A 285,949-nucleotide genomic window follows, 5' to 3' on the forward strand; every position below is an offset into this window, starting at 1 on the left:
GCAGACAGGAAACCTGGATCACTCTAAGGTGCTGAATGTTATGTATGCACCACTGGCCTACTCCGATTTAGAAAATAAAACCCTATGACTAGTAAAACACATTGTGAAACAGAAAATAGTGGAAATCTAAAGGTTTTAAAAGTAAAACAATCAGCATTTGAGCAAAATGAGCTTTTATTGCAGAATGGAATAACTATATTTACTCATTAGCAACAATGCCATCCTTGTGTTTGCCTGTGTGTGTTTGTGTGTTTTTTTTCTGTCTCAGCAGCACATCTGAATCTTTCTTGGTCTGTTCAGACACTTTTCCAGGAGGTCAGTAAAAGTCCTGACCACTCAAAGCACTTCTTTGTCTGCTTCCTCCAGCATCTTCTGAGGACCTCCTTCTCCATGAGAGATGACGAAGCAAGCAAGCTGCGGCAAGCGGTGCGCACACAAACGCACATCGCAGACACACACCAAGCAGTGTGAGTAACTGGTCCGGCTTGAGTGACTCTCTACCTCGCTGCCTTTAGGGCTTCCTGCAAGTCTTTTGGAAATGTGCCCTGTCCATGTGAAGATCATCACCTTTTCAGTGGCGGCAGAATCACGAGTTCATTAATGTGATGAACAAATTAATCACTATTAGCTGGTGTGACAACAGGAAAAGGGACAGACACTTTCGCATGGGTCACAAATTCTATGCATGTCTGTGAAGCTCATTCTTGCAACCCTAACAAAGTGGCTATTTTTTCACTCCAGTGGGTAAACAAGATGCAGACTTGTGTCCTCTACTTTTCCCATCAGCCTTATTAAAATAACGGGCACAGTCTGGGCAAATTAACCCCAAAGGAAGTCAGTTTCTCCTTTCTACGTGGAGTGATTCACATTGGCCTGGCTGTGGATGGCGTGTGTGAGGACACAGGTTAAAGAAGACCACAGGTCCTCTTGATCAGGCCCAGTTTGTCTCTTACTCTCTCACACAAAGACACCAACTCACTGCCGAAATGGAAACAGACATTTGCTGCTCTGTTAACGGTGTGCTTATTTACAACTGATGTCATAGTGTAAAAAACACAGACAAGGTTTCCACGCTCGAGAGAGAGAGGTATCAGGAAAGACTGCTGCCCTGCAAATGGTGGTATAGATAGGATTAAGTTGGAATTGTTGAATAAACGGTGTCTGGCCTGAGGAAACACAGCTGTCTGGAGAAGGGGAGGTGATAGTTAATATTTTAGTGAGAGTAGCAGAACGCTGCTCTTAGATTGAAACAGACCCTAAAAAAGTTCTGAGAGGTGTGAGAGGTGATGCTTTCTCATATTGCAACAGTGAACAAAAGTTCACTTTGAGGTTGACATTGACATTCATCACCAAATACAAACTGCTTACATTTAAATGGCATCTGTTACACAGGTTCCCGTATTTTAAAATTCATTCATCCATCAAATTTTTCCTGACTGTCAAAGCCCAAATTGGGTTGACAGATTGGGTCTACTTCTTAGACCTTCTTTGTCAAAGCTGTGAAGAGCTTCCCTCGCTTTTAGCGCCTTTGAGCACAATAGTCTGATTCTTTTTTGCACCCTTTAAGCAGAGTGTTATTAGCATTATAGGTTGTTATTGGTTAATATTTGTCATTTATGCTAGCGTGCTTGCTAACTTAGTGACAAAAATGAATGAATGATAAATGATAAATGCACCTTGCTAAGTTAGCAAATACTTTAGCATTAATGTTAGCATACTTGCTAACTAACTACCAACAAAGCTAAGTGGCCAAGTTCCTTGTTTTCCACTAGCTTAGGTGAAGCACAGTAAACAGCTATCAGTTATAGTTACCCATACATGTTTTTTAAATGAATTTTTTTTGGTGTAAAGCTGAAAATCTTCACATAAGAGTCTATGGGGGTGACTCACTTTAGGAGTGAGTCTCCAGTAACCACTTGAGAAACTAGATTGTGGCATGTCTTGATGCAAGCCCTAACAGCCAGGTAAAGAAATCCCCCAAAAATAAACTTTTTCGGACAGATTCTGGCATGTTGGCGTTTTTCAGCCTTGAAGTTGAAAAAGTAAAAATGAGAAAGCATTGGAAACAAAAGCCATTGTAGCATCCAGAAGGCTGACAAAATTGCATTTAAGTTGTCATTTGCTTATAAACTCAGTTGCTTTTTGTGATGTGTCCAACATTTTGCCTGGTCTCTTTGCTCCTCTGGACTCCTGACCATGAACTCATTTCATGGGCGTGTGACTTTCTTGTGTGACTCAACATATAATTCAGTTGATGAAGCGAAGTTATTAGTACCCCTCACATGTCAAATCCAACCCTCACTGTCACTCTTTAAATGACCCAACCCAATCTGGTTTCCACAGTAACTTTGCTTTGTAGCAGTGTGTTGTGGAATCTTTGGTAAGTGCTTCGTCACAGTTTGCATTCACAACCGCCATCCCTCCTCACCGACCTCTAACATTTGTTCCCAGCAGTGCAGCAGCTCTTCGCATCCTGTGCAGAAAATTCTGACTGATTCAGACGTGGGCAATGACGAGGATCATTGAGAATGCTGACAACCTTAAATTATGTTGCTCAACTGTCTTCATCCACTGACTGTCTGCAGCATGAACTTCTGCAAAACTTTGTTTTCTATGTTTCTTATATTCCTCTAGAAGAGCGGCGCCTTCTTCATGTTCAGATTTTCATTGCATTTCTGTTCCAGGCAGAGAGCTGAAGGCAAACAGTGGAAGAACAGCCATAAGTGGGTGTGACAGTCAGTCAGTCATGGTTACTGCTCATCTCCTCCTCCACTCTTCCAGCCTATAAGCCAGACATATTACCCTCCAGCTTTCTCTTTCCAAACACTTTCCATTTTCATTTCCATCTTTCTCTAGCATTTCACACACACCCCTATGTATCTCATCTCTCCAGTTTTGCCATCCAGCTGTGGCCGTTTGGCTCTCTTTCTCCAAACTGGCTGTACACAGTTTGGTGAAGCCAGGATGGAGAACCACGCATTACAAACAAGTACTAGAAGGCTGTACATATGTTACCGATTGGCACACCTTAAAACAAATTTGCCTTCAAGATTTGGAGGAGGAAACTCCACACAAAACACTTAATTTCGCATTTTATAGCTTTTAGTTTGAGTAGTTCCCCAGAAAATAATTAGATGAGGAAATTAATAATGAAATTAACACCAGCTTTGTCTACTTAACCTAAGGCTACAGAGCAACTAACTGATAAGCTTAGCAACACAAGCTGTTGTTTCTACCCTTTGAATTTTGTACATATTTGTCAGAAACCTTCAGGGCAGATTTGACCAACTCTGCACTGTGGACCTTTAACAATCACTGCCCCCTTCAATTAATGCAGTAACTCAATGCATTTAGACATGCGGACATGGTCACGACAACCTGTTGAAGTTTAAACTGAGCATTAGAATAGGGGAAAAAGGTGGTTCATGTGACTTTGAAATAGATTTTTGCGCCAGATGGGCTGCTGGTGATTTGTTGGGACTGTTGTGCAACTATCTCTAGAGTTTAGAGAGAATGGTCTGAAAAATAGAAAATATCCACCAAGTTTCTCTGGGTGAGAATGGCTTGTTGATGCCAGAGATCAGGGGAGAATGGCCAGACTGCTTAAAGCTAAAAGGAAGGCAACAGTAACTCAAAAATAGCGACTCCTTTAAACTAATGCAGAGAGCATCTTAGAATACGTAGTGCATTGAACCTTGAAGCAAATGGGCTTTAGCAGCAGAAGACCACACCAGGTGATACTTATGTCAGCTAAGATCAGGCAAGCGAGTCCACAATGGCATAAACGACATGAAATACAGATTTATCCTGCTCTGTATCAACAGTTCAGGCTGGTGGTTTAATGGTGTGGGAGATATCTTCTTGGTGCACTTTTGGCCCCTTTATACCAGTGGTTTAAACACCACAGCCTACCTGAGTATTGTTGCTGACCATGTCTTTCCCTTTTCAACTACAATGTAACCATCTTCTAAGACCAACGAACACTAACGGATGGTGTTGAACATATTTTAACAAATGCTGACTTAACTTGAGTAAAGCTAAAAAGTATTCCAGTAATTCCAATATTGATCATCTTTCGGTAAATGTGGCTATAAGAAAACAGTCGCAGCCGTTCCAGCTTTCAGAGATTATGAGGTATCCAACTGAGCTTTCAAATACAAATCATTCTGGGAACAAAGAAATCGTGAAAACAACCAGCGTGAGGGATAAATCTTTGCTGCAAAATAGATCTTATGTATGGAAAACAGAGACAGTGAGCAAAGAAGAGATGATATAAGCCAGGCAGCCTTCCAGGGGCTTTGACAGAGACAGCTCATAAATCTGACAGAGACATAACAACCCAAGAAATTAAGTCATACCCAAAATGCACCACTCTATGGAGTAAACGTTTCTCTCTTTCAAATATTTATGCGTTCTTTTACACCAGGATCACCCTCCCGAAAATGCATGAGTGCACATTCAGGAAACCTGTTGCACAGCAGTGAATATGGAAGTTGATGTTAAGTAACACTTTAAGGCTTGCCGCTTGAAACTCTCTGGTGTTTCGAGTCTCCACGCTTTGGCGCTGTTGCACAAGTGGAAAGAATTCAGAGGCTTTTTTCAAACAGGGGAGATTGGTGACTCAGTTGCACTCACTGTGCTTTTGGCTTTTGCTGTTTTTCTTCCTGTTTCCCAAAAAACATATCCTTGCGGTTTAATTCTTCAGTCCTCTGGCATAACTTGTTCCTTGAACCTGAGACAGGAATTATTACAGTCCGCAGTCACGCACACAGTAGCTGCTCTCCTGACCAGACCCATGAGTAACAGCTCATGCAGCGGGACATGTCCTAAACAGCACAATGTGCTCTGGTTTACTGTTTCCGCCCACCTTGGAAATGTTATTTCACTTCATTTTTGAGATATTTAATATGAATATATATATTTTATTTCATGTCATGGAAATTAACTATATATATGTGTGTGTGTGTGTGTGTGTGTGTGTGTGTGTGTGTGTGTGTGTTGTATATGTGTTTGTGTGTGTGTGTGTGTGTGTGTGTGTGTGTGTATAAAATGTAAAAGTAGAGATAAGTGTGTTTTGATTCCCCAGGATCACACCAGATTTGAGGTAATTTGGTAACATTTGGGTTAACATAATTTCATTAGGTAAAAGAAGGTGGTTATAAAACACCACATGTGCATCCAATGATGAATGTACTTCTTAACATTTAGAAGAACATAATTTTTTTTAAAAAGAAAAGAAAAATAGCAGTAGGCCTATCCATTTAATCCTTAAAGTATTCTGGTATTTTAAAGTTACTTACTTTTAAGTATTTTCGAAAAGAAGCATCGGTTTTAGGAATAAAGATAAGATTAAAACAAAATTACGTAACATTAAAGAAAAAATGATGATTATACCAGATTTTATAGCACGGACAAAAAAAATATACGTCTGTGACCTCCGTGAGCAGACATGGTGGAGGCATAAAGTTCCACTTTTTGTTACTTATCGACTCTGTGCCGAGCTGGGTAAAATTCACATACTGCAGTTTTATTATTTTTTTTTAAATTATAATTTAATGTAGAATATGTTCAATCAGTAGTTTAGATCCATAGGTCCCAATAGCTGCACAAATCCAGGTAGGAGAGTGGTGTGGGAATTATAGAAACTATAGCATGAGGCCATTACTGTATAATTCTGGGATTACAGTATAACAAATGTTATGGGCATTTCTTTCTTCTTTTTTTTTGCGGTTATGTAAGACTCGCACTGAATTGTTGCGCCTCAGCGTGACTTCCCAACCCTACACAGGGCAGCATGTGTGCAGAGGAACAGATTACAGAAGCTTATTTATCTTCATTGCTTGATGTTTTTTCTTCAAAATGAGGAGTATAAGTATTGCTCACACTTTGTCGGGCGGGTCTTCCAGTCTCCCGTTAAACCCCTCCTCTGCTGCTGTGGCGGTCCCAGTATAAAACCAGCGCGCATCCCTCCGCTAGGTCTGGCTCACCAGCTGCGATTCGGCCAAGTGAACTGCCGAGAAGGAGCAGCCGAGGTAGCTGAGAATAAGGGGCAGGAACCAGCTCTCTCCAAGCCCTTTAATACTTCACTTGCTTTTTTTTAAATTTTTTGCTATTGTTTTTTTTTCCCCCATCATCTAAGTTTTTTCTGCTTTTCATTGAAATCTCCGTTCCATAAAATGAAGGGTAGCCCGCTCACAGGGTTACTGCTTGCGCTGTGCGTAAGCAGCGCAGTTCACGGCTTGCCAAAGAAGAACAAAAGACAAACTGGCCAGTATCAGGTGTATCCCGAGCTTCATGATACATCGGCTATTAATCCAGGTTGGTACAAGAACTTATTCTTGAATTCAGGGGGCCTGACTGTGTAACTTCATGCATTAGAAAGAGATTTCTAGTGCGTTTTGTGTTAAATGAAAACAACAACAACAAAGAAACACGTGATTTCGATATATTTCTTTCCATGTGAGCCAAAGCAAACAAAAGTTTAATGTTCATTCTACTGTTAAAATGTTTAATAATATATTATTTGTAGTCGGCTGTGAGGAAAACGGTCGCTCATACAGAGTGAACGAACAGTGGGAGAAACCTTACCTTGGTAGCACATTGGTGTGCACCTGCAGTGGAGCAGCAGGCATCAAGTGTAAAACTAAGCCTGAAGGTTAGTGCGTCTTTGTAGTGCACTATCACTTGTTTCACGACTCTTGTGTTGATCCCGACAAGTGAAAATAATAAAAAAGAAAGAAAAACAAAACACACACACAAAAAGCAACGAATACACGGAGAAAGGCACAGATGTTGTGCGTTTTTACGCAGCAAGAGAAGACTCCAGAACAGCTTCTCGGTAAGAACCTCTTTAACTTTATGCTGTTTGTTTTTTCCTCTCAGTGGAGGAATCCTGTTATGATAAGTACAATGACCGGACATACCAGGTGGGTGAAACCTATGAGAGATTACATGAGAGGATGACTTGGGACTGCACCTGCATTGGTTCCGGCAAGATCAGCTGCACAATAGCGCGTGAGTTCCTAGAATACCAAATACTAACCTCGTTGAAATAGCATAATGTGCTGGAGTGGTATGCCTTAGCATGGTAGTTTTTTCTTCGTCAAAGTACATGACACACATGGCAATACCTCTGCATGGTTCAGTTTATTCCTGAAATTAAGTTTTAATTATTGAACCAGAATTTGTAAATGTGTGCCATCTCGCATATACAAGAGGTCTTTGAAATCAGCAAGTTCACATTTTGTCATTCACAGATCGATGCCACGATGGTGGGAGGTCTTATAAAATCGGGGACACTTGGCAGAGGCCTCATGACACCGGTGCCTACATGTTGGAGTGTGTGTGTCTTGGAAATGGCAAAGGAGAGTGGACATGCAAACCTCTCGGTGAGCGTAATTACACCTGCAGGGCAGTAAAGAAAGTTTCACATATGAACTATGAAAAGCAGACAAATGTAAAATATTGCAAAAGATCAAAGTTTATATGTTCATCGTACACACAAACATGGATGCACACACACACACACATTTCCCAGAAGCGTGACTCTTTGATACCACTGCAAATATTTGACATGAGTCCAGTCAAACAAGATAAGCGAGTGAGACAGCATGTCCTCTTTCACTTAGGCTATTGATTTTTGTTTGGTTTATGTCTAATACAAATTGCCCAGTGTGATTTAGATTCTGCAGATTCAGTAAATCAAGATTTGTTTATTTTTCTGCAGGGGAAAGGTGCTATGACAATAGCTTAGCTGCGACGTATGCTGTAGGAGACACCTGGGAGAAGCCATACCAAGGCTGGATGATGCTGGATTGCACCTGTATGGGCGAAGGGAATGGACGCATCACATGCACCTCAAGAAGTAAGCAGAATCCAAACATACACAAGCACAAATGCAAGCTTTTCTTCAGGGGCAGCTACTAACCACTGTTGTACACCAACCAGACCGCTGCAATGACCAGGACACAAGGAGGTCCTACCGTATTGGAGACACATGGACGAGGACTGACACAAGCGGACATCGCCTGCAGTGTGTGTGCCTAGGAAACGGCAGAGGAGAATCAAAGTGTGAAAGACACAGCTCAGGAAGAGGTGAGACTTGAAAATCAGAAACCAGTGCTCAACAAGAGCTCTGAGCTTGTCGCTGTTAACAGACCTGACGTTGGTTGTTTTTTAAAATGTGTTTACAGCCAGAGTCGTGTTGACCCCAGTCCGGCAGCTTGAGCTTCCCGCTGAGAGAACCTGTCGCACCGACTCTGGAGCCTACTACTATGATGGACAGCGCTGGATCAAAAACCAGGGCAGCAAACAGATGCTCTGTACCTGTTTGGGCAATGGAGTCAGCTGTCAAGAATGGGGTGTGTACCAGAAGCAAATAAAATTGGGTATTTTAATACAGAAGTCTTGAGGCTGGCTCAAGTGGCTCTTGGAGTCAATCCCAAGAAATTGCAGCTCTGCATGTTGCTCTTTGCTTGGTATACTGAAGTCATTTTCCCCACCCACCCACCCCTTTTCACACAGAGGCCAGGAACCAGGTGTACGGTGGGAACTCTGATGGCCAACCCTGTGTATTCCCCTTTGTCTTCATGGGGAAGACCTACTACTCTTGCACCTCAGATGGACGTTCAGATGGGCAGCTGTGGTGCTCTACAACCTCAGACTATCAGAGAGACGAGCAGTACTCTTTCTGCACTGAAAAGAATGGTGAGACTCAGGAACATAGATGTAAACTGCAACTTTGCCAAAAAAACTGATGTGCAGTTACTGTTGTCCAGCATCTTTAGTTTTGCCACTCACATAATAAAGATTGTGTGAATAATTGTGTGGTTAGGGTTTGGTTAGCATGCATTAACGTGTACTTTCTTGAATCCAGCAATTGTGACAACACGGGGTGGGAATTCCAACGGTGCCCTGTGCCACTTCCCCTTCCTCTACAGCGGTCGCAACTACACCGATTGCACCACTGATGGGCGCCGTGACAACATGAGATGGTGTGGCACCACCTACGACTATGATTCAGAACAGCGTTTTGGATTCTGTCCCATGGCTGGTGAGTGTGTTTGCTGTTTTTCTCATTTGAAGGTACTGAACTGGTATATTGTTATATAACACAGTTGGGCATTTAAATACTTTTGCCATTTTTGTTCCGATTGCACAAAATGCTTTTTGTCTTCTTCTCATCAAGTCGTTTCTCACAGACTATAATGACGATTTGGTTGCAAGGTTCACTTGAAGACAATTGAGGAGTAAATAATTGGCACTTAAAGAGGTCATGGGAGAGTGATGATGCTATTAAGGCTGTCACGTAACAGTAACATACAAATTTTGGGTTGAAGTGGACCAAGAAAAACTCTGGACATACGCAGCACCATGTGAATGTATACATGTACCAACACACTGATAGCTTTTTTTATGTTTCCTTCTTTAATTAGCTCATGAAGAGGTATGCACCACCAGTGATGGAGTGATGCGCCGTGTGGGCGACAAGTGGGACAAACGCCATGACGTCTTGGGTCACATGATGCAGTGCACATGCCTGGGAAACGGCCGTGGGGAGTGGAACTGTGTTGCTTACTCACAGCTTTTAGGTCAGAGGGCTAAATCTAACAAAACCTTTTATATTTTGTCTTCAAATACTTTGCGAATAATGTGAAACTTCAAATAAAAGGTGAATTCATCTTCCTGTCTTTTCTCTGTGCATCCAGATCAGTGTATAGTTGATGGTTTGACCTATGAAGTAAACCAGGAATTCACCAAGCGCCACGACCAAGGCTACATGATGAACTGCACCTGCTTTGGACAAGGACGTGGATACTGGAAGTGTGACGCTATTGGTACGTTCACGGCTCATTACTGATTGGCTTTTTGGGGATTAAATACTGAGAACTGCTGCAGCTTCAGAAAAACAACCCCGCAGTCGTCTGTCCCATCTGCTCAACTCTTTTGTCTCCTTGTGTTTTCTGCAATAGATCAGTGTCAAGAACCACAAACCAGGACGTTCTATCAGATCGGCGAGACATGGGACAAAGCCATCCATGGCATCTACTACCGCTGTTATTGTTATGGAAATGGGATTGGTGAAATGAGATGCGAGCCCCAGCAGACCTACCAAGGTAAAAATGCACACCTCTGTTTTAAAAGCCCACATGTTCTGAGTCATAGAGAGTACATGAAAGATGGGCGTAGCTACTCTCGCCCTCTGATTTTTTGGACTGCCATTCTGAATGCTTAGTTTTGGCATTTTAGCTGTTCCACCGTGGCCAGATCGACTTATTCAAAATAGTTTCTTCAGCATCTAAGGGACTTCTGTGGTCGAAAATGTGCCAGAATGTAAACAAACAGGTTGAAAATTTAGCCTGAAAAACAGCCTAAACCTAAAGCTTTTCTCATTTGTAACCATCGGTCTGAAGCTCAGTGAATCTTAACAATCTGCATCACTTCAAGGTACCATTGTACAAAGTATTTATGGTGAGAGGTGTATTCCAATTTTTTTCACAATTTCTCTCAAATAGTCCTTTCTTTTAGCTTTTCCACCGACCTATATGGATTTTGGTGCTCAGTTCATGTTTGCTGTACTAAACCAACTCCCATTCATTATTGACTTCCTCCCACTTACTCCTAACCTTGCCAGACAGGTGGAGGGAAGCGGGGGTTTGTGGGTTTCTTTTTTTTTTGCGTAACTTTAAAGTCTGCCAAATGTTGAAATTTTGGCAAGCTGGAGTTACCCTGTCTGTCTGATGCTGAATGATGTTTTGTTGACTTGCTAAGCTGGAACAAGGTGAATTGCTGAAAAAGGGAGAGGGGCTTAGAAGGCAGTCACTTCCTGCCTTTGTTTAGTTGTTTACTGGGGGAATTTGTACTGCATTGTGAGCCTTGAATCAAACAACACTGACCTTGCTAAATGAATCTCACGCAATCAGAAAGTCCTATCTATCTATCTATCTATCTGTCTGTCTGTCTGTCTGTCTGTCTGTCTGTGTTCTCTAGGGAACAGAGATGAGATAAACCATAATGAATATAGTATGCAGACATTATCTGACTTAAAAATGTCTGTGGGTGTTTGAGCTGGTTTAGCATCGTCTGGTGGTTTGATTCTGTCCCCGAGCAATGACTCCCTCTGACAGAACTCACCAAAAAGTAGCCAACTTTCACCCACACTCCCTACACACAATGCTGTTAAGTTATGTGAAAAAAAATCTTCTCACTTCTACCCTTTCCTTTACTCCCGATGTCTTCTCCTAAATCTTTTTTTTTCTCCTTAGATGGCCGCAGACCAATCCAGGTGATCATCACAGAGGCTGGGAAACAGTCCGACTCTCGCCCTATTCAGTGGAACGCCCCTTCATCTGTTCAGATCACCCAGTACATCCTGAAATGGAGAGTTGTGAGTCTCACTTTTGCTTCCCTCGGTTACAAATTGCCTCCAGAAATGAAAGCGAGTCGTATTTCTTTGCTCAAAATTGGGCTTTAATTTTGCTGAATAGTAGCATTTAGTAAAGGCGGATACATTTGTGATTGAGGGTGAGTGCCTCTGGTGAAGTCTGAAGGTTGAACAAACAAAGTGATTAGAGGATAAACTTGCTTGCCTTTGCAGTCTGTACACACAGGTTTTTAGCAGATTCCCAGATAAACATCCAGTGTTGTTGTTTTTTCTCTTTGAAGACCTCAAAGACGTCTTGAGGCAGGTTGAGAGGTTAATGAACTTCAACTGAAGTCAAACTTGCTTCCGCTTTATGGGTTTGGACTGTATTTCTTGGACACTAAAGCCACTCAAAGTCTGAAACCTGCTAGAAAAGTTTATATTTTTCTAACAGTTCAAAGCCAGTTGACATACTCCTAATGGAAGAGCTGACACTGAATGGCTGCCCAGTCTCCAGTATATACAGACCACAGGTTTATTTCCCAGAGCTAATTAATGACTCCACTGCACACCCTTTTGATTTATTTAGTCATAACTCTGTCTTTGCCCACAGGTGGATTTTACCTCATTATAAAGTAAATATAGATGTTTAAATCTCTATTTTTTTCCCTAAGTGCTTTTGAAAAGTTCTTGTTGAGTACCTCTTCTTTATCTTCACAGATTAAAATTTTTAAACTTGTCAACCTCTCGTTATCGCTAATCTGCAGAAAAACACCCGTTCTCCCTGGAGAGAGGTCACCATCCCGGGCAACATCAACTCCTACACCATTAGTGGGCTGCGTCCAGGCATCACCTATGAGGGTCAGCTCATCAGCATTCAGAACTATGGACGCCGTGAGGTCACGCGCTTTGATTTCACTACTAACCTTGGCTCCTGTGAGTATGCTTTACAGCTACATGGCTACACCAAAGCATCTAAAGAAATATTTAAAATAACGCCATGCTCCTTAATTTCAAAAGTGGAGACATATGAGGGAGAGACGACTGCACCTCCACCTGTGTTGGACACCTCCGAGTCTGTGACAGAAATCACCTCAAACAGCTTTGTTGTATCCTGGACATCAGCTGATACAACCCTCTCTGGCTTCAGGGTGGAGTATGAGCTCAGCGAGGAGGGGTCCAAGCCTAAAGTTCTGGGTGAGAGCCTTTGACCATCCCTGAAACCTCCGTAATGCCTCCATATTTCCTGCAGATCAATTCAGTTTTTATTATATTCTGACTTTTGACTGTGTTCCAGATGTTCCTCGCACATCCACCTCTGTCACCATCAGTAATCTCCTGCCTGGACGCAGATACAACGTCAGCGTCTTCGAGGTCCCAAGTCGGGGGCAGCCCAACCTCATCCTCACTACCTCACAGACCACAGGTAGGAGAAGCTCTCTTCTCCAGTGTTGTGATGTTACACTCATAGTCACCCAGTGCGTTTGAAAGAATGATCCTCTCATCCTTCGGGCAGCTCCTGACGCACCTACTAGGCATGTTGTCAATGAAGTGGGCGAAACCTCCATCCGAATCAGCTGGTCCAGACCTCAGGCTCCTATTACTGGTAACAAACCATTTATTTTGTATTTGTTTGAGATATAAATCCTTTTTCTTATCCTGGCTGTGTGTATAACTGTATACTTTTGCCTGCAGGCTACCGTGTGGTCTACACACCATCAGTGGAAGGCAGCAGCACAGAGCTGACCCTCCCAGAGTCAGAGACGTCCGTGACCCTGGTTGACCTTCGCCCCGGTCTGCTTTACAACATCAGCATCTACGCCGTGGAAGAGGACCAGGAGAGTGAGCCTGTTTTTGTACAGGTCAACACTGCTGGATCTCCTCCGCAAGGTAGACATAATATGCCTTTTAAACAGAATCAATTCACGAGTTAGCACTGTAAAACTTAATTTTTCTTTTTGTGAAAGATTTGAACAATATGCTGTTCTTTAGATCGCTCAGGATTCTTTTTAGGTGATTCTTAGCCTTTCGGCTGTCTGTGAAGGCTGAACAGATTCAGTTTATACTTGCAGCTGGAGATTCCTTATAGGGACTTAGAAAGGGCTTTTCACTGCTCAGTTAAGAGGGCTTGTCAAAACATGGCTTTGTCAAAATGTGCTTTTATGGTTATAGCCATACCATTGTAATATTTCTCTTCCTGTCTCCTTAAATATTATGGACCTCAGATGACTTCTTTTAAATCAGACTTGGCCGCAAAACAGTGACCTCTTTAAACTTAGTTTAAAACACTTAAAAGGGCAAGGATGGATTCATAAATCATTCATAAATCATTCATAAATCATTCATAAATCATTCTAATATCTTTGAGAATATTTTTAAATGGATTTCCATTTTAGACTCTAAGCTAACAGCATCTATTTTATCTAAGCCAAGCACAATTAAATTAAAGATTTTTAAAAAGCAGCGGTAATATCTGCACCTAATATTGCATATTTAGCTCTGTATACTTATTATATATAACTTAGGTATGAGGTTTTTTTTTTAAAGGTTATGTTTTTACCTATGGGGCCTAATAAATGTAAAATAAATATTAAGTTCACATCTCTGTCTCCAAACGTAGACAATGACATAGTAAAAATACTCCTAAGGAGACTCTAAGGTTTGACTGTGACCCTTGTTAGTCAACTAGCACTCTCCTCTCCACAGAGGTGGTCCAAGCCCCCACAGACCTGCAGTTCTACGAGGTTTCGGATACGAGGGTCACCATCACCTGGACCGGTCCACCCAATGAGGTGTCAGGTTACAGAGTCACTTTCTCCCCCGTTGGGTCTGATGGCACTGACGTAAGGCCCCTGGGGCTGCCTGTCTCCACCAGTGCATACTCTGAGATCACCCACTTGCAGCCAGGCACGCTTTACCGCTTCTACGTCTATGCCATCAGCGGCGGAGTGGAGAGTGAGCCTCTTGTAGGAGAAAAGGCTACTAGTAAGTGCCACTTTGGAAAAAAGCCCAAATACATAAACGCAGGGATTTTATCCAAAACACAACAGATCTTTTTTGCCTTACATGTGTTATGCTTTCTGCCTCCTCCAGAACCTGATGCACCCACCGATGTACGCTTCACTGAGATCGGCCCTGACAACGCACTGATTGTCTGGGAGGCTCCTCGTGCCATTGTCAGTGGTTTCCGCCTTTACCTGAGCATCGAAGGCTCAAGTCCCATTGAAAAGAGGATCCCAGGCAGGGTCACCCAGTACCTACTGAGGAATCTACGTCCAGATACGGAGTACACTGCCACCCTTTACTCTGATCTCGAAAATGAGCTCAGTGAGGGCGTCACCACATACTTTACCACCGGTCGGTATTTGGAGAAACCGAACACAAGTAAAGATGGGAATAAATCCAATCATTTTAAAATATTGTCGTTGTCACCCCCCCCCCCCCCCCCCCTTCCCTTTCTTACAGCTCCCCAGATGGGAAATGCGCCCACTTTCAGTACTGAGGTTACCGACACCTCAATCATTGTCACCTGGATACCCGTCCGCAGGTTCAGCTACAAGGTTAGCTCATTACATTAAAGGAATCACTGGAGCTGTTCACTAACTACTTATCTCCAAGCAGTGTCCAAGCACATTTAGAAACTAGCTGGTGAACATAGCGGAACCGTAAAGAGCCAAAGAGCCTAATATTTATCCTCTGGAGTGGGCAGAGTTTAGGCCATTGCTAATGGTTTCTAATTGTTAATTTTTTTCTTTTAAGCGTATTCTCCAGTTTTTCTCATGTCCGTTTTATTTCCCCAGCTGTCTGTGCTGCCCAGCGAGGAAGGCGAGTCTCCCAGAGAAGAAACCTCTTCCTCTGGACGTGTTTATATAGATGGTCTGATTCCAGGAACTCAGTACACCTACAGCGTTCAGCCCATCTACAATGGACAGAACCGCGGAAATCCCATCACCCGCAATGTTGTCACTTGTGCGTATCTGTTTTAATTTCACAAATAAAAAGCCAGGCACTGTGGTGACTGCTAAACAAAACCAACTGTAAAACCAGTTGTGTGACGGATTGTCCGGTTGATTTGATGCTGCTCTGAGCTGACAGAGTGCCGTTAAAACCATTTGGCGTGATTTTGTGCCAGACATTTTTTGCTGCGTTGAAGTTTTTTTTCAATGCGTCATGGTCTGCTGTTTCTTGTTGCAGCTCTATCTCCTCCCACTGACCTCAGACTTGAGTCCAACCCGAACACAGGAGTTCTCACAGCCTACTGGGTAGCCTCCAAAACACCAGGTAAATATTGACTTTGCTCCCCACGCACTGACAGCCCATTGGATCACAGAAGGTCTCTAGACCTTGGCCTTCAAATAGTTTTTTTTCTTTTCACCAGAACAAAAAGCTGTTCCTGGTATTTCCTTTTGATTTCTAATATTAATTCATGAATTTGTTATATTTCCCGTCTCTCTGTAGGTATTACAAGCTACCGAGTGACAAGCAGACCAACCAATGGCCAGAGAGGATACTCGCTTGAAGAGATTATTGCAGTTGATCAAACCTCAGTTGTTCTAGAGCACTTGACTCTGGGTATGGAGTACAACATCAGCGTGTTCGCTACCAAGGACAATGTGGAAAGCAGTCCAGTGTCCACTATTGTCACAACAGGTAAGAGCCAGACGAAGCCATTTACACGTGGTAGAAAGCCACAAAGACTAGTGTGTCTGGTTCATCGTGAGGAACAAATGACATAATTTCCCCAATTAATGAAAATGGACCCTGCTACTCCCATCCCCACAGAGCTTGGCCTAGTTTCAGCAGAAACTAAAGCTGCATTAGTTAATTTTTACCCACTAGATAGAAGAATAATGTCAGTATGTACAAAAACACTTACATTTTGAAGTTAGCGAAAAGATTACCCATTTGCACATTTGGTAGCCATGGGACTGTGTGCTGGATCTCACTATTTGGCAACCAATTTAAATCTAAATGTCAGTGTTCTTTAAGCTCAGTTTTGGTTCAAATGTCTAATGCAGCTTTTTTTATAATCTACTACTAGCATAATTATTGGCTAACTGACCATTTGCATGGAAATCGTGTTTATAATTGGTAGGGTGAATATTTTTGGGATTTTTTTGCATGTCCATTAGTAGTATTATTACTGCCTTAATTATACCTTTAATTATAATTTTAATTCTGAATGTTTTCCAATCCAGTTATGTGTAATTGTCTTGCATGGTTACTGTTATACCCAGGTTCTCTGAATGCTTTATCGGGAATCAAATGAATGTTCTTGATATAACCAATGAAATAATTGGGGCTTTTCTGTCTGTCTAATTTTGCTTGCGCTTTGCAACATGCCTAACCCTTTCAGACATCCCCGCTCCAAGTCAAATTGACTTTGTCGACATTACTGACACCACCATTGGCCTACGCTGGATCCCTCTGAACAGTACTACCATTATTGGTTACCGGATAGTGGTAGTAGCTTCAGGCCAGAGCTTGCCAATTTTTCAAGATATGGTGGAAGCATCTGCTGGTTATTACACGATTCGTGGTTTGGAGCCCGGTGTGGACTATGACATCAGTATCTTCACTGTTACAGAAGAGGGGGACAGCGAGCCGGCCACACACACAAAGCAAACGCATGCTGGTGATTTATTCTTTCAGTCCATCACTGGGGAGGGGTTGGGTCTTGATCTGAGGCACCTTTATTCTTTTTTAAGTGTGCCACACTGCAGCAAATATCTGAATTTAATCATTTCTGTGATATTTTCTTTGTGCCACTGGAAGTCCTCCGTTATTTTCTTAAACTCATTGCGTTACCAGTGATAGCTATAGCTTATAACCCCTCATTTTTACAGCCATTCCAGCTCCCACCAACCTGCAGTTTGGAGGAGTGGGCCCTGACCACATTAGGGTGACTTGGTCAGTCCCCAGAATTGCCACACCAAACGACATCTCTCGGTTCGTTATCCGTTATCACCCCGTATCCACTGATAATGACATCAAAGAGGTCAATGTTGGAGGAGCTACCAACACCTACTTGCTGCAAAGTAAGAAGACCTCAGAGGCTTGAAAAGGCAAAATGACTTGTGCTTTATACTGCTCCATCTCAAACAATACTAAATGTACCAACCATCTTCACAGACCTGCAGCCCAACACTGACTATCGTATCAGTGTGGTGTGTGTGTATGGTGAACGAGAAAGTAGACCAGCCACAGGGACTCAAAAAACAAGTGAGTATCTACACAGGTGGCCTCACAGAAGAACCAAGGGTGTTGCAAATAAAAGATGGATGTAGCCCCCGAGTCTGAAATGTCCATCATTTTTCTAATGATGGGCGGGGGGAAACTTAAAAGAAGCATAAGAGTCTATAAAGATCCCAATTCTCACTTCACTGGTATTAGTTTATTATCTCAGTCACTAGTTTCTTGATGTGATGTTCATTAGGGTAAAAAGAGTGTTAAACAAGAGTGTGAATACAGTGTGATTGACAAGATGTATGAGTGCGTATTATCCTGCAGAATAAACTACAACAGAATAACTACAATGCTACTATAAATAATATCAACAATAAATATTTGGTCTCTTATTCCAGAGTTACCTAATCTATTTAAAGCTTGCCTGCATTTGGTGACTTTTTGTTTGATTTTTATTAATATCAGTTGATCCATTTCAGATATTTTACATTAACGTTTGCTTATTTCTACTAGAAAGACTGTATTTGGCATTATCTTTGTATATAACTGAAAATGTATCTCAGTTTTTCACTACATTTTTCTTCCAGCGCTGGATTCCCCGACTGGCTTGGACTTCTCCGACATTCGGACCGACTCCTTTACAGTTCACTGGCAAGCTCCACAGGCTAGAATCACGGGCTACCGAATCCGCTATCAGAAGACCAGTGGTGGACATGCCAAGGATGAGAGGCTCCCCCCGACCAGAACCCACTACACTTTGACTGGACTGTCACCTGAAACCGAGTACATGATATATGTGTATGCTGTGAGCAGCAGCCAGGAGAGTCAGCCTCTGACTGGCACACAGGCAACAAGTGAGTCCCACCTATTCTTTTAGTTAGTGGGCGTGATCATGCCTCATCTGTTTTAATGTTTTTTTTCCCTCCATAATTATCCTCTGTGATTTTCTCTATTCTGTTATTTAATGTTTTTCAGTCTCTGATTCGCCCACTGACCTAGTGGTAACAAGATCCACCCCAACCACCGTCACCATACGCTGGGATGCTCCCTCTATCTCAGTGAGAAACTACAGGATCACCTATGCAGGAAGAAGTCTGTACATTTTATTTTTGAATTCTTGGTTTCCTCTAACGTCAGCCACACAAGTTTAACACTTGGGCCTTCTTTACTGTCCTCTCAGGTGGCGAGACTCCTCGGGAGATTAATGTCCCAGGCACTCAGACCACTGCCACCATCACCGAACTGAATCCCGGCACTGAATACACCATCACAGTCTATGCAGTTAGCGGACGAGGCGATAACCCCGCCACCAGTGTCCCCGTCTACATAACACACAGGACTGGTACAGAAATACAGGAAAATTTTTGAAAAAGCAACTTAATGTTGAGTGTTTATGGTAAATCTAAAGCTTTATCCATTGTTCCTTTAGATATCGAGGCCCCTCCTGACATGCGGGTGGCTGATATAAGTGACAATGCCATCACAGTGCGTTGGTCTCCTGCTCGGGGACCAATCAGAGGCTACAGAGTCACAAGTATTCCCAAAAATGGCGTGGGACCCTCCTACTCTGAGGATTTGGCTCCTGGTAAGGCCTGCAAGGAATGCCAGATGCTCACAATCAGATTGCCATGATGATTTAATTTTTCACACACAACACTCATCATCTTATTGGCTCCTTTTCTTCTCTCCTGTTACAGATCAGACCGAGGTGACTTTCACGGGTCTGATGCCCACTGCTGAGTATCTTGTGAGTGTCTATGCCCTGGGCAATAATGGACAGCCGTCTTCCCCGCTAATAGAAAATGCAGTCACTGGTTAGTCTCACTTAGTTCACTTCTCTTTCAGCTCTAACTTTATTTGTCCTGATTCCCTTGCACTATGTTAAAGCTATTCACGGCAGTTTTGCTACAGGAAATTCAGGTAAATTTCCTCCAAAGCCAACAGGAAAAATCTATTTAGCACTGAGGAATCTTTCTGTTCCTCTTTTTCTGCAGCTATGGACCGTCCGAAGGAGCTCACCTTCTCTGACATCGACTCCACCTCCATGCGCATCTCCTGGGACAGCCCAGACGGTGCGGTAACATCATACCGTGTCTTATACACCAGTGCAGAGGAAGGTGAGAGAGAGCTGCACCCAGCACCCAGAGGGGACCAGGACAGTGTGGTGCTGAGAAACCTTCGCCCTGGAACAGAGTACACTGTTAAGGTCATCGCCCTCCATGACCGAACACCCAGCTCACCGTTGGTGGGAACTCAGGCCACAGGTAGCGCTAAGCAGAAATGCATCAAAGCATGTATTTCTCTGTTTGATATCCACATCTTAAAACTTTGGCCTTGACACTGTGTCTTTGTGCTTCAGTAATCCCTGCTCCCACCTACCTGGTGATCTCAGAGGTCAGTCCTTCCTCCTTCACTGTGTCATGGCGAGCTCCAGATGCGCGCCTGACCGGCTACCGTGTAGTCGTGAGCCCCAAGAACATCAACAGCCCTCACAGAGAAATGAACGTTGCTCCGGACACCACTCGTGTTGTGGTGCCAGGGCTCATGGTGAGCAGAGTTCATGTGTGAATCTTTACATGGATCCACAATGGGTCAGTGAGTAAATATGAACTGCTTGTCTGTGTAGGTGGCAACCACATACCAGGTGCAGGTTTACGCTCTGAAGAACACAGTCACAAGCAGACCAGCGGAGGCAGAAGCCACCACGCTGCAAGGTAACGCGCTGCGCCATAAATGGACACATCTGCAGACCTCACTCGTGGTGTAACTGATCTTTTTAAGTTTGCTTCTGTTTCCCCTCAACGCAGCTTTGAGTGCTCCTCGCCGCGTGCGTGTCATGAAAGTAATGGATAGTTCTTTCACACTGACCTGGCGTTCCAAGCTGGAACCTTTCACTGGTTTCCTTATTGAAGCCATTCCCCAGAGTGGATCGTATCCCACCATCACCAAGACCATCCCAAGTGAAGCTTACACCTACACCCTCACTGGTATGCCACACTTTAATGCATTTAAGGTCTTAAAGAGTGATTTTGGAGCTTCAGTCTTGCTTTAAAGTGTGTTTTTGTGTTGTAGGTTTGCGGCCCAACACTATTTACAATGTTAACATGTACACTCTGAGTGGGAACACAAGGAGCGACCCATTCACTCTCAGAATTCAAACAGGTAATGCAAAAATCCAGGTTTAAAAACGGCTTCTTTTTTACAAATATTAATTTCAGTGTAATATTCTGGTTTTTGATTTCTGTCATTACATAATGTTACAGTACACTGATCTGCATAGTACACATCGCAGTTCCTTAAGTTATGTAATTCAAGAGACAACTGCAACTAGAAGAGGCAGAAGCATGCGAGGTTTCCTGACCTGTTTGGGGCTAGCAGCTTGACCTAAATCTCTGACAGTTTTGCATTTTTAATCTGATTGTGTACATCAGTTTTTCAAAGATTAAAAAAATCACACTCGTGATGTAGAGGTCACAAAAATGCATGTATCAGATATGATACTTCTGGCATTACAGCGTTAAAGTGAGAAATAATTTGTCATTTTACAGCCAAAATTACAAAATAAATCCAGGCTGCTTGTATGAACTTATGTTGATAAAGGGTTAAGTCACAAGAAATGCAGCTTCAGCCTCACACAGGTCACATCCTAGTTTGCACACACAGAGCAAAAAAATAGCATTCGGGCAGTTTAACAGCCGTATTTGTCCTTACAGCTGCCCCGCTGGTCCAGGCGCCCACCAACCTGCAGTTTACATCCGTCACCCCCTACTCCATCTCCTTCACCTGGCAGCCACCTCCCACGCAAATCACAGGATACTATGTCACCTATGAAGAGTCGGGAGGAAGACCACAGGAGCTTTTCCCAAGACCCCACGCTGGCCAAAACTACGCCACCATCAGTGGTACGTACTTTTATTTGACTTTTAAAGCATCACGCAGGATTATCCTGACACACCAATTACATGCGGATAAACAACACTTTTCCTTTTCTTTGCTCAGATCTAAGACCAGACACGGAGTACATCATCAAGATCATCGCCATCCAAAACACGCAGAGAAGCACACCTCTGGTGGGCAGGAGCAGGACTCGTGAGTACTTATACTGATACTTTTTTCTCTGTATGGTGATAAATGTGAAGTAAAAAGGATCCATTCAGAGTTCGAGTCAGTTACTGGTAAGATTAAGGGGGGGAACGGCAGCTTTCATCTGCTCAGCTGGAGCTGTATGAAGCTTTAGATCAAGTGTGTTTCCAAAATCTAAAACGATAATACTCACTCTGTTATTTTGAATGTCCTCGCAAGTGTCATTCAAAATATTTCAGTGTGTTTGTAATAGTGCATTATGACACACTTTGCAGTGAGTTGCATTGCTGCGTATCCGTCATCCCTTTTGGCTGAGATGTGTTAGAGCTGCTCTGCTTTAACTCCCCCTCGTCTAACCTGCTCGCTTCCGTAACCTCGTCTCTCCTGCCAGCTCAAGACCCCTTGCTTCCTTTGCCTCTGCCCCAGCCTAACCGCCCTGGAAATGGCAGGCTGGATGTGCCTGAATCTCTGGACAACAACGTCCAGTTAGTGGGCCCCAATAACCAGAATGGGTTTGGTGATCAGAGCCAGCATGTGGAGTACACAGAGTACAACAACAATGGAGACAACGGATATAATCGGAATCCACTTTCTCCCTATGGCCAAGTTCGTGAGCCCCTGGTGTTTGTGCCCCTTCCTGATGCAGAAGGCCGCAGAAAGCCCATTGTGAAGCTAAACATGCCCGTTGGATCCATACTCTTTAACGAGACAAGTGTGCCGCTGGAGGCCCAAACTCAGACCACCGTCTCCTGGAAGCCTTACAGGCAGAGCAACGCCTACCTGGTGTCCTGTCGTCCCATCACACAGCTAAATGAGAAGATGTTCCAGGTAAGAGGCCAGTCCATCATTCAATTATTCTCATTATTCCATTTATGAGAATAAGCTATGATTTCTTCCTCTCTACCCAGGTCCGCCTGCCAGGCACAGCCACTACTGCTACCCTGCTAGGACTCACTCCCGGAGCAGACTATAACGTTATTGTGGAGGCACTCCTGGGGGCCCTCAAACACAAGATTCTGGAGCAGACAGTGACTGCTGGAAACACAAGTAAGCTTCCAGCTGTGATGTATCTGAATATATTATTAAAGGAAACTGAATGAAGCCCATCGTGGCTAATTTTCCCCCCACTTTCTTCTTCCTTCAGTTACAGAGGGAGATTCCTCAAATAAAGACACGTGCTATGATGCCTTTACTGCCACCCATCACAACGTCGGTGCTGAATGGGAGCGGATGTCTGAGACAGGCTTCAAGCTGTTGTGCAGGTGTCTGGGCCTGGGCAGCGGCCACTTCAGATGTGATTCATCTAGTAGGTTTTCAGGGTATCTTTCCCCAATACGTGTACATGGATGGAAATTGAATACATTTCACTCGGTTTCTGTATGTTCTTCTCAGAGTGGTGCCACGACAATGGCAACAACTACAGAATTGGAGAGAAATGGGACCGTCGCTCAGAGAACGGGAACTTAATGAGCTGCACTTGTTTAGGAAACGGCAAAGGAGAGTTTAAGTGTGAACCGCGTAAGGCCTCTTTAACATTTTAATTGAAATGTTCTGTGGCTGTTACAAAGTGAATGAGCTGTGTGTCATTTTTAACCCAAATATCTATTCACGCAGATGAGTCCACGTGTTATGATGATGGCAAAACTTACCGGGTGGGCAACCAGTGGCAGAAGGAGTACCTGGGTTCTATTTGCACCTGCACGTGCTTTGGAGGACAACAGGTAAGACACGTGAGCCTTCCTCGTGTTCTCGTTACATCATACGGGATCATCCAGAGATACGGAGGGCGTGGTTAAATGCTTTTTTTTGCCTTTATTAGGGCTGGCGATGCGAGAACTGCAGGAGACCAGGTGGTGATGTCGATGTCGGTCTGCTGCAGCCAATCAGATATGGAGACAACACACTGCGCAAAGTGAGTGAAATGTATTGAAAATCAGGAGACATAATACAAACTGTAAATATCAGTTTTCAAATTGCAGTAATCTGTTGTGTAACAGTCTGCACGTGTCAAAGTTTATAACTGTGCCACCGTTCATCCTCCAGAACATTCACTGCCCCATCGAGTGCCTCCGGCCTGAACTGCTGGCAGATGCACACGTTCCTCACAATCCTCGGGAATGATGAGCTGGTCATCTGACATCTGCTTTGCTCCCTTACCGTCAAGTTGCTGCACTGTCTCACCTTGTAGAAGCCACGCTGTCTGTGATGATACAAACTAACTGCCTTATCACATTGCTGACACATTGCCCTGCTGCCCTCATCATTAATCTTCACTTGAGTCTATTCACTGTCGACTTCCAGGCTTCTGAAATTGTGATGTATTAGAAACAGAAACCCCCAACTTTCTAAAGTTATTTAGAACTTGTCCAGTCAGATTTACGCATCTGTCAAATTGGCATTTGTTTCCCATTTACATTTTTTTCCAATTGTATCCTGACCAAAACCCATAAAGTACGCACTGTGCTAAAAAATGTAGTTGTTACCAGTGTTGCTGAAACGGTCTTTGAAAATGTGCTTCTCTTTTCTGTAGCCCCTCTTCCATTACAGAGGGGTCGCACTGTGTGTGATTGACACATTCTGAAGTTCTGGTAATTTATCCCTTTGATCTCATCGCGTGAATGTGTTGAACAAGGATGTGAACCGTTCTATTTTTGTACTTTGTGCCAAAGTGTTTCTACCGATGACAAATAGAAGTCCCTTATTTTAATAAAGCTGGAGAGATTCTTAAACATTACCACGGTGTTTTGCTTTCTTATTAGGGTTGGGGGGTGGGTTAAGGTGCCAACAATAAGCTTACAATGGCAGGAAAAAAAATATTTGCCCTCTTCCTGATTTCTTAGTTTTCTGCATATTTGTCACACTTACATTTTCAGGTTTTTCATTATTCATATTTTGCATTTATTCATTTATCCAAATCTGATTGGCCCCATGTGAAAAATGTATTGCTTCCTTTGCTGAATCGTGATTTAACTGTAGCCACATTTTTTTTTCCCCTTTCCACGCTAGTTCAATTTTGCTGAACAACTCAGTGCAATCCCAATGAAGCACTGTGACCTTGAGTCTGGATTAATGCAATGGACTAACAGTGCCATGCAGTTAGCACAATGAAAGAGGCAAAATAGTCAAACTCCAAGTTTATTTCATAGTGTTGCAAGACTGACCTATAAGGATCAGCTGCACTTACAGTATTACACTCTTGAACATTTTGATCACAAGTCAGGAATGTATTTAGTGTGTTACAAAATTGTGCGTCTGTTTCTACAGTTCAGCTAAATGTAGGAATGTCTGAAGATCAGCAATGTTGCACACGTTTATTTCATCTTTGTAAAGACACGAAACTGAGAGCAAACTCAACACTTGGTGAACTCAGTGGTGGAAGAGTCGCAGGCTGGTGTGCACCAGAGTAATGCCTTGCTCATTACAGGCATTGATCACAACCTCATCAGCAGCAGAGCCCGCTGGAGCTGCAATGTATTGAACGCCGCTCTGGAGACAGACACACACACACACACACACACACACACACACACACACACACACGAAATGTGAGTTATGACAGGAAGACCAGGGTTTAAGTTGCAGTGAGATTGACAAGGTGTGTGCAGCATGTACACGTTCTTCGTGCAAGGCACTTACCCTTTTGGCCCGATCTATGTTATCTCTGAAAGGGAAGAAGGCGTCAGAGCTGACAGCCACAGCCTGCAGTGAGCTGATCCAGTTCTTCTTTTCAGTCTCTGACAGTAGCTCAGGGACCTCTTCATACATCGACTTCCAAACTTCCAAGTCTGGGCCCTGCCAGCACAGGACAGAATATGCACAGGACACAGCCTTTCATTTACTCACACAGTCTCAAACTTGGCATGCTGTGTGATTAGACATGACATTGAACATCAGAAGTGGGCACATCTTAAATCTTTTGTATACAAAAAGTCAGAATCTATTAACCCAGTGGTTCCCAAACTTTTTTTGCTGGGCCCCCCTTGTTTTACAAGAAAAATGTTCGCGCACACGCACGCACGAACACATCCTCCAACCACACACACCCATATTTTGCTCCATTGCGGTTTATTTCACACCTCATTTAGTAAACAATTAAGCAAATAATTACAAGTAATCTGCAATAAATTACAGGTAGTAAGAAAATAAACTACTAACTCTTTTACGCTACGTCCACACCTACACGGGTATTTTTGAAAACGCAGCTGTTTCGTCCACACGTAAACGGCGTTTCGAATCACCGAGAATGGAGATTTTTTAAAACTCCTTTTTTGCGTTTACTGGACAGGAATACAGAGTTCGTCATGCAATGTCAAAGGTATGTGCCTTTTTTCACGTCACGCTGTGTGCACGTTATTGTTTACATGAGATGAATTGCAGAATGGCAGGTAGAGACGAAATACTGTTAATCTGACTATCTGCAGGTTTTACACGCTTACATATACACGCAGTTACTGTCCCTCCATTTACAAAGGCAGAGGCGTCACGGTGTAATTATTTTACATGTAGTTGTTTTTTTCTGTGTAATAATATTCAACATTGCTATCAATACATTTTTCAAAAAAATCCCTATGCAAAATGGGTTCAAAAACATAAACAACTGTTGGATGCTGTTTGTCCGTGATTTGAACCGGGGAACAAATTGTGGCAGGATCAGCCTGATGTTATTTGTATCCCACTGTAACTTTACTGTATAAAGAGCTAACATCTCCAAAATGTCAAGAGTAGTTAGTCATTACAACAAGTGTTTGTGAACTACAAATCAAGAATGTGGGATACTGTTCGTCCATGATTTAAACAGCCCAGCGCTGCTCCCAACAAAGGGAAAACCAATCCTGCAAGGAGACCTACCTCAGCACTTGTGCAGGTGAAACCAAAGGGAAGATATGCTTCACCATATTTTCTAGTCTTTGGCTTAGAATGAAGTTGGTTTGGAAACATATTCAGCTATGCTTCATCTCCTGCTTTGCCTTTGTGTGGGCGCCCGTGCTAGCAGTGTCCAAGCGTTGTTTTTTTTTTTTTTTTCCCTTTTCATGCCGCGCCCCCCCTGCAATGGCTCTGCGCCCCCCCTAGGGGGCGGGCCCCACACTTTGGGAACGTCTGTATTAACCTAATAAATAATCTGCTGCTTTGTGCCTCAGTGCTGAATATGCACAGGAACATTGGATGTGTTTACATCTCGCAAAATACAGTAATTCTTCATCTATTGTACAAAACACTTAAAACTACATATTTATTTGTGTCCATGTCAGAAGCTGAGTTCCTCTTTGCATTTAAGACACAAAGGGTTGCATGTACGCATTTTAAATATTCATATAAACACAAATGCAGTCTTGAAATGTTTACATCCAAACAAAATAAAAACCACAGTTGTACTTTTTCCTCACTGGTAACACAGTGCACGTCTCCAAATGTTACTCCCTCACCTCTCCAATGGTGTCGCTCACATACTGGTCGATTGCGTTGGCCATCTCTGCTCTCTTCACACCACTGCGAAACTTCATGCTCAGGACTCGAGGGTGGTGCCTGAGCCACCAGTTGTCAGCTTTGTCACCCGCCAGCCGAGTGCAGTGGATACGAGACTGCTGCCCTGCACCAATACCGATAACCTGGAAAACACAGGTGAAGAAAGATTAGGGAACTACTGAGGCTCCTCTGGATTCCTTCCTCATTTATCCGCCACCTCTTACCTGCCCATCTTTAGCATAGCACACAGAGTTAGACTGCGTGTACTTGACGGCGATTGTTGCCACGGTGAGGTCACGCACAGCTTCCTCAGAGAGCTTTAGGACACAACAGAAGGCATTAAAATCTGTCAGATTGGATCGAGTCAGTAAAACGTTAACACACTTCAGTGTCTTACCGAGCCTTTGGAAACAACGTTGCTGAAGAATTCCTTATTGATACGTCCTCCATTCCTCTTTTGTTTGAGATAGAGACCGAACAACACTCTCACCTCGGTGTCATCAGGCTCGTAGTCAGGATCCATCTGAGACACAAGCACGGACATAACCCATAACCCAGTTTACATAGTATGTATGTACTGTACACATCTTCAGTATGACTTGCAACTACTCCAGTTACATTATCTGCCTAGAAAAGAAAAGAGCTGGTTATTCAATCTGCATGTGTCTGAGAATTATGAGGCTTTTAAGCTAATCAGTACGTCCAAAGACATGCTTCCAAAAACAGAGACAAATACAGATGTGTGGAAACAGCGCCCTCACCTGAAGCACACAGTAGTTGCCATTCTTCTTTTTGGAAAGGATTTTGAGTGCCTCCTCATCATAACCAGGAGCAATGATACCGTCTGAGACCTAAGAATGTTACATTACACACACAAAAAAAAAAATTATAAAGATAATAATAATAATAATTTAAAAAATTAAAAAGCTTGCTCTCTTATTTACCTCTCTTGATATGATCTTAGCAGTGGGAACGTCACACACATCTGACAGAGCAATGAAATCTCCAAATGAAGACATCCTGTCTGAACCTGGAGGCACAGAGTAAATGTAAAACATATTAAAAAAAGAGAGCCCAGCACACAATCATTTTCAGGCCATCAGCTATACAGGTGACTTTTTAACCTCTTGCCCTTGCGTAGGCGGTGGCGAGTGGGCTGAGGTCCTTCAGCATGTCGTGCACCATGCACACTTTGGCCTCTTCCTCGGTCAGAGGAACTCCTACTGCGGCTCCTTCAGAAACAAGGTGACAGCTTTCATTGTCAGATCTATGCGACACTGTTAAATGAGTGGGTCTGAATGGGGTCTTTCTTTCTTACCAGCAGGGCTGACGTGTTTGAAGGAAGTCGCTGCAGCCATGCCGAGGGCTCTCTTCAGCTCCCTAACGAGCTGCCACGCATTCAGAGCGTCGCACAGGTTGATAAAGCCAGGAGCACCGTTGACCACTAGGAGAGGGAACGTTAAAAGAGGATTGGTGACATTAAAGGACAGATTGCGGCGTGGCATGGCGTGGTGTGAGGGTACCTGTGAGCGGCAGAGGCGCGCGCAGAGTGTAGATTTGAGCGGGTGCTTGGTGGGGGTTCATGCCGTATCGCAGAGGCAGCTGGGACACGCCGCGGCTGTACTGCCCGCGGAAGTAGTCGGATATAGCCTCATCATACTGTGCTGTATGTGTGAAGGCCTGCACAGGAAGCAGAACGGGTAGAGAAAGGTTAGAAAGAAGAAAGAAAACTGCTTACATCACTTTCTGATGTTTTAGGGAAGGAACCATCTCTCCACAAGAAAAAAGGGCTGCAGGCAAAGTGGGACAGTTATCAGTATTTAACTCAATGCTCAGTGCAGTCAGACTGTGAGGTTAGAGTTCACTGCTCCTCAAATGTTAAACACATTTCATCACTCTGTGATAAACAGCCTGGACTTCGACTCGCTGAACCTCATCTCTGAGCAAATAGCAAAACCAGAACAAATAGTCACAGGGGGAGTAGCAACTCCTTAATAATCACCCTCAAGCTTTTGTTTTTTATTTTTAATCATAAGCCACCTTAAAATAGCACTAGGTAATACAATGTTGTGATTATAAAGGATTGATCAAAAGAAAGCAAACTCCCTGAAGTCCCCCACACATCAAGACTCCAACAGCAGCAGCAGCTATTTTGGCAACGATACCTTATAAAACAGAGCCGTAGGCTTGATTTCCCCTCTTACTCCAAACAAAGTCTCTTTTCAGCATTGAGCTTAAAGTGGAACAAGTCTGAACAGAATGGATGGATGTTCGAGGCTCATGTGATCAACTCTGAAACGGCACTTTTAAAATTCTCCACGCAGGATTATGACTAATCCCATCAGGAAACGGTCTTTGACTCAACTGGTTATTAAAGTTAGATTTAAGCAACATTGTTTTGAAGGCAACTAGCTGTAACATATGGCTCCTTCAATAAATGATCGGGCATTAAAGACATCCCCCCCAATAGGGCTGAGTCATATCATACCGTTCACTGTAAGTTTAATGTTAGGCAATGATAAGAAAATGAAATATGGCGATAGAATATGGGTAAAACGCACATGCGCAGTGTCTTTGTTTTCATACGCACATGGCAGAAAAAGCATGCCGGTGACGGAGAATGAGGAGGGCGAAAGCGCATCGTTGAATGAAACAGATGAACCAGAATTGGTTTGTAAAAATGCTGCAACTTCAGTGATATGGAACTGGTTTGGCTTTTGCAAGTCAGATACACACCAAAGGACAATTTTTGGTAGAGCATGCTAGCGGGCCGTCGTTATTACCGTGTTTTTCGGAAAATAAGACGCACTTAAAATCAACCTTTGTGTGCTCCTTATAATCCCGTGTGCCTTATGTATGAATTCAGGTTGTGTTTACTGACCTCGAAACAATTTTATGCGGCGCTCGAAAATCTGTCAAAAAAAATGTTTCAGTACGACTTCCAAAAGTTACGAAACCGCACCGCTTGATGGATTGTCGGAGCATTACGGCAACCGCAGTCAGGAGCCTGGCGGAGTGATACGTACTGTGCTTCAACATAATATTACCGTATTGTGTGTGTGTGTATAACCTCTTTTTAAGTTTTGTGGATATTACACATGGTTATGCTGAGGATATGTCGGCCAATTTCCACTGGAAATGCCTTTTGGTTAAACTGTCAGCAAGGAATTTGCATTTGCACTGTTAAATTTGTTAAACTTTAATGCACATAAACAACAGCTGCTTGTTTAAGTGAAAATACATTGATGGGGCTTTTTTGCACTAATAAAGTTGTGGACTTGTAAGGTATTTTGTCTCGCGCCAATTATATCTTTATCGCAAATTTTCAAATATATTGTGATAAATATTTTTGGCCATGTTTCCCTGCCCTACCCCCCAACCAAAATAAGCAGCTAGCAATTTATAAAATATAAAAAGTAGTGATATGTGAATTTCTGAAACTGCAGTATACCAACCAACAGGCAAACATGTGACTTCATGTGATCACCTGGTCACGGCTGATAGCCGCCCCTCCCTGAGCCTGGCTCTACTGGAGGTTTCTTCCTGTTAAAAGGGAGTTTTTCCTTCCCACTGTCACCAAGTGTGCGCTCACAGTGGGTCGTTCAATTATTGGGATTTTCTCTGTATTACTGTAGGGTTTTTATTTTGTCTAGTCTTATCTGGTGCTATATAAATAAAATTGAATTGAATGACAAACTTTAAATGGTGTCCCTCTGACAGGTATGATAAAGCAGAAACGCAATGAGAAATTATGCGTTTGGAGAGGTGACAGCTCATGCCCTTTTACCCCATTTTCAAAACATAATTGAAAACAAACCCTCACCTTAACCCCGCTCCCCCCCAGAACTGCATTATAACATTAAAACCTTTAAATCTAAATGCCCACCTCAAAAAGTCTAGTTTGTATTTTCCTAAAATTCCTTTCTCAGAAAACCAGGTCACACGCTTGCAACAAAACAGACTCACTTTCAGGGCCAGAGTCCGGCGAGTTTCAAGAGTCGTGTCTTTGTCCGCCAAATTCTCCATCTCCTTGACAACCAGCAAATAGTCAGCAGGATCGCACACAATGGTGACCCGAGCGTGGTTCTTGGCTGCTGCTCTGAGCAGAGTAACACCACCTGAGGAGAAATAACAGTTTTTATCAATACACGCAGAGTACACAAATAAGTGTTTCATCATTAGTAAGACAGGCAAGCAAAGAGTGTACTTCTATGCATTACCGATATCAATCTGCTCTACGGCATCCTCCACCGTGACATCCGGGTTAGAGACAGTCTTTATGAATGGGTACAGGTTGCACACCACCACTCTTGAAAAGGGCAAACAAAGGAAAATCTTTTCATACTTAAAAACTTTCAAACACTGGAGTACAATAATGAACTGAGGGCTCTCACATTTTAAATGTGGGTGCACAGCTGCTTCTTACTGATCCAGCTGTGGAGGCACACTACACAGCAGTTCTGCCAGCTTCAGATAAGTTAAAGATGGAGATCAGTTCAGTGGGAGATACTACATAGACCTAAGGTGTTTATGGGAATCCACATGCTCAAAACAAGCTGTCCACAGTTAATTATCTTATACATGCATAATGTTTTCAGTCTATGCATATAGGCATAATAAACTCTATGAACGTATTGCAACTTGTCTGAGAGAAATCCGTGTATTTCCTCGGATTCTGTTGAGCAGAAGTGTCTGACATACTTATGAGAATGAAATTACCACAACTGGTTAAACAGATTGTTTTATCAACGTGCTGGTGTTTCCTTTGGTTCTGGATAAAACATCTTTGGTGGGCACTGAGCATTTTTCACGGTAGGTAAGCAGGGACACCTGCTGTTTGAAAAGCTCTAATGTTCAACCTGTAATGATCAAAATCGTGTTTTGCAGCACGGTGTTACAAACTGAAGGGGGTTAATCGTGTGTGCATGCAATACATTTTTCCGCTTCTTTATTTGAGACCACTAGCAAAGAAAGTACAAAGCAAGACAAGCTTTGCTTGAGCGTGTCTTATGTCTACTTGTGTAAACTGTCAGTAAATGAAATCATTAAATCCATTAACTTTACTGCAGTTTCAGCATTTTTTCAGATGTTGCCAAACCTTTTTAATAATCCGACAAAAAAAAAAAAAAAAAAAAAAAAAGAAGCAACAAGTATTGCACACTGACAACAGGATCCACTGATTTTCTTGTCTTTAAAAAAAAAAAAAAAAAAGTTGTTAAGAAACAGTCATCTGCTAAACTTCAGTCACGTGTTGTTTAATTTTCCACTGAGGACACAGTAAAATCTAATCAGATTCTTCCAATCGAGCAGGAGTCACAGGATGAGCATGCACGGGCAGCAGGTTTCCAATTATCCGGCAGCCAAATCAACTCGACATGCTTCTTGATTAAAAAGCACGTGCCTGCACTCCACATGGGTCACATATGCACAAGGGTTTCATTTCCACTCAGCTTTTTCTCTTTCTACTGCAAGTACACACAAATATCCATCATACTGTACACATCAGAGTATTTTACATGCTTGAGAAAGCTTTTGCCCATTTCTGTTTGCTGTGTTTGTCTCACCTTACCAGGCTGTAGCCCAGCTTCTCCATGTCAGCGGTGTCACTGGGTGTTTTTCTGGCCAGGATACCTCCATGCACTGCAGGATGCAGGGTCTTCACTCTGCCGCCCAGCATCTCTGGATGTCCAGTCAGTTCAGACACATCCCTGACACAAAGCAGAGACTCTGAGAACTTAGAGAAGGCCTCACATGCTGCAGGTATCTACAGTACTAATACATGTGGACGCCTATGGCTTTGACTTTAAGGGCTAGTGGAGCACCCACCTGACGGCCAGTCCAGCATCCCGCAGGGCTTTGGCTGTGCCCCCTGAGGCCACCAAAGACAGCCCCACACCCACCAGCCTCTTAGCGAAGTCCAACAGTCCAGTTTTGTCAGAAACACTCAGAAGTGCTGCAAAGACAGATGAGCAGAGATTTAACTCAGTACTTGTTGTCATTTTACAAACGCAAACGAAGAATAAATGCCCGTTTTTAGTAAAGTGGAGCTAACCACGTTGGCTAATGTTAGCCAGTCAGCTAGCAGCCTGCATGTCGCAACACCAACACTCAGAAAGTTTGCTTCATGCTCAGAGAAACTCACCAAGCTCCGAGGAAGCCATGTTCACGGTCACAGTGTTCACAGTGGGCAGTCTGTCTGTCTGAGCGTCGGCTGGCTGTCTGCTCACGCTTCTCCCAGTTTCACAATTAGCAAACGATGCAGAGCAAAGCAGAGGAGGCTGACGCAAAGCTGCAGGCTGTTCACGGCTTCATCATGCGCTTCAAAACTACGAACACCCGCCCTTTTGAAGCCGGCCCGCCCCTCGCACACAAGCGCACCCAAAAGAGCAAAACGGCGCAGAAAATGTGCATTTACATTAGAAAAACGCAATTAACACAAAATATTACTACTACAACAATAAGTACTACTGCAAATAATAATAATAATAATAAGAATGACCACACACACTCACTGATAGACAGCAGTGTTTCTAATTACCTTTAGATTTATGTCTTGAAATGTGAGACTGTGTAAATTATGAATTTCACATTCATATCACCAGTACAGCAGTAACTAGCTATGTTGTCTTGATGTCATTTCAAAATTACTCTTGCTTATTTTATATGACATCAAAGTGTAATACTGGATTTGTAAACGTGTGATCATCATTTGTGTTTTGAGTTAATTTGAGGATTTACCAGCAAAATTACAATCATAAGCCGGGGAGGGGTTGCTGCTAGTAAGGCCACTCAGACGAGGTGTCATTCTTGGTTTTGCCACAAGAGGGCAGACATGGTCCTTCTTCGTACACGTGTCAGCGTGTTTCTGTTTTTTGCATTTCATATATTTTATTAACAAATAATCCGAAGCTTGACGAAGTTCACTGACATCATACACCTGGTGACACGAAGAGCGCTTTCTCCTAATAATAAGTTTATCCTTGATTAATAGATTTAATAAAAAAATATAATATACATAAATTAATATACTAATAATAATATGTTGTGTTTTAATAACATTAAAACACAATATTATTATATTATTATTATATTTCTGACCAGCATGAATTTTAGTTTAAGCTACAGACTATATAAATTAAAGAGTGGTTGGGAGAAGTGACTGAATGAAACAGTACCTAATCAGGCTTTATTTCTTACCTGATGACAGAAAATTAAAAATTCTTCTTCTTAATTTATTTTACCAAGATCATCTGTAAAAACATGAAGTAAAAATTCCTTGTTGTGACAGGTGGGTGTCAACCAGGAAGTTGTTCGCGAAGGCATCATGATTAAGTTTAAGTTAAGTTGTTGTAGTTAATATATTCCACAAAACACTGATAGAAACATGAGTGTGATGTTCTACTGCAACAAAACCAGCAAATATGTGTTAATGTGATGTTTCTAGTATTGGGAAAAAACTAAATTGCTTTATCAGTGAACAAAAATATAAAAGACGCATATATTCTGCATATGCTCTTCATGCAGATACAATCCTTAGAGGTCACGGCAGCAGATCATCATCCCCTCCATCTAACCTTGTCCCAGCATCCTCCTCTGTCACACCACCCCTCCGAGTGTCCTCCTTGGATTCCAGCGAGAGTAGATCTGGAGTCTTCCCATGCTTCTGTTAGCGATCCTCCATCTGAATGGATGATAACAACATTCGGAACAAAGTAGCAGGTGGAGATGGCCCCCTATTGGCCCATAAATATGGGGCTGATTTCTGCTAATAACGCCCATTTTATGGACTGATAACATCTGAAGCGGGTGTCATTACACCCATGAACTGCATGGCAAACTGTGGTCTTCGTCTTTTCCTCCTGCCTGGCAGCGCTATCTCCAACATCCTTTGTCCTATTTTTTCACTAATCCTTGAACATGTCTGAACTATCGCAGCCTTGCCTCTCTATTTCTACGACTGCCCCTGTGATAGACTCATTTCTAATCCTGTCCATGATGGTCACACCAGTGACAATATTAACAGTGTCAGCTCTGCAAGCTCACTCCACCTACATTTTGTTTCTTGTCTACACCAGAGTGGAACAGGCCTTACTTCACTTGTATGCAGAAAAAAGAAATCATGAACCAGCTGATTTTTTCAAGCAAGACATTGCTGACCTTAACCACAGCCATGTTATCTTAACCCATGCTTCTACAGTTCAGACTGGACCTCTGCACGGCCCTTTTCTGGATTGGCATGACTGGAAGCTTTGACATCAGAGCATCCAGCTGTCACTGTAAGGGAAGTGTTGTGAGAGTGCGGCTTTACAATTTAATAAAGTTAATCAGAAAAATTATGATGAGCAGGAAAGCAAATTAATATGCCCGAAAAATTAGATTTTATTATCATTAAAAAAAACAAACACTTTTCTTTACTAATGATAAAGGTTGTCACAATCATCCAGAAGATCCAAACACTTAAAGAGAAAACAGGCCTGGTGTCAGTTTATGTCTCCTTGAAAAGTGAGATAACCTTCATTCCTCCTCACACAGATGGACGGCCTCTCCATTGTTGCAGAAATCCATCATGATTTTTATTTATTTTTTTATTCAGTAAATTTATGACACGAACATTTACACGGGACGGAAATTCAAAAAAACTGTCCCAATCAGCCTTAATTCACCCTACTTTTCCTGCAATAATAAATGACGCCCATGAATACATTCACCCCTAAAACGCCTCTTCAATAAACTTTACTGGCAAAGAAAAAAAAAGAAAAAAAGTGCCCTTTTTCGTGCTTTAGAACAGCGTTTTAAGTCGGACAGATGTGGATTTATGGGACCCCGTCGCTCACTGCAGCCTTACTTGTCCATTAGTTAAGTGACAGGACAGGGCCCAGGGAAACCTGCGGCGGTACGTGTGATTACGTTAAAAGATCGCACAATCTGTTCATATTTACGTAATGAGTCCGGCATTTTGCTGATTGATTAAACTACAGGGTGTAAATATTTTAAGGGCACGCTGATTTATAATCCGACAAAGCAAAAAAAGAAAAAAAAGAAGAAGGCCAATTTATTTGTCTAACCATGAAAATGGGGGTTTCTGGTAAACCGTTCTTGACGTCTCAGGGGCTGACTTGAGTGATTCAATAGACAGTGAAAGATTTTTATGGAAAGACGCGGGCTCTCTGCGCATTATTGGGGAAAAACAGAGAGAGGCAGGGGCCCGTCAGCACTTTTTGTTGCCGGAAAGTGACAGCGTTATCAGCGGTGAGTGTAATTTACGCGAGAGGGGAAATTTTTTAATCAACACGCACAGTGTATTCAGATTAAATTAGAGGAGAAACAGAATCAATGACCTCCATATATTCCTCCGCTGCCTTATCAATTAGCTGTGATTTTGTGTGTGTGTGTGCGTGCGCGCGCGTCCTGTGTCAGAGGGCCCTCTGTCATAAAATGGGCCAAATGGCATTCGTCATAGAGCTGACAAGTCACACAACTAAATGAGCTCCTATTGATTCGTGAGATTTTTCATCAGCCAAATTAAAAGCTGCGGTTTGATAGAGGCTCACTCTGCAGGCGTGTTACGTTCACTCCTATTAAATCAAGTCAAAGTTAAACGAAAACTTCTTTGGAGTTAAACACTGGCGAACTAAATAAATAAAGAAAAAAAAGCGGATTTGATGCTGCTTCAGGTTAATCATCACTTCGATCTTAACCAGATTTGTTAAAGCCCTGACCACGTGTTAAAACTCATAGTGTATCCTTGTGTGCTTCCACATTTCTTTATTTTACCCCCTTCGTTATAAAACCTTTGATCTTCTGTGAGGTCTCTCTGAGCAGGGATTTCCGCTGTATTGCCACTAAGAAGGTCCTCATAGTTTACTACAGCCTCACCTCAGAAGCTCTGGAGGTCTTTTTTTTTTTTTTATGAAGTTGATCCTTTACTGTCACAGAAAATAAAACTTGCACAAATGGCATGAATGCTTATGTATTTGTGCTCTTGTGTTTGACTATGAAGTATAATTCCAAGACAGACAAATCAAACTAATACAGTTTAGATTAGACGTTGAGTTGCTTTGTGCTGGAAGTAAGGATGTGACAGATAAATAAAATATGCAAAGAGTTGCATTTAAGAAAAAGTCAGCGTTTAATCAAAAGGTGGCAATTACATATTTTGACAAAGTGAAGTTTAAAAGATATGCAAATATTCCCAGATGCACTGGGAATATTTCAGCAGAGGTCTCATAACATAGTTTTATGAATATGTTATCAGATTTGTTCCGATAAAGTTTGATGTCAAGGTGATTCTTTGTACTTGATGTCAGCTGTTATTATTCAGGCAATTATTTATCCACAAACATATACATGATTTCCATATTAAAAAAATTTAACAAGTGATGCTCTTAAGGGTCTCTTAAGTTTCTTATATATATAAGACAGAACAGCCAAGAGCCTCATAAGGGTGCTAAAAGCACCGCTAAATCACTGCCACCAGTTAAGAATGCATTTAATCACTATATAAATATGTGACCGTGGTCTGAGAGGGGGTTAAGTTTCACCACACTGCATGTCCTCCAGTCTGCTCCTTAATCACAGCCCTTACATGGGGGTCCAATAAAAAGCCTCTTGCGGTTGCACAAACTCATCATGCCGTTGCTCTTGGAAATTAAAATGGGCCTATGTGACCGCTCCCCATCAGGCTTTTGATTGCTTTACTTCCTATTCATTAGCTTAATTATTTGGCCATCAGTAAACCTCACCAAGTAATTAATATCTGAGAGCCTCTGCAGTAAATTAAAACTGTGAAATGAGGCGTACTTGTGCTTTGGTTTACTACCAGAGGCAGCAGGGATGTGAGCTAATGGGTGGGAGCTGAAAAAGACGCAAAAATGAACAGTGGATTGCTTTTGTAGCCAAGGAGCATTTTCACGGGAGTGAGATAAAGCTGTTTGTGTTTTTTTCCCCTTTCTTTTGCACAACAACTCTCAGAGTGGTTATCTAGCACTTTGGTCCAGACTGAAAAACACATCATAATTACATTCTTCTTGCTTTCTGGATTAATTTTAGCTGTGCAAATGATTCCCTGATTTTTCAGAAAAAATTCCATAGGTTTTCTCTGGGTACTCCAGCTTCTTCCCACAGTCTAGAGACTTGCTGGTTAGACTGATTATCAATAGGTCTTAGGTGTGAATGTGAGCATAACAGGTTGTCTCTCTCTCTGTGTATTAGCCCTGTGACAAAAATTGAAATTGAATTTAATAATAGAATAAATAGAAGTATATCTTATCCATCCACAGCAGCTGTTAGCAGACGTTGCTTTGCAGACTTCAGCTGGTGATTTAATCATGAGGCAGCAGGTAAGCAGCTCCTTCATCGCTCAGCATCATCCCTGTGTGAGTTCTTTTATGTATTTTAAAAAACAACTGAAATCAAATGTATTTGTCTATATATATATATATATATATACATTTATATCACATCAAATGGAAATAATTCACCTCTTTTGTTGCCATTTTCTTTATTTCACATTTACACCACACAAGTTTGAGATAAATACACGTACGATTCATCCTTCAATCATTCAAATAAATTAAGTTCATCTATTTACATGTAAGTGATGACAACCAAGTCATAAATATTATTGAAAAAAAAAATCTGAATATTCACATTAAATGCACAAATGGAAATGCGCTACATGGGATGTTGTGCAAAGTCTGGGAGCAAAAACATCTGGAACTGCAGCTGTTTCTGAGCCTTTGTCCGTTCTATCAATGGTCACACGGCTCGTGCGCCTCCTGAACCTCATCAAACTGTTTGAACGTGTTACAGTTCACTCCTCTTAACATTTAATTCCTAAAAAATGTGTTCACTGAGTGGAGCTCAGGCTGTGAGTGGATGGAGGAAACACAAGTTTGCCACAGAGGGTGCCTGGCGCATTAAAAAAAGAGCAAAATTAGGGAAAGAAATAAGCACTTTTTTCCAGCATGCTGCAGCAATGTAAATTACTTAGTGATAATTCTATTCACAAATAGTTTAAGCACTATACACGTGTCATAATCCTGCATTTGTTTATATGTGATTGTGTGAATGAGTCCAACAAATGTCTTGATTGGAAAAACCTTCTCAGAGCATACGAGGTGAAGATCTTTAGGTTTGTCCTCTCTCACAAACACAGACTTTCCTGTTCTGATGTCGCTGAAACACTCAGGTAATTCTCATGTTTTTTTTTAAACCTTTTTCTGGGTGTGTATTCACAGTCCTGCCCCAATTTTCCTGTCACCGCCACCCACTTCCACCCCATCCAGCTCATCATCAGAGAAAGGGCTGTGGGAGCTGTAGCCAGCTTCATCGTTACGCTGCAAGAAGTCCGTGGTTTGCTGGATCCCAACTAGGTTACCCGCAGAAAGAGGAAAGCCACGCTGGGGCGCCTCCGCTACTTCTTCCTCCTCATCCTCTCCATCTTCTTCCTCTTCTCCATCCTCCAATTCGAGAGCTATCCTTCGGTCGTCCGGGTTCAAAGCTCGTCTGCTCTCACTGGATTTGTCGGAGCCTGTCTTTCCCGAGCTGCGTAGTCTCTCCGCCTCAGACTGGGTGGAGGCAGTGGCCTGCTCCTTTGCCTTCCGACTGCGCTTCCACTTCATCCTCCGATTTTGGAACCAGATCTTCACCTGCGAAGTGATCATAGTAGAAGAAGAACACATGTATAAAAGAAGAAATGCAACCTGGGGTTTGTCTGAACAGAAACAAAGACAAATTTAGTCACAGCTCCAGAAGCTCTCTCTTTCCTATTTCTTTTTTCTTTGTTAGATAAAAGCTGCTTTATAAATTGTTTATTTTATTTTACCTTCATTTTAAGGTGATATGTTTCATATTGCATGTCAGTGTTGGGGAGGATAAAAACTGTTATTTTGGGGTTCATGCTGTGGTGCTGACATCACTCTTTATTATCACAAATTTTTTTATCCCTCCTACCAGAGATATTAAAATTCATAACACTGAAACAATCAGCGACAAATAAATATTAACAGAAACATAAGACGTGTGAGTCTTACACACATGAATATATGAAGACAGGTAAACAATGAACACTGAAAACTGCCACAGATGATTGACAACACAACATCTGTGGACATGAGAAGCAGTTTGCTGATCAGCTAACTGCAACAAGAATGAAGATACTTTAGTGAAATGTAACATTTAAAGCTGATCTAATAGAGTGCTGCTGGCTGTTTTCATGGTATAAAAACGGTTTGGTCTTATTTAAGGCTACAATAAAAAAAGAAAAAGAAAAAAAAAGACGAAATCTGTTGATTGGTTGTTTTCTTTTTTTCCTATTTTGATATTGTGGCTCATTTTGTGTTATTAGGTGATGGGTTTCACACTCCTTTAACTCTACCAAGTTATTCTTATTAAGAAAATAAAAAATAGATATAAATGTTATAACTGTAACTACACACATGCAGTGTGCTGGCATCTGTTGAGGGCCGTGTCTGGTCTGTAGCTGTAGTTAGTTTTGACTTTTCAAAGTTGAGAATAATGTACGTCAGGTCAATAAATTTGTTCTGGAGATGTAAAGAGGAGCTCTGCAGTCTCTGGTCTGGCTCACCTGTGTTTCGGTCAGCATGAGTGAAGTGGCCACCTCGAAGCGCTTGGGCCTGGACAGGTATTTGTTAAGCTTGAACTGGTTCTCCAGCTCCAGGAGCTGCTGGCTGGTGAAGGCGGTGCGGGGCCTCCTGCATTTCCCCAACAGGCCTGACTGAGCACCCGCTGGAAGAGGAACAGCAAAGTTATCAGTTTGTGTGTGGTCCCATGCAAGATGACTATAAGTGTATATTTTAAAAACCTAAATCACCTAAAAACAGGATGGGTGAATATGTGAATATTAATATTATAAAGTTATTTCCTAATTATTTGGATTCATTTAAGGCTCTATCCAGGAATATTTGCTCACTGGCTGCCACCACTCTTATTTATATACTATAACATCAAGGACATCAGAAGTTCATGGTAATGTTGTGGGTGGGAACAGACGCACATATGCCGGCACTCTCCGGCCATCATTAACTATAATAGCTTTACTCCAGTTTATTGTTGACGGGGGGGACACGGCAGAAGCGGGCGCAGAGGCCATAAAAACACAGGCATGCCATTAACTTAATGAAAATTCAATGAAGGCTTTTGGTATTTTATTGATGAACTACAGAACGTTTTAGGTGTTTGTTTATAGTTTCTTCGTCACACAAAGACAGTTTTCATCGGGCTGGCGTTTATAGAGAAATAAATGGGGCAAAATTAAAATATGACAGAGAAGCAGTAAAACAGGTGCCACTGTACTGTGAGGGACGATGTATGACTGCCATTACAGGACTTAGTTAGATAAAAAACAACAACAACAACAACAAAAACAACAGAAGGCGCACAAAGCAAAGCTAATCGCAGGCTTTAAATTACGCTGCCAGTGAAATGTATTTATGAATAATAAATAAACAAATCAAAATGCTGCCCGTTTCTTTCTCAGATTATTATTAAATATTAAGGTTTTTTAAATGTAATAAAACTTTGGAGAATAGAAAAAAAAATCAATGTCAGATTCGTTAGTCCGGTTTGTGATTTAAACAATAAATCGGTGCTGTGTGCTTGATATCATGAAAAAATAAGCACACACAAAACCCCCGAAATGACAACTATTTAGTTATTAATTAAGCATAATAATAATAATAATAATAATAATAATAATAATAATAATAATAATAATAATAATAATAACTTGACCAGTTCCGCCTAAACTCTTTCTCTTTCAGTGTAACACACAGCTGTCTGAAAATAAAATAAATAACAAATAAATTCTCCTGTGAAATATTTTTATTTTTATTAATATATTTATTTATTTTAAAGTTAGATTATTCTGGACCTCTGCTTATCTAATGTCATCACACTTACAGCTGTAATCCGGCAGTCGTGGCACCATGAGCCCAGCGCGGATCCAGTGCTCCAGGGGCAGAGATCCAGCCATGGCAGCCACCTTCAGGTGCTCTGGATAGGTCTGCGATAGGTGCGTGAAGCCAGTGTAGGCGAACGCAGGGTGTTGTCCACCCAACGCCGACAGTGGGTACATGGGTGCAGGATACATGCCGGGAATCGCTCCCTGAGGCAGCGATGCAAGCCCCGGATGGGGCAGATTGAGGACACTCTGCTTGGGGATTATTCCGGTCTGAAGGTGCGCTCCTCGCGGGGACGGAGTGTCCGCACGGCGGCATGAGACCGGGCTGCCGGCCGGGCTGTCGCTGCTCAGACCGGGTGAGAGGTCTCGACCACACCGATTGGTCTCATCAGCGAGAAGAGCGTCGATTCTAAAGTTTTTCGATTTCTCCATGATGGCTTCAGCAGCAGAGAGAGAGCGAGAGAGAGCAGGACTGAGGAGTCTTTAGAAAAAAACAAGTCGAGCTCTCTCCAGGTGCGCACCTGTGCCGTGCTCTTCAGTCACAAAATCATAAGCTCTCCTTTCCCCCCTTTAGAAAGAAAAATAGCCCGAAAACTGTATATTCGTTTAAAAAACACATTGGCAGGTTTTTTCCTCGTTGTACTTGTTTCGGCTAAATGCCACTCTAACTGACACCCGCGTGTGCGCGCGTGCACCGGTTTCTTTAAATTGCGCCTTTATGTCAGTCCGCACCATCGAGTCTCTTGGAAAACTAACCCACAGAGGTATGTTTCCCTCTACATCAGCCGTCCTTCTCCACCCCTGGAGGCCTCTGCCAGCTAGGGATTGGCTGGAGCTCGAGCTGCTCTGACGGGCCTCTAATCAGCTAATTACTCGCTCGTTTCTCCCCCCCAGAAAGCATTCAGAGTGAGGTAATGTCCAACCCTTGTCCCGCCTGCAAACACCTTCAACTGCATCAAAGCACCGAAGTACATTAGAAGATTGGTCAATTGTATTTTCAGTATCTATCTTACTGCCAGCTCGTCGTACTCTCCACAAATTGCGGCTACCTGGCTGCCATAAACAAAGAATTATACGCTGCTTTCATTGTCCAGACTAATTATTAGTGCTGCTAATATCCTCCACACCTTAGAGCCAAATACTGGCCTGTTTTCAACACTAATGTTATTGGTTACCTCTGATTGGTGTGACGTTAGAGACGTTGTGTACGGTATTTAAATCATTAGTATTAATGGTTTGTTTCATTCCTATACCAAGGCCATACCGATGCTATTAAAGTTTACGATCAGGAATTGCACACAAACCGTATAAAAGTGTAATGACTTGGCAGAAGAGGCTATAAGTTAATTGGCCCTCTGCTTAATGTGAACTAATGCAGTTTTAAGACTGGAGAAAGCCGGCGTACATCCGTCTCTCTTCGTCTCTCAGACATGGTACCACAACATCGATAGAGATACAGTTTATCAAAAATTATAAGTCACAGAATAATAAGTGGAATTAGGCTTATCTGAGACTCTGCATGTTGCTGCACCAGAAGGAAAACTCCATCTTTTGATAATGCGACATTACAGATCTCTATCCAACCCAACAATAACTATAAATAATGTGATTTTTTCCTGTGCAGTTGTGGCTTGTGTAATACTAACAATCTAATATGTATATTTATTTGTTTTATGTGTTCCCAAGAATATGTTTTAGGCTCTAACACCTTCACTAACAAATAGTCATCTTTTCCTCATGTCACAATATTACATTTTCCACATAAAAGCACACGTGGGCCTTTGTGTGCTACGTTCTGCTGATGTGAACAAAAACGCCACCTGTTTGAGGACACCCCCTTCTTAAATCTGTGAAATTGTGTGCACACGTGTGTATGTGCGGTGCAGTTGACCTCCAGGAAATTGCTGGTCCGCCCATTTCTCACTCTCTCTTTCTTCTTTACCCATGTTACTGCGGTGTCTCTCATCCTCAGCTCTCTCTCTCTCTCTCTCTCTCTCTCTCTCTCTCTATCAGGCAGATTGGTGTCTGTCTCCGGGGCTGATATAGAGGTAATTTGCTCCTGGGTAATCAGTGCTACCTTCTGCCTGTTTCTCGCAACCTCTCCCCTCTTTTCTTTTGCCTTTATTATTTGAAAGTAGTTAAATAGCCAGGCCACCGCTAAACCTGTCACTTGAGTCTGCCAACAGAGGTCCACGAATTAAATTAAATCAGCGCCTGCTTCCAGTGTCTGGTGCATTCTTCTGACGATGGATGGTCTTTTCCTCCTAAAAGATGACATTTTGCTGCTATATGTGCATAAGTCCTGCTAATCCTAAATAAGTTAATAATTGAATATAACAGCTGGATCAGAAGCTTTAAGAACTTATAATACAAATTTTATTAATGAAGAGAAGACTGATTAATATAAATGTCTACAGACATAACAGGTGGAGTTGGTGTAATTGGGATGGGGTCTAAAGAGCTTTAATAGTTTAGAAGAAGAAGCTGATGAGGTTAGCTCAGCAATTTCTTAAGTGCCTGTTTGATGATATAAATTTGAATGTTGTTGGAGAGAATGCTATGATTTTTATTTTTTATTTTTGCAAGATGCTCATGAATTTAATAGTAGAAAAAATCAAAAGAAACTCTAGTGATTCATTGAGGTTTCCAGGTATTTGTTCATACGCAGCCTTCTTAAGGTCCCGCCACAGGGTTTCAATCAGGTCGAGGTCTTTGGCCCGGACTTTGACCAGGCCATTATATAACTTTGATTCTTTTCTTTTTTGGGCAATCTGTTGAAGATTTGCTGCTGTGGCTCATGGCTTCAAAATAAGCCCCAATCGTCATCCCTCCACCACCGTGTTAGACGGTTGTATGAGGTAATTTGTGTTCACCAAATATACTACTTTGAATAATAGCCTAACATCTTCATTTTGTTCTTGTCTGTCCAAAGGACATTGTTCCAGAAGTCATGTGGTTTGTTCATGTGCAACTTTGCTAACTGAGGTTTGTAGAGTTTGAAATGTAGCTCTTGGGTTTCTTGCAATTTTGAGCACTGATTTCAAGCACAAATTCTTGGCTGCAGATTTTACCATCTAGCTTACAGTGCTGAAGTATATAGTCACATGGCTTCTTGCAAAGCTGATGACTTCTTCTTATTTGTTTACTTTGAAAATATAAACAGCAAATACAGTAATGCGATCTGTCTTGTGATTAGTTATGGGCAAACCTCTCAGAGGTCAAAACTAGGTAAAATGCAGGACAATGGGAATAGCATGATAGCTTAATTACACTGTTGTTAAAAATGAGTCAGTAAGAGCAAACATTACTCCAGGCTGCAGTTTATCAGGTGAAATATCTGACAGCAGGTGTAGCTGAAAGTGTCTTATTTTAATGTGGTGGAAGGCTTAATAATAAATGTTTTCAGATCTAAACTATCATTACTTCCTTTCCCTTCTTCCCTTGTGACACATGTCCTCACATGCACATGCCCCCTTGAACTTTTAGTGGAACTCTCCAAAAGCAGTGCACACCCTTCTCTCTGTGAGAGGACAATTGGTTCAAAGGAGCCGCGAGCCCTCGACTACAAAGCCAGAGTTTATCGACGAGTTATGCGTCAGTAAACCTAGCGGCTAACAGGAGTTTACTGAAACATTAAAGAGCTTATCAGCAATTACAGGCATATTTTTCAATCATTACCACAGCTCTGAGACAGCTCACCCTGTCCTTAAACTAAGTCAGGTGTGCTCTTGTTCTATCTGCATGCTGGTCCAGTCATTATGTTTTTCACCTCCACTGGGTCAGTGATTCTTGGCGGTTTGAGGTAATGATAAGATCTTTCCAGCTGCTGATAGAGCAGAACGGAGAAAGTTCAGGCGTTTCTATAGTTCGTCAGAACAACACGGAACATGGAAAAACATCAACAAAGCAATGTAACGGACATTGAAAGATATATTTTCTTTGATTCGCTGTCATTGATACAATACCTAGGCACTGTGATTGATCCTAATCCAGCTTACTTTGATTGTGTGTGCACATTCCTGGATCTGCCCTCTCTTCAGGCATGTTGTGACACACAAAGGTTTCAGGGACGCTGTTGACCAACACCACCTTTCCCACCAGGCCTGGAGTACAACGACCAGACTGCTGCTGTGATAAATGGTTGTGGTGCACAATGGGCTTACTGTGAAGTGAAAATCAGCTCTCCATAGCTGTGGTAATTAGACTAATTCCCACAGCGTTAAAGACAGATGATAAATCAACTCACTTTTCTGCCAGACCTTGAGACCAAAATTAATGTTGTCTCATTAAGGAGATAAAAGTAATTTATTACTTTTACTTCTCCTCCTTGTCTCTGTATCCTGTCCCCCTTCATTTATTAACCAATATTGAGCTTTGCCATATGACATCTAGCCCGCTGGATGTGAATCTTCCGTTGTCTGTCTTTGCTACTTTGGCCCCTTCGCTCTCCTCTCTCTCTCGCTTTCATTGTGCATTAGCGTGTTTATGAGCGTCTAGCAGAGAGATAACACAGGTGTTTGCCAAAGCTGGAATGCACTGCAATGATTAAAAAAAACTCTGAACTTTTGGATGTTTCTGTGTGAAAGCTTTGTTTTTATGCAAACTAGTGTGCACTTTATATACCATTAAGACAAGAGTAAAAGAAGCCAAATGAAAAGACGATCACATCCTCGGCTGGCACAGAAGGTGCAAACTGACCGTAATTGACCCTGTGCACGAGAAAATGCTAACTTCCTCGTTTTAGACTGGATGTGGGGTTGTACATTTCCGGTAGCTTTACTTTGCGGTCAATCGCTACTGCGAAGATATACTCCAAAATCATGTCCAAAACTCGAAAACGGAAAGATCGCGTTAAGTTACAAAGAGCAGAAGGTGGGAACGCTCACCACTTTTGTGTCATAAAAAATCTAATGATCAATTTTGATGTTTAAAGAGTTTAGATCGATCAGTTGTTTACATCACTCAACACAAGCAGAACTGCATTACTGCAGCAGAAGACACATCGTCCACATTCAGAAGCACATCTCTGTATAGTGACTGGTCTTATGATTTAAACAGGCAAATGTTCAGCATTCAAACTACAGGTGAACAATAGTCAAACCAGATGTTTCCCCTGTTATGTTGATATCAGCTAGTCAAGTACACACCTACACAGCATGTTAACAAACCGTGAAAAAAAGCCACACAAAAAATGAAAATGAATGACTGCTGGTAAGGGTTTCTATACATTAGTATTTACAAAGGGTATTGTAGCGTCCCTCGACAGAAGACACAGACGATGAGCATTCCGGTTACCGGTGTTTATTCATAACACGGGCTACTGTGGGCCGTAGCCAACGCCAAAACAACAGGGAAAAAAAGCGTGCTCTCCAGCAACAGCACAACCCCCGACACTCTTCTCTCTCCCGCCCCACACACACACACACACTCTCTAACCCCCGCCCCCCGAACACTCTCAGCCAACCACACACCTGCTCTCCTCCAGACTCTCTGTCATTGGTAGCTGATCTGATTGACAGGCCAACACAACAGTCAACTAACTTGTAACCCAGTCCGAAACATTACCCCGACCCCTCAAAGTCCCTTGCCCACGAGGGCGGATAAAGTTTCTCAGATGGCCTGGTGGTCTATGGTGCCTCCTTGGGCGAAGGCGCCCGGAGGGAGGTGGGGGAGGGGCCACGTCCAAAGTGGCTGTGGGCCCAGGGCTCACAGTAGGGGCTGTCACAATGGTGGTGGCAGAGTCTGTATGGGTGGAGTCCAGGTCTGTCTGCGGCCCACCCTGTTGTGCCAGTGAAGTGGCCGCACCCCGATAGGGAGCCAGTCTGTCCCGGTGCAGGGCGACTCTCCGTCCCCTTGGGGGCAGTTGTACCCTATACACCACTTTCCCCAGACGTTCCAGAACCCTACAGGGTCCAACCCAGTCACTGTTCAGCTTAGGGCATCTGCCCTTTTTCCTCTGGGGGTAGTACACCCAGACCAGTTCCCCCACCTTAAAATGTCGGCCTCTGGAATGGACGTCGTAGTTCCTCTTCTGCCGCGCCCCCGCACTTATCAGTTTCCTCCTAGCAAAGTCATGAGCAGACTCCATGCGATCCTGGAGCTTCCTCGCATAGTCAGGTCCCCATCAGCATCGGGGGGTCGTCCCATCATCATCTCCGCTGGAGTCCTGATCTCCCTGGCCAACATCAAGAGGGCAGGGGAGCATGAAGTGGAGTATTAGACCGCCGAATGATATGCCATAAGGACCAGGGGAACATGACTGTCCCAGTCACGTTGGTGTTTAGCCATCACTAGCGCCAGTTGCTCTGCCAGTGTACGGTTAAATCTCTCAACGAGTCCATCACTCTGGGTGGAGGGGTGTTGTACGGGTCTTATGGGAGCCTAGTTTCTCGCACATGGCCGCGAACACACGGGACTCAAAGTTCCTGCCCTGGTCCGTGTGGATTACGTCAGGCACCCCAAATCTGCTGAACATCCCCTCCACCAGAGCATCCACAATTGTCTCGGCCTCTTGGTCAGGTAAACTGTATGCCTCTGGCCACTTTGTGAAATAGTCCATAACTGTGAGGATATAGCGGTTTCCCCTTTCTGTGCGGGGAAAAGGACCCAGGATGTCCATCTCCACCCTTTCCATAGGGTACCCTGAAGGAAACTGTTGCAGTTGGGCATGGGATTTGGCTGTGGGTCCCTTCCGTGCTGTACGGCTGTCACAGCGGCGGCAAAAGTCCTCTACATCCCGTCTATGTCAGGCCCAATAGAACCCCTGCCGGAGGCGGCGGAGTGTTTTGGTGACACCAAAGTGGTCAGACCCTGGGGCCCCATGCACTGTGCGAAGCACCATCTCCTGCAGGGCCTGCGGGACAACCAACTGCCACCTCGTCTCGCCCATAGCCGGTTCCTTCCAGCCCCTTTGTAGCACTCCATCGTGCCACCGCAAGGCATTAAACATGGACCAGAGTCCCTTTGTGGCCCGTGACAACATGGCGATTTCCTCCCATTGGGGTTGTTGCTGTTCCTCAATCCACCCAAGCACTGGCTTGATGTCAGCATCCTTCTCCTGTTGACGTCTCCACTCCGTTGCATCCACAGCAACCAGCCTCTGACTGGATGGCCGTTCCTCCACCCCCGTCACAGCACACTTTACATCGGGCACCAATTGGTCCTCCTCCTGAGCTTCCTTCCTCTCACAGTAGTGGCATCCGTCCTGGGCACAGGGTCTGCGGGAAAGCGCATCTGCGTTTCTGTGCTGGGCCCCAGGTCTGTGCACAACCTCAAAATCATAAGCCTGCAGCTCCTCAATCCAGCGTGCTAGCTGCCCCTCTGGCTCCTTAAAAGACATGAGCCACTGCAAGGCAGCATGGTCAGTTCTGACCGTAAAGTGGAGGCCCCCGAGGTAGTACTTAAAGTGGCGTATGGCACATACCACTGCGAGCAGCTTCCGCCTTGTGACACAATAGCGGCGCACAGCTTTGTTGAAGGCCCGACTATGGTATGCCACCACTTTCTCCCCGCCGGGTGTCACCTGGGCTAGCACTGCACCAGATCCAACACTGCTGGCATCTGTGTCAAGGACAAAGGGCAGAGTGGGGTCAGGCGGAGAGAGCACTGGGGCCCCCACTAGGGCTTCCTGCAGTGAGGTGAAAGCTACCTGGCAGCCTGCTGTCCAATGGAAGGCCACACCCTTTTGGAGCAGGTGGAACAGTGGCGCGGCTATGCAGGAGAAACCCCTTACAAACCGTCTGTAGTACGACGCCAAGGCCAGGAAGCTCTTTAACTCCTGCACAGATTTTGGGGTGGGCCAGTCCTTAACAGCTTGGGTCCTATCATCCATGGTGCCGACCCCCCCGGCCCCCAGTCGGTGGCCCAGGAACACAACCTCATGTCGCATTAAGCAGCATTTCTTTGGGTTGAGTTTTAGCCCTGCTGCCAATACCCTCTCCAGGACCCATCTGAGGGCCCCGAGGGCAGCATGGAAAGAAGCACCATGGACCAAGATGTCGTCCAGGTAAACCACGCATTCTCCACGGGGAATTCCAGTGAGCACCTTATTCATGAGTCTCTCAAACGTGGCAGGGGCATTGCAGAGGCCGAAAGGAAGAACTTTAAATTGCCATAAGCCTCCGCTGGTAATAAATGCAGTCTTTGGTCTGGCATCTGGTGCGAGGGGTACCTGCCAGTACCCGCTGCGTAGGTCTAGGGAGGAGAACCATGAGGATCCCGCCACAGTGTCAAGGGTCTCATCTATACGCGGTAGAGGATATGGGTCCTTCTTTGTCACCTTATTCAAAGGCCGGAAATCCACGCAGAACCGCCAGTCATCCTTTGCTTTCTTTGGAACCATAACAACCGTGGAGGCCCAGGGGCTGGTGGATGGTTCAATGAGTCCAGCACGCTGCATCTCTTGTAGAGCCCTCTCCGCTGCAGCCTGTCTGGCCAGGGGAGGCGTCTAGGCCTCATCCGAATGGGCTGTGCATCTCCAGTATCGATGTCATGTTGAATGAGGTCAGTGTGGCCCATATCATCCTCTGAGAAGGAGAAGCAGTCCTTGAAGTCCAGCAGCAGCTGCCAGAGCAGGCTCTGCTCGCTGGCAGTCAGTCCATCGCAGTTCTCCTCCCACACCCCCCTCACAGCTGAAACTCTCCCGCCCTTGTCCGGCGGTTCCTTAGGGAGAAGGGGAGGGCATGAAGCGGCATCGGGTGCAGTTGAGGTCAGTGTAAGTGGGTCCTTGGGGGTGGTCGGACTACCAGTCAGGTCTGGGGAGGAGTCGGCTGCAAGCTCAGAAAGGGCGTGGGCCGCAGGGTGATCAGGTTGGGGTGGCCGCCTCAACATCTGAACAACACCACCGTCAGGGAACGAGAGTGTCCCCCCCTTGTGTCAATAACGCAGTCCAGTGCCCTGAGTACATCCAGCCCCAGTATACAGTCTTCCAGGTCTGCAACCCATACAGAGCAGCGGACTGACTTCCCCCCCACACTCAGGGTGAGCAGTGCTTCCCCTAGCATGGGGGCCCACTCTCCCGTCACAGTCTGAAGCTTCACCATGGTAGGGAGGATGCGATCCCCCCTTCCCACCACATCAGGTCTTAAAACTGTCGCTGAAGACCCGGTATCCACCAGGGCTGAGCAGCATAGTCCATTCACAACTAATGGAGCATACCAGCAGCTGCCAACCCAAGTCCTGCCCAACAAAACAAGCCGCTCCACCTGTCCATCCACAGCTCCGCAGGGGCGCTGTGCAGCCCCGTGGGCCCTGAGCTGGGTTGTTCCTCTCGGAACAGGAGGTCGGGACACAGCCCCAGGGTCCTACATCGTCCCGGTTATGCAGACCCCATGTCGTTTCCCTTGATCCTGGTGGGCGTGGGGACAGTCTCGGGCTAGGTGACTCGGCCGTCCACATCCCCAGCAGACCCTCGGCCCTCTTCTTGACCTTTGTTCCCCACGTAGTGTGACAGCTCTCACCAATTGGGTCAATCCCTCCGCCCATGCGGGTTCAGCGGCGCCCGGTGCAGTCCCTCCTGTAGTCCCCGTCTGCAGTGGCCTGGTCAGCTCAGTCAGGGGTTTAGCAGCCCCAGCACACAGTAACTCTCTCTCTGTAGCCAGCTCCAGGGCCTCCTGAAGGGATTTAGGGTGAGCTAACAGCGTCTGGATCCGCAGCTCATCTGGAAGCAGGGCCTGGAGGAAGTGGTCACAAGCTAATTCGCCCTGGATGGTGGGGGGCATGTGGGCATAGGTGCGGTGGACCAGCCCTTCAATGTCATTAGCTAGGTCCCTAATGGATTCTCCTGGTCGGCGGCGGCGGCTGCACAGTTCGGAGCGCAGCAGGCTCGGAGCAGAGCAAGAACCAAACCGCCTCTTTAGAGCCCCAACCAAAGCATCATAATCCCCCCTGCCCTCTGGGCTCAAAAGCAGCAAGCTAGACAGGGCATCGCCAGTAAGGCACATAGCTAGCTGCTGGGATTTCTCTTCAGCAGACCACCCACCAGCCCTGGCCAACAGTTCAAATTGTGCATGAAAAGCTTCCCAGTCAGCCTTGCCATCATACCTGGGGGTCTTCATGGAAGCGTGGAAAGTGCCTCTATGCGTCGGTATGTCTTTCTCCACACCCCCAGCCACTGCAGAAGTGCCCAAAGAGCTCTTTCGGCCACCCAAACGGTGAGAGGATGCAAAGCCGGCTTCTCTCGCCAAATTCGCGATCGTTTGCCTCACCCGCTCTCTGTGCTCTGCGAACCTCCGGTCCCCGGCGGAGTAGTCGTGTCCGTGAGCCTCCGCTGTAGGCTCTCGCTTGATCTTGGAGTAATCCATCGGAAGCATTCTGCAAAGTCCCGCAAAAATCTCCAGCGTCCAAAGCTGATGCCGTAAATCGGGGCGGCGCGAGCGCAGATAACTCTGGAGGCGAAAGCTTCGCTTTTACTTCTGACACCAGTGTAGCGTCCCTCGACAGAAGACACAGACGATCAGCGTTCCGGTTACCGGTGTTTATTCAGAATAGTAACACGGGCTACTGTGGGCTGTAGCCAACGCCAAAACAACAGGGAAAAAAAGCGCGCTCTCCAGCAACAGCACAACCCCCGACACTCTTCTCTCTCCCGCCCCACACACACACACACACTCTCTAACCCCCGCCCCCCGAACACTCTCAGCCAACCACACACCTGCTCTCCTCCAGACTCTCTGTCATTGGTAGCTGATCTGATTGACAGGCCAACCGGCCTCTAGACTACTGCACATTCAAGGACACTCAGTAAATCACCATGGTGCGGGTGTGGTCCAACTATGCCCTAAGTAACTGGCAATTCTGAACACAAAACACTGATAACACAACAGTCAACTAACTTGTAACCCAGTCCGTTACAGTATGTTGTGACTTACCTTCAAAATTACAGTGGTCCCTCGCTATAACGCGGTTCACCTTTCACCTCGCTGTTTCACAGATTTTTTAGTGCAAGTTTGCATGCTTATTTTTACATCACATTGTGTCCTGCGTCCTGATTGCTGCAGACGATCTCCTTCGTGACGTCTCTCCTGTACAGTACAGAATCACTGCATTGATGCTAGCAGTGTGACTCTGAAGTGCAGTACTGTATGTCCACGATGTCCACGAAACGTTTTGCACCGTCAAAAAAAATTAAATTGGCTACTTGATTTCACCTATCGCTGGTTATTTTTTAGAACATAACACCTGCAAAAACGAGGGACAGCTGAGAAATATAACATTTGAATCCCTTTTCTCTTTTGCTCTGAGGCGCGGGGAAAAAATATTGACAAGTCGATGAACATCATTTACAGATATATTGGGTAAATGCCCAAGACATCTATAGAAATGTAAATCGCCGCTTCATTCATTCATTTGCTTAACTTGTTTTGGACCGTAAACAGGGTGTGAATAGGACACCGGAAACAAAGCTCCCCACAGGAGTTTCCGCATAGGAAGTAGCATATGCTAACGTGCACATAGGCTGTGTCCCAATTTAGGGTCTGCACACTTGAAGTACGCGCACTATGCGTACTACGTGCGTACTATAAGTACCAAAAGTGAGGAAGTGAGAGGCTTGTGAAATGGGACGGTCTAGCCTTCGTCGCGCTGTTCAGGTTGCCTAGCAACCATGATACTAACCTCGAGAAACACGAGCGTGCAGACCCTGAATTGGGACACAGCCTATGGTTGTGTCCCAATTCAGGGTCTGCACGCTTGAAGTACGCATTTTAAGTGCGATTACGTCACCGCCACGCGATGACGGCTGTCCCAATTCGAAGTGTACTTCAAATGCGTACTCCAAATGCGCCGTCGATTTCCCCAAATATCAAGCGTGGTCCGGTGCACGCTTCGTGGTCCCATATATCCCACAATTCATAGCACGGCGGTGGGTGTGGATAATTTTGCCGCAAAATACGGCAGAAGGGAGCGGCCGAAGAGTGAACTGTCAAAAGTAAGTACTGAATATGATGTCACTTAATTATGTGCGAATGTTTAATAACGAAGAACATTAAAACATTGCTGTTGACCACATGTTGGCAAAGTTATGTGACATTAGTGATGTTTGTACTTTCAGCCTCTACATATATATATGTATATATATATATATATGTGTGTATATATATATCATAATAATCTGACAATACTATAATATTGGCCATATTATATTTACATTACCACAGTGAGATGACTTTAGTCTCATGAACAACAAGAGCTAATTGTTATTTACTAACTAATCTTGTAATGACTGTTCAGTACAGAAATGAAGCCCAACAATCATGTTTTACAGTCCTGTGGTCTCAGCCTCAGATACTCAACTAATCAAAGTGATGTCATGACAAAAATGAATGACCAACAAAACATTTTTTCTCCCTCATTTATGTCACACAAAGCTGTATGTAACGTTTCTCGCTGTTAGTATCATGGTATCATGACAAAGGCTAGACCGTCCCATTTCACACGCCTCTCACTTCCGCACTTCTCGTACTTATAGTACGCACCCGTGCAGACCCTGAATTGGGACACAGCCACAGTCAATTGGAAAGTTAGCAGGGCGGGTGTGTGTGAGGTACTTCCTGCTCGGGAAACCAGGAAATTCCCCCAATTCTGCAAATGTTTGATGTTTGACAACCAAAAGGCTTACAATAACCTAAACCTCTTGAAATGGTAACCAATTCAAGTATTTTCTTTATTAATTTATACAACATAAAGTCTTTATTATCAAGCTAGGTTTACTGTTAGTCAAATTTACATTACTCATGTTGGTTTGCTAGCCAAATTCCTGACTAAAGCTAACTTGGTCAGTTTCATTCGTCACACAAACAGACCCAAAATATTTAATGTGACAGCATGTACAGGTTTGCTTTGAGCCCTATTATCTCTCTGATAAGTGCAATAAAATGCTCTCAATGGTACCAATACCACAGTTCAGAGGTTATATAAGATGAGATTAAGAACTCTGGACAACTAATGGCTTAAAATGCTGACCTTACATCCTAATATAATTTGACCCAGGGAGTTGTAAGGTTGTATATTCTTCTACTGTATAGTTGTGCATTTTTAACACAGTTATTCGGTGTTGGCCTGATTTTGGAGATCCTCAAGTAGCCATTAGCAGAACTGCATCTTTTAGCACTTTCACTTTTTTTTAAATGTTCAGCGTCAGAGGATGCTGTTAAGCTCCCACTGAGAAGAAAGATCTGCATTAACTATGACAGGCGCAAAGGATGAAAGGGATCAACAAAGCCTGCATAAGTAGGAGGCTGCGCTGGAAGCCAAGCTTTGTTTCATGTTACCAGATGACAGTATGCCATCACCATAACTGTTCCCTAGAAAAATACTTATTTTAAACCCCCGCTTTTCCTAAACTGATCCATTACTTTAAGGTCTGAGGTCTGGGTTATGATCAAAACTAGTTTATACCAAAATTTTTCCACAGGTCAATGTTTTCCAGACGGCAACATTTAGACTGATTTGGGATGAATCACAGTGCAATCATTGGCTCTGCTCTCACCACTTCACAGCTGACCAATCCCAGCACTATCAGGTTAAGAAAAGTGTGAATGCAATCACATTCAATCCACTGTTAGAAACTACCACCCATCTGGACCTGGATAATGAAAACTCTCCATATTTAGATATAATCAGTCTACAAGAGGCCTTAAATACATGGACCACAGATTAATATGATTTGACATGTGATAGCTCTAACACCATTATCTGGCTTTTAGGTTAGGTAACACCTTTTGAGCACCACATATGCAAAATGTGCAACATAAAGATCTCTAAAAATAGATAATAATAATTATAGCCTGATCTGAATAGCCCCTTTGCACCATTCCAGTTTGATCTTAGGCGATTAATGGCTTAAAATGTGGAGATATCTGATAAAAGAACAAGAGACATCGGCTTCAGAGGCTTAATTCATGAAATTCGAGTCTGATTCGGGGAATTCCAACCTTATGACTCTTCAGTCTGTTTCCCTGCTCACCTGTTTCATTATTCCACAATGGAAAACAAAGCTTCCTTTCACATTATCCAGTCCAGTGCGACTTTTATGGCCATTTAATGGGTTGTTCCATCTAACAGCCCCATGTTTTACTATCACCCATACAAGGGCCCCATTGTGCATAGATATGGGAGATAGGAGATAAAGTCACCTTATCAGCCACAACAAGACATCATTACTTTCACCCTGCTATCTCACCAGCCCTCTCCGCCGTGCATTATCAGGCCACTTATGAGGATATTCAGCTTTGAAGATCTCCGCCAGCTGGCGGTTTGTGCTTTTGGTTTTCCGCCTCTACAGATCAATTCAGTTTCAACTATGTTATAAATTTTTGTGTCTTTACCACCACTGTAAGCGATTCTCTGTTGTCGAAAGTGACATATAAATCTACATCTAATTGCACTTTTAGAGATGCAGCTCATTGCTCTTGATAGCAATTCTTCTGCCCTTCTTTCCGCTGTGAGGAAGCCGCCTGCTGCCATTAACAATCAGGTAATAGCTTCTTATTACCCAATTTGCATGTTAACTGTAACCAAAGGTTATTGAAGGCGAACCGCAGAAGAGCAGCGGGAGATATGAGAGCAACATACCGGATACTGAAGGTTTTTTCATTTGCAGAAAATGTATTTGAAATATGCTAAAAATATTAAGTTGACTCTTTTTTTTCATCATGCTCTTTTTTTCAGTTTAGATAATCTGCAGAATATTAAGTAGTAATTCTGCTGTTCCCCTTTCAGCTGTTAAACCATTTGTAAATTCCAGCGTCCCATAAACCACCAACAGCCATAAGCGACCCTACACCATGTTTGACAGAGGAGGCGCTATTTTCTCAGTCAGTTGGCCATAGGATTGGAAATCCCCAAACTCTTTTCATCAGATAAATGGTTTGAATTTATTCTTGTTTTATCTTTCTGTGAAACTTTGTTCCATTAATCTGCTTGTTTATCCTTATATATTTTTGTGAAGAGCAATGGAGACTTTCTTTTTAAAGCTTTCTTAGCTGAATCAGTTATAATGTGTTAACTCTTTGCACAAATGTAACCAGTAATGGTTCACGTGCACCATTACTTTTAAACTCCCAAAGTTTGGACACTATGTTTATATCTCAGTCAAGTTAAAGGTTAGATTTGGTGTTGTAATATAGTGCCAATACGTTAATTTGCACCTGCACAAACTCAACATGCAGACTAACACAGAGCGAGAGAAGAAGAGAGATTAAAAGTTCAGATGGTGAGCAGTTGTTGTTGTCAAATAGCCTTTTCAGCTGTGAGGACAGTTCAGGGCGTTTGTACTGAAAGTTCTCCAGCAGACACAACAGGGCTTTGGAAAGAGGTTGTATGTGTGAGAAGTCTGTTTCAAAAGAAACTTCACAAGACCCAAACCGATTTTTTTCTGGTTTGCATATAGAAGAACAGAATTCAAATGAAAATGAAAATGAACAAACATAATTTACTGTCACCTTTTAAGTGCCATAAAGCTTAAGGCAACCCTCTTTTTAGATCAATTTATGAGCTTGAATAATCAACTTTGACATTTATTTATTTATTTTTCCTTTAAAAGGATGTGGCCTGCAGGCAGCACGATGGTGTGGTGGCTCGCAGTGTTGCCTCACAGCATGAAACTCCAGAGATAGACTCCACCGTCATGCCTTTCTCTGTGGAGTTTACATGTTCTGCCTGTGTATATGTGAGTTCTTTCCCAGTACCTTCCTCCCACGGTCCAAGGACATGCAATTAGTGGGGTTAGGTTAATTGGTGATTTTTAAATTGTCTGTGGGTGAGAGTGTGAATGGTTGTTTGTCATTATGTGTTATTGTCAGATTTGTGACCTGTGCAGGGTGTACCTGCATCTCGCTCTATGGTAGCTGGGAAAGGCTCCAGTGCCGCTGTGACCCTGATAAGGACAAGAAAAAGAGAATGGATGAAAGGATACAGACTGCCTTTTGTCAAACAAATATACTGTCCATCCATCCTCTTCTCCCATTCAGGGTTACAGGAGGGCTGGAGGTTATCTCAACAGTCATAGTATAAAAGACAAAGTACATCCTGGAAAGATCACCAACTCACAGAGACACACATTTGCATTCACAGTCAGTTTAGAATCACCTAACCACAAGCAGCCTGGGAGGAAGTTGGAGTAATCCCCACAGATATGGAGAGAAAATGATCCACACAGAAAAACTAAAGGCCCGGGACCCGGGACCTTCTTGCTGTTGATGAGGCCACACCATCCTCCTCCTTGTTGTTTTTTTTTTGTACCACATTTGACACGATACAGACCTCAGGGCTTTGGGTATGGACTACGAACTCTTACAGTTTTGAGTGGTGGGTCATGCCAGATTCAGGCCATTACTATTAAACAATGCTCAACATGAAGACCTATGTTAAAATCCCATATGCAACTGGCAGAATGGTGTGCCCCACAGAGTGATCTAAATAAAGCATTGTGGTGCAGAGGTCCGGAGACGGCCTTAAAGGAAATAGAGGCCAGGTGTAATTTTTGCTATTTCATAAGCATGCATACTAAGTTACTCTGTGTCACCTGGACAACAAATTAGATCTTGCATGAGGGTAAAGTTTTAAGTAAATGCATTTCTGTCGACTAATACTAGGAGAGTCACCTCCCAACACATGATATCTGTGAGGACAAAGTTAATATTTCAAAAAGTGAAATGAATTGATCGGTCACTTTTGACTGGTCAATAGACCTGTTTAGTCTATTGACTTTGTCAATTGGCTAACAGGTCACTATTAAGATTGACCAATCTTTGAAATTGGAGTAGAGGTAAATCACAGCAGCAGGGTATATTTTAACGGCTCTGAATTGATCAAAAATGTTATCAGAGGTGTGACAAAGAATGGTCAGTAGCACAGGCCTGATGAATTGGCAGTCAAAATACTCCCATAAATTCCCACTTGACAGATCTCTATAAATTCAGCTTGAAATACAAGATTAAATAAAAAATTGAAATCAGAAATACCTACCTTAGCTTTGCCCCTTTTTGACTTTAAGTAAATTTTCATTCAAACCAAACACTCTCCTGGTTAATCTTGAGTTTTATTCTTGACAAACACGATACCCGATTTGAGGGAGCAAGTAAAGTGGTTTAAATACAAACATCTGTGTGTGTGTGTGTGTTTGTGTGTGTGTGTGTGTGTGTGCACGCACCTCATTGACTCATCTCTCCTTCACTCTTTGTACTTCAAATTTGTCGTATTTACTGCCCAAAGGTTAGAGAGGTGAATAGGTGGCCCGTCCTCTCAGTAAATTACACATGCTCAATATTTAAGGTGGGCTAAATCACTTTTACACAGCCTGTCACAAATAACTGGAGACTCTGTGCTTTTGAGTCAATATGTAAGATAGTTAAAATTTAGCATGACATTTTTCCACTGCCATGGCAAGGTCAACATACTATAGAGGCCAAATTTTAGGAAAGTTTGTGGAGAGGCCCGAAGAAGAACCAGGCTATATTTCGGGGTGGGTCTGGATTAGCTTAGTTAAAGCTGTGAGACAGGACATGGCATTGGCAGAAAATGCACCTGAGTTTCATCTGTAATTTCTGAGGATTTTACAGATACAGACTAGCAGCTATCAGAACTAAACCCAGTAATGTCAGTGAACTGTCCATTTACTTTTGAGCCTCAGAAAAAGGAGACCTGCACAAAAATTGCTGTAACTCCTAAACAGTTAATGAAATTTTCATAATCCCCTTGAATTAAAGCTGAAAGTCTGCACTTTAATCACATCTTGATTGTTTGACTGAAAAAACTTCACTGTGGTTGTTTGGAGGCAAAATTCCAACATTTACTTTTTTCCCAACAAATGATGGATCTAACTGTCCCACTGGTTGCTGGTTAAATTTTAGAACAGATTATATGGTTAACTTACTTGTGTACTTTCAGATTGTATCCTGTGTTTCACTCTTTATGATTCTATCTCATGTAAGTTGTATTTTAGTGACATGTGGTGTAAATTTTAAATTCAGCTGTTTGTGCGCTGTTTATATTCTAAAAATGATTCTGGGAAATGAAAATGTACCATATTTACACTTCAATATCTCATGTTTGTTGGCATTTGGTTTTGTACAAATAGGCTTATGAGATTAGTGCCGTTTGTTATATTCTGTTTGCTCTTGGTGTACTGACGTGTTGCGACAGTGTGTGAACTAACCGAAATAGTAACTGCCCGGTCTGTTAGAGGTTCTGACCTGATGAGAGAATTAAATTTGTCTTCTGCTTCATCTCACACTGTGTCTCGAAGCAAAGGTTAGTCTACAATTAAAGGATTTGTTGTGTCTGACTCTGAGGCTCACACCACACTCTACACATACCTTTAAAGTGTCATTAAAGCTTTGCTGGGTCATTGTGTTAGTGGGCTGCAATGCACACAACAGCAACTTGACAGTGACAACTAAATAAAGTTCTAAGATCATTAATTTATTTATTTGGGTGTATATTATTAGCCTTTATGGCAAGCTTTATGCTAAGTTATGGTAGCCCAGCTTTCATTTTAGCACTTGCAGAGCACCGAAATGAACATGATATACCTGTATTCTAATTTATTTTTTAAATCACTATACAAATTGCAATATTTATTGAACTATGACTTAGTAAAGATGTTTGAGCACATCAATAAAATTCTTCATTTGGGAAGTTTTGGTCAGTTGTGTATGTCAAACATTTTGAGAGAACCAGGCTAACTTTTACCTGACTTCATATTTCATGCTGAACTAAGCTAAATGGCTTCTGGGGATAGCCAATGAAGGGTTTATCTCCGTAACCCCTCGTGTATCATATTTATATGATATACATACAGTTTTTGAGACTCCTACATCATCAGCCTGATTTTTTTCTCTCTAAAAAACCTAAATACATTGCACAATATGTGTTTGGGAATAAATTGCTGGCTAAAAAAATGCCAGCAAATATGATACATTAAACTTCATATATGCATATTTAAGATTTAATTTAATGTTTGTTTGTTTTTAATTTTTCAGAATTTGTCATAAGGTTCAGTAAAAACTCCACTTTCACTATTTCAGGTTTCAGGTTTTAAAGATTAATGACATGATAATTTCATTAATCTTCTTCCAACTAAATGCTCGTATCATTTTTATTTTTTATTTTTTTGTTCCTTCTGACATACAAAAGCATTTCCACTTTGAAATAGAAACAGTCTTGTGGCCAAACATTCAACTTTTGCATTGACTTAAGACTGAGTATGAATCCACTGCATAAACGTACGGATACACTTACTAATCTTTTCTGAACTGTTAATGTCCTTAACTATCTTCCTATATTCTTGCAATAACTCCCTTTCCTGCACTAACCCCTATCTCCTCTGCCTCCCACAGGCTTGACCCTACAACACAGCTGTATCGAAATAAATTCTTCCATTAGGTTCTTTCTGTTCTGCTATCAGGGGAACCACGCTAAGCTATTATTGGACACAATATTTGCTTTGAATAAAAAAAAAAAAAAAACACAATGCAGCCTTTCACACAATCCTATTTATTCACTGAGGTGTGTTGAGTTTATGAATGTCACCAAACATTTGACAGGTAGTGTCAAGGACACTTTTCAAATTGTGAAATTGTAAATGTTTTTTACTCAGTGAAACACCTGATGAAATCTCAATGACTGTCAGAAGTCTCACATTCAATTATTTCAATTCAATTTCAGTTTAGTTTTAATTATGCAGCACCAAATCACAACAATATGCTTTATAGTGTAAGGTAAAGATCCTACAATAACACAGAGAAGACCCTGGAGGAGAAGATGCAAACATCTTAGAGCCACATGAAACGGTTAAGAGACAAAGACCTAGAGGTAGAAACTTGCCTCTGACCTTTTGAGTATTACCAGCCAGATTTAGCCTAAACTGGGTTCTGCCGTTGGGCAGAACCCAAGGGATCTTGCGACTGACCCTGTTGCATATGTGTTTTTGGGAAATCCTTTCTCAAAGTGCAAAATATAGAGAAGAGAATTTTTAAATCATGCGTGCAAACTAATTTCCTAACATTTGTGACACACAACTTAGTGCTAACTGCACCGACATTTAAGGAGGGAAAAAATTTTTTTTAGCGCTCGATATTGAAATGAACAGGTTTGGGGATTGACAAAAGGAAAATATAGGATAGGATCCCCATAAAACGATCCAAGCCTATGAGCATTTGGGAATTGTACACGCGCGCTGTTTTGCCCCGCTCAGTAAGTCTGGCCCTTAATTCTTAATTCTTCAAGATAATGTTGAGAAATTTGTCATCATTGACCTATCCACTCTTAGGTTATGGGCAAATTTTTTGTGAAGTTGCTAACAAGATTAGAATTCGTTTTCGAGTCTGAGTCCAAATAACTCATTAGATAAACAGAAGGAAGCCATCTGCGATCCGGAGGGTTCGAGGACACTCTATAGGTTCTGGAAATGCATCAGAAGAACATTAAGTAGCTTTAAACAGCATCCGGGCTTGTAAAAAATTTGCTGGCTGATTAACATTTAGTAAATCCACTTAAGTGTCTTCAAATCCAGCAGGCATACAAACTGGGGTTATACTGACCAAGCCTTCAGTAACGCACTAGGATAAAAGGCTTAACATATTAACCTAAAGCATAAAGATAGATTGAAATTTAAAATCTGGTTTCAATAGGATCCAAACACAAAACAGGTCATTGCTTAGGTGAACGCAGTGTTTGGACTACATGCTATATCAATATTTATATCATCACTCATTCTGTTTGTATCATACAGGCCTTAGTCCTCTCCTCTCCACAGCACAGGTGTTTGTATTTGTATGTGTGTGTACAAGTGTGACTGATCCCATTTATCAGGCCAGTTAACCCCTGGCAGCAAATAGTAATTCGGAGCAGGACACCAGAGGGGGATGCAGGCACTTGCTCTAATTAAATTCCCCCTTTCTTACCCACTCGAACCTATGCTGACTGCCTCCCTTCCTCCAGCAGCAGAGACACTGACCTTCCAACCCTTCCTTCCCTTCCCTCCTACCTCAGTGCTGAAAACTGCAAAGTGACACAAAAATGGTTTTATGTTCTAAAGAAGTGTTTGTATCTCTAACTTCATGTCTCTTACTCATGCAAAAAACAAAAAAAAGGAAAAAAAACATTATAAACAACTAATCTGAATTAAAAATTTAGTGGAGAGGAAAAAAAGAACCACTTTTAGCAAGAACAAACCCGGTGGTCGAACCAGGGTCACGGAGGACAACCATTTGCCTCGAATGGTTGAAGTGAGGAGGGGAAGGAGAGAAAAAAGCAAACCTCTGAAATACAAAAGTCAACAAACACTGAGCAGGTTGGTCAGGCCACTACCTGCAGCTCATAAACATGCAACTCCCATCCACAGACATCTGCAGAAACGTGCAGTGACAGAGAGGACAAAAACATTGTTGATGACATGCAGTTGTGTCTTATAAAGGCATGTGGAGTGTAAGGCAGATGGACGAGCTGGCAACTCTTAGAATAAAAGGATATTATTATCCTTATTATGATCTGTAAGCAAGTGAGTTTTTTTGTTGATGTAATAAACATACTTTCCCAGGTGTTTGGCTAATCGACATATGATGATGATGGTTTTCTCCTTTCAGCTATGGATATTTTCACTGAACTGTTGACCTTTTCTAATTCAGCCCGCTTTCAGTGTGAGTGACATATTATCTAAATAATGACTCAGAACAAATGCGTCCTTCCTCCACTTGTGAAGTAACGACAGCGAATAAAATGGCATTAATGTGAATAAGTGTTTGCACTGGCATGATGGTGTACTGCTGGCTTTTGTGTGGCATGCTTAGTTCAAAAGATGGTTAAAAGCAGGGTAATCTGTCTGGCTGACAGCATCAAAGAGGCTGAGATCACTAACAGTGACAGTCCCGGGCTGAGGCGTAGCCGCAACGGCTCCACTCGACTGTTTGTGAAGGCTGAACCTGCGTGTCCGCATGTAGGCACAGGTACTGGTATTTGAATATGCACAGAAATAAGCACAGGTTAGCAGAACAACTGCAGCCTCAGCTGTTTTAACTACACATTGGAAGACTGATGGAGACGACCCTTATTAAATTATTGCAAAAGCTGCTTTCAAACTGATGCGCACCGTTTGATCAGCTTGTGCCCGTGTACGAGCTAACTAGTAACTAGCTTTTGTGTCTGTACACAACCACAGTGCATTTTTAAATCAAACATTCCAGCTGTGTTTGAAGTCCCAAGAGATGTTGATGAAAGTGAGGGAGCCCATTATTAACCTTAAAAACAAAACAAACAGAAAATACCTAATACAGCTAAGACTATAAAAAAACAAAAACAAAAACCTAAGGGGTGGCCAAATGAACGACCTGGTATATTGTAAAAAGGAGGAATGCACGGGTCACCTCTGCCACAAAGACCTGGAAGATATTTCAAGTTGCTGATTATAAAAATCTTTCTTTGTTTAAGAAAAACCAAATCAAAGAAATCTCTAGAGGAGGCAACGTGTAAACTTCTGGTTACCCTCAAGAACGGTATGTCGATATTAGACTTTCCATCAAAACAGACTGATGAAACCAAGATCAACTTGGACCAGATGATGGGATGTGAAAAAAGAAAGTATGGAGAAGGAGAGAAACTGCTCATGATTGTCTAAAAACTGGATTTATAAGACCTTTCTTCACTGCACTTGTTGGATACTGAATGTTGGGGAACTTTGTGACTTTGATGCTGTTTGTATGCAACACAGAGATTTTAGGTCTGACCAACTGTCTCAGTCGTGGGTAAAAGATGACAGTCAATAAAAGTCTAAGAGATCATTTATTAATACAATGATCCAAAAATGAAGGATAAAACAGTCCAGTGTCCCACTTGAGTACAGAATAAAACACACAGTTCAAGGCCAGAGCAAGCTATGTCACAAGACAGTTGCACTTCACATGTTGACCGCTTTAACAGGGATCAGCAATTGTCTTCCAAGACCCACCACCCTGTAAGAAGAATGCCAGTAATCACTCCGTGCCTCAGCAACTCAAGTCTGCCTTTAGGCTGTGGCATGTAGTAGGTCCTGGCCTGCACAGAGAGACAAAATATCACCCAGTTTTATCATACAAGTTACAGAGTAACAAACTTTCCATCATAAACACATCAGGTCATATCACATACCTGCACAGAGAGACAATATTACAGCAGTGTTTGCAGTGTGGGCTATAAGTAGACTAGAGTATCAGTGCAATCAAATACACCTGCCTTCGATTAGTCCAACCCATCACAGCCATAGGCAAACAGCAAATGTGACACACAAAACCACTCCCACTTCACACAATAAACATGGAGATGAATTGATATCGATACAGGCAACATTAGTCCACCATGTTACAAATACCTCCTCTTTCAATGTGCATCCCCTGTGGTGCTCGAGGCTGTAACTCCCACACAGTTAATGCGGATGTTTTGCAAAACCCCTTCAAATTAAAGCTAAAAGTCTGCACATCTTGATTGGTTGATTTAAAATGCACTGTAGTGATGGACAGAAGTATAAGAAAAAGTGCCATTGCCTAAAAACCTTTGGTCCTAACTCTAAATTTATTTGCTGCTTGTAAACCTCTGACGTTTGTATTAGTGTACATTCTTTTGTATTATAAGCTTTTCTCTGAAAATACTTTACAAATAGCCAAAAACTACACAAGACGATAATCTCGGCCACTAACCCAATTTTGGTTTAGGACTTACACTTAAAAAAAACCAAACAAAGCAAAACAACTTTTATAACAAAAGAGATGTTTTCTTTTTTTCTATTCTAGACTTGTTTACTATTGACATAAAACTAAAGCGACACGGGTGAGTGTATCTGCATGCATGCATAGAGAGGGTCACGCCAACATCTCATTTATGTAATGGCTCCACATTTATCGCTGCTGACATGACTGACGGGTGGAAATGACATCACTAACATTTAAATTGTTGTCCTTCTCTCTGCAAAGTAATACACGCTAAGTAATGCATATTCCACCAACAAGCTATTTTCTACTCTCATTCCCTATGTCTTTACTCCATGTTTCATACACACACGCACACACACACTCTCTGCGTTTCATTTGGCTGTCCCCACAACCTCTCTGTGTCTCTGTGATATCCAATTGGCATAATTGAGCCAGGTCAGATGATAAAGGGACCCATAACAATCTATGCAAGTAAAATAAAAAGCAGCTCCCACTTATTACTTTTGTACTCTTCCTGTGCCAATCACCAATCAGCCTTCCCTTGCACAACAGCAGATTTAACAGACTGACATGTCTGCATTCATTAGAAGAAAAAAAGTGTGACATCCCAGAAGAAGTAAAGCGAAACGAGGGGAGGTGAAGGCAGCAAAAGTTCAGCAGAGTGTGAGCTGAGATAGATGAGATGTGACAGGCTGCCACTCTTCTCGGCACCTTCTCATCAGCATGACACAGCTGTCACAGCCCTATTTCAGGAAAATTAAACGGCCTTACGGTAAACTGGCCTGCCTTGGGAGGAGGGGCTGGAGGAGCAAGGAGAGTATGTGTGTGTGTGAGAGAGAAAATGAATAAGCTTATAGTATGCAGATGGGCTTTCAGTGTCTCTCCTCCCCCAACCTGTTCCCCTCCAGCAAGTGCCACCCTCTCCTTTTGACATGATAATGGCTCCAAATTGATGAAGACACTTCACTCACTCGATGACAACTCTACCAGCAAGCGACATGAACGCCTCCTCCACGCCCCCTCGTCCATCACCGCGAAGGCCTTCCTTTCTGCTTGCATGACACAGGCTGGGTGGGAAGTTGTTTAATCAGCTAATTTGCTCTCCTCTGGCCACCTTTAATGACCATGCCACCTCTGGATTATCTTGTCATCCTATCCTCTTAATTCTCGCTGATGAACTGCTCATCAAACTGTTAGCCTCTTTGTACCTTTGCCACACTTAGCAAAGGTTATAGGCCTGCAATTAAAACTAATATGTCAGAGCACATTCTTCTCTTTAATTGACAGAAAAGGAAGCATTTCTACAACAGCCAAGACATCCCCCAGTTTGGAGAACACAGTTGTGAAGATGATGTCATTGTGTGTCTGAGGTTGTGTATGTCTGCCTAAAAATTGAGCAAACACAGCTCCTCATAAACATATTTAAAGACATCAGAAACTAAATTTAAGCCCTTTATCTGTGTGGCTTTTGCATGTTGAGGTGGGAACATGCTTAATTTTGATGGAAATGCAAATTGTACAATGCATATAAATCAAATAATATGGCTTTAGCAGTGATTCTAGATGTCATCCCTTTAGATTGGAACCACGTTGTGAGGGCTAAAACTAAAAGTTCCTACATTTAGGGTCCGCTAAGCTACCATCACACAATTTCAGTACAGTGAGTTTGCTTGAAAAAAAAAGGAAGAAAAAGTAGCATGCGCACTTGTAGGGGGTATCTCTCCAGCACTTTAAAAAGAGTCAACCTAGCTCTGTGTCCTGGTTTGCTTGACTCAGGTAGCCTAACCTGCCCCACATGTCTCTGTTATGAGCTGAAGATCAGTCCTATAGGTGCCCATTTAAGCCCCTCTCTTGCAGATTCAGCACAACCACAACAAGGTGGCCACGCTGCTGGTGAAGGAGTTGTGATGCCTTTAAAAGAATTCATAACATCCGACCTGTGTTGACCTTATACAGCAAATAAAAACTATCGATCCACCTCCCCCAACTCCCACTTTAAAAGACTTATTGTGGAGCTCCATTTCATCTAATCACTTGGCAAAAGAGTCCAGTGTCTAGATAAAAAAAGAATAAATAAAAAAGTCCCCCGGCCAACGTGTTGCTCTCACCTTTGCAGATGAAATTACCCGAAAAGCTGTTACAAATCAATATAATCAATGCAATCAGCTAACTGACACAGGCAATCTCCTGCCAGTAAGTAAAATACCCCCGGCGGAGATCTTTCAATCTCTGGTGCCATAATTGCCCCCAAGGGCGACGTTAGGGTGTACCGTTTTGTACACTTAATTAAATTAGTGAGCTCTGTGGACAGGGTGGGTTGCCGGTCTCAGGGAGAACGAATAGGTCTGGCTCTGTGCCAGTAATTAAGCCAATACCTTTCTTGATTACGCCAATCCCCCTTAATGAACTCATTATGCATTTTAACCCAAACACTCCCATGAATTAATGAGCGCACAGAAAGCTCCTTCTTCAAAAGGACGCCCCGATCACAAGCCCGGGCTGTAACTCATCCACTCTACGAGGGAGACGTAATGTCCATATTTCTCCCTCTTTCAGCCGCAGCCAAGACTAATCTGGACTTGAGTGACAGCAAAAGTTTTCAGTCTGTACACATAAAGCTTTAAAGAAACACGGGCCCTCATCTGGCAAGTGGCAACAGGAACTTACTGGGCGACTTTACAAGGTCTCCCCGGGATCGTGTCTGAATTCAAGGTCCAAAACAAAGACCACGTGACTTCTGTGTGGTCATTTTTGCAGAGACATGATGACGTGCACATACTCACACGGGTCCCAAACATATGTGCAAAATGATTTAAAGAGACCCAGGAGCACTGCGGGGTGGGAGCAGCCCTGCACTGACCCATAATGTTTTGCTAATTAAATAATTCACTAATTGATTCATCGCCAAATCAATAAAGCCTGCAGATGGTTTATGGTGTGAGAGCTAAAGTGTGCTTGTGATTCAAGTCTTGGAGGGGGGAATGCAGATCACTCAGGCACACACAGCATCCGAACCAGCGGTGTGGGTCCACTTAATGAGTGATAACCAAAAGCATGTGAAACTGTGCTAAAACGCAGGCGGACTCTCTGTTGACCTTGCACTTGTGTTGTATGACATCATTCAGCCCCTCACATGGAGATGATTGTGAATATAAAAGGTAGGCCCAGAGTGTGTCTGTATCCCTGTTGAACCCATAAAAACAGCTCTGTCCTGAACCCAGCACCCCCACTCAGGGGAGGCTGGGATTTGTAGGTGGGCCTGAGGAAAAAATTAGATGGAATATTATTAATTCAAGTGTAATGATTCCTTAGGGTGTTTGTGTATAAGAGGGCATACGCACTGTAAATATGCGAGGCGGGTGAACTTTACGGCTGGTCATATTTGTGTGTTTGCGCCCGCGGAGGTAGACATTACCTCTGAAAGTAATTGGGGCAGCCGTGAAGTGTGACACCTCAGTGATCTGAGTGGGTGTTAAGGCTGTAAATTCAGCTACATGTGCGATTGGATATTTGTTTGCGAACATAAGCGCAGGAGGAAAGATGCAGAGAACGGCCACCAGCGCTCGGTGCCATCAAATGAAGGCTGTGATTGTCAGCCACTGGATACAATTTTTATTTCTGAGACAGCTTGATTGAAATATAGAATTCTTTTAATTTAAAAGTGTGCGCAAAAAACCAAAAAACCAAAAACGTATTTGAAAACCACACAACACCGCAGTTTAATCTTTTAAAGGTCGGGCTTTGGAGCCAGGCAGCAGGTATTTCCTTCTGTTCAGCCACTACTTCATTTATACTTCTGCAGTGAATATGGAGGCTTACAGGGTACAGGAGATTTATGCTTCTGCATTAAATCTACATATAGGTATATAGTAACCACGACTACACATCACCATCAAAAACACAGGTATAAATACTTGGTAGTGCTGTTGGCCACTTTAATCATTGATGCATTGTAGTCAATACATGGATTCACCACAGAAGTATGCTGGCCAGATCCCCCAGAAAACTAAATGTGAGGAAGACAAATGTGTTTCTGTGGGACAAATGGGACACAATGTTGTAGTCTAAATATTTTGATTATATTTTGGTGTTATCTCAGCTTCTCAGCTGCTCGTCTGTCCCGTAACAAAATTTCCCTTCACTTTAGGTGTGTCCAAAGATTGTTACCCTTTTTTTTTTCTTACTTTCTTTCTTTTTCTTTTTTTTTTTTAGCTATATCTGACAATTTTAGCGATTTTCATAACCCGGATATTCTGTGCTACGCCACATACACAGTTAATTTGGGCACTGTCATGTGATACCTCAGTGATTTCTGTAGCTTGATAACCAATATAGATAAGATGTAACCTCAAATGTAGAAATTACAAAGGTTTTATTCGTCATTAGCTCATTTGGCTGAAACACTGATGGGCTCATGGTAAGGCATCTGTCCAACTGCCCACAGTTCACAAGACCCCTACAGTACTGGACACAATGATCAGCCCTAATGGATCATTACCAAAATTGTGCTCCAGGTCCTATTTGTTGTTTTGGGGCACTTTTCCATTTTATAGCATAACATCGCTTCATACTACAAGCTCATCACATTCTCACTCCTGATGTATCAAAATGAAATTCAAACCATTTCGCAAAGACGTTAACATACTGCTGATAAAATTACGCATGCAAAAACGATAAAGGAAGTACTTCAAATATTGCTTTGCCACACAGTGCATACCACTGGTGTCGCGTTAGGTGGCGATGATCATGGAGGGAGTGGTTGACTCCCACATTAATTAGGCACGGTTGGGGCTTTCATCAGTAATATGTAATCAATGCTATGACATGCTGATACATCCACGTATTTTCATGCTTTTTGTGTCCATGGTTACTACTGACCACATGATCACATAACACTCCTAAACTCAAACACTTTAAATTGGTGGCGAACGAGATTAACCTTTTACTGGAGGAGACTGTTTGTAAGCAAACTAATTTTAATTTTCATTAATTTGTAGAGCCAACAAATGATACGGAAATTGATAACTTGCTTTCTCATAAATTACTATTATCTGCGAATTGTGATTGATCATTCACCATGAGAACACATTTAAAAATAAAATTTTATAGGCTGCAAATCGATGCTGCATGATGATACTTTGACATCACAAAACATCAGGTTATCAAGCAATTGAAATGCAAATATCTGATGATCCCCTTGGTTGATTTTATGAAGTTTAACCAACTAATTAATGCTTTCAGAATGCTTTTTTTGTTTGTTTTTTTTAAATCGGGCGATGATGTCGTAGAGGTAACTGGACGTAAACACAGATTCACATAATTTATTTGACAGACTACTTTTAAAATGCCACGATGCCATTTTATTTCACAAGTATATTAAAAACTGTGTACATAGTGCTACATATTTACCACATTTATCCTTTTACTTGACAGTGAATAAACACAACTTCAAAAGGATTTTACAAAATCAAATAACACACTCATCTGTGATCTTCACCAGTGTGTCTGTAATACAGGAGAGATTTCTTACTGCAGGCATCAAGCCAGTTTGTGCGCCATTAACAGCCACACAGAAGTTCATAGTCAGTTTACACATACAGGCTTAGTAGGAGGAGGTGATACAGTTAAATGCTGTGTTAATTACTGTTCCAGTACGTACCAACAATTAACTGGACTTCTTAGTTTTATTATAATGTACTTCATCACTGCAGGCCACAAATGAAATTTAAAATGCCTAAAAACTTACTGTGTCTAGTAACCATTTAAAAAGTATCATTAGGGTCTAATGAGAAACACCATCAGACCCTTTGAGATGTTTGCGTACCCTGAGAAAACAAAAGTGACAAACTGTAATCACTCATGAGTGAAAATGCAGGATTCAACACAAACATAGCTGGAATGGAAAATATTTAACCGTTAAAACACAATACAGTGAAAAGTGAAGTTTAATAAAAACAAAACAAAAACAAACCCTATAATGTCACATAAAATTGCAATTTTGATGACAAGCATGATGAGCATGAAGTGATTCCTCAGTGTCATTAAAATTTGAATTTACTGTTGTAACATTAGAACCTGACATCTCCAATCATTCTCTTCTTTCCTTTTTTTGTGTGCAAGTAATTGAATATGTGGAGAAATGCAGACGAGGAGACTCCTGCCTCTTTTCTCCATCTCTGCTAAAACGAGAAAGCTGACGATTACGGTACACATGTGTAGCTAAGTGTTACACATAATAAGGAATAATAAGGAATTAAAGGGGGGAAAATAAAGAAAGAAAGTGGAACTTCTTGCTAGGGAATGTCATCTGGGGCAGCTTTCACTCACGGGAAATTTTGGCAAAGCTTCTATGTTATCACCATTGTCATTAAGAAAAGAAAAAACAACCACACTATAACTGAGAAAAAAAAAAACAAAGTTGAATATCTTAAAGTATTATTATAGAAATATGCTTATTTTGTAAGGCCACAGCCAGTAGCTAGGCAGCTTTTCTTCATAACTGAATTTTAAGTTAATGTACACTGATTTTAACCTTTATATAGAGTAATAACGCTAGCCTGTTGCCCTCATCATAGTCCCAAACTAAAATCCCACCCTGCTTGTTCCAGCCTCAAACTGAATTGACAGAGTGGTGTCCAGAGTGGTGTCCTCTTTATTCTACTCTTGGAAGAACGTTGAGATTACAAAACAGACCCACTTCATTATCAGATGCACATAACCTCAGCCATAATTGGCTTCTGGGTGTAATTACATGTAAGGCTTCTCTGATTCTTCAGAGCTTTAGGAGGACTATACAAATGTTTTGTGATACCCAAACTGAACTGGAACATTCAAACTAAACTCATGCCAAGCTCCCCAAGATGAGTGAAAATTGGTATATTAGAGTCAATAAATAAATCAAAGAATTTTAACCTGGAACTAACATGTTCCTTTCAAAGGTCTACATGACCATACATTTGGTTCACTGTGCAGGATCAGACCATGTTGGTTTGGGTGTTTGGGCTGCGACTCTGCAGGTCCTGTACTTGATCAAGAACCCAGTTGATGTTCGGTCTCTCCTGAGGATTTGACACCATTATGGAGCTCAGCAGCATCTGCAGACCCTCTGAGTATCTGGGTACAAGACAAATACAAACTTTAGGTTTGATACAGTGCTGTCAAAGGTCTTGAGTTACCCCCTCACTTCTTTAGATTTTGGTTCCAAGGAGTCAGAATTTCTTGTAAGCTTTTTCACTCATTTTCAGTCCAGTCCTTGTACTGAGCATTTTCAGAGGAATTTTTTTTGTTTGTTAAGCCACTTCACACTGACATATGAATGATTCAAGCAGAAAAAGGCGCCTAACTCAAGGGATGAACCGGTGTCTATAGATAACAGACAACTCATTCTAAATGGTTATTTTACGCACTTTGTTAAGAGCAGCATGTCACAACTTTAGTTCAATCTTCAAAAAAAAAAAAAAAAAAAGCCAAAATAACACAGTTTGACAGGCATAAAAAATTATATTTTTACAGAAACAAGGTCATTCCTGGAGGGCCATTAGCTGAAGACTTGGTACATCTCAGCAGAAAGAATAATGTGGCAAAGTGGAGGACAACAGAAGAAGAAGTGACAGGGCTACAAACCATGTACAGTAGTTGAACAGTATCTGGAAGTCATGCCCTTCAGCAATACAAACAAATAAATGAATAAATAAAAAATTACAGCAAAGACCTATAACAAACAGACCCTTCAATTGATACAGCCAGTGTTCACTGAAGCCTAATCAGAAACGGTCTTTGGGGAAGGATGGCTGTCAAGAAGCCATTGTTAAAGAAGGGAATAAACAGGGAGGAAAGGTTCAGGTTGACCAAATTACACAAGAACTGGACTGAAAATCAGTAGGAACAGGTCTTATGGGGTGATGAATCCAGATTTGATAACTGTGGTTCAAATCTTAGTCAGTATGTTTGGAGAAGTACAGGTAAGAGGTACAATAGAGAGTGTCCACACCAATCTATGATGCATGGTGGAGGCTCTATCATGATTTGGGGCTGCATTTCAACCAGTGGTGTTGGAGAACAACATTTGTGAAATTATCAACACAGAAAAGTGAGGTTAGATACACCATACAATGCCATGAGGAAAGCATCTGGTTGGCAACTGCTTCATTTTTCAGCATGTAAATGATCCTAAAGACCATCGGTCACAGACTGGCCACCTCAGAGCTCAAACTTCAACATTACTGAAAAACCATTCCTGAAGACTACTTTAAAAAAAAACATGACAGAAAGCTTGCCTAAGAGAGTTCAAGCTGTGTTGAAGAATAAAAGGTGCACAGCAAATTCAAAAGTGTTAAATTTTTTGGTGTTAGTAGTCTTAGAGTTAATTTTACTCTAAGTAGAGTCACATTCTTTTAATGTAACTCTGATAGTAGTTAAAATCGAGTGTTAAAAATGAGTGTTTCTATTTCAAATCTGGAGGTGTTACAATGGAAACATTAACTCTTGACCTCTTAACTCTGAACTCCTACAGGGGCTATGACACCAATAGAGTAAATTCACAGACTCCGCCCCCAGCACCATAGGCTCCAATCGAAGATGAAGTGAAGCCGTTTCAGAACATTTTGCTCTACATATTTGAGTTGTTTGCCATGCTTGGTAAGTCATTTTTTCAAACATTGTTTCAATTATTATTATTAGCTTTTACTTCTGTGGCTCTTTGGAGTTGAGACAAAGCTGTGTGAAAGGCATTAGCCATGTTGCTCGGTGATAGCATAATATTCTGTTTTAGCTAGCTGAAAGGTATTGTTTGCGGGCAAATACCACAGCCTTGAAAAAAAGCTTGCATGTGAATTTTCAGTCAAACCTTTGGTCAAATACACCTAAAACAATGTCTAGAATATGAAATGTTGGTATAATGGTGCTACTTGAAGCCTGAAAACGATCTCCCATTTAAAAAAAGAGCAAACAGCAGTAGCAGACGTCCTGATTGGGTTCTACGTTAGCATTTAGATCCCTCCAGAGTTTTGTGCACACGGTTTAGGTAAAAATGAAAAAGGTTGAGGTTTTACATTTAGTTCAGTATTACCTGTTGCCTGTGTCCTTGTCTTTTGGGAAAATACTTTACACAAGTAATGGCTCAAAAAGGATTCCTTTTTTTTTTTTTTACTGTGCTGCAATTGATTTGTGCCATTAATTAGTGTCAACTAATTTTTATTCAATCTCCACATAGAATATGGGGGAGAGCAGAAGTGCGTTGAAGTTCCACAAAGTGATGAATGAAGGACATGCATATTGTATTGAAGAAATAAGTGATGAGAATGCTGTTATTTGCATTTACCAGCTCACCTATGTCAGACCTTTTGATAAACAAAACTGAAAGTGAGAACATGTACACTGTTACATCTTTCAGAAAATGTTTTGAAATTGTGGTGCACAGTTCAGAATAAATGTTTTTCAAAAGCCATTGCGTCTTTTTAGTAAATGTTTATTTCCAAAAGAAATTTCTAGAAGTTCAGAACAGTAAAATTCCCGCTTTTTAGAATTAATTAGAAGATAACTCTTACTTAGTTAAACGAAAATACTCTTTGAGAGTTAATATATAAACTCTTAACACCAAGTGTTAAATTATCAACTCCAGACAGATTTGGTGTTTAACACTAAATCAGAGTTAATGTACCAACTCTCCAAAAAGAGTTAAATTAACACTCTCTGGTGTGGACCCATATAGACACTTTAATAGTGTTGAAATCAAATCTGACAGTGTTAATTTGGACATGCTGGATTTGCTGTGTGGTGATACCAAATCTTGACTTTCAAACTTTTGAAATAACTTCAAAGAACTGTAATACCTTTTCCTTCCTATGAAAATATGATGAAATGAGGGGTAGCTTAGGACTTCTACACCGCACTGTAAAGCATGTGCGGTGTTAAGCATGCACAATTTTTATTAACAGCAAAAAGGTTTCCAGGGTGTAGCCAGGCTCACAGCCACATAGCTTCTTTTTTTTTTTTTTTTAAATGAAAGACAAACTAAACTTAGTTTTTTTTGTACTACGTTTGAGAGGTCAGTGTTGTGTTAGCTTAACTGAACAGTACCAAAGAAATTTCAAGTATACAAAAATCTTTGTAAGGCACCTATTCCTGTTACTATCGGTCCTAAAATCAGTTGCACGCCATTAGAACTGGAACATGCTTTTATTCTCCAGGGCTTCTCAATTCAAAACAACTGTTTTTTCCTACTACTCTGCAAAGCAGTAACACAAACATTTAAATAAATAGGAAACTTTCAAGCTACAGCCTGAAGACTGACCTGCAAGAGGGAGGGATGGATACTGGATTCTGGACAGCCAGAGCAACACTGTCTCCCTTCTGAAATATCAGATCGTACGGCCCTTCCAACATCATCATACAGTAAAGCACACAGCCAAGTGACTGGAACGGTAGGGACAGCAAAGCACAAGAAAGAGGTTTCATCTGTGAGTGACATTTACTGAAAACAAACATACGCAACACAGAGAAGCCAAGAGGAAAAAGGTCTACACAGCTTTACCCAGATATCAGTGCGCTCATCTATAATGCAGTGGCTCTCAACATTGAAGAGTTCAGGAGCCCTGTACGAAATGGTGCACCGCTGGGCGGCCCAGTCCTGTATGGTCATGGCTTCTCTGGATCCTTTTACCTGCAATGAAGTCATTTTTATTAAATCCATTGTGGGTTAAGTAGTTTAGGGGCTCTAGCGGTAAGACGTTGGATGGATGTGTTAAAGAACCACAAAGTAGTTTCAGAGACATACAAAAAGCAAATCTAACAATAAAAGTTATGGAAATGTTAAAAGTCACATGTGACATTGCTCATTACACAGTCATTACACATGTTTATAAAAAAAAAGAAAAAAGAAAATCTAGAAAGAAAACAGCTGTGTATTGAGAAACTAAAGACAAAATCCAGACATTTATCAGTATAACCTAAATATGAGCTTCACTACTCTGCCATCTAGTGGTGGAGCTCAGCAACTCAGCAACATTTAAATTCAATAAAATTAAATTCAATAAAATTAAATTGAATTCAATTAAATAAAAGCCTGAAAATTACTTTTCAGTATAAACAAACACAATAAAAGTAGTGATGATGGCACTTTGTTCTTACACATTCAGAGCACAAAAATGCCATGGAGACCAGTCTCACCTCAGGCTTCAGTTAAACTAACTAAGACTTTTTTTTTTTTCCTCCACAAAAAAACATAAAGCCACAAATCTTAAAAATCCTTCTTAGACCCTGGATTTTACCTCAATCCTGGCACGGTTCATTGAGCCAAGGTCCATCAGAACTGGCCTGTCATCCTCATCAAGAAGCACATTTGTGGGCTTTATGTCTCTGTCAAATTATAGCACACAGCAGGCATTTAGATGTAGACAACTCTGTCGGGTTAAAAACAAAAAACAGGTTGACTGTTGCATCAGTCACTCAGGCCTGGAGACCTGTTGCTGACCATCTGGCAACAACCAGTCACTCGGGTAAGCTGTGGGACGTTGGACAAGAAGTAAAAATGCTGTGCAGTCCCACATAAAGAGGAACATCTGGTCACTCGAGCTGAAAATGCCATTTTCACAATAACCAAACTACCTTTAGTTTGTTTTTCAAAAGAAGTACAACTATTTAGACAAATAATCTTGAGACAATGTGCTACATTTTGACTGGTTCTTCAATACATGCACTTTTCTAAAGCCTGGCTTTTAGTCAATGTGTATGAAGGGAAGTATTTTTAGCATAGTCACATTAGCCTGACTAATGTTATACCCAAAGTTCCAAATTACCAAAAAGTAAGAAGCTTTGCAAATTTTTGTGAAAGTGATAGAAACTACAACACAGAAAATGAAAAGGTAGTACATAGTGAGAAATTTGTTTTTCTAAAGTTATTTTTAAATTTTGCACAAGAACAATTATTCTGTGACATCGTCTGTGTGCATGTGCTATAACCTGTTAAAAATTACTAAAATTGTCAGATATGAGATATACAGATGCTACTGACAACTATTTAGTAAGTTGGCAAGAAAGTTTAAAAGGTTACGTTCAAATATATTGCATTTGACCACCTCCCAGCATTGTAAACGTGTCCCACTTTGACCCACACAAACACTGTGTTTGTCCCATATTTTGTTTGTTGGAATCTGGTCAAGCTATTTTCAGCTGACCATCAATAAAGACAATATGGCAATGAGCTGCAAGACACACAACTGGTTCGACTTATTTAAGTGGTGAAATAATGTTTTTGTTTCTAAATGCATAAGTATTGTGGAGCTTTCTAAAAGATAAAAATTATGGATTTTCCCCCTTTATGGGAGTAATGAATCTGAATATGGCAAAATAATCTGGTATTTCTTTTGAAATGTGTGAAACATGATATATGCATGTAGTGCACTCGCTTGTCATTTCTGCACCACCACGCACTGCTGCTGAAAAACCGCATACCCCAAGTCAAAAATAAACAGATCTGAAGTAAGATTAAAGTTTTAATCAAATAATGCATAACAGCACAATGTTTATTCTTTTTTTCATATAATTTCTTATTCAACATCTCAGTTAGTTGGGGATTACCTGTGTGCATAGCCTTTGTCGTGAATGGTCTTGAGTCCAGAGCAGATACCACGAAAGATTTGCAAAATCTGTTTTTCAGGCATTGAGCTCCCCTTGTCTCTCAGCTTCTCCAGAACAGACCACAGACTGCCTTTCTGTTTGCATAAGCACGCCAGCATATCAGACCAAGGTCATTTCTCTCAAGATTATGCTAATGATAACTGCTGCAAAAACTTACTCTCATATATGGCAGAAGTAGCCAGGCTTCAGTCTTGCCTCCATGATCAACAAAGGCATGTGCAACCAGGCTCAAGACGTTGGGGTGGTTAAACATCTGGTGCATCTCCACCTCTGTCTGAGCCTCTTGGCGACCCTCACGGTCATGACATAGGATTCTCTTCAGGGCATAGAAGTGCCCATCCTTTACCCCTTCAACCAGATCAACAAAACTGAACCCACTGAAAAGAGAAAAAGGTTTATCAATGCAAAACTGACTTAAAAGGAAAGGAACAGTGACATGCCATACATATTTGCTTTTGTTTGAACAAAGGAGGTGAAGAAAAGTGTGCAGGTAGTGGGTTGGAGTTTGTTGAGACAACTATCAGTGGGATTTATGACAGAAGGATAGCAAATTAATCAAAGTGAATGTTTGCAAGATGGTAGTGAAACCTGCTATGATGTATGGCTTGGAGCCTGTGATACTGCCCCCCCCCCCCAAAAAAAAAAAACAAAAAAACAAAACACCCACAAAAACAAACAAACAAAACAAAAACAAAGAGTGGGCAGACTTGAAGATGCTAAGATTTTCACTGGGAGTGACGGGATTGGACAGGATTGGAAATAAGTAGATCAGAGCGACGGCTTTGGAAACAGTTAGAAAACAAAGATTGTTTGGACATGCACAGAGGTGGGATAGTAGATATGTGTCAGACAGCAGGAAAAGAGGAAGGCCACAGAAAACATTCATGGATGTAGTGAAGGAGGATATACAAAGGGTTTGTGTGACAGAGGAAGACTATGGCTAAGGTGAGACAAAGGGAGATAACCACTGTTATCCTAAAAGGGAACAGGTAAAAGAAGAAACTGGAGCCAAAAAGTTTTAATAATCAACAATGCATTAATCCATCTTTCATTGCCTTATGATTTCCCAGCAAATCTGAGGTTATAAACTTGATTCGTCCCTGTTAATAAAATAAAATAACGAAGAGACTGTATAGGACCTGTTTACAAACTAACAACCAGTGCCCATGTTCCCTGTAAGTTGAGATGCGGTCACCAAGTGCAGCAGTGAGACTCATGAATGAAGGTCACAGTAATGAGCTACATCAGGATAACTCTTAGAGGATTAATTATTCATTTGTTTCTTTTTCTAATTTAGGATTTGGTGACAAATGTAAAATCTTATGATATACTTCTGCGTAGTTAAAGTCATACAGTGTGAAAGTGTTTTCTTACCCTTCGTCGAGCTTCTGGACAAAATAATACTTTTTGTTATCAATAGTGATGGAGGCACGGGAGCATACGCACATTGTCTGTCCCATCTTGGCTGGTACATTGTCTTAGGGCAAGCTTTTAAAGGGCCTGGGAATTTAAAAACAAACAAACAAACAAACAAACAACAAAAGACAGAAAGTTATCCAAGGGTGACAAAAATGCATAAAGTCTATCAATTGTGTTAACTATGCAAAATAACCGTTACTGGAAGTAATCTAAAATATATCAGCCCTGTATATAAAACACACTGGGTCTTACAGCGCTAATGAACTGTAACATAAATGCTAGGTTAGCCAACACAGCATTACATTAACACGTAGCATAGCTGAGGATAGCAAAGCTACAACAGGTAATATTTCACATTAGGGTCAACTTTTAATATTAACTCAAGTCGACCTGTAGCTTCACCTAAATACCTACAAGCTATAAATAACACGCTATGCGATTAAACTCGTTAAGTTTCTTATTCTTACCAGTTTCTGTTTACCAGGTTAGCTCGCTGTCATATTGCTACGTCCATTTTCATCTTCTTCTACCATCAGAGTGGGAGGGTTGTACTGCTAACAGCGCCAGAAGACGACTAGCGGTGAAATTGAGTGGAGAAAAAATGGCGGATAACGAGCGTAAAAGGAGGGGTAACACCGACGACAGAGGTGATATGTGTGCTGTTTTATAGTGTATAATATGGTTGAAAAATATAAAGTAGTCAGTGTTAGCTTGATATGCCCCCTGTTTATTAAAACTAAGAAGAGACGTTAGCAGAAGGTGTCTTAAGACAACTTCATGCTAAGTAGATAAGCTTGCTAATGACAAGTTAGCAGTTAACATTGTGTTGACGTTAACCTATTTAGGTGCGTGTCAGATGTACTATTAATTTACAACTGATAAACCAAAGGCATCGCTCTTTACTACAGTCCACTGTTTCGTTTTCAGCTTCGTAACTCGCCGGAATAGCTGGTGTGCTATTAGCTAACTAATGCTAGTTAGCGCTGGCATCTTAGCTTGGGGTTACCTGGTCTCATACATCATGTAGAGTGCCTCAAACACCAATTTCTGATAAGGTTGCGACTTACTACGCACACAGTCGTCACGTGGATTGATAAAGCACCAAATTAAATGGTAGAGTGGTACTTATGTTTCGTTGGTTCATTAATGGCTAGCCATACAGGTAAAGATGATGGATTTAATAACGCCCAGGAAACAGTTGTTCACCTTGGTGAGTTGTCTTGCCTCAAGCAGGGCCGCAGGAGGAGGGAGGCAGAGTGAAAACTAAGCCTGTCTCTTGTAGCACTGTGGGGGGAGAAGGGACCGCAGTCAAACGCACATCCCAGCATCTCACCCACGAAGATGAAGACGAGTCTTCAGCAGACCCACCAGCACCAACCAAAGTCTCCAAAATAGGCTTCAGCATGAGCAGTCAATTGGGGAAGAAAACAAACCCCATATCTATTAAACTGGGAGCACCGGTGAGTATGTGAGACCGTAGACTAACACTGTGCAACGCGGTGTTATTTAAAAATCTGTACCCTATTAATATAATGGGTGTTGTAACACCCATGAATTTGTTGTACACAGTGTCCGAATAGCATCAAAGTTAGAGCATGGGATTGTAAATGATCATGGCACACTGCTCAGAAAAGTCCTAAAGAGTTTTTAAAAAGTAGTAGTGAAGTTTTTAAAAGTTTTAAAAACACATGTCATTTGAATCTGGCCACCAGTGTGAAAGGTGTTGAAGATTTGCATGTTGCTGTGTTTAACAAATTTCCCACGTGTGGGACTAATAAAGGTTATCTTATCTTATCTTATGCTTCCAAAAGACACTCTGAATGCAATCGCAATTTATTACCTTGAGTAAAGTTCTTCAAAATTGTCATTAACAGTCAATAGGACTTAAGAATCAAATGACTATTTTTGGATGATCAGCCATCACTATGACGGTTGCCTCACAAAACACATTTCATCCCTATTTTCTCCATTTTATAAATGTATTCATATGCATATTGGTGTTGGTAATATCCAAAATATCAGAGGTCAGTTTCACGTTGACCTTCTGTGTTGTTACATAAACTTCTTTATTCACTGCTATAATTCAGAAGCTGAAGGAAGGATTGTGATTTCTGAGCAGGGAGGTGTGGTGCTTGATGCTAAGTTGTGGTGTTTTATTTTGTTTTCCTAATTGTCATGTCCCCCAACCTGTTTTTAGAAGCCCAAAGAGACTGCGCCATCACTTCCTGCAAAAAAGCTGGGCCTAGCGTCTGTTTTTAACGAGGATGATGATGTAAGTGCCTGTGCATGCAGGCATGTCACGATCACACAAATGCTTGAACAGTAGATGTTCAGAGGCTGATATTAACTTTCTTTTGTCATGTAGAGTGAACCTGAGGAGATGCCTCCAGAAGCAAAGATGAGGATGAAGAACATTGGGAGGTACAGACTTTACTTTACAATTTTGCACTTGGCTTCTGTGGTCAGCTTTGAAATCTTTAATTTCTTTACTTCTGTCACCTTTTTAGGGAAACGCCAACATCTGCAGGACCTAATTCCTTCAACAAAGGCAAACAGGGATTTTCTGATCATCAAAAGCTTTGGGAAAGGAAGCTAAAGTCCCAAGCAGAAAACCTGTAAATAACTACAGCAAATTTTGTCACTACTAGCTAATTTTGTATAGGTTAACCATGTTAAATATCAGTGAAGGCTCAGATAATTAGTCATTAGAGTCCTAGTTTTTCCAACTTCTCTGTGGGTTTGTGATGATGAATACTTTAAGCCTGCTTTGATTGTGACTGAATTTGTATTTCCGCTTTGAAATACTGGTTGACCTCTGTGTAAAAGGTGTGAACTGGTGATGAAAAGAAATTCCCCACTATGATGGCTACAATTGTATTTGCTTTTTTAGGTTAATGAAAAAAACAAAACTCTCACCTTACACCCCACATTTTCCTTTGCTCCTATCCAAAGCTGGTGAGCAAGTGTGCTGCTTGCTTAATTTCTGTGTAAAAATGTAAATAGGAGTGCCACAGTGTTTTATTTTTAAAATGCCACAAATCAGAGTGTGAGGCCCATGCTGTCTTGAGTGTGAAGTACACTAGACATGGCATGAGTTTGTCAGTTTCAGATCCTTGGTTTTCACCGGCTGTGCCACCTCAGTGTTTATGTTATGCTTGCTTTCTTTTACCCATTCAGGCTAATTACTGTAGAAATATGTCTGATTTCATTTTTATGTCCAAAACTAATATGTCTGTAGTTGACCTCTGTGTGAAACCCAGACTGAATGCGGCATGATGTGGATACCAGGGTGCGGGTAACAGTGCTGTTGATATGTTAATCAGGCCAATTTTAAGTTGCACCTCACTGATATACATTGTGCTTTACAGTCTGGGGGAAATCCATCTTAATGAGAAATATGAACTTTGAATTTCTGTGGGTTGAGTGTTCTGTTAATTTCCCCTAATAAATTCAATCAACGTTATGCTGAAATCTGTTTCCATTAAATATTTCCTTTTTTTAAATGTGTATTTATAAGTCAGTCTATACTGTCTCTGTAACATGTGAAACCAGGTACATACAAATACTCACGGACACTAATAAAGTTAGTATAGGAGGTGACTATAGTATAGTAGGGCTGAGTTTCGATAATTGATTTTCCAATTAAAATCAATTTCACCTTGAATAAAGCGACATCGATTCATTTCTCACCCGATGGCACGTACACGCCGTTGGGGCTGAAAGCCGACAGCTCACAGATCCTTATGCTGCAGATTTTGTCAATCCAACCAAAATTGACTGAACCAGCAGCAAAAGAAGATCCAAACTATGCTTCACATTTCGCTTCACATAAACATTGTGAATTTCCTCTTACTTTTGCTTTTTTTTGGCTTCTATACCACAATAAAATCACACTTCCTGTACAGCTTTCTCTCTCTGAGTACTTCAAGAACAGTTTCCCATCTCAAATCTCTTTTTTCTGCATTATTTGTTTGCTTATTAGCCGCCAGTCTACCGTCGTTTACAGCGGTAGACTGGTTTAAAAAAAAAAAAAAAAGACTTCCAACCAGAAAGCCTCATTTTTTTATGTTCAATACTGAAGAAATGTAAAATTTTTAAAATTATGTCAAATTGCAAAACGCTTAGCTGTGTCTCTAATAAAACCTCTAACATTGCTCTGCTTCACTTCAGCAGCATTAGGTAATGATCGTATGCTGATTCATGTTTTTTTTTTTTCGGTTTTTGTTCTACTGCAGTATATTTTTAAGGTTATCTGCTTTGAAGCCAGGCCAGGAAAATCTCCTTCATGTTTTTCTGTGTTTTATCCTCAGTTACTTTGACACAAAGGCATCTGCTGTGATGCTCACACCTCTGATAAAGTCTTATAAGTGTCAGTACTGATAATTGATCAGACTTATAATATTTCTGACTTAGTCAAAATTGAATTTAATCAAATCGTGGATCGAATCGAATCGGGAGCTTGTGAAAAAGAATCGAATTGATTCTAGAAATCAGTGACGATACCCAGCCCTATAGTATAGGAGGTGACTCACCCTTTTTTCCCCTCCCAAAATGTTAAAATGATAGCTATGAATCTACATCTGTGTCATGGAAATTTCCTTAACGTGTGTTTTTGTTCTGACCTTTAGAATCAAAATACATTATTAAAGCCAGGAAGAATTAATTTTTTTTATTGCAGACGCTCAGAGAATAAATATGAATGATAAACTGTAAGCTCTATATAAGAAAAATAAGTACAAAGCAAAACCAAGGTGTTAAACAGTATGTCAAAGTTAAAAAAAATACTATGCACAGTATACACATGAAAATATTTCAGGTATCATAAGGATTTCTGTGGGGTTTTTTTAAATGATGATTTCCTTTGACATTCTGTGGTTAATTGTGGTTGAATGGCTTTTGCTGAAAGTGCTTGCAACATTTTAATGAAAAATATATTAAGAGAACTTTCACCTTTACAGTACACAGTAAATAAATATAATGTACAATAAGAAAAGAAGAGTAATCTTATAAATTCTATAGTTTCTTCCAACACCAAAAATAATCATTAATGCTACCTCACTGAAACTAGCTTCACTTTGTTTTTGGGCATGGTCTTCCTTAAAGATCTCCAGAAGTTGCTGTGGGAAGGTTCCCCTGACCTCCAATCCAGGCTGGGTAGCACTCCCAAGGCCCTTTGCACAAGTGTGGGCAGGGGGGGATCAGGCTGGATAAGAGATGGCGAGGCTTTAGTGGTCCATAAAAGCAGGAGTTTTAGGACAGAGTTTTGCAGCAAAGCCTAAAAATGTGTAAAAAAAACCCCAAAACAATAATGATAAATAAACGATAACAATCGTTAAGAAATTATAAATATTTTCTTGTTTAAAAAATTGCACCTTTATCGTAAAAGAAGATTCACACAGCTATTGGTTTCAGTTTAAGTCACTAAAGTGATTAAATGAAACTTACAGGATTGTATTCGGGTTGTGCTTCTTGCAAAATGAAAGTTTTCCACTGGCAACTTCTACATAGTCATTATTTACTAAACATAAGTGCGAAGTTTGGAAGGAAAATTGCATGTTTTCATAATGTGTCCAGGGAAGAAATAAAGCTTTAGAAGGTACACTTAACTGCCAAAAGTATTCAATTACCATCAAAACATTTGTTAAAATGAAGTCCACGGCCACAGGTGTATAAAACCAAGCATCTAGGCATGGAGACCGCTTCATCTTCCTCCAAGAGACCTAGAAACACTTATTCATGCCTTAATCACCTCTAGACTGGGCTACTGCAATTCACTCTATTTGGGTCCTTAACACTCATCTCTCCATCGCTTGCAGTTAGTCCAAAATGATGCTGCACTTCTTTTAACAGGTGTGAGAATGTATGAAGACATCATTCCAGGTTTAGCAAATTTACACTGGCTTCCTGTAAAGTATTGTATTGATTTTAAGATTCTTTTACTTACTTTTAAAGTTTTAAATAATATGGCGCCTAGTTATTTAAACAAACTCCTCAACATGTATGACCCCAAAAGAGTGCTGAGTTCACCTAACCAGATGCTCTTAGCACAACCGAGACCTTGATTGAAGCATAGAGGAGATCGGGCCTTCGTAGCAGCAGCACCCTGACTCTGGAATAATCTGCCAGAGGAGATTCGTACTTCAGAGTCTATTCAGTCTTTTAAGTCACGTCTTAAAACTCACTTTTTTACTTTGGCTTTTAATTCGAGTTCAGTTTGAGTACCTGTTTTATGTTTTTAATGTTAATTCATTGTCTTCTCATTTATCAGTATTTGTTTCTAATTTATCTATATTTGTTTCCCTATTGCTTTCTCTTGTTCTTAACTGATTGTGAAGCACTTTGATTAACTGTTAGTTAACCAAAGGGTTAGTTGTTTTTAAATGTGCTATACAAATAAATTTTGAATTGAATGGAATGGAATCTGGAGCTCAGTGAACTCCAGTGCGGTACCGTGATATGATGTGTATAAGAATGTCTTTTATTTATGTATTATTCACATTATTTTATTGTATAATGCCTTAGGATCAATCTCCACATGCATGCAGCAGTCGGAGGAAAATAATAGGTTAACATCATTAGAAACACCCAGGCCGAGTTTTGGCTGAATTTTCACTAACTTCTCCCCGAAGAAAAGAAATGCAGGTCCAAAGCAACAACATGGCAGACCAAGAGACAACAGCAGTGTCCTGAGCGGTGAAAGAAAAGGTCCAGCAGCAGCAGCTGTGCAAGACAGCATCAGCATGGAGAAAACACCATCATCATGAATGGATGGAGATGTGCATTTCCAATGCTCAGCTCAGCATTCAATACCATCGTTCCCTCGAAGCTGGACAGGAAACTGCAGGATCTAGGACTGAGCTGCTCCCTCTGCAGCTGGATCCTTAACTTCCTGTCTGACAGACGCCAAGTGGTCAGACTGGGCAGCATCACCTCATCCCCCATCACACTGAACACTGGTGCTCCACAGGGGTGTGTACTGAGCCCTCTCCTGTACTCACTCTACACCTGTGACTGCACGGCCACTAGCAACTCCAACATCATTGTGAAGTTTGCGGATGACACTACAGTGGTGGGTCTTATCACCAAAGGTGATGAGACGGCCTACAGGGAGGAAGTCACTGGTGTCAAGACAACCATCTCACCCTCAACGTCGCAAAGACAAAGGAGTTGATAGTGGACTTCCGGAGGTGCAGAGAAGTACACATCCCCATCAAGGACACTAACTTCCATCATCAACAGCGCTGCTGTGGAGAGAGTGAGCAGCTTCCGCTTCCTTGGTGTACATCTGGCTGAGGATCTTACGTGGTCAGTACACATAAACAAAACAGTGAAGAAGGCGCAGCAGTGCCTCTTCTTTCTCAGGAGACTGAAAAGATTCGGCATGAGCCCCCACATCCTCAGGACCTTCTACCGCTGTGCCATTGAGAGCATTCTCACTGGATGCATCACCACCTGGTATGGCAACAGCACCGCTTACAACCGCAAAGCTCTCCAGAGAGTAGTGCGGTGTTCTGAACGGATAATTGGAGGTGAGCTTCCCTCCCTCAAGGACATCTACAGGAAGCGGTGCCTGAAGAAAGAGGGGAGGATCATCAAGGACTCCAGTCACCCCAGCCATATACTGTTCAGACTACTTCCATTGGGAAGGAGGTTCTGCAGTATCCGGTCCCGTACCAGCAGACTGAGAGACTGAGACTGAGACTGAGACTTTTTCCACCAGGCCATCAGACTGCTGAACACTTCATAGACACCTCACCTCCACTACTGGAACGTCAACATTATGCACTCCATACTGTACATTAATGCCACTTGATTGCACTATATCCAACTACCAACCTTGTTGTTTACTCTATTTAATTTGTAAAATATGTGTACACACACACACACGTAGATATACATATTTAGTATACACATTCAGTAATATGCATACACTCTTATATTGTACATATATTTATTCATATAATTCTCAGATTTAGCCATTCTTATATTTTGCTTGTTCTTATGTTATTGTACTTTGCACACCTCTGTTGCTTGTGAAGCTTGCACACAAGAATTTCACTCACATGTACTGTACCAGTGTACCTGCACATGTGATGTGACAATAAAAGTGATTTGATTTGGTTTGATTCTTACGTCACTGTCATGAGACATTCTCGCAAAAAAACCCGCGGTTTTAGTAACGCAGTAACGCAGCGTGCTTACGGGAAAGTAACGGTAATCTAATTACCGTTTTTGCAATAGTAATCCCTTACTTTACTCGTTACTTGAAAAAAGTAATTGGATTATAGTAACGCATAACGCGTTACTGTAACACGTAGTACCACCAGATCTCTGGTGGGGACCTTTGAAAAGACTCCCTCAGTTGGACATTTGCCACTTTTGGAGTAAAATGGCAAGATGAGACAGTGGATTACACAGGACAAAGCTGAAGAGAACTGACTACCAGTGGTCTGACAAGGAGTGGGGAGAGGAGTCCATAGTGGAGCCGGAGGATGCATGGAAGAAGGCTGTTTTAGTGTGGGAAATGAAATTTGGGTTTAGGAAACTATGGGAAAAAAAAAAACTAAAAAAAACTAAACAAGGAGGTTTACACAAAAATTACACAAATTGTGTGACATGAGGGATATGGAAGGAGAGACTGAGGTGCAGAAGACCAGGAGAGAAGGATTCAAGAGGACCACTGAGAAGCAGGGACCATTTCCAGCGCAACTGACAACTCAGAGAGGGCTGCACCACTTGGCCTCCTAGAGAAGGTCATGAGGAGATTTTGCACAACGGCAAAATCCAAAATCCGGAAATGACTGACAGCAATTTCCCATGAATGACCACCTAATGCTGTTTCACTTTGCCATACTTTGACACTGTGGACAGGGTATTTCCTTTGTATCATTGTTGTTGTCATTTGCATGTGAGAGCTTAGATTGTGAGGATGATTAAAGATGGGGTGGTGAGAGAACAGTGAAGTGAGGATACACAGTGTGAAACTCCTTTAAGTGTACAATAATGTTGATATGATATACAGAGTGTCAGGAAAGAATGTGATTTTTAAGGTTTGATTTAAGAATCAAAGGGTAGAATTGTATAAGAATCTTTTATTTATGTATTATTCACATTATTTTATTGTATAATGCCTTAGTGCAGTGGTTCTCAAACTTGTTTTGTTAGGCCCCCCTTTGTTTTACAAGAAACTCTTCGCGCCCCCTCCCCCGCACAAACACATCCTCCAACCACACACACGCACATATTTTGTTTTCAAACTCCATTGCGGTTTATTTCACACCTCAAACATTTAGTAAACAATTAAACAAATAAAAGTAATCTGCAATAAATTACCGGTAGCAATGCAATAAACTACTATCTCTTACCTACACGGGTACTTTTGAAAACGCAGCTGTTTCTACGCGTTTGGGCCTTTCTTCCACACGTACATTTCGAATAACGGAGATTTTTTTAAAACTCGGTTTTTGCATTTACGTGTGGACGAGGAATACAGAGTTCGTCATGCAACGTCGAAGGTATGTGCCTCTTTTCACGTCACACTGTGCGCTACGTTATTGTTTACATGAGATGAATTTCTACAATGGCGGATGGAGATAAAATTTACTGTCAATCTTACCATCTTCAGTTTTTACACGCTTACATATACACACACAGTTACTGTCCCTCCATTTAGAAAGGCAGAGGCGTCATTGTGTAATTATTCTACGTGTAGTTGTTTTTTTCCTGTGTAATAATATTCAACATTGCTATCAATACATTTTTCAAAAATGCCTCTCTGTGCAAAACATAAACAGCTGTGGGATACTGTTTGTCCATGATTTGAACTGGGGGAACAAATTGTGGCAGGATGAGTCTGATATTATTTGTATCCCACTGTAACTTTACTGTATAAAGAGCTAACATCTCCAAAATGTCAGGATTTGTTAGTCATTACAGAAGTGTTTGTGAACTAAAAATCAAGAATGTGGGATTCAGTTTGTCCATGATTTGGAGAGCCCAGCGCGTGCTCCCGATGCAGGGAAAACTAATTCTGTCGCAGAGACCTACCTTGGCACTTGTGCAGATGAAGCCAAAGGGAAAATATGCTTCACCATATTTTCTAGTCTTTGGCTTGGAACGAGGTTGGTTTGGAAACATATTTGGCGATGCTTCAACTCCTGCTTTATGTTTATGTGGGAGCCCCGTCAAAAACCCGTCCACTATGCTAGCAGTGTCCAAGCCTTCTTTTTTTCTTTTGTTTTCTTTTTGTTTTCCTTTGTTCCTTTTCATACGCCCCCCCTCCCCCCCCCTCCCCCAAACTATTTGCCAAAATAGTTTTGGCAATGTAGTGTACTTGGGTATTCAAATATAAAAGATAAAATCCAATAATATCAGCTATTAACAATTTTTGTATGCGATTGCAGAAGAGATTTAAAACTGACCTAGAAGTGTGATTGTGAGAGTCGTTTTTGCCACAGGTTATCCCGGGGGGATCAGTAATCAATGAATTTTAACCTGTCATACATGTAACAGTCCATCTGGTCTGATTACTACAGAAACTATACAAAACAAGAAAAAGGTCTGGTTTGTGAGTATATAATCCTACCTGAACTCCTGATTCCAGTTCAAACACAGCATTACTGTTGGTGAAGTAGTCATCTGACAGGACACAGATAAGCATTTGGCTTTTCTTTATTGCAAGAACCACGTCATTTGTGTATGCTGTAGAGAAAAAAGAAATTAGCAACCTTTTTGGGAAACATAGACTCTCACACAGACACACATATCTGATCTTTTGACCTCCTCCAGGAATCACATCCCTCTCCAGTAGACAGAGGCGATACCCCCACTGGTCCTCTAACACTTGGGGCAGCAGCACCTCTAGTGGCTTTTTGGTAGCTTTAACTTCCTCGTTAAGTAGGTCGGTGATACACAGGTCTCCTGTCAACAAAAGAAACTGTTACTTTATGTTTTTTAAAAATGTAATAGAGTGAAAAAAGAATCCTTGCTTTGGCTTACCTTCCTCATCATTAAGAGGTGATCTGGAGGAAATGATCTCACCTCCCAACACTTCTTCTGATGCAGGGCTCCACACATATGACAGAAACACATCAAAGTCTTTCTCATCTGGTAGAGGTGTCAAGTTGCGAAAGACAGTGTGGGAAAAAAAATACATATGATAACAGTCTTTCTTTGTGGAGACAAAACAATATATTGACTGCCACTACTACAGAAAGTGACTATTTTAAAGCATTGTCGCAGCGTTTCAGTTAGCCTATGGATGTAATGCCCATCCTGAAGTAATGTCAGGATGGGCATGTCCTATAAAGAGGAAAGACAGGTGTGCCAGTCTATGTGCATCGGCATTAACCTCCATTGTGTTTTCCATTTCTAAAGTAGCATCTGTAGATGAGCTGTATCTCCAGCCATTTTACATGCACGATGATTACCAGCCCACCCACCAGCAGGAAGGCTGTAACTGGATACCCAACCAGCGATGGCCATTGCACTGCAAGAAGAAAAAAACAACAAAAGAACAACTTTTAGATTGTATTACGTCTTCAAAGCAGGAGTGACCGACATGGGAAGCTGGATGGGTAGAAGCTGGAACACAAAACTGAAACAGTTTAACTACACATCAAGCAGACACAGAGCAACCCTCACGTGCTTTAAGAATTTCGTTTGTGTCAACCTGATGAATATGAGTTAAATAGCTTTCTCTTTAGCTTTAGATTGGATTTCATCACATTTTTTGCTTGTTTGGTGACTAGTTTTTTTTTTTTTTTTTTGCAAAAACATTGTCTATTGCAGCAGACCACAACAGTGACTAAAGCACAGTGATATAACAGTGTTATTACAAATATAGTCTGACTAAAACATGAACACATGAAGTAACAATAAGAACATTATTACCTTTAATTTTCCTTTTCAGCTTGATTGTGGCGCTGACGTTTCCAAATGTATTACTGGCGATGCAGGTGTACGTGTACGTCAAGTGCTGTGGTGTCACCTCATTTATTGTAGCTACCTGTATGACCTCGTACTCTTCCATGTACTTTTTCAAAGACTCTCTGTTTGTGGAATTCTGTCTGCATTACAGAAATTATGTTGAGAGCTTTGCACGCTACATGCATGGATTTTATAACATCAGTAGTAAGGGACTGATGCGACTTACTTACTGTCTAGTAGAGTCATGTTGCCATCATTATTCATGTACCACTCTATCTTTGGTGAAAAATTTAGTTCAAAAGGAAAAAGTGCCTTACATAAGAGTGTGTAAGGCTGGCCTAAATTGAGTGGAGGAGAAAAAAAGCCATTAAAAGCAGGTCACTAGAAGTGACACAAACAACTAATGGGCTGCTTGATTTTGTGTGTTCACTTCCTGTACATGTTTTTCTTTAAAATAAGTTTTTCAGAATGATGTAACTAATCACCAATTTCCACTTCCTTTGGCTCATTATCAACAGGAATCCTGGGAGGACTGCGTGATGGCAGTGCTGTGAAGGCGATTGGAAATAAAGTCAGAAATGTGTACCTAATTTACTACAGAAACAGTCATACACATATAGATCTGAGCTCTACTTTGAAACAGCCACTACAATAATTCAAATGACTCCTTGCAATCTGTGTATATCAAGACATACCGACACCTTAAAATTCAGCAAGAAACAAGCAGAAATAAGCCAAGATGCAGGCAGCTCTGTCAGCCTGATTTTTGCATCACAACAATTGTCAGCAAGCTACAGAGGGGCTCAGAGCACAGTATGCTAAGTTTTAACTGTAACAGCACTAACTTATAGCTAGCTGCATACCCGGAGCTCTTTTATAAGACAAATCTACGGATAAATGAAATGTACTATCACCATATGTATTTGCATGCATTCTAAGTTGTTCTTACACAGGAAAGCAATGATAGCAACAACCACACAAACAGTTAACCACTTAACCGCCTCCTGTGGGTTAGGCCCTGTGGTATTCAGTTTCTGAGCAGCATATGAACCAAATAACATTCTTTGGTAGAGTGTGTAATGTACAAATTGAGTTTGGGATGTAAATGGTTTTCTTATAGGACAGTGGCATTCAGGTGTCCCTTGTGTAATTTTATATTTCTTGAAATTATGGGATAGGAATATGGATGAAATGCCATTGCATCGGTGTAAATGAATACACTAATGACATACTGGTGAAATAACAAATTTGTCTGACCTGGCCTAGAAAAAAAATATTATTGCAATTTATAGAATCTGACTTTTCAAAAGTGTGTTAAAATGGATGTTTAAATTTGGGACATCTGTTTGACGTGTAAATGTGTAAATGAGTAAATGAGTACGTACAGACATTAGATCTTGCAAGATATGGCCATGCTGTTCTATCCGGTAGTATGCGTTGGCCTACTTTAGTATTACTTTTTATCTTATTAGACTGTAGTATCAGATTTCTAATTGGCCAAACTATCTATTAAAAGCAAGTAAGAGGACGCACATAACTTATGTATATATGTGTCTTATATACACACACACACACACACACACACACACACATATATATATATATATATATATATATATATATATATATATATCTTTTTGCATTTTTTTTGTTTGCTAGCCTTTAGTGGCACAATCTTTTGCAAAACGACTGCAATAAATAACCTAACAAAACAAAGCAAAACAGAAAGATGCAAGTTGTGTAACCAATGTGTTTTCTTCCCCTGAGTTACATTCTGTAAGGATTATAATAAAGCATTATATTAAAAATTCCCCTTTTAATAACCTTTAAGAGTGGTGCTGCAGCTGACATGAAGCATGGTATTGGAGCTTTCAGGAAAAAAAACTGTTGTGAATAAAACAATTGGTGCAACTGGTCATGAGTTTAACTTCATAGTTTAGCAATTGAACTGGGAAGCTGGAAGGGTGGAAACTGTGACATAAAACTGAGCAGGGCGATAGGATAAGCTCTGTGTGTGATGTCTGCTGTTTTGCAAGTGCACCATAAGAGATCAATGTGGACACTCAAGTGTGCAATAGCAAGAGTACAACAAGATAAGACAAGACACTGTTGGGAAACAACACGCATTCGCCGTCAAAATAAAAGACGTGCACCAGATAAGAAGTTGCAACGCGCATTTGCGTACATATAAAAGGCACTGTTTTTGTCTGCTAGAGTGGGATTTTCACGGGATATTCTGCACCACATCTCTGTGCGTTCATCTTTTGTTTGAAGCCAGCTCACCTCCTGCAACCACTTTTCCGAGAATATGCGCTTTTTTTGTGGTTCGGACTCCTTCTGACATTTATTTGGAGGTGCAGGAACACCAAAGTAATTGCTTAAAGGAGCTTGCTTCTTTGACATCTTTAAGAATTCTAAACAAATGTCTGTCCTCCTCCAGAAAATCTTATGGACGCAAACGCGCATTGCAACTTCTTATCTGGTGTGCGTCTTTTATTTTGACAGCGAATGCGCACCTGTGGACCACTTATGTGCACCCTGGATCACATAGCAATAGCAGGAATGGAATAGTGCAGTCGCTGAATGTTAATAGCTAGACTATGTATAGAGCATTAACCAGATAAAACATCTGGCGGCTATTGATGCTGTGCCAATCAGTGTTTCAGTGTAGAAATGTTTTAGTGAATAAATGAAAGCTTAGAGATGCTGGTGTTAAGGCTCATGATTTTAAGCGGAAGAATTATGGGCAAAAATGAATGTTGTGATTGGTAGCTGTACTGAGATGCGCAGAAAGGACGAGAAGTCTGTGCAACTGTGTATGTATGAATTGGACTATGTAATTTTAAATGCCCAGCAGTTAGGTTAAGATTAACAACCCTAGAGTTACAGTTAGGTCAATACGACACAACTTTTTGTAGTTTTGCTTGTTTTTTTGCCTGCTGTTCACTATTACAGTGGATTTTAAAATCAAACAGCCAAAATGCTATTGAAGTGCAGTTTCAGCTTTAATTTAAGGACTTTGACGAATGTGTTACACAAACTGTTTCGGAATTACAGCCATTGTTATACATATTCCCATACTGTTTTTTCCCATATTTGGATGCTGTTCACTGGAACTCTTAGTATGCAGTCCAAAGAGGTGCAAATGAAGGAGGCCATCCTGTTGAGTCTTAATCATGTGCCAAAAAACAGTATGGTAGATTGTAAAAAAAATAAATAAAAATGAATGCACTGGCCAGTTCAGCAACACCAAAACATCTTAAAGACCATTGAAGACAACTAAAGTTCGTGATCGCAGAAGTTTTAACTTGGTTAAGACAAACAAACAAAAAACTAAAAAAAACTTTCGCAACATCCAGCTAAATTGAGAACTTTCTCAAGAAGGTAGGCATATCACTGACATCTACATGCAAGAAATTGCTTCATGAATGTGAGTGCAAAGAAATTACAAAAAGACGCAATCCACCGATTGCATTTAAGAACAGGAAGGCCAAATAAGACAGGCAGAAAACTTCATGAGCCAAAGCATACTGCATTATGTGTCAGAAAAGGTGGTGCAAATGGTTACGGGCATGTATGGCTGTGAGTAGAAAAGGTAATTAGTGTTTACTGATTATGTGACTGCTCGTAGAAGTAGCAGGATGAAGTGTACAGGGCTATACTCGGGTTAAGCCAAATGACACAAAACTGATTAAACTCCACATTACAGTGCAAATGGATAATGATGGAAAGCATAGTGCAAAAACAGAGATCGGATACTATTTCAGTCAGTCAGCTGATCTGTAATCCCAACAGAGCATGCTTTGTAGTAACTGAAGACAGAGACCCCAAACGAGCAGCACCCAAAGGTGGCTGTAGTCATAGCCTGGTAGAGTATCTCAAGAGAGGAAATCCAGTAGCCTATGTGTTATCAATTCAAGTATTCATTTGTGACCAGGTTAAATTTATCATTTAACCAGGTATCATTTATTAAAATGTGTTGAAATGTGTTTAAACATTAAAAGGAGTACAATGTGTTCAATATGTTTAAATAGTATTTGCATTATATAGGTCATATTATATGGTTCATATTTACAAGTATCCTGTTTGTTGCAAAGAGCTCATGATTTTAAGTGGACGGACGTAATCTTGGGCGGAAGTGATTGGACTAAGTGCAGAAAGTGTATGTATGAATTGGACTATCAACATTCTTTGTGGATATGCACATTCTACGAACTGCCTGTGAGAAGCTGGAGACATTTCTCCTAATAAAACAGTGCAGCTGCTCATGTTTGCATTAGCTTTAAGTTAGCATCACAACACACACGGGTGTCAGCTCATTAGCTGAGTGGCTAAATATGTAGAAACTGCGAATATTCATCAGTTAGTTAAGAGATGCCAAGACAACCTAGAGTGTATGTGATACTAAGACGGAGCCCGCACCATCTTTGGATGTCTTCCGATCACTCTTCATTCCTTGAACTGACTGAGAGACTACAAGCTAGAGGTGCAGAGACTTTTACTGCCAGATAGCTTCCAACAGCGAGTTCTTTTCCTCATCATGCTCTTCCAAGAGCATAAAGACTGCAAGTTCAGCATTATAGGGTACAATATTTTATGTATTTTTTCGTATTTGACATACTCTTATTGGATTAAAGTTGTTTGGTTTAAAGAACCCAAGGTGCTTACCTGGCACGGAAAGTACGGGTGGGCTACACAATGATTGCAAAGGATTCTCTTCCATATTTTTTAAAATCATCATTGTATTTAAAATTCTGTTTGTGTGCCCAGTTAGTTTCGATCCTCTTTAAATAGGGGGTTATTTATTTAAAAAATGCTGTAATTTACAGCTAATCTAAAAATATTGATTATTAAGCCCCTCGAATTAAAGCTGAAGGTCTGTATTTCAGTTTCATCCTGATTGATTTTAAAATCCACTGTGGTAGCACAAAGAAAAATGACACAAATTTGTCATCATCCCAAAAAATTATGGTCCTAACTGTATGCTACTGTGTTTGCTCAAAATTGGTGGTACTTATATATATATCATGAACTTTTAACCATAGTGATAATATCTTGATCATATAAGAAAACAAAAATACACATACATATGAGAACATGAAGACAGCACTTACGTATAACTATGACCTCAACCCCTGTCCTCAAAGTCCATGTCACTCCTCCCTCAATTATTTGTGTGTCACAGAAAAATACTCCAGTATCCTTTTCATAGACTGGTTCGAGATATAACACCTCTCTGACTTCCCGGGACTGCCTGTGTTGGTCTGAAACCTTCTTTTTATTCTGTAAGAAAGCACACTTTGACACTGTGATTTCAATGTTTAGATTGTGAAGTGGTTACTACTATCTTGTATGGACCTCACCTTGTACCAAGTGACATTTGTGTTGTTACTACAGCCGAAGCCTGGGCAGGAGATGTGACCACCAGCACTCACAACCAGGATTTTAATGCTTTCATTACGCCAAAGGCACCTCATTTTCTCCACTTGCAGATGGAAGGACAGCTTGTTGCCACTGGATAGCAGAGACACGAACAGGTAATAGAAATTTGTGAAGCAGCAAGTCATTTACACTCATTGAAAACAATTTATTTTGCATTTGAAGATAGTTTTAAAAAAAGGTTTTAAACAAGTTTTAATTAAATTACTGCACTCAATGAACTGGGCCGCATTCGGATTTGTGAAAGGTACTATAAATGTGAAGTTTCATTGACTAATGATAACATTTAAACATCTCAGAGGTGTGACTCACACTTTGACACGTTTAAAGTGAAAACAGGTTTCTCATGTGTATATCTGTTAGTGACTGAGAAGAGGTGTCTTGCTGAAACACCTACAGTGAAAATGATGAGGGTGAAACCCACAGACATCTTTCTATGCTAATAAACTTCAATCTGACATAAGATGACCACTGACAGGAAAAGTGAATAACACTGATTATCACTTCATCGTGGCACCTGTTAGTGGGTGGGATATGTTAGGGAGCAAGTGAACAGTCTGTCCTCATAGTTGACGTTAAAAGCAGGAAAAATGGTCAAGAGTAAGAATTTGAGTGAGTCTGGCAAGAGCCAAAGTGCGATGGCTAGACGACTGGGTCAGAGCATCTCCCAACCTGCAGCTCATGTGGAATATTCCCGGGCAGCAGTTAATATCAAGTATTATCACTGGTAAAACCAGCGACAGGGTCCTGGTCGGAAGAAGTCGAGTCGACAGAGGCAGTGTGATGCATTTGGATATGTTTTGCTGGGAAACATTGGATCCTGTCATCCATATGGATGTTATTTTGACACGTACCACCTAACTAAGCAGTGTTGCAGACCATGTACACCGTTTCATGGTATTATCTGATGGCTGTGGCCTCTTTCAGCAGGATAATGCTCCCTGCTACAAAACCAAAATGGTTCAGGAATGGTTTGAGGACTGATTTTGAGGTATTGAATTTGAGGAATGAATTTGAGGTATTGACTTGGCCTCCAAATTCCCCAGATCTCAGTCCAGTCAAGCATCTGTGGGATGTGCTTGAAAAAAAAAAACAGTCCAATCATTGTAGGCCTTACCTCATAACTTACAGGACTTATATAAAGACTCCTTTGTCTGTGACTAAAAAGAGAATGACAAGACAAGATCCATTAATTAAGTTGTGCAGAAAGGTGGGATGATTTGCAGTGTGATCCACTCAGAGGCAGTCATAGTTTAGATTTCTAAATTATGACTTAAAATAAAGAAAGAGTTAATAAAATAAACCAAATGTCAGACAACACTGCCAGATACCACAACCCACCTTCAGGGGTTTAGAGGAATCCATGCCCTGGTGGGTCAGGGCATGGATTCCTTGATTAAACAGTGATTTTTAGTAACATTTGGCATTTTGTGCTATTTTTATCTGAGTCCTCGTTAGGGTCTCTATGGGCAAGAGAAACAATTACAGCAGCAAAAAACAAAAAACTGTTCCAGGGTGCAGTGTCTTTAAACATGCCTAAAATAGGAACAACATATCACTGTATACAACATATCAGTACTTGAACTTAGCATTATTTACTTTGTGAAACATGAATAATTTCCAGAATGTTTAGCTTCAGCTATAAATAGTTTTCCACAGTCTAGGAATTGCTCTTCATTTCTTCCTCCTTCAGCACTGGAACTTGTACTCTTCATATCCACCATCTTTGAACAGTTACAGTATGGCATCGTAAAGTTTTGTCCCTCCTCAGCTTTGTAGTGCTTCTGAAGATCTGGACACAGAGATGAGTCGTGTTGTTGTCATATTTCAATCTAAAATAGTCACTCTTCACACTTCCTCTAAAAAAATGCAACATTTTAAAACACTTCTGCTGTAATCTATGATATACAATTTGTATTATGATAAATACCTGATTTGTTTGTTTGATGATTTGCTTCACAGTATCCCTTCAAGGAAAGGTGTAGAAAAAACAGGAAATATGCCGTTTCCATGCTGCGTCTTCGAATCTGAGAAAGCCGGTTGTTGGTGTCAGGCGTCGCAGTGATGGAGTTCTTAGTATTTCCTATTTTTCATGTTCTTTCTTCTTCTTTGGTGGAAAATCTTGCGGTTGAAGCAATTCACAGGACATATGTTGCAGCATGTGGTGTCATACAATTTCCTGTTTAGTTACACCCGAACATCATTTCACTGGAACTCACTCTAATATTTGAGTTCCTGCTACTTCTTAGCCACTTCCTGTGTGAACAGCAGAACAACATTTGTCTGTAGGCTTATATTTTACTTGTGTTTTTAAGGGAAACCCTGTTTGACAGAGGTAGGGGACCCTTTCAGGATTTAGTGCAAAAAATAAATAAATCAAACCCCAAACACAATTTTATATATATAATTACCACTGTATGATCTTTTAGAACAGATGTGTTAAGAACTACACATCATCTGTTGAAATGGTGTGATCCAGGCTCATTGTTGTTGCGCTGCTACATGCACATACAGGTTTATGAGGGTATCTGCTGTGTGGTGGCATGCATATTTATTGGGCATCATAGTGGAGATATATGTGTCAGGGATAAGGATAACCTTGAAGCTTTAGGGAAAACCTAGATGACAAGAATCACATCCAAAAGGACTTTTCTGCTATGTGTGCATGGATTCTTGAAAGCGCTGGAAACAGTTCGCTGCAAAAGGCAAGCCGCAGCCGATATCTACTTGCCACAGAGATTTAGGTAAGATCTGTGGTTAAAATGGGAATTCTTTTTTTTTCACATTTCTACCTGAAATATATATTCAAGAAATTTGACTGTTACTGTGAACCTTGTACAAACTTCGAAACTAAAATTATCCTTGCATTATGTGCGACAACAATTGTAGTAATTATTTCCTCCAAACCATCAGTGTGTCTTTTAAACCCCAATCCTACAAAACTGCTCAAAGACGTCTTACCATTAATTAAAGCTTCAATCTTAAATATGATCAGCCATTCTCTATTCTGTACCACAGGTCTTCAGGCTGACAGTAGTTAAACCATTACTTTATTTGAGCACTTAAAGCACTTTATATAACTTGCATCATTCACCCATTCATGCAAACACTTTTTTCTACGTAAGTGCTTTCTATCTAACATTCACACACATTCATACTCCAATGGATGCATCAAAGAGCAACTTGGGGCTAGTATCTTGGCCAAGGATATTTGGCATGCAGGAATCAAACCACCAACCTTTGGATCAGTAGATGACCTGCTGAGCTACAGCCACCCCATAAAGACCTCAATGACCTTTAATTTCTTGCTTTTAAATTCAGACAAAACTGAGGTTATTGTACTCAGCCCTAAAAACCTTAGAAACATGTTATCTAACTAGATGCTTATTGTGGATAATAAATACCCTAATCTCCACATGCCACGTTCTCAGTAAGAAATTTTAAAATGGTCTAATTCATGGACACTGGCTGTATTCAGAGTATTTTATGACCACCTTTGTAGACCTCAACCTGACAACAAGATTATTGTGTTGGAATTACAGTTATTAAAAGAAACAGGGGAGCAGTAGAGGTTTTTGTGTGTTTTTATTCAGTCCTTTAATTGGAATTTTGTGCTGTCAGCGTTAATGACGTTAATGCCATAACTGCATTAATGCGGCAAATATCCGTTAGGGAGTTAGCGCGGATTGCCCCGTGGGTGGGGCTGCAGGGCGTCAACAGGTTAGTGTGGTTAGCTCGTTAACGCATTAGCGCCATGCAGCCCCACGCACGGGGTGAGCCGCACTAACTCGCTAACGGAAAATTGCGGCATCAATGCAGTTATGGCGTTAACCTAATTTTAACAAGATTAACGCTGACAGCACTATTGGAATTATATTGACTATACATACATAAGGTAGGATAAAAATACATTTATTTTAATTTTATTAATATATAAGATGAAATGTGCTTTGAACATATTTGGCCAAAAGGCACAGCACTATGTTTCAGTAAGTGCAAGCAGTATGTACAAGCGAGGAAGATAAAAACTGGACAAAGAGTAGGATGATATGGCATTGGTAATAATAAATGAGAAAAGTTCAAGTATGAAAACTAGGATTTACATTCACTGAAACATTATGAAAACAGTACTTGGACTGGACTCATCAGGAGGAACAGCCTAAAGGCTGATTTAAAGATGCCTAATAACACAACAAGATGAAGCAATTTTACACATAAACTTCATACATTTAAATTCTCTGTAGCTTACTAAAACAGTTGCTGGTATTGTCATACTGTACAGAAGAAATGTTTGCAAAAACAGGAATAAAATTGATTAAATAGAATAAAATAACAATGCCGAATTAAAAAAAAACATAAATATTAATTTGTCTTAAACTCAAAATATAAGCTGTTGGTGATGTGTGTAAACTTACTCATATGTTAAGACCAGATAGAAGTTATTAATTCTGACTTAACTAAACATTTTATCATGAAGTAACATCCTGGATTGTCTGTGGTAAAAGCTTTACTGTTGGTGCCTGCTGTGGTGCAGGAAGGTAATATCGTAGCTGCTTCCAGAAGGAGGAGGAAGTCGGCATGGAGCTTATGCCCTTCCAGGTGACGCAGTTCCCAGCCTTACTAAGAAGCTGTAAAGCCTCTGGAAAGGAATCCGATTTTGAAGCCATTGATGTCTCAGTGGTGATGAAAACCAAGCGAGTCTGCCGCTCCACAAGGGCTTCGTGGATCGCACTCAGCAGGCCAGATTCTGGATCAGGGTCTGGAGAGACGGGAACCAAAACTACCGCCCGGCTCTGCTCTACGCAGTCTAGCACAGCGTCTGCGATTGCTGCAAACAACCAGATTTCAGAATGCAAATCAACTCATGAATTTCTATCTTTATTTATGTAAGTAAATGTTCTGCAGAGGATCCTTCTGAATCCATACCTTTCCCTGGTAAGACGTCACGATCATAAAGACAGAGACTGTAACCAAATTTCTCTTCCAAAACACTCTCCAGCCATCTTTTGTCGCTAGGATTTAATCCTCCAGCCGTGTCGCATTTGTAACACATTACAAAGGCATCATAGCATTTTCCATCTGAGCAAAGAACAATAAATTCTGTCACTGTTGTTGCTTTGTCTGCAGCCCACACAAAAAGCACAAATGCTTAAACATGTGTTGTCAGGTAAAAAGAAACAAAAAGCATTTCTCTCACCTGAAATGCTGCCAGACCACTTAAGAGTGTCTCTTAGGAAAAGAGTGATGTCAATCTTAAACTTCACATAGGTAACTACAGTCACAAATGTCACCACAACAATGATGACAAAGCAGACACCAAGAGACGTGTACGAACGGGAAGCTGCAGGGAAATAATGGGGAGGTTAAAATGATCAAATATCAGCTACTTAACTCTTATTTAATTGTAATAACGTGAAAGATGCCTTTTCAATCTGTCCTAATCATGCTTAACTTATATTTTAAATTGTTCAAAAAAAATACTCAAATGTTCAGCTGGCCATACCTTTTTGTTTTAGAGTGATAGTGACAAAGCTTGTTTGGTAGGCAGATTGCAGTTTACAGGTATAGTTTTTTGACAGATCCTCCTCTGACACTTTTCTGAAGATTAGAGATATTGTCCTGCTGATTTCCTCTGTGCTGATGACCCTGAGAAGAGAAGGAAATGACTGAGGCAGATCTAAACGCAGAATTCATATCTGTGCTGATGTGACTACATATAACATCAGTGTGACCCACAGAGGACTTGTGTGTGAAATATTTACTGTGTATCATTATAGAAAACTGGTAGACTAGTGTCTGTCTCCACAAATGAATTTCCACTTAACCAAACCAAGCCATCAGTGTCTGACATCATAACTGCTTTACAATCAATCATCACTGTTGAACCTAGAAAAAGCAGAGTTAACACAGATTGTTATAAATGATTAACATTAAAGCTTTAGCCAAGAGTGTGAAGGTGTATGAATATAGACAATAACTCACCTAAATCTATCTCAAATACCTGCTTGTTCTCTGGTGAAATTATCACTGCTTTCTTAGTTATTTCTGTGGAAATAAAAAAAAAAAAAAACCTTTTGAAAAGCACATATTAAAATCATTAAAAATAAATATCTGCAAAATGTGTTTTTCTTACTGTTTGGTTGGACATCAAGTTTCACCGTAGAGGTCATGTTATATATTTGACCATCATACAGGTAAGAGCGGGTGCAGGTATAGTTGCCACTGTCCTCTTTTTTCACACTTGGGAAGTAACCGTCTTTTGGTGATGACCCGCCCTCCTACAACATATAAGACATATATTTTTAAGTAGTCAGCTGTCAAATTTGGAAAAACATTAAACCCCTGTAACAATATTTTACAGTTTGGTCTCATTCACATAATCTGCTCTGTTTACCTTGTGCCATGTGATGCCGCTTCTGGTGATATTCAGGGTGTTAAAGCGAACATTTTTTTCAGGCCAATCAAACTGGCAGTCCTCCTCTGTGTAACATACTTTGGAGATCTGGTTCATTTGTTCAGAGTCTCTGGACTGCCCTGTGTATACTTTGAGGATTATCCAGGACTGTCTGCTGGAATTCCTACCAAGGAAAGAAAACAGTAACAAGAAGTTTTAACTTTCATTCTGAGCAACAAGCAAAAACAAACAAACAAACAAACAAAAAAACAATTAATTTGAAAGTAAGAGAAGATTTAAAGGATTATTTCTAAAATGATGTTCATCTACTAAGTGGGGTATTTGTCCATCAGTATTTATTATTAGCTGAGAAAGTTTTGTGCTGCAAACAGTGAAATGAAACTAACATATCTGGCATTCTGTATAAAAATCCCTCTCAGCTTCGCCTTCAGTAATCCATTCCTTTAATGCTGGATTACTGAGAGGCTCTTCTCTGACCCACAGAAACCCGATGACCTGTGATACACTCGTGATTTTGTGTATCTTTGTCTTATTTTATTTTATTTTATTTTACCTTATTTATTTTACTCACAACAAAACTCAGAAAACACAACCAATATTTTGAGTGAGAGCTACCATTTCAGGAAAATTGAATTTGATGACATGTCTCAACAAAATTGAGAGAGCCGATAAAAGATTGAAAATGAATTGTTTCTAGTGTTACATCTGCAATTTTCAGAAGAATGTCCCTCCTAAAATTGCAGAGACTTATCATCGTCTACATAATATCATCAAACATTTCTAAGAATGTGAAGGAATCTCTGTGTGCCAGAGACAAGGACGAAAATCAAGATCGAAAATGAATTAACCATGGAAACGACTACATGGGCTCCACTAAAGCAGGTTAAAGCAACACCATGCAGAGAAGAACATAATCGAGAGACGCCACCATCTTCTTTCACTCAAAGCTCTTTTTCAATGCACTGAGACAAAGTGAAAAACTGTTCTTTGGTCAGATGAAACAAAAGTTGAAAGTCTTTTTTGCAGAATATGATTGCAACATCCTACCACCATTTCAGTTTTAACAAATGAATAAATGTTTTCTATGTTCTACTTTGAATAAAATATAGCTTTGTCCCAGCATTTTTGGAAATCTGGTTGTGCATTTTTCTGAGCTTTCTGAATTGGATCATCACAGCTCTGGGGAAGAAGTTGTCACTCAATCTGGTGGTGCATTTTATTATGCTGGTGTAGCTGCAGGACGATGGTGCTGCTCCTCCAGGGGAGATGTACAGTCTCTTTGCTGCTGGGTGAGTCAAAGCATGCAAAGAAACTGTTCAAGGTGTCGGGGAGAGCTGGATGATGACTGGCCTGTTGGTTACTGTGTTTACAGTCTGTTATGCTCCTGATGCATCTGCACATATATTGTGGGTTGCTATTTTTTAAGAACTCTTCAATGCGCTGTTTGTACCTTAACTTTGCTTGCTGGATTTGTTTTTTTCAGTTCCCATCCCTGTTATAAGCCAGCCTGTTACCTGACCTGTAGGTAGCATCTCGAGCTTTGCAGATCAGAGGTTTTTAGGCTGGGATCAGCTGCACAGAGATTTGGTCTGTGCAGCTGACCAAATCTCTAAGTGTGGAACTGCCACTGCCTTGTATGCACCTGAGATGTTACAGTAAACCAGGAGCAGAATACTATTGTCTCTTGTTGGGAAGTTTATGAATTTGGAAATTTGGAAACACTGCTTTTAGTTCCACGTAGTTGAAATCACGAGCCACAATCACAGCCGCCTTCGGAGTTGCATTCATGTGCCTGTTGATCAGGCAGTACAGATCCTCCAGGGCTAATTTAGCATTAGCCCACCATTGAATATAGGCAGCTACGATCAGGATGGAGCAGAACTCCCTAACCTATTTGAATGGTCTGCATCTTACTGCCAGATGTTCTAGGTCAGGATAGCAGCATGTACCAAACAACCCACCGTCCATTTTCATGCTCTCTGGGTCTGCTCAGTGTGTATTTTGAGGCTAATCTACTTGCTGGAATTCCTGTCAGTGTTATCACAGAGATATTCAGAGCCTAAAGCTAATTCCATCCTTTAAATACAGTCTGCACTTTGTAATTTCACATCCATGAACTTGCTGACACACAGCAGTAGCAGAGGTAACACAGTTTCCTGAAATACTGCTACTTTTTTAAAAACTGTGAATGAGATATCTGCTGCAAACAAATCACTGCCTGAATGACTCATAGATTAAAAATGCACGTGCTTAAGAAAATACACTGAAATATGAAAGTTTAACATATGATAAGTAAGGTCAGTTATGTTATTACTGTATGAGTGCTTGTATCTTACTTGAGAGAGCATGAGTAGTTTCCCTCATTTTTCTCAGAGGCACTGAGAATCACAAAGATTCCCTGTTGAACCATCACCCCCATCTGCCTGTGCTCAGCTGCAGGCGTGTTGTTGTGTAGATGCATCCCCTGCTTGGTGAAACTTCTCCAGAGTGTTTCATTATGATCACACTCCTTGAAGAACTTTGCCACAATTTCCCCTTCTTTGACCCGTATTTCTTCGGGAATCTGGGGACAGACACCTGCAAAGTGAAATAATTTCAGCGTGTCATTGATTAAAATTATAACATGAACTAGTTCGGGGCTGCTTGAACAAAATGTTTGAGTATATCAGACAGAAATCTGGCTGATATAAAACTTTTTTTTTTTTAAGTCCCGGGGAACATGTGCTTCCTGCCTATCGATAAAGCTTGCACGTAAACTCATTGCTCTGTCTCACTATCAGCCAACATATCAACAGACATTATGAACAAAATGAACAACATGATTTAGAGATTTCGTTTTGCTATGCCTGTGCAGTTTATTGGCTATGGTTTAGTGAATCGTTTACGGTCTAGGTCAGGGGTCCCCAACTCCAGGCCTCGAGGGCCGGTGTCCTGCAGGTTTTAGATCTCACCCTGGGTCTACACACCTGAATCAAATGATTAGTTCATTACCAGGCCTCTAGAGAACTGCAAGACATGTTGAGGAGATCATTTAGCCATTTGAATCAGCTGTGTTGGATCACGTGCACATCTAAAACTGAAGGACACCGGCCCTCGAGGCCTGGAGTTGGGGTATCTGGTCTAGGGGTTGATCCTAGTCCTCTGCAGAGCCTGAACGATTGATGACATTTTTTAACTCTGAGCAAAAACTGAGTTAATATTACTTTGAATGAGCCCAGTGTTCACACTCTAACATGTTCTGCTAGAAAACATGTTTCAATGTGTTTTTTGTCATTATATAGCTTAACAGATTTTGTTGTTTAATTATCTGTAATTGCAGTGATACCATAGAGAAGCATCAGTCACTCATATATATTAGTAAATGTCATCACTTTCATTTATAAAATGATATTAGTCACAAAGGCAAACCTTGACTGTTTTATGTATGTACGTGCATGCTCTTTTTTAGTGGTTACAGGGCACTGCAAGATAATCATGCTTGCTATGAGTCTGAGATTTGAAGATGAACATTGATCTATACCAGATAAGCACCCTTCAACCATAACTGGCAGTGTCACGGAGAATGCAATGATACGTGCAATAAAATAGTCAAACATCTTGCAGCTGACGGAACTGAGCATGGAGCAAGAAAATAAAGTAATTAGCAAGCCAGTGATGCAAAACACATTCAAATGCTTATTTCTTAGATAGGGTGTGATACTGGTGTACTATACTCTGCGTTTTCTATCTTCTATCCGTTAAATCGATATTAAGATTGTTATTATTTAGATAAAATATATTTTGCATTTCTCCACTACGTCTATTTTTCTAAGCGCAGTAATTACGTTAGGTTACTTAATGCTTAATTTTCAAAACAACAGCTAAATGAAGAATAATGTGTTGTCACAGGGAACCATTGGAGTTTGTGGCTTAAGAAATACTTACATTTGCTTTTAAATCTTCCAGCTGCAAAGATAAACTGTCACAAATTAAATTATCACAAATCAATGAATCAGTTATTCTAAAACCGATTATTTTGTAACATTTGAAAATATGCTTTTCCATAGGTTCTTTTAAATTTATTTTTTGGGTTTTTTGCACACAAATAACTAAGAAAGCAGTGATAATTTCACCAAAGAACAACCAGTTATTTGAGGTAGATTTAGGTGGGTTATTGTCTATATTCGTACACCTAAAGCTTAAATTTTAATGAGTATTCAAATCTGTGTAAACATTGCTTTTTAAGCTCAACAGTGGTGATTGATTGTGAAGCAGCTATGCTGTCAGACTTTGATCACTTTTTCTAGTTAAGAGGAAATTCATTTGTGGAGACAGATACCAGTCTGCCAGTTTTTTTATAATGATACATAGTAAATATTTCACACACAGGTCCTCTTTGGGACTTTGGTCAAACTGATGTTATATGTGGCCACAATCAGCACAGGTCTGCTTCTAGATCAGTCTCAGTCCTTTCCTTCTCTTGTCAGGGACAATACTGCAGAGGATCAAACCCAGGGACAACAACATCTCTAATCTTCAGAAGGTGTCAGAGGACGATCTATCAAAAAGTTATATTCGTAAACTGTAATCTGACTTACAAACGAGTTTTGTAAATAAAACGAACATTTATGGCTCATTATTTATGACTTTGTAATTAAAACCTTCGCAAGTTTAGCAGGATTAGGTCAGACTGATATGAAAGCCATCTGTTAGTTTATTACAGTTAAGTAAGAGTTAAGGAGCTGATATTTGATCGTTTTAGTTTCTAATTCTCTGCTGTGTTACACGTATTTCCATCTCATTACATAATTAGCATATTATATCCTCCTGTCCCGAGGGAATGACAGTTAGCGACATTGGTCTCTTACCTGATAAAAATGTGATGAAGATCAACGACAAGATCATCGTGGTATCCTTCGGCAGAGCACTCCAAGCCCTCATTATCTGCATCGAAAACAGCGGATGATGCAATTCTGCTGTACTCCAGATGTGAATTAACCAAACCAAAAATGCGCAATGATGAAAAGAAGGGAGGGAGGTAAAAAGAAACTGAAGGAAAAGCCCCAAGTTGCGGGTGCAACAGCCCCGCGAGCTTCACTGCTTTTATGATGTATGATATCTTTTCAACACAAGTGTTGCTGCGTCCCCTAAAGCCGTTTACATCAAACTACAAGAAACTGCAAGAACGCAAGTCTACCATGTGCCTTTTCCCATAGCCTTTATGTCATTGCGAAAGCTAGGACAATGTTTTTTTCACACCATTTCAGGTAGGTGGTAACCGCTGTGACATGAATCTCATGGTGTGAAAACCCCCCAACTGTTTCTTTCAACTAGCAGTTATGTGTTTATATACTGTTTTCACACACACACACACACACACACACACACACACACACACACACACACACAGGAAAAAAATAGCATAACTCTTTTCATCAGCATCGTGGACAACACATATACTGCAGACACATATATCTAAGCTTATGCTCTAACCGCACATCATCGTTTTCAACTAATCTGCCAAAGGCCCCAAAACACATTTAGGGACACAAAGGAAACTGTGATATTTACAAGGAAAGAACAAAAGAGGAAACCCCGTTAACCCCAGCTCCTCACAGACTGACTGTATGGGGTCACATTTACAAGCATACTCATTTATTCAAAGATCATTTCCAGTGTATTAGTTTCTAATGACACACACATAACATTTCCGTATGAGCGCATATTTTCAGCGCATTATTTAGCATTAGTCATGTTTCAATCCTTTACAAAAACACAGAAAACTACTCACCTGCAACAGTTTCATCTTTCAGTCCTTGCGCTCAGCAAAGTCAATGACAGCACCACTCAGATCCAAAGCCCCGGTGGGTTCTTCTTCCCCATGTTAGCGCCACTTTATTGATTTGCTTCGCGATACATAATTTAAAACGATACACATGGCTAACAAAAACCCCCAAAACAAAACAATTGTTGCACAGTTTGCGGGCATGTTGCATAGATGGCAGGGAGCAAGGTCAGGAAGTACAGTGGGGCAAAAAAGTATTTAGTCAGCTACCGATTGTGCAAGTTCCCCCACTTAAAATGATGACAGAGGTCAGTAATTTGCACCAGAGGTACACTTCAACTGTGAGAGACAGAATGTGAAAAAAAAAATCCATGAATTCACATGGTAGGATTTGTAAAGAATTTATTCGTAAATCAGGGTGGAAAATAAGTATTTGGTCACCTCAAACAAGGAAAATCCCTGGCTCTCACAGACCTGTAACGTCTTCTGTAAGAAGCTTTTCTGTCCCCCACTCGTTACCTGTATGAATGGCACCTGTTTGACCTCATCATCTGTATAAAAGACACCTGTCCACAGCCTCAACCAGTCAGACTCCAAACTCCGCCATGGCCAAGACCAAAGAGCTTTCGAAGGACACCAGGAAAAGAATTGTAGACCTGCACCAGACTGGGAAGAGTCAATCTACAATAGGCAAGCAGCTTGGTGTGAAAAAATCAACTGTGGGAGCAATCATCAGAAAATGGAAGACATACAAGACCACTGATAATCTCCCTCGATCTGGGGCTCCACGCAAGATCTCATCCCGTGGGGTCAAAATGATCATGAGAACGGTGAGCAAAGATCCCAGAACCACACGGGGGGACCTGGTGAATGACCTGCAGAGAGCTGGGACCAAAGTAACAAAGGTCACCATCAGTAACACACTACAACGGCAGGGAATCAAATCCCACAGTGCCAGACGTGTTCCGCTGCTGAAGCCAGTGCATGTCCAGGCCCGTCTGAAGTTTGCCAGAGAGCACATGGATGATACAGCAGAGCATTGGGAGAATGTCATGTGGTCAGATGAAACCAAAGTAGAACTTTTTGGTATAAACTCAACTCGTCGTGTTTGGAGGAAGAAGAATACTGAGTTGCATCCCAAGAACACCATACCTACTGTGAAGCATGGGGGTGGAAACATCATGCTATGGGGCTGTTTTTCTTCCAAGGGGACAGGACGACTGATCCGTGTTAAGGACAGAATGAATGGGGCCAAGTATCGTGAGATTTTGAGCCAAAACCTCCTTCCATCAGTGAGAACTTTGAAGATGAAACGAGGCTGGGTCTTCCAACATGACAATGATCCAAAACACACCGCCCGGGCAACAAAGGAGTGGCTCCGTAAGAAGCATTTGAAAGTCCTGGAGTGGCCTAGCCAGTCTCCAGACCTCAACCCCATAGAAAATCTGTGGCGGGAGTTGAAAGTCCGTGTTGCTCGGCGACAGCCCCAAAACATCACTGCTCTTGAGAAGATCTGCATGGAGGAATGGGCCAAAATACCAGCTACTGTGTGTGCAAACCTGGTAAAGACCTATAGTAAACGTTTGACCTCTGTTATTGGCAACAAAGGTTATGTTACAAAGTATTGAGTTGTATTTTTGTTATTGACCAAATACTTATTTTCCACCCTGATTTACGAATAAATTCTTTACAAATCCTACCATGTGAATTCATGGATTTTTTTTTTTTCACATTCTGTCTCTCACAGTTGAAGTGTACCTCTGGTGCAAATTACTGACCTCTGTCATCATTTTAAGTGGGGGAACTTGCACAATCGGTGGCTGACTAAATACTTTTTTGCCCCACTGTATATGCAGTTTATTTACCAGCATACCCCTCTGCAATCAAAGGTTTCACAACAGGTTCCTGTTATAACCAGTGGAGTTAAAATGACAGCTACAAGTTTATAAAAAGGATTAGGATTTTATTCATGACTTAGAACTATGACTTACACATATAATGGAGCTTTTATAATGTGTCCAATTATGAATATAACAATCCAATAGAGGAAGAGCCTCTTTGACAGTTTTTTGAGTGGGCCTCTCCCATTTCTTGCCCACTGGGTATTGCCCCAGATGTTCCATGTGATGTTACACCTTTCCATTTGGGGATATTTTAACAGAGCTGACTAAGTTCACTTAGGCAAAGCACACTTGATGCAACAGTTTTACCAGACTTGCAGGTACACCCCATGAGGAATTTCCTTGATCGGCTCAAATTTCCAGTGGTTACCCAGAGTTTTCTTTTATTTGAAATTCTGATCCTGAATAGTGCTGTAGAAAAAATCCTGTTATTGCAACTACATTACTCAGTGTATTTATACTTACAGGCTGGTGTGATTTGCTCTCAGGCAGAGGGAGAAGCAGAGAGCTGTTGGGAACTAGTCCATCCTGTTTAGCCTAGTGTACGTCATCTGAACATGAGTTTGACTGTATTGTTTAATCACTCAGTTTTTTCACACTTTTAGTTTACTTACTAATTAGTCATTACCTGTAGAATTACCTGATAGTTTCCTCCCCTTATTCAGGGTTTAGTAGTCAACTTCAGTGTTTAATGTGACTTTTGTTTAATGCACTGTGTTGTGTGCCAGTGTTAAGTGGAGATGGAACAATATTCCTGATCTACAGAGACAAAATGAAGGTTTGACTACTGACCGGCTGCCTAGGTAGAGATACTGTCATTCTTTGTGTTGGAGTACCATCTTCTGGCACATTTAATGCTTGTTTAAAATATATATTTGCATTTTTTTTGTACAGCAAAATTTGGATAATTAACCTTCTTAATGGGATTGTAATGTGAGTGTCTGAATCCCGTTACCTTGACCTTTAGTCCTTATTTTTATTGTAATGGGTCCCCCCCCCTTTTTTTTTTAGAAACCACACCATAGCTAACCTTCATGTACTATAACACCGAATATAAAATAAAAATCCTTTCTTGCAACTCGGACCCCTGGATGTCAGTGGTGCAATCCCGGGTTAAAATGGCTTATTGGTGTGTGGAGGGCAGATGGCTAGAATCCTTCAAGCTTATAGGAAGGCAACAACAGCTCAAATTACCTCTTGTTAACCAAGTTATGCAGAAGAGCATCTCTGAATCCACAACATGTTGAACCACACCAACTCCCACTCCTGAAGAATTTGAGTTGAATTTCCTTTTTTACTTTTACAAAGTATGTTTAACGGCACTGTTTTGTACTGTGTCTTTAATCTGTTGCAGGGAAGGTTGGAAATGACAGCATTTTTCTTGATGTTGTACATGAGACTAAATGCGATAATCAGCATATCTGAGAGGGTTTGTGTGGAAGAAATTAATGCCCATGAGCTTGAACAATTATTGCTATAAACAGATAAACAATCATTAGATTAATTTAAACACTGCCAATGTGAAGTCATTATTACATAAGAACAGCATTCTGCAGGTTTATTTGCATTCATCCAGTGACTTACTGCCACCTTGTGGTCCCATTTGACTATTAAAAAATGGGTAGTTAGTGTGGTAAGTTTTGCAGATGATTTGCAAAAGTTGCATTGTTTGCGAAACAGAGTTCATTTCAATATAAATGCCCATTCTGCTAAGAGTCATGCAGTATGAAGCAAGGTTGCAGAATAAGAGAAGATATTCCGCTGCGTGTAACTCACCAACAGAACAAGCGCACTATGCTAGTTGTAATCAGAAAATCACATACATATAGACAGGAATAAATAAATGATTGTTTGTTTATTTATTTTTAAATAAGTAAATAGGCCATACGTCAAAAACATTAAACGTAGGCCTGCAGTTGCAGTCTGGAAGAGAGAATCGTTATAAATGGAAACACACTTCAGCAACGACAGCAAACCATGCAACAATAATTTATCGTGTTCTGTAGCATTCTTACACACTTACATCCCTTACAGCCCCCTTACAGTTATTGTTTTCACTTTGCTTTTGAACTTTGTGTTTTGCTTTATTGGAATTACTGCTATCAGCCAAATAACAGTTTTCAGTTCCATTCAGCCCCGTATGTCTGCATTTTTGTCCTCCACACACATTCTGCAGCCTCATGACTTGCGGAGATTATGTTATGATATGTTATCTGGTTCCATTGCCAGTGGAACCAGGTAACTAGTCTTTACTGATGATGTGACTGCTTTGATTTGATTTGATTTGATTGAATCTTTATTTTGAACATGTTAAAAAAGTACAACAACATAGAATTAAAAGAGACAAATAAACAAAGCAAAACAAAAAAGAAAACGAGCAACCACAACTACAAATATCTGTCATGTTCAAAAAGGAGCAGGAAGAAGCATGAGCTTATTTAATCCCACCCCTTTTCCACTATCTAGTAATTTATAGACTCCAGAAATACCTCCTTGCAATCACATTATATGTCATGTGGATTTTTTTTTTTTATTTATTTATTTTTAAAATTTTAAACTTTTTTTCTTTTTTTTAAATATATATACATATATGTTTCTATCTATCCATACATACGTATTTACACATACGCACATTTACACATTTTCAATAACCCCATTAACACCTCAAAGGATACACAACCTACAAATATATATATATACCCATACCAACATACCCGTGCACCCGTGCACCCGCACACACATGAAAATATTAGACAAGAACACCCTATCAAATCTCTACCTCTTCCCTGTACCCTGTAAAAACCATCTCCTTAAACTGCTTTTTAAACTACTACTGCTGATACAAAGTAGCAGGATAAGCTGTCCAGTGTGCATGTCTATACTCTCTGCACAGGGCCATTTGTTTTTCCTTTGATTCTCATATTAAAAGTGGTCTTTGATGCTTTCTAAATTTTGCATGTATAATAAGAAATGTTTAGATACTGTAAGTTGCTGGCAAGTAGTAAAATGTATTGATTGGCCAATATGTATGGTATCCCCCCCCCCCCAACCCAGATTATTGAATGTGTGTTTCATGCAGTGCAGTTGATACCAAGTAGTTGATGAAAGACAACACTGCAAGTGGGATTCAGTTTAGTAACAGAGCTGTCCCAGTTTACTGGTGGAAGTATTGGTATTTTTGGTATAATGAGCTGGGGAACGGGAGTTCGAAGGACACACTGTTGTGGCAAATCCACTTAGCCCAAAAAATGGATCGGACATCAGTTATAGAAACAGTAGTCTTTATATAGGACTTCAAAAAAAGGGTGTACAACACATAAAGTAACTGACATCAGAGCAACATATAATGGCTTCCTGAAAACTTTTCTTTTCCTAGCTAAACCTGAGTAACTTCCATCTCTATGAAGTATCTAATGAAAATACGTATTAAATGCTCTTTTTGACAGAAAATTAAATCTATAATTAATAGCTCTCACTAAACATGTGGCTAGCAATTAAATCATTTACAAAATAATCAAAATGCTGTTATCAAACAATAAACTGCAAGAAAGTTACAACATACACCCAGTCCCTCTCCGCAAGTCTTAGTTTGTCTCACCTGAGGTGAGCAGAGGAGGAGAGAGTCCAGATATCAACATCAATGAGATATGTTAACTTTGGAGTCTCACAGTTATTAAAAGCAGTACATGTTACATTGGCAGATGGTGAAGGGCATAAAGTTTGGTCACAGAGTTTATCATCTTTAATAACAAAAATGTATAAATACAAAGAAACACTTTTTTTTTTAAGTCTATTTGAGTTGTGTTTCCAGCTTTTTTGTTACACCTCTTCTGTACAGCACAGGAAAAAAAACACCTGTGCGTCCTCTATCATAGCCCTTCCAGCAAGCCTGCTCTGTCCTCGAGATGCATTTTATGAAATTAGACATCCAGTAAGATGCCACACAGAGATTATTTTTGGGGGGTTCCACATACAGAGGAGAAACATTTACTGTGACAATAATAAATGGATAAACAAATTGGCTGGGAATCAACACATCTTTATTCTCTACAAAATCTGATTGTATTGATTAATTTGTTACTCCTACTGCAGTTGTGCTCATCAGTAAAAACACACTAGGTAGGTCAGTGTATAGGTAAATATTTCCACTATTAAAGAGTCACACCAGGACTTGTATAATAAACTCCATAAACCCAAGAATGAATTTCAATGGATATTATTTTGGTATTACTATTTTTTTCCCTTTTCTACAATTGATGTCATCAGAGCCTGAAGACAACCATCACAGTTTCATGTTTTATAAAAAAGAAAATAATAAAAATACACCTACACAAATATAATATGCTAATGAAACATTTATATCATTACTAAGACTCGATGATTGCTTTTTTTGCTTGTTTGTTTTACTTCTCCTTTAAATAACGATGTACCCGTAATAACATTCACTACAAAAAAAAAAAAAAAATCTATTATGATAAAAATCTTGGTTTCAAGCTTAATCCTTACTCTTAGATAAGGAAATTAACCATACCAGTGTCATAACCTAAGGAGTAGAAAGGCTAATAAAGTAAAATATGATATCAACTACTAAAAAATTACAAATGACTGCACATAAAGTAAGCTGAGTCAATATGTTTGATAAGCCGCCATAACATGAACATTATTAATAGTTGCAAAACTGAACAGTTATTTACCTCCAGAAGCGTTCGTGCATAAAAATGCATGAAAATGACTTCAGAGCAATACAAACTTCAACCTTTTTGCTCTTTACGATGCAATAAATTAAAGCAAGTAAGTCATGTTAAATACATTACAGAATTAGAGTTAAGCAACTTCCAGGGTTAATATACCACATTAAACATTTTCTGGAAACACTGTGACATTTTCCTTAGTAAAGGGAAATGCAGCTTTGAGGCTGTCACATGAGTGGATGTCTGCAGATGCATTGCACACATACTTACACATTGCAAATGTGTGAGTATGTGTGCTGTCCATAAACATTATAATCAATCAATCAAAGCTTTATTCGCCACATGCAGGTTGCCCTGCAGTGAAATGGGGACCCCCCCCGACCTTACACACAACACAGACATTACATGGGGATACAAGTCGGAGATCGGTAGCGTTACAGAAAAACACTGAAATATACACTACAGTGGGAAAGTACAAGAGGAAAAAAAGAGACCTCTACTCATGCTGTGCTTCCATGGTAGGACAGCATGAGAACAGGAAACAAAAAAACTCCTCTGCACAAAAAGCACATAAATGTCCACAGCACAACTTTGTGAAAGACATGACAAGCCACAGGATTGGGTGGGGGGTGAGGAGTAATCCGAAGCGAACACAGCAGCTGCCCTGCACAGCGCTACCATTCTAGCGCAGCACACAGCGGGCTGTGTTCCCCCGCAGGAAACAAGCATCGAAGGAACAGACTAAACACAGTCGTTATCAGGGTGTTGTTTTTTGGCTCCAGCCTCGAGACCGCCGCTGGCGCCAAAGGGGTATCCGCATGAAGTGATGGTGCTTTTTACTTTAGTGCGAACAGCTCATTTGAATTTTAAAGCAGTTCTACAGTCCAACACTGGTCTCTTAATCTCCCGTTGGAGAGCTGCGAGCTTCGCCATACTTGCGTTCTGTGATGTTGTCATTTCTTGTGCTCAAGGAGCCGATTTCTGAGAACTCACGGCAATGTGCCTCCCCGAGATGTCATCCAATTTTGCGCCCAGAGATGTTATTCCGAGCGAGCCCTTCTGAGATGTATCCAGTCTGCAGTCAGAGATCTTATTCTGAGTATTCACAGCAGCCGTAGCCTCTCCAAGATCTTATCCGTGCTGACCCAATGAGCCCATTTTGAGAAACTCACGCCTCTCCCATCATTCCAATCCCAGCGGGCAGCTTTGTGGGGGTTTGAACAGCCGGTTCCGCTTTCTTAATTCTTCGATAAGTCAGGGCCAAGCCAGCTCCGATCCGCCAGAACCCTGTTACCATGGTTCAGAATAGGTAGATATTTTCAGCACTCAGGCTCACCCAAGCCCAAACTTCTCTTTGAGAAAGGGGTGTCAATTGCATTTAGGGACCAGTTGATCCAATCCATAATTCCTCTTTTAGGTTTTAGAGAACAGACTGTGAAAGAATGTTCCAGGGAAAAGTAATAAAAAACACGAGACAAGACAAGGACATGAGGAGCTAAGCAGGGAACATAAGGGAGAGGAGAGGAGAAAAAGTGTGACCGCCTTCGCTGAGAGCCAAACGAGAAGGTTTGGCTCTTATATGAGCTGGTACAGGCCCATGACCCATATATCACAAAGAGAGACATATGTTTAATTTTTTTTCGTTGCTAGGCGGATGCCAGGCACCTGGCAGTGTTCAGGTGTCTAAAATAAACTCTGAATGTACCTCTACCTGTATACTCATATTAAATCTCTGGGTGCTCTCTGTGGGACGGGCAGGTAATGGCGTAGCTTCTTTCAGAAGGAGGAGGAGTGCAACATGGAGCCCTTTCAGGTGACACAACCTCGCAGAGCTATGAGGCCCCTGGTGATGAACCTGTACTCAAGGCCTCCTGCTGTTTGTGTTTAGAAGCGAGTCTTCAAACGATGCAGTTTCCCTGTCTTATCATAACAAAGAAAAACAAACAATCACACTGAAGTTCACTTCAATAAAATGCTATCGTTAAAATGACAAAAAATATGAATCTGTAACACATGTTTATAATAGTATCCCACCTGGGGCTCTGTGATAGAAGCCAAGATTTTTTTGCAGCCAAAGAATGATAGCTACTGGTAATACCATCAACACAGCGAGAAAAATGCATAAACCCATGGCGAGATGTGAAACAGCTGTAGGGAGTAATGGAGAGTAATCAGAACATTAACAACACACTAAGACACTTTTATTTGGTCAGAATGACGGTGACACCCTTTATTGAAAAATAAACAAAAAATACAGATTACTCTGAGTTTACTGATTCATACCTTTTTGCTTCAAGGTGATGGTGACAAAGCTTGTTTGGTAGTCAGATTGCAGTTTACAGGTATAATTGTTTGACAGATCCTCCTCTGACACTTGTCTGAAGACTAGAGATGCTGTCATGTTGATTTCCTCTGTGGTGTTGACCCTGAAAAGGAGATGAACAACATGATTGAGGCAGCTCTAAAAGCAGAATTCAAAGCTGTGACAGATACAAAACACATCAGTTATATAGAAACTGTGTGTGAAATATTTACCATGTATAATTGTAGAAAACGGGCAGAGTGCTATTTGTCTCCACAAATGAATCGCCGCTTAACCAGAACAATTCATCAATGTCTGAAGACGTGACTGCTTTACAATCAATCACCACTGTAGAGTCTAGAAAAGCAGAGTTTACACAGATTTTATTACTGATTAACATTAAAGCTTTAGCCAAGAGTGTGAAGGTATGTGGATGTAGACAATAACTCACCTAAATCTACATCAAATTTTTGGTTGTTCTTTGGTGAAATGATCACTGGCGGAATAAACGGTTCTATTAAAGAAGAAACAACAAAAACAAAAATCTAAAACCTTTCAAAAAGAACAAATAAAGTCTAAATAAATTGTTACAAAATTTGTTTTTATTACCACTTGGTTGGACATCAAGTTTCATCTACATATTTATTCATAAAATGACTCAAAGTGTTCAACTGACCATACCGTTTTTTTTTAGGGTGATGGTGACAAAGCTTGTTTCATAGTCAGATTGCAGTTTACAGGTATAATTGTTTGACAGATCCTCCTCTGACACTTGTCTGAAGACTAGAGATGCTGTCATGCTGATTTCCTCTGTGCTGTTGACCCTGAAAAGGAAATGAACAACATGATTGAGGCAGCTCTAAAAGCAGAATTCATAGTTGTGACGGATACATAAAACATACCAGTTACATATAATCTGCGTGTGAAATATTTACCATGTATAATTATAGAAAACGGGCAGACTGCTATTTGTCTCCACAAATGAATCGCCACTTAACCAGAACAAGTCATCAGTGTCCGAAGACGTTACTGCTTTACAATCAATCACCACTGTTGAATCTAGAAAAAGCAGAGTTTATACAGATTTTATTAATGATTAATATTAAAGCTTTAGCCAAGAGTGTGAAGGTGTATGAATATAGACAATAACTCACCTAAATCTACCTCAAATTCTTGGTTGTTCTTTGGTGAAATGATCATTGGTGGTATAAAAGTTTCTATTAAAAAAAGAAACAAAAAAACCCCCAAAATCTAAAACCTTTTGAAAAGCACACGTTAAAGTTTTTGAAAATAAAATGTCACTAAACCTGTTTTATTACCACTTGGCTGGACATCAAGTTTCATCGACATATTTATTTATAAAATTACTCAAAGTTTTCAACTGACCATACCGTTTTGTTTTAGAGTGATGGTGACAAAGCTTGTTTCATAGTCAGATTGCAGTTTACAGGTATAATTGTTTGACAGATCCTCCTCTGACACTTGTCTGAATACTAGAGATGCTGTCATGTTGATTTCCTCTGTGGTGTTGACCCTGAAAAGGAGATGAACAACATGATTGAGGCAGCTCTAAAAACAGAATTGATAGCTGTGACGTTTGTATAAAGCATATCAGTTATATATAATCTGCGTGTGAAATATTTACCATGTATAATTATAGAAAACGGGCAGACTGCTATTTGTCTCCACAAATGAATCGCCGCTTAACCAGAACAAGTCATCAGTGTCTGACAACATAACTGCTTTACAATCAATCACCACTGTTGAATCTAGAAAAAGCAGAGTAAACACAGATTTTATAAATGATTAACATTAAAGCTTTAGCCAAGAGTGTGAAGGTGTATGAATATAGACAATAACTCACCTAAATCTACCTCAAATTCTTGGTTGTTCTTTGGTGAAATTATCACTGCTTTCTTAGTTATTTCTTTGGAAATTAAAAAAAAAGAAAGAAAAAAGGCTGATATTTTGAAAAACACATATTAAAGTCTTTGAAAATAAAAATTTACAGAATGTGTTTTTCTTACCGCTTGGTTGGACATCAAGTTTCACCATAGTGGTCATGTTATATATTTGACCATCATACAGGTAAGACCAGGTGCAGGTATAGATGCCACTATCCTCTTTTTTCACACTCGAGAAGTAACCGTCTTTTGGAGATGGCTCGCCCTCCTACAACATAGCACATATGTTGTATATGGAAAAACAGTAAAACACTGCTTTGATCTTATTCACATAATCTGCTCTGTTTACCTTGTGACATGTAGTGCTGTTTCTGGTGATATTCCAGGTATCAAAGAGAATATTTCCATCATGGCAATATAAAGTGCAGGACTTATCTGTGTAACATGTTTTAGAGTCCTGGGTGATTTTTCCAGACTCTTTGGACTCCACTGTGTATACTCTGAGGTTGATCCAGGAACGCCTGCTGGAATTACTGTCGAGAAAATAAAAAATATATAAAGTGTTTAATTTCCTTCTCTTTTTGAATCCATCACTTCAATGTTGGATTAGTGTGATTCTTTACAATTCAGAGAAGATGAATCTGAATGACTTTAGTGATCCTCGCCATGCTGGTCATGTCCAGTGAAAACATACACATCTTTGACTCTCCACCTGCTCTATTTTTGCCAGCTCCAGTCTCCAAAGCAAACATCATAGCAGGTCTCACTCCTATCTTGTAAAACCTTCCCCTTCACTCTTGCTGTTCTCCTTCTGTCACACATCACCTGACACTAGTCTCCACCCGCTCCACCCTTCCTGTGCTCTCTCCTTTCCCTCTCTTGTGCATTGTCTATTCCTCTAAATTGTTAACTCCAGGTATTTAAACTCATCCAAGTTCATGACCTCAACTCCCTGCATCTTTGCTTTGCAGATGTTAGCATTTACGACAACCTAGCATCCTCAGTTGTGCTTTTGGATTCTTCTAACCTCGGATGATTGTCACATAGATGTTTCACACCATAATGCCAACAACCTGGTTCAGGACAAAGATAAAAATCGCTTTTCTGGTGCCGAAGGATGTTCGATAACAAGCTTTCAAAAATAACCACAAGATAAAAGTTGCTCTGGTATCCTGTAGTGTAGGAAATAGTAGTTTATATCAGTGTGTGGGCACGACATCTATTCATAAATGAGGTGTGTGGCTTTGCTTGATGTCAGTCTTAGATAATTAAACCGTTAATGTGGGAATTGTATTAAATTTTACCGAAAAGAGCAGGAGTAATTCCCCTGATGGTTTACTGAAGCTCTGAGAATGACAAGGATTCTTCCATGAACCAGCACACCCATCTGCCTCTGCTCAGCTGATGTTGACATGTTGAAGAGTTTCATTTCATCCACGGTGTGACTGGTCCAGAACACCTCAGCATCTCCATCACGGTACTCTCTGTAAGAAGGGCACTGCAGTACCGCCATCTCACTTGCCTTGACATGTACTTCCTGGAAACTCAGTGGGCACACACCTGTCAATGACATTCGCAATGACATATGAAAAAAAGCACTGTTGTAGACTAAAAGGATCAAATTTGTCCGATTAATCTAACTCCGGTTTCGCAGTGCAGTCACTACCAGTATTCTACTTTTAGCATGAGCTGATGTCACAGATATCTTTAAATGCCACATAACCACAGAGTGCAGGCAGCACAGCTAACAAACACATCATAAAGCAGTTGCAGACTCATCCTTGTGAATGTACAACTAACTATTATCCTGTGCACTTTTCTGTTTCACTTTTCTTCTTTTCATTTTTTTTTTGTTCATCAACAGAAGGATAAGCCCCTTTTGATGTCATATGAGCATCACTGTGATTTGGTGGAGAAACATAAGGAAGGTTCTTACCAGCAGGTAGACACAGGCTACAGCTTCATTGCAGCTTAGTTTTACATGGTAGAGCTTAGCTAGCCGCATACGAAGCCAAGTCATTTTAATTATGCTAGATATATTTGAACTCAAGTCTCCCTCTAGTGGCAGCAGGAACATATTCATTTTTCCCCAAAACTGCCATTATAGGTTTTGAAGGAATAAAGAAAGTCATTTTAACATCTGACCTGTTTTTCTTTTTATTTAATTCTTTTTTGTGTTCAGTGAGTGTTATGTCTACTGCATTTTAGAGATATCTGTTGAACCAATCAGTTTAATCAGTTTAATCTTCAGTTCAGTATGTTGGTGTACAGTTCTGTACCACTTTCTTCTAAATGAGTCCAGTGCTTATATTCAGGCAAAATTATTAATTGTCCTTTTAAAGCTAGGTGTATAGGTGGTAAAGTACATAGTAAACCTTAGCTGAGCTATTAAGCCATCAAGTATGTGACCTCCTGTGCTGGAATTCTAGCTATATGACTGGCCTATTAAAGGAACAGATACCCTTTAATACCCCTATATACCCTTTGCTTAAGTTCACTTCACCTATAAAATGTGAAGGTCTAAATCTTACCTGGCCAGAATAACAAAAGGACCAGAAGTATGTTTCCCTTCATATCGTCAGTCTGAGGAACACCTATAAAGACACATAGAGAAAGTGAAACTTTTCACTTCCCCAAGAAAGAAATAGTGACAAACATATCCACGTGAGGAAAAAAAAAAACCATAATCACGAGCGAAAATGAGATCCTCGAGGGTAAAACTCAGGGGCGTGCACAAATAAGAGATCGCAGGGGCGAGAGTGCCTACTGTGATCTTGGCACTGTCAGGTGGCCTGGGAGCAGAATCCTTCGCGCGAATCAACTGAGCCGTGTGGAGGGCGGGGCCTAAAGGAAGAGGTCCTAATGTGGTTGGTCACTTTGGTGGCCATTTCAGGTCAGTTCATTTAATCCTGTCACACCCAGGCTGCAACAAAAACCTGTTTTAAACCGTATTTGTGCACCTTTTATGAAAATACAATTCGCAGAATTCATTATCAACAGTTATTATTTGCGGTGTAGCAGTGGATGTACTGACAATTGTCCCTATGGTGAATGATTTGTGTGTGTGTGTGTGTGTGTGTGTGTGTGTGTGTGTGTGTGTGTGTGTGTGTGTGTGTGTGAGAGAGAGAGAGAGAGAGAGAGAGAGCTTTACTTGGGACAAAGTGGCCATAAAGGGCTTTAGAACATGTGCAGCACCTAATATGTGTGAAGTGCAGAATCCTGTAGGTAATTAAATGGTTATGGGAAGTTTGAAGCTACTGATAAGATTGTAATGTATTACTTGGAATGCATACAAAAACTGGACATGGTCAGTCCCATGCAAACAAATCTGCAGTACCAGCCTGGCCAGTGAATAAAGTTGCTTCACACTGACATGAATACTTAAAAAAATGCAGCTCTCAGTCCAGTAACACAGTGGTAATGCAAAACCTTTCTTTTTCTTTTCTTTTTTTTTCTTTTTTTCTTTCTTTTTTTTTTTTTTGCAGTGTTTGTGATTTGATAAGCCTTAGAACTAAGACTTTTTGACCCATCAGCTTTCATATCCTTTTACTTTCAGGATGTGAAAGTGACCTCTGCAGTAACATCCCTGCTTCTGCCAACTGGTTTTTGGTGTTTTTTTCCTTCGAAAACCAAAAGAATATGAAAATACCACCACAAGTAAGAGCAATAAATTCAAATAAGGATGCCTTTCAAATCATCTGTGATTAACAAATCACTAAAGATACAAAAAAAAAATTATGCTTAGATGGGAACACTTAGAAATAAGCTGGGTGGGAGATTGGGACAATAAGCAAACAAGAGCTACATCTCAGGGCTCAGTTACCATGTGAAATATTAAAGTTCATGATAGCACAGTTAGAAAAGGACTGACTTGTTTGGCAGGCTTGCAAAGAGAAAGCCTGTTCTCTCTAAGAAGACCATGGCAACAGATTTAGAAAAACTGCATCTGAACAAACCACAAGATATCTGGAGCAATGTCCCTTGCACAGGCAGGGCCAAAGTAGAGATGCTTGGTGTAAACAAATGCAGCATAGCAGGACAAACCTGGAATAGTTCTTTCATAGCTGAGCACTCAAAGAGCTTTATACAGCATTCCCCATTCACCTATTCTCAAAGAAGCACCTTTTCTGTTTAGGTTACTTTCTAACATTCACCCTCCAACAGTTGCATAGGAGAGCAACTTCAGGATAACATCTTGCCCAAGCAGCCAGGGGCTGAATCACCAACCTTCTGATTAGTAGATCTCATCTGCTACGCCTCCTGAGCTACAGCCATGTGTAAGTTCACCACTGAAATGTTAAACTTGTATGAAAAACTGCAGACCCCTCGTTCCCCTCCACGGGCTATTTTTAGGTCCTAAGGAAGGTCTAAAGTTAAGAACTGGATAAAGACATTGACCTCTTTAAAAAACATGGAGTTTCCTGAAACAACTTTAAAGCAAGTCTGTTTCAGGCAGTGTTTTAGATCAGATAGAAAATGCAAGTTTCACTGAAATACATGAAAGTAGGGAGCACCTGTAACGTGTTGTGGCAGTGACCTGCATGCTGGGGAGGTAAGCTAGATTATTTCGAGACCATGAAGAAATGGTAGAAAGCCACAACAAAGGCAGTTTCCTATGGTGCATGATATTTTTTAAAGCAGTTCTTACAGTGTTTTACACCTCCATCAAACCACACGTACACCACATTTGTCAGTTAGAAGAAGATTATGCTTTCCAGGCTCTCCTGTCTGTAACAGCATGTTTACACAGATACCAACAGATGGATTTGTTTTGGAATTGACTTGTGGAGGACATACGTTGGTCAGCTGTTCTTCCGAGTTAGAGGATCTTAAAAGGAAATTTGTATTTCCTTTCTGGAATGAGTGATCACTGAACTTGAGCAATGATTCTCTGGTAAGAATGAGGAACTGGTTAATTTAGTCATGCAGTCCAACATCAGGCCATTTCTTGTCTAAGCTATATTTGTCATTGCTAGCACATTGGCCCTAAGCCAGAGAAAGATCCTACATATTTTCACATATATATAACACCTTTATCTACTTTACATAAAAATGTGTGTGTGTTTGTGGTTTTATTTTTATTTATTTATTTTTTATAAATCTTCTAGGAGACAACTAGTCTTGAAAAGTTGTTACCCCTTAACTTTAAATTTAGTTGTTTTTTTCATTTTCATTTTCATTTTGTCATGTCACTTTGTCACATCTAATAGCATAACAGATCTAACGAAGTGGATCTTACCTTAGATTTGAAAGAAGAAACGGTTTCTTTTTTTAAACAGACACCACAAAAAAAGTTCCCAGAGTACTCTCAAATCAAATTTCAGAAGTCCCCATATGAAACGCAATAATAGTAGATCTGTTTATTCAAGAACATTATGAAGTCTATTAAGACGATCCCTAGTGATTCATTGATTTATTAAGTTTTAAGAAAAAAGACCAGATTCCCGAATAAAAAAATCGATTTAAAGAGCTGAAACCTTAAGAAAATGACAGTAATAGGTAAACTGTCCATATTCCTCAACATTTTGTTATGGGGTGGAAGTGGTTTTAATGTTTTATTTAGTGTGTTTTATTGGTTTGGTTTGTATTTCCTTTCTGGAATGAGTGATCACTGAACTTGAGCAATGATTCTCTGGTAAGAATGAGGAACTGGTTAATTTAGTCATGCAGTCCAACATCAGGCCATTTCTTGTCTAAGCTATATTTGTCATTGCTAGCACATTGGCCCTAAGCCAGAGAAAGATCCTACATATTTTCACATATATATAACACCTTTATCTACTTTACATAAAAATGTGTGTGTGTTTGTGGTTTTTTATCGTATGGTTTTATGCATGTTTGTATATATCTGTGAAGGTTCTCAGTCATCCAGGTCATCGTAGTCTAAGGAGCTTGGAAAGAAAAGCATCTGGACTTCTTTAATTTGCTTGAAGTCGTTTCACCTCTCATCCGAGAAGCTTCTTCAGTTCTAAGGTCACACGAGCCAAGGTGTGAAAATGTGTGTTCGTCACAATCAGCCAAGGTTTCGAGTGAAACCTAGCCCCACCTATCATGTGATTTCCTGAAGTCAAAAGGCCCAAGATGTGAGTGGGCATTAAGGTGTCTGGGAAGGGATCTCAACACTGTATCATAGATGGCAGACAGTTGGTGTCGTAAACCACCGCCTCTGTTCAAAGATGGTCATTCACAGTGGACATAGATGGCTTTTTTCACTCCTCTTTCAAACCATATTCTTTGTCCAAAATGTGAACATTGGCGTCCTCGAAGGAGTGACCTTTGTCCTTTAGATGCAGATGGACTGCCGTGTCTTGTCCCGTGGAGGTGGCTCTTCTATGTTGTGCCATGCGTTTATGAAGTGGGTGTTTGGTCTCTTCAATGGAGAGGTCTGAGCATTCCTCGCTACACTGTACAGCATACACTATGCTGTTAAGTTTCTGTTTAGGAGTTTAGGAAAACTCATATATCACATGACAGGGTGGGGCTAGGTTTCACAATGAGTTCACCCAAAACCTTGGCTGATTGTGACCTACACTCGTTCTCACATCTTGGCTTGTGTGATTAGGTAGAGGATCATTAGGTGGTCCTTTGTCCCTCTTGGTGGGTTACTCCCACAGAGCTTAAATCTGGGACTCTCCACCATTTCACCTTAGAACTGAAGAAGCTTCTCAGATGAGAGGTGAAACGTCTTTAAGCAACTTAAAGAAGTCCAGACGCTTTTCTTTCCAAGCTCCTTAGACCATGTTTGTATATATTTTTGCATGCTTTTATTTTGAAAGGTTTTTATGTCCTACTCCATCTTAATCAAAGAAATCACACATGCGCTCACTTTTTGTAAAAGATGGGAGGTGACGGAAGTCGGGCAGTCACAGAGCATGTGCAGAAGTGGCACAAGAATGAAGACAGCAGAGCTTCAACAGGAGCAACAGGATGGACAGGTCAGACCAGATGGATGGCAAGGGGACTTGTCCTGGAATTGTCTGTGGAACTGGTGTCAGATATGATGGAGGACTTGGACCCAGTGGCTCGTGCTATGCTCACACTCCTGGCTCCACAAAATTACCAACACAGCTTAAAATGAGAGCACTTGATTTTTCCGAGCTGACTCCAATAATTACTTCTTCCAAACCATCAACATGTCTATTAAACCCCATCCCTACAAGACTGCTCAAAGAAGTCATAATGGTATAACTCCTTTTTAAAATTTGATCAATTTATCTCTGTTAACAGGCTCCTTACTACAGGCATTTGACCCTTTTAAGCCCAACATAGAACCACCAGACCTCATCTTTAGATTTTTACATGCTGTAGTGCCATTTTTTTTTTTAGCATTTCAAGCTTCTATGCATCATTACAACTGTTATATCCTAAATCTTAATAATATGTATGCATTAAGTCCATAGTAACTAAATAAATTGCAAAAGAGTGCAATAAACTACAAAGAAATTGAAAAATGTTTTTGATTTTACACATTCTTCTACTCAAAATTGCAAATGCAAATGCAAAAAATTCACAGTGTCTTTAAATTTCATTTTTGAGATGCACTAATTTTTATTAGCTGCAGCAAAAAATGAAAATGGATATTATTGTGCACAATTTGCAAAAACAGCATGTGCATCAAAATAAACTATTTCCAACAGTGCAATCAAACCTAAGCATCCTGGGAACAATACAGAAAGAGGCACAAAGTCAAACATGACTTTCATTAGCACCAGTGGACCTTTCACAGGCACTGGAGGGGAAAAAAGGACAAACAACAAAAAAAACTACCTTTCCCATGAAAATGATGTCACTTCCTTTTTTCGCAGGTAATGACAGACATGTGATTGTTTGTGCTGACAAAGTGGTGTACACGTGAGGAGTGGAACGAACTAACTATTTTCAAAGGCAGTTTATAAGGAGGTATCATAACAAGAAACTGAGCGCGATTTACTAATATATAGACTTCAATTCAAAGCTATTTGGTGATTGGACTCATATGGCTCAGCACAGTGAGACTGAATCCCAGCAGTGACAGGAATTGGGGCAGGAGACCCTGGAGTCTAGATGCTGGTGGTGGTCAAGATAAAGATGGAGGCTTGGATGGAGCTCTGAGATCCTTGTATGAGATGGAATTTGGGTAAAGGTGGGTTGCACAAAGAATGGAGGCTGACTGGCTAGAAGAAGGCTGTCAGAAAGAAGACCCAGGAAAGCTGACAGATGAGAGCTTCCTTAGTGAACTTACGAATTAGGTTGATTTTCATGTGCAGGTGAAGCCTGTTACCTCTTTATGCCACGGTGAATCAAGCAGATAAAAGATTTGGAGTTCAACTTTCATTTGTTTACTTTACCCTGGAATTCTGAGCATGAAGTCCAAAGATGTGTTAATGCTGGATACACTAGAGTTGTGCATGAGACCACAAGAAATCAGTACAGGAGCATGTGTTTTATGAGATAATAGTGGGATGTTCTCGCTTGTTTTGTTTTTGTCTTGGTTTGTTTTTGTTGTTGTTGTTTTTTAGCAAAATGTGTGAGCATGGCTATGCTTCTGAATTCATCTCTGTCATGGTCCTGGGTCCTTTTGACCCAGCGTTTTGTGTTTTCTATTAGTGTGATTATTGGTTCTGTTCTTCCTCTGTTTAGTGTTTACTCTGTTCTGCCCGTGTGTTCCTGTATCTAGTCCGTGTTTCTTAGTTTGTGTCCTTTCATGTGTAAGTTCCTGTTTTATTGTGAAAGTCTGTATCTTATGTCAGTGTGTTCTGTTTACGTTTCCCCTGCCTCGTCAGCTGTGATGTCTTCCAGGTGTGTTCCCCTCCTGTTTCCCATCCCCTGATTCCTGCCGTGTGTATTTATAGGGTGTGTTACCTCATCCTCGTGCTGGTTCGTCTGTGTTGTTTCCCCTTGGTCTCCCTGCATCTCTCCGTATGTATTTCCCCGGACCTCCCTGCATCTTTGTTTCTGGTTTGTTTTGTTAGTTTTACCCAGTTTAGGTTTTCCTGTTTCACCTTCACCCATGCCATTGCTGTTTGTATTTTCTTTTGTTAAATAAATACTCATCTGCACCAGAGTTGCCGCATTTTGGGTCCTATCTCCAATTCCACACGTCTGCCACACCGGACGTGACAATCTCGCTTCATTTAACTTCCACAGGCATATCAACTCTATGACAGGTCCCAGTGAAGATATTTTGGGGCTCACATTGTTCTGGAGCAAACACAGCAGTAGCATAATAAATAAAATCAATAGTATAATTTCAGCTTTTGATCAGCATCATGGACAACAACTGCAGTCAGAGGTGAGGCGAGTGGACACACATATCTAAGCTTATGCTCTAATCCCACATCATTTTTTAACTAAACTACCAAAATCCCCCAAAGAGATTTAGCTTTGCTGAAGTAACACAAAGACAACTGTGATCTCTACAAGAACAGAAAAAAAGAGAGAACAACAGGTCTTCACAGACTGGATGAGGTCATCATGACAAACAATCACACTCATTTAAAGAATTGCTCATTCAATGAGCTTTTCCAGTGGACCAGCTTCTAGATGTAGCACGCACTCACACATGTATTACAACATATATTTTTAACATAAATTGGTAGCAATGTTTCAGTCCTTCACATAGACACAAAGGCAAACAACTCACCCATCAGAACTTCGTCTTTCAAGCCTTGCTCACAGCAAAGTCAATGACAGCGTTGCTCAGATCCAAAGTCCTGACAGCAAACTCATCCTCTCTCTGCTCTCCTTCCTCTTCTGAGAACCACTTTCATGATTTACTTGCTAACAATAAGACAACAAAACATGCCTAGTTGATGTTAACAGGTTTGCGGGATTTTTCTTAAATTAGAGAGAGACAATGGACACGAAGGACAGATTCCAGACCTACAACATGGTTTCCACATCCAGATTTTTCCAAACAGGTGCTTGTTTGAATTCATTTCATTAGGGAAAAACTGATGGAACCTTGAATTAAACATAGTGGATCTTATGCTTTTTATATTATCAGATATCCACTTTACAAAAGTAATGTGGATATAATTCTCCAATGTTGTATGAAGCAGTGTTCCTTTGACTTCTTTTGTGTGACTTAGCTCCTCTGTCTTCTGATGCAGACGCATTGCCTATGCTCACCCGGTTCCACATTACTAAGACCCATATTTTGTTGGGTGGGGAATTTGTAGATACATTGAGCCCCCACAGCCTCCAGGTGGCCCCCAAGCTCAGCCTCAGTATCTTTGGGGAGAACTAAAATGATTTGTCTTCATTTGTGGCCAGACATTTAATTTAAGAATTAAATGAAGAACATGATCAACGATAAGTTGCAGTGACAGAAAAGCTGTGGCTTGTGTTTGTGGAGTAATCAATTCAAAATCGTCATTAGTTTGTCATTCGAGGAGTGATGTCTACTGACAGGTAAAGTGGGATCACTGACAGCGTGACATCATGTCAGGAGGCAAATAATGGTAGCCCAAGCCACAGCCTGCCTTGATGACATCAAAAAGGGCTCATCCATCTCAATCCTCAAGAAAGATGTGCACATCCTAAAATTATCAGCCACTACAGTACAAGCTCTACGATGTTTTTGACAGCAGGGTAGGTGAACTAACCATGGATAGGGTGTCACAGATAATACTACTGCTGAGGTTCAACACTCTCTAAGCCTATATGTACCAAGAGGAGATGACCCTCTAGATTACTGGACCAACATGCCACCATATTCCCTCATCTATTCCAGCTGGCAAATCTTTCCACTCCAACCACATCAATCTCCCAAGAGAGAATATCATTCAAAGCAGGAGATTTTGTGCAAAAGACAAAATTGTCTCAGTACTGTTGAACACGTTGTTTTTCTTAATAAAAATAATTAAACATGCATAAACACACCCTATAAATATTGATTGATGTCTTTATGTGCAGAAGCACAACCTACAATTACTGACTGGTTCAAACAAAATATCCTTCCATACAAATAATACTATAAACCAAGAGAAAAGGTGACAGACAAAAAGACAAAGACACATGAAAACATTCATATTTATTCAGTGCAATAATTTAAAATCACATTTATTTGGCCACCAGATGTCGCTGTAGTAATGTGTTCCAAATTCTCCAAAAGATCAAATCTTTTTCCAAAACAGCTGTTCCAAATAATTAGATCTCTCCAACGCTTCATTTCTGCCATTGCAAACCCAAGGGTTTAATATGAAATACTGGGTCAAGTTACAAAGTCCAAAAAACCAGAGAATATGTAAATGAAAGCCTGGGAATCCAGTGTCTCCAGAAATCATTAAACATATGGATACAGAACCAGAAAAACGGCGGAAGCGGAGCGGACGAAGAGTAAACTTTCAGAAGTAAGTACTGAGTATTATGTCACTTATTTATGCGCAAATGTTTTTATAATGAAGAACATTAAAACATTACTGTTGGCCACATGTCGGGAAAGTTATGTGACATTAGCGACGTTTGTACTAACTTGGTTTTAAAGCCTTTACTTCAAAATATACGCCGTTCAATAGTTGACTTTAATCTTACAGAGAATGTGATGATTTTATGGATAATTAAAGTCAGTCATATATCCACAAACACAACAAGCAGAAAGTCAGTGATGCTGCTCGGTTTGCAGTCCTGAATATCACGGCACAAGCAGGATCCACTGCACTGTTAATGTTAGCTATGTTATATTGCTGCCTCTGTTCGGTGGTGTCGAGCCAAACGGACTTTAACGTGTGTTTGAACGAGCTGATGGTTCACTCGCTAAGCTGAAAGAAAGATGCTTTAATATATATATATCACCAGCAATAAAAGTGTCTGTATATAATGATACATTTGTGTGATGGTTATGAATAAATATTTCCTCTAATAGTTAAAAAGCTATGCTTTCATCCAGACTAAATGAAGATCTTCTGGATTAGTGAGATGCTGCTTCTACTCCAGCTTACAGTCTAAGGAACTTGGAAAGAAAAGCGTCTGGACTTCTTAAAGTTGCTTGAAGACTTTTCACCTCTCAACCGAAAAGCTAAAACCTAGCCCTAACCCTATCTTGTGATTTCCTGAGGTCAAAAGGCCCAGGATGTGAGTGGGCGTTAAAGCGTCTGGGAAGGGAACTCAAAACTGGGTTATAGATGGCAGACAGTTGGTGTTGTAAGCCACCACCTCTGTTCATAGATTGTCGTTGACAGTGGAAATAGACGGCTTCCTTCACTCCTCTTTCAAACCATCTGTCTTCTCTGTCCTAAATGTGAACATTGGTGTCCTCGAAGGAGTGACTTTGTCCTAGATGCAGATGGACTGCCAAGTCTTGTCCCGTGGAGGTGGCTCTTCTATGTTGTGCCATGCGTTCATGAAGTGGGTGTTTGGTCTCTCCAATGTAGGGGTCTGGGCATTCCTCGCTACACTGTACAGCATACACCACATTGTTAAGTTTGTGTTTTGGAGTTCTGTCTTTGGGATGAACCAGTTTTTGTGTGGCTGGGTCTGAAGTACACTGGGATGTTGTGCTCGGAGAAGACTCTCCTGTGTTTTTCTGATAAAGATGCTACATAGGGGATGACAATATTGTTGTGTTTGTCTTTCTGATCCTCCCTAGTTTCTGTCTGATCGTCTTCTCTGTGCCTCTTTGCTGACTTGATGAAAGACCAAATAGGATAACCACATGTTTTAAGAGCTTCCTTTACATGTGTGTGTTCAGTGGAGGAAATACAGTCTTACATCCTAAATACTGTACAGTCATATTAAAGCTCTGGGTGCTCTCTGCGGGGCAGGTAGGTAATAACGTAGCAGCTTCCAGAAGTCAGAAGAGGGCAGCATCGAGCTTTTTCCCTTCCAGGTGACACAGTCTGCAGCTTTGCAGAGTTTTAAGGCCTCTGAAGATGAACTTGTGCTCAAGACTCCTGTCTCAGTTTTAATCAAAACCACGTGAGTCTGCAACTTCATGAGGGATGCTTGGATACTGTTCAGCAGGTCGACTCCTGAACCAGAATCTTCTGAGCAGGGGACCAGAACCACTGTCTGACTCTGCTTTATGCAGTCTAACACAGCCTCTCCTACAGGAGCAGACAAGCACAGATCAGAGTGCGTTGTTTTCCCCTTGATTGAATTTGTAAGGACAAAATTTAGAATAACAATTTTGTAAAAATATGAAAAATGTAAGCACCTCTCTCTGGTACAACATCAGGACTGTAGCGACAGAGACTATAACCAAATCTGTACTTCATTTCACTCTCCAGCCTTTTTCTGTCATCTTCATTTAGTCCTGGATCTGTGCTACTCTTGTAATACATCAAGCAGGCGTTGTAGCTTTTTCCATCTAAATGGAAAAAAATTAAAGTGTTGTTTTAAAAGTGGATAGAAAAAAGCAGATTTTTGCCGTTCTGACAAAAATGTGAACACAGACAATGTTTGAATTAGCAAAATATATGAATACTGCCTGGGATGGTTCGATGGCAGCCAAGAATTCGACGAAGGAAAAGCATGATGTCGACTTTAAACTTTGCATAAATAATTGCTGTTAGTACCATCACCATCAGCACAAAGCCCACAATCCATAAAGCCACAAAGTAAGAGGAAGGAGCAGCTGTAGGGAGTGATGGGGATTTTCTAAATTAGCTCATCTAATAAATAAACACATTAAAGAGTATTATTAAGTACTCAAAATGTTCAGCTGGCCATACCTTTTTGTTTTAGAGTGATAGTGACAAAGCTTGTTTGGTAGGCAGATTGCAGTTTACAGGTATAGTTTTTTGACAGATCGTCCTCTGACACTTTTCTGAAGATTAGAGATGTTGTCATGCTGATTTCCTCTGTGCTGATGACCCTGAGAAGAGAAGGAAATGACTGAGGCAGATCTAAACGCAGAATTCATATCTGTGCTGATGTGACTACATATAACATCAGTGTGACCCACAGAGGACTTGTGTGTGAAATATTTACCGTGTATCATTATAGAAAACTGGTAGACTAGTGTCTGTATCCACAAATGAATTTCCACTTAACCAAAACAAGTCATCAGTGTCTGACATCATAACTGCTTTACAATCAATCATCACTCTTGAGCCTAGAAAAAGCAGAGTTAACACAGATTGTTATAAATGATTAACATTTAAGCTTTAGCCAAGAGTGTGAAGGTGTATGAATATAGACAATAACTCACCTAAATCTACCTCAAATACCTGCTTGTTCTCTGGTGAAATTATCACTGCTTTCTCAGTTATTTCTTTGGAAATAAAAAAAAAACCCTTTTGAAAAGCACATATTAAAATCATCAAAAATAAATATCTGCAAAATGTGTTTTTCTTACTGCTTGGTTGGACATCAAGTTTCACCGTAGAGGTCATGTTATATATTTGACCATCATACAGGTAAGAGCGGGTGCAGGTATAGTTGCCACTGTCCTCTTTTTTCACACTTGGGAAGTAACCGTCTTTTGGTGATGGCCCGCCCTCCTACAACATATAAGCTCAATTTTTAAGTAGTCAGTTGTCAAATTTGGAAAAACATTAAAACCCTGTAACAATATTTTACAGTTTGATCTCATTCACATAATCTGCTCTGTTTACCTTGTGCCATGTGATGCCGCTTCTGGTGATATTCAGGGTGTTAAAGCGAACATTTTTTTCAGGGCAATACAACTGGCAGTACTCCTCTGTGTAACATACTTTAGAGATCTGGTTCATTTGTTCAGAGTCTCTGGACTGCCCTGTGTATACTTTGAGGCTTATCCAGGACCGTCTGCTGGAATTCCTACCAAGGAAAGAAAACAGTAACAGGAAGTTTTAACTTTCCTTCTGAGCAACAGGCAAAATGAAACAAAAAATGTGAAAGTAAGAGAAGACTTAAAGGATTAGTTTTAAAATGATGTTCATCTACTATTATTAGCTGAGAAAGATTTGTGCTGCAAACAGTGAAATGAAACTAACATATCTGGCATTCTGTATAAAAATCCCTCTCAGCTTCGCCTTCAGTAATCCATTCCTTTAATGCTGGATTACTGAGAGGCTCTTCTTTGACCTAGAGAAGATGAAACCTGATAACCTGTGATACACTCATGCTTCTTGTGTGCCTTTGTCTGATTTTATTTTACCTGATTTATTTATTTTACTCACAACAGAACTCAGAAAACAAATGTTTTGACTGAGATGTACCATTTCAAAAAAACACTCATTTTGAATTTGATGACATGTCTCAACAAAATTCAACAAAACACTTTTCAACCAATAAAAGGTTGAGAAGGAAGTGTTTGTGTTACACATGAAAATCATGATTTTAACTTTAGACCTGCAGGCAGCACTGGTTTAAATTTAATTTATCATGAAAATCACAGCATGGGCTCAGGGACACTTGTGCCATCCACTAATGTAGGCTAATGCACCACCACGTAAAGAACAACATAATCATCTTCTATGATTCACTGAGGCAAAGCGAAAAACTGTCCTGAGGTCAGAAAAAAACAAAACTTGAAAGAGTTTTTGGCAACGTGTTACACAGCTTGTAATAATGGATGCTGAAAGGTATATACATGAGCCACATATACTCTATGACTATGTCTTTTGGAGAAGGCCTTGCATATTTCAGCAAGACAATGCTAAACTGCATACTGCTGTCATTACAACAGCATGGCTTTGAAGTAGAAGAGTCCGGGTGCTGAATTGGCCTGCCTGGTGTTTAGACCTTTCACCAATCAAAACACTGGACAAAAAAAATAGGGCAATGAAGAGTGACTGTTGAGAATGGGACAACATTCCTTTCCCAAATATCCAGCAGCTGCTCTACCCAGTTCCCCGATGTTCACAGACTGTTGTTCAAAGAAGAGGTGATGCTACACAGTGTTAAACATGGCCCTGTCCCACCTTTTGAGACATGTGGCTGCCGTCAAATTCAAAGTAATTAATTGAAAATTATTAAGAATTATTAAAATGATTGTTTTCTTAAAATTTACTTAAAATGGTACATTAATTGTTAAACCATCTAAGTTTATAAAAAAGTGATTTTTTTCTATGTTCTAGTTTGAATAAAATATGGCTTTGTCCCAGTTTTTCTGTACCTTAACAACAACCCGTCGTCCTCAGTTGTGTTTCAGGATTTGCTAACTTCAGATGGCAGGTTGTTATTTGCAAACACAGGATCCTCACATATATGTTACCAGCATTTAGGGAAACTGTCATACCATAATGCCAACAAGCAACCTGGTTCAGTACAAATATAAAAAGTGCTTTTCTGGTGTCGTGATGTTCAATAAAAACCTTAAAATGTTATAATAAAATATAATACAAGTTAAACTTGCTCTGCTATCCTGTCGTATAGGAAATAGTACTTTATGTCAGTGTCTGGGCACGACTTTTGTTTGATGTCAGTCTTAGACAAGGAAACCATTAATTTTACCGAAAAGAGCAGGAGTAATTCCCCTGATGGTTTACTGAAGCTCTGAGAATAACAAGGATTCCTCCATGAACCAGCACACCCATCTGCCTCTGCTCAGCTGATGTTGACATGTTGAAGAGTTTCATTTCATCCACGGTGTGACTGGTCCAGAACACCTCAGCATCTCCATCACGGTACTCTCTGTAAGAAGGGCACTGCAGTACCGCCATCTCACCTGCCTCGACATTTACTTCCTGGAAACTCAGTGGGCACACACCTGTCAATGACATTCATAATGACATGTGAAAAAAAAAGTTGCTTTAGTCTAAAAAGATCACATTTGTCTGGTTAATGAAACTCGGGCTTCACAGTGCAGTCACTAGCAGTTCTGTACTTTTACCCTGAGCTAATGTCACCGATATCTTTAAATGCCACAGCATTACCACAAAGGGCAGAAAGTACAGCCCTGGTGCCCCTTAGCAGGCTTCCAGAAACTGGCTAATAAGAAAATTCTCTGTGTGTGTGTGTGGGGGGGGGGGGGGTTGGTGCAGGGGCTATAATAACTTGCTGCAGACAGAGGAATTAATGAGGGGCTCCCTAAAGAATCAGAATTAGAGAAATAAGTATGACATTTAATGTAAAAATGTTTTAGATTCCCCTAATAATGTACAGGAATTTAAATGGTTATTGTGTGCTGTGCTATTTTGAAGGTTCTGCTCTGTGAATTCTCTCCATGCTTCTTCCAGTTGGCGCCTGCGCTTGCTACCTAAAAGGAATTTAATGAATACTGCGCTCCTTCAGGCAATGGCTGCCATTCTGGGGTTTTAAAAGGCTTATGAGGCGCATAACTGTCATGATCTGTGTGCAGGCAGACAGGAAAGGACCAAAATGTAGACTCAGACACGGAAATGAAACAAACTCAAAGGGGCAGCTTTATTGCTGGACACCAGAAAGAACTAAACTGGAATACAAAAAAAAAAAAAAAAGTACACATGTACATTGATGGACAGATTTGCAGGACCATGAATGCTTTAGGCAGCTGTGGACAAAATTCCGTAGAAAAACGGAAAATGTTCTGGTAATTTTTTGCCAGTACATCGGCATCACGGGCATCGGCAAAATAAAATAAACAATGCTCGTACTCATGCTGCCCCGACATCAGCCAGCGCATATTGGGAATGATACAGGCACCGATCGGTTTTCTATCACCCATTTGCTGGGAGTAAGGGCGCCCTCCGTATGCGAGGTGCACCTGCTGCTTGCGGCACAGGGCAGGGAGGAGAGGGCGGAGCGGCGGGGGATTCACTGGTGGCTGGAGCGGCATCTAATAACCAACTCGCAAAATAAAACAAAACAACAAACACGAAAACACCAGACATTATAATACAGACTTATAATCTGCACCAATGTTTTATCGAAATTCTATACGCGAAAAGTGTTTCGCTGCTGAAGTCAAAGTAAACTTTATTGTCATCTCCGCTACATACAGTCCAGTATATAGAGAGACGAGACTCCTTTTACAGCAGTGCAAGTAAACAAACAATATATATAAGAAGAGTAAGAAAATAAATATACACTTTAGGACTAGGGGTAAAGGGATCAATAACAATGTAAAATTTATATTTTATATATCCAAGTCCATCATTTATTCATGATTTGAATCCTGGGTTGTGTGAAATCCCAGAAATACACCTTAGACAAAGTGAATCTGTGAACTAAGGTGTAGGTCTATTAGGTTATGTTGTGGTGATCCTCGAGTTGGGGGATTTGTGTTCATACTGGAGTCCAAAATTAAAACCAATGGAAGATGGACAAGAAAAGTTCAAAGCCATCAGGTGCTCGGTTTAGAAAAATAGAAAAGAAGAGGAGGAGCAACGAGCAAAAGATACAGGTAAGCAGATGTGTCATTGGATAATGGCAGGTCATCCTGAAACAATCAGAATCAGAATACTTTATTAATCCCTAAGGAAATAATGTGGATTAAAGTTGCTCCAAGAAGAAATGGTAAATTGTTGATTTGTCCTGTTGTCATTGTATGATGAATTATGATGGCTGTTTGGTAGCCATTTCCATACAATGCATACTCTCCATCTCTTCATGTGTGTGTGTGTGTGTGTTTCTCTGTTGAATTTGGACAACAGTTTTATGTTAATGTACAATCCTTAATATGTTTTATATGTGTGTGTGTGTGTGTGTGTGAGGGGGGGGGGGGGGGGGGCGCCAGAGGGAGTGTTCGCCCAGGGCGCCAAACAGCACCGCCACTGCTGCTGGGTCAGGTCGTGATGTCACTGATAACATTGTTAAACACGGTGTTAGGAAGCAGAATTAATAAATAACAGACTGGACTTACTGGAAGTCAGATAGGCATGTGAATAATAATGAAACCATAACACAAAGAGCAGTGCTTGGATAGAGTGGGGGGGCACTGCAGGGGCAATGTTTTGTAAGGGGAGGGTAAAGGGACTAAAAGAATTGAATCACACATAATGAAAGAAATGAGAGGAACAAAGTGAAAATGAAACTGAGGGTGAAAATGCCTTACATTGCCTGTATTTAGCTTTCTTTAAACTGCCTTAAAAATAAAATCTCTGCACACCTGAAGAAACAACAGGTGCCTATGAGGGAAAAATACAACTTCCCCGCACTGTCTTGCTTGTCACCATTTTATTGAATCACATTTCATTCCAACAGACTTTCATCAGTTTTGTTCACTGTTTTGTTTGTAACTGATAAAAGTCAGTTGGAAGGAGATGTTCTGATTGAATTAATTTCTTTATAGATGTCAGCTTTGGAATGTCAGTCATTTATCTTCCACCAGTATTGCTTAAAAATAACTTTTTAATGTGATCATCTCATCACTTGTCAGCATCACATTTATATTACTCACAAGGCTGTAAGGAGCCAGACGAATGAGTACTTACACACGCTCATGTGCCTAATATTGTGCGTGTATTTTTAGCAGCTTGGTATACTTTAACAACACTGCAAATTCATTTTTTGAACAAACATATTTTGGTCTTTTTTGTTTTTTTGGTTTGTATTGTTCACGCTCAAAACACCGTTAACCACTCAGTTTAAACTCGACATTTCCAACAGTGTTTAATAATAAGTTTCATTGTAAATGTAAAAGAGCAATGTTTTTTTAGATTATGAACTGTAGATTTATGTTCTAGATAAAAAAAAATCACCCATAAAACATGAAGAGGTCTTACCTGGTGTCGATGTAAGGAAGACGAGAAAAAGAAGGAGAAGGCTTATTTTTCCGTTCATATCGTCTCACGTCAAAACTCAACAAGAATCTTCTTAGGAGCTAAAGTGAAGAGAACTGAACTGGAATGTCTGACTGTTCCCTTTATAATTTCAGCAATTCAGCATCGAAAAAAAAAAAAGGTGAAGAGTGCGCAGCCCTCGCACTGCTATGTGACGTAATCTGTGTACGTCAGTGGCGGTCCTAGCCTGTTTGGCGCCCCGGGCGAACACTCCCTCTGCCTCCCCCCCCCCCACCCCCCCACCCCACCCACCCACACACACACACACACACACATAAAACATATTAAGGATTATACATTAACATAAAACTGTTGTCGGAACCATACTGAATTTTGCCAGAGAAACACACACATATGAAGAGTGAGAGAGAGTATGCATTGTATGCAAAGGACCACCAAACAGCCATCATAATACGTCATACAATGAGAACAGGGCAAATCAACAATTGACAATGACTAATTAATATTAAAATTTGTAACATAATGTTTAGTCTGTTACTGTTACTATTTTTACCATTTCTTTTTGGAGCAACTGTAATCCACATTATTTCCTTAGGGATTAATAAAGTATTCTGATTCTGACTCTGATTGTTTCAGGATGACCTGCCATTATCCAATGACACATCTGCTTACCTGCATCTTTTGCTTGTTTCTCCTCCTCTTCTTTTCTAATTTTTCTAAACTGAGCACCTGATGGCTTTGAACTTTTCTTGTCCATCTTCCACCTTCTACCTACAACAGTATGAGGTTCAGTATCCTGGAGCTAGAAGTGCTAGATGTGAGACAGGGTGTCAAACTGAACGACAGCATATTGACACAGACAGACATGGCCTGCAGGATCCTGACGGACAGGCAGATATCCAGCCAGAGACATACCTTGCTCCTTTATCCACCAATCAAGATGAGGTGATGAGGAACTCCTCATTACGACGAGGAAGATTAGGCAATTCATGATTCATTTATCTCCTCCCCGTTCTTGCAGTTCCTCCAGATCTTTAATTTGCACTCTCATCTGATGAAATCAAATCCTCCATTCCTCAAACGCATCTGCAACATGAGCACTTCCCAGTGATTGACTCAGCAACCTGTAAATCACCCTCTCAGCTCCCACAGATTAGTCGTCATTCTGGTACAATTCCTGCTGCCAGCCCTCCTTCACAGAATTCATCAATATTAGATGCTGCAGTTTCTTCAAGTGGTTTGCCTAGACCAGTTTTTCCTACACAAGATGACACTCCCTTTAACTTCCCAGCCACACTGCTGCAGGATCCTCACCAGATCCCCTGTGTTCAACCTGCTGTTCCATTAGATGAAGACCCCGCTCAACCTTTCATTTGCATTCCAGAATAAAAGCAGCACCCTCCTTTAAAGCAGCAACCAGCTACATCTATGGTTTGCATGCACAGAAACCTTCGGTACCCATTACTGCTAGTTCTAGTCACCCTGTTACTACCAGAACACATGTATATAAGCTTGAGGGTCCTTCTTTCCCAGACCTTACCAGAGAAGATGAAATGCAATACAGTATGTTACGGATGGCCCTTACCAACCTTCTTGACCCGCATGAGACAGAGCACTTCAAATATCATGTCCTTCTCGATCATCTGAAAGTACACCAAGCTAAACGATTAGCTCTTGCCTTTTTCTATGCTCCTGACCCATATACTCAAGCCATCAAAGCCCTCGATGAGCATTATGGGCAACCCAGACAATTAGCATTGAAAGAACTACGGAATACACTAGAGCTTCCTCCTATCAGAACAGGCGATGGTCGGACTCTGGATAACTTCGCTCTTCGTGTACAAGCTCTAGTTGGTTTGCTTAGCACTATGGGTGATCAAGGACAGAACTACATTGTGGGTCCCATGTTGATCGCCTGCTTGAAAAGCTGCCTGCAGAGCATTCTAGTCGCTTTAAACGGCATGTTTATTTGCCACCAGGATGTTCTCATCCTGGTGGCAAATAGAGTGCAGGTGTCAACCAAGAAAGGACCGTCCTGTTTCATCCTTCAACCAGCCATGACCTGCCTGTAAGTATTCATCTCCACTCACAACAATTCTACATCAAATACATCTGATGATCCGGTACAGCCAGCACAGCCCATCATAACGGTGTGTTCACACCGAACGCGATAGACGCGAACCTAGCGTCACGTTTACATGTAAAGTCAATGGAACCGCAAAAATTCGGAAGCAGATTTGCGTCGCGAAAACGCCTGAAACGCGTGTCAGTCTAGCACGTTTGGCGCGTTTGTCTCACGAAAAAAACCACGCGCGTGAGTTTTTGTGTTGCATTTTGTGCATACGCGCGTTATGCGTCTACCGCTCAAGTTGGAAAAATCTGAACTCCAGCGTCAAATCGCGCCGCGACAACCAATCAGGAGCCTGGTGACGTGGCTCTGACCTAGGTCAAAGGGGCAGATCCAGCCAAAGCCCTTCATTCTTCAATGGAGGGAAGGCTAATCAACGCCGTAGCAAACAACCTGGAGCTGTACGACACCAACTGCTTTCTGTACCGAGACAGGAATATAAAGGACCGAGCTTGGAGGAAGATATGTAAAGAGATCTGGCAACCTGGTAAGTTCATTCATTTCTCTATTGAAAGTTTTCGCTAACCCGGGGAAGCCGCACAAAAGCTAGCAAGCCACCGCTATTTTCCCACTGACGTACAAATACCGTTCTGCTTTTATGCATGTTGTCATATAGGAATATATTTTCTTCATTAATAAACAGCACACAGTGGTCCCGCTGTTCATCCGTCACTGCTTTGCTTTTTCGCTGATTTTCTTTTTCTTTTCTTTTTTTTTGCACCGTACAGCATTGCATTCTGCAGCCTGATTGACAAATCTCCTTCGTGTCGTGTCTCCTGCGCTTGCCAAATTTATCATGTTTGGTTTTGATAACCATCACGTCCAATAGAAAAAACAGCACAAAAACACCCATAACTATGACCCTCATTCGGAAATAGACACCTTCACCGCGAGGGAAAAAGGCGCACGAAAGTGGCAGCCAGATGAAGACAAAATGCGGCATAATAATACTTTTACGTTTTGCACTTTGAGAATCAATTGTGAGAACTGTGACCAATGTTCATGTGTGTGGGGAAAACAGTGTATAAAGTGCGTGGCCAGGGGCTAGTTATTCTGAGAACCCCTGCTGCAATAAATGAGGGACCACTGTATATACCTTCTCTGATTATTATATTCAACCTGTTAACATTTAATATTGTCTTGATAGAGCCAACTGATTCTGCAGCAGAGCATCCCCTGTAGCTTCTCCTGGCTCCCCAGTCCCTGAGCTCCTGCTTCTGCACCCACAGGTATGTACAGCAAGCACTGATACCTTTTTAGTCGGTGGGATTGCCTTGTGATCACCTTTACTAAATATCTACAACCAATCTGATTATATCCTGTTTTGTTTTTTTTCAATGTTGAAATTAAAATCTAATAGCAGCCTTCTCATTTCTTTGTGTTTTGTGCTGTTCTGCAGGCCCAGAGAGGAGGACAGCTCCGAAGCAGATGAGGGACGGGTCCCAGGATGGTCCATCGGCGGTGGAGCTGGCCATCCTGGTGTCCCTGAAGAGTCCACACCAGTCTCCAATGGAGCATTTCCTCCTCAGCCTTGTTCCTGCTCTGGAGAGCAGCTGGGTCCTTTTTATTCCTGTCTCTCTGTAAATACTTATATTTTATATATTTATGTTTAATGTTTTTCTGTTTGAGAATTTTAATATTATTTCAAATAAATTTTTATAATGACTAATGTCTCAGTTCTACTACACAGCAAATGTTGGCACACGACTTGACACGTAGAATTTATTTCATATTATACTAATGACAAAATATACTAATACAGTGGGATGCAAAAGTTTGGGCAACATTGTTAATAGCCATCATTTTCCTGTATAAATCGTTGGTTGTTACAATAAAAAATGTCAGTTAAATATATCATACAGGAGACACACAGTGATACTTGAGAAGTGAAAAGAAGTTTACTGGATTTACAAAAAGTGTGCAATAATTGTTTAAACAAAATCAAGCAGGTGCATAAATTTGGGCACCACAAAAAAGTGTATATCAATGTGTGTGTCTCCTATATGATATATGGGGTGCCTTTGTCTGGACATGCTTCCCATCCAGAGCTCCACAGCAGAGAGGAAAGTTCCAGCGCTCCTGGAATCCCTCTGTGATGGACCGCCAGTCTCCAGGTGAAGGCACAGCCATGAAGTCGTCCACTAGACAGTCCCAGATGGCCGTTGCTACCTGGGGGGTGACGGACCCAGCGGCAGTAAATCCGTCCGAGGAGCTCCGGGACGACATTACGTATAATGTGGAGATTCTCCTCAGGCTGTGGCAAGAGAACCCTCCGCTCAGTTGGCTGCCCAGCAGCTGCTCTCAGCTCAATCAGCTGCCCAGCAGCCACCCTCAGCTCAGTTAGCTGCCCAGCAGCCACCCTCAGCTCAGTTAGCTGCCCAGCAGCCACCCTCAGCTCTGTCACCAGTGTCAGCAGCTCACTCGCTTTCTGCTCAGTCTCCAGCGCCTCCAGTGTCACCTGTAGTTCAGGCTCCAGCGCCTCCAGTGTCACCTGTAGTTCAGGCTCCAGCGCCTCCAGTGTCACTTTCAGTTCAGTCTCCAGCACCTCCAGTGTCTCTTTCAGTTCAATCTCCAGCGCCTCCAGTGTCACCTGTAGTTCAGGCTCCAGCGCCTCCAGTGTCACTTTCAGTTCAGTCTCCAGCGCCTCCAGTGTCACTTTCAGTTCAGTCTCCAGCGCCTCCAGCGTCACTTTCAGTTCAGTCTCCAGCGCCTCCAGTGTCACGTGTAGTTAAGGCTCAAGCGCCTCCAGTGTCACCTGTAGTTAAGGCTCCAGCGCCTCCAGTGTCACTTCCAGTTCAGTCTCCAGCGCCTCCAGTGTCACTTTCAGTTCAGTCTCCAGCGCCTCCAGTGTCACTTTCAGTTCAGTCTCCAGCGCCTCCAGTGTCACTTGCAGTTCAGGCTCCAGCGCCTCCAGTGTCACCTGTAGTTCAGGCTCCAGCTGTTATGTTTCGGCTGTGTACAGGCAGGAGACGGACCCAAACGCAAAACTCACGAAAACTAAACTGGGACATGGATAAACTGACACGCAAGGAAACACAGCCATGAGGAAGACTACGACACTGACAAAGAGAAACACAGGGCTTAAATACACAGAGGGATAACGAGGGAATGAGACACAGAAGGAGAGCACAGCTGGGAGTAATCAGACTGGACGAGACAAGGGAAGCAAAACTAGAAACACTCACATGAGAAATGGACCTTCAAAGTAAAACAGGAAACACACTGACTGAACTCTAAACATGCAAACTTAACAGCAACTGAGAAGACAGAATATAGGGACCAGAAACATGGTACAAAAAGGTCACAGTAGACACAACATTGAACACAGGGAAGCCATATTACAAAGCCAAAGAACTAAACCTATGATAACTGAAATCTAGGGAAACAAGAAACAGTACAACAAAGGACTCAAAACATAATCCATAATATAAAAACACAAGATCTCTTCAAAATAAAATAGGAAACATAATGAGATGCAGACATGACAACCAGAACTTGACAACGTAAGACACAGACATGAAACACATGAAGAGCAGGGGAGACTTAACAGGGGTTGGAAGACACAAGACAAGACAACTTTAACTGCTTCAGACACAGTTATGTACTCCAGGGCCTCCCCAGAAGCTAGGTTTCAGTCCCCAGCTGTTTCTGGACCCCTGAAGATTAAGCAGCCCTCAGAGAACTACTCCGTGTCAGCGCTGTCTGGGCAGAGCCAGTGCTCAGCACAGCACCCATTGCCTCCGTGTCTGCCAGAGGACTCCGTACCTGCTGGCTTTGTGATGGCTTCCCACGGACCACTCCAGCCTTCGTCTCGCGTCTCCGCTGGAGGGTCCGTGGGACCGCTCCGGCCTTCGTCTCGTGTCTCCGCTGGAGGGTCCGTGGGACCGCTCCGGCCTTTGTCTCCTGTCTCCGCTGGAGGGTCCGAGGGACCACTCCAGCCTTTGTCTCCTGTCTCCGCTGGAAGGTCCCAGGGGCCCGTCCAGCCTTCGTCTCCTGTCGGCGCTGGAGGGTCCAAGGGATCCGTCCAGCCTGCAGCGCCACCGTCTCCGACTTCCACGCCGCCGCCTGTAGCAGCCTCCGAGCCTTCAGCCTCGCCTGCAGCAGCAGCTTCGTCCACGCCTCCACCTGGTCCAGCTTCAGCTTCAGCTTCTGCCTCGCCTGGTCCAGCTTCAGTGTCTTCGGCCTCATCTGTTCCAGCTTCAGTGTCTTCGGCCTCGTCTGGTCCAGCTTCAGTGTCTTCGGCCTCGCCTGCAGCAGCCTCCGAGCGTTCGGCCTCGCCTGCAGCAGCCTCCGAGCCGTCACCCTCGCCTGAAGCCGCCTCCGAGTCTTCATCCTCGCCTGCGGCTTCGTCCACGCCGTCGCCTGGTCCAGCTTCAGCTTCTGCTCCACCTGGTTCAGCCTCCGCTTCGCCTGGCCCAGTCTCCGCTTCAGCTTCAGTCTCTGCTTCGCCTGGTCCAGCTTCAGCTTCATCTTCACCTGGTCCAGCTTCAGCTTCGACTTCGCCTGGTCCAGCTTCAGCGTCGCCTGGCCCAGCCTCCGTGTCTTCGCCTTCAGCATCGCCTGGTCCTGCCTTGTCTGGGTTTGCGGTTAATTGGCCACCTTCCAGGCTACTGGTCGGGCGTCATCGCCGTCGTGGGCGGCCCCTGGACCCCCTTTGCCTGAGTCGCTGCCGCTGCCTTCCGCACGGCCGGCCCCCGGACCCCTTTTGCCTGAGTTGCCGCCGCTGCCTTCCGCACGGTCGGCCCCCTGAACTGTCTGCTCATCGCCACCGTTGCCGTCCGCACAGTTGGCCCCCTGAACTGTTTCCACACCGCCGCCCTTGCCGTCCGCACGGTCGGCTCCCTGAACTGTCTGCTCATCGCCACCGTTGCCATCCACACGGTAGGCCCCCTGAACTGTTTGGGCTCCTGTGTTGTCGGCCCCCGTGGCCGGCCCCCTGAAGGATTCTGTTTTGGACTTTGTTTTCTTGAGTTCTGGTGTGTTTCTTTTTGATTTTTGACTCCTGTTTTTGTTTTGCCCCGTTTCCCCTGCCTCGTCAGCTGTGATGTCTTCCAGGTGTGTTCCCCTCCTGTTTCCCATCCCCTGATTCCTGGCGTGTGTATTTATAGTGTGTGTTACCTCGTCCTCGTTGCTGGTTCGTCTGCGTTATTCCCTTCCGTCATTCTGTGTTGTTTACCTCGGTCTCCCTGCGTCTCTCCGTCCGTCCTCCCTGCATCTTCGTTCTGGTTTGCTTTATTAGCTCTGCCCAGTTTAGGTTCCAGTTTCATGTTCCCCCGCCATTGCTGTTTGTATCCACTACTGTTACTCACCTGCACCAGAGCTGCCACATTTTGGGTCCTTTCTACTAACTCCACACGTCTGCCACACCGGACGTGACACCTGTGTAATGGCAAAAGAACTCTTGAAACATATGCAGTACTTGACAACGGCTCCCAATGTACCATGCTTCTGACATCAGCAGCGTAGCATCTCCACCTAACCGGGAAAGCTGAAAACGTATCACTCAGAACTGTCTGTCAAGAAGTTGAAAGCATTCAAGGTTCTTTAAGTTTCAAGATCTCGCCCATTGCACAACCAGAGAAATCTTTCACAATTAATAATGCCTTCGCTACAAGTCAGTTAGCACTTTCAGAACACACCTACCCTATATTCTCGCTCCAAAGGAAATACAAGCAGTCCAAGGTATCCCATTACCATCTGTTAATAAAGTAGCTCCACTACTGCTTATAGGCTCTGATCATACTCTCCTTATCATGCCTACTACTCCAGTGAGACATGGTCCATATGGATCTCCTGCAGCGGTCAAAACCCACTTAGGATGGACACTCCAAGGTCTGATCACAGACTTCCATCCCCAGAGTAGTTACGCACATGTCCAGTGTGTGTTCACATCTTTCAGTTCAGGTTCAGGAAAACCGCTCCAGCACATCCTCATGTCCGCTGATGGCTCTAGTGAGTTCGTTCAGCCACCTCCTACTTTACCATCACCAGTTCCACCGCCTGTGGCTGCCATGCCGCCAGATGTCAGGGCACCACCTGGTCCTGCCTCACCTGGTCCTGTCTCTGCCAAACCCAGTGCCTGCATGTACTAACCATATCACTTGTGCTAATTTAAAAAAGTCCTTCTAGGCAAAACTGAGTTATAGTTGTCACTTTGTAAGAGACGGTCTGACCTGACCACTATTCAACATGAAAACAACATGGCATCCAGTTTTAAATGGGGAGATGACGCATGGGGATTTCAGTCTTGTTTTCTGCAGAAGTACTACTTGCGTGTGGGGAAAAAATGCTTGTGGGGAAAAAATGACTTGTGATTCCATGTGTTACACACATTCATTATTCACTAGTCAACACTGAAATTAATCTGGATTGGCCATCAAAGACATTATTTAAATACAGTTTGTGGTTCATTTTAAATAGCGTGTCCAGACATGGTTCTTTATTATTAGCCTATTATAAGCTGAAAAAGTTAGTAGATTATTAAGATAGTTTACTAGCTTAGTTCAAATAAATACCTGACTCTGTAGTGGCTGCACCACCTGACTATTACCTGCTTTTTTTTTCTGTGTTCAACAGCTTTATCTTCTGCACATTCATGAAGCTCAACCTGATGCTCAAGTTTCGGACATTTGGAAACCTGACTCGAGCATCCTTGCAGGGGTACTTTGCTGGAGGCCAGGACATGCTTGTCTTGATCTGTTGGAGTTGCAGTCTAGCAGAAACAATTTGACAAACTTCACCTCATCTGGCGGTAGTTTATGTTAATACCACAAAGTGACCAATTCATCTTAACCTAATGTTTGTGCTTGTTTTTAGAAATGGACCAAATTTGGGCAAAAATATCCTCCTACATTGAACACCAGACGACTTTAAGGAAGTTAAATCCATCTCTCTGTCTGTCTGTCTCTCTGTGTGTCTGTCTGTTTGTTCAGTTGATTGATCTGTTGTAAAAGGGGCCCAGCTGGTAGAACTGTGGACCTTTAGCATCTCTCAGGAGAACTTGGATTTGGGAAACAAATTCAAAGTGATCCAATGTGATCCCAACGTCCTTCTGGCTGAGAAACTGCTCCAGTCTCGGGGTTTAAAAGAGACCACACCTCTGGCTGCAGGTAAGCCCAACGAGAAAAAACTGTTAAATTTTAAAGAAGTGCTTACATCTCTTAAATCATCATTTGCTGACTTTGGGTTGGCAGATTGTGGATTATCTTATTGAACAGGGCTGCAGTGCATCTGGACTAAAAAATAATGTGCAAACTTGGCACATAACCTGTTATTATGATACCATCATCGATCAGTGTATAGACAGAGTGAACTTGCACTTTATATGGGTGCATAAACTGGCATAATCCATTATTTATATATATATATATACATATATTTTACATAACTCAAATTTGAACCTCTCTTTATACTGGCGATCATGTATCTTGCATTGTTATCACAGCACACTGTAAGTGTTCTTTTATTTCTTTTTTTCACAAATATGTACTATGCTTGGTTTGTATTTGAAGCTATTAGCAGTGCTCCAGTGAGCTTTGCTTAGGACAGTGATTTAAAACAGACAAAGGAGGATTATGTAACGCATCCGCAGCTTTTAATGTGACAGATTAATATAATATGTTTCCTCTGCTCTTTCTGCTAATCCCTCCTATATCTTTTGGTGCTCATAACGGCTATACTTTTTGAGATATTAAGCTTTTTATGCCATTTTCTGGCCCATTTTGATGTATGGACCACATTACAAGTGTGATCACTGATTTTGCTCACCGGAGTGAGCTGTGTTTTAGCTCAGTGAGATGAACAGTCATTCTCAGAGCATGAGGCCCAGGTTCGAATCTCGCCCATGACAACATGTTTTCCGCAAATACTTCAAGCTGATGGAACTTCAGGTTGTGCAGCCTGGTCAATATTTCTGCAAATTTATTAGAATTCTGCAATGTTTTATTATTTTAGCAAATTTTCTAATATCCATTTCAGCTTTTTCACCTCTTTCCAGCACAAACTGAACATTTATTCTCTCATCATATCTCTCTTTGGGATGAGAGCTAGTTTGGCTCAGTGAGATGAGCAGCTGCCGTGAGACATGGTGGTGCAGGTTCGAATTCTACCTGTGGCTGTCATAGATCTTCTCCATTTGCTCTCACTGTGCTTTATTGACACTGTTCAGTGTTTGCAGCAGTTTCCAGCAAACACTACAGTTTTTTCAGAAGATATTTCTCCTTCTGCTGTTTTCAGATTCCAATACACAGAATTCACACTGCATTTTCACAGGAAATGCAACTTTTTCTAGTTCTTGTTGCTTCCGTACGTTTTTTGGCCCTTAACTGGCCCCACAGTTTTTATCCGATTTTTGCCATTCAAAGTTTAAAAAAATCTGCCCTTTCTGCTTATGCTGGCTATATCTCTTCTATACTTTATGAGATATTACATTTTTTATGCAATTTTTTTTGCCCATTGAAATGAATGGAGCACATTATCAGTGTGGCCACTGATTTTGCGTGTCAGTGTTAGCTATGTTTTAACTCGGTGAGATGAGCAGCTGCTCTCATAGCAGGAGGCCCGGGTTGAAATCCTGCTTATGGCAACATTTTTTTCAGTTAACAGTTAAACTTTTTTCAACACAAATTTCAGCTTTTTAAGCTGTTTTCAGCAGAAACTTCAGCTTTGTTACCTCTTGTCAGCAGAAATTCTGCTGATTCACCTCTTTTTGCTCACTTTAGCAGAATTGTCAGTTTCTTCATCTCTTTTCAGTTTCTGGAGAACCAGTTTGGCTCAGTGACATGAGTAGCCGCCTTGAGACCAGACCAAACTTCAGCTTCTTCAGCTCTTTTCAGCAGATTGTTCTCCTTCTTCTGCTGTTTTCAGATTCCACTACAAGGCATTCACACTGCATTTTTGCAGGAAATGCAACTTTTTCTAGTTTCCTTAAGTCCTCTCAAGACAGTAAATACATTTGTCAAGATGGAAAAGCTTTCCTGTACTTTTTTTTTTGACATTTTGTGCATGCACAGATGACACTTGTGTGTCCCTTTGAGCAATACATCAATCAGTGGTGCAGCTGTATCACAGGAGACTCCATTCAGTTGAGAACGTTCCGAGGGATGCATTAGGGAGACTCTGCTGCTCTTCAAAGCTTCCTTTAAGAACAACAAGGTGGCTGTTCATAGTATTTCTTATTATGTGAAATCATTACAACTTTTTTTCTTGAAAATTAACTAATCTCTCATCAATTTAAAGGTCCAGATGAAATTTAATAGAGCTTTTCTTAATGCCATGGATGGAACCGGTATGTTGCCTTTAGCCTTTAGCAAGGTAAGCTAAAATGTTTGTTTTTCAGTGTTACAGTGTAAAATGAATGCATTATACATGTACTCTGGTATTGTTTCCCCTGCAGAGACCTGGGAGCACTGCTTCTTTACAGCCCAGTGAACTATCCAGGTTTGAAAACCATCATACTGCAAACCCTGTCACCCTGCAAGCTGTCCGCTGTCTTCAGCCAGGCAACAAAGCCAGAGATGAAAATGGATGGCGCTTGTCATCAGCTCCAGACCCAAGGAACGGAGGAGGTGAATGAGCCTTTTGCACAAGCCTAACAATTCTGTGCTGAGCTGGGATTTGACAGTGCACTGAATCAAATACAGGTTGTTTTAAACGGCATATCAACAGAGAAAAAACAAAATTATTTTCCCACAGTCAGGATGAGCTGGAGCTGCAGTAACTATAGAAGCAGAAATAGATTAAATGGTATTAAAAATAAATGGCATTGAGCATGCATATGATTGCTTTAGCTTTAGATGGATCTGGTTCTGTCCAAAATACCATCGGCAGCCACATGTAGTGTCTTGTTTGTTAAATCTGTCAAACTGCCTGCAGGATTGTGATTTTATGGTGATATTATGCAGGAAAACAGGAAAAGATTATTACTTCTATATGTACCTATGTGTTTTATGACAGTTTGGTATTGAAAAATAAAAGAAAGAAGATATTATGCAGGAAAACTATTAGTCTGTGGTTACACTGACTTGTTTTCTTCTTTTCCAGTTTTAGAACAAGCTGAACTGAAGTGAAAGGGAAATTTATTTTGTTGGCTGATTTTCTTTAAGAACGCCAATGAGCATATTGTATATGTTACACTTGAAGATAAAGTGGTTGCACCCACAGCTTTTTCTGACACTATATAGAGCGACCTAAAATTTTCTACCAATGAACACTTCTTTGATAACAAGGAATAGATAGGTAACTGAACCCATGGCACTGAACCTGCTCACAGTGTTGTGTGTCTCTACAGAAATTCCCCAGTTTAGAGAACCTGATTCCCATCAGACATTGCATCCTGCAAAGGTGAAAACTGTCATTCTGAAGTCTGAGAAACTACATCCAAAACCCCCTGTGGAGGGTAAAGACAGGTACCCTGTACACAGTGATACAAAAACACAGACAGGCCCAGACACACACACACACACTCTCTCTCTCTCTTCACGGTGCGTGTCAGTTTACAGGTTGAGTACATGAGAGCTGAGCACTCAGTGTTGGCACATATTGTCTCTGCCCTGCGGATTCATACTTGTCTATTAATGATGCACAGCTACCTTCCACGCACAAAACTGTAATCTGGCTAAATTGTAAAGGTGAAAGATTTATCATGATATACGATTCTAAACCCACCGGAAGGCAACTTTAAAACCTGTAATTTATAAATTGTAGATATGGTTAATTATGTCTCATTTTAAATGCACCACTGCTGTTTATTTTTATGTTATTTTATTTTTGTACTTTTCCATCATCAAGTACTTCAATAATGTGCCTTGGCAATAATGTGGATTGCAAACATATTAACCAGGATGAAAGCTTTCATGAAAAAGTTTACTATTTAATTAGAATTTCATTTTCAAAAGGAACCCACAGTGGTGAATATCAAATGACAAAACCACATACTTACAAAGAATTCATTGTCATCTGTGTGCAGTACACAGTAAAGTATATGGCTCTACTTTCAGGTCCGCCACCACCAAGTCACCCCATGAAGCCCTGCCTAAACTAAAAGAGCACTCTGTGAACTGCTCTGGGCAGGCAAGTATGTGCATGTGTAGCTGCTTTCATGTAAACATGCGCTTCAGCACTGTCTCAACTTGACAACACTAGTGCACTGTATAATTTTATCTTTCTGCTTCAGATGTTTTTCTTATCTTGGTAAGCTAATGGATATTATTCATCCTCTTTTCAGGCAGCATGCCCCTGGTAAATGTTGACCTAAAGTTACTTTTATTAAAGGATTTGTTTTTTTACTGGACATGACACAGGCATCTCCCTAAAGATAATAAGACTATGTACAAGAGGCATCATTGTGAAAAAAATATTTCTCAGCTTTTATTTACATTTGAGCAAAAAGTGTCATGTCCAGAATTATTCATTCCCTTCTCAATAATCAATAGAAATGCCTTTATTGGCTATTACATCAATCAAACGCTTGGTCTGCACTCTGAAATTTGGAAGCAAGACCACAAAGTTGTGAAAGTAAAGAAAACAAGAAAGAAAAAGAACAGACGATGTAGGAGCACTTTGTACACGATGTAGACCTCATAATAAAATATAGTTAATAATAAATAAGGGTGGAAGGGCTATGGAGATTAAGGGATGGAGACTGCACATCTCTTGGTGTTCCCCTGGATAAGCTAGAGGAGGTGGCTGGGGAGAGGGAGATCTGGGCTTCTCTGCTTAGGCTGCTGCCCCCGTGACCCGGTACCGGATAAAGCGGAAGAAGATGGATGGATGGATGGATTGCACATCTGCCGAAATATTGCACAGGAGGAGCAGAATATTGTACAGAAACAAAAGGAAACTCACAAACGCACACACACACACACAAATAGTAATAGTAATAATAATAAATAGCAAGTAGAATCAACAGAATAATTGTAAGAAACTCTCAGTTTGCATTTATGTTCCTGACAGCCCACAGGAAGAAGCTGTTCTTTAGTCTGTTGGTTTTGCACCTAATGGATCTGAACCTTTTTCCAGAGAGCAGGATGTTGAGTAGATGGTGGTTAGGATTGAGGCGGTCTTTTATGATTGCCCTTGCTATTGAGGAATATCTAGTGCTGGCATTGGAGTCCAGGGTGGAGGGTCAGTTTTTATCTTGCTGAAGTCCATGACCACTTCCTGGGTTTTCCTGGTGTTGAGAGTTACGTTATTGTAGTCACACCACTCTGTTAGATGTTGGATCTCATCTCTGTAGGCGGTATCATCATCGTCAGTGAAGACCTCCATCAGAGTGGTGTCATCTGCAAATTATATGATAGTGTTGCAGGGAATGTGACAAAGTGGAGGAGCAGTTGCAATGCTCTCAATTTATCCCATATGTGTTTACCTTATTTTGCACATTGTACACATTATTCTGTTTCTATGTATTTGCTATGATTTGCTATTTGTCAAGTAACATTGCTTCACTCACTATCCCGGGTTTGTTTGTGTAAACGTTTTGTTGCCGGGAAATCAAACATTCTGCAAATTTCTTTATATTTCTTTATAGTTTATTATGTTACAGATTAAGTCATTTGTTCATACTTACTTTGTTTGTCTTTTTAGTCTTCATGAGGGTCAGGTGTGGGGAAACACCCGCCTGGCATTTCCTCATTTTAAAGTCCTGATGATGTCACATATGACATCAGCAGGTCAAACCAAGTGGAGGGGTTTCTTTTTCCATAGAGATTCTTCCTTTTGTTTGTGTTAAGGTTTAAAGGGATGTTTTTCCTTTCGTTAACTGCCATTTAGTTGTGTAAATGTGCATGTTAGAAGTGTGTAGAGGTTTTGTGTTTTTGGATCATCTGTGTAGAGTTTTAGATCTCTCAGTTGAGTGAGTGGTAATGGCTGGGCTATTGGAGGGAAATTGATGGCCCTATTTAAAGCCAGTCTCTACCAGATGCAGGAGAGGGGAGCGGGGTCACCAGATCCATGGTTTGGTAATAGAGTTTATTTGGGGAGGAAGTTTTGTTAAGTTACATTAAATTAAGTACTGTAAATAAATTGCTCACCTTGGAAACCTGAAATGTCTGCATAGTCTGCTTCCCTACCACCTTCCTTGACGTTCGAGTCTGACTACTTCACAGGGAAGTCTAAGTTTATCAGCTTGGCTATGAGGATGTCTGCGATGATGGTGTTAAAGGCCGAGCGCAAATCAATGAAGAGCATCCTTAATGAAATCCTAGGAATATCCAGAGTGGAGGGCAGAAATTGCATCCTCGGTGGACCAGTTTGCCTTATAGGCCTTGTAGGCAAACTGGTGGGGGTTTAAGCTAGGTGGGAGGCAGTCCTTAGCAACTACTGGAGTCAGTGCAATGGGTATGTGGTCATTTACTGTGATTAGGTTACCTGGTCCATTGACACCCACATTAGGTTCCCACCACCATGTTTGGCAGTGGGGATGGTGTTCTTTGGGTTGGAGGCTTCTCTTTCTTTCTTTTTACCCCAAATGAAGGAAACATCATCGTGACCAAACAATTCCGTTTTTATTTCATCTGACCAGAAGTCTTCTTCTTTATCCAGATGAGCATTTGTAAAGGCCAAGCAAGTTTTTGTGTGCCTTATCTGGAGAAGTGGCGTCCTCCTTGGTCTGCATCCATGAAACCCAGCAGTGTGCAGTATCTGTTGGACTGTCTGCCTTGAGGAATTGCCACTAGCAGAGCCCAGATTCACCAGGATGGCCTTGGTGGTGATCCTAGGATTCTTTTTCACCTCTCTCACTATCCTCCTGGCCAGCACAGGTGTTACTTTTGGCTTCTGACCACGTGCGGAACATCTTGTATTTTTTAATAATACTTTCCACTGTAACCACTGGAACTGAAACATTTAGATATGGCCTTGTAGCTCTTTCCTGACTTGTAAACAGCCACAATGCGCAGCTGGAGGTCATCACTGAGCTCCTTTCTCCTAGCCATGACTTTCCACCAGTGTTGGTCAAGTTACTTGAAAAAAGTAATCCCGTTACTTTACTGATTACTTATTTTCAAGAGTAATTAATTACTTAGTTACTTTTTAAAAACACGATTTACAACCTGAATAGGTAATAAAGCAATAGATCTTTCAGTCCAAATCTACTTTTTCTGCATAATCCGTCATACTAAATGTAATCAAATGGAAAAGTCTCTTTTTAAAACTTGTTTTATCTTTTAACTTTATGCATCAAGCAAAAATTAAATTATATGCAACATTCTCTGACTGGAAGAAATTTGTTTAACATTTAAACCTATTTTCTGCACATTCCAGCACATAAAATAAAATATTTTTTTGTGTTTACACTCAGTCTTTCAAATAAAAGTGAAACACAGCAGAAAATAAATAAAATCAAAGACTCCTGTTGCTCTATTTTCACCTGTATTGCAGGCGGATGTTTGCCCTGGTTTAGGTGTGCCGCAGGGGTCAGTGGAAGAATCTGTAAGTTTGTCTGTGAATTTCCCATAGACCCTGTCACTACCCGATCCATGCCGGAAACCCGATCGGTACCCCACATGCGCAAAAGGTGTCTACTTCCGGTCGAAGTGTTTTACGATAGTTACGGGTCAGAGTATCTGTTAAGATGTTAAGAATAATAAGTATCTCTTAAAATGTTTCCAATAATGAAACATTTCAATATAATGTAGACAAAAACGAAAAATAAAAAGATAGTTACGGATCAGGACTCCCGATCCTTACTGCGCATGTGCAAAGTCGGACCGTACAAATCGGGTCTACCTGATCCATACCGCGCATGTGCAGGGGTTTTCTTCTTCTTCTGTTCGTTTAATGGCAGTTTACTCCCCAGTGTACGAGGATACCGCCACCTGCTGACCGAGCGAATGAACCCTATTGTAAACTGAATTAGCGTCATTACAAACGTGTGTTAAATTTGATTTAGTGATAGTCGAGTGTGTTTATGCTTGTCTGTGAGGAGAGGATTGATTGGAAGTGATGGACTGATGGATGATGATGTCCGCTATCACTGTCAATTGTCAGTAAACACTTAATCTGGCTGATGAATCTTCACGTGACATATTACAAAGTCTGTATTATTAACTCTGTAATTAGGCACCATTCTTCTTATTTTACGGCGCTGTTGTTCAATCGGGGAATGCTCTCTGTTGAGGAGAAAAGCATGAATTTGTTTGTATATGGATTATCCATTGTTTAAATGTAGTTGAAAAGGAGGCAGAGCTGTTGAGAAATGCTAAGAGCTAACTGGGCGCTAACCGTATCATTCAAATATATTGAATGTCGCAATGTTGGCAAAGAGAGGAAGTGACGTAAGATTTGCGCATGCGGGGTACCGATCGGGTTTCCGGCACCGATCGGGTAGCGACAGACCCTGTGGACGAGAAAATGCTAACTTCCTGGTTTGAGACCGGATATGGGGTTGTACATTTCCGGTAGCACTACTTTACTTTAATTTAAACAGGCAAATGTTCAGCATTCAAACTACAGGTGAAGAATAGTCAAACCAGATGTTTCCCCCATTATGCCAATATCAGCTTGTCAAGTACACACCTACACAGCATGTCAACAAACCGTGAAAAAAAGCCACACAAAAAATGAATGATTGGTGGTAACGGTTTCTATACATTAGTATTTATGAAGGGTATGTTGTGACTTACGCGGTTCACCTTTCACCTCACTGTTTCGCGTATTTTTAGTGCATGCTTCTTTTTTTTTACGTCACATTGTGTCCTGCGTCCTGATCACTGCTGACGATCTCCTCCGTGACGTCTCTCCTGTACAGTACAGAATCGCTGCATCGATCGTTAGCAGTGTGACTCTGAAGTGCAGTACTGTATGTCCACGATGTCCACGAAACGTTTTGCACCGTCAAAAAATAAAATTGGCTACTTGATTTCACCTATTGCTGGTTATTTTTAGAACATAACACCCGCGATAAACGAGGGACAGCTGTTTACTAGGGGTGCAACAATACACAAAATTCACGGTTCGGTTCGATACTTTGGTGTCATGGTTCAATATTTTTTCGATACAAAAAAAATGTTCATGCCTTTTTAATTAGTCATTTATTAAAATTATAAATATATATTTTAACTCAAAAGTACAGTTTTTAAATTTAATGTTGCTGAAACAAAAAAGTAATAAAAAAAAATATGATTGAGGAATCACTCATCTTTGGAAAAGAGAGTTTATTACAGAGAAATGGCTCTTTCCAAAATAAAAGCTATACTATACGCTTCTTCTGGGCTATATTTTCAGCAGCATATTAAACATATCAGGTCCCCATAAGGAGAATCATGTGCTAACGGCTGTCTAAATGACTCGGGTAAAGTTTGTAGCATGCGTGCTTGTTGTTTTTGTCTGCTTCCACTTGTCTTTGCACTAGGATGCTGTCGGAGTAAATGTGCAGTTAAATTCGTTGTGTTCCCACTAGTGCTGTCAGCGTTAATCTCGTTGAAATGATGTTAACGCCACAACACCGCAAATCTCCATTAACGAGCTACCGCGGATCGCCCGTGCGTGGGGCTGGACGGCCAACACGTTAACGAGCTAACTGCACTAACACACTAGTTCCCACCAATGTAATTGAGCATTGCGTGGCACATCCGACATACTGTTTTACTTTAGTCCATGACGCGCTTACCTTCAGGGTCATACTTCACATGAAAACCAAAATAGTTCCAAACGCCAGATCTGAATGAGGGTGGGGGAGGTTCAATTTGCCATGTTGTAAGGAGAGCTTAACTTCTGTCTCGCTAGCTTGCCCTGCGCTCAGTGAACCTGCGTTCGACTACTCTGCCTAGGCTGCACTGTCAAGCACAGATCCACTGAGCGCTCAACACAGACAGCACTGTCAGAAGGAAAGTTGATAAAATAAATTACAAATTTTGTATTGTTCAATACATATGCGTACTGAACCGAAAGTACTGTATCGAACGGTTCAATATCGATACGAGTATCGTTGCACCCCTACTGTTTACAGATACTGAGAAATATAACATTTGAATCCCTTTTTTCTTTTGCTCTGAGGCGCAGGGGAAAAAATATAGACAAGTCGATGAACATCATTTACAGATATATTGGGTAAATGCCCAAGACATCTATAGAAATATAAATCTCCGCTTGATTCATTCATTTGCTTAACTTCTTTTGGACCGGAAACAAGGCGTGAATAGGACACCGGAAACAAAGCTCCCCACAGGAGTTTCCGCACCGGAAGTAGCATCGGCACACAATTGTTGCCACGAACGTCACACTCGCTTACGTCACTGTCATGAGACACTCTTGCAAAAAAATCACGGTTTTAGTTACGCAGTAACGCAGCATGCTTACGGGAAAGTAACAGTAATCTAATTACCTTTTTTGCAATAGTAATCCCTTACTTTACTCGAAAAAAGTAATCAGATTACAGTAACCCGTTACTGTCCACAGTGCCTCTTGTACATCGTCTTATTATCTTTTGGGAGCCACCTATGTCTTTCCAGTCACACACAAAAAACTTGCTGGTTGAATAAACTTAACTTTAAGTTAAAATTTGCAGGGGTATAAATAATTATGGGCTTGACTGTATTAGCAGCTCATTGGTAGCTCCAAAGACAGAGTAAAAAGGGAATTACATCGTTACATTAGACTAGTCTTTCAAACAAGGCTCCAGTGTTTCCCTGGTTTCTGCTGGATGTGTAAATAAGGGTTTGCTAGCAAGCTTAGTGTACACTGTGCAGTATCAGTCATTTGCTTGATTTCTTATGACTATAGGAGCTGTGCTACCAGTGTATGCAGTGGACCCAAAGAAATGTCCCAGTGTACCTGAGGGGACAGCAGCAGGCAGATGAGAGAGCACTGGAGAAACTCCTATTTCTTAAACAACAAGAGAGGGATGAGCAGTACATGGAGGAAGAACAGGTGGGAGCACGTGTACACTTTAACTGCCATAAAGCAACATTTACATCCATTAACTTGATCTTTTCCCAGAGGTAAAACTTGACCAAAGACACTGGTGCTCATCCTCTGAGAAACATTTAATCTCTCAGCAACACATGCAACGGTTCAGTAAGACAATATAATCTGCACTGAAGCGTCACCCAAATAATGGACGTAGCATCATCACGGTGACTGAAAAAATGGCGTTGGTTCGGTCAGGCCACAAAGTCTCAAGTCACAAAGCTCAGTCACATAACCAGACTCGGCAGTACTGTCTTTATTCTGCTACACATACAATTAACAACACATGGGATTTAACTAATGCAAAACCAATACACTACCAGTACTGAATACAGCACTTATAGACATACATGAGTTGATCAGTGCAGTCCTTTATTTTAAGAGTGTCCCAGGTTATTTAAAGTTTTTAATATGCTTAAAGAAATAGATATTCTCTTTTTGAATTTTATATTGTGACTTTTTTTAAAAGTTGTAGTTCACTTGAGAGTATCTTAGGAACCATTGTTTGTGGTCAAAAACAAAACCATGTCTCCATTCAAAAAATGGGATGTGAGAGCTGAAACTTGTCATGTTATGCCGCTGTTACATGTCACAACAAGTTAAAACGTCAGTCGTACCTTTGGAAATTGACCAGAATTCTCTAACCACTTCTCATTCCTTTATATTGTGATAGGAAAATGGAAAATAGCTACACTATGCAAGTATGTGCACATGACACTGCATTTGTGTAACCATGAACTTTAGCACTGTCTCACCTTGACTGTTCTAGATACACATTTGCTTCTGCTTTGGTGTTTTTTCCCATTAGTAACCTTATTGTTTTCATCCACTTTCACTACTCACATGACATGGTTTTCAGGCAGTAGATTTTATTTTTTAAAAACTACTACCTGTTTAGACAGAGACGATTAATTTGTAATAATAATAACACATAGTTGGATATTATCATTTCTAAGAAGATATTACCTCAAAAGTTACCAAGAATAAACAGAGTGAAAAGAGAGCTGCACTGGACCAGTTTATCACTATGCAACTCTGGTTCTGTTTGATGTGTAAATAATGGATTGTTAGTATGCCTGATTCATTGACACATGCACAAAAACACATGAAAATACAGTACATAAGTCAAAAACAGAGTTTATACTAATCTAACAAGCTTAAAAGTCAATATTTGATCAATTGACCACATTTATTCTCTATTCCCCACAGCTTGAACTCTCGTAGGCAAGCTTTGTTGTCATTTCTGTAAGAAGTCTCTAGTCTTCCTGAAGAACACTCAACATTCTCCTTTGGATCTTGGCTGGCTTTTGTTCTCTTCTCTGTCAAGATGATCCCACACTGCTTCTGATCAATGACAGCCATACTGAGATGAAATGTTGAGGACATGTTGAACCGTCAGTAACTGCAGCTGTTTTTGCTGCTGTTAGCTGTTGCTTACTGGTGTTAATGAAACCTTCTTTGAAGTGAACGTAACTTTATTGAACTGTGACACATGACGTAAACTGTTATGCGAGAATTTAGTTATACTGTTTATGAGAAGGAACTCTTGATATATGACTGACAGCGGTTGCTTGTCTCTATGTGTGTTGGTGTGATCCCCATGAAGGGCTGGCCAGCTGTGCAGCTAGCATAATGTTAGCTTATAACCAGCCTTTTCATTGCCCAAGCACCATATTATGCCTGTTTTCTTTGGTATTTGCATAGATTAATGCTTGAACGATTCAAAGGTCAGTGATAAGGGACTCAGCAAATGACAAAACATTCCTCTGATAATGGTTAGGCACAAGAGCTGACTAAAAATGAGTGAAAAAGCAAACAATTACATACTCAGAAATAATGGAGAACTGTTGTTTAAGAACAACAAATAAGAAAAAATAAGAAGAATCTCAAACACATACACACACACACAACATATCACAATGTTGCTAACGATATATTTAGGAATCCAAAAAGTCATCTTAAGTTAATTTGGTGAGTTTGATATGTTTTGCTTATAATGTTTTTATTATTATTCTGTTTTTGTTGTTTTTCTTTACATTATGGACTCTCTGATAAGGCTTTTTTTGTTTTGCTTTTTCTGGTAGGTGAAACTGAAAGAACGGCATGAAAGAGCGAAGCAGGTGGCTTCATTCAACCTGCAAATGTCAGAGAAGGAGCTGACTCAGCTTCCTGTGAATTCTGTAAGATAGATGAAAACTGTCATTATTCCCACTTTCCCATTTACATCACAGTTTTGGTCATTCGCAGTTACTGTTCAAGTTTCGTGTGAAATGACTCATTGAACAGTGACTAGCGATTTTAACCAGATGACGTCATGACTCATTTATAAAATGTAATTTATTTAGATCATGTAAGCAATATACACGTGCATCAAGCAAAGCACGGTATTAACATTTAGACCACACTCTGGGTTTTCTGTAGAATTTGTTCATCTTCCTGGCTCGGCCACTCACGCCTCCCAGGAGTATCCAGCAGCATCATTACATGAACGAGCTTCAGATTCAAATAGACAGACGGCAGAAATTCAAGGCTCAAGAAGAACAGGAACGTCGTGTCACGGAGTGTTTAGACCAGCTACATCTGACTAAGGGGTGTGTAAAGGTGCCACAAGCCAGATGTTTCAAATAATCATATGTTGTGATCACAAATACATCATGTAACGTTTACCTGTGTGATTTAGAGTAGCTTTGCAGCAAGCTCAGCAACTCCAACGTAAACGGGAAAAGGCTAAGCAATACAAGAGAGCTCTGGACACCCAGGCAAGTCAAAGTTACTTTCAAACTTGACACAAAGGCACAAATTCTTGCAAAGAATTGTGTTAAGTCACATAGTCTTGGTAGCGAATTTGGAATGAATTCAGCACAAGCAATTATCGGTATTAAACTAATGTACCATTTTTTTTTTTTTTTCCATAGTCCATAAACGGTTACAAAAAAAGTTACAAAAACTCATGGGTGAGGCTTTGGACCTCTAAACACAGCACGCAAAAATTATAGGTAGAATGTAGGGAAACTGTCCAAAAAAGTAGTTTTCACGTTTTTGTCATGTGACCCTCTGCATTCAGTCTAAAATCTAAAGTCAGACTGTTAATTTGCCCTTAGATGTCTGAAAAGAAGTGCACAGAACCTCCAGATTGCCACCCTGACAGCTCCATGTTCAGCCGCTGTGAGACAGCAGCGTGCAAAGCAGAAAGCCGTGAAAGGGCACAGAAGGTCACCATCCCTCCATAACAGTTTAACATTTCACTGTTAGCTTCATCATACTGCAACAACAACATTAGTCATACTTGCTCTGTACGTATTTGGTCCATTGTTGTATTAAAACTGCGAAGTGTGATGCGTTTCACACTGACAGATCTTCCAGGTAAATTTTAGTGCTGCCACCAAGAGAACGAAAGAACTGCACAACCATCAGGCACAGCTGGAGAAGGAAAAGGAGATGCTGAGACGCAATAAAATGGAGTAAGTAAAAGTAAATAAAAGAAATGGACCAAAAAGAACATGTAAGGAAAAAGATGACATAATAACTGTGGAACGTACTTTCTTCTTCTCGTGGTTTCGTTTCTGTCCAGGCTAATGCACGATCGTATCAAACGCTTTGAGAAGATGCAGGACATCAGCAAGTCACTAGAGCAAGACTGGAGTCGCAGTGTGAAGCACAAATACCAGCAGGAGGAAGACGAGAGGCGCTTTCGGAGGTGTGCGGGGGCAGGATCACTCTAACTTTTATAGTTAGTCATAATTTTGGACCATCTGCACAGAATATACAGCACCTCTTTGATCCATGATGTGATTACTGACACTGATCTTCTAAGAGTCTCTGGACCTCTAATGAATCCGAGTCCAATATTTACTCTTTTTTAGCCCTATTTTTGAGTCTTACTGCCTCCTGTGGGGGCATATTTACCTCTTTAGCTGCTTAATGCTCCTCTTTGTTTGCCAGATAGTCATTAATGTCTGTTGTCTATTTCTTCCAGTCTTTTTCACTAAATACACAAATATATAAAAGTTGATGTCTGATGCATGATACACATGAGAAAGAAAGTACACCTTCTTTCAATTCTAAGGTTTTATGTATCAGCACATAATACATTTGGTCCTGGAGGTTATGAAATTATTTCAGCATATTCAGATGAACAGCACATATCCTCCTAAAACCAAGAAATTCATTCTCGGGGGACAGAAGCCTGAGACATCTATAAGTGATGACACCCACAGTTGATTGTGGCTCCCTGCTCCACTGCCATTGATTTAAATAAATAATATTTATGCTGGTGGCCAAATTATTACATAAAACAGTTATTAGGCAATCAGGTTTTTGGAAATGTTAGAGCTCAAAAACTGCAGGAAGGTGTTCGTATCTGAAGGCAGGTTAAAATCTGAAAGCATTCCTCAATGTATCTGTGTACATGGCATGACTCAGATACCCTAGTATCCAGACATACTGGGTCATTTTCATAGCAAGTTTAATAAATTAATCTGCTTCAAGATTAGGCAATCGGTCAAAGTAACTAATGATGGAAAATATTAATCACTTTGTGAATCTTCAGAATTTGTGAAGTGGAGTCAGACATATTCTGGTAAGGGAGGAGGCAGAGAATTACATTATAGCACGAATCGAGTAAAAGTTAGATTTTTCAAACTATTTATTTTGATTTATATAATTAATATTTGCTAAGTGCATTAAACTGTATCTCTACTTCCATTCTTTATTAATTCAATTTCATCCCAATTGAAAATGAAAGATATTTTCAAAACGAAACATAAAAAGAAGACGTTGGGCCACAATCACTAAGACTGGTAATTATATTCAAATAGTAATTAGGCAACCACGTTTTTGTAATCATCAGAATGCACGAACCACAAGAAGGTGCTCATCACTGAAGGCAGTCCAAATATTCAGGAGAAACAAAACAAGCCTCAACGTGTCGATGCTCATATGTTCATATCTATCATAGGACTTGGATCTGGGTAAACTGGATCCTGGCTACAGCCAGTTTAATAAGTCACGACAGATTTTCACACTTTGAGCTTTAACTGTTTCTCCTTTAATTATGTCGCACCCAGACTGGAAAATAAATTCTGGAAAATGGTAGCAAGTGGACACATGCACTAGTTTCTCTGATTTTTTTTTCCTCACAGTCTCAACTTGAACATGTCCATCATTCAAAATACAACTCATAATAATTCTGTCTCCCTGTGGTTAGGTCTGCTGGTCTCCTCCTGGTTGATAAGCTTGCAGAGTACAGGCGATGTAGCCAGTGTAAGAGGAGAACCACCAACTATGGAGAGACCAACATCTGGAAAGACTCTCATTACCTGTCTGGTACACAGTTCATGATCTGAGGACATGAATGTGAATAAACAACCAAACCTCAACTAATTGTCTCACCTAAACAAAAATTACCAGGTTATGTACAGTGGTGTGAAAAAGTGATCGCCCCCTTCCTGATTTCCTATTTTTGTATGTTTGTCACACTTAAATGTTTCAGATCATCAAACAGATTTAAATATTAGACAAACATAACACAAGTAAACACAAAAGGTGATTTGACTAGGCCACTCCAACATCTTTATTTTGTTTTTCCTAAGAAATTCAGAGATGGACTTGCTGGTGTGTTTGTCCTGCTGCACAACCCAAGTGCGCTTCTGCTTGAGGTTACGAAGAGATGGTCAGACATTTTCCTTCTGGATGTTTTGGTAGAAAGACAGAATTCCTGCTTCCATTTGCCACAGCAGGTCTTCCAGGTCCTGAGGCAGCAGATCAACCCCAGACAACCAAACTGCCACCACCATATTTTACCAGATCATTTCATTTTTATCATCCATCCATCTTCTTCCGCTTATCCGGGGCTGGGTGGTGGGGGCAGCAGCCCAAGCAGAGAAGCCCAGACCTCCATCTCCCCAGCCACCTCCTCCAGCTTGTCTGGGGAAACATCAAGGCGTTCCCAGGCCAGCCGAGAGATATTATCTCTCCAGTGTGTCCTGCTCCGGCGCTTCCTCCCAGCATGTCCCTGGCATATTTTATCAGATCATTTCATTTTTATCACGTCATCATATTTATACGTTGTTCCTTTTCTAAAATGCTGTGTTAGTTTTATGCCAGATGTAACAGGACTCCAACCTTCCTTTTCATGATCTGAAACATGTAAGAGTGACAAATACAAAAAACACTAGGAAATCAGGAAGAGGGCAAACACTTTTTTTTAACCACTGTATATATGATACTTTAATGGTGTGATGTTCAGGGTGCTGTTGTTTTTCTAAATTATTTTTGCTACCTATTTTTGCATGTTAGAAAACTCACCTCTAACCATAATCTCTTCATTTCTCTAATATGTTACACATGATGACTGTCCTGTACCACTGTTTCTTGAATAGACACAGATACATGCAGCTACATGTCTCTCTCTTCTTTGCTGGTTTATGAAAATGGTCTGTGTTTGGGCAATAATTGTCTTATGAAGAAGGCACGAGCAGTTAGGTCCATAAGTGAACAATGACAGCATTTTATAAAATCCACCACACTGGAATTTAAATCCATGAATCCGGATGTGATAGAAGTGCAGACTTTCTGCTTTAATTTAAGGGGTTTAACAAAAATTTTGCATTAGTAGGAATTATTATTATTCCCTCATTTTCAGAGGCTCAAACATAACTCAACAACCTACCATAACTACACAAACTAACTACAGAACAACGACTGTTTTAATACTGGAATGTAAATCCTTTGTTTTCAGTAACTCCCTGAAGTCACTGACTGCAAATAAAAATTACCTGTTTGTACCACATTCTAAAGCTGCGGGACAGGATGTTCATTTTTATTCTCTCCCTCATGTGCTTCGATGCTTCCATGTAATAAACACAAGTATTCCATAAAAAGTGGGACATTTCAGGTGTTTGTTTTAAGCTTCTCCAGATCCAAGACATCGCACGGAAGTTTGCATTACTCACAGACAAGATTTACAACTTAAAGGTCAAGCTGTCAACTATTATCTTTAACTACATCAATCACAGGGTTTAAGAAAAGAAAATGATGCACGTTATCCTGCTTTGTTTGTGCCAGAGGGGAAAATCCCAACTGAATTTACAGCTGCTTTGTTTTGTTTGTTTTTATCTGACCTTAACCGTGACCGTTATTCACTGCTGAGGGTGAGCTGCTTGTACATGTACTGAACATGTCTAGTGTTTGCATGCATGCAGCCAATTTCTTTTTTAAATGTGTTAGATCATTTTGAATACAGCTGAAATGCAGCGACGCCTACCGAATTTTCCTACAATACCTTATAACCGCGGACAACTGGGCTCCAGGCCAGTGGAGGGCCTCCAAGAGCCGACAAACTTCAAGGTGCAGCAGTAAAAAGGTGCAGTTTGCAGCGACAGCAGGAAAGACCTGGCCTGCCCCACCTCACTTGTTTCACTCACTTTAAAAGTGAAAGGCATGATTTTGTTCAGCTCTACTTTCAATGGCACGCAGTCTTTGCATATGGAGGTCATAATAGAAACACTTCCTCAGTATTTTCAGGGCAAGAAAATGTTTACATTTCATATTTGGTTTGTTTATGTTAAAATATTTATAACGTGACTTCTGTTACAGCTCACAGGCTTGAGCAGACGATCCACATGCCAAAAGGCTACAGCGCACCCCCCAAAAAACAATGACTAACATGTGTTTGTGAGTTTTTGATTAGAGCCCAAGCAAACTCTAATCACTAATACTTATTACTGAAAATCTCGTGGAACAATGTTATCACTCAAACATCCGAACACCCAACGTTTTAATAAACTGCAGCCTTCTGCACTGCGCACAGACTAGACGCTGCACATGTTGTAAAGATTTTATCACCAATTTTCCCACATAGAACAAAAAAACGTGTGGATTTGTTCAAAACTTTAAGCCTTTCCCAAATTGTAGTCCTGTTGGTTTTTTTTGTTGTTGTTTGTTTTAGATTTTCCAGCAATGTGCTGTAAAATATGTTGCACTGTTCATGAAAATGAATGAACAAATATATGTTCAGTGGGTCTCTTTTGGTTTGGTTCAGAAGCCCATTGTTAATAAGAGAGCTTCCACTGCATTCAGAATTCATAACAGCACTCGTGTTCATGTCCAGTCTAGAAAAATAATAGGCAATATTTGCTGTTTCTCAGTGCTAGTCTTTTCTCTCTGCATTCCCTGAACCCCAACTACTTGAGGCAGATGGCCATGGAGGTTTTTCTCTTAAAGTTTTTCTCTTTTAAAGTTTTTTTGTTTGTTTGTTTGTTTTTTAAACACTTGTTACTACGTTACTATGTAAAATACCCAAATATGACTAATGCTGTGATTTGGTGCTATGTAAGTGCAACAAAGTAGAATAACACTGACTGTAAAAAAAAGGAAGTAAATAAAGGAGGTGTAAAAAAGCAGATCTAAACACTGAACGTGGGGTTCGTCAGTGCAGCTCAGCAGTCAGATGACTAATGAAGCCGTCTGTGGGGAAGTCCCTTCTACTGTGATGTAGCTATCCCACATGTGCTCCTCAGCACAGGTGTGTGACTCAAAATGCACAGAAAACATTACAAAATGATGAAAAGCAAGAGGCCCCAAGTTTGTGACGACTGTGTGGATGGAAATAGAAAATACAAACCATTAGGAATAGCTATGGATTTTTTCGATCTGTCATTAATGTAAAAACAAATTGAAGCAAAGATAAAAGTGAGGAAAATGGAGCAAGATGATGATAAACCGTTTCTTCGGTATGGGAGGATGTGTTCTGGCAGTGGGGAGTTTTTATAGCTGATAAATGTTGTGTTGCAGGATTGTAACAACAGTCTTCTGGCTGGAGTTGCAGTTTTCCGATTATCCAAAACTCCCTTGATTAGCTCATGAAGGGTTTCTGAAAGGTTTAAAACACAGCTGTAAAACACTGGCCACGCATTCTGCATGAGAGTTTACTAAACAGCAAACTGCGCTGTTTTATAGGAAAAAAGACTTGTAAAAGCAAGTTTGTTTGTTTGTTTTTTGTACTTAATCTATCCTCTGCCCTAAGTGTTTATCTCTCAGTGTTTGTACTTGCTGCACTCTCAGAGACTTTTCGTGAGTTAAGTCTGTTAAGTGTGCTGGAAACCCCTGAAGTCGACCACTGATGTCAATAACTATCATGGACTCTTTTCTTACAGTGATAAAAGGTTCGAAGAGAATAAATCCCACTGACTCTCCTGACCTCATTTCGGTTTTCTCTGGTTTTATTGAAACGTGGTGACAGATATTGGATATTTTTATGACTTTTAGACCAGATAGCAATGCAGAAGATAGAAGCCTGTTCAGTGATGATCACTAATGTCGCCTTAGGGTTTGCATTTGTTGCTTTCTGTGAAATGTAAACTACAAGTTTGCTTCATTTTGATTGTTCTGCCTTGTACCTAATACTACTGGGCCTTGTACATTTTTGTCAGTACAATATGCACTTTGACCCAGAACAGGAAGTCAGACATGTCATCTATTCTATTCAATTCAGTATTATTTATACAGCACCAGATCACAACAACAGTCGCCTCAAAGCGCTTTATATTGTAAGGTAACCCCACAATAACACATAGAGAGATAAACCCAAACAATCATATGACCCCCTATGAGCAAGGCCTTTGGCAACAGTGAGAAGGAAAAACTCCCTTTTAACAGGAAGAAAAGGGGGCGATCGTGGCTCAAGAGTTGGGAGTTCGCCTTGTAATCGGAAGGTTGCCGGTTCGAGCCCCGGCTCGGACAGTCTCGGTCGTTGTGTCCTTGGGCAAGACACTTCACCTACCGCCTACTGGTGTTGGCCACAAGGGCCGATGACGCGATATGGCAGCCTCGCTTCTGTCAGTCTGCCCCAGGGCAGCTGTGGCTACAACTGTAGCTTGCCTCCACCAGTGTGTGAATGTGAGAGTGAATGGGTGGATGACTGGACGTGTAAAAGCGCTTTGGGGTCCCTAGGCGGAACTAGTAAAAGCGCTATACAAATACAGGCCATTTACCAAGAAACCTCCAGCAGAACCAGGCTCGGGGAGGGGCGGCCATCTGCTGCGACTGGTTGGGGTGAGAGAAGGAAGACAGGATAAAAGACATGCTGTGGATGAGAAACAGAGATTAATAACAAGTATGATTCAGTGCAGAGAAGTCTGCTAACACGTATTGAGTGAGAAGGGTGACTGAAGAAGAAATACTCAGTGCATCATGGGAGTCCTCCAGCAGCCTACGCTTATTACAGAATAACTAAGGGAGGATTCAGGGTCACTTGATCCAGCCCTAAATATATGCTTCACGTGCGTCACTCTGAGACGTGACATTTCTAATTTTAGAGACATTGTGCAAATGGAAGATTGCTACATATTTGATTAATATGTGCACTTAAGTCAAAAATGACTCAAGGAACCCTCACAGTGTTACTGGAGGACAAGGCAATTTTTTTTATTTTTAGGGCCAAGTACAATAACCTGAGTTTTATCTGAATTTAGAAGCAGAAAATTAGAGATCATCCAGGTCTTTATGTCTTTAGACCTGGATGACCTCTAATTTTTTGGGTCAAAGTGTTATCTGGTGTTAGCAGGTGCACACTTCCTGAAGGGTTCCTGTAAGCTTGCAGCATAGGAAAAAAAAAAGTAAAGCCCAATATAATCCTGTTTTGAAAAACATGTTTACAATGTTCATGAGGGCTTCTGGAACTACAAACAAGTAAATTACTACTCCTATTATGGTGTATTATTAATGTTCAAATCATGGCTGTATCTTTGTAAAATATTTAAAATGTGTTTGTTTGTTTCTTTATTTGTGTGAAATATGAGATACTGATCCACCACACAGAGGAAAATAGCATACCTTCTCAGATTCCCCAAAACAGCAAGCAGGAACAGGAAATCTTTCTTTTGAAACCAGTGGAATTATTTACTCATCTGCACTGCTGACCTGGGTGACAGCGTAGCAGCCTTCCCCTCATTTGATAAACGGTCATTCTCAAAGAGAAAAAGAAAGCCTGTGATTCCACAATAGTTCTTTTCATGATCCCGATTTCAACCCGGACTTGTGTGCTGGACTTTTCCATATGGACATCTTTCATTGCCATCTTTTGTGGAGGGCACTGCCTCATGGGACATCTTTCCTCCCCTTTGTCAGAACACAGCAGGAGAGCAAGTGACGACATACTTAATGCACTTTTCCTCCCACGTGACGATTGATGGTGGGTGGAAGGGGTTATGTGAGGCTGAGCAGTTTTGTTCTGCACAAGCACAAATATGTAAGCAACATAACTGGTTCAAATGTGATCACAGTGCCTGTGGAACAAATCTGTGAAATGTCTGAAATTATAGAAACACAAAACATATGAAGACTCTCTACTCTCTGTTCTCCCAGCTGTGCATGCGTGTGCATGTGTTTGTGTATTTTGCCATTTCCAGATTCCAAGGGATAGTAGATCAAATGGCTAATGGACAGTCATTATAGTTTTACTGGCATGCATGTAGTAGTTGGGTTCCTGACAGCAAGTGTCCAGCTCCACTTCGTATCCAGAAGTTCCCACCCTGCCTGCAAACCACATTTACCACAAGTACAATTTCCACAAAGCAAGCAAATCGTGAGTGGTGTGTGACTGAGCGACAGCCAGAGCAATAATGGATAGAATCAGTGTTTGCAGGGGGAAACCATGTGAAACATTGTTATTAAACACTACAAATTGTCTCAAGATCATTTGTGACGTGATTTTTGTCAGAATTGTTGATCTCTGGTGTTTACAAATTGAGTTTAGCATTTAGCTCAGTAAAGACCGATGCTCTGTGTTTGCTATGTGGATAAATACTCAAAAGATCTAACATTCATTTCAAATGTTATCAAGCAATTTGACATGTTAATCTGACAGTAGAGCTTTTATCTGTGTAGTCCAGAATGTGCACAATTAGTGTTGTTATTGATGAGGCTGACCCAGATATAAAGTATAACTCATCTAAGATTCATCTGGCCCACTCGAGTGGGTAATATAAGATGATTGGAGAAGAAAACTGTAATCAGCATCAAAAATGAGCTCTGTTATTGATTAGAGTCGTTTGCAGGACATCTGAGAACCAAAAACTGGAGTCCAGAAAAACCACACCTGCTCCCTCGGCCTCTGAACAGCACGTCCCACATGGTAACATGTGAGAATGCTCACACTCAAAGGTGCACACAGTCTCCATCTTCATATGTCACGCAAACAATGAACTCACAAAGTCACACACACGCACACAGTGAGGGCATCACATGTCACACGCTCTGCACTGCAAGAAATGCCATTTCCTGAGAAAAAATAGGATGTGCTGTTCTGATGAAGCCTCCTCCTTTCCTGTTCCCCTCATAACTGTAACACACACCCTAATGTTTCACACTTAACCTCAGTCTTGTTGCCTAAGAGCTGCTGTGACAAAACCTGGACAAAAACAACCTCATATTTTGGGCTTTCAGTTTTCATTCCCTTCCTCACTTCCTTTGCTTCCAACCTCAGAGTTCCCCAAATTTATCTGCATTTCGCTGCTTCTCTGACCAGCTAAGAGTGCAGGCGCCTTGAGGTTTTTCTCCTCCTCTTGTTTCCTTTTTTCTCCTTTTCTTCCTTTGCTTTTAAACTTTGATTAATGATCTCCTCTGAGACTTCAATTCGCCGACCAGCACCTCACCTTCCCTTCATGAATGTCCTCATGCATAGATCCATGTTAAATCTGCTTGTTGCTCAGATTCAGCTGTTCCTTATGCCTGTTTATGGTCAAGCTATGCTAAGAGGGTCGCTCAAAACACAGCCAGAGGGCATGGGAACAAGTAGAGAGAGTAACTGAGTGTGCAGACACAGAAAGAGGGAGGAACAGAGGATACTTGATTTACAAATGTATAAAATTAAATAAGAAGCCCCCGTTACTAACAAATTTGACAGTAATTTTGTGTTCTGACATAAGTTCAACTTAGTATTTTACACACAAAGCAGCAGCAGGCAGGATATCCACAAAATTTAATCGATAGTTAGATGAATGGATGATAGATAGATTGATAGTGTCACGAATACCTGTGTGACGCAGGCAGCATAGGACCAAACACAGACTCAAGGAGGCAAAAATAAACTCAAAACTCAGCTTTATTGCTGGTCCAGAGAAAATATAAACTAAACTGGGAAATTACTAAACATAGCAGGAGACACAGTCATGAGGGATGAGAGAGATCCCGACAACAGACAGAGTAAAACAGAGGCCTTAAATACACAAGGAATCATGGGGGAAGGAGAAACAGGAGGGAAACACAGCTGGGGCTAATCAGACACAACGAGACAGGAAACAGAACTGAACATAACACACCTTCAGAGTAAGACAGGAAGTGACATGCACAGTGAGAGCCAGACAAAGACGTGAGCTCGACAATGGCACACGCAGGCATGAACACATATGACAGACTGGGGAGACGAGATGGAGGACAAGGAGAGAAACACGGGAACACGTAAGACGAAACAGAGACACCGCTAAGAGGGTAAGGGCGAGCGAGAGGGGAACACGAAGGCAAGGGTGAGAGAGAACATGAAAGAGCAGGAGAGAGAGGCATAACAGGCTGGGGGAACATGGGCAAACATGACAGACAGGGGAGGCATGGAATAAATGCGAGGAGAGGAACATTCCTAAATGGGGAAAACCCCACGTAAATAAACAGAGACACACAGAGAGGAACACAGAGGACAAAGACACAAGGGGCGCCTAAATTTACAAGAAACCAACATAGAATAAACTCAGGACTAGTAAATGAACCTTAAATAATAAACCATAATACAAAATGACATCAAAATACCAGAAACTCAGAATGCTGCGTAAAAATAACCCATAACCATGACAGATACATTACTTTGATAAATGTAAGCACATTCACACCTTGTGTTAAGTGACCTGGCACATCGCTGAGCACATGAAGACAAAATGAATATCAACCCATCATAAAAAAAACCCTGTAAGTGAAGAAATTGGGTAGTCCACTAAAAAATGTGATTCTTTTCTAGTGGGATGACTGGTTGCAATGTGACAGAATTTTCCAGTAGCTATTCCTCACGTTTCCTGAAAAAAGGGACTCTGTAATATTAGATCTGATAAATAATGTCCTAACCCCTCCTTCTTGCATACACAACACTTCATGGTACTGCACGCGGGTACTGCATGTCATCACCTGTTAATCTGCTGCAGTTCGTGTCCTCATGTCTCTCTGCACTTGCTCTGTATTCTTTAATAACCGGGCGTCTCCTGACATTTAGATGTAAAGGCTCCCAGTGAGCTGCAGTAACAGGCCGTGTCTGACACAACAATCCTTAATGCGTCACTTCGGCAGAAAAGAAGCCTTCAGAGAATTCAGTGTAATTCTCTATGTGTGGTTGTTTTAAAATAATGTGTGCCTCATTATCTAGGATACAGAGATATAGTACTGGAAGAGTACTTACCCCTCCTCCATTACACCGCAAGAGGGAGCATCTCCTAAAATGAGCAGCTGTAGTGGGAGTAAACCTGCCAGGCCACTCACTCTAGCAGTGTGCCTAGCAAAAGCCTAGAGACTGTGTACAAGTGTGTAACGGTTACTATGTCTATATATTTGCAGGTAAGCAGATAAAAAATAGTAAATAAGTTGACTTTGGCCTAAGGATAGTTCACAGGTTTGCAGACAATGTGGGAAAGTTGGCTGTTAATCCTCGTTGTGTATGTTTATTGTGTATTTATCGGTTAGCGGTGTAGATTAGCCTTGAAGCTAGCAATTAGCAGCTAGAGCTAATTGACTAGGCGGCTTGCAGACCTCATGAGGCTGTATTTATACACGTACCTGTCTGTAGTTACTGTCAATTAAGACTGAGAAGTGTTTGCATGTGTGTGTGTCATTCTGTTCTAAATACGATAATGCTGGATGTTTTGGTTAGATTGTGATAATGTCATGTTCTCTCCAATCAGGAAATGATACTGGTACATGGGGATTTTAAATATCACATTATTTTGCATCCAAATATGACCTGTGATCTTTTACATTTCACATCTGCCTTTCTTTCAAGTTGACCCCAAAATGTGTTATTTTTCACTGCACTACAAACTTACAGTACTTAATGTAATGCTGGCAAGCCCTGACTAACTCCCTTTCTATTTTTTCTGCTTTTTTCTATTTTGTTCACAGAATTATTCATTAGTGTCACGGCCAGGGTAGCAGTGTGTGGTGTTTGTAGAAAAAGGATCCAATATGCAGGAAACGACTAGATGCAGGTGAGCGTTTATTTACAAAGTGGAAAACAGGAAATGAGGCACAAGAAACCACTAAAAACCTACACCTACACCTAGCAGTTTACAATAATAACATTGGATGAAGTAAGATACTTACTGTAATAAGCTGCAACAGCTTCCTCCACTGTGGACTCATTGGCCTCCTATCATATCAGACATTGTTTCACTGCCAGCTCAGAAATGAAACAGACTAATGAGTAATATTGACTTTACTGTGAAATTTCACTGTGTGTGTGTCCAGTGTTACAACACTTGAACTGCAGCCTGATAGATTACAGTGAAAAACAAGAGAACTGCAATCAGTTTCATAAATATTACAGGAAGGGATCCCAGGAGGAGCTGCTGGAGGTCACGTAAATTCTACTGAGACAAACTGCAACACGTCCATCCATCTTAATCAAAAACGTCTTGTTCAGATCCTCTTTTTAAAACTGGATTAGTTTTACAAGCTGTGTCTACAAATCTGTGTGTAAAAAACCAAAATACAGAATGATAAAGTTATTTTTTAACAGAATGAAGATGTCAAAATACCGATGACATGACAGGTAACGATCGCGTGAATAAGTAAAGTTAGGACCATAAAATAGGGCTGCAGTCACCCATTTCCTAATAACTCTGGGAAAATTACACTTAGTTCGTTCTGACTCATTTTGATATGCGGAAATATTTCACAGCTATCGCACACAATGGATGCAATAAAACGGGCCGGATGGAGCGAACCGGCTGTAGGAACTAACAGAGTAACACTGGAACAATATTCCCATTGTCATAAAAACAAGGAAAACCCCTTTGTTGGCGGAATGACGCAGAGGACTCCCTCCTGCTGTGAGTGCACCTCTTCCCACACGGAAGCTCTCATTAACCCAAAATGCACCACTCTTCCTGCTGGTTGGTAATTGTGACCTGGGTAACAGCTCACTATGGAAACTCTTCTTATTTTTGTGGAGACAAATGAGCGAGGTTTAATGATGGCTGCAGAAACAAAGACTGAAGTGCAGTGCAGTGAAGTAACTGACCTGTTCCTCTAACAAATTCTAAAAAAAAGCTGCAGTAAAAAAAAGAAAATCTGTAAAAACAGACATAATGTGCCTACTTGTAATGCACAGGAACATAACAGGAAGCTTTCTGCCGGACAAAAATGAGTGTACTGATGGGTATAGCAGGTCCCTGCAACACAGTAGAAAACAGCTGTCCTTAAAAACGCATCGCACTTAATCTTTGTGCTTTAGCACATTAAGCTACAAGAAGGCTCCCTGCAGACCTTACTTTGAAAAAAACAACAACAACAATTGTCTTCTGGAAGCAGTACAATACTTCCAATGCACTGTCACAGCAAACACGTCATCAGATTGACGTTATCTGTGTTGCTATACATAACAGCAACCAGCGAAAAGCAGCTTCTGCTGTTTACCAAGTACAAAGCATGAAATATAAGAATTTAAGCTCATCATGGACTACACTTATATAACCGTTTCTACTCTTAAGGACCAGACACTTCATGTAGCATGCATCCAGTATTTCTTTTTCCTGTTTTGTTGTTTTTATTTTTTATTTGCTCTTTAAGTGGTTTATTTGCAATAAAACATTTAAAAAAATAAATAAATGAATAACAAAACAGTCAAATGATGCTTATTACAACTCAACAAACCCTGTAAGAGAAGGCTTTCTTTCCACACTCTTGTAAGAGGCTGTAGAGTGTTTGTGGGAGTGGTGGTAGTTTTCCAGCCCTCGGGCCCAATATTGTTCTGGGGCCTCTCGCACTAAACTTGCACGCCTGCTTTTGGGTCACTCCAGGGAAACAGTGACTCAGTGATGACCTCAGACCCTCAGAATCAGTTATTTTTTATACATTAACTTAATGTATGTATTACTTGACCACCGTGGGTCCAAGTTAAAGGCCCTAAAAGTACAGTTAATACATTTAACTCGCATTCAAGTGTCATTAAAGCCACATTTTGTTCTGTAACAGTGTTTGAGCATCAGTGTTGTAAGGTGTGCTAGGTTTTAATGCCAAAGTTTACCTATATTTTTATATGAGGATCATAACCTTGCAAGTGGAGAAACTAGATAGTGTTTAGTCTAAGGAGCCTGGAAAGAAAAGCGTCTGGACTTCTTTAAGTTGCTTGAGATTAGTGTTTACGTGCTTCATATAATAGTTTGGATACGTCACATCAATTAACAACTTTAGGCACTAAATATGTTTGTTTTTTTTTAAATCTGCCATCTAAGCATGCAGAAAGGGCCTGAATTACAGAGGGTCTCAGGACAAATCAGTTTGCAATTTGTTGCTTTATTGCTTGTTCAGCTTGTGACAATTTTCTTTTGGCAAAAATGTAAACTTTTAAGGGATCTGTTTGTTGATTTTGGCCCATGTCCTTGGTTAACTAGCTTTCATAGCATAAAGCTAAAATATTGCACTCCTTCAAATATACTAAAGCTGTTGTAAAAAGTAATAATAATCTGCTCATTCTGAGGAGGTCAGATGGGAGCTCTTCTCAGATTTGTTTGATTTCATAAAGAATGAGCTTTGTGAGGCTACAGGGAGAAGAAAATTCAACTAATAATTTGGACCAGAGTTTAACAACTCCGTCATTTGCTTATAAAAAATCACCTGTGAGATTTTCAACAAAAGATTTGCACCCAGAGAACTGCCGCCTACTGACAAGCAGCAGTTGAATTACACCACCTTGGTTGAGGTACTAACCTTAAAGCACTCAGCTGTAAGGCCTTTTAGAGCTGGTAATATGACAGCTGACTGCCTTTCTTCTAACTTCTGTTTTTTGGGGAAAACAAAGGTCGAGAGAAAGCAGCAATAATTCAATTCAGTTTTATTTACATAGCGACAAATGACAACAATAGTCACATCAAGGTAAAGCAAGCATTCAGGGTCACCTGCTCAGCTCTAACTGTACGCTTTACGTCAAGTCTAAAAGCCCACTTAAACATGAACACATCCTTGTACACAGTCAGTTTACCAAAAGAGCAGAAGAGTTTACAGGTCAAGGATCTGGAACTGACTGAGAAGTCACTAACCCCATCATCAGCATTCCTAAGGCCTCCCACATGGAAGCACAGAGAGGAAAACTGAGTCTGGAGCAGAGAAATGGAGATTATTTCATCATCAAAAGTGCAAAAGGAGCCGATCGCAATCTCCTGAATGTTTTCTATGGTCAGCAGTGACTTTACTGGAAGGCTGACTGAAATAATAACTTGTGTTATGTGCTCACATTATGTCTCATGGCTGGAGGAGTTTACCCTCTGACCTTCAGCACTCATTTAATCAGAAATAAAGAGTAGTGACTTGAGGGAAAAGAGGTTTTAGAATAACAGGAAAGCTAATGCTGAAAATGTTATTGTTCTGATGGTATTTGGGTTATCTGAGTCACCCTGTAAAAGGTTTATGTGACTTACATGAACGGTTCCTGCAGCTCTGCAGGGATTAACAGCACCTCCTGCACAGCAGATCCTCATTTTGCATTGTACCTCATACTCTACCACTTGTTGCTGTCTAAAAAAGTCCACATGCTCACACATGTGCAGATTTAGGTGCTCTGAGAATGAGACAATTTCTGGTTAAAAGCCCTGGAAAGTCCTTTGAGTTCCAAGAAGGATTTGATTCACAGGCATTCCTGATATGCGGGGGTCCATATGGTTTACATGCTGCCACTTTTCCTCAGTATGGGATTTCTCTCTCAGGGATGGGTGGATACTCAGTGTGACTCAGAAGATCTGATCGCCACTAAATAATATTTTGTGCCAGAGAGCCAACAAAAAAAATAAATACATTTTAAAGCGTTGAACAGTCACATTAAGGTTTGCCAGTTGTCCACTTGCTATTAGGAAGTGGAAGTGGAAGGGGTGTCAATAGCCTGACGTTCCAGCATCTCAGCAGTGTACTCACTTCCATCTGGACCTCTACTCCACCGCAGAATGGGGTATTATATGTGGTGCACCACTGCACTCATCCATCCAACCATTTTTTAACTGCTTTTCAAAATGAAGCATGATGCATAAATTCAGCGAGGAAGATCTGTAGTCGCATATCTGTTTGCTTCCAATGTGTTTGTGGCAAATCTAAGCTTTACATCATTTCCACTTTCCCACACTGTCAAGCTGATTGTGACATCACTGATCTAGTCCAATCATCTATCTGATGAATAATCATTTCCACCACCAGCATCTAGACTCCGGTTTGGTCCTGCTCTAATCCCTGTCACCGCTGGGTTCTCTTTTCCTGTGCTGGGCCATCGGAATCTAACTGCCAGAGTTTTGGTTCCTGTATTGGCTTCTTGCTTACTCTGGTAATTAGTTTTAGTTCCCTATAATGGGGAAGGGATAGCTCAATAGGTAGAGTGGGGCCCCGTCAGGGGTTCGAATCATCCTACTCTGAGGTACCCCTGAGCAAGGTACCGTCCCTACACACTGCTCCCCAGGCACCCAATGGCTGCCCACTGCTTCACTGAGAGAATGAGTTAAATGGAGAGAGAAATTTCCCCACGGGGATCAATAAAGTATACATTATTATTGATATTACATGTTTTCAGTTTCTGCTGTGGTGGTATTTTTATATTTTCTCTTGCTTCTAGTGTTTTTCTAGTTACTTCTTCAGTTTTGTGTCAGTGTTGGTGATGTGTCGTTTGTCGATTTGGACAACAGAAGATCAGAAAAATGTTGCCTGATCTGATGAATCTCAATATTTGAGAATTTGGTCAGAATTTCGTGTAAACAATATAAAATCAGTTATGACCACAGCCTACACATCTTCTGATGGCTGCTTCCAGCAGGATAACACACCATTTCGCAAAACTCGGATATCGCAAAACTCCATTTTATCTTAAGGATCTCAAAGTACCATATCAACCTAGTGGAGCACTTTGCTCTTAAGCTGCTGGCTTGCTTGTGATTTGGGAGACAGACATGCTCTCTGGTTTTAATATTAGGCTAAAAACTTTCTTTATGATAAAACTTATAGTTAGGGCTAAATCAGGAGACCCTGAATCCTCCCTTAGTTGTGCTGCAATAAGCCTAGGCTGCTTTAGGCTTTCCATAATGAAGTGTTTCTTGTTTACTCACCTTTTTCACTAACTGAATCCAGGTTGTATTTGACTGAACCTTGATTAATACTGACAGGTATATGACTGAGTCACAATGAAAAATATTTTCATATGAGTTATTCTAAGCACATCTGTAACCTCTCACCGCAGCTCCTTAGGTGTCCTCCTAAAACTGCATCCTTCATGATTTTGTTGGAATCAAGTTTCAAAGCATATTGCATAAAACATGACGGTATGAAATAATTAACTTGGAAATGAACTAGCCCAAAGCGGGAAACTATCTCAACAAAATCCAACTTTTGCTTTCACATTTGTATTACCTAGAAAGCTTACAGAGATTTTACAGATAGCAAGATGACAAGGCTGGAAAGGAGAAACAGCATGAAACCTCAGCAAAGAAGGGAGATCAAAGCAATCTCAGGAGAGGGCAATATATTTAGAAAAATAAAACATTGAGCGGCTCCTTCTCGTGATTCCTTCGGCGTCTGTGCTGTGAGAGGACGAGTGATTAAACTGCACCCATGACCAGCATTCCTGTTTCCGAAGGGTAAATACCACCGATCTTTTGCATTATGTGGATATAATGGATGTTTTGATCAAGTTACCCTGTGATCTGATTACAAGCATTGGCCTTGTGAGTGAAAATGACTTCAGAGGAAAGGAGAGTTCAACATAGACTTTACCTACCACATGAACCAAATTAAGTTTGCAAGGACATCAAATCATATCAAACACAAAACCAAAGAACCAGAAACAAAACCACAACTCCTGAAGGATGTCATACATGGTTTGAAATACCTATCACAAGGATATGAGTCATTTTCCTAAAGCTAGAATATCACATGCCTTGCCAGATAACTGTGCTTATCCATAGTAACGGTGCAAAACTGAATGTGTCCCTTTAAAAAAACACAAAGCTGTTATTGGAAGAAAAAAAAGAATCCCTTGCATCACATTTCTGGCACGTCACATTTCCCAGTTTGTATTCTGTTTAGCTTATAGGCTGAAAGCACGATGAGGTGAGCCACACTCAAAATCCTGTGGAGGATGATCACTGCCCTCTATGGTCAAATCTCAAGAAACAACGAGTTTGCTGTGTTCAGAAATGTGCTCTGTTGCATTGAATGTGGAAACAGGGCATGACCCACTCCCATAAAATCTCAAATTCTGCATTCGTAAATTCTGACTTGCAATTTTTATTATATGTATTATTTACAACAAAGTAACTCAAAGAGAAAATTTTAAAAGCTTATCAAAAAAAGGTATAAATTACAGTTTTCACATTATTTAAAGGAGTACTGTGGAGTAAAGGAGTACTGTGGAGTAAAGGAGTACTGCGTACTGTGCTGTAGAGAAGTCGGCTGAAGTAAGCATGCTATCTGTAGACAGACCCTTGAGAGAACATGAGAAAATGAAGACACGCCCATGTTGTAGTAATACACAGCTGTACTTCAGAACTGCGCAGTGTTAAGGTGTGGTTACAGGTACAAATATCTGTAGGAGAGGCAGTAAGCACTGATTTTCAGCCTGGTGTTAAGAAACTCTTTAAAAAGTTTACATTTAAAAGGTTTACATTTTGACTGCTAACAGCTATTTGGAAGCACAGCTTTGATGGGAGGATACCTGAGAGAGATGCCACAAAGGAAGCCAGGCTTTCTCTCTTTCTCTTTATCTTTCAATAAAAAAAAAAAAGTGAAATCTTTCCATTCCCAGATGATTATAAATGAAAACTGTCATTATAACTGGCTCCTGACCAGAGGGGTGCACTGTGAAGTCAGATTGAGGGGTTTGCAAGCTTAAAGTCAGAGTTTTCTGTGTCATGCAAAAGGCTTTTTCTTACCTGGTTAAATCATTGTGGTAATGATAACCTGTGTTCAGTATAAGTTACTGATATAAGAACCTGCTTCTGGTCAGGATCAAAATATTTTCCTAGTTTTAGTTTAAAATCATGTGGACGCACCACAGTTTCACTGATTATTTCATTCACACCATGCTTAAAGTGCAATACAGTGGTCCCTCGTTTATGGTGGGAGTTAAGTTCTAAAAATAACCCGTGATAAGTGCAATCCGCGAAGTAGCCATCTTTATTTGGTGCAATTATTATAGCTGTTTTAAGGCTGGAAACCCTTCACTACACATTTTTCTCAGACAGGCATGAACTTTTTCAGACTCTTGTCTCTTCTTTAAACACTCTCAAAGTTAAACCTTCGTAGAAAAAAAGTCCAGTATTATAGAATGAAACCAAAGCTCAAACCCTGTTTTCAGGTCTAGAACATGGGAATAGAGCAGCTGCGAGACAATTCAACATTAGTGAATTAATGGTACAGAAGTAGAGGAAGCTAGAAGAATGAGGTCGCTTAATGTGCCTTATGGTCCCAAAAATATGGTAACGTCTACCTTCCTTTAGCATGTCCAGAAGAACTTTTTGTGTGATGGTTAGCATCTTCCTCTGCCTTTTGGGTGTCCTTGACGGTGCAAAACGTTTTGTCGACATTGTTGTGTTTGTTGGGGAGAAAACAGACAAACATACAGTACAGCACTTCAGAGTCACACTGGTAGCGATCAAAGATTTATGTAAATTTGACAAGCTGAACGCATTCTGTACTGTACAGGAGACACGGAATGGAGGGGATTGATTGACAATGGTCTACAGCCAATCAGGACGCTGACCACAATGCGCTGTAAGAAAAGAAAAGCACACAAAATTGCACAAACAAAATCCGCAAAACTGCTAGGCCATGAAAGGTGAACCGTACTGTAGCGAGGGACCACTGTAAATGAAAACTGTCATTATAACTGGCTCCTGACCAGAGGGGTGCGCTGTGAAGCGGGAGTGGTGGGTTAGCAAGCTATGTCGAGCTTAAAGTCAGAGTTTTCTGTGTCATGTTCTTAGTTTTAGTTTAAAATCATGTGGAAGCACCACATTTTCACTGATTATTTAATTCACAGCATGCTTAAAATGCAATATAGATTCTATAGTGGTGGAATACGTTCTAGGCTTCGTGGACAATTTGTTAAGGCATAGCTGCCGGACTAAAACAACTAATAATAATACATTTTATTTAAAAATAGCGCCTTTCAAAGCACCCAAGGACACTGACAGATAAAAACACAAAAACTGAAAATATACACAATAATAAAAATAACAGATAAAAGTTAAGAGCATACAGAGGTTTAAACATAAGCAATTTTAAACAGATGAGTTTTGAGGGTGGACTTAAAAAGAGGGAATGAAGTAATGTTTCTGAGGTAAGGGGGTAAGGAGTGAATAAACCACTGCATTGTCACTGGCATACCTGTTCAGTCAGTCATTTATAATCCATTCCACTTTAATCTGATCCAAAAAAAACCCCCAAAATGATTTCATGTCTCCTGTTTTTTGCCACATGGAGCAAAAATGTTTCATGTTTAAATGTAGCCAGTTTAAAGTTTCAGAGCTCTGATGTGCAGCTGCATCTTCAAAATAAACATGAGCACAGAGAGTGCCTTCAGCAATCAAATTAATTTGAATTAACTTAAACTACTCTGTGCCATGTTAATGTTAATTTCTGCTGCATCGATCACTTGTCTTATCTGTAAAAAAAAATGATAGATTTTGCTGCTATATTCTTTATTGTCTGATAACATCTCTGGCTGGAGTTGGTGGCACTCATAGGAATCATTTTATGTGGAAGAAGAGTCACATGATCCATAAAATACCCATATTCTTGTGAGCACACAGAGATCCTGAGAACCTAGTTTAACAGAGAAAGATACATGTTAGCCACACTTGAGGTTTTAGGTTTTCTTGAGCCAGCTTGTCCAAAGAAAGCCTGAGTGTGTTGAACTTCATTTCTTATTTTACCCCTCAGGTTATGTATTCAGTATAAGTTACCACAGTGATTCAGCCAGGTAAAAAGGGAGCCATTAATTTCACTTTGTAGCACATCTCTCCAGATTATTTGTAGTTTGTGCTCTGCATTCTGCACAATTATTTGTTATTCTGTTGATTGAAAGTTGGTGGAAGTTATGCACCAACTCACTCTTTTTTTTTAATGTATGCACCTATATCACTTTATAAATGTATCCTTTTTTGATTTCACGATAATAACATCTCATCTATCATCACAAAAGCTGAATTATGCATAATGTACTATTACAGCGTGATTTTGTTGTCTAGCAATCAACTAGCAGTAGATTAAAATTCCCATTTTTTGCACCAAAAAAACATATTTTTATTGTTTTCAGTGTGATTAAATCTTTTTGCCGAAGCAAAAATAGACCAAACAATACACCCACATGGTCACTAGTTATATTTACTATATATATTTTGATGTGAGAAATAATAGCACCAGCACTTTTCCATTATAGTATCCATTCATCACCGTGTTGTATGAACAATTTTAATTTTTAACTTAACCTATTATGCTCGTCCTTACTTTTTCTCATATATGTCCTGTTACAGTGGTGGATGCATCATGATTATATATGAACCAGTGATCACGATGAGCAATATTTTCAAACTGCTTTTTTTTCCTATTATTGGCTCTATGTGATGTCACTGAGAGCATATATCCTTAATTTTGTCACCTTAGGAACACAGCAGCTCCCCACTCTGTACTGTGGAAAGCTTTTGTTTGTGAGGGGTAACCAATCAGAAGAAAGCTGGCTTAAAGAGAGTGGGACAGGAACTGGAATGGATGAACTGGGGAGCTGCACTAAAGCTCAGTATACAGCAAGTAAGACTGTGACTGGCAAACATATAAAACTATTATTGCAATGTCCAAGAAAAGGGGATATAGGGCCCCTTTAAATTACTTACAGACAGGATCCCATCAACCCAGCTGTGTCTACACAGTTGATTTCCCAGTGTCGACATTAAAGTGCATGAGAGCGAGTTCACTATTTTATATAGTTTGCTTTCAGTATGTGGAATGTTCACCATGATTTCAGGGCCAGCAGGCTGAGACCACTTTAGGGATAAAGTTGCTCTATTGGCACTGCTTTTCAAACACAATAATTGTGGTTTTTCTGAAAGCAAAGACTCCAAGCAGGAAATTAGAAGTCTTCATCAGAAAATAACTGGAATGCACTTGGTGTGAACAGTGGAGCTGTCTATTAGCTGCAGCTGAGCACGCCAGTTTTTATCATCTTTTATAAGAAGGAATTATAAATTATGTTTCCAATCTTCTTGCCAACAGTCACATTATCTCCTTTTTGGCTTTGCCTTGAGTTTTACATGTCTTAAACTCACCCCAAGATTTCACAGTGAATAATTTCTCAAAGAACCTCTGTGGTTCTGATCTCATTTTGCCAAACAGCTGTTCCGTGGCCACGAGGGACGAGTGAGAGAAGAGGTCCAGGAAGGGAGAGATTATTCAAACTCGAGAGGCTCGGAGACGGGAAAATACAAAGAGCGTACAGAGTAAACAGAAAGAGACATGAGGACATGAAGGGACAGAATTCAGACTTGCGAGTCTGTCCACACTTGCTTGATTGTGTCTGTCAGAAGTGAGAGGAGGACAGTGGGAGGAATAAAACAATTAATATGAACAGTACTCTGGGGAATGTTCGTTTCCTTGACAACAGCAGGCACAGCCAAACAAACGGGCCCTTTCATAACCATTCAAAACAAACAGAAACTTTATTAGCAACCTTGCATTAGTTTTTTTTTGAGTTTTTTTTTTTAAAAAGAGGCGTCCCTTTCTGTCATCCTGGAGACGGAATTCATACATTTTGCCAAATTGAATTCAGCTCCCGTGCTCCTTATTTCAAGTCGTTTAATGTGGATTTGCACAGTTTTGAAAATGTAGTCTTGCATTCATGTGAAAGTGTGAGAAACAAGCCGAGCCTAGAAAGGCTATGGAGCTGATTAGAGGTAAGTGGGAGGAGGATGAGACCCCGCTGTTCCAGACAGTGTTCCACAGAGAGACGGAGAGAGGGAGGGAGACGTACAGCAGGGTGAGAAACCAAAATGAAAAACCTGAACCCTTGATCCATACAGTGAGGGAATTCTGTGTGTCTGTAATGCATTTCCCTGGCTTGGCCTGGATCTGGTCTGGAGTGATAGCCTTTTCTGTCTTAATGAGAAGAATCCGCATCCATAGTGAACTATGGGTCAAGTGAACGGTATGATAATGTGATTCTATGCCAGTCACCAGATTTCAGACGACTGAAACTCCTACAGGGGAGGTTTGCACGGGTGTGTTAGACCGTGCTTTCATCACCAAAGGAGGAATGCTGTTTTTAGAGTTTCAGAGAGTTGGAAGATTGATGCCAACACTCTCTGAAGCTGGTCTAATACCACATAGTTGCCCAACAGCCTTTCTAAGACCCCTTTTTGGATTTTTCCCCCTTGAACTTGTTGCCTCGTTTGTATGTGTGTGCCCTTTCTTCGCAAATTTGTGTTGCTGGATGGGCGCGGTTATTGTTACTCAGAGAAGTTTTATGATGAGACAGCCAGTACACCCTGTTTCTTGGCAAAGGTGATGCGCTTTAATCAGCTGCAGGATATCTTCAACAATGGCTCAGCATTTTCTTTCTTTTCTTGCATTGGGTAAGAAGTGAACACAAACTGCAAAGCAAACACACAACTACAGTCAACAGCTGAGCATATGGTAGCACGTGGTATAAGGTAAACCCTCAAAGCATAACCTGCTTTATTCTCACTTTTTTAAAACTCATTCAGACAGTTTGCAAATCAAAGACATTCTGTATTCAATAAGCCCTGAAACTGTTGACTTGAAACATAAACTCATGGGAAAAGTGTTTATTGAGGTCATAGATCAAGTGAGCAGCTTTTTTTTTTTTTACCACAGGCTTCAATACAATCTGCCTTCTTTACTTTTCATTATAAACCTCCTAATTCAGACCAAGAGGAAGAAGATGATGAAGAAGAAAAACATGATGAGTTTATATGGAACATAAAAGGTGAGGTTCTGAGGTCTTTTTTTGTTGTTCTCTTTTTTTTGCCCCTGTGGCTCCAGAAACAGAAACTAACCTCACTTTCATGACTAACACAAATGTGTTTTGACTGATTTTAATTACAAAGTGAAGGCTCTGCACAACAGACAGGGATGGGTGGAGGTTGGTTAGAGAAGCACTAATCCCACCATTTACCCTCTAGTTATGTTCTTTCTTTCTCCAAGTCTTTCTGGTGGCTCTCGCTCCAAATGAAGTCATAACATGTACTAACAGCTTGCACATTCAGCATGGGTGGTTTAAATATCAAGCAGGCTTCCAACATTTGCATTAGGAGCAGTTTCTTCCCACTACATTCATTCCTCTGAGTCATCAGTGACAATGGACGGAGGCTTATAAACATACAGCAAATGTCAGTTTTTCACAGAGAAAAAAGAATAAAAAATTACAGCTGCAAGATGTGAAACACAACTTTTATTGTGAAATAAACACCTTTCCCCGAAGCTGGCTGTTGCCAAGAGTCACGAGATTGATCGCCGCATTTCAACATATCTGAGAGTTTGTTTAGGCAAAACACTGATGTATGCGTGTTACATAGTTATCTAATGAGGCTTTTGACAAGTGTTTGTGGATGTACTTGAGTTTGATACAGGAAAGAAGAGAGGAGAAGGAATCTGGTCGTGTTGACCTAGCTAAACAATGGATGTGGGTCAGTGTTTGTGTGAGTCTGTTGAGGTATGCGCAGTATCTCAGTATCTCAACAAACATACACTCTTCAGTTTCCTCTGTCATAATCCTCTCTGCAAGTTTTTCATCTCTCTGTCTCTTTATGACAAGCGACTTGGTTCAGGTGGGCCAAGTTTAAGGTTTTCATTAGTAGTATTTGATGAGTATTAGCACAAATATAAGTTCTACTTCTTCTACAAAGTGGATAAGTTTGCGTAATTGCTTTTTTGGGGTAGTAGTTTTGCCCCTGTACATCACCCAGATTTCTTTTAAACCAAACAATCAATGTGTTTTTACTGAAAGTGCAGACTTTCAGTTTTGATTTTAAGAGATTTAACAAAACTTTTGCATTAAGTGTTTAAAAATTAAAGCCATTTTTATACATTTATACTTTTTTAGAGGTTCAATTAATGAGGTAATGTAAGATCATTTAAAATATGGGGGTTTTTGATAGTTAGATGAAAGTAATTTTCAGTCAATAACAGAAGAATATAATTTCTTCCCCTTAAGAAACTCTTGGGTTGCTTTTGTGGTATATTTTGGTTCATTATCCATTTTCACTGTGATCAGGTTTTCATCATGTGGCTGAATCAGAGCAGAGATTAAACAACATCACACAATTCAATGTGCTGGTTGTAGCAGTGGCCACATCATCATTAACCACTGACTCACGTCCACTGGCAGCCGTGAAATTGCCTCCACATATTTGACAGGTAATGTGATAGTTTCATCTTGGTTTCATCTGTGGGGAAGTTTATTTTTCATTTCCAGAACTGTGCTGGCTCTTTTAGACGCTTTCTGGTAAACGCTAAATGGTTTTGCACATTTCCATTCATAAAGGCATCTCTTGATCTTCACAATCACACCTTCCTCCTACAGAGTGCTCTTGGCTTTGTTAGATGTTTTGAAGTTGTTTTTCTTAGCCAAGGAAGTAATTCTATCATTATGCACTTCAGATGTCTTCTGTGTCTTTTCAGGCATTTTTGTTGTTGCTGAGCTTGTCAGTGCATTCCTTCTTTTTAACAATGCACCAGATTGTTGATCCAGCCACTCCTAAAGTTTCTGCTATCTTACAGATTTATTTTGGCCTCACTCATCACTTTGGATCTCAAATTTAAAATGACAGCGAAAAGCTCTAAATTCAGTACTTTGAATCAACGTCTGCGTCAAAACTAAAAAAAGTAATGGTGTCTTTGTTCAACAAATTATAAACCTAAGTGTAGTCAGTTTGCCTGTGGCCAGATTTTACCGATGTGATAGAATTGCAACCACGCACATGACTTTACATTTGGATATCAGACATTACTTTGTAGGCACCACGATAGATGTTGCAAGACAGATGGTCTCAACACCAAAAACAAAATAATATATGTGAATGAGGGGAATAGATAGTTAGATTCATTTTTAATAGAATGTGTAATAAAAAAAAAAATCTTTAGTGTGATTAAAGTTCAAACTCTTGAGGTGATCTCAACTGCACACCTGCTGAAGTAGGCAAAACTCTACAGTCTCTTTAGCAGACCATCTTCAGCAGCAGTTTGCATTTTGAGATCTTTATCATTTCAACAGCATTGCACTTATTTGCCAGATAGTTTTCCTCATAAGCAATTATTGATCAGAAACATTTTAATTGCTCATTCTTTGCATCTTGTTTTAAAGGGTGAAAATCCACGTTTTTCTCTTTGGGAGCACGTGCGTGTTTCATGAAAATGTCATTGTGTCACAGACTGTCTGTCTTTTTCTCTGTTTGATCATCGCTGCCAGAAATTCTAAATAATAAAATCGAGCTATTGATTATACTGAATCCAGCTGCAGAAACGACGTGTGATACAAAAATACAGCACACACGCTTTTTTTGGATTTGATTTTACGCGCAGCAGAAAGTTCGTAACGGTAACCCGCACCTGTGATAGAAAAAGTCACGTGACCGGGTGGTTACACTCCATCCGCATCGGATGTGACTGCTTGACTCCAGACAGGCAGGCAGGAGACCTGCCCCTCCTCCTGCAGCAGCAGCAGCAGCGCGCAATGATTCAACGCGTCCGCTGTCGACTCCTTTTTGGATTCACGGCTCAGCAGCTGAGGTCTGCAGTTCCTGAGTGAAGAGCTGAGAGAAGAGCTGGTTTGCTTTCGCAGCAGGAGTTCTTCACCGCTTCACAGCTTCCATCGAGGGCGCTGTCTGCTCTGGTTTGAGGGGTTTTGTCCCTCTGTCGGTGTTCAGCCAACAGCTCACCTGCAGAGACTCCTGACAATGCCTCGCTCCCGGGCGGAGCTCCCCCGGTAAGCCACCTCTATGGCAGGTTTCAGCCAGTTTATAGGAGGGTAGGGGGGCTGGGTGTGAACCGTGAAAAATCTCCATAGGGCGAGGTTGTAAAATAACGAAATAAACCTGTAAAGAAGAAGAATTACCGCCGGCAATTAGAAAACCAGTGCTGAAAATAGATATTTAGCCTTCTGATTTTATGAGTTAAAAAAAAGATTTTTTTTAATCCAAGAGGCAGATATGGATTTTTTTTTTCTATCACCGTTCCTGACAGCAGTGTATCAAGTAGTTGATCTGACAGAGGGCAGAGAAAGGTCTGAGCGTATTTAAAATACAAAATTGAGGCTTTTGTCACCCTAACCTATTTACAAGCAACAGAGCCTGTATTTAGTGCAGTAACAATGTTATTCCACCACTCTGGCAGGCTTAAGCCAATCCCTCAGGCCACTTTAGGAATTTTCCATCCGAGCATAGTACAGCCTGATCTTTGCCCTTGTTCATGGTATCGGCTGCATTTTTTTAAGTGGAAGATTGTGGCTGCCAGATTTCAGTGGAGTTAAAAATTCTTCAAGTTGAAAAAAAAGAAACTCTCCCGGCTGTAGTGATGAAATGCATTCTAGATGTTGTTTTTAGTTATGTTTGCTGAGGGGTCCAAACGTCCGGTCACGGTATGATGAATTTTATCTTTTCAGTGCTGCTGTTCACTCACCTCTCCTGCCTCTTATCCGCAGGTTGACCGGCCTCCTCGTTCTCGTTTTTCTTCTACCTGTTTTCCCGTTTTCCTCATCATCCTCCTCCTCCTCTCACCCTCAGTGGGTCCTCCAGCGTATCCCTGTGGTCATCCCCCAGCACACGGAGGCTCGACCGGCCCCTCATTTTCTGTCTCAGGCCCGCTTGGATGTCACCTCAACCTGTGACCCCGAATGCCACAAGAAGGCCCCTCATCCAAGCTACTGGGACCTGCGGAGTCTCCTGGCATATGAGACTCTCCACTCTAATGGTCAGCTCACTGAGACTGCCATTAGGATCTATGGCTACAACCCCAACTCTAACACAACCCCAGCCTACTTAACTGGGTCCTCAGGCAAGGCTGAGAGGTCACATGTCAGAAGAAAGCGCCAGATCTTTGGCCACGATGGGCGATTTAGTATTGCTGGGCAGGACTTCTTGCTTAAATATCCATTCTCAGTGGCTGTCAAACTGTCCACTGGGTGTTCTGGTACACTGGTGGGAGACCGTCATGTTCTCACAGCTGCTCATTGTGTTCACGATGGTAAAAACTATGTGAAAGGAGCTCAGAGGCTCCGGGTTGGCTTTTTAAAACCTAAGCAACGAGACACACAACAGTCTTCCTTCCACCTTCTCTCCAACTTCACCAACCATGTTGAAGGAGGTCCGAGTCCCTACGCACCACCTACCAGTGACATAATGAAGTTCCAGTGGATCAGAGCCAAGCGCACCCACGTTCCCAAAGGCTGGATAAAAGGGAATGCTAATGACATAGGAATGGACTATGACTATGCTTTGCTTGAACTCAAGAAACCCCACAAACGGCGCCACATGAAGCTGGGAGTCAGCCCCCCCGCTCAGGGACTGCCTGGTCGCCGAGTCCACTTCTCAGGATTCGATAACGACCGGCCAGGACAGCTGGTGTATCGGTTCTGTCGTGCCGGCGAGGAGACCTCAGACCTGTTGTACCAGCACTGCGACGCTCAACCCGGGGCTAGCGGCTCGGGAGTCTACGCGCGGATGTGGGATGGTCGGCGCCGACGCTGGGAGCGGAAGGTGATAGGTGTGTTTTCCGGGCACCAGTGGGTGGAGCGACAAGGTGCGTCCCAGGAATTTAATGTAGCGGTGAGAATCACGCCTCTGAAATATGCTCAGATCTGCTACTGGATAAAAGGAAACTTCATGGACTGTAGGGAGGGGTGAAAACAAAAACATGAGGACCACACAAGGGGTGTAAAACCACAGCCGCAAATCCTTTTGGCATAACAGGAGCCACACTTTTCAACCCCACTGCCCGCAGCACTGATATGTTAACATAAATATGCCAATATCTACACGCAGACGAGACTCAGATCCAGTAATGACATGACAAATGGGCCACTTTAATTTGTGCCTTTGCTTAGTTTTTGATCATCACTCACATTTCTAAGATATCAAGAAAGTCTTTTTCTCCCTTTTAGAACATTTATCAGGATAACCAAGTTTTATTTGGACTCATTTAATCTGAAACATGGACTGATGGGGTGGGACCAGAGAAACTGTTTATCTAGACACTGCAGCATTTAAACTGAGCTAATACTAAAGATTGCACTGTTTTCTCTACTGAAATTTATATTTGTGAATGAATGTACAAGTCAGCTACCAAAGTTGCCAACTGTTTCCTTCCAAACCTCTCAGTGGAAACAGTAGTTATCTACAAGCATAGCATGCTTTATTTACAGTGGGAGGCGGGGTGGAAGCATTTTGCAGAGGTTGATATTTCAGGACTTTTGCAAGTCTGCAGATTACTTGGTAAATGAAGCAGTTTGTGGAGTGTTGTTTCTTATTGCCAAGCGCCATCTGCTGGCCACATAAGAACACTGCAGGTGTCCACATGAACATGATGGCAACCCAAGTTAGTTTAGGCCTACATAAGCACTTTTTACTTATTTGTGACGTTTCTAAAGAAACCAGAAAACTGGCAGATTTAATGAAATATATGCTTTGAAATAAGGCAAGTGTCTTCTATTTTTTCCCAGTCCGCTCACAAGACACATTAAAACAAACACAATGTTGGTTTGACAAGTTGTTTTTATTTCCAATTTAAAAAAAAAAAAAAAAAAAAAAAATCAGAAATGCTGTGGGGAACCTGAACACTGTAAAAAGCCGAAATATGAGGACCAGCTCCTTTGACTTCTCCAGCACTGACATACTCAACGGGTTCAACATTGACTCTGAATGTGGAAACGTGGATATGTCATGTTTTTTTAAAACTATTTGAAGTAAATGAGCAACAAGTTGACTAAAATCGAGAGGGTAGAGCAGTAATAAATTTAGAATCTATTCATATCTCAATTCTTCAGCTTTTATTCAAAGCAGACTCTCCACAGAAGCGGGAGTTACAGAGTTAAATTGTGTCATTTCAGAATTACCCTGGGCAAATTAAAAGATGAGAGCCATTCAAAACTCATTTTAGCAATGGCGCTCAACTGAAGGCAACAGCACGGAGAAAGAAAAAAACAAAATACCGATTCACATCAACAGCACAATTCAGCTGCAAGACTTTGCTACATTCAAGTGTAAAGTGACCACAAAGTATAAGCACCAAAGAAAGGGGAGACGTTTGCAGACAAACTAGAACATGTATGACATGTGAATTAGAGGATCTGTCAAACATGTGTGCTCCACATGTACACTGGTTCATCTCAAAGGTAGTTTCCTCAACTATTTAACACTCAACCTGAAAGCAGATGGTAGCAATGTGAAAAAAAAAATCCACTTTGTCAAACTAAAGTTTAATACTGCCTGAAGTTACGCACTGGCTGCAGACTGACGCTGGTGATGGAGAGGTGGAGGAACATAAAGGCAAAACTACTGACGGGTAAGGTGATGATCGCAAAGTGTAGCTACACAGAAAGGCAACAACAATGCAAGGCAACCTGTTCCGGTAACTGAGAATACATGAAGTGGCATTGAGGTGGCTGTCTTTCCACACCCTGTGATTACACATTCAGTCCCCACTGAAGTGTCACTATTAAACACCCTCTGCATTCAAACCTAAATGAGAGCATGGTGACAGTGACTTATTTGCAGTGGGTCAAGGGTGATAATGAAGGATGTTTCAGTCCACAACAGACACAGACCTGATGTGATACAGTCCTATATCCCATCATACTTGAAACATTCAAGTGACTGGATGAACATTAAGTAACATGGTGTATTGTAGCCAGATTTCAGTGTGTGAAAGTGTGCTCAGGCATCACCCTCTCACAGCAGCAGCCTTTCTCTCTTTAAGTACTGCACTTGGACTTTCATGAGTGCGCAGTGAGTTTAAGGATGCCAGACAAAAGATTTTCTGTCTGACGCTTGTGAGGTTGTTTCGAGACTGGTGCTGTTACTCCACCCTCCAGTTAGCCAGTGATACGAAGCAAGCAGATACTAACTGTGAAAACATGGTTAGAAGCTGAATGAGAAGAACACGGCATTGTCTGCGGAGGCCGCGGATTGGAGTACCAACTGTGTTTTTCTTCCAGACTGCTCTCGAGTCAGTTTGCATGAACAGTTTATTGGACTTTGAGTAAAAAATAACAGACTGAGACTTTGCTTAAAGGAATACTTACTCTCAGGAAATGTTCTCATCCTTTTACATTTCGATAATAAGATTCATATCACACTCTTGCGTCGATCGTAGCTTCAGCTGACTTTTTAACGTAGGTTTAAGTATTTATACAGTGGAACAGCCAATCCTGCACAAACCAAAAATCAGTAAAATTACCTACAACGACCCCTAAAGCTCATTAATATGAACATGTTTCACATGTACCGACTGGACAGATTTATTTTTACCCTTTGACTTTTGTTTCAATTAAATAAATAAATATAAAAAAAAAAAGTTTCACTCACAGGGAATCAGATTCTGCCATTATGTTAAAGCCATCTCAGAGATATAAACAAAAAGATGTCCTTTAGGGTCACTACAGAGGTTGCAGCAGTGGAAACAGTGATATATCTAACACGGACGCCTGTACAGGAGCCCTTGGTATTTAAATTTAAACACACTGGGAACCTTTAAGTGTTGCTTTTCTTTAGAGAGCTAACTTTGCAAAGGGACATTTAACCCAAATCATGAAAAATGGCCAATCCCCAAGTAAATAAAAACAAAAGGGGGGAGGACAAAACACAAGCAGTCTACTAATGTGCATCTTTGTGATGGCAGAGACTTGTAGCAGAACAGCAGGATTTGACTCCCAGGTATGAAAAGGTACGGTAATCATTTGTCAGACTAGCTATTTTTCTTGCATTTGCTAATGTTAACAGATTGAGTGTCTAACTTTGATCAAAAGACAATAAGCACATTTCCCAAAAATCTCAAATTATTCCTTTTAGAGACGAAGAGGTGCACCAATACTGAAATGAAGAAATCGTGCTGATGCCCCCAAAAACGACTGGTTCCAGATTTAAGACTGAAGCAGAATAAAGGACAATCAGGACCCAAGCATGAAACCTCCCTCTGCTCTGAATCGAACGCCTGTTTTAACCGACTGTCAAAGGCAAAGTCTGTGCCGTCATTGGCCGCCTGCACTTAAAATATCTTTGGTGAAAAGTCACTTCCTGGCATTCCCTGACTTCCCTGTCACCTAGCAACAACATAACACAACATGCTAATGACATGAGCGTGGTAATGCCCGGTGTAACTCGAAATAGTATACAAAATAAAAATATTCTTTTAAATAGGTCTATATATAAACACTGCATTAAAAATTGAACCGTATCAAAACACAATTATGAGTTCACAGTCTGTCCCTTAATCTCCAAGCGCCTTCCACTTCCATCAGGCCTCCATCCGTCTCGCCTCCGCGTCCAGAGTTTGTAGGAGAGGTCTCGCCGTGTAGTCTTTACTGCGACTTGAGCCCCAAACTGTTGGAGGACAGAGGGTAGGAATAGGCTTTGCCCAGCACGATGCGGTCTCGGAGTAGTTTGAAGAGGACATAGTAGTTGCAGAAGAGAATAAGGCCCAGAGACAATGTGTGGTTCCAGCGCTCAGAGCGCAGCAGAGAGTATAACTGGTACAAAACCACGCTGGACTCGATCCAGATCAGCAGGTTCAAGATCCGCAGCGGCTTGTGGAACAGGAACTGGAAGCCAAACAGACACAAAGAACGGGGGGGAAAATGACAGTGTGTCATAGATTTAAAAAAAATAAAATAAAAAATTCAATATGTGCAGTGGTTAGCGCTGCTGCCTCACAGCAAGAAAGTTCTGGAAACCTGCTGATGGGCTGGAGCCTTTCTGGTTGGAGTTCCCCTGTTAACACCGTGCCTGCACAGGTTTCCTCCCACACTCCAAAGACAGGAAGGTTAACTGTTAAATTTAAACTGGCTGCTCATGTGAATGTGAGAGAGTGTGGGTTTCTGTCAAAGTGTCCAGGATTGGCTATAGCTTTGTGGGGTGGGAAAGCAAAAAAAAGACTGAATAGAGTACACATGTATGGACACTTAGCAGGTTAGGGTGGCAGACAACTTGACCTGCTGTGGACTGTGGGAGACAGCCAGGGCACTCAGAGGGGGCGGCGGTAAATAAATACTCAGAAATGTTGGGCACAACCAGCCGCCGAGCAGCTTTCTAATCACTTCACCGCTGTGTGAATCCAGCTGTTTCAGGGAATCCCATTAAAGATCCCATCTTACTGCATGTTTTTCTTCTCCAATATCTGTTTAAAGACAATATCTGTGGTTGAGCAGCCACACAAATTTTGCCGCTGTGCTTGACCACAGGCTGATGATTTTTTGAAGCTCGGCTTCAGAGTCAGCGAAAAGTAAAGATGCTAGCTCAACTCTATCACTGAGTGAGAAGTGCCAGACATCAGCGCTTCTGTCTGAACACGGTGCATTAGCCTCTGAGGAAACTCGTACTTTACTCACTTTATTCACTTGTTGCAGTAGTTTGTGTTTAGAAATGGGCCACGTGGAGCTCTGTTCTAAACATCTGGGGTGCAGACTCAGTGAAGAGCTACATGATGGACGCAGCAGTGATGCCAAATCTTGGTTTTGCTGACAGGTAAGAGCCCAAACCATCATTAGTGTTACTGTGGACCCTTCTGTCCGAACCATTCAAACAGCTTGATTTTCAAACCCCAGCCCAAACATTCATACCAGGGCTCGGTAACCTGCGACTCTTTAGTCCTTATATAGTGCGGCTCCGCGTGGTTTGGGAAAATAAATTAGAAGTATTTAGCTGAAGTGTATTTTATTTATGTTAGTTCTTTTTTAACTTGTAGTTCTAAATTGGAAGATTATTGTGATATTGAAACAAAAAAATAAAATTATATTCTATTATTTTTTCATCGCTCAAAATAAGCGTCACACTCGCGGAAGCCGGTGTACCCGCCAAAATGGCATGCATTTATCGAGACTTTCAACCCCAGGTAGGCCAATTATGGATCTTCGGATCCACATTATGTCAGCAGCTATTCTCCACCGTGAACAATGTTAAAAACAAACACCGCTCACGTCCCACAGATGACAGCTTACAGTCCTGCGTAAAGATGAAAGCCCCGATTTGCAGACGCTGTGCGCAGAGGTTCAGGACCAGAAGCCACGGCAGACCCGACGATGTTTGCATGAACACGCTTTTCAGCATCTCTTTATTGACCACTTTTCACACACAGTTGCTGACGCTTACAGCCGGCTGTAGCTTTTCAGCTCACAGCCCGACACACACCAACAAAACAGCATAGATAGCACAGATGTAAAGGCGGCGAGGCGTGGTTGCCGCTCAGGTGCGTCCGCCTCCCCTGCAGCGATGCTGCAGACCACGCCACACACATTAACCAGGTAAAATACATATTTAATCAGAATTTTGCAAATATCTATTTTTCATTTTTTAGCAGCATAGTGCTTCTTTTCCCAATTATTTTTTAAAAGTCAGGTCAAGCCTCGAAAAGCCCAAAGATGATATGTCTGTTGTGAGCCACCACCCTTATATATAAGGGTGGTGGCTCACAACAGTTTTTCTTTGCTACATGGATCATTTTAGTTCAGTTTTCCTTTGTTATATTTCTGTAAAAGTTCAAAATGTGTTAATTACATAAATAAGATGTAATTTTCTCTGTAGCACTTCATGGATTTCATAAGCAACACGCTTTAGTTGTTCACACAAAGCATAAAGGTAAAAAACAATATATGCAGTGTTATCTTCATTATAGATGTCAAAAAGTATTTGCGGCTCCCAGTGTTTTCTTTTGCGTGGAAACTGGGTCCAAATGGCTCTTTGGGTGTTAAAGGTTGCTGACCCCTGATTCACACCATGATCCCAACACACTATATGGGCCTCTTATATACCATCTTATAATTTTCTCCAAAGCAGTGAGTTGTATTTTCTGAAACAGTGGGACGACTTTAAAGAGGAGAGATTGCTGCTTTCCGGTTTTCCCATCCTGTTTTGTCCTTGAATCCAGTATTTTGTGTTAATGATCTTTTTTTTTCAACTAAGTGCAAAAGTCTGTTAAAACCCCCAAAAATAAAAATACATGTAATACCGTCTCTATTGTTTGTTTGTTTTGTGCAACTTAAAATGTGGCACAAGTAATTTCTACCTGATGGATTGACTAAAAGAGTTTGTCATTATAATTTATTCAGGTCTACTGTATTAAACAAACAGTTTCTAGAATATCGCTCTTAAATTCAGGACAATTGTGCGAACATGGCATCTCCTCAGGAGAAAATGTTGGTTTCAACAGCAAAACCAAACACAAATCTAATTTCGTCCACTCGGCAGAAACAAATTAGGAAAATCTCATTTTAATTGGTAAAGCTCTAATGTCCCGTTTCAATAAAGGCAGCATGAGGTTGTGTTTAGTTTATGAGTACTGTGACCCGTCCTTTCTCTTATTTCCCAATCAGCTGATCAGAATTAAGGTCAGTTCACGCTCACACAAATACACAGAAAATAGCTCCAATACGGTAATTTACCTTAGCAACATGTAAATAAAGTGCTTGAATTCACTGGAGCTGAAAACGTTATACACACTAGTTATGCTTCTCCTAAAAGACATTGACTGAGTTAACACTAGACTAACCTGCTGAATGTTGATCATAATCACAGATCAAACAGAAGTCTGCAAAAAATAATCACCAAGCAAACAATAACTGAAAAATTAGAGTTGAACCAATTTCAGATCTTCTCTTTGATCTATAACATGAAGTTTTGTACAAGAAATCAACACAAGTCAAAGTTTTTGTGAGGAAAGCGCCACCTCTTGGTGACACTCTGCAACTGAATTTTCATAATCAAACGCCTCAGTAGGAGGGAGGAGGTTTCCCAGGAATCATGAATAGGCTTGGGTGTGTCTGTACCTAAACCTGCCTTCAGTGGCAATAAGCTAGTACTCTTGTAATGCTTGCAAGTAATCAAATACTACTGCAAGAGGGACACTGCACAGAGCAGTGACTACATAATAAGGAACCACCAGAGCTGTTGTTTTTTGTTTGTTTTTTCCTCATTTCTGAACACATTTGAAAAACATTTTATTAGAGACCAGAAGGGAATAAGGACCAAAACTACAGATAATCTGAAAAATGGTGAACATCAGTGTAGTTAATATAGGAAATTCACAGGTACTCACATAAAATCTTGCATGAGAAACATCAGAGGGGAGAGCCACATTATAGGGACCAACCGCCTTATACAGACTTCGACTATGTCGTACTAACACCCCCTGAGGCCAAATGGTGCTTTCTGACCACCTGCAAAACATTAACACCACAGTTATACATAACCTATTAAATAGACATTTCTAAACTTCTCTAAGTACACCAGAGTGTGCGCACACTGGGCCACTCACATGTGTTGAGGTGCGTTACTGTATGAGCCGTGCTCCAGCTTCTGCCAGCGGCCGAGGTGAGCCGCCGAGCGATGAAGCAGGTCGCAGTAACTGGGGGGCAGCAGCTGGCTCATCAGCATCACGAATGCATTGATCCACACCATGATGAGATGCTCACATGACCAGCGCATGTCATAGTACTGGGTGCTCTGTAGGAGTAAGAAGAACGAGTTAGAAACCAGAAGCAACCCTACGCAACACGAAAGGTCGGGAATTTATGACAGAGAAAGAGACGCAAGTGAAACACCCACCTCAACAAAGCAGAGGGGCAGAAAGGCTACGTAGTAAGCGCTGAAGAGCGAGTTGAAAAGCACTTCCTTGATTCGCCGGTTGAAGTCGCTCTTCAGCTCCTCCACCTCTGCTCGAATCAGCTCTGGTGTGTGAGAGTGTGTGGGTGGCGGGCAGGTGTGTGTGGGCATGTGTGGGGGGCTGGAAAACTGCTCTCTGAGGTTCTCTCGTAACAGGAAGAGGAAGTCGCGTGGTCGGAAGAAGGGGGTTTCTGTTAAGTCGGTCTGCTGGTGGTCAGCTGTGTAATCGCAGTCGGCTGGTACCGCCTGGCTTTTCCCTCCCTCTTGATGGAAACAGCAGAGTGGGACATAAACACCGAATCTGGGGATAAAAAATAAATAAACGACACAAAAGCATTTTTTACCTTCAGATGAGGATGGAATGAAAATTGAGATGGTAAATACAATGTCTACATGAACTTAAAGTTATCTGCACCATTTCTGGTTAATGGCTAGAAAATGTGTAGTAGCTAAATTATTCCTTTTTCAATATTTAGGATTTTTTCCCACTGCTGCAGCCATAAACCGTGTATGTGAGCAAGGTTTTTACTTTTACACAGTCCCATCAGAAAAATGTCTTTTAGAATTTGATGCCACAGCAAGCAGGAAAAAAAGACAATTTAAGTCCTGCTGACAGATGTTCATTTGACAGTTGTGGCAACCATTTGTGGGAAGCACTTCAGATAAAGCGCTTATCAGATCACCACACAACCTGTGCACATTTTTACAATACTTCATTCAGGAGCTGCACAGCCCAGTTTCTGTTATTTCTTATAAAGCAACTGACTCTTATTCCAAATATAAAAATTATCCCCATTTTTTACAATTTGCATGCATTCCGCCTCTGATAGCAGACTTTGACTGCTTCACTCCAGATAATTCAAAACACTTAGAAATACTTTGCTTTGAGACAAATTATTCAGTGGTAGACTGGCCTTTAGAGAGTGAAGTGGACCAAACACTCACGGATATCCCAGGAAGAGGAGGTTAAGAACAGAGTTTTCCTTGTAGAGGTTGACCAGCGTCCAGCACAGCACCCAGCCGCACAGGGTCAGCAGGCTGAGTCGAGCTGCGATTAGAAGCACGTAGCGCAGCAGAGACCCCCCGCTGCACTGAGACACCTGGGCGAGACAGAAGCAGAACAACACGCCGTTATGAGAGAGAGCACGGCAGCAACACTGACATCATGAGGGATCAGGTCCCTACAGTGTGCTTGCTGACTGCTTACAGAGATAGAATCTGTGTTTACCTCAGAAACAATTGTCCAAACGAGCCTCCTGGCCAGCATTACTGTGATGAAGATAGCCAGGTGGTAGTCCATTAAATGAAAGTTCTGTTGTGAGAAGATAAAAAGATAGGGTTTTTTTTCTCCACAGAGAAATTGTTGCTTATTAGATTAAACCTCTTAATAAGAAAGTGGTATGTTATGAGTTGGGGAAAGACAGCAACATATTGCTGCAGTTTTACTTACAGTTTTAAAACTGTGATAACAGAAAACTGAAATGATAACCTATTTTTTAGGACTACTGAGGGAACTGGTGGGAAAAGAGTGTGTTAAGTGTTCTTACGAGCGAGGTAGAGGCAGCAGGGTGGCTGTATGGGTACCACCACACTGTCCTGTAGATGTTTATGTACTGGACAAACAAGGCCACCAGCAAATAGAGAAAAAGCAGGAACTCAAACAGCAGACTGCTGTCCAATGGCAGCTCGGGGATCCTCGAGTGACGCACCGGCTCCGGAGTAATGAGGGCTGAGATGGGTGGAGCAGATAGACCCAGCGTGTTACTGCTCCTGGAGGGAAAAAGAGAAAAAAGAAAGCACGCAACACATGGAGGGAGGGAGGGAGAGAGAGAGAGAGAGAGAGAGAGAGAGAGAGAGAGAGAGAGAGAGAGAGAGAGAGAGAGAGAGAGAGAGAGAGAGAGAGAGAGAGAGAGAGAGAGAGAGAGAGAGAGAGAGAGAGAGAGAAATATAAATACTCAAACACATCTGGGTGTGTGATTAAAAATGTGACACCTACTGCAAGGTGTGTATGCAAACAAAGTGGGATGTGGAGACTAGTCTACAACACCCTGGCAACAAGTGGTTGCTTTTTTTGGCTGCAGCCAGGTCATTCCTTGTAACCTCCCTGTGATCACCAACTAGTTGGGGGTAGGGATGGGTATCGAAAACCGATTCTTGTTGAGAACCGGTTCCCACTGTTTCAATTCCTTGGAATTGTTTGCAAATGATTCCCTTATCAATTCCAGTTGCCCCGAATGACGTCACCACATTGCGGAGTGTCATTTACCTGGCAGGAAACATGGCGCCTAAGCGGCTCAAACACTCAAAAGTTTGATTATACTTTACAAGAACAGATGACAACAGGGCAACTTGCAATACTTGAAAAGTAGATATTTTATTTAAGGGAGGAAACACTACGAATATGCAAAAGCATTTGCTCACAAAACACGTGATAACCTTAAATGAATGTCGTGTTTTTAATTCCGCTCCGGACTCGTGAATCTCAACCAAGCAGCAGCGGTAACGTTTGCATGTCCTCTCTCGTTAATGTGGCAGGTAAATAATCAACTAACAGTGCATATTATGTTAGCGCGATCTGCCTTATTACAAAACCTGCCATTACTGTGCATTTAGGTGACCATGATGAGAGAGACAGACAGAGTCTGGCTCAGATGCTGGCAGTTCTCGCTGCAGTCTACCGGTAGCGTCTCCTTTCAGGCCAGGATAGACGAATGTCACCGAGCTGTGACTAAGTTTGTGGTCAAAGGCTTGAACCTATTTGCCACAGCAGATGCCCCGATTTTCGGTAACTGAATGTGTTTAATTGTAGGCAGGGACATTACTGGATATTCTTGTGTAATTGCTACTGAATAATTTATGTTATACTTTGTTATTGCTACAGAAGAATATTTATTTTATTATTTTACATTTACAATTTTTTTCCCCGGGGACCCTGTGACACCCCATTGAAGAGCCGTAGGCTGTGGATCTCTTAAGATCTCACTGTTGGGTTTGTAAGGCCATGTTACTCCTAAATTTCTATCTTGTTCAAAGAGAAGATATAAAACAAGGTTCTAAGCTAATCGACCTTAGTGTTCTCCTTTTTTTAAAAAAGAATCGATAAAGAATCGAATCGTTAAACAGAATCGAAAATGGAATCGGAATCGTGAAAATCTTATCAATACCCATCCCTAGTCGGGGGGGCAACAATCCAAGATCATTTAAGTTGATCATTGGTTTGTCTACATTACAACAAATGTTTTGCTCAAAGCACAATAATAGCAAACGTACAAAAATAACAGTTGCAGTGAATTTCTGAATCTAAATTTGACCTTCAAAATTATTCTTTAGTGGCCTTGTAAAGAAGCATGTTCATGTGCATCACAGCTTAAAAGACAGTGTGATGATCCATAATAAATGTCTCATTTAGATGAAAATGATTCAGAAATCTTGATGACACATGAATTATGTATCATCAAGATTTCTGACTTTCACCTCACACAGAAAGTTGACATAATACAAGAAAAAAGAAGTTCTATATTGTGAATTGGCTCAGAATTTCTCAATCAGTCCATTCCTGCTTTAAAATACATTAATGAATCAAAACCTCTTTATTACTGCATCTTGACAGCACTGAGAGGCTCTCTGTGTGCATACCTGTTCCTGAGGCCTGTACCATTCCCGACGTTTCCTCCGACCAGAGTCTGCAGGGACGGCAGAGCGGAGCGACTTAGCTGCTGTCTGCTGGGACCCCTGCGACCTCCTGGCATGGTCGCCTATTACTGTGGCAACCAAGGGCAGAGCCCACCAACCAAAAGCCACTGGGACTTCCCCCTTCCTCCTCAGTGAGCCACCATGTACTGCCAGGCCACTGTGAACCGAACCAAAAGAGAAGACAACGTTTCATAAGACAAGACAGATTATGAAAAACCCACAGCACACCATTCAAACTGAACTGACAAAAACCCAAAGCCCTCTACTCGGCGAGAACGGAGCTTTGTCATTTTTTTTGTTAAATCATTTTAATTGTATGTAACTGTTTTCAGAATGAAAGGCAACATCAACAAGAGTTTACAAGCTTGTCAAAGCTGCTGTGTTTGATACAACTAGCACATTACTATGTAATGTCAATCATATTTGAACTATACTTGAAATAATCTGTTAAAGCCTAAGAGGGATAATAAACAAGGTTGTCTTCATTCACATATAAAACACTTACAGGTCCTCTGAACCATCTTATCTACAATAAGCGGAATTTCTTTGGAATGTTGTGAGGATAGTTTCTAGCTGCTCTTTTAACTCACAACCTTATTTCAATGACAGAAATGGAACAGACAAATTATCTGACACACTTTCGATTACAACACAGTGAAGGTTCCACCACAAACTACAGCCACTCAAATGAGCTCACAATTTTTTTATTGAATGATAAAAAAACAGTAAAACAGAGGTTAAGACTTATAGTAGGGCTGCTGAATTGCTTTAACCTTGGTTTGCCTAATATACTAATACACACACATACAGAGTCATCTGCACAGAAAACAGCACACATGCTCTGCAGTCTGCAACTCTTGTCGGCACTACCTAGTAGTGAAAATGTAAATGTCTTACTCAGCTGGATAAGCCTTCAAAGGGAGTTTAACTAGTGCAAAGTCTGTGTGAGGTCCCACTGATCATCCATGTGAGGACAGAGCAGGTAAAAGTCCTGTGAATCCACAGCAAGTGTCCTCCTGCACGTTCTACTTACATGCTTTGTGTAGGATGTGGGAAAAAAAACTTTAGAAGACTTCTCGATTCGAGTTTTGAGATGCTGCCCATTTCATCTCCAGTCTATGTAAAAGCGGCTATAGAAATAGACACAGAGACCCCCTTTATCTTTTCAGAGGCTACACTCTCCTGTCAAACTCCCTGTTAAGCAAGGCAAAAAGACCCGTCACTGCTCTCCGACTGCACAGACAAGAAAACCTGAACGTAAGCAGTTGGGCATGCTTACGCTGATTTTGGGAAACAAAGGCCCACAGGCGTTTACAGAGGGATTTTTAAGTGTCTTCATGCCAAAGAATTCAAATGCTAACACACCTCTGAGGGTGTGTGCAAACGTGTTTAGTGAGACTGATATACACAGAAAATGACAACCTGCCAGACAAAACCTGCTCTCTGCTCCTTTAGAGAACACAAACAAATGTCCCCGTGCTTACTCATATCTGGCCTAATTTACAGACTGTTACTCATTACACCTGAGCTTTTTCTATCAAGGTGCCCAATGAGCTGTGGTAATAGGTCAGCTAGCTGATCCTCTGCAGCACACATTTATAAAATAGAAGTCCACAGATACACAGCTTATTTTAAATTTAAAGTTTAAACGGTTCCATATTTAAAGGATTAAAATCTGAAGTGGGAGCACGCAAGAGTCACTTTTTGTTTTGTTTGTCTGATTTTTTTTTTTTCACGTGCGTGTGCACGAGTGTGTGTATTTTAAAAACAATTTCGCAATTGTTTTCCACAAATCTCCAAGATCTCTGAAGTCATGTCAACCAAAGAGTAGTAACCTTACTAGTTTATGGCACAATTAAAACAGTAAACAGGTCACATACAAAAAGTTGTAACTGGTTCATTTTTATAAATATTAAATAAATATTTGAATACTCTTCTGTTTAACTAGCAATTAGGTGACTGGATGATTAACAAGTATAAGTGAGGGGTTTTTTTGTTGTTGTTTTTTAAATCAGTGCATTGCTGAGCTTACTGGTCAGGTAAACACAATAACTTTGATTTCTCAAATGTGCTTTATTTTCATTGTAAATTAATTATTCTAACCTTTCTGTGCTTGCTCAAAAAATACTGATGCAATGAGACAATTTTTAAAAATCTGATCATTTTATTTCATGGTTTTAACACTGATTGTGTTAATCGGACATTGCGTCTTTATCTGAGCTGGAGGTCGAGCTAAACGATTCTAATAGCAACTCTTGGGCTGTTCGATATAACGATACATATCGGATGACGATATAAAAACATCTATCGTTTCATTTTACGCTGTCGTTTGTTTCGTGGTGTCGCAAAATAAACTGTTTACGGCAATATTTTTTCATCGTTCTGATGGTCACTGTAGTGGCTATATTAATTTCTCTCTTTCTCTTATATGTAATATAACCACACTACTGACGGACAAGCGCCTGTTTTTATGCGTTGTCGTTAGCAACAGCTACAGTAACACCTTCGCGTGTCCGCTTGTTTATGTTCCACATAAACCTTTCACAATAAAGCTCGAGATCCTGTTGAGACTTTTTTAAAATAAACTGAATCACGTGAAAGAGCAGATTATTTACGGATGAGAAGTAAAAAAGAGCCGCCAGGTGCTAAAAAATAAACCTTAGACTCAAACGTTAGAACAGGCAACCCGCAGCACGCCGTGTAATAAATACAAAGAAAACGGCGGCATTACAACTTGTGTCTAAAAATGTATCGTTTCATGCATCGGTTAAAACACTCGACTCCGGGTAAAGGACGCGCAGCTGGAAACACTTCACGCAAGTCGAGCTGCCCGAGATTCACAAAATTTACAGAAAATGTTAGATTTTTGTGATTTATATCGTTATCGGGACGATAGAATTCTTATATCGGGATATGAGATTTTGGTCATATCGCACAGCTCTACATGTACACGTTTTTGGACAGCAGCCAGTTGAATAAAGTAAATTTAGTTCAGTCGGACGTCTGAAAATATCAAACTATGGGAGTTTAGAGTTGAAACGATGACAGGTTTTTACAGACCGGATGCAAAAAAATCTGTGCAAAAGTGTCCTGTGTTACAAATACTTTTCAGACTCACCTATTCTTAATGGAGACGTTCACACTAACCAACAGTAGCAATTTATATGTAGTAAAGTGCAATAAGTGCAATAAAATCATGTATATTATATAAAAGAAAAGGGGGAATTCAATGTAAGACACTTTTAACAGCTCAATAATTGAAATAATTTGTAGTCAGTTCCAGATTTTTAAGAATTTGCTGCTGTTTTATCTCGTGATTACTAGTCACTTTATTAGGTACACCTTACTAGCACTGGGTTGGACACTCCTTTGTCTTCACAACTGACATAATTCTTCGTGGCACAGATTGAACAAGGTGCTGGAGACCCTATTCAGATTTGACATGACAGCATCACATAGCTGCTGCAGATTTGTCTGCTGAACATCCATAATGCAAATCTTCCTTTCTGCTACGTTCCAACAATGCTTGACTGGACTGAGATTTGGAGACTGTGGAGATCATTTGTGCACAGTGAACTCAATGTGATCAGAAGATGGCCAAACTGTGATCATAAAGGCATACACAAGTTCAGCAACAATACTCAGTTGGTTCTAAAAGGCCCGAAGTACAGCAAGCAAATACCCTACACACCATTACACATCAGTTTCCTGTTTTTAGCTGACAGAACAGCACCTAGTGTGGTATTCTGCCACCATAGCCCATCTGCTTCAAGGTTGGAGGTGTTCAGAGATGCTCTTCTGCACATCTTGGTTGGAGCAAGCTGTTGTTTTAAGTTACTGTTGCCTTCCTATCAGCTCAAAGCAGTTTGGCTATTCTCCACTCTTGGCATCTTTCACAAGAAAACTGCCACTCACTAGAAAGTTTCTATTCTTCTGACCATTTTCTGTAAACCATAGAGAAGGTTATGAGGGAAAATCCCAGTAGATTAGCAGTTTCTCCATTGCTGTCTGGCACAACCATGCTACTTTCATCATCACCTTTGTTCCTCATTCTGATGGTTTGAACTTCAGCAGGTCGTCTCGATCATATCTACACAACTAAATGCACAGAGTTACCACCCTGTGACTGACTGCTTAGATTTTTTGATTAAATATCTGAGTGATTAGATATTTCTGTCGACAAGGAGTTGAACATGTGTTCCTAATGAAGCGGCCAGTGAGAGCATACATATGATTCTGAGGGTTTCAGCGTTTTGTTTTTCCTTCTTCTGTCAAAGGTATGGTGGCATTTATGAGTAGAAAACAGGCTGGGTATATGTGTGAGCCTGTTCACTCACCATTATAGATATACTGTAAAATATGAAACGCATACTAAAAACTAAAATAATGATACCCTACAATAAAAAGAGACACTTGAGACTTTTTCCCCATTATTCTCTTGTTTGCTTGTTGCAGGGCTGCAAACAACAGAACATACAAACCCCCAGGAAGTGTAGCTACAACTCACATCCTTGTCACTCTCATTATATAGATTCTTATGATTACCCAGTGACTTAAAACACACACACACCAAGAACGTAGACCCGCTTTTTCTCATCAACCAGTGACAGACTTCTAAACGAAACATAAACCAGAGCCAGATAAGCAGCAGCCTCTATGTATACCAACATTTCCTTTATGCTGATGGAGCTTGTGAAACATGATGGAAAAGATAAAACAGCTTGCTCACAGGCCACTGTGCGGCATCAATATCGAGCACTGGAGCTGGCTGTACAAACAGGAAACCGACGTTAACTCACGCACACGCGACTCAAACAGAGCGCAGGGACGCAAGATGACAACTCGGAAAAAAAGAAGCCAAAAGTGAAAACGGGAACTGAGGCGTACAGAAATGAACTACAATGAAGGGATTGCAGGATGGTGTTTAGCAATTTTGTGGAAGTGCAACGTGTTTCTTACTTTAAGCGCGACTCCTTATAATTGTGAAATGCTTTTGTTGCACTCTGCAGAACATTTTGAGAGACGGTGTTTTGGGGTTTTATTTTTTTGTTCTTCTTGGGGGTGGTTAAGGGGTGTTAGACTTGCTAAGACGTGCACTGAAAGCTGCTCGTCTGGATCATGACATCAGGCGGCGTTGTCATTTTTTTAAGACTGCGGAAACTTGGGAGCGCACTTTAAAAAGAGCGCTAAAAACGGACACACACAATAGCTTTTAGCTCGGTGGCAAACGTGGACAGTTTGAAAGCTGTGTAAAAGCCGTCGTTACTCACAAAACATCGACAACATGCGGGCGGCTGAGCTGGACGAGGATGCATCAGTCAGTTGTGCGGCGAGTCCGGGCAGTACCGAGCATTTCTCCGCCTTTCAGCTTCAATTCCCTGGACTGAGCTGCTGTGGCGACGGGCTACAGCGGCGAGGGCGACACTGGGGGGGTCGCCTTTTCTCGGGGGGAGAGCACTAAACGCCTCAAAAAGTTAGCCCTGGGCTGGAAGAGCAACAGTGTAAATGCGTTGCACAGAGACCGACGTGGCAAACCCGCACCGCCTCTGCGCGTGTCGTCATCAGCGCGCGACTAAAGCAAGCTGCACAGTCGCAGTTTGATTTAAAAAAAAAAACTTACAAAAAAAGCTGATCTGGAGTCAGTGCATCGTTTTTTCATATTTTATTCTTAGTGATCATCTCAATGCCTTGATACCTTGATAAAGATGCACTTCGTACTCTGTACTGTACCCTGGTTCTTCCATATCTTACATATTGTGTGGAAGTGTGGGGAAACACATATAAAAATACAACTAATCCATTAGTCACAGTACAGAAACGAGCACTGCGTATTATTCACAAGGCTGGTTATAACCATAATAAAGAAAGAGTTTGTGAGTATGATCTAGATATATCTAGATCATACTCACAAACTCTTTCTTCAGGCAAAGTTACTTAAATTCCAGGATCTGGTTAATTACAATACATCCATAATCTTATACAAAGCCTTTAATAAACTTCTACCTACAAATTTACAAATTATATTTGAAATTCGAGAAAGGGTTTATAATGTGAGAGGCTTCGGGGAATTCAAATTACCCAGAACTCGAACAACCCGTAAAGGTTTTTGTGTGTCTGTATGTGGTGTGAAAATCTGGAACAGTCTGAGTTTACAACTGAAACAATGCAAAAATATTCACAGATTTAAATTCCTCTACAAACAGTTGGTCTGGTCACAGTATACTCAATGATGGTTTTAGTGTGCTCTGTAATGTCTGTTCTCTTACCATTGCTGGTATGGATTCCAAAAAAAAAAAAAAAAAGGTGTATGTATGTATATGTGTGTGTAGATATATATGTATGTATGTGTGTTTGTCACTATGTAATTATTATTGCCTGTTACCTGTGAGCTGCCGTGGAGATGCTTGCTTGTTTTTTTTGTTGATGAGTGAGTATAGGGGTGGGATTTAATAAGTTTTCTTCGTCCCACTCCTTTTCAGGTAATTTTTGTTTTTTGTTTTGTGCACTTTATGTTCAATATATGTATTTTGTTGTGCCTGAAATGAATAAATAAATGAAATGAATGAATGAATGAATGAATGCTGCACTTCACTCTTGTACTGTACTATCAGAACATTTTGCATGCACGGTTTTACTGCCCATAATGTTGTTTGTAGTGACAAACTATTCAGCTTTGCCCCTAAGCCCACAGTCTCTCCTACTGCCCCACAATGGTAAAATATATAAATAACAATAATAATAATAAATTATGGAATTGCGATTGAAGATAAAATTTCAAAAGAGAAAAAGAAAGAAAAAAAATCGAGATTAAATATCATATCTTTCTAAGAATGTAATTCATATTCACCATAATAAAAGTAATTTAAGTGACTTTGAACAAGACGTATTTTTGCTGGCACCACATTACTTTTTAATGTTTTTTGCATAATTATGTGTGTGAAATTTCTTTAGTGCAGTATTTCAGAAACTGCTTATCTACTGGGATTTGCCCACACAAACATCTCAAGGGTTTACAGAGAGTGGTTTCAAAAAAGAGAAAATATCCAGTGACCAGCAGTTCTCTGGGTGAAAATGCCTTGTTGATGTCAGAGGAGAATGGCCAGACTGCTTTGAGGAAGCAACAATGGTTGAAAGAGCCAGTTGTTCCAACCAAGGTATGCAGAAGAGCATCTCTGCATCACCAGGTGTGGTCTTCTGCCTGTACACAGCAGTAGAAAATCACACCTGGTACCACCCCTGTCAGCTAAGAACAGGTAATTGAGGCTACAGTTCACTAAGGCTCACCAAAACTGGACAAGAGAAGATTGTAAAATTGTTGCCTGGTCTGAAGTTTTTGTTTTGAATTTCTGCAGAGACAACTAAATGTTAGGAGAATTTAGCATAAACAACATGAAACATAAATCCATCCTGCCTTGCATCAGTGCTTCAGGCTCATAATGGTCTAGTGGTGTAGGATATTTTCTTGGCACACTTTGGACCCCTTGGACTCAGCATTGTTTAAATACTACAGCTTGCCTGAGTATTGTTTGTGACCATGTTTGTTCTTTTATGACCCCACAGTGCCCATCTTCTAATGGCTGTTTGCAGCAGGACAACATGTCATGTCACAAAGTTCAAATCATCTGAAATTAGTTTACTGAACATGAAAATGAGTTATCTGTACTCCTTCACAGTCAAAAGATCCCAATCCAGTAGAGCACCTGTTGGAGGGGGTAGAACAAAAGAGTCTCATCTTAGATGAGCAGCTAACAAATCTGCAGCAACTGTGTGATCCTGTCATGTCAGTATGGAGCAAAATCTCAGAAGAATGTTTCCAGCTCCTTTCTGAATATATGCTATGAAGAATTAAGTCAGCTCTGAAGTCACAAGGGGATTCAACCCATTACTAGCCAGATGTAACTGGTAAATTGGCTGGTAAGTGTACAACAAGAGCATCAAGTGATAAACAGTATTTGAGAAACCACTGTGTGGCTGCATTAGGGCATGCTGCTGAAACAGTGATAATGATAGTGCATTCAGAAGTGCTGTTTGTGTTTGCCTCATTAACAGAAGCAGGTATAATTAGCATCTGGTTTCTCAGTTCAGCTCCATCATGTGCACTTTCAACAAAGACAGTGTAAACAGGAAACGGGAAAAAAAAACCTCATGCACTTTTAAATCTGAGAAAAATACATATTATTTTACATTTAACTTTGCTACTGTCCTTTTTGCCAAATAACCTAATTAGCTGTTCTTCCAGTTGTTTCTTTTTAGTGCGAGTTACTTTCAGTTTTTTGTTGCCGCTGTCCCAGGACTTCTGAGATTAAACTGCTGCCATCAAATTGAGAATGAGCTCATGTTTTCCATGAAATGGTGAAGTGTCCTAGTTTAAACATTTCACATTTTCTGTGTTCGGTTTTGAATAAAATAAAACTTTTGAGATTTCCAAATTCTTACATTCTCATTTTTATTTACATTTTACACAGGTTCCCAATTTTTGGGAAGTAGGTTTGTACAATGACTTTACAGAAAACAGTTTCATTTAAAAAAATTAAAAAATAAAAGCACCATATAACAGAAAAAGAAAAAAACCCAGCTGAAAATGACATTAAGACAATAAAAAGAAAGAAAGAAAATCGACATTAAAGCGCAAAAACAACTGACTTTGCCAGTATGTAAAAAGCCCACAAACAAGCAAACAAAAAAACAACAAAAAACAAACAAACAAACAAACAAAAAACACCCCAAAACTATAATTCCCCTGCAACACCTTCACCTTTACATAAACCGTCCTGCCATCAGCTTTAATTTGCATCATATTTAGGCTTTTAGAAGTTTTACAGTTCTACTGTGAATTGTTTTGGGGTTTGGGGTGTATAGTCGATGTCTGATAATTTATAGGTTTTGGATACATACTTTGATATTGCTTTTGCATTTAAGGCTATATTTAGATATGCAAATAGTTCAGAATATTAAAAACTATGGCTGTCAAGAAAACAGTGGCAGTGTGATAAGATATGGCAACCTACTTTGATGATTTCTCTCTACATGTGGAACATCGCAAAGATTTGAAGCCCTTATCGACACACCATGTGCGACTATCAAGTTGCTCAAAGGTCAAACAGGAAGAAGAGCAACTCACAGGTACGTTGTACCCCAGATGTCAAAGACTTATTGAAGTACTATGACAAAGTGACTGTACAGTTTTTTTAAAAAGAGAAAAAATAGCTTGTAATAATAGTGAATGAATCAAAAAGGTCCGTCACTCCATTGACTGTATGACTAATTTACTCCTAGTATCTCCTAAATACAAGTTATGCACACATGCATTTTCTAACCATAGCCAAGCAATGTATGCATTTTCTTTTAAAATATAGCAAATACAAAAGACACTAAAGACATTATAGAGATGTGAAAGCAATATTTTGTGATTTAACAAAAGCATTAAAAGTTAATCATATTGATGTGGTTTAAACTATAAATTATAATGTAACAAAAACAAAAATGCTTACTCACCCTGAGAGACTTTGCTTTTGCACCTTGTAGCGTTTGTTTCATGACTTTATCCCTTATATGAATTAACTACCAAATAAATAGAGCTTCAGCACACAAAAAAACACGCAACAAGCTTTTAGTCCAAATTTCCTTCTGAATAATTTCTTTAGACTAACAAACCAGCCGAGGGGAGTATTACCACAATTTCTTCAGAGTTACAATCATGATTTGGTTTAATTTAATTTAAAAGGTTTCCCTTCTCTCATGAGCCATTTGACCTCTATCCACCTGTAAGAGGGGAAAGCATGACGAATATCTGGATTTTTCAATCTCAGAGTTTATGTCCTTCATCAGATGTACAAAGTGTTAGTCATTTCACAGATTAAAAAAAAGAAATAAAATAAAATATATATGGGCATATAAAGGGTTTACCCAGAGCCAGACAACAGGCTAATGAGTTGGCTTGCTCTCTGAAACAGAAGTCAGTGTGTTTCGCAGATGGAGGGCTCAGATGACGATGCTGTTCCCACTGCGAGACGCCTTATCCTGAGAGAGACATACTAACTTTAGATTCACTGCACTAGCAAACAGAGGTTTTATTTATAATAGTGACTGCATGTTTGAGAAATGTGTGATACAAGTGCATTGGTGTACTTGCAAGTTTGCAAACTAAAGCAAAGTATTCCTTACAGAGTAATAATCATTTCTTCGTGCTCCTGGTTTCTGTCCCGGCTCATACTCTGTGTAACTGGGAGGTTTATCGGACCAGCCTCCACCTCCTCTCCTTGCACCTCCCACCGCCCCTCTTCTGCTGCTTCCCTCATCTGAGCTCCAGGACCCTCCCCTCGAGTGTTGTGCTGCTGGGGGAGAGTAATTCCCTCTGGACCTGCTGTCAAACAAGTCATCCCTGGAACGGGATCGAGGGCGGTCCATGCCTTCTCGTGCCCGGCTGCGACCCCGCCCATCCAGTGACTCCTCGCTGTAGCTCCGGGGAATACCTCTAGATCTGGTAGGTGACGGGTAACGTCTGCCCGCTCCCCCTTGCTCGTCGCGACGAGTGTAGCCACTGCGGCTGCTCTCGCTGGAACTCGGTGGCCGGGTCTTGGGCGCAGGAGGTGGAACTCTGCCTAACTGCGACTCTCTTATTGGCGGAAGCGTAATGACACGACGCTCTGCTGGGCCATCGTTGAGGGCAGAGATCATGCTGGGGGGGCCTGGTGAAAATGGGACATTGACAGGCATGTGGTGGGAAGGAGGCGCGTATTGCTGGGCAGGAGGTGCATAGTGCTGGGCGTGAGATGGGGGGGCTGGCTGGGACTGAAAGAAGAGAGAGATAAGAAATAAATAAATATAACTAAAACTTAAAAAAAACAAAAAACAAAACTAAAACTGTGCCCAGGTTCAATGCTACAAATAGAGTATATACTGTTATGGTAATTGCATCATTAAAAAAATAAATTAATAAAAAATATATATCAGGGACTTATCGTCAATCAGTCAATATGATAAGCCTCAGAAATGAAGTGAACCACTACAGGGAACTTCAGGTTTAGAAAAGCAGAAAATGTTCCACCATTTTAAGAATTTTTGTTTCCTGAGGAAACTAAAATTACGAGGTTGAAGACACCAAGTCAGTTGTGACCTTCTAAAGTGTAATATTTAATTTTCTAACACAATGCTGTGATTAACGTGTTGTGTCAAGTCTGGATGTCTCTAACTATGCATTCTTAACATATAAAGTGAAAGACATGTTTAAAACTAAGCAAAAAGCTCTCTCTTCACTGTGGGTTTGATGAGCCCGTCTGAAACAGTCACACTTTAATTCTCTGATGACATCAGTCAGACATAAGTCATAAAAAGTCGTCGCAACTGACTTGTGTTAGCTCAAAAAAACGATACAGAAAGCAAAAGTATTCAAACAAGTGCAACGCCCATGACGTAGCAGGCCATGAAGCATAGGAGCCATTACAATTCACAGATTGTTGCTGTAAACCAACAAATGTGTTTTTGTTTACATTAAAAGTCGTGGGAACATACCTGTAGAAGAGGACTGGTCATGTCCAACCCCCTCACTTGGTTCTCCAGGTATTCGAGCATGTGATTGTTATTGGCTGGTGTGCGGTTACCTTGGACACTGGGAGGGGGCATGCTGTAAGCTGAAGACTGAGGAGGAGGGAGAGGCATAGTCTTTAAAGGGATGTTGCTCCCTGCAACAGACCCTGAAGACAAAAAAGAAAAGAAAAAAAAGCATTTAGAAAATTTAAGGAAACAGCAAATTAAAACCTATTTAAGTCTGTCACTTTAATATGTGCAGATTAATGTGTGCATGTACCAGCGTAGAGCATTGGGTTCATCTGGCTGGAGGCGTGGCTCAGTGGTGCATATATTGGTTGTCCTCCTAACCAAGGATTCATGGCCTTCTGAGCCTGCTTCACCATACGATGCTGCATCACAGCTAAAACATGAGAACAACAATTTCTAGTATGTACAGATTCAGTGAGGCTATTTCAAAGTATATGGGCTTTTTATTTGCAGCATGATAAGGTCACATGTTTGATTTCACTAAGGCTATTAGCAATAGATACTTTCAAACACAAATGAAGGCCTGCAGAAAGGATCTGTTAATGACCAAACTGAGTGGAGCAATGGAAACAGCAATCAAACATTCACTAGATATACAGGCAATGAAATATTCTCCCTTCCTTCATGCTTGTTTTTTTTCCCTCCTCAACTCCCAAGCTGCCTTATTCCTTGACTTCTGTTGTTGAAGCGCCCTTAAATGAAAGCTTTTACCTTTCTCAGGACAGCAGCACCTCTGTGGGCAGCAGGGACAGCGGACATAGCAGCAGCATATCTGAGGGCAGCACTGGCAGCAGCAGATGCATAAGAGCATGATGAGAAGGAGGGCACCGATGATGATGAGCAACGCAGTCAACCAGTCTGTAGGAAGACGAAGAAAAAGGGAGACGCTCTGTGTTCTGTGTCTTAAGAAGCAGACTAGGTTTTTGCGTATGTTATAGCATTAATAACATTAACAGAAGCTGCAGCGCACACAATTATTTGTGTTTAATCTTATGCATTCATATTTTCTTTCTTACTGTAGACAATGAGTTTGACTTCTTTGGAAGTGATCCCACTGGTGTCTCCAGGAGCATTAACATTGCAGACATACATCCCGTTGTCCCACCACATCACCTCATTGATCACCAGATCTGCCACTGTCCAGACAATGCAAACATACATGATTAAATTCAACTTCCTCTGTTGTGCCCTCATTTCAGAAGCTCAAAGAACTGGACAGCATTCGTCAATTCACTTCCATCTCTACAAATTAAAAGGCCATCGGGATAACATACTATTAATCTTTTATTTCTGCAAAAATGATCACATAATGAAAATGAAGGAAGAACAACCAAAAAAAAAAAAGTTCTCACAGTTATTTGAACAAAACTACCAATTCATATTGTACCAAGCATCTATTTAAAAGATTTATACAGGTGCTTCAGCTTACAAAAAAAACCAAAAACCCAAAACAAAACAAAAAAACCCAAATCACATTTAGGCTCATCTTTGGTGAACTCACGGTTTTGGACGGAAATCTTCCGTTCCTGGTACTCTGTTCCCAGTATAGGCTGGTTGCTTCCTGTTTTCTGGACCACAGTGCGTATTGTCCGGTCACGGTCTGGACAGTCATTTGATGGATCTTGTCCCAACTGTAGTTGAGCCTGGTATGCTGCAAAACCAGATGTAAAAGCTTAATAATGCAAAGACTGACAACTGGCCAAAACATGTTACTGGCTGTTTGGGATAAAACTGGTGGTTCACAAAAGACAAGATCATCAGGTACAACCCACAAATGATCATAGATGAAATTATTATTCTTATTGTTATTGTTCATTGCAGCCTTGGGAATAGCAAAAATGAAATGTGTGCAGTAGGAAGCACCACACCAAGTGAGGTGAGAGTAAAAAAAATAAAATAAAATAAAGAACTGATTGAAAAAAAAAAAACAAGAATTAGATCAAATTAATGCAGAGGGCAGAAATGCAAAGAAATGTATATGCATTTAAATCTACATAGATTTCCATCTTTGTCACCATTGCCAAAAGTTTTTTGGCACTTTAATCCCACTCTGTGGCGGCACCCCCCACCCCTCAGGTGACAGTTGCTTTTGTACCTGTGGAGTAATACTGCAGTACAGGGTCCATGCAGAAAGACTTGAAAGTCCATGTGAGAATAACGTTTTGGGGGTTTGCAGAGGTGGAGTAGTCGCAGCGAAGGACCACTTTGGCAAACAAAAGCGTGCTGTACTGCGTGTAGGGAACGATCACCTGAACGCATGCTGACACTGCAGAAAGACAACAAACAGAGAGTTAACCACATATAGTACTATACAATGATCCATTAGGTTACATTATTTATCAGCAAAAGTCCATGAGGAAGAATAGTGGAAAGGAGACAACGAGTGAGCGCTACTATGAGCCAAGGAGTTAATGTCAAAGTAGCAGGACCAGAAAAACAGGTGGCACAGACAAAGACACAGGAAGTGGCCTACTGTGAAACTACCAAACACACACTGAAAAGGTGGAATGAAACCCGATGAGTTCATCTAAGTGTGGGCATAGCGCAGTGACTCTTTCCAGAGTGGAAATAAAGAAAATCGTTGGTTTAACTTTAAAGAGTGACTCAATGGTCAGGGTCCCAAGTATTTCTAAAGTGACCCAAATATTAATAATCTCCGACAGACAAATGTTTAAATCGGTTATAAAGACGAGTAACACATAATTTGCTTAACCAACTATGAAACAAGACGGTCATGTTTGATTGCTTCATGTAAACACCTGTGTCATGTGACCGATACTTAAACTTATGTTCATTTTTGTAAGTGTTTTTTTTTTTTTTTTTTTAACATTTACTTGATAAACTGGTTTAATACACTTGTTTTTACACAAACATGAAGCTAACATGTAAAAAAAAAAATACCTTTCAGAAGCGACAGCAGTACGACAGCGACAGGAAGTCTCTCCATGATTACCAAAGGGTACAAACCCCCTCACCCCAAAAAAACCTTCGGCTCCAAATACAAACAGAGAGGCAACACTCCCAAGTTAAAAAAAAATAAAAAATAACCACAAAAAACTCCACAAAACACGAGTTTCTATCTTCACTTTGGCCTAACCAAAACTGCTCATTGTTTCCGCCTACGAGTGCCACTGAAGAGTAGCCAATGTTTGTAGCTGATCCCTGAGACTGAGCTCATCTGTGGCTCCACCCCGAAACAGGTGAGCTTTCCTGTGGCGTAGGCGGGTGTAAAGCAGGAAAATGCCACGATTATTTGCAAGCGCATAAACAGATACTACCTGTAACATCTCACTGGTCTTATCTGATTTTCTCTGGCTGTAGGAGTATTTTGTTTGTATGACACTGTGACAAATGTGTTCTGAACTCTAGATTCAATCTTTTGACTGGGCTGGAGAGAAACCATCACTGGATTAGGAAAAAATATGTTCAGCTTATTCCTATTAAGCAAATATTTGCTCTTCCAGGTGTTAGGAAATGTTTTTCGAAATCCCTTCAAAACAGCTGTGTGACTCATGAATGAATAATACAGGAGAGGGAAAAACTGAAGCTGGGCTTTGCTCTTCATGCCTTTGTTTCCTAGACTAATCAAAGTCTTTTCTAAGTCTTTCATAAAAACCTCAGCAATAATAATCTGTGTTTTAGTGAAAACAAATTCCACTCATATAACCACACACAGATCCAACCTCTTTGGTATGTTCATATTCAAGTGTACTTACCAACTGCGCTTGTGTAAAACTATTGTAGCTTAACTGTTCTGAATGATCAGCATCATCATTTCTTCTATTCCAACTTCCAAGTGGAAACAGCTCTAATTAACCAAGTAAGTGAAACTGGAACAATTCACTGGGTTCATGAGTTGTGCACTGACATGTTTATTAGTAGGCGTCAGGGATTAAACAAGTGTCATTATTTCCAAGTTACAAGTTAACTAATGATTTGCACTGGCTCCCTGTCAAATACCATATTGAATTTAAAATATTGCTGCTTACCTTTAAAATCATAAACAATATAGCGCCTAGCTATCTCATTAAACTCCGTAGACCATACACCCCTGGGAGAGCCCTCAGATCATCAGCCCAATTACTCTTGGTACAGCCTAGATCTTGGCTTAAGACCAGAGGTGACCGTGCATTTGCCCTGGTTGCTCCTCCTAACAACCTTCCCATTGCTATTTGTGCGTCCGACTCCATCCAAACATTTAAATCATGACTAAAAACTCACTTGCTTTTCCAGTTAGTTAATACTCCTATACCATCTTCATTTTACGTGCTTACCATTATATATATCTCTTCACTTGATGTCCATGTGTTTCTATTGATTGTGATTTGATATTTACTCTTTATTTAACTGTTATTCTTGCCCAATTAGTGTCATTGACCCGCTAGCATAGCGGGTTATTCATAATTATTCATGTTTTAATCTGCTGTACTATTGTGAAGCACTTTGGTGTACCCTTGGTCTTTAAGTGTGCTAAATAAATAAAGTTGTCGTTGTTAATTTATTGGATTAAGATCACATAAGAAGCTAAATGACTGTCGTACTGACCAATTAACTCATTATGTGTGTACTACAAGTGTTTGTTGTGCATTTGTAGTTAGATGGAAAGTTGCTCAGTTCTGGCACATGCCTGCTAGTTTTATGCGCTCCCTTATTACTTTAATCCTGACAGTACATAAATATACAGTAAACGCAAAGCAGCTGCTGATTGCAGTTCATGTTCATCAGTGTTTGCTGAATTCATTTCTGAAGTTGAGTCAGCGAATTAAATTTTAAAGCCGTAAGCACAATACACACATTACAGTACTTATTTCATCTTCAGTTAATTCATTTAAATCATAAACACACAAATGAACTTTAGATAAAAATAGTAATAACAATATTTAAACAGATCCAGTGTACAAATAATTTCATAAGACTGTAAAGAATACAGTCAATAAAGAATTTCTTTATTTGTGGGTTTTTTGCTTTTCTGTCTTCCCTGATCGTTGTTACGCCTTTGTGAGTGAGGCTGATATTGTTGCACTATGTCCGTCTGGTCCTCGAAGAACTGCTTGACCTAAGGAAAAGACAGTAGGGAGGTGTGTGTTACAATCTTCATTTTAATGTTTCACTGTCAGCTGCTCACCGTCTCTGCTCTGTGAAGGTACACACCTGCTCCAGCTGTTTCTCAGTGTCATTCACATCCACACCTTCCTCTCCTCCTCCCTGGCCACCAGTCATTTCATACAGATTTAAAATTGACATCTTAATCTGTCCCAGCTTCAGTGTTTTCCTGGCAGCCGTTTCCTGTATGTTATTCCATTTCTTCTCCTGCATGAACACAGGACAACCAGAGTTCATTCAGAACATCTAAGGCCGTCTTAGCACTGAAGCTGGGATTTTGATCCAGGATTATGTGTCATACCCATATTAGACCTTCAGAGTGAGTTTTCTCCAGCTTTGTCTGGAGCTGAGACAGCTGGTTGTTCCTCTGCAGCAACAGCAGGTTGTGCTGTTGCTCCAGTGTCAGCAGTGCTTTTCTCTGCTCGTCAGCCTGCTCCTGTGCCTTACTCTCCCTCTCAGAGAGCTGGCATCTGAAGTGGAGGAGACTCTCTAAATGATCCGTGAGCGCCGCCACATCCTTAAACTGCAACACAATTACACTCTCATTAAGGATGTAGCCCGAAAAGCAAATTACTATCTATTTCAAACATGCCAGAGTTTGCCTGCGATCTGAAACAAATCCACTGCTATCATCAGCAATCGTTACCCCAAATCCCAAAAAAGATGGGACGCTCTGTAAAATGCAAATACAAACTGAATGCAGTGATTTGCAAATCCCATAAATCCATATCCATATCCATCACATTCAAATTGAGCTGATATTTTTTATGAGACAGTCAAATATCTCACTTTAACCATATATGTTAAAAACAGGCATTAAAGCATCAGATGATGTACTGAATTGAGAATAATATTTGTCACATTTATTGTAATACTTGTATTCAAAAGCTACAGTACCTTAGTTATTTTGAGCAGCTGCTCCATGAGATCTCTGTACACAGAGTGTCTCTTCAGCTGATGCTCGAGCTCCTGTTTCTCCTCAGTCAGTTTGGCAAACTGCTCCTTCAGCCTCTCTATCTCTGCCTCTTTTTGAAGCACCCTTTGTCTCTCCTGCTCTGCTTTCTCGATTGCTCGATTAGCTTCTTCATCCTAGAAGCAGATTGAGGGCCTTACTTTTTTGTTCCTCCCATAACATTTATAGCATGTAACGCGATCTCCTGTCGTACCTTGTGATACATGTCAAAGCTTAAATGCAGGTCCTGTATTTCCTTTATCTTCTTGTGCAACTCCTCTTCACGCTGTTGCAAACTCTCCAACACCTACATAAACCCACATAATAGGGTTAAAAATAAATAAATTATGCCAAAATTTGTATGAGACTTTTGCTACAAGAAGACAAGCATGTCGCAGTTCTGGGCTGTAATGAAAGTACAGTTTAGAGATACTTATATTTTACTTGCAATTCTGAATTCTTATGCTGTCCTACTCTTCTTATTCCCTCTGAAATTATGAGCATGGGTAGCAAAATTAAGATATTTGTATACAAAACATATCAAGTGCTTATAAAACTAGTTGCTGTACATTAAGTTGCACTGTTTAAAACAATTAAGAGAAACATTTGATCATTACAGTAAAACACAAACTTAACGATCTCCATCTGTCCAGTTAGGAAGCATAAACCAATGTGAATCAATTTCACCTGCTTTAGCCTAAATGAAAGTGACAACAGGTACACTGGAGAGGCACAAATAAGACATGTCTCCAAAAAGGGAATGGTTTTGCAGGTGGTGACCACAGACCTCTGTTCTTGTCAGGAAACACCAAAACTGGTACTGATTCACACTTAACACACGTTAAAGAGTCTGGAGACACTATGGCAAATGTTATGCTGCCTGCAACATCAACCAGCATGACTGGTTTGGCAGTGGGTGCATGATAGTGTGAAGATGCCTTCATATTCTTTGTGAATTTCAATCCAGTTGGTCCCCCTAAACGAGGTGGGTCCCTCATGCCTCCCTCATGGAGTCTGATTCTGATAGTTTGTTCAGAAACATGCACGAGTAGCGTACTGGAGGTCAAGTGCAGATGCTGGTGCCCAGCTGGGTTGATGCCCTTCTACAGCCCTCTGGTATAGCCAATCTCCTATTATCTCTACTACAAAGACTGTGCTGGGAGGAACAACAGGCTTTTTTTTTTTTTTTGGGGGGGGGGGCACATACAGCTCCTCCAACATGTGTAATCCTGGAGGAGCTGCTCAACCAGTGAAACCTCAATGGGCTGAGGGAACCATCTCATGCAACCACTACTGACAAGGACACTAGCAAAAACTAAATGTACAGAAAAATCTCTCAGGAATAAAGAGAGAGTAATGGCCTGTGACCACCACCTGCAAGCTGCATAGACGTTTAAATTCATTAGTGTTGTACTGCAATGAACGATCCCTTAATTCTTTTAAAGATTATGGCATTTATATGAATAGTTCCTGATATATCATATAATATAATCATACACTTTTACAGCAAATAGATTTTATTTATTATTTAGAGTTTATTGTTAACAACACTGAATGATGGGACAGCCCTGCCACTGCCTTTAAGTGGCAGATAACTGGCTGTTTAGATAATTGTTTAGGAATGAATAGATGCTCCCAATAAAGTGCTCTTAATTCGTTTGATGAAACTTAAATACATTTGTTCGTTTTTAAGATAAGAAATACTTAAACATTCAGTATTGTTACAGTGCGTTGGTAAAGTTCAACTACCCTTCAGACTGATCGTTCAGCTATCGCGAGAAGTGACTGCCTCGCGTCTCGAGAAATAATTCCGCACCTGTTTGCTTTCCTCGTACTTAGCTTTGAGCTCTTCCTGCTCTCGCTGTAATACTTGTAGCTCTACGAGGACATAGCTACTGTCGCGTCCCGCTGCTGTCCACATCCTGTTCACACACAAGCAGCGGCAGAAAGTTAGCAGCACCGACCGCTCAGATTGATGTTGGCTGGGCTTCACTCGCTCGGACGGGAAGAAGCAGCACACAAACTCACCGTGAAGCCGACTCCTCAGGCGTTAGCTGCGAGAACATGACTTTATGTGTTGTTTTTTCAAATTTCAGCCAGAGTAAACCGTACGGCCTCCAAGTTTTACTCTCCTTCCTGCAGAAGACTACATTCGAAACTTTCTAACGACGCACGACTCTGTAGCGTTTCTATGGTAACAGTGCCGGGGACCTTTAAAGGCGCAGGTCTCCGCGGCAGCGGCTAAAGTTGGTGCGGGCCCAAAATGTCACGGCATCTGGCTGAAGTAGTGAAGACTCGTAGAGCAAGAGAGTAACCCTGAATCAGTGCTGTCAGCCGAGACCCGTAGAAAACTGTGCAACATTTTTGTGCATTTCATTTTATATCATACAAATGGAAACCTGCAATCATTTACATTGAATACTTAAACATTTGTGATTAAATTGTTGACTAAATAACTGAAATGCTATTGATTAAACGGGTAGATTTCTAGGTGTTTACCACTTGTTTAACCTATATGTGCAGTTTGATCAGAATTAACTGACAGTTACCAAACAGTCCACTGATTGCCATAAGATTTTTGACCAGAAACAGTTGGTAGCTAATTACTTCCATACACACCAAACCTTTAAGATCCATCCGTGGCGTATGTTGATGTCATATTCCTTTGCAGCCATGCTTCATTACAGATGAGAGTTGCTCAACAGCATTCCTGACATTTCACAAGCTGTGAGTGGTCACTAAACCCTCCCATCACAAGCATGCAGTGAAGGAGCTCACATAAACTCACAGAATAATAGCTCAAAAAGTGAATTATTTCCTTCCTATTAATATCTTAAGTAATTACAAATTGTATCCAAATCTTTCACTTGGGTAAAAGTGCAACAGTAACGTAAACGTGCTACATCACAGCCACTTTTAAGTAAGTATTAAGTCTTTATCAGAAAAAATTAGACATGAAGGGGAACATTTCATTCTTTGGCCCAGAGTAGTTCTACTGTTCAGTTCTTATTTATTTATTTGTACTGAACCTTTATGCAGCAATCACAGTGTTATGGGAACATTATGATTTAGTGGTGGCAGTCTGTGGGCAGGAAGTCAAACTGCATCAAAAATATGTGGTACAACCAGTCAGTGGGTTAATCTTGCTTGTGCTGTTGTTGGTCCATCAGCCACCCATGGTGAAGAATGAAGTTATACAACAAGTGAAAAGTGTCTACAGCAGCCGCTGCTTGTACCCTTCATGTTCTATTTTTTTGGTCTTTGATGGTCTTTTTGGGCTTCATCTAGATTGAGCGATGTGCAGCTGGGATTTTGGAGGACTCCACGGGAACATACCTGCAGTGGTTGAAAGCCCCTCTCTGTAGGCAAATACTAATGCAAACGAACACAAGTGTAATAGTGCAAACTAAGCATAATTCTACCTGTTTTGGATCTCCAAGGCTGCCCCTCCTTAAAAGCCACCTTTGTTTTGACTGGCTGCTCCTCACCTGCTAAACCCTCCCTTTGGAGGTGTGGCCAGATAACAGAAATCGCAACAAACTGATGTCGGCTTGGCACGCAAACAAAAATAAACCCAAAAAAAGAAAGAAAAAGCTTCCAATTAAAGTATTTCTTATGCAGGATTATAGATTTGATGATGTGTTGATTAGTATGGAAACAAATAAATGGCTATTATTGGTTTGTTTACACAGACATGTTTTTAGATGGACAACATTTTATAATTTCAACGTTCTGGTTAAGGTTTAAAATATTTATCCACAAAAGTAAGTAGAAACTACAATTACACAGTAAAGGCAGTAAAGTTTGCATACCGACGCAACAGAAATACTAAGCAGCATGAAAGAGAAACACCCTCATTCCACTGATGTCTCTGCAGTTTAAAACAAATAATCTGAACTTTCAATAAACCCTGGAGTTTTATTTCTGCAGACTTTATTTTGCTGCGTAGTCAAACACTGCTGGCCTTAATGTTTGCCACCCTGCAAGTAGGCACTTCAGCAACCTATTGTCTGCAATTGTAACAAATGTGGTATGTCGGCGACAAACAGGGACAATATCTGCGGCTTAGCTGGAAGACCCGATATGTGAGTGTCGAGCCAGCTGTGTAGTCAAGACAGGCAGTCTGTGATTAAAACAATGAACAAAGACATGAGTCATACGCAATCACACATTGTCTCCTTAACAGAAAAATAAAGTCATCTCTCTCATTCCTGCTAACTCCCGCACAAAGAGTTGTCTGTACCAAACACAAGAGAAAACAAAGGGAGAATTTTTCACCAACCATTAAAAAAATAATTACACAGGTGTCACCAACATGGGAGCGATGAATTACTGGACAGTGTAATATTAGAACAAAATATCTGATATGACCGTTCCATAAAGCACGCTTAGTGTGTGGCTGCTGATAACACTGAGTTGGTTTAAGTGCTCACTCAACAGTGATAAGCAATGGCTGAATTATGGTGATAGAAATACAGAATTCATCTTATGTACGCACTTGAGTGCTTACACACACAAGATCATTTACAAATTTTAAACACAAACACACCATGTGCACAAACAGTTCCGTACAAAAGTGTAGTACAAAAATCTTTCAAAGGCAAATTGCAGTTCAATACCTTTAAATGTTTACAGACAATACAAAATGTAACTTTTAGTTATACATTGTAACATGTTTTTATTAGAGGAGGGAAAGCTCCACAAAGTAATGTTACTGTTGCATAATAATCTTGACCTATGATTAAATCTCTAAAACTAATTTGGGGGGAATTTCCAATGGGATTCATATAGTGAAAAAAAAAGTTGTTGTTGTCGTTTTTCTTTGCGAGGGGAGGGGGTCATTAACAATTCCCTCATTTTTCACTAATTTCATACAGTTTCAGTTTGTCATGTACTGTTGTATATTAAAATATTTTGATGGGAATCATGTTTTAGCATGTATCATGTAAATATATACCCGTCATTAGTGATGTTACAAAACTGCACTGGGGTTAACTGCATCACCGCTGCTAATGCTACAGCAAATGTGGGTCATATTTGGGTCAGAGGTCAGTATAGGTTAGTCCACACCTTCATCACTTTAGTGCTGCGTCAGTGCAGCTTTATGAGTTATGACTGATTTTCAAAACCATTTCTTATTTCTCACCATCAAAATATACTTTTGCTGTTTGGGAACAGATTATTAGGCCTCTTCTGGTGCTTCTACTTCTTTTCTGGGTGTTTCGTTCACACAGTGATGAAAAATCATTGTCTTTTTAATACAGTTTTTTTTATCCAGACTTAACAGGTATTTTAAAATGTTTAAAAATGCATAGATTTCTGTCATATTAGGTCATTTACAGATTATATACAGACAGCTTAATGCTCACATTTGTAACCATCTACAAGAGGCCCATTCTGAGGTATCCTGTTGCTATAAACTTTTAATAATAGACATACGAAACTAAATCAATTCAGACGTTTCTAGCTGATACATGTTGCTACATGGAATTAAACCTTATATTACAAACCTCATTTGTATAAGTGACTATATCAGTCGAAGTTACCACAAGTTACCATTTCTTTAGAGTTGTGTTTTTACCCAAATAAGGAATTTATGTTAGATATTCTTCTCGTGTAGCTCTGCTTGTTCCTCTCTGACTTTTGAGAACTTCCACTATGTCCACCATCTAATCACTAACTGTGCCTCTAAGTGATTTGGTGCTGAACAGTGTGTTTATCCCCGGTCTGATGAGAGGGAAGCTAAAGCGTTTAAAGAATTTGTTAGTCAGCATCACTTTTGCATTCGATCTACTAAGGGGGAACTTGTTGACAGTCTTTAATTGTTTGTGTTGTTTCAGATTGCTGGTGCCGTGTCATATTGTCAGCACTGTCTTATTTCTCCTATTTTTATCCTTATTTTAAGTAGAAAAAGCTTTACCTCCTTTGGTCATTTTAGTTAAACACTGTTGTTTCATTAATGTCCACTGTCCCATAAAATAAATAAGCGTAAACATTTGGTAATACTGATTACTGCTGCAGAAGCTTTCTGACTAAGGTGCCTTAGTCCCTGAATATACTACAGAATGACACAGCGGTCCTTTACAATAACCGTGCTGTCATACCGTTGTCATGCTACAGCAGTTCTTTTTCATTCACGTAACTCATCAGATGGAAATGAATGCATGCATTGTGCTGAAAGTGTAATGTAAATCTCTCTGCTTCAGAGCCTTTTCTGACAGGAACAAGGGGAGACCAACAGCACACTGCTCGCAGGAACGGTCCAGGTCATACTCCCTGCACGCATTAGCTCAGTCTTAGTCCACATAACACACAGCCAGTGACTTCACCATGACATCACAAGCAGCTGAGTAACAATCTCGGGTGCCTCTGCTGTCCTTGTCTTCACTCATCAGTACTGATTCAGCTCTCCCACAGTCTGCTGTCCTTGACGTTATCTTTATGAATCCACGTTTGTCATCTTTTATCAGCTGACAAGCAGTTCCTGTAGAGCATCAAGGCTGCACAACGCTTTCAGTCTGTACTGAAGACTGAAGTCCATCAGACGATAAGGGAGTCTCGGCTGAGGAGAGTGCTCTGATGAGGACAAAAAAAAGTGTAAATGATCAAAGCAACAACACAGCATATCTTATTCAACAGTGTGAGGCAGTAAAGAGAGAGTGGACATTAGCCAAACATGGTTATTATGGTGAAGTGGAACCTGGGACAAAGTGCCTTCAACTCTTTTGTGACTTGAAGATTCGTTTCAAGACCTTACTTGAGGTCAAAACACTGACTCTTCTTAATCGATGTGTTTTGTAGAAGACGTCTTTGACACGATATAACATTTTGACCCAGGTTTGTGAGTAAGGAGACAACCAGTTATTATTGTTATAGTGGAGTTGGAGATAGAACAGAATCTTCTACCTAGTTTTCATTCTGGTAGCATCTGAACCTGACCTGCCAAAGGTACAACAACAACACTTACTACAGGCCTACAAACCTTTTTTCAACTCTTCCCCAGCCAGTTCCCTGAAGAAGACATTTTAATATGAGGTATTTTCAATTATAAAATACATTAGCTTTTGTGTATAATTCAACTAGAGCTTTCTCCAAGTTCAGGTCACACGGAAACTTTGAGGCCTAAAAAGTTGCAAGTCCACATTAGCAATTTCTGCATATTTTAGACACTGTTGGCTTTATTTGAGGTGCAGAAATCGACCAGCCAGGGACTGGAATCAGACAGCGTGTCTCATTTCAAAATTTTCTGCAAATGCAACAGGCGCACAGCAGGGTGAACAAATAGTTGGTAGCATACTCCCAGCCACATGCTATGAGCAGCCAAACTTTGCTAGCATGGGGTTGTGGCTATTAGCGAGTTCTTCATTGTGAGCGAAGACACAAAGTTTCCCAAAGTAAACCGTGGGGACAACCACCACAAAAACGTTTGTAACAACAAACCGAATGAGACACCCTCAGTTTTACCAAGCTGAAAATGTTAAAGATGCTAACCAAAGATAAGCAGCTAAAGCTATAGCTACAGAATGAAGCTCTGCTTAGCTCTGCCCACTTTTTCTAGAAACTGAAAAGAACTTTAACCTAATCTGTAAAACCAGAATGATCAATTATTTCTTTATTTATAGAATGAAGTGGCTGCTGTGTTCGACTGCCCTTGCTAACGTGACACTTTGTCCTCAAACTACTGTACAGGATCTTAAAGCTCATGAGTTCCTCAACAGTTTTGTGGGCTCCTAGCCAAGTGCACTTTATTTGAAACACCCTCAAACAACTGGGAAATACAGCACTGGGTGTTTAGTGATTTGAAGCTAGCCTAGTGTTATCATTTTTCTAGCCTGTATCTTCATTAATTACACACCAGTACCAAGAAAATATATTGAATATATACTCTATACTTTAAATTCTTAAATTTGCATACAATCCCAGTAATTCACGATGTTACTCACCACTTTCCTGGACTTGTTTCTGGGATCCTCTCTGTGACTCGCTAAGGAATGAACGGGCGGCTGAGGGGAGTGAGTGTTTCCTGGTGACGACCTGTCAGTTCTTACTCGCTCTGTCTCCGTGTGAGAAGGCAGCAAATCTGCGTCGGGCCTGTTACTAGGTGAGCGACTGCAGTGCCGACTGGATTCCCCGCTGCTCTTTTTCAGGCTGCTCTTCGAGGGTGTGTCTGAATCTTCATCACCCCGGGCCCCAGTCCTCCCCTGGGTAACCCCTCGCAACTTAGCTTTACGGTCCAGCAGGCTGTTGAGGAAGGTAACATCATAGTCCTTCTCTTGAGAAGAAGTTGAAGGTGGACCTGCTGTGGGAGGAGGTGGGACGGCGCGCTCCCTGTCTGACGTGTCCCTCCTCTTTTTGGGTGAAGGTAGTGGGCTGATGTCATGTCTGTTTTTCTTGATCCGCCTGGGTTGCTCTTCGCGGTCGCTGATGTCCTCAACCTCATGTTCATTACTGTGATAATGCTGAGGTGGGGCATCTCGGTGAGAAGGGTATCGGCTGTACTCCAGATGCTCCATCTCATACTCTCGCTGTTCTTCGTCCCTCCTCTCTGCCCCTCTGCCTCCTCTCTGCTTGTAACAAGCAGCAAACTCCTCCAGCTCGTCCAGTGATCCGGTTCGCCCTGCAGTTCGGTATGTTTTCCTGTGAAGATGTTCAGAGCGAGGGTTCCACCTGTAAAATACGACATGAGTTAAGTGTACACCTGTATCTCTGCATAAGGCATTCTGTGTATTCAGACAGTCCTCCACCTGTTGTGGTTTTCCTCATTGTTGTGGTTTTGCTGCCGCTGATTTCGTCCGGGCCTGCGCGACTGAGACGAAGATGGAGGGTCATCGCTGTATCGCCTCGGAGGAAGAGGCTCGTCCCGTACGTGGCGAGGCTCTGGGTCAGGGTCATCATGATAATGGTGGGGAGATGGGGGATTATCGCGGTAACTCTCTGGCTCCGGACTGCGGTTTTCACGGTAGCGCTGAGGTTCAGGCTGAGAGTCGTGATCGGGGATGGCTGGCAGAGCGTTCTTCTGGATGTTGCGATATGTTTGGCGGAAGCCACTTTCTCCCTCATGGAGGGAGCTCAGTTCAGACAGGGCACAGGCTAGATAGAACAAAATTAATGAATTAATCAAATAAGTAACACCTGCCAAAAAATGAATTAAAAGAGCCCTTCTCCCAGATCAAGACCCTGCAGATGAAGAACATCAAGGTTTTAAAGAAGCTGCTTTAAGTGTGAAGTGAGAGTCATTAAAAAAATACACTTTCAGGGAAGTAGGCATGCAAAACGGCAACTAGATAACATCCAGACTACAGGAAATTCAGAAGGTCATGCCAAGAGAAGAGAAAACAAATAAGACACTACCAAAGCTGCAGACAGCATCAGAACACTTTAGTAGTACAGTAAAGCCACAGAGCAGGTTTATGAGGCTTACACTGGTGGCTGGTGGACCTGGCAGGGTTGAAGTGAGCCAGCTGTTTCTCTACATACTGCAGCACTCTGAGAGAATCCTGATCCTGAGGTGAAGGCACACGGTAGGGAACCCCTACAGCGTGCATGGGCACTGCAGATACACACTTGAGTCATCAGAAAGGGAACTTGGATGTGTGTTTTATTAGTTTGAGGACCATACTGGTGTTTTTCTACTTTACCATAAACTGAATAAATCACAAATAGTTTATCACAGGGACATTCGGGCTGACTACATTTCTTTTAACCTTTTTTTCTAGCTCAAATGACAAAAAATATAGTTAACAAATGGCAATCAGGTAATCAGGAGTAAGTCCCCACCTGCTGTGAGTAGGGTCCCATCTGAGCCGGGGACTGAAGATATCTTGTCCACCAGAGAGGGAGGAGCAATTGGGACCATGGTTGGGACACCAGAGACGAAATACGGTGGGTAGGGAGGTGTCTGAGGTGAGGAGGTGGTTGTCTTTATACCTTTTCCTGCCTCATACACTTAAAGAAAGAAAAAGAAGAAGAAGAAGAAGAAAAGAAAAGCAAAATATAATCTCATTCAGACATGCGTCAGTTCTCCGAGCACAAACTTGTGCATTTCTGAGTGTATGTTCATACTCACAGTGTCTGGGGCAGCAGCATGTGTCGGGGCAGCACCAGCAGCTGACGTAGCAGCAGCAGGAGTGAGGGCAACACTGACACCAACAAACTCCAATCAAGAGCAGGAATAACACACTGCCAAGTGCCACTGCCACCACAAACACCCACTCTGCAAGCACACACAGCACAAAATCCTGCATATAAATAAATACGTATGTCCTACTCAGCACACTGATACAGGATCAGGTTCATTTGATCATTCTGGAGCCATACTGTATTCTGAGGATGCCACATGAAAAATAATGAGTAAAACAAAGCACAAAAAACCTTTAAAAATGAAAAAGTCGTGTAAAACAGTTCAAGCAACCTGCTCATAAACACAATGGCCGTAAAATGTAATGCTGAGAGAAACTGAAGGCTAAAAATGTTATTATCAGCAACAATCTTTATTCTTCATCCGTATTTATATAATCTCTAAAGCAGGGCTGTCAAAAAAGGTAGGGACTAAAATTGGCTCAGCACAGGCTCCAATCCAGCCCCAGTGCATGGCTTTGGTAAATGTGAAAGAGAGCATACATATTGGACTTTCAACTGTTTTCTTAGCTCAGCTTTGGCTACATTCATACTTCAGCAAAGCAGCTAAGTAACAGAAAACAATTAAATGACAGAAAGGGTTTTGTTTTTTTAGTATCTACTTACTTTGTATCTAGAAATGGCAGGGGAGGTTTGTTTGGTAAGACAAAAACATTTGTTGTGAATTTACAGAACTCTGTTTTATAATTACAGGACAGTCTGACCAGTGAGCTACCAGAAGATTCAGGACTTTTATTTTATTTAACACTTTTATTCATCACAACTGCAGCCCAAGGAGTCATTCTAACAGATTTATTTTAATCACTAAAGCAGCATTTCTCTATAAGGTAAAACACTGACATCTATGACTTTGTGTGTAGCCTGATTTAATTCTACCATTTTTTTCATGTGATGTATTTCCTGTCAAAGCAGGAAAAAGGAAAAGTGAACTGGAGCACACTGGGACATCACAAAGGAACAAAAGGCTGGAAAGCTGCAAGTTTGTGTCCCCTCGTAGATTTCGTAGATTTTCTTGCACTTATTAACCTTGTCGGGTTGTTTTTGGATAGGAAAATGGGAACAAATGACATCTTAGTTGGAATATGAGTTACAGGAAAAAGGAATGATTGTACAAACTGTTATTAAATACCACAGCTTTGGAGAGAAGGATAAAGTGAGTACAAGAGATAACCTACATGTATCTGTCTGGGGGGAAGGCAAAGGAAAGGGAAGGCGAGCGCAGATAAGGAAGTCTTTAACAATATAAAACTAAAGATGTTTTCTCTCATACAAACAAACTAAAGGACACCAGAAGAAAACACACACTCATGTGCAGGAAACCTGTTTTTGCTACAGGAAGGAAAAGGACAGTTACTGAACGCTTGGCTGCTACCACCAAATTGCTTGTTATGTGATATCGTTTGGAACCGTAATGACTCCTTAACACACGCACAGATACACACACGCACACTGTGGGAGTCATCGTGGACAGCAAGTCATGCTGGGAGTTGCTTCCATACAATCTGCACATTTATACATTTATATAAAAGAATGCGATGCATCATAAATCCCTCCTCTCCTTCAGATTACTGTGTTTTTGACTGGATATTATCCAAATGGTGTGGGAATACTTGCTGACCACAACCACAAATAGCTTTAATGACCATAATAGCTGTTTTCCAGAGCAGCTCATCTTAGTGGGAGCAACGACCAGCTCATTACTTGATGGGTGTGGATGAGTCTCTGAGTTAAAAGAAGGTGAATCACCAGCACTTGCTGTATTATTAGATGTTGTGGGTGAAGAACAGGTTAGACAGTGTTACAGGCATTATTAGCTCAGGAACCACTGAACATGGTGTAAAAAGTGATCTTTTTTTATTCTTAAACCCATCTACATAGTTCCTATATTCATAGTCTGAGAGGTAAGTAGTGTTAGTATGAATGAAAGAAAGCAGGTGCAGGGGGGGAATGCACTAAGCCCCTACCTGGCATTATCTTCAAATCAAAGTCTGGCAGGAGGTCTTCAGGAACACCTGAGAAACCTGGAGAGAGAGCACAGTGGACGAGAGGAGATTGGAAAAGAGAGAGGAGAAGCAATGGAGTTGATATAAACTGAAATGACTGATTCAAAGAAAGTTATTGCAGTAGCGGCATGCATGCATTAAAAGTGATTTAAGAGAAAGACAGAGCAAAATACGAAGAAGGAATGAAAAAAGACAGATAAACAGCATGCATGAGAGGACATTGTGGTTTTTCACGGGAACAGGGGTGTCAAACATAAGGCCTAGGGGTCTGAATTGGTCTGGCAAAGACAACAATCCAGTCCACGAGACAACTTTCGAAAATAGGAAGGAAGATCCAAATCTTTTACTTTAAACTGTATTTTTAATGTTTTACAGCTTCTATTAGTGATAAAAAAAACCTTCCCCACGGCTTTTCATATCACACCAAAGTAGCAAAGATAAACAATTAAATGACAGAAAAGAGCTACCAGAGCTTAAACTTTGTTACACATCACCAGCCTTTATTGTTATGGTGAAAAGCTGAGATTTACTATTTAAATGACATGTCTTTTTCTTATATCTCAGGGATTAAATATGTAGTTAAACATCTTTACACTGACAGAAATGGAAGTTTTACTGATCTGACGCACTTAAGATCAAAGTGGGCTGTATGTGGACCTTGGCGTACAGTTTATGGTCCCTGCTCTAGAAACATTTCAAATCAACTGATTAGAAGATTGATTGTCTGACTGCTGAAAAAAAACAAAAACAGACTGGAGTTTGAACGAGTCTCATGAAGATAACTGCCAAGTCAATGAGACTTTGTTTTTATAGAAGACGACAAATTTTCCTGAGAAAGTTCAAGTGTATCACGTAGCTTTTAGCTTCAAGAACTATAAATATCTTCATTCATAGTGCTGAAAGATGCACAAAAAAAAAAAAAAAAAAGAAAGATGCACCTGAAATATTGAAGTATTTCCTGAAATGCCAAACTACTCCAACTATTCAGGTCAACCAAATGGTGAAGATTGGCTGTTGAGGTCGCTGCTACAGCAAAAAACACTAAAAATGTCAGCTAAAATCAGAACTCCAGATGGCTCTTCTTTTACTGATTCCTATTTATACAGTTACTTTTCTTATGCTGCTTGTAACATTTTGGAAACAATTTACCTATTAAGCAAAAGTTTTCTTCCAAGAACTTAATAATTACATTAATCTCAGGCCAGCTTTATTAGCACTGTTTATTGGGGTGAAATAAAGACACATGTTAGATGCCTAACCGCACAATTTTACACTTCATTTAATTTAATGTTTTCCACTAAAATGGCAGTGTGCCTAGTGATGCATGTTAAGGCTGATGTGTTGTCGATAATATTACATATAGAGTTTGTGTCTTTTGTCTTCCTCCCCTCACCCCCAACCAGTCACAGCAGATGGCTGCCTACCCTGAGCCTGGTCCCACTGGCGTTTTCTTCCTGTTAAAAGTTTTTTTTTTCTTCCCACTGTCGCCAAGTACTTGCTCATAAGGGGTCATTTGAGGTGGGTTTCTCTTCAATTTATTGTAGGGATCTTACAATGTAAAGCACCTTGTCGTGTCTATTGTTGTGATTTGGTGCTATACAAATAAAATTGAATTGTACTGAATCGATTTTAGATAATACTTTTAGTTTAGGGTTAGACAGATTAAAGTCATATCAAGATAAAAAATAAATACTAGTTTACTAGTTTTTCTCAAATGTTCCTTAACACATCAAACAAATGTCTGAATACAACATGTTACATGAGAGGAACTGTGTCACGAGGTGGTGCAGAAATGTGTGTGAATGTGTGTTTGGTTTGGGTGCGCAAGTGAAAAAGCCAGCATATGAGTGTGTGATACAAACAAACACTGGTATTTTGCTGCTGAGTGTGTCATTCTGGCAAAGAGAGGAAAGGAGTGGTAAGTATAAAAAAACAGTTTGGAAAGGGTGCAAGCTGGACTACTTTGGCCTGATTCTAGCTGACAGTGCACATACCTTATTTAATATCTTTCTAGTAGGTTATACATGTTCTTTGCTGGATTTAAAAAAAAAAAAAACTATTAAGGTTATTGCATTTAAAAACGATGTCGACATTTATATTGCTTTACTTCAGACCGCTGCAATTTTGTTTTTATCTGCTTCTGTGTCTTCTGTGATTCTCATGCTGTTGAAGGACAGCACTTGTCCAGCTTCTATTAAATCCAGAATTTGCCCGAAGGCTGGTGATAAACCAAGGTTTTCATTCAGATATGCAGGGATTGTGTACTTGACCCTACATGCGATCCCAAAGGGTGACGTTTAACAAAGCCATTTATACATCTCCTTCAGAGATTATGTATGGGGAAAGTGAGACTATATGTTGGGGCTGTTTTCACACACTAAAACCAGACAATATTGAGCCCTTCCTTCCTGTAGGCTTATAGTCAGGGTTAAATCAAACTTGTCTAAACAGTTTCAAGAGATCAGTCTATCACACTAACCATGTATCTAGAATTTTCCATTAATATGTATAAACTAGATACAATAAAGTGTATCAGATCTTTGCATTTTAGGCCATTAAACATGTAGTATTAGGATCAGATTAAGAAAAATAAATACATTACCGACCATCTTTTCAATGTCCTTATACTGATCATCACACTGTGTTTATGAGGTAAAAGAGAAATTCTTTCCTTCCTTTTACTGAAACCAATTCTGAAGTACGATTTTACTAACTCAGAGGGTATAGCAACCGCAGCAGTTTGTCTTGAAACAACAACTGTAATCTTCACATCTCGACTTTTTTCTCAAAATAGATTTTCCTTTTATTTTTTCTAATGTGACCTAAAATCTCCATTGTAAATGTGCACTACGAATTACTTGCTATGCTATTTTTGTAAATGCTACTTTTGTAAATATCCAGATAGACTGTATACAGTGGCTTGCAAAAGTATTCGGCCCCCTTGAACTTTTCCACATTTTGTCACATCACAGCCACAAACATGAATCAATTTTATTGGAATTTCATGTGAAAGACCAATACAAAGTGGTGTACACGTACACGTAGATCTGAAAACTGCTGTTCACAAACGCTGTCCATCTAATGTGACTGAGCTGGAGCTGTTTTGCAAAGACGAATGGGCAATAATTTCAGTCTCTAGATGTGCAAAGCTGGTAGAGACATACCCTAAAAGACTGGCAGCTGTAATTGCAGCAAAAGGCGGTTCTACAAAGTATTGACTCAGGGGGCTGAATAATTACGCACACCCCACTTTTCAGTTATTTATTTGTAAAAAATGTTTGGAATCTTGTATGATTTTCCTTCCACTGAAAAATGAGTCAAAGTCCCAAAAGAGACCACATGAGAAACGTGGACTGGCAGGAAGTCTAGCTGACCCAGAAAAGCAGCAGAAAATTGTTGAATTATTTTCTCTATGTGCATTTTGTTTTTTAATGAAAATTTTGTATCAGAACCATATCATTTCTGACTGTAAATTTAAAACCAGACTGTTCGGCTGCAGGATTGAGCTCTCAAAGGCCCACATTAGCATCACCCTCAGCTATTGTCTATCACTGTGCTCTGCCAACCCTCCTCCACATCATTAAATCTTCCCTGTCTTCTTTGCTGTGAACCCATTTGCTCAAAAGACAAAAGATCCCCTCAGCCATTCACTGTGGCCTCAACTGTTGTTATGGAGACACAAGAAGCGCTTCACATGCCATATTAGCTACACTAAAACCAGAAAATATAGCATTTTAGCACCATGGTGGATTTATCACATCAGGGTGAAAACTCACAGTTATGGAACCTGTAACACAACTATGGAGTGGAACTCACTCTGTCAAGAGGAAACTGTAAAAGCTTACTGCTGATTACCTCTGTGTATGTGTGAGTGTGTGTGAGAGAGACTGTGTCCTTTCGTGCATACACATAAGTCTTTGAGTGCCAGCCTAACAAAAGTTCAGCCTGAGTGTTTTAAGGCACCAAGAGCTACATAGCCTCTCAACAGTTTCTCTGGTAACATGTAAGTGAACAAAGACAAGTACACTGTTATTGTAACACAACACCCTACTGATACATTCAAAATACACACGTGTGCAGACACACAGTGACGCTGAAGGACTTAGTTTTCAAGTCTAACATTGTACAAATTTCTGTGAAATCAATGACTTTTAACACAGTGTTTCAGTTGATTTACAAGCTACATATATTTGCAGGTTACATCAATAATTATGACACTTCTTAGTTTTGACTGCAAGTTCTTATCTTTCATTTAAAAATGCCATGTAAATTACAAGCAACTCACCAAGAACCAAAAGCTCCACAGACGCTTCGTTCTGTCCCTCCAGGTCATCAGATATGACCACTTTGCAGATGTATACTCCACTGTCTCCCCACTGGACCTCTCCTATCCTCAGGTCAGCCTCTGAATTGGGGGAGTTGAAAGAAAAACAAGTGTCTTACAATTTTTGGCACTCTGGAATCAAAATTTTTAAAAAAAAAAGCATGACTTTCAAAAGCATGAGAATGTGCATGGTTGGAATTATTACCCTGAATATTTCTTCCCTGTTTGTTTGCATTTCTACAAAGTTCAAAGACTCAGATACAAAGTACTACACACATTACACTGCCAAACATCTCATTGAATACCACAAGCATTAATTAGGCTAACTGCCATTGTGGGAAAGCTTTCAATAAGATCTCAGAGCCTGGCAGCAGGTTTGTTTCCTTTCAGCCACTTAATAGTCCCTTAGTGAAGTGGCCACTGATGTTGGGCAATAAGGCCGGTCTCACAGTCTGCGTAGCAAAGTAGTTCAGGGATATGTGTAGGCTAGTTAGGTTTTTCCGTATATTGTCTGTGAGCTCAGGATAATGTATGAAGTCATTTGTTTTTATTTTTTCATGACTGTGAAAGGATTCAGAAAAATGTCATTTAGCATATTTGAAAATCCCTGACACATTAAAAGAGCAAAATACAGTTAGGATTTAAAGGTCCAAGCTAATCGTCTACACTCACTAGCCACTTTATTTTGTAGAACTGTTAAACTTCTTGTTACAAAACTAAGAAATCAGCCAATAACACGGCAGCAGCTCAGTGCATTTAGGTATGAAGACATCTCAGTGGGAAAGAAAGGTGATTTATTTGTCTTGATGCATGCTCAATGATCCAGGTAAGGAAATCCCAAAAAGTTGATTCTGTTCATTTGGACATAGCGTTTTCAGTTGAACAGTAAGATTGGAAAAACATTGCTTATTGTCAATTTCTCTACCACATTCAGATGGTAGCAATCACAATTTGGCATAAACAACATTGCTGCATGGCTGCATCCTGCATTGCATCAACAGTAGAATAGAATAGAATAGAATAGAATAGAATAGAATAGAATAGAATAGAATTCAACTTTGTTGTCATTGCACATGTCATAGGTGCAAGGCAACGAAATGCAGTTTGCATCCATCCAGAAGCTTTAGCCATACTATAGATATATCACAAATATATATTAGCAATAATATAGGTATAAAGATATCTATAATACTGTATATATAGATATATTACAGTACAGGTTGGTGGTAATGGTATAATGATATGGGGGTGTTTTCTTGGCACACTTTGGGCCCCTTAGTACCAACCAAGCATTATTTAAACCCCACAGCCAACATGAGTATTGCTGCTGACCATTTATGACTACAATGGGGCGATCGAGGCTCAAGAGTTGGGAGTTTGCCTTGTAATCGGAAGGTTGCCGGTTCGAGCCCCAGCTTGGACAGTCTCAGTCGTTGTGTCCTTGGGCAAGACACTTCACCCGTTGCCTACTGGTGGTGGTCAGAGGGCCCGGTGGTGCCAGTGTCCGGCAGCCTCGCCTCTGTCAGTGCGCCCCAGGGTGGCTGTGGCTACAATGTAGCTTGCCATCACCAGTGTGTGAATGTGTGTGTGAATGGGTGGATGACAGGTTGTGTAAAGCGCTTTGGGGTCCTTAGGGACTAGTAAAGCGCTATACAAATACAGGCCATTTACCATTTACATTTACAATGTAAATGATGGCTATTTCCTGCAGGATGATGTACCATGTCAACAAGCTCAAATATATAATATATAATTCTTAAACATGACAATGGCCTCCACAGTCACCAGATCTCAATTCAGTGGAATGGGAGATGTTTCTAGAAACCTGCTGAATCTATGCCACAAAGAATTAAGGCAAAGTGGGTCCAACCCAGCACAGCAATGTGTACCTAATAAAAAAAAAACAGTGATTGTATGTTACATATAGAAATCTAGTGATAAAAGGAACATGTCATTGTCACAGTTGAGGAAAATCACGGAGCTTAGCTAGAACACCAAATAAGAGGGTGGGTTTGGTGTAAGATGTAATATGATGGTGATATGATGTAAAGAGGGAGAGCCATGTGCATAAACATGACTAGCTTGCAGACTTTGCTCCATTTGGCTCAGGAGTCAAAATAAAAGACAATGTTGGTCCAATGATTCTATTGTGAGGAGGTTGACATATAAATACAGACAGGAAATGGGTTGTATAATTTACTTCCTTTTCCTGCTAACTGAGGAAGGGGAGGAGAGACAAGCTGCCACCAGTCTGGAATACAATCTACTTTTACTACTTAATACTACTTTTTTCATTTAAAACTACATCTCCTTTTCTTTTCTTTTGATTCTTGCTGTCTTCAGAGTATGTTATAATTTCCTTTAAACTGTGTGCGTACCACGTACGCCATTTAGTTAGCAGAACACCCCCTACCCAGTGCATGCTGGCACAGACTCCAACCTCCCTGGGACCCTGAATAGGATTACATGGGAATGGATGACTGGTCGTCTCCAAAGGCAACAAGGTTGAAATTTTTCACTTTTTTTTGTCCATTTACAACACTGACCTGTTTTGTGATAGGAGGTGGAGTGGGGACAGAAAGAGGCAAGAAGAGAAGGAGAAAATAGGAACTCAAAGAGCCTTACACTGAGAGAAGTGACTGTTGGTAGGGTGGGATGTCCAGTGATCAAGAGAGTGAAACTAAAAGCGGGACATTGAGGTACATCAGAGGGAGGAGTCAGAGGTCAGAGTGAATAAGTGAACAGCGTGAAAACCATTTCTTTTGTCTGCAGCCCTGGCTGGTGAAGAGAAGGCCAGTTCTTCAAGAAGCTCCATAAATCTGAGGCTGGCACACAAGACTACCTCTCTGTATTCAACAAGAACACACACAACTACACACAATCCTGTATACACGGCATTCGGATATTTATATACATATTTTACGTCTCTGCTGATCTCTGAAAAGATGGTTTTGAAAAACTATTCACACTCAGAACAGCTGAAAGTGTTAAAAAGTATGCCGATTTTAGCAACAGGTTAATAGACTCCACATGTTGCAGCATCTGACTTGTTCCTTTTGGATATTTAAGTATTAAGGAATCTGGGAGAAAGGTGAGCCTGTGCCCAGGCTGTGGGTTTTATGAACCTTGCCAGGCTTGGCAAAACAAGAAAGAAGAACATAAGACTGAATCAATGCACTGAGGGAAATCTTTGATGCTGAAAATATTGTTCAGACATTATTTTACCTTTGCAGCCCTTGCCAATTGCAAGCGAGCGTGCTGTAATTCCTTTTATAATGCTGGTGAGTTCAATTTCAGCCTGTTATGCCACAAAAAAGTGCTGCTGTATGACCTGAATGTATCTTAGAAAAATAAAACACAACCAGAGGTAGTGCCACAGACGCTTACTGTTAATGATGGAGATGTCTCTGTTCTTGTAGTACTCTGACAATGTGACTGAGGAACCAGAGATGGAAGCCACAGTTCGGACGGTCCGACTGTTGTCAGAGCAGTCGAGGTAGCTGGCTGTCATCCCCTTCTCGTACCCTCTGCTGATTCCTCCCGTTCCGCTTGTCAGCCCTCCCCCACCCAGGCTTCCGCCCAAGTTGTCGGGAAAGCTAAATGAATCCCTGGTGCGGTCACGACAGTACGACTTGTAGACCCACTGCACCACGGCGGTTTGGTAGGACACGGTGGTGTACTGGCACGGCAGAACCACTGACTGGAACAGCACAGCATACTTCTTCTCATCTCTCACAAACACTTGGACGCCGGAGCTGGATGGAGGGAAGACACCTGTGGGAGAAGATGATGAAGAAGGCTTAGTAAAGTGTGAGAGATGTTCTTCAAAACAATCCAGTGACAGCTCTCTGGATTCAGAAGGAAGACACTCCCTCTGCTTTTAAGATTAGACTGAAACCTTTCCTTTGCGGTTAAGCTTACAGTTAGGCTGTAGTGTGGGAATTCACGTGAGACCACTAAGCACTTCTTCTCCACTCACCTTGTTTCACTCCCCCAGTGTGCTACTACAATGTTGTTACATTTTGTCCAATTTACTCTGTCAGCCATGGCAAATTGAACCCTGAGCCTGGGTCTGCTAGAAGATTCTTCTGTTAAAAGATAGTTTTTCCTCCTCACTATTTTAGGAATACCACTGCAGACAGCAACACAATGATTCAGATACTGAATAGAGCCCTGAAGAGACACCTGCTCCTGTTTGCAAAGTTTAAAAATATCTGAAAAACATGCTACCAGAGGATGGTGAATGATGTCATCTAGATATACCAGCAGACTTAAAAGAATTCCCAAGAATTCTTTCCTCCTTTAGCTGTAATGAAATGAAGCAGCGTGTGTGTTGGTTTGAGTTGCTTCAGCTCAGTGAAATCTGACTCTGAGCTGACCTGATGTTGCTGTGGGGCATCTGAAGCTGTGCTACTCAGGGTCACATGATGAAGGTGGGCCTGGGATCGACAGTCCACTAACAACATTACACAGGAGAGGTAGTCATGTGAAATAAAACACACACACACACACGCCCAGGAACATATGTGCGCATTTGTGTATATGTGTCAAGCCAAGCTGTGGGAGGACTGGAACAGCGAAGAAGGGCAGAGGTAGGAATGAAGAGGGAGGGGACTTGGCTTAATCAAGACCAGACCCTTTTATTTTCATTCTGTTACTGAGAATGAAGCACGCCCGCTCCTGAGGGAGAGAGCTGAGTAAATTTATCCAAAATGCAACAAGCTACAGCAAGGGCAAGCACAGTGTTGTGTTTACTAGCGGTGTAACAACTGCAACAGAAACACTACACAAATGTTCATATTATACCAGAGTTCCAACATACCCACATATATCTTTTGAAGCTCAATTAAAGCATACCACCCTTGTGAAAGCTGTTGTGTGTAAAGGTCGCTCAGTTTGGAAGAGAATACAGCAGAATAATCTATTAGTACTGCGCAAAGTTTTAGGCAGGTGTGAAAAAATGCTGTAAACAAAGAATGCTTTCAGAAATATACATTTTTGTTCGTTGGCCCCAAATGTATTCTGCAGCAGGACAACGACCTCAAACATTCAGCCAAAGTCATTAAGAACGATCTTCAGCGTCAAGAAGAACAAGAAGTGCTGGAAATGATGGTATGGCCCCTTCAGAGCCCTGATCTCAACACCATCGAGTGTGTCTGGGATTACATGAAGAGACAGAAGGATGTCTCTTCATTTATCTGCATCCACAGAAGATCTGTGGTTAGTTCTCCAAAATGTTTGGAACAACCTACCAGCCAAGTTCCTTCAAAAACTGTGTGCAAGTGTATGTAGAACTGATGCTGTTTTAAAGGCAAAGGGTGGTCACACCAAATATTGATTTGATTTATCTACTGTGGTTTTGGAGAACTTTTAAATTTCTAATGTTAAACAATGGCTTAGTACAATTTATTTACATTATTTTCATTACTTTACATTATTTAGTACAACAGGAACAATTAGTCAGCTGACTGATGTGGACTTTTTTGGATTCGGAAGTTCAGCATGCTGCAAAATGCTTGGGGACCACTTGGTTAGCTGATCAACCAAAAATCAAATGACACATTATTTACATGTATTTACCATTAATTCAATTATGCGAAAGATATTCTGGTTTATCAGATTTAAAATGATTATTTTCTTTGTTTTAAATACCTGTACGCTGAATATTTGAAGTTGTCCTCTAATTTATTTTTATTATTAGTATCATCAGCTCATATTTTCAGGTAAAAGTCTTAGGTTTTTAAATAAATGAAGCAATGAATTGACTCAAACTAAAGTCTGCTGAAACATAAATTCCTCAGGTGGGAACCTCACTCTGATTTCTAAGAACTGGAGCCCAAAAACAAACAAACCCACAAGTCAGCTCTTTCTGGGATCACAGACTGTGGGGTCATCCTGGCTTTATTAAGTTTTCAGAGCCGCTCTTGTTCCAGATGAGAAAATAAAAGTCAGAGGAGGGGCTCTGTGTTTTGGATATTAGTACTGAGGAGATGGGAGTGGCTAGCAAATGTTTTTTCCTGCTGTCGGTCAAACGTGTTGCCTTCATGTGAAAAGAATCGGATGAAAACATGTGGCACTTAAAAATCTGTAAATCTGCTTCTTATATGATTTGCCATTACTCTTTCAGAGCTGTTCTCCAGTCATAGTCAATAACGTTGGTACCCCTAATTAATATAATTAATATATATGTCGGTTTGATTAAAGATAGCACTTTAAAAAACAACTTTAAAGCACATAACATTTACTTATAGCTGGCAGCTCCAGTGTGTCTATATAGTACTATAAATTTCGTAAACATGTTACATAAACTGTAACAAAGAATGTAGGTGTTTTATGGAATATCCACATACTCCTGCTTACAATCACTTTGCATGGATCAGGACATAAATAAAAATGATGAACTGCAGTTTTCTAGTTTTACTTGTCATTTGTAAACATTTTTATTTGTTGTTTGTTTTTTTAAGTATTGTAGGGATTTCTCTCTCTCTAATTTAGACCCAGTAAACGTGTCTGATGTTAGACCTCCTAATCCACAGCCTCCTTTAAAGCTTTTGGTCGGATCATTCACACATGACTGAAGCCCACAAACAGTCGACTGCAGCTCAGCGGACCTACAAGCATTAAAACCCAAGTTAAAGGTTAACTGATGTGACTATTAACGTGAGGGGAAATGTTTGCATCTAAATGCTTAATTCTCCCCCACTACATCCAGACATTATCCCACAAAGTAGGCAGGGCACCTTACTTATCCACAAAGACTACGTTACCGTTACTCCAATCTCAGTTTAACAACCTGTTGCAGCGCTGTACACGCACGGGAATCACATTGGAATTTTTTAATGCTCCTCTTTCTTACCTGCCAGAAAAACAGTAACAATCCAGCACTTATGGGGGGACAACATATTCCAAATCTTGAAGTTGAATTTCGTAACTGTTTTCTGGCCAGTGCCGCCTTCTCTTCGCCTCCTTCTCGCCCCTGATCCGTATCCAGGCTCCAGTTAACTGGCACTTAACGGGACGGCGTCTCAACAAAAGCGGGACCTCCGGCAAGTTTATCAAAATAAGACGACTTCCGGAAACTGCTTTCGAAAAATAAAAGCCCAGATAAACCAACATTTTTCGGTAGTGTGTTTATTTTAGTTTACTCAGGGTGTCATGGGGAGCATTCTATAAGACTATATAAATACAAATTTAGATTACATTAACTAAATGATAACTTTAGACAAGATTTTCAGTTCATTATACATTTATTAACCGACTGCAGACGAAGTTCCAAACTCCACTCAGTATTTAGGTTATATAAAAATAATAATAAGAGATTAAAAAGCAGATCACCTCCATGGCTTCTCAGATGTTACTGAGGGAAGATTTTCACCACTGACCGATTGTAATTTTATTCTGAAGTTCAAATGTTGCCATATTCACAATCAGTTGTGCAGCTTTACACAGGCTCCCAGTTGTACCTTCCAGCGTCTGCAACAACGGATGGCGGCAGTGAAGTCTTAACCAAGGTGAGGAAAATAAAATTAAAGTTGCTGTTGAAAATATGTCACCCTTTCCCACCCTTAGTTAAAAGCTCAGTAATCACTTTAATGATAACAACGGAAGTGCAGGTCATTTTGGTTATTAGTTGATGAACACAGCTTTTTGGGAGGTTCTATGTTGCCATCTAGTGTTTAGAAATCAAAGATATTGTTTTATTAATTAACGTATTCATCCTACTACAGCGCTCCATGTGTGTTTCTCTCGCCCATGATTGCTTAATCAACCCCCTTTCACCCTTCAAACTCCCTGACTTTGTTATCGCTGATATATTTTAATTATTGTTAACACTACATAGGGAGATAAACTACTCAGCTTGTTTATATTGTACTTTTAAATCCTTTAATTAGTTAACAGATTAATTAAAATTAATTAAAAACAAGAAATTCATTAACACCTCCCTTGGTACAGGTGTGTCCTGTCATGTTTTAAGTAGGCTATATTTCTCTTCTTAAAAACACAGCCTGGACCCAACTGTTCTGACTAATTACAGGCCAGTTTCGAAACCCCCCTTTCTCTCAAAAGTTCTGGAGAAAGTGATCTATTTACAGTTGCAGGCCCACCTTGATCTTAATCAAGATTGATTAATCACCTTGTTGCATCTTCAAAAAATAAAAATAAAATAACTGAGGCTTACAATGGAGTACGGTTGCAACTTGTTTACTGAACTGTCTTGTCAGTACATGTTCAGAACATCAGTGTCCATTTTTACTGCCTCCTACAGGACACGCTCTTCTCCCACTTTCTTACAACATAAATGTAACACAGAACTTATACTGCCTCTCCTGGCATTACCATTGTAAGGACACACTCATTCTATCTGTTTTTTTCAGATGAATAACAGGAATTTAGGATGAACGTAGTAATCCAATCCAGCTTTTTTCATGTGAGACAGCTAGCCAAGGTTAAGCCATACCTTCCAGCTAATGTCTTTGAACATGTTATTCATCTTTTTATTACTTGCAGACTGGACTACTGCAATTCTCTATATTTTTGGTTTGAACCAGGCTTCTATCTATCGTCTCCAGTTGGTCCAAAATGCAACTGTTCATCTGCTAGCTGGTACAAAACAGAAGGAGCATATTATCCCAGTTTTGGCCTGTCTACACTGGCTGCCTGTTTCTTACAGGATCCAATTTAAAAATTTTCATTTTGTTTTTAAATCACTAAAAAGTCTGAGCTCCTTTTTATTTACGCTCCAGATAGAACCACGAGGTTCTGGTTAAAACTAACCTTATCTATTCCACAGACTAAACTTAAATCTTGTGGCGACAGAGCCTTCTCTGTGGCAAGTCCCAGATTCTGGAATAGTCTGCCTCTTACTATTAGATCTGCACAAATGCTCGAACATTTTAAATTGTTACTAAAGACACATTTTTATGGTGTGCCTTTTAGCACACATCAACCTAAATATTTTGGTTTTAACAACCTTAGTTTTTGTTGCTGTTTTAATACTTGTTTCTTGACTTGTTGTATTTTTTCTCTTCTATATTTTACTACAACATTGTTGTGCATTTTATTTGTTAAGCACATCACTCCATGTGCTCACAGTGGGATGTCTTCATGTCATACACAGGATCACCAGCAAATTTTATGAGTCTGTATATAGTTTTATATAAGATACAGCCATGTGTTTGTATTCATGTGTGATTAGAAATGTATTTCAGTTTAGTTTCACTTTTATTTGTCATATGCAAGTTAGGGTCAACACTGCAATGAAGACAGTCACTCAGCAGTATAGTGTTGTATGTTTATAAAATATAGTACAACCCCCCCCCCCCCCCCCCCCAAAAAAAACAAACAAACAAACAAACAAACAAAAAAACTAAACTAAAAAACATACAGTAACAGCAACATACAGATTAAGCATAACTGCAAAACAGGATTTTGATGCCTTAGTGCTGACCATAATCAGATTCTTAAATCAATGCGATTGCACAAATTTACATGGACTTATAGATATTGGCTGTGAAACAAAAGTAAAGCTCACTTTTACACCAAGCGTAGTGTCGCTCTGATCATGTCCACATTTGTTCTTGTTAGCAAAGATTTTAAAGGATCAAAGTGTCACTTACTGTCAGTGGTTTGGGGGTCTTGAGGAACTGGCTGATTATGCTCACAATAACGTTTCCAGCTATAAGTGGGCGTTGGAGATCCTCCTGCAGATGCACAGGTTAAGGTGATATTCTGGCCATACTGTGCTGTTCCCTGGATCTTACAGACGGGTGTAGAGGGGGCCACTAAAAGAAGACAAATATAAATGTAGTGTGATTACTTTAGTAATGGAATGCAAGGCATACAGGAGATGGACTCAGCAACAGTCATATCTCTGAACAGCAGGAGGAAGCCCACAATCATTATGACCATTAAAAACATACATATACAGGATACAGTAAGTGTTGAAACATGCACAGACACTCTTTTAGATAAGAATAACCAACATATCAGAACATATAAAGGTTAAACATCAGAGTGTAACATCTTATGATATATAAATGCAGAAACGACAGCCGACATATTACCTAGAACCACCAAGTTTGTGATGGCAGTTTGTTTGCCCTTCTTGTCACCTGGGGTCTGCACACGACACTCAAAATTTCTATTGTCAGCTAGTGAGATGGAGGAAAGCTTCAGGTTAGCCTTTCCCTGAGTGACATCTACATCCAGGGACACCCGACCTTCATAGTCAGTGTCTATGTCAGTAGCTGGGGAAGGGCCATGATAGTAGGTGGGTCTGTTAGAAAATGACAGGATTAGAAGAAGAATAAAAAACACAAGGACATGTTTGCATCTCAGGATTTTAATATTTATTTCGAGAGATTCATAAAGACAGGTAAATGCCAACCTCTTCAATGGGTGTTTGCTGACTAAAAACAGACCAGGTGATGATGACTAATGTCTGGGAGTTTATGGGAGCTGTAGTTGTAAAGGAGCAGGGCAGTGTGATGTTGTCCCCTCTGGCATACTCACACTGACTTTGGGGGATGGTAACAACAATGGCACCAACACCTGACAGCACTGTGATGGACATAAAAACAAAATCAAACAGATCATTATACACTTATTATTATACACTTGCAGTTATAAGTTCTGATATTTAATCATTTGTCTTTGTAGCTCTCTTCACGACAACACAGACACAGGTTAGTTCTTTGAAACTACGTTTTTTACTTGGGCTTTCTCTCCTCAGCTTCATCATCACCAGCACGCCAATACGCCATGAGAACTGGTCACGAGTGAACAGTACAAACCAATTAGCAACTTTACAGTACACATATTAAGTTCAAACACAAAAACAACCATTTCTCAAATGTCCTGAAAAGAGGACCTTAAGTCCTTGTGTTGCCTTTTCTTTTAGTAAACTTTTAGCTTAAAATCGCTTCATGAGAGACATCTGCTCCCTCGCAGTCCATGAAAAGTCTCGTGTACTCTTGTTAAGGGTACTCTCACGAGACATTAGCCTTTACACTTTACACATGTACATTTCAAATAAAGACATTTCAACACAAACTATATATATATATATATATATACAGCGGGGCAAAAAAGTATTTAGTCAGCCACCGATTGTGCAAGTTCCCCCACTTAAAATGATGACAGAGGTCAGTAATTTTCACCAGAGGTACACTTCAACTGTGAGAGACAGAATGTGAAAAAAAAATCCATGAATTCACATGGTAGGATTTGTAAAGAATTTATTCGTAAATCAGGGTGGAAAATAAGTATTTGGTCACCTCAAACAAGGAAAATCCCTGGCTCTCACAGACCTGTAACGTCTTCTGTAAGAAGCTTTTCTGTCCCCCACTCGTTACCTGTATGAATGGCACCTGTTTGACCTCATCATCTGTATAAAAGACACCTGTCCACAGCCTCAACCAGTCAGACTCCAAACTCCGCCATGGCCAAGACCAAAGAGCTTTCGAAGGACACCAGGAAAAGAATTGTAGACCTGCACCAGACTGGGAAGAGTGAATCTACAATAGGCAAGCAGCTTGGTGTGAAAAAATCAACTGTGGGAGCAATCATCAGAAAATGGAAGACATACAAGACCACTGATAATCTCCCTCGATCTGGGGCTCCACGCAAGATCTCATCCCGTGGGGTCAAAATGATCATGAGAACGGTGAGCAAAGATCCCAGAACCACACGGGGGGACCTGGTGAATGACCTGCAGAGAGCTGGGACCAAAGTAACAAAGGTCACCATCAGTAACACACTACAACGGCAGGGAATCAAATCCCGCAGTGCCAGACGTGTTCCGCTGCTGAAGCCAGTTCATGTCCAGGCCCGTCTGAAGTTTGCCAGAGAGCACATGGATGATACAGCAGAGGATTGGGAGAATGTCATGTGGTCAGATGAAACCAAAGTAGAACTTTTTGGTATAAACTCAACTCGTCGTGTTTGGAGGAAGAAGAATACTGAGTTGCATCCCAAGAACACCATACCTACTGTGAAGCATGGGGGTGGAAACATCATGCTATGGGGCTGTTTTTCTGCCAAGGGGACAGGACGACTGATCCGTGTTAAGGACAGAATGAATGGGGCCAAGTATCGTGAGATTTTGAGCCAAAACCTCCTTCCATCAATGAGAACTTTGAAGATGAAACGAGGCTGGGTCTTCCAACATGACAATGATCCAAAACACACCGCCCGGGCAACAAAGGAGTGGCACCGTAAGAAGCATTTGAAAGTCCTGGAGTGGCCTAGCCAGTCTCCAGACCTCAACCCCATAGAAAATCTGTGGCGGGAGTTGAAAGTCCGTGTTGCTCGGCGACAGCCCCAAAACATCACTGCTCTTGAGAAGATCTGCATGGAGGAATGGGCCAAAATACCAGCTACTGTGTGTGCAAACCTGGTAAAGACCTATAGTAAACGTTTGACCTCTGTTATTGCCAACAAAGGTTATGTTACAAAGTATTGAGTTGTATTTTTGTTATTGACCAAATACTTATTTTCCACCCTGATTTACGAATAAATTCTTTACAAATCCTACCATGTGAATTCATGGATTTTTTTTTCACATTCTGTCTCTCACAGTTGAAGTGTACCTCTGGTGCAAATTACTGACCTCTGTCATCATTTTAAGTGGGGGAACTTGCACAATTGGTGGCTGACTAAATACTTTTTTGCCCCACTGTATATATATACATGAAATTATGTAACTTATTATAAATCAGTCATCTACATCATGAAATCGACACAGAACATTCTTAACAGCATTTACAGTCTTCCTTGGGCCATTTGCTAGAAATGGTTCAGCAGAAACTCAGACCTGACCAGAAAATCACTGCTCCACCCTCCACCACCCACCCACTAAATAATCATCTGTGTAGTTGTTGTAGTGTAACCAAGAATGAATAGTTCAGACGCTAGTTATTGTTTCAAAGTAAACTGGATTTATTTTTGATTTTGGGAAACAAAACCATTAAAACCTCCCCTGCTGACTGTGGAATATTATGATGAGCATTTTATTTTTGACTTTACTATTTTCTTTACCCAACAACAGAGAGAAAAAGTGGTATGCCCAGTAGTAAAAATAACGGTCTCTTGGAACGCTCTCCTGTGCCAGCTAAATTTTGAAAAAAAGTCTTGAATGCAAAAGAGAAATTAAAAATGATACCATGAAGTTGGAAAAGGCAACTAACGTGTGACAAAACTGGTTTCAAGGGGCTTAATTTTACGTTGTTTCCGATTGTTTAAAATATACTTTAAAAGCAGGGATTTTATGCCAAATCCAGTTTTTACACTGTGACCTTGGTGAGGCTTTGAGGGAAGAATCAAATTATTTTTAGAAGAATACTCACACAGGCACAGAAGCGTACACGGAAAAATAATCTTCTCCATGGCAAGCAATAGTTTTTAAGCTAAACCTCACTGAGTCTTCCTTGTCAACCCGTTCTCACTCCCGATGAAACTGCCCAAAATATAGCCCTGTGAGTTACGATGTACCCGCTGGGTATGCCAGCCTCCTCTGGTGATTGGTAGTGCTTTCTGTTAAGAGTTAAGAGTTTATCACTGTAAAAAGTGAGACATTTTAAATCCATGCTACATTCTCCTCTCATTCCTCCCCACTCATTATCAAAAAGGTGAGCAGGGTAGCTTCATCATCCACAAACATAACTTTACTGTTACTCCAATCTCAGTTTATCAACCTCACTCAGCTCTGTGTATAGAGTTGCTCTCTGTATAGAGTTGAAACACATGCCTGTCAGACAAGCAACCACTTATGGAGTAAAAACATGTTACAAAATCCTGAAGGTGAATTTCACAACAGTTTCCTAATACTGCTCCTGCTAGGGGCACAAGCTAAGGGTGCAGATCAATCTAAATATCATTAGTATTGATACTAAATGGTTATACTGGTATCAGAGCAATGCGTAATAGGATTGATGCCTTAGTTCATGGCTGTCAAAGTCATATTACATCGCAGGCCACATAAAACCCAATTTGATCCTAAGTGGGCCAGACCAGATAAACTCACTGTTCTTCAGTCTAAGGATGTGTAACTACACATTAACTACCCGGATTAAAAATGAGGAATTAGATAGGAAAGTTCCAGGGTTTTCACTATCATCTAATTGTTTTGGTGTAGTACGATAGGCATGGGGAGGTCTTTATTAGCTGGAAAAGTTAAAAAACCTGTGAAAATACAGTCAAAAGTCCAATGTTTTCCAATGCCATTCAGTGGGCCGGATTGAAGTCCCTGCCGGGCCAATTCTGGCTGTCGGGCTTAGTGTTTGACACCCCTGCTTAAGTTTGTTTGTCTTGTGTAAGTTCAGTGTGATGCTCCCGTTCATCAGAAATGAAACATGTCACTGCAAACAGCGCTCCTCTCATGCATCCACACTTTGCACTGACCTTTCCTCCCTGCTCTGCTGTGTTTAGCTGCCATGCAGTCACATGACTCTGAACCATGGCCAGGGAAAACAAAAACAAAAGTCCCAGTTGGGAATAAGCCAGCCCCTTCCACCATCAGTATCACTGGCCCTGTAGCTCATTTATCAGCAGATACACTTCTGGTTCTGTGCTGCCACCTAGTGTTTATAAATCAGAGATACACTTTATTACATGCATGATATTTAATGTAATCCTACCGCATTATAACTTCACAGCGGTCCATTTGCGTGTTTGTGTCTCCCATGACTTCTTAATGCACATCCTCTCACTCTTCAAGCTCCTACACATTGCTTGGGACGCTGTCTTTGCTTATATTTTGTTATCACGGAGACATTTTAATTAATGTCGCACATAGAGGAACTACTTCTCTGTTACCAAGGCAGCTAAGGAGGTGTGCCACATAAAGGCAACCATGAAAACATGTGTATTAGGGTTAACTTATGTATTTATCAGTGCTCAGTAGACGCTCAGTTTTTGAAATACATTTATGTGAGATACTGGCTACATTTCTGAATTAGATTTTTTTTTACGGGTGCTTCTACATTCAGTTGTTCAAAATGTAAAAATTGTTTTAACTCACTATTCCGTAACTGTTTTGCTGTTATTCATGCATGATTGGAAATGTAATTCAGCAACATAGAGATTTTTTATTACTATTAAACAAAGCTGTGGCTCCTTCCACAAATCCCTTTAACATTTGAACTTCAGCTTCTCAAATCTTCCTGAACAAAATTAAACATGTTAAAAAATTATTGAATAGTGCTGGCAGGTAGGGCTGCGCCGGTTTGAACACACAGCAGACCCTCAAATGCAGTCTGAGAATTAATTTATGATCCAGCATTTGTGCAGCAAAATTATAAACTTCTGTAGGAGCATCAGTAGGAGTGACAGTGTGAGTATTGTCTGAAAGTAAATGAACAAGGAAATAACAATTACATTAACAAAATACAATATGCAGATAATTATGAATATAACATCCCCGGTTAATTAAAGAAATGTTAACATCAGTATTATTCTAGAGATGTGTCTTTAAACCAAATTTCCTTGCTCTATGGAAATTAGGGCATTCACATTCAAATTAATCCAACAGTGCCATCTAGAGGCCATAGCGGCCATACGCGAGATAGACGTGCCCTCACATGCCCCCTCCACAAACACTGTACTTAAGAGATTAACAAAGGCAAACTTTCTGTGCACCAGCTTTTCAAGAATGAAGACTTGCTGTGTGTCTCCCTGTAACTGTAAACAGAAAAACTCTGAGCACTAGGTGTCTCTGTTTTTGGTTTTTGATTGTGGTGCAGGTACTGACCTAAATGTGCTCACCTGTAGGAGCTCCCTCCCTCTTTCACTGTGTACTTTACTTCTCTTGCTCTGCCATATATAAGCTGTGTCCCAATCCAGCGACCGCACGCTTATGAGTAGGGGAGACCGGGGATAGTTGTAACATTTTTCACATTTCTGTCTGTAAATTGGAGCTCTTTTAAGGTAGTGGATTCAAAATGTAATGCAAAGTATTTACATGTCTCGGCTATTAAATAGTGCAGCTATTTTCTCTGCAGCACAATTACCCATTGCATGGCATGGTCTCAAACACAAAGAGTGAAATGTTACAATTAACCCCATAGTCTGGGTTAGTTGTAACATATCCTGGGGTGAAATGTAACACAATGAAATAAGGGTACTGACAAAACATTAACATGTAATCTTTGTTTATTCAACACATGAATGCATTTAGAGCCATTTATGTAGCTATGTGTGTGTGTGTGTGTGTGTGTGTGTGTGTGTGTGTGTGTGTGTGTGTGTGTGTGTGTGTTTGTGTGTGTGTGTGTGTGTGTGTGACAGAATGCAGAAATCTAGCTTTTGAACATATTCCAACCCCCCAAAAAAGACAAATTATGGAATTTTCTGCAACTGAATATTTCATTAATTTTGGTTGGTCTTCCTTGAGTTTGGCCTCATTGGCTCAGTGGGCATTATAACCTACAACTCTTGCACCAATTTTGAACATAACAATGAAGCTGAAAAAATGTAGTTGTTCACCAGCATCGCAATTCCATTACTTTTTATCATGGCTTACCTTGGTGTGGTTTGCAAAGTGCTTCAGAAAGATGAGGAAATCTGTTTCTTGCATCCATCCTGATTTATTTCCATTACCAATACTTCCTACTGGTCCATCTCTGACTCTTAATATAAGTTAAAGTAATAGTGTGGTAAGTTGTAACATCTGCATTATTGTTACAACTAACCCAGACTGTTGCTGTTACAACTGACCCAGACTCCTATAGCCATGAACTAGCTAACATTACAGCCAACGGCTAAAACATTAGCACTAAAGACCTACACAGAATATATCCCCATACACATACAAATAACACAATTTAAGTTTGATGAGTTTAACTGCAAAGCAGATAATGCTATTAGAAATTGAAATAAAGTAGAAAAACTTACTTTTTGGCATACAAATTACTTTTTTTCGTGTTAAATTGTCTGTGTTTGACAAAATGTGCTGATTTTTCACATGTGATAGCAGTTCTGAATTGGGCATGCACAGGATGAGTCACATCATTTGAAACTTAGCCCTGATTGGAGAAATTGGAAGTGTTACAACTGACCCACGTTACAACTATCCCGGTCTCCCCTACTAGTGATGTGCGATACCACTGATTTCCTTTCCGATACCAAGTAATATTCAGGGTGGTATCGACAATACTGATACTTTGTACAAAAATGTATTTTATTTATTGGATCTCAAGTTATAGCATCATAATGATTACAGGACATCAGATTTCTTGTTCTTATCACTTAATACTGAGTTCATCATATAGAAATAAAAAAACTGAAGTTGTGCGCTATTTGAACATGTTGCCTGTCTGCAGACAGGTCACTAAAGGACTCCTTGAGAGAGGTCTGTCTCACCCTAGCAGCACCTGTCCCTGTCCTCCTCTTCAGTTCGCCTCAACATACGCTCATCATATTCTGTGATATGATTTACTTTGAGGTGTTTGACGAGGTTAGTGATGTTGCCACAGCTATACATGCCAACCCTCCCGATGTTTCCAGGAGAATCCTGAATTTCAGTGCCCCTCCCGAAAATCTCCCGGAGCCACAATTCTCCCGATTTTCCACCCGGACAACAAAATTGAAAAACCATGTCGCAGAATTCATAGCGCGGCCCAGCCTATTCCAGTTTCCAGATACTTAGTTTTAATATTACTCTTATTTCTCTTTCTGGGTCGAAAAAAAACTTTTAACATATTTTCAGGTGAGAATGTAGCTGTGTAAACTTCAAATATCTGAGCCGACCGACACATCGTTTTCAAACCCCCGCGGTCTTTCACTACTCGGGTTAAACATGATATATAAGTCACTTTGATAACTTAAAAATGTTATTGTTTGGCTTTTTCAGTGTTTTGTTTGTTCACGAGTAAATCGGTTTGGCTGAGAATAAAGTTATTAGTTTAGATTTAGATTTAATTTAACTTTATTAATCCCTCGGGAGTAGGGTTGCCAACCGTCCCTTAAAAAACAGAATCGTCCCGTATTTAGAAACAAAAGTACACGTCCCGTATTGAGCTGAAAAGGGACGCACTTTGTCCCGTAATACAGTGAGAATCAAAAGTATTCTATAAGTTTTAATGTAATTAACGCTTTGTTTGAAAACATAATTCCCAGCCCCGCTCCTGCTTTGTGATGAGCTGACAGCACACTTATGACAATTCGAGTATGACAATTCAGATTACCGCTCATCTCATTGGTTGAGGAAAGGTCGCTTGCGGAGAAAATACCGGAAGACAACAGATGACCACAACAAAAAGCATGGCCAACAGGGAAACAAACGCCGACACTGCGGTGCAAGTCTCAGACGACAGTACGCCTGAAGCTGGGCAAACACTGTGCGATTTTCAAACTGCACGATTGGCTCGCATGGGTTAGAAGTTCGTAGGTGACGATGCAGGTCTCACACTATACCGCCCGATGCTCTGATGCGACCTGAGTCACACTGTGCCTCCATAAAATGAAGGTTATAACAGAAATTCTGTCGCTCGCTCTCCCTCTCTGTCTTTCACTCACACAGACACGCACCACCATCAACTTTGCTAAATTGCTAATGAAAAACATGATCAGCTGTGATTGAGCAGCAATGTAAATCCAACTATTTTCACGGTTGTTGTGGTCGTGATAATTTGGTGATGCCACATCGAAAAGGCTCGGATGAGCTTTCCAAAGTTCTACAAGTTGTGCCTCCATCCAGGGGCGATTTTAGCCCATTTTTGGGGGTGCTTCAGCACCCCCAAAATGAATCAAAGCACCCCCAAAGATTTCTTACTTTTTTTGACAATATTTGCTGTTTGTGTGACACACTACTAAAAATATAAAAAGCATACAGTACTGTACTTGTTTGAGACGTAACATTTTAACAGCAAAAGTATAGATAACCCCCCCCCCCCCCCCCTCCTCCCAAAATGGTTTGTTCCAGCTCTCTCCTGCTCTGGCTCTAGCGCTCTTGCTGCCAGAGCGATGGTGGCTGAGACACAGCGGAGCGGAGGTGTGAGTGCCTGGCTTAAAACAGGACATATTAGCTGCATTTAACCTTCAGTTACTGTTTATATAGTTAGGTAGGAGTCAGACCATGTTTCGTTTTAACTGAAAAACATTACACCCAGGTAACCTGCAGTGTTGAAAACGTGTTTTCCGACAATGTTTGCTACCCTACAATCCGTCCTGCTTTGTAGTAAATTCAGCGACATTTCACCGTCCTGTTCCTCCCATTGAAATGTATACAGCCTATTTAAAAATCTAAAACTTTAAATTTTCCGTAGCCTAAAGTTGTTACCACTGTCCTTTTTTAAATGGATACTAACTAGCTAACTGACTGAATGCCCATTAACCTTATAACTCCTGTTGTGTGTGTGTGTGTGCGTGTGTGCGTACAGAGAGACAGCCAGGTTCATAATGAATATGAGGAAGTTTTTTCAAAAAAAAGGAGCCACATTCAGGTAAAAGTGTAAAATCAAATGATCCGTCAATCAAGAATAATGTTGGATCAGTGTTTCAATATTTATATCTTTTATTAGATGTTCATGTGGTTTGGTTATTTGCCTTTTGGTTGAAAGTAGACTGAGAGAGGACTTTTTTATTAGTGATCTTAAGAGTATTTTTTCATATTAATTTAATTTTCATCTAATTTAATACAATCTATTTATGTATGATTGTCAGTCCAAAGAGGGAGAGAGGAAAGAGGGGAATGTGAGGAGAAAGGGCAAGGTCAGGAAGAACCAGGTAAGAAAACAGACAGGGAACAGTGACAGGCACAACAGAAACTCACACAATCTGGAAGTTGTGTCCTCCCTATATTAAAGCTGCTAAACAGAATCTGCAAAACAAACTGGGTTGAAACATTTTGACCCTCTTTAACAACATTCCAACATAACATTATAATTGATTGGGGAGATTAAAATTAATGATATATTTTTATGTGGTTCAGCCACAACTCTTCTAAAACCTCAGCCAGTAACAGGTAGGCCAGCTTTTGGACCGTCCAGTTGTCTGTATGACTGCCGCAGTACGTACATTACATTTGCACACTATCAGTGCCAAACAGCCCTGGTGGAGTGAGGAGCTGTAAAGAGAAGCAGATGCTCTGTTTATATTCTACAAATGTTTTAAGCTTGTTTCAAAGATTCTGTACTGCAGCTTTAAATGTTTTCCAAAAGCACACAGACACTTATCAGTGTTTCTCAAACTTTTTACAGTGTGGACCACCTGATAAAATGTCAAGCTCTCCTAAGTACCACTATGAAAGCATGAAACTCATAAATCTTACAACAGAAAATTAGTGTTATTAAATTAGTAAAATTAGTATCTGCATACATTGTACACATTGTATACATTCTACCACAGGCAAAGTTGCCTCCATTTTTATAGTTTTTATTAATATTATGTAATAATTTATTTGTAACAATTTATTCTGTTTTGGGAGTGTTTTTATGTATCTGTATTATATTATACATACACATTAAAAGTGAATCTCTGTCCAAAAAATGCACTCAGTTTACTTCTTACTCACTATGAGCATCATTCATTATTCTCACCCAGTAATTAAGGTTAGGATATGTATTTTTTTTTATTCCAATCCATTCTTCTTTAGCAGCATTTAAATAACCTTTATCAGATTTGATGGTTTTGTTACAGACTTTTCAAAAAAGTGTTTTGCTTTTCTTTCACAAATGTGGGGATTAAATTGTGTTAAAATGTACAAAACAGTGATGTCATGTTTTGTGACGAGGACCCAGGCACAGAGAGACTTGATGAATTTAAGAATCTTATGATTTAATAAAGAAATTTGCAGACTTACACAGAGATGGTAAAATTATGATGACTGATAATGGAGATGAATACAACAGACGATGAGGACAGGGAGGAACAGGGGTTTAAATGCACCAAAGTGACAGTCAGAGAGAACTCGGGACAACATTTAAGGATGCAGGGACTGACAGAGACAGGTTTATCTTGCCTGGCTGGGCAGCTCTCTGGGTGCTCAGCACCCCCAAAGCTCTGATTCTAGAATCGCCCCTGCCTCCATCGCTTGTGTCAGATCACACGCTGCACAGCCGCGCTGCTCCGTCTTTTTCACCGACGTTTACGTGTTTGCGCGTGAGCAGTGTGAGCGGCTGCGGTGACACCCTCAGGAGCGATTGATGATCGGGAGCTGGTCGGAACAAGTGGGTTTACAAACGGGAGCAAAAGCTGAAATAATGCCTCTACTGAAGCCAATTGCACTAAATGCACTAAATGTGCACTGTTACAAGAATATTTTTCTTTCTATTGTTTTCTATTAATTTATATAATTTTAAGTTAAGCAGGACAGAGTTCTTTTAAAGAAAGATTTACTTTTATTCTCAAAAGTTAAGTATGACAGGCTTCTGTTTAAGAAAGAGACCTGTTTTATTGTGTTAATGTTGTCATTTTGAGCTAAAAATAAATGGCTAAATGATTTTTGTTTCCCATGTCTTGATATCACAAAGAATACGCATCTACTTAAATCAAATTCAAGTCAAATGGTTAAAAAAATAATTTCACACACAAAAAAAGAGCTAAAAAATTCACCACACTGGGAAGCGTGAAGACAACTGGGTTGCACGGCCCTGGCCATGAGGTGTTCCTTATTTATTTCTCAGGGAGTTGGCAACCCTACTCGGGAGGGTTCCTCCGGGGTTTTTACACAGCTGAATAAACGTTGAATAGAATACTGTTTAAACAGAAGTGTGAGACGGTCGAGAGTCAGCGCCCTGTTATATTTTAGATAGCAGGGAGCAGAGCCTCAGGTGGAAGCAGCCTCTGAATTTGGACACCCTCGCTGTTTCCGGGCCTGCCAATAATAACGGTGACATTTAACGTATTTTATCCGATAAATAAACACTGTAAAATTTATTTATCAACCCCCCAACAGCCTTTTTGAATGTCTCCCTAATTCTGAGGTCTCAAGGTTGGCAAGTATGGCCACAACACCTCACTTTTTGCCACATGTATCGCAAACCACGTCTCGGCTGTTTGTGGATGTAAAATATGTCCGCAAATTACTGCACTTACGCTCAGCCATTGTTGTGAGTGCGCAAGCCAGCGGCTGCGAGACATTTATACAGCCATATTTCGCACATGACTATGAAAGGCGGAAGAGGAAGTAGTTCCTTTGAAAGTAGACAATCCGAATGTTATAGTTTCTTTCCACTGTGTTCCTGTTAATGATGAAGTACAAATTCACTCTAAACTACTAAAATATCGATATTTTAATGTGAGAATCGATTCTAGAACATAAATGATTGGTATCGGAGGAATCGATATTTCAGGATCGATCCGCACATCACTAATGAGTACGCGCAGTTCGCGTACAACGTACTAGGAAGTAGGAGAAGTGCGGAAGTGAGAGGCTTGTGAAATGGGACGGTCTAGCCGTCGTTGCGCTGCTAAGGCTGCCTAGCAACCACGATACTAACCGCGAGAAACGTTTCATACAGCATTGTGTGACAGAAGTGAAGGATAGAAAATGTTTTGTTGTTCATGCATGTTTTATGACATCACTTTGATTAGTTGAGTATCTGAGGCTGAGACCACGGGACTGTAAAACATGATTGTTGGGCTTCATTTTTGTACTGAGCAGTCATTTCAAGATTAGCAAGTAAATAACAATTAGCTAATGTTGTTCATGAGACTAAAATCATCTCAGTTTGGTAATGTAAATATAATATGGCCAATATTATAGTTATTGTCAGATTATTATGATATATATTATATATATTACAGGATATATTGCAGCAGTGAGCCTGAACTCTGTCAAATACTGAGCTTCAGTAAAGATTCAAGTTAAATTTCCAATCACCTTAAATCTTCATTAAAAGACAAGTATCTTTTACAGTGTATATATAGATGTATTATATATATGAGACAAATATTGTTCTTTTAATATGTTGGCATTACTAAATTTGGCCCAATGCTTACATATATGTGTAAAAGAAAATGTACGAGCTGTGAAAACTGTTTCTGATCGAATGAAGAGTACTGATATATTAAGTATTCCTTTATTGGGTGAGAAAATCAGACCATGTCATAACTGCTTTAAGTCATACAGAATAGATATCAGAGCCTTAAACAGGCTGACTTCTGCTAAATGGGTCAAACTGGGCAGAAAGTATACAAACACACAACATCCTTATAGAATATGATGTAACACTATATATCAACTTACCTCAGAATATATAAAGCATATAAACAATTACAGCAATATGATGCAACAAACACAGCAGTACTACTAATCCAAAATACTCAAAGCTTCATAGAACTGAAACAAACATTTATTTTTAGGTCCATTCTGCTGCTGATACATACTTTAGGTTTCTGAATATTAAACTTGTTGCTGCCTTTCATAGTGTGTAACTTGAAGGCCCTGAGTAGGGGAGACCGGGGATAGTTGTAATGTGGGTCAGTTGTAACACTTCCATTTTCTCCAATCAGGGCTAAGTTTCAAATGATGTGACTCATTCTGTGCATGCCCAATTCAGTTCTGCTATCACGTGAAAAATCAGCACATTTTGTCAAACACAGACAATTTAACACGAAAAAAAGTAATTTGTATGCCAAAAAGTAAGTTTTTCTACTTTATTTCAATTTCTAATAGCATTATCTGCTTTGCAGTTAAACTCATCAAACTTAAATTATGTTATTTGTATGCCTATGGGGATATATTCTGTGTAGGTCTTTAGTGCTAATGTTTTAGCCGTTGGCTGTAATGTTAGCTAGTTCATGGCTATAGGAGTCTGGGTCAGTTGTAACAGCAACAGTCTGGGTTAGTTGTAACAATAATGCAGATGTTACAACTTACCACACTATTACTTTAACTTATATTAAACAAGTTGGGGCAAAGACATCAGCAGAGAGAGGTTCACTGGTCGCATTTGTATATGCGGTTAATGCCATTGGCAACACAATTCCTCCACTGTTTGTGTTCCCACACATACATTATGCAGACCACTGTGTAAGAGATGGACCAGTAGGAAGTATTGGTAGTGGAAATAAATCAGGATGGGTGCAAGAAACAGATTTCCTCATCTTTCTGAAGCACTTTGCAAACCACACCAAGGTAAGCCATGATAAAAAGTAATGGAATTGCGATGCTGGTGAACAACTACATTTTTTCAGCTTCATTGTTATGTTCAAAATTGGTGCAAGACTTGTAGGTTATAATGCCCACTGAGCCAATGAGGCCAAACTCAAGGAAGACCAACCAAAATTAATGAAATATTCAGTTGCAGAAAATTCCATAATTTGTCTTTTTTGGGGGGTTGGAATATGTTCAAAAGCTAGATTTCTGCATTCTGTCTCACACACACACATAGCTACATAAATGGCTCTAAGTGCATTCATGTGTTGAATAAACAAAGATTACATGTTAATGTTTTGTTAGTGGCAGCACGGTGGCACGGTGGTTAGCACCGTGCCACCGTGCTAACCACCGTGAAGGTCCTGAGTTCAATTCCAACATCAGGCTGGGGTCTTTCTGTGTGGAGTTTGCATGTTCTCCCCGTGTTTGCGTGGGTTCCCTCCGGGTACTCCGGCTTCCTCCCACTGTCCAAAGACATGCAGCTTGTGGGGATAGGTTAATTGGATAATCCAAATTGTCACTAGGTGTGAATGTGCGAATGAATGTGAGTGCGAATGGTTGTCTGTCCCTGTGTGTTGGCCCTGCGACAGACTTGCGACCTGTCCAGGGTGTACCCCGCCTCTCGCCCTATGACAGCTGGGATAGGCTCCAGCGCCCCCGCGACCCTGAAAAGGATAAGCGGAAGTGAATGGATGGATGGATGGATGGATGTTTTGTTAGTACCCTTATTTCATTGTGTTACATTTCACCCCAGGATATGTTACAACTAACCCAGACTATGGGGTTAATTGTAACATTTCACTCTTTGTGTTTGAGGGCATATCATGCAGTGGGTAATTGTGCTGCAGAGAAAATAGCTGCACTATTTAATAGCTGAGACATGTAAATACTTTGCATTACATTTTGAATCCACTACCTTAAAAGAGCTCTAATTTACAGACAGAAATGTCAAAAATGTTACAACTATCCCTGGTCTCCCCTACTTTCTCCCACACTGAAAACACTGGAATGATAAAATTATTTGAACATTACCTAATAAGACTGATTCAGGACAGACAGTTAGTTATGTTAAACTTTTCTAGCAGTCCTTCACAAACAGGGAACAGTCTGTCTATTCTCTCCATCTGTCAGCTGCTGCTGGCTCTTCCTCCTCCTCTTCCTCACACACTGCTGAGTTTGTCCTGGTGGATCATCAGGGGTGCAAAGCCTCACAGATGATGTGCAGCAGTGGGTCCCTCAGTCTGTCCTCACTCTGGACACTTGCAGTTGTCACACATGGAAATCAAATGTGTGATAAGCTGCAGGATTCAAACACAAGTGTAACTTATAAATACACGTTCATGCTTTTATTCCACAATCAGAGAGAAAGAAACAGAGAGAGAGTGCAGGACAGACAGACAGGTGACAGTCTCAGGTGTATACACTGCTACAAAACAGCACAAGAGAAGGAGGATTTAGTGTTTGTGTTATTACGAGTGCTAAACAAGAAGAGTTCCCAGATGGTACAGTGGACACATGTGTGGCTGCTGTGATTAAAGCATCTTTCTTTCAGCTTAACGAATGAATCGTCAGCTCGTTCAAACACACGTTAAAGTCCGTTTGGCTCGACACCACCGAACAGAGGCAGCAATATAACATAGCTAACATTAACAGTGCAGTGACTCCTGCTTGTGCCGTGATATTCAGGACTGCAAACCGAGCAGCATCACTGACTTTCAGCTTGTTGTGTTTGTGGATATAGGACTGACTTTAATTATCCATAAAATCATCACATTCTCTGTAAGATTAAGGTCAACTATATATATATTTAGAAGTGGCTTTAAAACCAAGTTAACGCTGCAAGTACAAACATTACTAATGTCACACAACTTTGCCGACATGTGGCCAACAGTAATGTTTTAATGTTCTTCATTATTACACATTCGCACATAAATAAGTTACATAATATTCAGTACTTACTTTTGACAGTTCACTCTTCGGCCGCTCCCTTCTGCCTTCTGCCATATTTTGCGGCAAAATTATCCACACCCACCGCCGCGCTATGAATTGTGGGATATATGGGACCACGAAGCGTGCACCGGACCTCGCTTGATATTTGGGGAACGACGGCGCATTTGGAGTATGCATTTGAAGTACACTTCAAATTGGGACAGCCGTCGTCGCGTGGCGGTGACGTAATCGCACTTAATATTGCGTACTTCAAGCGTGCAGACCCTGAATTGGGACACAGCCATAGACTGCCACTCAGCCATACTTGTTTTACACCGCTGCCTTATGAATACTCCACATTTTATGTTTCTGTTTCCTGCTTTCTAAGTTATCATCTTATGTTTTCTCCCAATCCTTGTCACAGTATTTGATCGGGGCTGTGACACTGTCTTAACTATGTGTTGAAAGGCACCATTTATATCTATATGCCATTAAAAGAGTCATTAAACAATCAAAAACTATAAACTTCTGTAAAATGTAACGCACTAAAAATTCAATCTACAAAAGCAATGTGGCCACGTCATTGGAAAACCTGCTCAGCAATGCAGTTTTCTAATCAACTGATTATGTAATGACCACACAGACAATATTAAGAGGTTTAGTTGTTGAGAGCAAATATGGAACTGAACATAAAGCAACAGAGCTCTGGTGTCACATGTCGAAAACTAAGCCCAGTCAACTTCATCTTTTTTAAGAGCATTTTTCACACAACAGGTTTAAAAAGATTTTGATGATTCTCATTTATAGTCATAACATCGCCAATGCAAAATATGTACAAAACATTATCTATGTAATTATACAGCATAACAAAAAGAATGTTTGAATTTGATAAAAAGTAGAAGTCAATGCTCTAGTTCCACATTTTGTGATTTTATTTTATTTTTTTAAAGATACAGAAACTGAAAGCACTCAATAGAAAATTAAAAGTAAATGTTCTGAGTCTATACAACTGTATACAAAAACATTTGAGTAATTGCTAATAACTCTTTGGATTGGAAAAAGAAAACTACCCCCAGCGATGCTAATAAAGAAGTTACATTAAATTGTATTGTAAACAGCAAGAGAGACAAAATGTATTTGATTAACTGAAAACTTAAGCAACAATAACACTTGTGACAGCATGTTTTGCCTGTGTTTGTGTGTCAAGCCATGACACGTTACCAGGCCATTCAAACTCCCACAATTCACAGGAAACATGACGCATGCACGGAAATATTACAGACAAAAACTTAAAACGTGTCACACAGTAGAAATAAATTCTTTATTTACACATAAAACTGGCAGTACACAGAGAGACAAGCGTTTCACTGTTCCCTGACTGTACGACACACAAAAAGTAACATAGGACAAATATATCAGATATATAAAATCTGAAAAATTACTTTAAAAGACCTAAAAATCTAAGACACAAAACTATTCCTCCCAAACAAATTATTACATATTATTCTTTCAGCTCTAATTTTGCAGTTTCCTGGCGATCCATTATGTAACAGCTAGGCCACCATTTGATAATCTGGTTGTGTGTAAGAAAAAACAACAACAACAGAAACTGGTTTACAGGTTGGAGGCTTTAGTCATGGTAGTCCCTCCTTGTGGGCTTATTGTTGGGCACTGGTGGTCTATCACGGTCCCGATCATCGTAGCGGTTGTCATCACGACGACGGTCTTGGTAGCGGCGATCATCATCGTAGCGCTCACGACGGTCGTCGTAGTCGCTGCGGCGGTCGTCGTAGTCGCGGCGGCGGTCGTGGTAGTCGCTGCGGCGGTCGTCGTAGTCGCTGCGGCGGTCATCGTAGTCGCTGCGGCGGTTGTCGTAATCGCTACGGCGGTCGTCATAGTCGCTGCGGCGGTCGTCGTAGTCGCTGCGGCGGTCGTCGTAGTTGCGGCGATCCGGATCACTTCTTTCCTCATTGCGTTCAGTCCTCTTTACACTCGAGTCCTCATAACTGTCCTTCCCCTGGACTTCAACACGTCGACCCTCACCGTTTCTATCCGGCTCCTTGTCGTGGTACTCCTCCCCCTCATGATCTCTAGAAAGTGGAAACAACACCCGCACACAATCAGTGCAGTCAAAAGCATCCAATGAACAGATAATATTCACTCACAGAAAAAATAGAATTTAAAAAAAAAAAAAAAAATCACAAAAGTTCTGTGAATGTACTTGTCTAACGAACGGAAGTTGGTTTTTTTTCTGACGCTCAGATGAAGAAATCATATGGACTTTGAATTCAAAATTCATATGGCACAGTGCAAAAAAAACAAAACAAAAAAACAAAAACAAAAAAAAACAGGCACCCCCCCTTTGTCTCCTCTCCATTTCGTTAGACTTCGTTCTTGTCATCATTAATTAACTATGAAGTTAATTTAAAAACACAAAGGGATTTTTTTGTCCCCTGCATGCTCAGGAATAATGGCAACTTCCTTTGATTACAGCCATACGAATAGGTCCCTGTACACCACAGACATGGTATGTGCACATTTTGTTCTTTTTTTCATGAAAAAAGATTGTATTCTTAAAATCCCACAAAATATTCAGTTCTGTCAGCATGAGTGCCTCTGTGTTGATTGCTTGTATTAATAAGAGGATGGAACGTTACCCCATTTCATATTCCTCATCTTTGTTCTTCTTCCTGCAACAGCAGCAACAGATGATGATGATGAGGATGAGTAGAATCAGGCCACCGACAGCTGCACCAATTATTGCTGGACTGGAAGCAATGTTCATGGATGCTGCAGGGTTGAAGACAGACATGTTAGGAGGGGGAACAACACCGGGGTGTGCGTCATAATTTGAGTAAAGATTTATTTACTTAAAAAAGACAAATAACAAGAACAACAACAACAAAAAAGAAAAGCCTTTTCTCTATTAAATGTTTCTCTTACGTGGCATGACCGCAAGGGTGAGGTTGCAGGTAGCAAAGCGGATCTTGTTCCGTGATGTGCAGATGTAGTATCCTGATGTATCTTTGGAGATATTATAGAGAGACAGGATGCCGTCCTCTGAAACACAAAGAATTAGTCACATATACTGAAGGTACATATAACTGCTCCATGCTTCTTCTTTTTTTATTTCATATGCAGAAAAAATAAAATCCTGAGTTTTCTGAATAGTATGTTCAATAATCAATAATTGCAGGGTGTGACGTCAGATGTGCAGTTTGTCTGCTAGTATCATTGTGCAACTGCCTTTCCTCTCTGTCACTTCCTAAAAACAAAATAGTCCCTAGCAAGTCTCGCTTTATAAATGAGAACAGACTGCGGCAGAGAGTAAATATTTATGAAACAATTCTGAAACTGTGGTGGCTTGTGTTGCTAGTGGTAAAAAATAAAAAAATAAAAAAAAAAATAAAAATATGAATGAAAACTTAAAAAGTTACAATGAATGAAAATATTCAAATGTTCTACTATGAAACACAGCTGCCATTGTTGTTGTAGTTCAAGTAAAAGTCCTGATTTGGGAGCATCAAACAGCACCATATGGTTCAATATTAAACCCCTAACAGTGGCTATGTGACAAAAGGTAAGGTCACTTGTACCGTTAAGTGTGGAGCATCACTCTGATAGCCACAGTGGTTCTTGCAATGATTAGTAAAACTTTATGTACTCATATGTGACATTAATTTTCCAGGATCAATGTGTCGCTTACGGTCAGTGGTTTTGGGGGGTTGAGGAACAGGCTGATTTTGCACGTTACGACGTTCCCAGCTATAGGTAGGCGGTGGAGATCCTTCTGCTGACAAACAGCTTAGGGTGATATCCTGGCCGTACTGTGCTGTTCCCTGGATCTTACAGACGGGCGTAGAGGGAGCCACTAAAAAAAGAGAAATGTAAATATAGTGTGATTTCTCTTTGACTGAATTGCTATAAAACTCCTAAGCAGTAATGGATAAAAAGGCAAGTCACACCCTGCACACGGCTGACATGTAGCAGATAGACTTTCCAGTTAACTTAACAGTCACATCTCTGAACAGTAGGAGGAAGCCCACAACAGGTGATATATTACCTAGAACCACCAAGCGCGCAGAGGCATCTTGGTTGCCTTCTTCGTCATCTGGGATCTGCACATGACACTTAAAGTCTTTGTTGTCAACTAGTGAGATGGAGGAAAGCTTTAGGTCAGCCTTTCCTTTCAGGACATCCACGTCCAGGGACACCCGACCTTTATAGGCGGGTGTGATGCCAGTTTTCTTTAAAGGATAGTAGTAAGTGAGGATCGTAGCCTGTTAGAAAATTACAGGATTAGAGAGTAATAAAAACACAAAGACATGTTCTCATGATTTTTGATCACAAATACAAAGATTAAAGGTAGATACCAACATCTTTGACATTTGCTTCCAGAGCCATAGCCGTCCATGTGATGACAACTGCTTCGGCAGTGTTTATGTTAATTGCAGATTTAAAGGAGCAGGGCAGTGTGATGTTGTCACCTCTGGCGCTCTCATACTGAGTTTGGGGCATGGTAACGTCAATGGCACGAACACCTGTCAGCACTGTCATGGACATAAAAACAAAATCAAAGAGATCAGTATTATTCACTTGCAGTTATAAACACAGTAAGTTCTGATATTTAACCATTTGTATTCTTTGGGTCCAACCCACTCCCCTGCTGACTGTAGGAAATTGTCTTGAACATTTGTGTTTAAAAAAAAACCCATAGGGTATGTTACAACTACTTCCTGAGTGTCAGCTCAACTTTGGAGCCAGTTTCATATGCAAATGATAAACGAAAAAGACAGAGAAAGAGATATATTCTGTGTGGTTTCCAAATCCCATTTCTACTTTATTTGATCGCACTTAAATATAGTACTTTAAAAGACATTCAGCAATAATAATGATGACTACGGGCTTCTTGGGCCCGCTCCTCTTTTTTAATACGCGACCCTGACGGTGCACAAACAGGTGTGGCAGGTCGGTGAGGCCCAGAGGAAAGAAATGTTTATTAAAAGAAAAAAAATACTCACCCATACACAGAATCGTCCAGTACAAAATCCTCTTCTCCATGGCAAACACTTACTGTTCAAACTAACCCCCACCGACGGCTCAGTATCTACTTATTTCCTTTATAAGAAAAATGAGAAACCAACACACACGCATCGAAACCCGACAGCCCCGTAAAGAATGATCCGCCAGCAGCCCAACCTTGACTGGTAGCGCTCCCTGCCAATCGCGTCGCCTTTGGAGGTTCAGGTGACGTTTCTGTTCCGCCCACCTAACGTGTTTTAGCTTGTCCTTTGCTCCAGCATACCTGCTTTTTCGGGGATATTTCATTAATTAGATTCGGCTTTTCAGGATTTAAGAACAAGTTTATTCCCACCACAGGTCTCATTTTAAAATTAAACATGCCAAATTTTGACATTTGGACCTCGAAATCTTTAGTTCATCTTGTGGAGGGCACAAAAAATGAAAAGAATCACATTTTACTTAAGTATTTAAGTGTCTCTTTTATTTAGCTTGGTTTCTTTTGGAACATTCGGTTTTATTTCGTAAGAATGAGAAAAACGAGGTACGTTTAAAACGACAGAGAATAGCAAACACAAGACAGTCTGACTAGGCGGGGCGGGTGTGTGTTCCCAAGGAAAAAGCAACCATCAACACCACCAGTGGTTGTTTCCTTGTCAGACTGGTTTGACGAGGTGCTATCACCTAAACACACACGCAAAGGCGCAACGCAGAAACTGAAGCCAAGGGTGTTGTCATCTTAAAATGTCCGATTTTAAGATATTAATGCCCATACGGTAAAAAAATACATTTTTCCTGGCCAAAATATATTTCAAATATATGGTAAATATATGTTGTATTTGTGATGCTCAAAATATCAGAATATATTTTGGAATTTGAAAATATATTTTTTTCAAACCAAAATGCATTTCAAAAGATATTTCAGAGTGAAGAAAATACATTTTCAACCTTACAGTAGAATGTATATCAAAGTATCCTTTATTTAAAATGTATTTAGTGCAATAATGATGATGAAATAATAATAATAATACTAAAAGTAACAACATGTTTTATGTACATCTGCAAAAAACAGTTGGATTCAAACAAAACAGAGTCAAAGGTTTAGCAAAAATTTGGTTGTTTATTCATTTGCTTACAGTATTTCACATTACACAATATCTCACTATAATGTAGCGTTCGCTTGACTTTGAAATTATCTGTCAGTGATACAGTAAACAAGATACAACAACTGCTATGTACACTTTAGTTTTTGACAATATATACAATATAGTACTTAAAGGAACACACTCCACTTTTTTTGGAAATAGGCTCATTCTCCATCTCCCTCAGAGTTAAAAATGCAGCTTCTTCTTTCTAGATCTTTACGTTAATAGGGCTCTGGAGCGTGATCTTACTGGATGGGGCGTAGCCAGGATTTTTCATTGAGGCGCCATATTAGCAGGCCAAACAAATGCTTGCTGTGTGGTTGGTTGAAAATGGGCTCTCTTTTCATTGTTTCCTCACCTGGAAGCATCATGAGGGAGCTTATGTGTTGGATGTTACCAAAAGAAGGCGTCTAGCCTGGATAGCAGCTGTGAGACGAGCTGATATTCAGTTCTCTACCATCCACAGATATCTGTTGGTGTGCTGCTGACTCCAAAGGAGTTGAGTTTCCTAAGGAGGTATAGCCATTGGTGGCACCTCCTGAGCATCTCCTCCGTGTTGGCAGAGAATTTCAGGAGGTTGTCAAAGATAGTTCCCAGGTATTTGTACTCCTCAACTACCTCCACTGGATTCCTGTGGATGATGGTGACGACTGAAGCAGCCAGATCCCTCTGCCTACTGGAGAAGGTCACCACCATCTCTTTGGTTTTGCTCATGTTCAGTTCAAGTTTGGAGCTGTCACGCCACTCTACAAACTCCTGAGGAGTGGGCCCGTGGTGTTGTGAGGGGCCTGACAGCAGTGACAGGAGAAGTCTGTCGTCAGCATATTTCACCAGGTGACAGTTGGGCTGTGTGGATCTGCAGTCATCCGTGTAGAGGATGAAGAGCAGGGGGGAGAGCACACACCCCTGGGGGGAGCCAGTGGAGGTGGAACGTAGACCGGAAAGAGAGTTGTTGACCAAAACTTTCTGAGTCCTGTTGGTCAAAAAGTCCAATATCCACAGGATTAGATGATCATCCAGGTGAAATCAGGTGGAAAGTTTAGTGGTCAGGATCGGAGGCTGCAGCGTGTTGAACGCTGATGAGAAATTAGCAAACAGAAGTCTGGCGGAGGAGTCAGGGAGTTCTAGATTACTTTTTGTCAGCCTGGCTACAGTGCTGAAGAGAAACCTAGGGTTGTTCTTGTTTTCTTCAATCAGTGATGAACAGTAAGATATTCTGGCTTTGCGGAGGGCTTTCTTACAAAGCAGCAAAGTGTAACTCCAGGCTAAATGATGATCTTCTAAATTTGTGACACGCCATTTCCAGCTTACGAGTTATCTGCTTTAGGCTGCGTGTTTGAGAATTATACCACGGAGTCAGGTACTTCTGATTTGAAGCCTTATTTTTCACAGGAGCTACAGTATCCAGTGTCATATGCAGTGAAGAGGCAAAATCAGTTCACCTATATATTGTGTATTGTGTCTTAATGAAGTGTTCCCTGGTGTTTCCTAGTTGCAGTGTGTGTTACTATCAGTAAGTTTGGTAGTTCATGAAATAGAAGAGCTTCTGTTCCTGTAATATTGAATGTTGTTTTAAAAGGTGTCCAAAACAGAAAATAAAGTATTTCAAAAGACAAGGAGTATATCACAATGAATATATAATTTGAATTTATACAATTTAATTAATTCCAGTGTTAGCAGTTAAATGTTATGTATTTAGTACCAAATCACAACAGCAGTCGCCTAATGACACTTTATGTTACTGGGTAAAAACACAACAATAATACAAAGAAAACCCCAACAATTTAATTACCCCATATGAGCTAACAATTAGTGAGAGTGGGAAGGAAAAACTCCATTTGAAGAGGCAGAAACATCTGGCAGAAACAAGCTCAAGGAGAGACAGCCATCTACTGTGACTGGCTGAGGTTGATGAAAAGGAGACAGGACAACATATACACTGTGCAAGAGAGCAAGAGATACATACTAACTAATGATTAAATGCAAGTCAGTGAAGACAAGCAAATATGGCTGAAATATGCTGTCTCTTTATAGTCCCTGTCATGACTTTCTCAGCAGCACTTTTGATCCATTAATATTAAACAATTATTGATGCAGCAGATTGAGATGAAACTTGGCCCAGAGGTACAGTAGGTGTTCCAGAGGAGGAATGTGTTGAAAGTTGGACCTCAACTATTCAGGATGATTTTTAATGAATTTTTGAATATGCGACCAGACTTTGGGCTGTCCCAAAGCAATGTATGCGTGCATGTCTGAGTCCGCGCGCGTGAATGTGTGAGTGCGTGCGCGCGTGTACTTGTGCGCGGGTCTATGCTTTCGAAAGAAGGAGAAAAGGCGCTGCCGTAAATGCCGGTGTAGAAGCGCAAGAAAATTAATGCGACTGAAAAGAGGCGGATGGCTTGACTGCGGCTCACAACTGACGGCTCACTTGACCGCGGTGACAACGGGGGATGAACTTGCTACGTTGTCTTTTGTCTTCTCCATACCACCAGACGGTTGCAGCAGATGCCTGAGCCTGGAACTTCCAGCGATTTTCCTTTCTGCTGTCACTAAGTGCTTACTCACAAGGAATCATCTGACCTGATCTCTATATTATTGTAGGGTCTTTACATTGCAACATAAAGCATCTTGAGGTGACTGTTTTTGTATTTTGGTGCTATATAAAGAAAATAGAATTGAACTGAATTGACTTTGATAACTACAAATGCATAGTAGTCGAAAAAGGAGGTGTTTGCCACTGAGTGTAATGTGGCAAAACCAAACCTGAAGGAGCTCAAGAGGTAACTGGGAAAGAAAATATTGAGGGTCCAGACTAAGGGTGAAACCTGCAGGCTGTGGAAATAAAGGGGTGGAGAAGGCCTCAGATGAACATTCATTTAGAACACCCCCCCCCCCAACAAACAAAAAACCCAAAGAACAAAACACAAAACACTCCCTACAGCAAGCAAGCACTCTGGGAAGCAAAGGAATTAAGGAGCCAGATAGGGGTGCAAAACATTAGGCAAGGTGTTCAACGACTTAAATAAATCAGAGTGTAGAAAAGAAAGGTTCTTGCACATTAGTGATGTGGTGGGTCATTTTCTTCACTCTTAAAATATTGGTGTTCTTTATTTACTATCCCATTAAACTCAGTGTCAGTGCTCACATGTCTGCGGGCCAATCACATATATTACAGAATTAAAACTTAGCATTTTGATTTGACATTTTATTTCTTTCACAGTAGCATCATTTCTGAGATTTCTGAGTCGTATTTAAAAATGTTCACGGTATTTGTTATTCCTTCCCTGGTACTTGGTGACTTCCTGCCTTTCACTTGTGCTTGACTTTTTTTTTTTTTTTTTTTTGCTGCCCGACCATCTACTATCCTAAAAAAAAAAAAGAAAATTGCAATTAAGAGTTGGTAAATAAAAACAAGCCTCAGTCAGCAACACTGCACAGAAAACCTGCACAGCTGATAAATACAGAAAATCTAAACACGACCGAGGAAGTAGAGCAGATAAAAGTGTATGCCCATGTTTAACTGATGTGTAACACATACTGTGAGAATACTTTCATTATTATTGTCTGCATGTGGTAAAACCAAAGGCACCGTTGCCACTTCCTCTTGATGATGAGTGTCTTTTTTTTAACCTTGGTAGGAAGCAACAACAGTTAGGTCAGCACATTTAAAAAAGACAAACATTTTTCTCACACTGCTCAGCAAAATACATATTTTTAACTTTCAAAAAGACCCTATTGTAGAATTATTTCCTGCAGTTTTCCTAAAGTTGGCATTTTATGCTGTATCACATAACAGGCAAGGAGGTGTGGTAAAAGAGCAGTGTGTATTTTCACTGTAATATTATACACTGAATGTCTGCAAAATCATCACCACATTGTTTACTTGCTACTCTATTCCCCAAACTCTTCCCTTTTCTGGCTTCACACACATGTAAACTTGAGTGACATCCCATTCTTAATTTGTAGGGTTTCATTACAGAAATTCAATCTGCACATTTCACGAGTCACAGAAAACCTAACTGGCATACAACGACATGGGTGACTTAACAAAACCTTCAAACCGACAACACTGACTGTACCCGGATTCAGTGTTTCATCTTCAGATTCACACAGTGAGTGACAGCGCATAAAGAAACTGATACAGAAACACTCACGGCATTCCCAGTCTTTTTGAAAGTTTTTTAAATTTAATCTGGGAATGTCATGAGTGTAAGAGTTATTTTGCTGTTTGTCTGTTTTAATGTGCTGAGACCTAACTGTTGTTGCTCCCTAGCAAAGTAAAAAAAAAGACAAATACACTCCTCATCAAGAGGAAGTGGCAACAGTATCCGTGTTTTTACCACATGCAGATGATAATCATGAAAGTATTCTCACACGATGTTTTACAAATCAGTTAAATATGTACATACACTTTTATCTCACACCCCTACAGTTTCACCAGTAGTCAGCCTGAAAATCCAGAGCCACACCATTGTGTCTCCTTCTTTCTCCACATAGCACTCCACATAGCCACCTATCACTTTCACTCATGACTAGGTTCAGAGGCAAATGAGGAGACTCTACTCATGTAAGTCTGCTGGATCAGATGGGCTGAGTCCCTGTGTCCTCAAGGCCTGTGACCCCCCCAGCTTTGTGGAGTCTTTCATAAACTGTTCATGCTGAGTCTGTGTCTCCAGAGGGTCCCAGTGCTGTGGAAGACATCATGCCTTGTCCCTGTACCAAAGATGCCACGTCTCAGTCGCCCCCAGGATTCCCAGTCATCACGAAAACTCTGTAAAGACTCATCCTGGACCAGCTCCGACCCATAGTCAGACCACATCAGGATCCCCTTCAGTTTGCTTATCAGCAACAGCTCAACATGGCAAAGACTAACGAATTGATTGTGGACTTTAGGAAGACCAGGAAAACCTTGTCCCCTGTTTCAATCCAAGGGGTTTATGTGGAAATTGTGGAGGACTATAAATACCTTGGAGTACACATAGACAATAAACTGGACTGGGTTAAAACTACCACTGCACATTACAGGAGGAGCCAGAGTCATCTCTATTTTCTAAGGCGACTGAAGTCCTTTAACATCTGTTGGGCAATGCTCAGGATTTTCTATGAGTCTGTTGTGGCCAGTGCTATCCTCTATGCTGTTGCATGCTGGGGCAGCAGGTTGAGGGTCGCAGATGCCAACAGGCTAAATAAATTGATCCGCAAGGCCAGTAATGTTGGGGGGATGGACCTGGACTCCCTTAGAGTCGTGTCGGAGGGGCAGATGTTGTCCAAGATAAAGACAATGTTGGATAATACCTCCCACTCACTCCATGACATGCTGGCTAGTCACAGGAGCACGTTTAGTGAGAGACTGAGATTCCCAAAAAGCACCACTGAAAAACACAGGAAATCATTCCTGCCTGTGGCCATCTCCCTGTATAACTCATCCATCTAATACATTGCAAACACTGCAATAGATACACCCTTTTTTCACACTCTCTTTTCTACTCAGTAATATTCTTGTCAATATTCTTGATATTTATTTCTAATCACCTCTGTCAGTCCTTGATATATATTATTGAATGATTTGTATACATTGTGCTATTTCTTAACTTTGTAAATCTGTAACGTATTGTATCGTTAAATAGTTTAGTCTGTTACTGTTACTGTATTGGAGCAACTGCAACCCATATAATTTCCCTAGGGATTAATAAAGTATGCTGATTTGGATGATTCATATGATGTCGGTCCACACTTTGCAGCTATAATAGCTTCAATTCTTCTGGGAAGTTGTTCCACAAGGTTTAGAAGTGTTTATGGGAATTTTTGACCATTCTTCCAGAAGCACATTTGTGAGGTTAGACACAGATGTTACACTGAAAGGCCTGACTTGGAGTCTCCACTCTAATTCATCAGGACTCTGTGACCAATCACGTTCTTCCACACCAATTTCACTCATCTATGTCTTTATGGACCTTGCTTTGTGCACTGGTGCAAGGCACTGATGTAAGGCTGTGATGCAGCTGCTCGGCCATGGAAACCCTTTCCTTGGAGCTCTCCGTGCACTGTTCTTGAGCCAATCTGAAGGCCAGTTTGGAGGTCTGTAGTAACTGACTCTGCTGGTTGGCGACCTCTGCACATTATGGGCTTCAGCATCTGCTGATCCCACTCTGTGATTTTATATGGTCTGCTGGAATATTTAGCAGTGAGAAAATTTCACAACTGTATCTGTTGCACAGGTTACGTCTATACCGTTCCAGAGTTCACTGTGCTCCTGAGAGTAACCTACTCTTTCAGAAATGTTTGTAGAAGCGTCATGCCTACATGCTTCATCTGTGGGCATGGCAGTGATATGAGCACCTGAATTCAATGATTTGGATGGGTGCGTGAATACTTTTGTCAATGTTGTGTATATGCATGACATTTGAGATTTAATGAGTAACATTTCCTTATAAAATGCTTGGCACAAGAACAGAGGTTTTATAAAGGATAAAAAAAATAGTGAAAATATGAGCTTTTGTTTGCATGAAGTCTGCTTTTTCCACTTGTGCATACGTGTATATGTGTGTTTTTGAAATTTGGCTAGTGCATGCCCTCAGCTCCTCCTCCTAATATCCATTTTTCTTGTTTTCTTGACTTTTTTTTCTCACCTCCACATAATGGCTTCAGACCTCGCTGACATCATTTGCTATGTGAGACAATTACAGCATATTAAATTACCCCGCAGTTCTTGAGAGCAACAGGAATGAGATTAGAAATGTTCATTATCCATGTGTTACGACTGTGGTCGTAATTATATGTAAATTTGAGTGTGCAGGTGCTCCTCCGTGATTGGTGCATCCAGGGTGGATGGCTCGCACCGATTGGCTAAGGACCGGGAGGCAGCGGATAAGAAGACACCGCTAGGCACTGCCATGTCATTCATCCTCGGCCCAACCCAACCGGCAGACCGTTCACTATGTCACTATGTTTGTTAATGTAAGAGCATGTAGGGGTGAACCGCCTTTTTGTTTGATCAGTTTTCTCCTGTTTTTGTTAGGCAGGGAGGATAGTGATTGTCGTTTGAGTTAGTTCTTTTGAGTAGGTAAGTTGTGTTTATTCCTGAGATAGGCTACCTTTTGTTTGTTGTTTTGGCCTTGGGTTCACCCTGAAGTTATGATATGCTCCCTTCCTTTGTTTAACTGCACTCATTGTAAATAAATCACTGTCACAAAATATTAAGTGTGTGACGTGCTGCTTGGGGTTGACCGGGGATGGATCACCCTTTATGTTGTGGTCTGGCCGCGCCTAGACAGGCCATAACACATGACACATCCGACCTTGCTGGTTTTTTGGTTGCTTTTTTGGGGGGTGGTGTTAGTGTTTTTACCTGTGAAATCTGTGTAGAATAAATGTTACTGTGGATCAACCATAATTGGTCTCTCACGGCTAAACTTTCTGGCTGACTGCTTGCATCCATTGGCTCTTTTTTTCTCCCTGATGTCCGTGAAGTTCCTTTATGGTGTGGCAGCTCAGAGTTCATTGAGACATCACTCTCTGCAGGAACCTGTTGGGAAACTGGCAGATTTGAGGCCTCAGGGAAAATCATCTGGTTAGTTGATGAGTGCACAAGATCTCATGTACTTCACAGGAGTATAACGTGGCTCACTCTGATTGTTGTATCTCAACAACTTCTGGACCACACTGGTCATGGTTTAAAATAACTGACTGAAATTTTCTGCAGGTTTAAAAGACATTAGACCGCAGTCTGCAGTGACAAAGGTAATCACCCACACAGCCACTCGGCAGTGCAGATTTAATGACTTTATTAATTATTAATTTTGCATTGCAACATTTAGCACAGTATATGCATTCCTATCACCCTCTGAATGAACCTTAGAAATGTTCCTTATCCATTATGTTTCTGCTATCATCTGCTCTGCACTTACCACTGGAACCGTTCCTGCTTCCCTCAAAATTGCCGCCATCACCCCAATATTGAAAAAAACTGGACTAGATCCCAATAATTTTGAGAATTTTCGGCCTATTTCCAATCTACCATTCCTTTTGAAAATTCTTGAGAAAATAGTTGCCACACAACTCCACTCACATTTAACTAATAATAATCTGTATGAACAGTTCCAGTCCCATAGCACTGAAACAGCACTTATAAAAATAACCTATGATCTTCTTATGGCAGCTGACTCCGGTTTACTTTCCATTCTTATCCTCCTCGATCTGAGTGCTGCTTTCGACACTATTTCTCACTCTATACTTCTCAGTAGGCTAGCCTCTATCGGTCTCTCCCATACTCCACTAGCCTGATTTAAATCCTACCTGTCTGATCACACTCAGTTCATTCAACTCAAATCCTTTACTTCTCAGCCCTTCCCTCTGACCACTGGCATGCCCCAGGGATCTGTCCTGGGGCCCTTTCTTTTCATTATCTACCTTCTACCGCTTGGACATATTTTCCGTAAATACAATATCCATTTTCACTGTTATGCCGATGACACCCAGCTTTATCTGTCCACTAAACCTGATTCTGCTCTTCCCCCATCCTCCCTTACCCTCTGTTTAGCTGAACTAAATTCATGGTTCTCTTCTAATTTTCTCAAACTCAATAGTAATAAATCCGAGCTCCTCTTGGTAGGCACTAAATCAACATTATCCAGAACCAACAGTTTCTCTATTACTATCGATAACTCACCGGTCTTCATTTCTTCCTCTGTGAAAAGTTTGGGTGTCATCCTCGACAGCACTTTATCTTTCAATTCACACATTAATAATGTTACTCGGTCTGCATATTTTCAATTGCGCAACATTAATCGTCTCCGTCCTTTTCTCACCCCACATGCCATTGCCATTCTTGTCCATAGCCTTGTTACTTCCCAGATTGACTATTGTAATTCACTTCTTTTTGGTCTTACTCAAAAATCCATCCACAAGCTCCAACGCGTCCAGAACTCTGCTGCCCGTATCATCACCAGGACCCCTTCTGTCCACCATATCACTCCTGCCTTGCAGCAGCTTCATTGGCTCCCGGTCAAATATCGCATCAATTTCAAAATACTCTTGTACACATTTAAGGCTATTCATCATCTCTCTCCTCCATATCTCTCTGATCTGGTTAAGATCACAGCCCCATCTCGTTGTCTCAGATCTTCTTCTTCCCTTTCACTCTCCGTCCCTTCCCCCCGTCTTGCAACCATGGGGAGCAGGGCTTTCAGCTGCTCTGCTCCACGACTCTGGAATTCCCTACCTCCTAATTTAAGAAATATCTCTTCCTTCTCACTCTTTAAGTCCAAACTCAAAACCCACTTGTACAAAATAGCTTATCCCACATAACCTCTCCACTCTGCTATTTTATTTGTTTATGTCTTATGCTTTTATGATTCTGTAAACTGCTTGCTTTTATGTTGCTTTTATGTTGCTTTTAATCTACTATGTACAGTGACCTTAAACGTTTTGAAAGGCGCTTTCAAATAAAATGTATTATTATGTTGTCATGTAGCGCCACCTTCTGACTGAAATTAAAATTTTATGACTAATATCCCAAAGGGTCATTCCATCTTAAATCAACAACGGTCTTCTGTCTGAATGGTATATAGCTGCATTTTATGAAAATGCAGAAATAAAACACGTGGATTACTTTTAATGTGAAAATCAAGAAAATGCCATATTTTCATCCAACTTCTATGCACATCACAAGTAGCGCCATCCATCCATCCATTCTCTTCCACTTCCACTTACAACCGCCACACCACCATGCTGACCAAGTAGCACCAGAAAAACAAAAACATCAGTAGATAGTGTAATCTGAATAGAACAAAACTCTGGAGCGTCCAGATGGTCCGATTATAACTGTGTATTGTGATCCATCATAGATCACAATACACGCATGCAGTTTGAAATACACAAGTGCAAATAGTTTTGCTATATTAATAGTCCCATATACTGTAGGCTAAAAGCACAGCATTTGAAGAACCTCCTCACTTTGTGTTTTTAGTGACTGTTATTAATGCAGCCTTCCATTAGGTGTCGCATTACTATCAAGACATACACAATAAGGTGGAACTGCAAATCAGGCAACACTTAAAAACTTGCAAAATATTTTCAAAATAAACTCAGCAAATGACTACATGTGTTCAGTAGAAGATATATGGAGATGAAACAGAGAAGATATAGAAGAAATAAATTAATTTCTGTAATTCTGAATGATTTTCAAGATTTTCACTTAGCCCTTATATGAAAACAACAAGACCAAATGTTTCATTTTTATATAGTGCCCTCTTGAAATGGATGAATCTTGTAATGTAAGAGTACCTTCCATATAAAGCATCAGTATCTGTATGTGTCATCACTCAATGGGGGTTTTTGATTACAGTCTGATAGATAGACACAGACTTCATAAATCCCACACTGGGGAAATTCATTTCCCAAGTAAATAAGAAAAACATTTTGTAAGTACTATACAGATACTATACTGTATAGTATGTGTTGTGGTTTTAAAGGTTTTTGTCCGTCAGTTAGATTTCCCATGACTCTTGTGAAACCTGTAGACCAAATTTCTGTAAATTCTGCAGAATTATGTGCAGTTTCATAAAGTTCAGCACAGCATTTCATGCTGTATCACATAACTGGCAGGGAGCTGTGGTAAAAGGTTATTGAGCTGTCTACCTCCACTGTAAAATTACACACAGTGAATCTCTGTAAGAGCATCACAATATTGCTTCCTTGATATTTACATGACATTTAAGGCTTTGTGTAACCTTTTCCTTGTGAAATGATTAATGATTTTACAAGGTCAGAGTCATTTTTATAAAGAGTGAAAAGTAATCAAACAGTTTTGGGTTGCATAAATGTGTTTTCTGTTGTGAAGTGTAAATGTCTCTGTGCTTTCAAATTTGGACCAGATCATCCTTTTAGCTCCAGGTTTTCTCTCCAGGCTCTAATCCCCCTTTTTCCTTGTTCTCTTGACTTTATCTCGCCTTCACATAATGGCTTAAGACCTCACTGCCATCATTTGCTATTACAGTCGAACCATATTAACTTACACTTCTCAACACACACACACACAGACACACACACACGCACACACACACACAGACACACACACACACACACACACACACACACACAGACACACACACACAAACAGGGATTAGATTAGATATGTTCTTTATCAGTGACACATTGGATGCTCGCTGGGTTCTTTGTTATTGTTCTGTGAAATCGGTGTTGAATAAATGTTTCAGTGGATCAGCAGTAATCAGTCTCTCACAGACCATTTTTTCTACTTGAGTGTGTGCCTTGGTTTTTCTCTCTGATGCCCGCGAAGTTCCATTATGTTGTGGCAGCTGAGAGTCCATTGAGACATCACTTTCTACAGAAACCTGCTGGGTAATTGTCAGATTTAAGGCCTCCAGGAGATCAGGAAAAATCACCCAAGCAGCTAATCTGTGAGCACACGGCATCTGCTTAAAGAAGCAGAAGAAAGCCTGCCTAATAGAGTTCAGGCTACACTGAAGGATAGAGGTGGTCATACCATACATTGACTTTCAAGCTTGTTAGAACTGTACAAACTCTATTTTTGCCTTATTTCTATGTATGTATGCATATGATTCAACTGATTTTCAGTCTCTCCCTTAAGGTTCTGATTTCCAAGCTCCTTAGATTACCATGACCTGGATGACTGAGAACCGACTGAGAGATTTCTGATGAGGCTTCCGTGAATAGTGGATGAATCAACTGAACAGCCTGATGCAGCTCGATGCTGGATTTTCCTTTTTTAGACCTGCCACCTTTCTCCTCCACTTGTCCAATTTCTTCATTCTTTTTAAGCACAGACTGCACACCATGTCAAGTTGTCAGGTTTTTTAGCTGATCTTTTGTTGGTACCAAAATACATTTTTATGCCTGTCAAACAGTTATCTTTGGCTGTATGACATTTCTCCCTCTCTCCCAATCTATCTATCTATATATGCACACAGTGGTGGGAAAATGTGTTTGCTCACTTCCTGATTTCCTTTTTTCTATATTTGTCACACTTAAATGTTTCTGATTATCAAGAAAAATGTAAATATTAGACAAAGATAACACAAGTAAACAAAATATACTGTTTCTAAATGAAAATGTTTAGGGAGAAAAAAAAATCCAAACCTAAATATCCCTGCGTGAAAAAATGATTTCCCCATAAACCTAATAAATGGTTGAGCCACCTTTGGCAGCAAGACCTGCAATCAAGTGTTTGCAATATCTGGCAGTGTTCTGGCAGTGTTTTATAGAGCTGTGGAGGAATTTTGGCCTCCTCATCTTTATAGAATTGTTGTAATTCAGCCACATTGGAGGGTTTTCAAGCACGAGCCACTTTTTTAAGGCCGTGCTACAGCATCTTAATCTGATTCAGTGCAGGACTTTAACTAGGCCACTCCAACATCTTCATTTTTTTTTCTTAAGCTATTAAGAGGTGGCCTTGCTGGTGTGTTTGGGATCATTGTCCCTCTGCAGAACCCAAGTGCGCTTCAGCTTGAGGTCAAAAACCTCTTGGATGAGTAGTTGATGGAACAATTTTGGTTGGCCATCCAGTCATGGGAAGGTCCACCGCTGTTCCAGGTTTTCTCCATGTGTGGATAATGGCCCTCACTGTGGTTCGCTGGAGTCCCAGCTTTAGAAATGGCTTTATAACCTTTTCAAGAGGGAAAGATCTGAGTTACTTTGTTTCTCACTTGTTCCTGACAAGTGTCTGGCTTTTGAGGATCTTTTGGTCAACTCTACTTTCCCGGCAGGTCCTATTTAATGTTTTCTTGTTTGAACAGGTGTGGCAGTTATCAGGCCTAGGTGTGGCTAAAGAAATTAAACTCAGCTTTCCAAAGATGTGATACACAAAAGTTAATTCATGTCCTAATAAGGGAGGAGGTGGGGTGTGGGTGGGATAGAATTTTTCCCCGTAATAATAAACAGCCCCCTTTAGAAACTGCATTTTGTGTCTACTTGTGTTTTCTTTGTTAATATCAAAATGTAATTGAAGATCATTTCAGTGTGACAAACATACAAAAACATTTTCTATCTATCTATCTATCTATCTATCTATCTATCTATCTATCTATCTATCTATCTATCTATCTATCTATCTATCTATCTATCTATCGTGTAAAAACAGACTTAATATGACCTTTGTTTACATGTTTTCTACAGTACATACCCTCCGTGCTTCATAAAGTAAATACATAGACAAGACTATTTTAGTGATACTTAAAGTTATACAATTATAAAACGTCTTTCTATTTTGATTCACCTTTAGAGAAAAATGTAACTGTAAAATAATAGATTTTTTTGCTTCTTTTGTGTGTTTCATTTTCAGGCTTTCTGTCTAAAATCAAATACCACTGACACACTTATTGATTGCTCTTTATTGGTGCGCTTTGAGTTCCACTAAGCGCACCGGGTGGCCGCTTGAGACCTGCACACGTCATCAAAATATCACAATAACTTTTCCAGTTGTTTTATTTTTTGGAAACCCTGAAAGGACGTGTTGTCATATCTCAGAGTTTAAACATTTATCCCAAATTATCTCTGGAACAGTCCGTTGGTTTGACGGTGGGGGAGATGGAGCATCAGCATACAAACGCGTCGCGCAGCCTCATTTCTCCTCCAACCCCGGCGCAGACGATGTTGTACACCGGTGTAGCCATCGCATCTATTTACGGTGTAATCATTGTGTTGGGGCTAATCGGCAACATCACACTCATCAAGACGTTTTGCTCTGCCAAATCCGTCAGAAATGTGCCGAATCTCTTCATGTCGAGTCTTGCGCTCGGGGATGTTTTACTGCTGGTGACCTGCGCTCCGGTGGATGCCAGCCGCTACCTGTCAGAGGAGTGGCTGTTCGGCAGACTGGGCTGTAAAGTCATCCCCTTCATCCAGCTCACCTCGGTTGGGGTTTCTGTGTTCACTCTCACAGCCCTGTCCGCTGACAGGTAGGTTTTTACCAGTGTACCTCACCATAACTAAGGATAACTTAGAGCAGCATCCATAAAGAAGTTAAACGACTGTATGTCTTCTATTGAAACCACAGGACGTAAAAACTTAATGTCTAAGTAGATATTTACCTGTGTATCGATCCTCGGAAAATTACGCATGACAGAGCTTCTGCTCTGGTCTGTTGCCACGTGTAAAGCTATAAATGCAATCAATAGCTACACAATCATAATTATTTGCTATAAATGTATTAGTTAGAATTAGGAAACTATTGCTATTATATATAACAGTCACTGGTTCAGCTTCGTAAAGCAATTAAAATATGTCCTAAGCTTTGGCTTTTGGTGAAAAACATAAATGCTGCACCTATATTGTTCCTGTGCATCCTGTGTTTCAAGAGTTTGTTATCTGAATAGCCTATAATGCAATCCTAAACCTGATAGAGGAAAAAAATACCTTAAACGTATCTTTGACAATAAACACGATTGTTTACATGTTTGAATGTAAGTACGCGAGGACAATCGATTCATTTTGCTGCACATTTCCTAGACATCTTTTCTCCACTCCTCTCTAAATAAAGAATGTTAAAGGATTTTACATAGAAAGTTTGTTCACACTCCATTTTTCAGAAAGAGAAATCTCAGCTTTAAAGATGGTAATGTCACATCTGCACTTGTGTGCAAGAGCAGGCTGATATCTATGGTGCTGATTATGATAATGCCCATCGAATGTACTGGTAGCATCTGAAGCAGGTGTCTCAAACCATTGAGAGCATAAACAGTCAAAGACAAGAGATTCATTCACAGTATGCAAATTTGCAATTAACAAGAAAAAAAAAAGCTGCTGACCTCTGAGTTTTCCCAGCTCCAGACTGTTAATGGGACAGGAACACACCTTTGAAAACAACAGAAGCTGTAGATTCCAAACTGGTCTGAGTCAGTCACTATTAAGCTAGCTTCCAGGAACACTGGTCAATAAGATGGAAATAACGTGAAACGTACTTTGATGGAAACAGGCAATGGGAGATCCTTTATGGGACAAAACCCTGTTTTAGATGCAAGGATGTGGTAGGTTTAATTAATGTCTACTTTTAGATTTCACTTAGAAAGCACTGACTGCCTTGCATGCCTCTACAGAACACACAAGGTCTCTTTGTCTCTTTGTCTAACTGCGCGTGCATGTGTGTGTGTTTAATTTACCTCTGTCTGTGTCTTTTAGGTACAGGGCCATTGTAAGACCCTTGGATGTTCAAACATCAACCTCCACTACCAGCATTGTCCTGCAAGCATTGCTTATCTGGGTCTTGTCCCTGATCCTGGCAATACCAGAGGCTGTGTTCTCTGACCTCCACACCTTCAACATCACCTCCACTAATGAGAGTTTTGTTACCTGTGCTCCTTATCCCCATGGAGTTGAACTGCACCCTCAGATTCACTCCATGGCCTCTTTCCTCATTTTCTACATAATACCACTGCTGGTCATATCTGTGTACTACAGTTTCATCGCTCAGAGCCTGATGAGGAGCACCTGCAACCTGCCAGTGGAGGGGAATGTGCATGCAAGACGACAGGCTAGTGTTAAATTTGTTACTTGGCAAGCTATAGATCAGTTTGGGTTATCCTTATGACATGAATCCCCACTAGAAATTTACTGTCAACTTAAAAATGATGTTGTCTTTATTACGCTACCAAGGAAACAAAAAGAGTCAAAACAAAAAATTAGGGGAATAATTCTCCATACTGGATAAAAATGTATTTCCATCATGTTTGTAGTCTTTTAAAATGTACCATATATTTCCCCTGTAAATGTTTGTAATGGTCCTCAAAATCTGAATTAATCTAAACATTTTGTTTTTTGTATGTGAACAGCAGATTGAATCAAGAAAACGCTTGGCCAAGACAGTGCTGGTGTTTGTTGGTCTGTTTGCACTATGCTGGCTACCCAGTCACGTTATATACTTATACCGCTCCTATCACTACTCCCAGGTAGGCAAATATTATTATTATTCTTTTTTTTTATCAGAATCAGAATACTTTATTGATCCCTAGGAGAAATATTGTTGGTTACAGTGCTCCAGTACAAACAGTAACAATAGACAATACAAGAAGTAAGAAATAGCCCAATATCTATCTATCTATCTATCTATCTATCTATCTATCTATCTATCTATCTATCTATCTATCTATCTATCTATCTATCTATCTATCTATCTATCTATCTATCTATCTATCTATCTATCTATCTATCTATCTATCTATCTAT

General features: G+C 40.8%; 18 protein-coding genes across 28 annotated transcripts in view; 6 read left to right on the plus strand and 12 right to left on the minus strand.

Annotated features, from left to right (window-relative positions):
- The first annotated feature begins 5,952 nt into the window (after window positions 1-5,952).
- Window positions 5,953-24,365, plus strand: fn1b (fibronectin 1b). Of its 3 annotated transcripts, XM_006780391.3 has the most exons (46): window positions 5,953-6,318; window positions 6,530-6,655; window positions 6,883-7,014; window positions 7,257-7,388; window positions 7,727-7,864; window positions 7,948-8,094; window positions 8,193-8,360; window positions 8,524-8,706; window positions 8,876-9,052; window positions 9,435-9,590; window positions 9,708-9,836; window positions 9,972-10,115; window positions 11,265-11,386; window positions 12,130-12,298; window positions 12,383-12,559; window positions 12,660-12,788; window positions 12,879-12,968; window positions 13,058-13,252; window positions 14,069-14,347; window positions 14,456-14,719; window positions 14,828-14,922; window positions 15,163-15,331; window positions 15,557-15,643; window positions 15,821-16,012; window positions 16,719-16,997; window positions 17,209-17,400; window positions 17,495-17,584; window positions 18,136-18,402; window positions 18,524-18,640; window positions 18,729-18,890; window positions 18,978-19,133; window positions 19,246-19,362; window positions 19,543-19,812; window positions 19,908-20,095; window positions 20,175-20,262; window positions 20,356-20,535; window positions 20,621-20,710; window positions 21,262-21,450; window positions 21,548-21,637; window positions 22,023-22,459; window positions 22,540-22,678; window positions 22,776-22,937; window positions 23,024-23,149; window positions 23,246-23,352; window positions 23,451-23,543; window positions 23,675-24,365. In XM_006780391.3, the coding sequence occupies exons 1-46, from the start codon at window positions 6,177-6,179 to the stop codon at window positions 23,750-23,752; spliced, it is 7,359 nt and encodes a 2,452-aa protein (XP_006780454.2). In that variant the 5' UTR covers window positions 5,953-6,176; the 3' UTR covers window positions 23,753-24,365. The 3 variants fall into 3 exon arrangements, with proteins under 3 accessions (XP_006780454.2, XP_006780455.2, XP_087695981.1); XM_006780392.3 differs by lacking the exon at window positions 16,719-16,997; XM_087839855.1 differs by lacking the exons at window positions 6,530-6,655; window positions 16,719-16,997.
- Window positions 24,366-24,752: 387 nt separating this feature from the next.
- Window positions 24,753-33,425, minus strand: atic (5-aminoimidazole-4-carboxamide ribonucleotide formyltransferase/IMP cyclohydrolase). Its single transcript, XM_006780393.3, has 15 exons — window positions 33,237-33,425; window positions 32,921-33,047; window positions 32,659-32,802; window positions 31,315-31,403; window positions 31,061-31,212; window positions 28,618-28,774; window positions 28,413-28,538; window positions 28,219-28,326; window positions 28,039-28,124; window positions 27,856-27,945; window positions 27,492-27,617; window positions 27,319-27,411; window positions 27,055-27,237; window positions 25,268-25,423; window positions 24,753-25,117 (listed from the first exon to the last, which is right to left on the minus strand). The coding sequence occupies exons 1-15, from the start codon at window positions 33,253-33,255 to the stop codon at window positions 24,998-25,000; spliced, it is 1,776 nt and encodes a 591-aa protein (XP_006780456.2). The 5' UTR covers window positions 33,256-33,425; the 3' UTR covers window positions 24,753-24,997.
- A 5,702-nt stretch (window positions 33,426-39,127) lies between these two features.
- mnx2b (motor neuron and pancreas homeobox 2b) lies at window positions 39,128-42,743 on the minus strand. Its single transcript, XM_006780394.2, has 3 exons — window positions 42,017-42,743; window positions 40,683-40,843; window positions 39,128-39,744 (listed from the first exon to the last, which is right to left on the minus strand). Exons 1-3 carry the CDS (start codon window positions 42,447-42,449, stop codon window positions 39,328-39,330), a joined length of 1,011 nt encoding a protein of 336 aa, XP_006780457.1. The 5' UTR covers window positions 42,450-42,743; the 3' UTR covers window positions 39,128-39,327.
- Window positions 42,744-71,007: 28,264 nt separating this feature from the next.
- On the minus strand, window positions 71,008-80,344 carry stk16 (serine/threonine kinase 16). Its single transcript, XM_006780397.3, has 8 exons — window positions 80,218-80,344; window positions 79,706-79,831; window positions 78,489-78,708; window positions 78,272-78,405; window positions 76,963-77,050; window positions 76,227-76,355; window positions 75,987-76,108; window positions 71,008-72,808 (listed from the first exon to the last, which is right to left on the minus strand). The coding sequence occupies exons 2-8, from the start codon at window positions 79,789-79,791 to the stop codon at window positions 72,670-72,672; spliced, it is 918 nt and encodes a 305-aa protein (XP_006780460.2). The 5' UTR covers window positions 79,792-79,831; window positions 80,218-80,344; the 3' UTR covers window positions 71,008-72,669.
- Window positions 80,296-83,213, plus strand: pcnp (PEST proteolytic signal containing nuclear protein). 2 transcript variants are annotated; one of them, XM_006780396.3, is made up of 5 exons: window positions 80,296-80,397; window positions 80,984-81,210; window positions 81,948-82,022; window positions 82,116-82,171; window positions 82,258-83,213. In XM_006780396.3, the coding sequence occupies exons 1-5, from the start codon at window positions 80,352-80,354 to the stop codon at window positions 82,367-82,369; spliced, it is 516 nt and encodes a 171-aa protein (XP_006780459.1). In that variant the 5' UTR covers window positions 80,296-80,351; the 3' UTR covers window positions 82,370-83,213. The 2 variants fall into 2 exon arrangements, with proteins under 2 accessions (XP_006780459.1, XP_006780458.1); XM_006780395.3 differs by having other exon boundaries at window positions 80,315-80,397; window positions 80,981-81,210.
- Window positions 83,214-84,436: 1,223 nt separating this feature from the next.
- Window positions 84,437-99,136, minus strand: LOC102793800 (interleukin-18 receptor accessory protein-like). 2 transcript variants are annotated; one of them, XM_006780398.3, is made up of 12 exons: window positions 99,048-99,136; window positions 98,717-98,909; window positions 97,042-97,192; window positions 96,793-96,961; window positions 92,164-92,226; window positions 91,905-92,016; window positions 91,643-91,818; window positions 91,101-91,238; window positions 90,749-90,856; window positions 90,530-90,670; window positions 90,336-90,451; window positions 84,437-85,025 (listed from the first exon to the last, which is right to left on the minus strand). In XM_006780398.3, exons 1-12 carry the CDS (start codon window positions 99,127-99,129, stop codon window positions 84,801-84,803), a joined length of 1,674 nt encoding a protein of 557 aa, XP_006780461.2. In that variant the 5' UTR covers window positions 99,130-99,136; the 3' UTR covers window positions 84,437-84,800. The 2 variants fall into 2 exon arrangements, with proteins under 2 accessions (XP_006780461.2, XP_087700713.1); XM_087844587.1 differs by having other exon boundaries at window positions 90,336-90,670.
- A 1,555-nt stretch (window positions 99,137-100,691) lies between these two features.
- On the minus strand, window positions 100,692-108,586 carry LOC102794080 (interleukin-18 receptor 1-like). Its single transcript, XM_006780399.3, has 10 exons — window positions 108,380-108,586; window positions 105,869-106,109; window positions 103,512-103,695; window positions 103,251-103,395; window positions 103,100-103,162; window positions 102,880-103,003; window positions 102,621-102,763; window positions 102,315-102,458; window positions 102,044-102,196; window positions 100,692-101,945 (listed from the first exon to the last, which is right to left on the minus strand). Exons 1-10 carry the CDS (start codon window positions 108,459-108,461, stop codon window positions 101,587-101,589), a joined length of 1,638 nt encoding a protein of 545 aa, XP_006780462.3. The 5' UTR covers window positions 108,462-108,586; the 3' UTR covers window positions 100,692-101,586.
- An 8,038-nt stretch (window positions 108,587-116,624) lies between these two features.
- Window positions 116,625-122,809, minus strand: LOC148106422 (uncharacterized). The gene is made up of 15 exons (XM_087839883.1): window positions 122,626-122,809; window positions 121,399-121,654; window positions 120,444-120,627; window positions 120,218-120,362; window positions 120,055-120,117; window positions 119,836-119,959; window positions 119,582-119,724; window positions 119,345-119,407; window positions 119,126-119,249; window positions 118,872-119,014; window positions 118,642-118,704; window positions 118,424-118,547; window positions 118,172-118,314; window positions 117,923-118,036; window positions 116,625-117,808 (listed from the first exon to the last, which is right to left on the minus strand). The coding sequence occupies exons 1-15, from the start codon at window positions 122,666-122,668 to the stop codon at window positions 117,750-117,752; spliced, it is 1,791 nt and encodes a 596-aa protein (XP_087696009.1). The 5' UTR covers window positions 122,669-122,809; the 3' UTR covers window positions 116,625-117,749.
- An 8,282-nt stretch (window positions 122,810-131,091) lies between these two features.
- Window positions 131,092-139,758, minus strand: LOC102794368 (interleukin-1 receptor accessory protein-like). Of its 4 annotated transcripts, none has more exons than XM_006780400.2 (10): window positions 139,645-139,758; window positions 136,454-136,709; window positions 134,632-134,815; window positions 134,373-134,517; window positions 134,226-134,288; window positions 134,006-134,129; window positions 133,747-133,889; window positions 133,503-133,649; window positions 133,230-133,382; window positions 131,092-133,119 (listed from the first exon to the last, which is right to left on the minus strand). In XM_006780400.2, exons 1-10 carry the CDS (start codon window positions 139,700-139,702, stop codon window positions 132,803-132,805), a joined length of 1,590 nt encoding a protein of 529 aa, XP_006780463.2. In that variant the 5' UTR covers window positions 139,703-139,758; the 3' UTR covers window positions 131,092-132,802. The 4 variants fall into 4 exon arrangements, with proteins under 4 accessions (XP_006780463.2, XP_035765127.2, XP_035765686.2 ...); XM_035909234.2 differs by having other exon boundaries at window positions 133,500-133,649; XM_035909793.2 differs by lacking the exon at window positions 133,503-133,649.
- Window positions 139,759-143,885: 4,127 nt separating this feature from the next.
- Window positions 143,886-144,835, plus strand: LOC148106423 (uncharacterized). Its single transcript, XM_087843355.1, has 2 exons — window positions 143,886-143,984; window positions 144,044-144,835. The coding sequence occupies exons 1-2, from the start codon at window positions 143,886-143,888 to the stop codon at window positions 144,833-144,835; spliced, it is 891 nt and encodes a 296-aa protein (XP_087699481.1).
- A 6,198-nt stretch (window positions 144,836-151,033) lies between these two features.
- Window positions 151,034-165,042, plus strand: LOC102783155 (coiled-coil domain-containing protein 81-like). Its single transcript, XM_087843366.1, has 12 exons — window positions 151,034-151,102; window positions 151,185-151,356; window positions 152,079-152,196; window positions 152,788-152,860; window positions 159,512-159,658; window positions 161,782-161,877; window positions 162,119-162,288; window positions 162,378-162,456; window positions 162,799-162,909; window positions 163,052-163,158; window positions 163,269-163,394; window positions 164,904-165,042. The coding sequence occupies exons 1-12, from the start codon at window positions 151,034-151,036 to the stop codon at window positions 165,040-165,042; spliced, it is 1,407 nt and encodes a 468-aa protein (XP_087699492.1).
- Window positions 165,043-189,589: 24,547 nt separating this feature from the next.
- LOC102794653 (serine protease 23-like) lies at window positions 189,590-192,618 on the plus strand. Its single transcript, XM_006780401.3, has 2 exons — window positions 189,590-189,914; window positions 190,629-192,618. Exons 1-2 carry the CDS (start codon window positions 189,886-189,888, stop codon window positions 191,827-191,829), a joined length of 1,230 nt encoding a protein of 409 aa, XP_006780464.2. The 5' UTR covers window positions 189,590-189,885; the 3' UTR covers window positions 191,830-192,618.
- Window positions 192,619-192,714: 96 nt separating this feature from the next.
- Window positions 192,715-209,041, minus strand: tmem39a (transmembrane protein 39A). Its single transcript, XM_006780402.3, has 9 exons — window positions 208,758-209,041; window positions 203,431-203,644; window positions 201,342-201,564; window positions 201,023-201,106; window positions 200,740-200,894; window positions 199,738-200,095; window positions 199,448-199,635; window positions 199,229-199,349; window positions 192,715-195,740 (listed from the first exon to the last, which is right to left on the minus strand). Exons 2-9 carry the CDS (start codon window positions 203,541-203,543, stop codon window positions 195,501-195,503), a joined length of 1,482 nt encoding a protein of 493 aa, XP_006780465.2. The 5' UTR covers window positions 203,544-203,644; window positions 208,758-209,041; the 3' UTR covers window positions 192,715-195,500.
- Window positions 209,042-212,203: 3,162 nt separating this feature from the next.
- On the minus strand, window positions 212,204-218,191 carry ildr1a (immunoglobulin-like domain containing receptor 1a). The gene is made up of 9 exons (XM_006780403.3): window positions 217,945-218,191; window positions 217,139-217,309; window positions 216,545-216,694; window positions 216,060-216,179; window positions 215,755-215,901; window positions 215,294-215,416; window positions 214,999-215,180; window positions 213,652-214,278; window positions 212,204-213,507 (listed from the first exon to the last, which is right to left on the minus strand). Exons 1-9 carry the CDS (start codon window positions 217,988-217,990, stop codon window positions 213,469-213,471), a joined length of 1,605 nt encoding a protein of 534 aa, XP_006780466.1. The 5' UTR covers window positions 217,991-218,191; the 3' UTR covers window positions 212,204-213,468.
- Window positions 218,192-219,973: 1,782 nt separating this feature from the next.
- LOC102795504 (coiled-coil domain-containing protein 42 homolog) lies at window positions 219,974-223,280 on the minus strand. Its single transcript, XM_006780404.2, has 7 exons — window positions 223,127-223,280; window positions 222,915-223,020; window positions 221,313-221,405; window positions 221,044-221,235; window positions 220,448-220,669; window positions 220,195-220,353; window positions 219,974-220,099 (listed from the first exon to the last, which is right to left on the minus strand). Exons 1-7 carry the CDS (start codon window positions 223,162-223,164, stop codon window positions 219,974-219,976), a joined length of 936 nt encoding a protein of 311 aa, XP_006780467.2. The 5' UTR covers window positions 223,165-223,280.
- Window positions 223,281-225,014: 1,734 nt separating this feature from the next.
- LOC102796005 (uncharacterized) lies at window positions 225,015-244,593 on the minus strand. Of its 4 annotated transcripts, XM_087839931.1 has the most exons (11): window positions 244,419-244,593; window positions 240,950-241,336; window positions 237,524-237,643; window positions 233,200-233,256; window positions 231,165-231,311; window positions 230,876-231,043; window positions 230,520-230,648; window positions 229,843-230,188; window positions 229,042-229,765; window positions 228,005-228,037; window positions 225,015-227,674 (listed from the first exon to the last, which is right to left on the minus strand). In XM_087839931.1, the coding sequence occupies exons 1-10, from the start codon at window positions 244,462-244,464 to the stop codon at window positions 228,005-228,007; spliced, it is 2,157 nt and encodes a 718-aa protein (XP_087696057.1). In that variant the 5' UTR covers window positions 244,465-244,593; the 3' UTR covers window positions 225,015-227,674. The 4 variants fall into 4 exon arrangements, with proteins under 4 accessions (XP_087696057.1, XP_087696049.1, XP_006780470.2 ...); XM_087839923.1 differs by lacking the exon at window positions 228,005-228,037; XM_006780407.2 differs by lacking the exons at window positions 228,005-228,037; window positions 233,200-233,256.
- A 20,294-nt stretch (window positions 244,594-264,887) lies between these two features.
- gpa33a (glycoprotein A33 (transmembrane), paralog a) lies at window positions 264,888-268,781 on the minus strand. Its single transcript, XM_087844598.1, has 7 exons — window positions 268,607-268,781; window positions 267,963-268,135; window positions 267,649-267,865; window positions 267,292-267,456; window positions 266,529-266,645; window positions 266,243-266,375; window positions 264,888-265,675 (listed from the first exon to the last, which is right to left on the minus strand). The coding sequence occupies exons 1-7, from the start codon at window positions 268,644-268,646 to the stop codon at window positions 265,216-265,218; spliced, it is 1,305 nt and encodes a 434-aa protein (XP_087700724.1). The 5' UTR covers window positions 268,647-268,781; the 3' UTR covers window positions 264,888-265,215.
- A 14,597-nt stretch (window positions 268,782-283,378) lies between these two features.
- Window positions 283,379-285,949, plus strand: part of grpr (gastrin-releasing peptide receptor) — a 3,270-nt gene continuing 699 nt past the window's right edge. Inside the window, exons 1-3 of the mRNA XM_006780528.2 lie at window positions 283,379-283,686; window positions 284,906-285,257; window positions 285,559-285,672. Of these exons, the coding sequence (XP_006780591.2) occupies window positions 283,379-283,686; window positions 284,906-285,257; window positions 285,559-285,672 (774 nt within the window). The remainder of the gene's footprint in view (window positions 283,687-284,905; window positions 285,258-285,558; window positions 285,673-285,949) is intronic.

This window comes from Neolamprologus brichardi, chromosome 1, assembly GCF_056152115.1.
Source record: "Neolamprologus brichardi isolate AB-2024 chromosome 1, ASM5615211v1, whole genome shotgun sequence".
Classification (NCBI taxonomy): Eukaryota; Metazoa; Chordata; class Actinopteri; order Cichliformes; family Cichlidae; genus Neolamprologus; species Neolamprologus brichardi.

Excerpts from the sequence above, each read along its gene's own strand:
- LOC102795504 (XM_006780404.2), bottom strand. The coding sequence starts at position 223,164 with ATGTTCTCGCAGCTAACGCCTGAGGAGTCGGCTTCACG. Across the intron at positions 223,021-223,126 it reads CCTGAGGAGTCGGCTTCACG|GATGTGGACAGCAGCGGGAC; the intron begins GTGAGTTTGTGT and ends GTGTGTGAACAG. Across the intron at positions 220,100-220,194 it reads CTGAGAAACAGCTGGAGCAG|GTCAAGCAGTTCTTCGAGGA; the intron begins GTGTGTACCTTC and ends TCTTTTCCTTAG.
- atic (XM_006780393.3), bottom strand. Across the intron at positions 28,775-31,060 it reads GCCGGACTCTGGCCCTGAAA|GCCTTCACACATACAGCACA; the intron begins GTGAGTCTGTTT and ends CTTCCTGTGCAG. Across the intron at positions 28,539-28,617 it reads CGCGCCTCTGCCGCTCACAG|TGGTCAACGGTGCTCCTGGC; the intron begins GTACCCTCACAC and ends TCCCTCTCCTAG.
- pcnp (XM_006780395.3), top strand. The coding sequence starts at position 80,352 with ATGGCGGATAACGAGCGTAAAAGGAGGGGTAACACCGACGACAGAG. Across the intron at positions 82,023-82,115 it reads TTTTTAACGAGGATGATGAT|AGTGAACCTGAGGAGATGCC; the intron begins GTAAGTGCCTGT and ends TTTGTCATGTAG. Across the intron at positions 82,172-82,257 it reads AGGATGAAGAACATTGGGAG|GGAAACGCCAACATCTGCAG; the intron begins GTACAGACTTTA and ends TCACCTTTTTAG.
- LOC102794368 (XM_087839887.1), bottom strand. The coding sequence starts at position 139,702 with ATGAACGGAAAAATAAGCCTTCTCCTTCTTTTTCTCGTCTTCCTTACA. Across the intron at positions 136,710-139,644 it reads CTTCCTTACATCGACACCAG|GTGTGTGCCCACTGAGTTTC; the intron begins GTAAGACCTCTT and ends TGTCATTGACAG. Across the intron at positions 134,518-134,631 it reads GCGGCATCACATGGCACAAG|GAGGGCGGGCCATCACCAAA; the intron begins GTAAACAGAGCA and ends TATATGTTGTAG.
- stk16 (XM_006780397.3), bottom strand. The coding sequence starts at position 79,791 with ATGGGACAGACAATGTGCGTATGCTCCCGTGCCTCCATCACTATTGAT. Across the intron at positions 77,051-78,271 it reads GACAAAGGCTATGCACACAG|AGACATAAAGCCCACAAATG; the intron begins GTAATCCCCAAC and ends ATAATTTGACAG. Across the intron at positions 76,356-76,962 it reads TGAACCGTGCCAGGATTGAG|GTAAAAGGATCCAGAGAAGC; the intron begins GTAAAATCCAGG and ends ACTTCATTGCAG.
- LOC102794653 (XM_006780401.3), top strand. The coding sequence starts at position 189,886 with ATGCCTCGCTCCCGGGCGGAGCTCCCCCG. Across the intron at positions 189,915-190,628 it reads TCCCGGGCGGAGCTCCCCCG|GTTGACCGGCCTCCTCGTTC; the intron begins GTAAGCCACCTC and ends TCTTATCCGCAG.
- LOC102783155 (XM_087843366.1), top strand. The coding sequence starts at position 151,034 with ATGAAATTTAATAGAGCTTTTCTTAATGCCATGGATGGAACCGGTATG. Across the intron at positions 161,878-162,118 it reads CTCAGCTTCCTGTGAATTCT|AATTTGTTCATCTTCCTGGC; the intron begins GTAAGATAGATG and ends GGTTTTCTGTAG. Across the intron at positions 162,457-162,798 it reads AGAGAGCTCTGGACACCCAG|ATGTCTGAAAAGAAGTGCAC; the intron begins GCAAGTCAAAGT and ends ATTTGCCCTTAG.
- ildr1a (XM_006780403.3), bottom strand. The coding sequence starts at position 217,990 with ATGGAGAGACTTCCTGTCGCTGTCGTACTGCTGTCGCTTCTGAAAG. Across the intron at positions 215,902-216,059 it reads AGTCAAACTCATTGTCTACA|ACTGGTTGACTGCGTTGCTC; the intron begins GTAAGAAAGAAA and ends GTCTTCCTACAG. Across the intron at positions 215,417-215,754 it reads GTGCTGCTGTCCTGAGAAAG|CTGTGATGCAGCATCGTATG; the intron begins GTAAAAGCTTTC and ends CTCATGTTTTAG.
- LOC102796005 (XM_087839923.1), bottom strand. The coding sequence starts at position 244,464 with ATGTTGTCCCCCCATAAGTGCTGGATTGTTACTGTTTTTCTGGCAG. Across the intron at positions 241,337-244,418 it reads TGTTACTGTTTTTCTGGCAG|GTGTCTTCCCTCCATCCAGC; the intron begins GTAAGAAAGAGG and ends CTTCTCCCACAG. Across the intron at positions 229,766-229,842 it reads AATGAGGAAAACCACAACAG|GTGGAACCCTCGCTCTGAAC; the intron begins GTGGAGGACTGT and ends CGTATTTTACAG.
- fn1b (XM_006780391.3), top strand. The coding sequence starts at position 6,177 with ATGAAGGGTAGCCCGCTCACAGGGTTACTGCTTGCGCTGTGCGTAAGC. Across the intron at positions 8,095-8,192 it reads AAGACACAGCTCAGGAAGAG|CCAGAGTCGTGTTGACCCCA; the intron begins GTGAGACTTGAA and ends ATGTGTTTACAG. Across the intron at positions 23,353-23,450 it reads CGTGCTTTGGAGGACAACAG|GGCTGGCGATGCGAGAACTG; the intron begins GTAAGACACGTG and ends TGCCTTTATTAG.
- LOC148106422 (XM_087839883.1), bottom strand. The coding sequence starts at position 122,668 with ATGAAGGGAAACATACTTCTGGTCCTTTTGTTATTCTGGCCAG. Across the intron at positions 120,118-120,217 it reads ACTTGATGTCCAACCAAGCG|AAATAACTAAGAAAGCAGTG; the intron begins GTAAGAAAAACA and ends TAATTTCCAAAG. Across the intron at positions 117,809-117,922 it reads CTTCTATCACAGAGCCCCAG|ACAGGGAAACTGCATCGTTT; the intron begins GTGGGATACTAT and ends TGTTATGATAAG.
- gpa33a (XM_087844598.1), bottom strand. The coding sequence starts at position 268,646 with ATGGAGAAGAGGATTTTGTACTGGACGATTCTGTGTATGG. Across the intron at positions 267,866-267,962 it reads TGGAAGCAAATGTCAAAGAT|GCTACGATCCTCACTTACTA; the intron begins GTTGGTATCTAC and ends ATTTTCTAACAG. Across the intron at positions 267,457-267,648 it reads TGCGCGCTTGGTGGTTCTAG|TGGCTCCCTCTACGCCCGTC; the intron begins GTAATATATCAC and ends CTCTTTTTTTAG.
- mnx2b (XM_006780394.2), bottom strand. The coding sequence starts at position 42,449 with ATGGAGAAATCGAAAAACTTTAGAATCGACGCTCTTCTCGCTGATGAG. Across the intron at positions 40,844-42,016 it reads ACGACTGCCGGATTACAGCT|CGGGTGCTCAGTCAGGCCTG; the intron begins GTAAGTGTGATG and ends TTCCTCTTCCAG. Across the intron at positions 39,745-40,682 it reads TCATGCTGACCGAAACACAG|GTGAAGATCTGGTTCCAAAA; the intron begins GTGAGCCAGACC and ends ATCACTTCGCAG.
- LOC148106423 (XM_087843355.1), top strand. The coding sequence starts at position 143,886 with ATGGACCGCCAGTCTCCAGGTGAAGGCACAGCCATGAAGTCGTCCACT. Across the intron at positions 143,985-144,043 it reads GGGTGACGGACCCAGCGGCA|GCTGTGGCAAGAGAACCCTC; the intron begins GTAAATCCGTCC and ends GATTCTCCTCAG.
- LOC102793800 (XM_087844587.1), bottom strand. The coding sequence starts at position 99,129 with ATGGAAACGGCATATTTCCTGTTTTTTCTACACCTTTCCTTGAAGGGA. Across the intron at positions 91,819-91,904 it reads ATGACTCTACTAGACAGTAA|ACAGAATTCCACAAACAGAG; the intron begins GTAAGTCGCATC and ends TCTGTAATGCAG. Across the intron at positions 90,671-90,748 it reads ACCTCTTAATGATGAGGAAG|GAGACCTGTGTATCACCGAC; the intron begins GTAAGCCAAAGC and ends TTTTGTTGACAG.
- LOC102794080 (XM_006780399.3), bottom strand. The coding sequence starts at position 108,461 with ATGCAGATAATGAGGGCTTGGAGTGCTCTGCCGAAGGATACCACGATG. Across the intron at positions 103,696-105,868 it reads AACTACTCATGCTCTCTCAA|GAATTCCAGCAGACAGTCCT; the intron begins GTAAGATACAAG and ends TTTCCTTGGTAG. Across the intron at positions 103,004-103,099 it reads GGTATTTGAGATAGATTTAG|GTTCAACAGTGATGATTGAT; the intron begins GTGAGTTATTGT and ends TGCTTTTTCTAG.
- tmem39a (XM_006780402.3), bottom strand. The coding sequence starts at position 203,543 with ATGCCAGGAGGTCGCAGGGGTCCCAGCAGACAGCAGCTAAGTCGCTCC. Across the intron at positions 199,636-199,737 it reads TGCCCCTCTGCTTTGTTGAG|AGCACCCAGTACTATGACAT; the intron begins GTGGGTGTTTCA and ends TTACTCCTACAG. Across the intron at positions 199,350-199,447 it reads AGTAACGCACCTCAACACAT|GTGGTCAGAAAGCACCATTT; the intron begins GTGAGTGGCCCA and ends AATGTTTTGCAG.